At 42.4% G+C, this 264521-nt stretch overlaps 1 protein-coding gene across 1 annotated transcript; it reads left to right on the plus strand.

Moving 5' to 3' along the window:
- Positions 1 to 9474: 9474 nt before the first annotated feature.
- ATRX (ATRX chromatin remodeler) lies at positions 9475 to 234387 on the plus strand. Its single transcript, XM_075835712.1, has 36 exons — positions 9475 to 9555; positions 9802 to 9888; positions 36577 to 36689; positions 36806 to 36855; positions 39475 to 39524; positions 53953 to 54077; positions 57095 to 57214; positions 64297 to 64406; positions 68068 to 68135; positions 73069 to 75656; positions 82255 to 82336; positions 100115 to 100248; positions 111820 to 112008; positions 115104 to 115197; positions 118521 to 118617; positions 127942 to 128130; positions 128344 to 128485; positions 129790 to 129899; positions 136306 to 136452; positions 139343 to 139520; positions 154199 to 154336; positions 157329 to 157504; positions 157633 to 157750; positions 176883 to 177028; positions 177370 to 177455; positions 178044 to 178216; positions 182311 to 182467; positions 184266 to 184378; positions 192330 to 192438; positions 192529 to 192706; positions 196358 to 196552; positions 212546 to 212695; positions 221646 to 221780; positions 223937 to 224032; positions 224114 to 224242; positions 231341 to 234387. Exons 2-36 carry the CDS (start codon positions 9869 to 9871, stop codon positions 231599 to 231601), a joined length of 6966 nt encoding a protein of 2321 aa, XP_075691827.1. The 5' UTR covers positions 9475 to 9555; positions 9802 to 9868; the 3' UTR covers positions 231602 to 234387.
- The last annotated feature ends 30134 nt before the right edge of the window (positions 234388 to 264521 follow it).

The raw sequence follows: 264521 nt of genomic DNA on the forward strand, positions 1-264521 counted from the left end.
GCATATTGCACAAATTTTAGAATCTGTTTCAGGAGCTCCGGTTACACTATCTCCAGCCCTTGCCTTGTTACATGTGGAAATAGTTGACTACGCTTATTCCGATAGACATATACTTTTTCATATGCTGGTATCAGCCAAAATATTAATAGCCAAATATTGGAAATCCAGTAACATTCCCCACATCTCGGAGCTCATGTAATATGTGAATAATAATTGTATGATGGATTGCTCGTTGGCTTCCATTCAAGGGGTATACAGAAGGGCTTCCTATTGGGATAAATAGAAAAATTCTAATTGTCATAGCATTGTGTTGTAATAATAGTGGGTAACAATACTGTATGTGTCTATGTTCTTGTTTTTCTTATGTTCTTCTTTTGTTTCCTTGAAGTTCGTTGTCTCTTTTTTCTGAAAAACTTGTGAACCAACAATTGGATATAAAAGAATAATATGTCTCGAATCCTGTGAATTCATATGTTGTAAAGCTTATTGGTTCAATAAAACTTTTATTATTAAAAAAAAAATATTTCTGCAAAAAAAAAGAAATTTGTAAATTTCATCCCTACTTTGCTGTAATTCTCGTGAAACGCCTAAAGGGTTAATAAACTTTCTAAATGCTGTTTTGAATACTTTGAGGGGTTGTTTTTAAAATGGGGTGATTTATGGGGGTTTGCATTGTATGGGCCCCTCAAAACCACTTCACAACTGAACTAGTCCCTGTAAAAATAGCCTTTTGACATTTTCTTGAAAATGTGAGAAATTTCTGCTGAAGTTCTAAGCCTTGTAACGTCCTAGCAAAATAAAAGGCTGACAATGGCAATCTAAAGTAGACATGTGGGAAATTTTAATTAGCATTTATTTTGTGTGGTATTACTATCCTTCTTACAAGCAGATACATTTAAATTAAAAAAAAATGCAAATTTTTGCAGTTTTTCGCTAAATTTTGATGTTTCACAATAAAATACTAAATGCATCGACAAAATGTTACCACTAACTTAAAGTATAATGTGTCACGAGAAAACGATCTCAGAATCGCTTGGATAGGTATAAGCATTCCGAAGTTATTACCACATAAATTGACACATGTCAGATTTGAAAAATGGGGCTGCGTCCTGAACGTGCAAACTAGTTGTCACGAATGTGTGGGTATGTGGACCCACTAGGCCGCACCGCCGTAGCAGGGAGGCATTTGGCCAAACAACTGGGGACGCCAGGAATACAAAGTCCCGCACAAGGGTACCTGGATACTCCAGACAGTGACCGCAGCTCTGGCACAGATGGAGATAGGTTCAGCAGGTAACGACTGACGTGGCGGATGACAGCAGGTGCCGCTGATTGCGCCAGACGTGGCGAATCCCTCTGGACGTGGCAGATGACACAGGACGTGGCGGATGACACAGGTGCTGTAGACACGACTCCAACTAGTAGGCACAGGAACAAGAACACAGGAGGGGATAGAAGAACAGGTAACAGGGCTCGGGTAACAACTGGAACGGGAAACACTAAGGGACCATTTGCAAGACAGACTTGGGAATTACTAACAATGCTCAGGCAAAGATCAGAAGGGCTGGGGCCTTCTTATAGTACAGGAAATCATGTGTGTTGATGATGATGATTCGTGCTTTAATAGCGGGCACGAGCGTGCGTGCGCACCCCACGGGACACAGCGGACCGGAGCGCTGGCGTCTCCTGGGAAGGAGATGGGGACCAGCGCTCACAGATCCATGGCTGCGGGCATCAGGAGGTGAGTATACCCGACGGCACGTAGCCATGGACGCTACAGTATTCCCCCTCTTCTTGGGACCAGAGCGAGAGAGGAACTTCTTAACTAGAACAGGGGCATCGAGGTACTCCTCCGGCTCCCAGGACCTCTCCTCAGGATCAAACCCTTTCCAGTCCACCAAATAGAAAGTCCTTCCTCCTACCCTCTTGCTGTAGTGGTTCAGGACCACTGGTTTCAGGAGGGACACATGAAAGGAGTTGTGGATTCTGAGGGTAGGAGGCAGCCGCAGTTTATAGGAGACAGGGTTAATCTGTTGCAGAATCTCAAAAGGACCGAGGTACCTGGGAGCAAAAGTGTATAAAGGCATCCTCAAACTAATGTTTGGTGAGGACAGCCAAACTTTGGTACCTGGAAGATACTGAGGCGGCTCTCTTCTCTTTGTATCCGCCTTTCACTTCATGCGATTGACAGCCAGCAAAATAGAGGACCGGGTCTGTTGCCAGATTTGCAGAAAGTCCCCAAATGCAGAGTCAGCAGCAGGTACCTGAGAAGTAGTAGACACTGGAAGAGGGACTCTAGGATGCTGACTGTATACAATGTAAAATGGAGTGGAAGTGGTGGAATCACTTTTGTGGTTGTTGTACGAGGACTCGGCCCATGGAAGAAGCTGTACCCAGTTATCATGCTGTAAGGAGATGAAGTGACGGAGATAATTCTCCATGATCTGGTTGATCCTCTCGACTTGCCCATTGGACTGGGGGTGATAGGCTGAGGAAAAGTCCAATCTCACATCCAGAAGTTTACAGAGAGCCCTCCAGAATTTTGTAGTAAACTGAACCCCCCGATCGGACACAATGTGAAGGGGCAAGCCATTCAAGCGGAAGATGTGCTGAATGAAGAGACTCGCCAGTCGGGGAGCAGAAGGTAGGCCGGTCAGCGGGATAAAATGTGCCATCTTCGAGGATCCTGCTGAGGGAGGAAGGTCAGTGACAAAGTCCATCGCAATGTGCTGCCAGGGGGCACTGGGTACAGGCAGAGGTTGAAGCAGGCCAGCTGGCTTGGAGTGAGTAACCTTGTTAGAAGCACACACCGTGCAAGAAGAGACAGAGTCCACAACATCCTTGGGCAGCGTGGGCCACCAGAAGTGACGGGCAATCAGGTGTTGGGTTTTACGAACACCATGGTGCCCAACCAGTTTAGAACTGTGTCCCCATCGGAGAATTCTTCTCCTGTCTGCCAACTGAACAAAAGTCCTCCCCGGAGGGATGTCTCTAACCTGCAAAGGATTGGCAGTGACAATGCAGGACGGGTCTATCATACTTTGAAGGGACTCCACAGTGTCATCTGTCTCAAATGACCTGGACAGGGCATCGGCTCTCACATTCTTGTCTGCGGGATGGTAGTGGAGCACAAATTTGAAACGGGTGAAGAACAGCGACCACCTGGCTTGACGGGGATTTAGTCGTTGAGCGGACTGAAGGTAGGTAAGGACCTTGTGGTCGGTGTAGATCAGAATGGGGTGAGCTGCGCCCTCCAGCAGATGTCTCCACTCCTCCAGTGCCAATTTGATGGCCAGTAGCTCCCGATCCCAAATAGAGTAAGTGCGCTCTGCAGAAGAAAAATGTCTCGAGTAGTAGTCACATACTACTGCCTTTCCTTTGGAGCTCCTCTGGAACAGAAGTGCATCTGCACCAACAGAAGAGGCGTCCACCTCCAAAGAAAACTGCAGAGATACGTCAGGATGATGGAGGATTGAGGCTGAAGTAAACACTTTTTTGAGACTAATAAATGCGGACTCTGCCTCTGGGGTCCACACCTTGACGTTCACAGCCTTCTTGGTAAGGGTGGAAATGGGAGATGTCAGTGATGAGAAGTTTGGGATAAACTGCCGGTAGAAATTGGTGAATCCGAGGAAACGCTGTATGGACCTCAGGCCTTGAGGACGTGGCCACTCCAGAACAGCTCTCACTTTCTCAGGATCCATCTTGAGACCTTGTTCCGAGATGATGTAGCCCAGGAAGGGCAGAGAACTCTTCTCAAAGACCCACTTCTCCAGCTTGGCGTATAAATGATTCTCCCTTAATTGTAGAAGAACTTGACGGACATGCCTCCGATGAGTCATCGGATCTGGGGAGAAAATCAAAATATCATCGAGATAAACAGCAACACAGATATAGAGGAGATTTAGGAAGATATCATTAACGAATTCTTGGAAGACCGCGGGAGCGTTACACAGTCCAAATGGCATCACCAGGTATTCATAGTGCCCGTCTCGAGTGTTGAATGCCGTCTTCCACTCGTCACCTTGACGGATTCGGATCAAATTATAAACCCCACGCAAGTCTAGTTTAGAAAAAATTCTGGCTCCTCGTACACGGTGAAACAGTTCAGATATAAGTGGCAACAGGTATTTGTTCTTGGCCGTGATCTGGTTGAGACCACGGTAGTCAATGCAGGGTCGAAGGGATCCATCTTTCTTTTTAACGAAGAAGAACCCAGCCCCGGCCGGGGAGGAAGACTTTCGTATGAAACCCCTCTCCAAATTCTCCTTGATATAGGCCGACATGGATAGAGACTCTGGCAAGGAGAGAGGATATACTCGGCCACGGAGGAGAGAGGCATTAGGAACCAGTTCAATGGGGCAGTCATAAGTCCGATGTGGAGGCAGCGTCTCAGCCTCCCTTTTGCTGAAGACATCTGCAAACTGAGCGAACTGGGGGGGGCAGTCCCGCCAATAACTGAGGCAGAGTAGGCTGGACAGGAAGAATCTGCAACAGACAACGAACATAGCACTTGGAGCCCCACTGGAGAACCTCTCTAGAATTCCAGTCCAGGACTGGGGCATGCAGTCGAAGCGAAGGCAGGCCCAGCAGAACAGGATGTGTAGCAGAAGGAACAGCAGGAATGGGTGCGGTGACGACTGTGGTTGGAGCAACCAGCCGATGGGCAATGGCGTTCACCGACAGGAGGAGTTGGCCTTGCCGTGACTGGCGGTCTTGCATCTCGACCAGCATGGCTTCTGTTGTCAAGGTCTCAGGTTGGCCAGCAGGGTCCATGGCTTGAGCGTACTGTCACGAATGTGTGGGTATGTGGACCCACTAGGCTGCACCGCCGTAGCAGGGAGGCAGCTGGCCAAACAACAGGGAACCCCAGCAATATAAAGTCCCGCACAAGGGTACATGGATAGTCCAAACAGTGGCCGCAGCTCTGGCACGGATGGAGATGGGTGCAGCAGGTAACATCAGACGTGGCGGGTGACAGCAGGTGCCGCTGGTTGCGCCAGACGTGTCGAATCCCTCTGGACGTGGCAGATGACACAGGACGTGGCGGATGACACAGGTGCAGTAGACATGACTCCAACTAGTAGGCACAGGAACAAGAACACAGCACGGGATACAGGAACAGGTAACAGGGTACGGGTAACAACCGGAATGGGAACCACTAAGGGACCATTTGCAAGACAGACTTGGGAATTACTAACAACACTCAGGCAAAGATCAGAAGCGTTGGGGCCTTCTTATAGTCCAGGAAATCATGTGTGTTGATGATGATGATTCTCTTCATGTGCACGCGCTGGCCCTTTAAGAGCGGGCACGCGCACCCCACAGCGGACCGGAAATGAGCGCTCGTAACTCATAGGAAGCAGATGGGGACCAGCACTCACAGATCCATGGTTGCGGGCATCAGGAGGTGACTAGACCCGACGGCCTGCGGCCATGGACGCTACACCGGTCCATGTACTTAAGGGGTTAATCTCTTATTAATTTCCACACACTGGTCTTTGTAGTCTGACTCTACAATACAGGCTCTAACGTACTCTCGCTAGGCCTCAATCACATGACCGTGTACGACTTTGCATCCGGAAAAGACTGATGCAACAGACTATTCTTCATGTCAGTATTGCTTTAATTTGCTTCCACGTGTCAAATTTGCTCCTCTGGATGACGGGTAACCAATTATGTAACTTTTGCCACAATTTTAGTCCCAACCGTCTGAAAATACCCAAGGAAGGATACATGATCACATAGAAATAATTTTCTATTGATTTACATCATATAGAGATCTTTATCTGATCCCAATGCTTTGATGGATCAGTTTTGGGCTATTATTTGGCTGCTGATCATGTTTCTGTACCTGTGGACAAGTGTTCTTTTGGCCTGGTTCATCTTTTGTCTTCTGGTGATGCAGCAGTGTCTTCTGGTGATGCAGCAGTGTCTCCTGGTGATGCAGCGGTGTCTCCTGTTGATTCAGCAGCGTCTCCTGGTGATGCAGCGGCGTCTCCTGGTGATGCAGCGGCCTCTTCTGGTGATGCAGCAGTGTCTACTGGTGATGCAGCAGTGTCTACTGGTGATGCAGCAATGTCTTCTGATGATTCATTCAGTAGTGTCTGCTAAGGGTATGTTCACACGCTTAACAAAAAACGTCTGAAAATACGGAGCCGATTTCAGAGAAAACAGCCTCTGATTTTCAGGCGTTTTTGAAGCTGAAAATGATATTTGGAGCTTCTTTTCAGGCGTTTTTTGAGGCGTTTTCATAGTGTTCAATGGAAAATCAGCTCCAAAAAACGCCTCAAGAAGTGACATGCTACTTCTTTTTACGGAGCGTCTTTTTACACTCCGTTTTTTTAAACAGAGGCGTAAAAAGATGCCCCGTATGAACTACATGCTGTTTTTCCCCATTGATTTCAATGGGCAGATGTTTGTAGGCGTTCAGCTTCCATTTTTTCAGGCGTTTTTTGAGGCATAAACGCCTCCAAATACGCCTGAAAAAACTGCATGTGAACATACCCTAATGATGCAAAAGTGTCTCCTGGCGATGCAGCAGTGTCTCCTGGCAATGCAGCAGTGTCTCCTGGCGATGCAGCAGTGTCTCCTGGCGATGCAGCAGTGTCTCCTGGCGATGCAGCAGTGTCTCCTGGTGATGCAGCAATGTCTTCTGGTGATTCAGCAGTGTCTGCTGATGATGCAGCAGTGTCTCCTGGTGATGCAGCAGTGTCTCCTGGTGATGCAGCAGTGTCTCCTGATAATGATGCAGTGTCTCCTGATAATGCCAGTGTCTCCTGGTGATTCAGTAGTGTCTCCTGATGATGCAGCAGTGTCTCCTGGTATTGCAGCAGTATCTCCTGATAATGCCACAGTGTCTTCTGGGGATGCAGCAGTGTCTTCTGGGGATGCAGCAGTGTCTCCTGATGATGAAGCAGTGCCTCCTGATGTTGCCAGTTTCTCTTGGTGAGGCAGAAGTCTCCTGATGATGCAGCAGTATCTCCTGGTGATTCAGTAGTGTCTTGTGGTGATGCAGCAGTGTCTCCTGGTGATGCAGCAGTGTCTCCTGATGATGCAGCAGTATCTCCTGGTGATTCAGTAGTGTCTTGTGGTGATGCAGCAGTGTCACCTGGGGAGGCAGCAGAGTCTCTTGATGATGCAGCAGTTTCTCCAGGTGATTCAGTAGTGTCTTCCGGTGATGCAGCAGTGTCTCTTGATGATGCAGCAGTTTCTTCTGATAATGCCACAGTGTCTGGTGATGCAGCAGTGTCTCCTGATAATGCAGCAGTGTCTCCTGGTGATGCAGCAGTGTCTCCTGGTGATGCAGCAGTGTCTCCTGGTGATGTAGCAGTGTCTCCTGGTGATTCAGTAGTGTCTCCTGGTGATGCAGAAGTATCCTAGTGATGCGACAGTGTCTTCTGGTGATGCGGCAGTGTCTCCTGATGATGCAGCAGTGTCTCCTGGTGATTCAGTAGTGTCTCCTGATAATGCAGCAGTGTCTCCTGGTGATGCAGCAGTGTCTCCTGGTGATGTAGCAGTGTCTCCTGGTGATTCAGTGGTGTCTCCTGGTGATGCAGAAGTATCCTAGTGATGCGGCAGTGTCTTCTGGTGATGCGGCAGTGTCTCCTGATGATGCAGCAGTGTCTCCTGGTGATTCAGTAGTGTCTCCTGGTGATGCAGAAGTATCCTAGTGATGCGGCAGTGTCTTCTGGTGATGCGGCAGTGTCTCCTGATGATGCAACGGTGTCTCCTGGTGATGCAACGGTGTCTCCTGGTGATGTAGCGGTGTCTCCTGGTGATGCAGTGGTGACTCCTGGTGATGCAGCGGTGTCTCCTGGTGATTCAGTAGTGTCTTCTTGTGATGCGGCAGTGTCTCCTGGTGATGCAGCGGTGTTTCCTGGTGATGCAGCGGTGTCTCCTGGTGATGCAGCTGTGTCTTCTGGTGATGCAGCAGTGTCTCCTGGTGATGCAGCGGTGTCTCCTGGTGATGTAGCAGTGTCTTCTGATGATGCAGCAGTGTCTCCTGGTGATGCAGCGGTGTCTTCTGGCGATGCAGCGGTGTCTCCTGGTGATGCAGCGGTGTCTTCTGGTGATGCAGCAGTGTCTCCTGGTGATGCAGCAGTGTCTCCTAGTGATGCAGCGGTGTCTTCTGGTGATGCAGCAGTGTCTCCTGGTGATGCAGCGGTGTCTCCTGGTGATTCAGTAGTGTCTTCTGGTGATGTAGCAGCGTCTCCTGGTGATGCACAAGTGTCTCCTGGCGATGCAGCAGTGTCTTCTGGTGATTCAGTAGTGTCTTCTGGTAATGCAGCAGTGTCTCCTGGCGATGCAGCAGTGTCTTCTGGTGATTCAGTAGTGTCTTCTGGTAATGCAGCAGTGTCTCCTGGTGATGCAACAGTATCTCTTGATGTTATAGTAGTCATACCTCCCAATCGTCTCGGATTCAGCAGAACAGTCCCGAATTCCGGGCGGTGTCCCGCTGTCAACTGTATCTTCTTCCTCAGGACACAGTTGAACCCAATTCTGAAGCCGGGAACCGTCAGCTCCCTGCTTCAGAATTAGTTCAGAGTGGAGGAGCACAGGGAGCTCCTCTGCTCGCCGAGGACTCCTCGGTCACAGCACTACTTTAAGCGGTGTTCGGGGAAGCCCTTGACGTTACTGTCCATATATGGACAGTGACGCCAGTGGCTACTCCTTGAGAGGAATCCCAGTTACCGACTCTGGCCAGGGATTCCGCTTCAGGAGCCCCTGATGTCAATGTCCATATATAGACAGTGACCTCAGGGGTTTCCTCTGGGAGCGGAATCCCTGGCCAGATCAACGGCAGTGGAGATTCCGCTTAAGGAGTAGCCAGTTACGTCACTGTCCATATATGGATAGTGTCATCAAGGGCTTCCCCGTGCACAGAGCTTAAAGTAGCGCTGTGCTCGGGGAGTCCTCGGCAATCGGAGGAGCTCCCTTTGCCCTCCGCTCTGAACAAATTCTGAAGCAGGGAGCTGACGGTTCCCTGCTTCAGAATTGGGTTCAACTCTATCTGTGTCCTGAGGACGCAGATACAGTTGACAGCGGGACATACCCCCAGCCGCCTGGGACAGCGCCCCGAATCCGGAACTGTCCCGCTGAATCTGGGACGGTTGGGAGGTATGTTTGGTGCGGTGTGATGTATGAACCAGCACCACCAGGGTGGACCATTTTGATTTTTTGCAATGTGCCCCATTACTGCATGTACACCATAGAGCTTAGAAGTACATTCCTCTCAGTACACGTGTCGGAGAGCGGCCATTAAACCGGCAATACTAATAAATAGCCAGGTCCGCGTCTGTCACAGAATACCAAAGAGGAAAGAAAACACGAGCGGTGTCCTTTGTACCATAAGGAACACAACCGAGTATTTTATCGAACAAATCAGAATTTGGGCGACTGGTGACGTCACACCCCCTGGCAACAGCCACCCTGTTCCGCGGTGCGAACCATTCAGAAAAGCCTTCTAGAACCGCTCTCATCCAATCAGCGCGGGTGGGAGAAGAAAGCGCCAATTCGATGCGTCTCTCTGCTCCCTCCCCCGACAAGATGGCGGTAACTGCTTTGTTTCTGGTTCTTCGCCGAGTAATAGATCTGTAATCCGGGGAGGAGGGGAGGAGCGGGCAGGCCGGGAAGGGAGCAATCCCCTGCACTATAGGGGGAAGGTGGCACTCGCTGGGTCATAGTGTTGAAGCCGCCGCTTGTCTTGTTACTTTAGCTCCGGCTTAGAGGCCTCGCCACCTTTGAGGAGATTTTCACTTGTCTGTATTTTCTCCTCGTCATCCCCTCCCCCTCTTGCAGGATCCCCGGGTAATGGACGGGCATCGGTGAGCGAAGGGCCGAAAAACGAGCCGGGCCTTGGAGAGAAATGACAGCAGAGCCCATGAGGTAGGCCGCGAAGCCGGGGATATAACTGCATGCGGGTTTTTATTGATATGACCGGCTTCTCATAGACGCCGGGCAGCATGTGATTAGCGCGTCATAGATGTACGGTACATTGTGTTATGGCCGCACACACCGGGCATTGTTCCTCGTAGTTATTTCCGTCCTAGTCCTACATAGTGCCCGCTGTACTCCTGTCCACGTCGCACGATTATTACTAATATTGACTGCTATATTTTCATTATGTGACTGTAATGGCGGCTGCTCCCCGTCTCTTAGCTTGTTTGCTTTTGTGGTGGTAAATCAGGTGGAATGCTGAATTATCGGGTGGTGTTGTTATCTTTTTGTTTTTTTGCTGTCCAGGCCCTGAGCTGGCATTGCTACTGATGGTCTGATAGGTGATATCCGATGTCATGTGACTTTAGTATTTATGTGAGAGAACACTAATAATACTGTAACTAATATGGCGTGTGTGCCTTATTTCTACTTTGGCCACCTCACTGGAGGAATATGGCGCAGTTACTGCGCTATGCCATAGTGCACCTTACCACCTGCTGCCCCACTTTTCATAGAAGAAAACTGTTGTTTAAGTGGTCACGCCCCTTATTTCCACCCGTAAATGTTGGAAAAAGTTGTGGGTGACTTGGTAGATATGGTGTTCACGAATACTGTAGTAATGCCAGAGAACAGTCTGCCCATAAAGGAGCAGGAACCAACAATTCTCTTAACCCCTTCCTGCCCTGTGCCAGAACAGTATAGCGCTGAGCCCTAACGACCAGCGCCTTACATTTACGGCACAGTGGGCATGCGGATTGAGCGGTTGTGTCCTTGTATTTGGGCAGGTGTGATTAACATGGAATTCAGGGGAAAAGAAAGTGCTTGCATTGGTGAGAAATTGGGAAAAGTGGTATGGATTGAACTAAGCTCTGTTCACACTGGTGTCATGGTTTCCGTTTAACAGAACGGATCTGATGGATCTGTTGTGATCAATTTATTTTTTTTATTTTTTTTAATCCATTGATTTATAATGGGCCTGCATTTCTGACCTTTAGGCTACATGCACACGTTGCGTAATTTGGTGCAGAAAATCTGCATCAAAACTGCGGGTAAAATCCGCACCTAAGGCTAGGTTCCCACAGTGCAGATTTGCTGCAGATTTTGCCTGCAATACAAAACTTAAATTGGATCCAGGAGAGCATACCTATAAGGCCTTTCTTTATATATTTCTGCTGTTAAAGAGGCTCTGTCACCAGATTATAAGTGCCCTATCTTCTACATAAGAAGGGTTCTATAATGTAGGTGACAGTAGTGCTTTTTATTTAGAAAAACTATCTATTTTTAGCTTTATGCTAATGAGTTTCTTAATGCCCAAGTGAGCGTGTTTTTACTTTAGACAAAGTGGGCGTTGTACAGAGGAGTGTATGACGCTGACCAATCAGCGTCATGCGCTTCTCTCCATTAATTTACACTGCACTAGCGATATAGCTGTATCGTTACGTGCAGCTACATACACACACTATAACGTTACTACAGTGTCCTGATAATGAATATACATTACCTACAGCCAGGACGTGATGTGTATTCAGAATCCTTACATGTCTGAATCTTTTATGTGAGATTTCCAGCAAAGCAAACGTAATCTCGCGAGATTACGATGTAAACGAGATTACGTTTGCCTTGCTGGAAATCGCACAGAAAAGATTCAGACGTGTAAGGATTCTGAATACACATCACGTCCTGGCTTGAGGTAATGTATATTCATTATCAGGACACTGTAGTAACGTTATAGTGTGTGTATGTAGCTGCACGTAACGATACAGCTATATCGCTAGTGCAGTGTAAATGAATGGAGAGAAGCGCATGACGCTGATTGGTCACTGATTGGTCAGCGTCATACACTCTGTACAACGCCCACTTGGTCTAAATTAAAAACACGCCCACTTGGGCATTAAGAAACTAATTAGCATAAAGCTAAAAATCGCTCAAAGCCGTAAAAATAGATCATTTTTCTAAATAAAAAGCACTGCTGTCACCTACATTACAGCGCCGATCTCCTTATGTAGGAGATAGGGCACTTATAATGTGGTGACAGAGGCTCTGTCACCACATTATAAGTGCCCTATCTTGTACATGATGTGATCGGCGCTGTAATGTAGATTACAGCAGTGTTTTTTTATTTAGAAAAACAATCATTTTTGACTGAGTTATGACCTTTATTAGCTTTATGCTAATGAGTTTCTTAATGGACAACTGGGCGTGTTTTACTTTTTGGCCAAGTGGGCGTTGTACAGAGGAGTGTATGATGCTGACCAATCAGTGACCAATCGGCGTCATACACTTCTCTCCATTCATTTACAGAGCACATAGTGATATATCTATATCGCTATGTGCAGCCACGTACACAAACACACTATAACGTAACTGCAGTGTCCTGACAATGAGTATACATTACCTCCAGCCAGGACGTGATGTGTATTCAGAATCCTGACACTTCGTTAACACAATCCCGACACTATAGCACAGCAAGCGTAATCTCATTAGCATAAAGCTAATATAGGTCATAACTCCATCAAAAATGATAGTTTTTCTAAATAAAAAACACTGCCGTAATCTATATTACAGCACCGATCACATTATGTACAAGATAGGGCACTTATAATGTGGTGACAGAGCCTCTTTAACGCTGGGTGTCTGGTTTTGGCTTAAAAAATACATGCCAAATCTGAACTGTCGGAATCCAGCCTAATAGTCTGGTTTTGATGCAGATATGTGTTTTTTATTCAGCTTTTTTGTTTGTTTTTGTTTTTTTTTATAAACTTGTCCGATACAATTCGCAAGCGGAAACGCCAGTTGAGTTGCCATGATGCAGATTTAAAAATACGCATCACAGGTCAATTTCCGTGTGGAAAAATTCTGCAACGTGTAGATAAGATTAATTGGGGTCTCATTTACTTTGCTAGTACTGTAAGCCGCAGGAAAATCTCCTTTGCAAATCCACGAATACGCATAGTGTGCATTTTACGGGTGTAAAAGAACTAATGCAAGTGTGAACAGACCCGAAGTGCTGTGATGGGACCTGACAGCTGATCTTCTGTTAGTTCCTTTCTACTTATAGGACGAAATAGTGGGATTTTTGTAGGCGCTGCTAGTAATAAAACTCCACATAGGGCAGGGGGTGTAAATAAAAGCCTTTTTTTTTAGTTAATCTTTTTTGGAAAAAAAAATAAAAACAGAGCTTGGAAAGCATAATTTGCTAAAACATGATGAAATGATAAATTGGATCTGACAGGTTTCGGGACTGGACTAGATCCTTCTTCAGGGAAAATATCATCTGGCCTTGCTGCAGGGTGCAGCTCTTTATCCCCTTCCCAAAATTTGTCGTATGGATACGTCATGGAAAGCTAGTGCTTCCCGCATTTTGTCGTATCCATATAACAAATGGTGGAGCGGAGTCGGTGCCACCATCCCCCGGTGTCAGCTGTATAGGTAGTGCAATGTATTAGAAAAAAAATCAGACAGTTGGCTCTCAAGTCCCCTAGTGGGACTAAAAGTTTCAAGTGATAAAATAAAACACAATCGTCCTTTATCCCTTATCAAGTCCTTTATTATTGAAAAGAAAACAAACCATACATATTTGGTATCGCCGCGACTGTATCGGCCTGATCTATAAAAATATATAATGTTATTTATCCCACGCGGTGAACGGCGTAAAAAAACAATGCCAGAATATGCTTTTTGGTCACTTTGCCTTACAAAAGTTGGAATAAAGTGATCAAAAAGTCGCATGTATCCAAAAGTGGTACCTATAAAAACTATACCTCATCTCGTGAAAAACAAGCCCTCATACTGCTCCGTCAACGAAAAAATTAAGTTATGGTTCAAGCAACATGGCAACAGAAAAAATACATTATTTTTACAAAAGTAATTTTATTGTGCAAAAATTTGTAAAACATGGTGCTATAAATTGGGTATCGCCGGAATCATACTGACCCGCAGAAAAATCTTATATAATTTAGAACGCATGGTGAACGTTGTATAAAAAAAAACACTATGCCGGAATGTCTGTTTTTTTGTGGAAGAGAGAAAAAAAATATGGTGAACCATCAACGGCACTTCTGGTATAGAGGTGGAAGGGAACTGGAGATATTTAAGATGGCATATGATTTATTGCAAGAGGCTACGCGTTTCAAAGCTGAACCAGTATCATCAGGCCAAGTAGTTACAGCAGGAAGTGGTAAAATACGAGCAAAAAAGTGCGGGGAAAAAAACACATTTAAGAGGGGGCAGGGCTTATGTTTTCTGCCACCCACCTGCTGATGTCTGATGTATTGCGCGTTCCGTACTACATAAACAAGTCCATAAAACTACACGCAGTATTTACATATATGAAATAAATAAACTTGCAGTAGAAAGAACTGTTATGTTGAACGGGTGCGCTGTACGAGTGTATCCAGTGATATTGGTGTATAGTGCAGTGGATATACTACTTTCATATTAAAGGGAATGTGTCGCTAGAAATATTATTTTTTTAGTTAAACAGTTAGTATATAAATGATTACACATTGTTTTAATTTTTTCACAAGTCTGGAAATATTATAAATTAGATTCTAATTTATAACATTTCCATGTGCTGGTCACTAGAGGGAGCAATTCCCAAAATTGCAGCATTGGCATGTGGTAAAGCAACCTCATTGCTTTATGCTGCAAAATTGGAGAAGACACACTCGCTCTAGTGTCCTCACACAATCCCCCCCTCCTTTATCCTGGCTAATGCCAGGAGAAAGGAGGGGGTTGAATGTTCAAACCTCCTACACTGTGCCGCCATTTTTTTGAGCGAATGCACAGTGTAGGAGGATTAGATACAGTGGTAATCACACAGTATAACACGAACATACACAAACACAACTTACCTGCTCCTGCCGCCACACCTAGTCCTTGCGTTTGACCATATGGCCGGAAGCCGCGACCGTAAGTCGTCATCTTACTGTGCGGCTTCCGGTCCACATGAAAATGGCGCCGGATGTCGCTCTGCCGAAAACCTACTTTTTGGTCTGTGTGGGAGCGGCACATGCCCCGTTCCCACACAGATGGCGTACGCTATAGTGATGGGACGGCTCCCGTTTCCATTCCCTATGGGGGATGTAGGTTTTGTATTCCATCTCTGTATGTTGTTAATCGACACATACAGAGATGAAAAAAAAGGCAGCCCCCATAGAGAAGTAAAAGAGAGAAAAACGTACAACAAAAACACAAATAAATAAAATTTGTTTTAATGACCTACTAAAAGCCATAATATATAAAAAATAAATAAATTCGTGACACCTTTCCTTTAATATAGCTGCCAGAGGAGTAGGTATGGAGGCCTGGAGAGGTCAAAGTTTGTGACAACGTGCTGTAATGATAGGGCAGGTTAGTATTAGTTGGAGCATGGATTGCAGCTTTTATCCCTGTGGTGGTTCAGTGGAACTGCATGGGAGATTGGGCCACCAGGAAGTTGGTGAACTGTAGGTGTGAAAATAAAGAGCCTGAGGAAACAGTGGTATATGCGGGCAGTTGTGTATGAAAGAGGTTGGTATACTGGGGGCGTGGTTCCCTTCTATGATGGTAGAGTTGTGTCACATACGGTCCGATTGTCGGGGCTTAGAGGATATAGTTTGAAAATATGAGGTCAGGACTAATCATTGGGAAATAAGAGTCCATGGATTGGGTATTATATGGGCTGGTAATCTGAGAAAATCTTATATGCATAATCTGGCAATATTCGAGTATATTGATGTATGGTGGAGAACTGGTTGTATAGAGGAGAAATATTAGAAATAAGGGGGGGGGGTGTGAGTTGATAAAATATTGTTTATGGGCAGATGGATCGGGTGTCCTGGTGGTGTGGAGTGCACTGACCTATAGTGGATGGTGGGGATTGGCAGAGAACTGATTAAACTTATGAAACGGGATATGAGAATGGTGTGGGGAACAGACCCTGGAGGTGGGGAGATCCTGGGCTGTAAGAAATTGTGGTAGTGTGGTGGAGGGGAAAGCTAAACAAATGCAGGGGTGGGTCCTTGGTATTAGAGTATCATGTCAGTGATTCTTCTTGACGTTCAGAGGTTGATGTATTTAGTATGTTCTTTTCAATGTATTTAACTATGTTCTTTTCTGTCGAGTTTCCACTGCTTGTTAAAGCTCAGAAAAGTGTTGCATGTTCAGCTATTCTATCCCAAAAAATCTGACTGACCCATTATAAGTCTGGAAAAAAATGGATGAAAGGGATTATAACTGGTCATAAAGAATTCATAATAAGTCATCAATCCCGAAGAAATGGAAGCCATGGCTATTTTTTAACTGCGAATTACTGCACAGGCCCGAAGGGGCAGACTTACTAAAAGTCTTACATTTAGACCGCTTAGAACTAGATGCAACAAATTTATCACAGATACTCATGCTGGATAATAGATTTGGCACGTTTTTATACACTTTTGTCTTAACTTTATGCCACCACTTGTGGTTGGCTTGCTTTAGACTAACTTTATTGCTCTAACATTTTGGTGCGTTGTGGCACATTTGAAGCCGTGCCCCCTTGAGCAAAGTGTGTATTAGGGCAGATTTACCGATACTGTCTAAGAAATAGACAGTGTAAACTTTAGACTAGACAGATTAGCCATATTTATCACAGTGGTGCACGCTGTATGATAAATTTGGTGCATCTAAATAGACATGTTAGATTTTTTTTCTCTTCCTTATAACACCCACTGGTTAGTTTACGCCAGCGATTTGTGCCAAATTTTGGTGCATTTTAAGCCATGTCCCCTTTCCACTGGAACAATCCCATTTCCCAACTAAGTCACGTCCCTTGTTTTTCTGTACATGATTATGCGGGCAGCCATCTTGCCTGAGCTGCTGTCAACAGCATTTAGAGATATGCTTTACAGCAGCCACACAAACCATAGGAGCCTGTGAACAGAGGGGGACCCATTGACGTCTATGAGAGCGTTTTCTAGGCATGCTCTGTGACATGTGCAGAGGTCATTGTGCAGGAAAGGGGAGCTGTGTCCATCTCCTATTGTCAATGGTGGATCGTGTGTTCTTTATATAGAGGTGTTACCTGTCATTGTAATCCTGCATGTAATGATAATGAGATGACTGCTGAGAAGTGATCTCTACAGAATAGGGAGTGATTATTGTGAGGCTCAGTAGCCAGAGTGAGAACTAATGTTTTAGGAGGATTTTTTTTAAAGGAATAGTGTGGCCAAAAAAAAATCTTTTATATCAGTTTGAGGTTAGTGTTTTATAAAAAACTTTTGTATTTATTTGTGTGTTACTTTTTTTTATTTTTTTACTTTTTCTTCCTTATTTTTTTTTCCATTTCTGTTTGTGTCGATTAACGACACATACAGACATGGAATACGGCAGCTACAGTCCCATAGTGAATGCGAACGGGGCCCGTTCCATCCACTATGGTGTACGCCGTCTGTGTGGGAACGGCGCATGCGCCACTCCCACACAGTCCAAGTTGAACTGAGCGCCGTCCGGCACCATTTTCCTGTAGACCGGAAGTCGCGGCCGGACAGTAAGATTACTACTTCCGGTCGCGGCTTCCGGACTTGTGCACTTGGAGCAGCAGCAGCAGACGGAGCGGCGGCGGCAGGAGCAGGTAAGTGATTTCTATGTATGTTCGTGTTTCAGTGTGTGTTTACTACTGTATGTAAACCTTCTACACTGTGTGTTAGCTCAAAAAATGGCGACACACAGTGTAGGAGGTTTGACCGTTCAATCCCCTCGTTTCTCCCGGCACTAGCCAGGATAAAGGAGGGGGGGATTCTGAGAGCTCCCTAGAGCGAGGGATTTTTTCCCAATTTTGCAGCATAAAGCAATGTGGTTGCTTTACCACATGCAATGCTGCAATTTTGGGAATTGCACCATCTAGTGACCAGTGCTGGGAAATATTATAAATTAGAATCTAATTTATAATATTTCCTGACTCGTGAAAAAAAATAAAAAAATTAGAACAATGTTTAATCACCTACACACTAATTGTTTAACTAAAAAAAAATGAATTTTTTGCTAGCAACACATTCCCTTTAAATTTAGATAATGACAACAAAAAAAACGACCTGAAATTCAAAAAAAAATGTAACTTAAAAGCTTGATTTAAACGATTGGTTGTTTTCTGATGGTACATTGCCTTTAAGAAAATAGTGCAGAAGTGGTGGCGCTGCCAGTTGTATAAGGCTCTGGACAGAAGCTTGTATGCAAAGGTCGAATGCGGTAGAAAGGTTTTTACTGTAGATTTTGCAATGGGTTTAACCCTCTCCTTGCAAATATTTGAAAATCCTCCAGCATAAAAATAAATAAATCTGTGGCTTTCTTCTGCAGCATGTGAATTGGGTTTTGTAAAACAATCTGTCAATAGCATATAGAAGTGGGAGCAAATTTCCTGCAACGGATTTCATTGTGGAAAATCTGCAGCCTAGTACTGTAGCAGCAGAGTGGATGAGATTTCAACAAATCTCATCCACACACAGCGGAGAAAATCTAGAAAAAAAACTTTCAGAAATTGACCTGTGGTGCATTTTTTTTTTTTTAAACTGCAGTTTTGTCAATTTATGTTGTGGAATATCTGCCCTTCTGTTTTGGGTTTTCCCCATTGAATTCGATAGGCAGATAAAACTTGCAACAAATAGGCAAAAGTTGAAATTTTTGCAGTATAAAAGCTGCGATTATGCTGCAAAAGTCGCAAACAAAAAATAATAATTTCTGCTTGAGAAATAACCTTCATGCTTACCCCTGGGCTTTGTCATATCGACACGATCCTCCTCCTCCTGGGATGACTATTTATCCCATGTGACTGCTGCAGCCAATCACATGAACTACAGCCTCATCCCAGGAGGCTGGGCTGTGTTCATAGCAGAGTGATTAGTCCCCATCTCAACGCCTGGGTGGAAAGTATAATTTGTTTTTTATTTCTGCAGCGGAAATTCCGCCCAAAAAACTGAACCACAATTTGGTGCGTCTTTTGGGACGGAATTCCCTGCAGCATCCATGAAGGATACGCGGTGTACTTTTACACGTCGTATCCGACCTGTGTGTGTCTCAACCATATGTGTATTGCTTGGCAAGGGATAAATCGGTTGTTGTATTTTTCCTGTCGCGTTTGAATTTTTTTTTTAACCACTTCCGCAATTAACTCTGCAGGGCCGTTCCTGAGTTCCGGCCTTTAGCTCCGAGATACAGCTGTCTCTAGACTCGGCGTGGTCTCCGGTCATGTGATCGTTGCTCCTAACAGCAGAGCTTAAGCGCCGTATGAGGAGCTCTGTGAGACAGCTGATATCACAGAGCTTTCACCCGGAGACCACTCAGTGTGGTCTCCGGTCATGTGATTGTTGTGACAGCATGTCACAGCGATCACATTGCTCCTCCCAGCAGCGCTTACCCGCCGACGGTAAGCCACTAAGCTATGTGAACGCTATGACCGCCTGTCACAGCGATCACACATCCGTGCCGACGGTTAGGAGCTCCATGATGCAGCTGTATCACAGAGCTTCAGAGTGGTTTCTGGACAGCCTGCCACAGCGATCACCAGTTGCATCTTCTCCTGTAATGTAAAAAAAAAAAAAAAGACCTTGTTTTTTTTTTCCTCTATAAATAAATTTGTCTATATACTACACGGTGACTTTGGCCACACACGACACAGGTCGACCGGCCAAAGATCGCTATGTCCCGTAGCCTACATTGCATGTAAGTCAATGAGGTTGTGTCGCAACGCGCAAATTGCCACGAGATGACAGTTGCAAGAAATCCAAACTCGTGACGCAGTTACTTGCAGGTTGCAACGTGACCACGTTGACTTTCATTACTTGCGGTGTAGGCTATGGGACGTGGCGATCTTTGGTTGGACAACCTGTATAATGGAGAATTTTGAGGCAGATTTTGACCTGCCTGCACTTTTTGCCGTGTTTTTCGACTGAGGCCATTGAGGAAAGCGGTTGTAAAACACTTTTTCTGCCTCCCAGCCGCCCCGGAAAAAAACGTTTCGGCTGTATATTGGTGCTGATTCCGACGCGGTTTCCACGTCAAAATCCGCACCAAAAAACTGTAAATTGTGCCTTAGGGTGACGTTAGATGTGGCGCATTCACTGCAAATTTGACCTGCGGATCTTCACAGGCAAAGTCTGCAGCGGATTACAGTACAAGACAAGTTGATGAGATTTTACAAAACTTATCTGCATGCTGCAGACATTTTACACGGCAGATCTTTAAATCTTTGTCATTAAATTAATACCTTGGGGGTCTGCTTTCCATAAAATAATCATTTTTGGGGTGTCAAAGGGGTTTTACAGTCCACAAAAACTGATGGATATCCTCCGGATAAGGCCCTAGTCACACGGCCGCAGTAGGAACAATAGACCCCAAATGGGGCTATTCACACGACTTTTTTTTTTTTTTTGACGGCTCGATAAACCGGGCCATCAAAAAATGGGACATGCTCTATTTTCGGCCGTTCTCCCGGCCCCCTCTGAAGTCTATGGGGCCGTGTAATACAGGGCCATCATTTGAATGCGTTCTGAGTGACGGCCTTGTTTTCCGTCGCTCGCTCGCTCTCCTCCTCACAGTGCGAAGTGCATAGGAGGAGGAGAGTATTTTTTTTGCTCCCTGTAGGAGCGGAATCCCCAATCCCCGGCCACAACTTCGGCAACACTGTGGCCGGGGATTGGGGATTTCGCTCCAGAAGTCCCTGACTTCACTGTCCATATATGGACTCAGCGACGTCAGGGACTTCTGAAACGGAATCCTCACCGCTGTGGCCAGGGATACCAATCCAGGAGAAGTCCCTCACTTCACGGTCCATATATGGACCGTGAAGTGAGGGACTTTTCCTGGAGCTGTCCCCTACAGGAAGGTAGGGGGGGTGCCATTTATGGGGGATGACTATGTACAAGGGGTCTGTGGGGCACTACCTACAGAGGGGTGGGGGGGGGGGGGTGCGGCTGTGTGGCACTACCTACAAGGGGGGGGGGGCTGTTTGGCTGGAACACAGGACACAAAAAGAGAAAAAATGCAGTTTTTATTGGCCGACACTCGGACCCTGTTGCGTGAATAGAGCCTTAGCCATCAAAATCTGATTGGTGGTGGCCCGTCTCCCCACAGCCCTACCGATAAGATGTTTTGTAGGGGCCTCGATGCTCGTACCATCGTCACAGTATTACAGTATACACTTGAATGGGAGAAGGCTGTAATACTGTGAACCGCCACTACAAGTGTGTCGTCGATTCACAGTGTGAGCAATAAAGGAAATAAAGGGGAAGCAGCTCTCGTATAAGCACTGTGGCTTCTTCAAAACAGCCGATCGGAGGTGCCAGGTATTTATGGCCCCTCAGTTTTTGTGGACTGGAAACGCCACTATATCTGTAATGGTCGTATGGTGTCAGCAAACCAGCTTTAGAAATTCATTCCCTAAAAGCTAGTTTGCGCACCATTCATTATAAGCGCCACCATGCGCCCAGCGTGTAAGAAATGCTCATGTATTTGGTATCGTTGAAGTCGGTAGAAGTTGCCAAATATGTATTCATTCAAGTGTGTTTACCCAGTGGCATGCACCAGATGTAAAAAAAAATCACCTAAAATCACACATTCACATTTTTTTCCATTTTTCCTTCCATATTTAAAAAAAAAAAGTAAAATATCTCTTTTTTTACACAATATGGAAGCCCAATATGTTCTGAGAAAAACAAGACTAAAATACATGTAGGTTGGAAAAATAATAGAACAATAATTTGCTTTTAAATTGGCACATGGCTAAAACTTAAAAATGGACCTTTTCAGGAAGGGGGTTAAAGCTCCTGGTCATGAAGAGGTTAATCAAGTGCTCGTTAATATGATGGTTTTCGGCAGCACCTGTGTAAACAGGGAGATGTGCAGCCGACATGATAGATATGTATGGGGACGAGCGATCTTGGTAACAAGCGCCCGTCCCAGTTATCGTAGCTTCTGGTCAAAGGAGCAAACGAGCGCTGATCAACAAACTGTCTCGTTCATCGGCGCTCATTTACATGGCCCATGTCTGGCTGTGTAAGAGGACCATTACTCCAGGGATCTTTACACATAGGCTACATTCACACAAACGTGGCTAACCTCGGACGTGAAAAAACGACAGTTTTTCAAGACCAAGGTGCACCAGTGCGGGAGGCGTTATCACGCATCCCCCATAGACTAGAGTCTATGGAGGGATGCGTGAATCGCAAAAAGTCCTATTTTTTTTTTTCACGGACCCTTCACACACTCTGTTGAAACAACGGTCGTGTGAACGGCCCCATTGAAATACGTGAGTCCGCGTGACGGCCGTTGTTTTAACGGCCATCACACTGACGTGATACACGCTCGTCTGAATGAGCCCTTAGACTGATGTATGAATCGTCCATTTTGATAAATCTGCCCCTTTGTATAGTGGACAAAACTTTGTAGTCAGAAATATGTATTTGCAAAATGAGCGGTAATGCTTGTGTTAATTATTTTTCACTGAATAAGCACAAATAGGGATATCGTTTTGGGAATACACAACCTTAAATATTTAATTTATGTAAAACTAGCAATTACAATACGAATATATTAATATATATGTGGTTGTCTAGTTCTTACGCACATTGTATTGACACAATCGTCTAGATAGACCAGGTGTATATTTTTTATATCTTTTATAATCCGAATATAAAAAAACAAAACAATTCTGATATCTATTGATCGCTGGGACCAGTCACCCCACTAGTCTAAATACTCTGCACTATAATTTCCCTTTCTCTATAATAAGGTATTGCTTCCTCTCTCAGTAACTCAGTGGCCACTGAGTCTGATACATATAACTAGTGAAGCTATATTTATTAGTGGGAGATTCTTGGCTATTATGCTACTAATCACCCTCCGTCTACCTAAAATCTACTAGCCCTACGCGTTTCTTCACTATTGTATTGCTCTGCAGTAAATTGTCAGGGGCTTTGCAGAGTCAATGTTTTAAATCTTCTGACATTCCCGAGGACTGTGTGTTCTATGCACCAAACATAGGATCGTGTGTGTGTTTGTGTGTCTCGTGGGTATAAACGCGAGATGCCGTTGGTGGCAAAAAAAGCTCTGTCTTATAAAGCCAGAGTGCCCTCCCACTGATGCGGTCATGGTTTGTATTAGCCAATCACAGGGCATTGCGTTATTGTGTACCGCCTCATTGGTTGGGGCTTGTCTCGTGCTGACCAATCACTGGTCTGCACTCTGGAGCAGCCCTATTGGTTTTGGGCATACTCTGTTTGTTAGTCTGTGGCTGTATTTGAATGCTGGTCATCCTAACTTTCCACGCTAAGGAGGATGATCAGCATTGGGACACATTGGTCTAACTATGGGCAATGTCATGTTTGGCATAATCTGCCAGATTTATTCAAGTATTACAACCGTAGACAAGGGTAAAGCGGTATTTATCCAAAGAGCATGTGTACAGGCTATTAATATCTTACATGTGGCATTCTCTTATGCAAAGGATGTCCGATATACAATGTAGCAACTAAATGATGTTGCTGAACCAGCGTTCTCCACCATATGTCTTGGGTGGGTGCTGTATAACAAATCTTATAAAGCTTGCATATGACATCTAGTCATCGATTCCATTTAGATGTAGTGATTTGAAACAGTAGAACTAGACACGTATCTTCGCCCCTACATATGTTTCCAATGTGGTCCAAGCTTCTCTGGAATTCCCAAATTGTTTTTGCCACATAATTCTGTGGGCAGGTGCATGTAGCCATATAAATGACCCTATTAGATTTGCAATTCTCAAATTCCCTTTTCCCGTAGATTTGTCCCGTAGTGGTGCTGATAAATGTATTTCTTCTGGCTATGTAGTTACATGCCTTACAAGACCCGCACTTACCTACTGGTTTGGTGGAGACCCATGTTGGTGGGAAGAAGATCCATTAAAATGACTGAACTAGATGGCCTTAGAGGTTTTTTCTCTCTCTAAAAGTGATTAATGTGTATGGGGCTACTGCCTTATTCAGATCTTTATCAGCAGTAATGTTCCCCCAGAATTTAGAAAAGCTGTTTCTGATCATCTTGTGTCTAATATCAAAAGTTCCCACCATTCTGATTGGTGATAGTATCTCAGCCTGTCTGTGTTTTTTTTTTTTTCGTCATCAGCAAACTGGTTCTATTCTCAGACAGTGCATGATGGTATGCATCCCTCAGGATCCGGTCTGGATATCCCCTTGTCCCAAAACGTTGGCGCAGTTGTTAGGCTTTATACATGAAATCCCCCAGATTACAACAGTTTCTCCTAAGTCTTAGGTACTGTCCCTTAGGAATCCTCCACTACAGGGGCACTGGATGATGGCTATTCCACGTGAGTAATGTTGGTTGCTGAGAACTTGCGGAATAAAGATGTCAGATTACCACTCTTGGTCTTTGGGCTCATTCAGACGAGCGTAAATCTCGTTCTTGTGCGTGAAATTCACGCACAGCACATGGACCCATTGACTTAAATTTGGCCATTCACACATGCAGGAGTTTTCATGCGTGTGTCCGTTGCGTGAAACTCACTGCATGTCCTATGTTGGTGTGTTTTTCACGCACCTACGCGCCCATTAAAGTCAATGGGTGCATGAAAATCACGCACAGCTCACGGATGCACATCCGTGTGCTGTGTGCGATTTAGGCATCAATTCCATTGGAGAAAAAAAATGCATTGAGAGTGCGTGAAAACCACATGCAAATCACACTGATGTATAACACAATGCACACGGTCCAGATCCATGCGCGAATCTGATACGCTCGTTTGAATGTAGCCTAAGTGAATCTAACATCTAGGAGGTTAATTGATATCTCTTGTATCTCTGATGTAAAGCATAAACCTAATTGGTTTATATTCAATATGTTTACAAATTCATTAAATCGGTCCAGTCACCCCACAGTATCAGAATGTCATCTATATACCTCGGCCAAAGGATGATTATATGGTTCCAAACTGTCTAAGATCTGATCTGATCCTCCCACCAGTCCAGATAGAGATTGGCATAACTTGGTGCACAGGTGTTACTCAATGATTTTTTTTTTTCTGTTCCTGATCTACACAAATACCACTCAAAATATGGGAGTACTAGATTTAATGTACTCTGTGCTGGTTTATGGTGGGGGAATTGTTTGTTTCTCTGTAGTTGGTCATGCGTAAGTGGTCCACAGATGTATTCCAAGTCCATTATCAAAGCAACTACTTCCCCACCTCCCAGCAGCCACCACTGAGTAATCGAAAAGTTAGAGTATGTCTAGGATTATTTGTACTCTTTGAAATTTATTTACTTTTGTGTGTCTTCCATTCAGAATTTACTCCTGTTTTTTTTTTTTTTTATAAAAGAAAAGCTTCAAAAATAGCACCAAACTGCCTTGTGTTTACCTGTCCTTATACTGTTAACTGGTTAAGGACCACACACTTCATATATATGGTATGGGTTTAAGCGTGCTTCCTGATCGATTAGGCAGCTGAATATCAGATGCCCCGCAGTCAGTCTGCCAGTGACCCTGGAGAGTAGGCATAAGTGGTTTTCACAATTTTTTTGTCTTGTCTATATTTACGTACACAGCACTCAATGAACGATGTGTATAGAATAGCAGCAGCTATTTATCCTAGTAATAATGTGACTGGTCACATGATCACCAGTAGAAGGCGGCTGCTGCTGGGTCTTACTAGACCCAGAAGACCCCTTACAGTGATAATAGTCACTATTGGGGTCGATTCCCCCTGTAACTGTTGCAGTCCCAGTTACAGTGGAAAGTATAGTTTAAAAATAATAAAATAATAGTCCCCCAAAAGTCTTGTCTGGCCCTTTGAGGGACAGATCATAATATAAAAAAAAAATTGACATATTATACACCCGCAAAAAATCCCCCCCCCCCCCTCCACCACCAATCCATTTCATAACGGCAGACGTGACCCAATTACCCTAAAATAGACATGTAATATATAAAAATTTACGGTAGACAATGACTATCACAAATAGTCTATTTTAGGTTAACACTTTATTACCAGAAAAAATTTGATAAAAAGGGAAGCATTTTTTTTTTGTTCAAGCTATAAGCTTAAAAATACTAAAGCAAAAATTGCGTATATAAAACATACAAAAAGAAACCTGCATTGTTCACATAAACATAACAAAAATCCAGCCGCCCAACACATAAAAAAAGGTTATAGCCGTTGAACTAACGCGTGCTAAAAATGTCTGAACGGTGCCTGGTCCTTAAAACTGTGCGATTCCATTAGCCAGTTAACTCCTTCCCGCACTTGGATGGTGCGGGGGCAAGAGCTGAGACTGCCGTCAGCTGCAGGATATAGCTGGCACCCGGCTGCAATGGGCATGATCGGCGCTAACTCAGATTACAATCGTTTAAGCTCTCCAATATCTCGATCTGCGTAGTTTAACAGAGGTAGGGGGCATCGGTGCCCTCAAAGTGTGCCGATGGGTTGCCATGGCAGCCCGGGGCCTTATAGGTGTATTGCAGAATATAGAAGATGTGCTCAAACCATGCAGAACGCCACTGTCGGCCGAGTCAGTGAGACACCGGCTCCTGTGTGCCTCTGTCACCTCTTCTAACCCTAATACAAAATCTAAGTTGATCAACACAGAAGCTGCTGTCAGCAGTGACATCAGACCAGCTCGCTGACAGAATCTGCAGAACATCGTTGTCAGTCGAATCAATGTACAGTGGATATAAACAAGCTGTAGAACTTAAAAGGAGCAAAATGATCAATAAAGGTATATTAAAGTGCTTTGTTTTTTCTTTCACAAATACGTTACATTTAAAAAAGGGTGTCATGGGTTTCCATATTCTATAACCCCTTAATTATCACCAATATGTCATTTTACTGCATTCATTAAGGGGTACTTATGTGACAGCGCCGTGAAAAGTTGTACCGTGCTGAATAGATTGGCTGCTGGTTTGTCTATTGAGCTGGTCTCCTGTAACTGTTTAACCCCTTAGATGCCTTGGTTAATTACGACCACGGCATCAAAGTGGTTTCAGTGGGAAGGGACTGCTTCTGTCACTTCAGCACCCCTGTGATCGCAGGTGGTGATTGTTTCCATGGCAGTGGGGGCTGCCAACAGTGTATGCCTATTAGGCCCCGCCAGAGTTTTACACTGACTGTCCTAAGACACTGCGGTACAGAAATATTAGTGTATTAAAAAAATAAATCAATCGCGTAGGGAAGTTCCATAGTGGAACTAAAAAAATAAAGTTTATAATAAAAAAAATATCTATCTCCTTAACCCCTTAATGACCAGCCTATTTTAGACCTTAATGACCAAGCTATTTTTTAGGCTTTTCCATCGTCGCATTCCAAGAGCTATAACTTTTTTTTATTTTTGCATCGACATAGCTGTATAAGGTCTTGTTTTTTGTGGGACAAGTTGTATTTTTTAATAGCACCATTTTGAGGTACATATTATTTATTGATTAACTTTTTTGGGGGGGAATAGAAAAAAATCTAAAATTTTGCCACTTTTTTTGCGTCCTAAATCTAAGCTGTTTCCGTGTGGTATAAATAACGCAATAACTTTATTCAGCGGGTTGTTACGATTGCAACGATACCAAATTTGTAAAGATTTTGTATGTTTTACTACTTTTACACAGTAAAAACGAATTTTTTTTTCTAAATTATTTGTTTTTGTGTCTCCATATTTGAAGAGCCGTAACGTTTTTTTTTTTTTTTTAAACATATTTTTATTGAATTTTTTCACCACAAAAAAAACACAAATCATACAGTAATGCATTGCCATAATAATAAACATTACAAAAAATGTATAAATGAACATGTGATAGTGAATGCTTCCCAGCAAACTAGGTTTGATCTTGGAAGTTATTCCCCATGGGCTATCAGCCCTCCTTCATCTCCTCTATCTCCTCTATCCTTCCCTTCCTTTAACCCCACATGTCGGGTATTCCTGTAAACATTGTTACATAACTTTGCATATCTGCCTAACTTACATAACTAAACAATACACATAACAAATAAGAAATTGGAGCATACATAACAATTGGAGCTTCGTGAAGCAGTTCACCAACTCAGGCAGCTAGTCCGCAAGAATAAAGAAATCCCAGTGGATATATATGCTTTACTCCCGTGATATTTTCAGTGCCCCTAAAGTGCCCTTAAGATCTTCAATCAAGTACCATGACGTTCCCGTAAACGGATCTATGATGTCCCTTCGTTCTTCACTGGTGAAATATTTTGTGAGGAAAAGCTTCCATTTCTCAAAGAATTTTTTGCTCTGCGTGTCTTTATTCTGTAATATACCAATGCGGTCTAGATAAAACAGTTTCCTCAACCCCTGGACCACCATGTTCTGAGTCGGTACTTCAGCTACCAGCCAGTTTTGGAGTATGCACCTCTTTGCCACTATCAGTGTGGCATGGGCCATGGGAGCTAAATGTGTCGTTTCTGTCTCTTCTAATTCTCCATCATGTTGTATATGGAATAAGACCTCCATTGGCCCTAAATTCCCATGGAACCTGCCCACCTGCTGCAATAAGGATGTTATCTCCCCCCAGAATGGCTGAATATGTGCACACGCCCAAAGGCCATGATACATGTCTGTCTTTGAGATATTACATCTAGGGCATGACGTTTTCCTATCTGGTTGTGAGGCGGAGGGGGCCAGGGTAAATGCATATATTGCTTGGTGAATGATCTTCAGATGAGTTTCCCTCCAGTTTTCGTTGTGCACGTGTGCCCTGAAATCCACCAGCCCTTTTTCAATATGCTTTTCAATGCCTGGTAAATTAAACAGTTTTTCCCATCTCCCAAAGGCCTGCCCCGGGGACATCTTCACTAGTGTTGGTCTGAGTGTACTATATAATTGGGAAATGGAGTGTCTGTGATTGTCCGTGAACCATGAATCAAACAGGTTGGGGGGGACCTCATCCGCTACATCCGCTAGTTTAGTTTTACAGTGATTAACTATTTGTAAGTGCTGATGCCGAACAAAAACATATTTATTCTGGAGCTCCTGCAAGGTTAACCACCTCTTATCCTGCGCGTGGAACATATCCCCCAGAGTCGCTACCCCTTTCTCCCTCCATTCTGACATTAGCTTGTTAGATCTTCCTGCTGCAAACTCTGGGTGCTGCCATAAGGGCATATGTTTTGAAATGCGATAAGAGAGGTTATAGTGTTTGCGCAATACCTTCCAGGCAATGATGGTATCTCGTAACAGAGATGATTTCTTGACGATCTTTGGGAGACAAGTGAACGTTGTGTGTACCAGAGCCATGAGATCCCAAGGTTTTGCTAGCTGTCTCTCCAGTCTAGTATTGGAGTGGAACTCTGTGTTGTGTTTCCAATCTAGCAGATGTCTACTCAAGCAGGCCAGGTTATAACCCCGAATGTTAGGGAAATTGACCCCTCCTTCCGCCTTCCTCATCATGAGTTTCGTGAGCGCTATTCTTGGTTTCTTCCCCCCCCCATATGAATTTGGTAAATGATGAGTTGAGTGTATTGATATCTGAGTGCTTGACCAGAAGTGGGATAGTCTGGAGCGGGTAGAGTAATTTCGCAAATCCTGACATTTTGACCAAACAGCTCCTTCCCATCAGTGATAGAGGTAGACTGTGCCATCTCAGAAGATCTGCTTGGATATCTTGTATAAGGGGGGGATAATTTAGATCATACAGCGAGTTGGGTGCCCGACCCACTTTAATACCCAGATAAGTAATGTTTGACTTAGCCATCTCAACATCCAGGGAGGCTAGGGACCGCCTATATGTTGGGTCCTGCGTTCCCAAATCTAATAACTGGCATTTTAACGTGTTAACTTTGTACCCTGAGTAGCTCCCAAAGTCGTTCAATGCCTGGAAGATACGCGGAACATCTTTAAGGGGGTCTGCGAGAAATAACAAGATGTCATCTGCAAACAACGTTTCCTTGACCTCCATCTCCCCCACCCTTATGCCCGTATATAAATTGGATGACGCCAGATAACGTGCCAGCGGCTCCAAAGCCAGATTGAACAGCAGTGGCGATAGCGGGCACCCCTGTCTTGTACCTTTACATAGACGGAATGGTTTAGACAGAAAGCCTGGTGTGGAGATTCTAGCCTTAGGGTCTTTGTATATGTGGTGTAATAATATCCTGAATGCCCCCGTTATTTCCATCTTATCCAGGACAGCATCCAACCAATTCCAACGGACATTGTCAAAAGCTTTCTCCGCGTCAAGTAAAAGTAAAGCCGAATGTTCCCCCGGAAATGGGTTATGCTGTACTCTATCTAGCACTGCCAGAACCGTCCTAATGTTGGTGACCGCCGACCTACCTTTAATAAAACCTACTTGTTCTGGGGCTATGAGGAACGGCATTATATTCGCTAACCTATCAGCTATGATTTTGGAAAGGAGTTTAGCGTCCACGTTTATGAGCGATATGGGTCTGTATGATCCTGGTAGTAGGGGGTCCTTTCCAGGTTTAAGCAATAATTTCACATAAGATGTGTCTGCTGATGGTGGTAACCCCTCCTCTCCCAGAGCATTGTTAAACAAGGAGACCAAAGTCTCCGTAATCTGTTCCCGCATTACTTTAAAAAATTCGCCGGTCAGCCCATCTGGACCAGGCGCCTTACTATTTTTAAGGTTTCTTATTGCCTCATCCACCTCCCCCCTTGTGACCCTGGCATTTAGAAGTTGCAACTGTTCCGCGGAGATGACCGGTAAAGTGACCTTGTCTAACAGTGTGTCTGTCAGCGGAAGGGAAGATGTATCAGAGTACAGCTCCTCATAAAATTTAGCCAAGATGGAATTAATACTAGTTGGATCGCATGTTTCTCGCCCATTATGATCCCTTAATTTCGCTATGTGCTGCACTGAGCGCTTTCCTCGAGCCATATTGGCCAAAAGTTTACCCGCCTTACTTCCGAACTTATGTAAAGTAGCTTCAAAGTCTCGAGTATATATTGTTTCTTTCTGAGCTGCCCACTCGTCAAAAGAGTGTTTTGCCTGAATCCAGGCCTGTCTGGCATCTAATGTAGGGTGTGCCAAATATGCTGTATAGGTTGCCCTCAGTGCAGCACTAGAAGCATTAAATTTTTGTGTTATTTCCCGTTTTTTGCTGGCAGTATACGCCATTATCCTCCCCCTCAGCACTGCCTTGGCCGTATCCCAGTACAGTGAGGGGTCATCTCTGTGTTCTGAATTCGTCGACGTGTATTCTAACCACCACCCTCTTAGCTGTCTCACAAAGGTGTCATCAGTTGCTAAATGAGCCGGGAATCTCCATATGAAGTCTGATCCTCTGGGATATATTTCCTGAAAATCTACTCGTACCGGGGCGTGATCTGAGATCACTAGGTCCCCTATCTCAGCGGCCCTCAGCCTCGGTTGTAGTGTTGGGGATATTAAGAGGTAGTCAATCCTGGACCAGGACTGTTGAGCGTGGGAGTAATGTGTAAATTCCCGGACATCCGGGTTACCCCTTCTCCAGGGATCTATTAAGTGTATTCTTTCCATCAGAGGTCCCAACACTCGGTCCTGTTTTCTGGGAGCCCCTGTTGGAATGGATCCCGTGCTTTGTGAACTGTGTGTGCGTCTATCCTCCTTGTGATCAGAAACTGAATTAAAGTCACCTCCCACTATTTTGTGCTGGACATTATCTGACATAAGGGCCCTTTCCAAACCATTGAAAAACTCAATATTATCACTATTAGGTCCATACACATTATAAATGCTTAATACCCCACATGGTGTGCTTAGAGTAATATGGAGCAGTCGCCCTTCCTTATCTGCATCAGTATGAATTACCTCATGTACCAGGTTTCTATTTATTAAAATAAGTACCCCCGCTTTACGGCCACAAGCTGAAGAGCCGTATACTTGGCCCACCCACAACTTTTTCATGCGGTGGAAGTCGCTCTCCTCCAAATGTGTCTCCTGAAGAAGAGCGATGTCCGTATGGAGTTTTTTTAAGTGACGGAGTACCATCATTCTCTTGTTAGGGGACCTAAGCCCCTTTACATTCCACGAGGTCAGCTGCATAAAGTGGGCGTTCCGAAAAGGTTCACAATTGACTGGTCATAAATATCTAATTCTAGGCAAGCGTGCTATGCTGCCTTGGTAGCCGCCCGGCGGCGTCTGCTCCAGATTGCTCCCAACATTACAATAACAACATTTACATTCGGTGCCAGAAAATTGGCACAACCTTTAACAACAAAATGCCCATCCAGGAATGTCACCAGCATTTCCTGTGAGACAAACTTTAAATTGGCATACATAACTTCACTTTTTTCTGGTCTGTGACCCCTCCCCCCCTCCCCTTCCCGCCATCTTTTCGTGATATATTGGAACTTCACATTTTAATTTTTAAAGTATCAAAAAATAAGTTGGGCTTCCTATACAACACGGGTACAAGTGCTTATGCCTATTATAGCAGGAATTTTGTCGGCATAATATCCCACCAGAACCAATTGCCACATTAATATATAAGGCACAATCAAATGCGCTCATGGAGCCTCTATGCGATACTTATCAGTCCGGGATGGTTGCAAGCCGGTTTTCTGAGCGTTGTCGATGTGGCATCTTCGACGATTCTGCCCGTTGTTGCTTGGGTGAGGAAGTGGAATTGCGGGCGATATCTGACCATGTACAGTCCCTCGATGAAGAAACTGGTGTACGGGGACCTTCACCTCCTGTATCTTGACTCGCCGTCTCCTCTCCCGATTGTCTAGGGCCCCGAAGTCCAGGGATCTTGTCTACATATAATGCCGCCTCCTCAGGATTGTGGAATACCTTGGTGGCGCCATCCGTCTGCATGATCCTCAAAGTGGCCGGATACTGTAGCTGAAATTTAATTTTGCGTTTGTAGAGGGAGGTGCAAACCCCTCCAAATGCTCTCCGCCGCCTTGTGACTTCTGCCGAATAATCTGCAAACAGGATGACTTTTGCCCCCCTTATATGCAAAGGGGTATTGCGGTTCCTGAAAGTGCGCAAAAGTTCCTCTTTGTCATTGTAATCCAAGTACCGCATGATCACCTGGCGCGGTCTGCTTTGCGGCTCTCCTTTGGCGTTGGCGCTCGGACCAGGGGGGCCCACTCTGTGTGCCCTTTCCACTCTGCAAGATCTGGTCAGACCTAGCGCTTCTGGTAACTCCGTCTCGCAGATGCCCTGGAGGAGCTGCGGTCTAATATGCTCAGGCAGTCCCACTATCCTTAAATTGTTTCTTCTGGACCGATTCTCAAGATCTTCTAAGCGGTCTCTGAGTTTTGTGTTATCTCGCATTAGGTCTCTAATGCAGGTATGTGCCCCTGCTGATTCATCCTCCATGAGACCAACCCGCTGCTCCAATTCATCTAGTCGATTGCCATGAGATGTCACCTCATTTTGGAGTTTTTGGAGCGTTGTTGTGACTGTGGCTATTAAGGATTCTCTGATGTCGGGGGCCAGTTGGGTAGCTACCTCAATTGCCAGCTTCCGATAATCAATCTGTGAGTCAGTCATTACCGACGGCGATAGCATTTCCCTCTGAATTTCTGGGCTCTGAGACCGGCTCTGTGAAAGTGGTGGCTGCAGCGGCGCCGCCATCTTGGATGGCCCCTCACCTCGTGTGCTGTGCTCGGCCGGACAGGAGATCTCTCTGCTGCCGCTCCGGAGGAGATATCTCTCCATAAACCTCCCGGTTCTTGTCCCCCACCTCTCCTCCTAATGCCTGGGTGTTTATATCCTGCGGGTGTGTGGCGTAGATGGGTTAGGGGATCAGGGCTTCAGGAGCTCATGCAGCTCCGTCCTCACATCCCAGCGCCGGAACCGGAAGTTCGCCGTAACGTTTTTATTTTTTCGTCGATGCAGTTGTATGAGGGTTTTTTTTTGCGGGAAGACTTGTAGTTTTTATTGGTACCATTTTGGAGTAGATGTGACTTTTTGATTCACAGAAAACAGCAATTTTTCCGCCGTTTTTTATTAAAAAAAATTTACGGCGTTCACCGTGCGGGTTAAGTAATGTAATAGCTTTATAGTCGGGGTCGTTACTGATGCGGCGATACCAAATATGTGTAAGTTTTTTACTTTTATTTTGTTTTTTTTAATAGTAAAGCATTTTGTAAGGGGAAAAAGTGGGTTTTTAATTTTTTTTTCACATCTTTTTCCATTAACTTTATTAAACTTTTTTTTAACTTTTTTACTAGTCCCATTAGGGGACTTTAATATGCGATTCTCCGATCGCAATTATAATACACTGCAATACTTTTGTATTGCAGTGTATTACTGCCTGTCCGTTTTAACACGGACAGGCATCTGCTAGGTCATGCCTGCGGCATGATCTAGCAGGCATTCATTACAGGCAGACCTGGGGGCCTTTATTAGGCCCCCGGCTGCCATCGGAGACAGACACTCTGCGTTTTTATCACGGGGGTCAGTGGGATGAGAGGGAGCTCCCTCCCTCTCTCCAAAACCACTCAGATGCGGTGCACGCTATTGCACACCGCATCTGAAGGGTTGAACGGGTGAGATCGATACTAATATCGATCTCACCCGGTCGAGCAGGGACGCCCCCAGCCCTCAGCTACATCTGGCAGCTGAGAGCAGGGAGATTTGACAGCTCCCTGCTCTGTTTACTTTATTCTGATGCAGTGCCGTAAAAAGGCATATGCATCAGAATAAAGCCCGTTAGTGGCCGCCGTGAAAAGGCGTATTGGCGGTCGCATAACGGGTTAAACTATTAGGGCGCTAAGGCTAGGGTTCCACGGTGACATCAGCGGGGCCTGATAAAACTGTGTGATGACCGTACTCCAATGGGGGGGGGGGGGGGGGATTACACAGCCCTGTGCCTGCTGCATCTGCCGAGTTCTAAGATTCCCGATCATGGCAATTTAACCCCTTAGATGCTGCGTCAGCAGTGACCACAGGATCTAAGGCTAAGGTGTTTTACAGAATGAGGGCTCCCTCTATCAGCCCATCACCACCATTCACTACCCAAAAAATTTTTTCAACAATAACCTAATATGTGACCCAAAATGGTTTTATTCAAAAAATGCCCCATCCTGCAAAAAAAGTGCACTTATGACCACATAGACAGAAAGATAAAAAATTTGTGGCAACCTAAAAACATATTATTACATAAAATGTGCTAAAGTAATTACCTACAAAAAACTGCATGAGACCAAACTAAAAGTAGAAAAATGGAACAGACTATCATTTACATACAGAACAAAAATAAGTGGCAGAATAGAAAGGGCAGCATCACCGGCATGAAAAGTATGGGATGTCACAATTGTATGGCAAACCCACCAATGTGGGAGTATGGATCATAAACAGAGTGCATTGTGCAAACAATTGACAAGGGGATTAGCAAGAATAGGTCAAGCAAGGCTTCAAGTTAGACCCGCGTCCAAAAAAAACCTTGGCAATCTACAATACAAAAAAAATGTTTCGCCTCATGGAGAAGAAAAAAAATGTTTCTGCATCAAAAAAATGGCAACTCGTGGGAATTTTCAAATGCAGTTTTGTTGCATCTTTCCACCGCACCTCAACCATTTAGCGGTTCAGTTGCAAGTAAATACTGCATATATTTTTACAACGTTTCTGTGTGTTTTTATGCAGTTGCAGTAAAAACTGCAACCATATTGAAATACACGTGCAGTTTTTCAGATGTGATTTTTATGTTCACCTCAACTGCTACGTGTGAGCGTACACGTGCAAGTTTTAATGCAGTTTTTCAAGCCAAAACCAGAAGTGGATAAAAAAGATTAGTATCTGTCCTTTTTAGGCTCCCTTTACATAATGTTTGTTGCACTACGATTGAAGGATGCCCTAACAGTGACATCCATTGCCATAGAAAGTATAAATAATAATAATATATACCAGCCTGACGTAATATATATGAGAATTGTTAGTCTTGCATGGCTGGGATTGTATTCCGCTTTTGATTTGCCATCTGTAAATCTGTGCAAAAAATCCTCACCAAAAATGCGACGTGTAAATGTAACCTCAGGCTTGGTTCACATGTTGCTGTTTAGTTACATTTGTTACATGCGGTTTTTGGTTTGGTTGATGAACTCCCACGTCGCTCAATGGTAGTTCATAAACCAAGGCAAAGAGACGCAGGCTAAAAACTCCACTAAAACGCACTGTGAACCAGCCTTCGGGTATGTTCACACGGCAACGCCAATTACGTCTGAAATTACAGAGCTGTTTTCAGGCGAAAACAACTCCTGAATTTCAGACGTTTTGACAAGTGCACGCGTTTTTTACGGACGTAATTGGAACTGGTTTTCATTGTCCATGAAAAACGGCTCCAATTACGTCCCAAGAAGTGACAAGCACTTCTTTGAGGCGGGCGTCTTTTTACACGCCGTGTTTTGACATTGGCGCGTAAAAAAAAAAAAAGCCCCGTCTGGACAGAACACCGTAAGACCCATTGAATTCAATGGGCAGATGTTTGGAGAGGTTTTTTCGGCCGTAATTCTGGGCCTAAAACTCCTGAATTACGTCCGTAAATAGGGCGGGTGAACATACCCTAATTGTCTAAAACCGGTTAGCATGGGGAATGATCTTGTTTGATAAATGCCCACTGCTTTATTATCTTTGAGACTATTGGGGGATGAAAAACTGATAAATACTTTACTGTGCTTGAAATGTGTTTTAATATTGTATTGATATGGAAATTAAAAAATTATTTTCTATTTTTCCCTCTTTTAGTAAAAACAAGTTGAATACATTGGTGCAGAAACTACACGAATTTTTAGCTCACTCCTCTGAAGAATCTGAGGACACAACTTCTCCTACAAGACAATCTGAAAGCAAGAGTGCAGGTAAGGGGGAAGCGGTTTAGTGGTGGGCACAATTTTGTGCAGGAAAAAAAAATGGAACATTTTAAGTCTTTATTTCTCTAACACACATTATGCCTCCTTTTTTTATTTTTTTGCAGCCAAATCGAAGTTCATTCATAGACTGCGTTCAATGGAGGACATGGAGGAGGTACAAATAAAGCTTTCTACAATTAATTTTTCTTTATATCTTGTCAGTGTGTTAAATGTAGTAAAAACCAACTACAATGTGAACATTGTCCCTAACGTTTCACCCATAGGGACCCCATACTAAAACGGCATGCCTTTTTTTAAATTATTATTATTTTTTTAATCCCACTCTATGCCTCTGCATGGAATAGAGTAGTTTATTGCGCTTCCATACAGTGAAAAAAAGGTCAGCCAGCGCATACCTTCCCAGCATATGCCAAAAGATTACCCTTTGGGAAATGGGGCTCTATGGTTACGTTCAGCGTTTTCACTGAAAGCTTTCCCAGTGCATATACTGAATGTAGTTCACAAACGTAATGTGAAAACATGATAACATTTTCAAGGCAACAAATTTTATTTATAGAGATTAATCTGCCATACTGAATGTATTGTATTTCAACTATTGTAATCTGTTATGCTATGGATTTGATCAATTTAATTGGCATAGGCGACAGATCCTATAGTTTAAAGTATATCACACTGTATGGCCTGGAAGGACATGAATGTTTGTTACAGTCACTGATAATTTCTGTCTCATAAGTCCCTGCCCTCCGTTCCCCTTGAAGCCTTATGCACCCTCCTTTTCAATTACATGTGATATATCCTCCTCTGCTTTCTGTGTAAATAAGAGCATCCACTTGGCTTCCTTACATTTAGTACCCCCATTGGTGGCTCCTTGATTTGCCACATATTAAATATATAATGGTGTCGCTTTGATAAGGAACACTTACTATAAAGTTTCAAAATTAAAGCAGCACTCTACAAATTATTTATTTACAATTTTCGAAATTTCGAAACTCATTTAGAAAGTATATATGGGAGTAGGTAGGTCAGGTAATCCTCTCGCCTTGCGCTTTTCTGCGGAACTATCTTCTCCAATCACAGCCACTGTTTCATCACGTGACCACATTGTGACTGCCCGTTTCCTACAGCATCTGCAGTGTGGACCGGAAGTTTTTCACTTTGAGTAACTCATAGGTATGCAATGTGAGTCTCGTAGGCATGCATAGTAAAAGTGACTTCTGGTTTACACAGCGGATGCTATAGGAAACGGGCAGTCACTAGGGATTAACGGTGCATCTAAACTTCGATACTGTTTCAATACTGTGCATCCTAAACGGTTCGATACCGCTATTTCCTGTATTTCGATACTTAGCTGCGCAGCCCCCGTGTTCTGTCTTCCGTGCCTGAACCGCCGCTCGTTAGTGCAGCGCCGGCCGCGTCACCTCATGCTGACCGCGCGCGCACTTCCTGTCAGGAGCGGGGTAATGGCTGTATTAAACAGCTGCAGCCCCGCTCTATAACGGCGAAGATCAGAGAAACCTCTCATCTCTGCCGCTATTCCCCTGAATGCTGCGATCACAGCTGACTGCCGCATTCAGGAGAAAATGAGAAGGGGGGATGCCCATGGATCGCGTCACGGAATTCCTGTGACGCGATCGAGGGCCATACCATATATGGGCAGACAGCCCAGGGTCTATTGACGGACCCCAGGACTGTCTTACCATATTTCCTGTTAGGGCATACTGAGGTAAGTCCTAACAACTGCCTGTGTACTATCTGTCCACAGGCTAATGTACTGGCATATATCTGACAGTACATTAAAGTTTAAAAATAAAGTAAAAACAAAGTATTGTTAAATTTAAAAAAAATACACATTCACCTTTTTTACAATAAACCTTCAAATAAGTCTCAATACATAAAATATTCTCACATTCAGCAATGGCGCGCACAACAATTTTTTTTTGCATCATTTATGATGTGTACGCTGTAAAAAAATAAAATAAACACGGCTTTCATTCACTTATTGTGAGGCGCGATGAATTTAACCTCTATGTTCTTCACATTAATAGTAATTAACCCCATCGTGTACCTCACACATTAACCCATTATGACTGAGAAACATGATGGGATTAATTACTATTAATGTGAGGCGCATTCGAAATTCATCACACGTCGCGACTCACATCGGAAAACGGAAGAAATTATTTTTTTCTATTACTGTTGGCAAAGTATCGAAATTGGTATCGAAATCGCAATACTAAACGAAGTATCGGTATCGACGTCCAAATTCTGGTATCGTGACATCCCTAGCAGTCACATGACACAACTGCGGGTGGGTTCAGCGGTGATAGTTCTGCAATAAGGCACAGTCTAAGAATAACCTGCACTACGTTTCACCGGGTAAACGGGGGCCGAGGAAACACAAAATTCACCGAAGGTTCCTTTTAAGGAGGCAGAGAAGACACTGTGGCTTTAAGAACACTAAGGAGGTACCGTAACACTTAGGAGAGCACTACTTAGGACCCTTTTGTATTCTGCTGTTTTTGAATTTCTCCTGTAGAATCCTGTTTTTTTGTTTTATTCAAATCCATTAAAAGATCGTAATATTACATATTGGATTTTAACTGGCCTTTCCCATGTTATGCATTTAGAACCTGTTTTTTTTTTGCCATGGTTTTGCGAGAAACCCCTGCATTTTTTCCCCTCCGTTTTGTGTAACTGTTTACTATGCATCAATCATAGCTAAGGTGGTGTGGCATGAATTAACTTACGAATCTTAATGCGTAATCTGTTTCAGGGAAGTTCCTCTGAAAAGGCAAAGTTCACTGGAGCATCTCGCTCAAAAAGGTTGGTCTTTTTTTCTTTTTTTCTCTCCACCCCCCCCCCCCTCCCCAGTTTGTGCAGACGAGTAAGAACAATGGCAATTTTTGAAAGACTTTGTGGGCACCGCTGTACTCCCATCCACCGCCTAAGTTTTTTGTTTTTTTTTCCAGAAAAATATAAAAAACTAAAGCTGCTGTATTTTTTTTGTTTTATATTTCGTTTTCGGAGTTCTTTTAATGCTGTAACCCTTTAATGACAAGCCTATTTTAAACCTGAATGACCAAGCTATTAAGTTTTTCCATCGTCGCATTCCAAGAGCTATAACTTTTTTTAATTTTATTTTTTTGCGTTCACCTAGCTGTATAAGTTCTTTGTTTTTTGCGGGACAAGTTAGTGTTTTTTAATAGCACCATTTTGGGGTACATATTTTAACTTTTTTTAATAGAAAAAACCCAGCAATTTCACAACACTTTTTTTTTTTTTTGCGTCCTAAATTTACTCCGTTTACTGTGTGATATAAATAACACTAGCTTTATTTAGCGGGTTGTTACGATTGCAATGATACCAAATTTATATAAACTAATAGTACAAAAAAGGTTCGACACTCCAAGCAGATGTCCGAAAATAGGTAGATTTATTCTCCCATCAGTGCAAAAACCAGTGCAACGTTTCAGCTGCTCAATGCAGCCTTTCTCAGGCGTGATGCTTCACAAAGGATGCATTGAGCAGCTGAAACGTTACACTGGTTTTTGCAATGATGGGAGAATAAGGGTATGTTCACACGCAAACTCAAAAACGTCTGACAATACGGAGGAAAACGGCTCCTGATTTTCAGACTTTTTTTACAGCCGTTTTTGGAGCTGTTTTCTATAGTCTATGAAAAACTGCTCCAAAAACGTCCCAAGAAGTGATCTCAACTTTTTCGCGGCTGTTTTTTTACGCGTTCGTTTTTCAGAACGGCTGCGTGAAAAACGGCCCGTCGGAACAGAACGCTGTTTTTCCCCATTGAAATCAATAGGCAGATGTCTGGAGGCATTCTGGTTCTGATTTTTCGGGCGTTTACGGCCTGCAAAACAGACGAAAATAGGCCGTGTGAACATACCCTAAATCTACCTTTTTTCTGACTTCTGCTTGGAGTGCCGCCTCTCTTTTTTTGTGCTTTTCGTTTGGATATTGTGGGATCTACAAGTCAGTTCCCTGGAGTCTGGCACCCATTTGGGCCCTGGATGCTTATCTTGTTCTGCTGTGCTGCCCATACTCTTTACCATTTGACCAAATTGATATAGATTTTTTTATTTTTTATTTTTTTTTGTTTGTTTTACTGCTTTTACACAGTAAAACCTCGTTTTGTGTCTCCATATTTGAAGAGCCATAACGTTTTTTTTTTTTTTTTTTTCACCGATGCAGCTGTGTAAGAGCTTTCTTTTGCATTTTTTATTGGTACCTTTTTGTAGTACATACGACTTCTCGATCACTTTTTTTTTCATTTATGTTTTTAAGGCAGGGGTTCAATGAAAACAGCAGTTATTGCATTAGATTTTTATTTTATTTTTTACGGTGTTTGCCAAGCGGGTTAAATAATGTAGTAACTTTATAGTTGGGGTCGTTACGGACGCGTTGATAGCAACGCTTTTTTTTACTTTTGTTAACAGTCTCGCTAGGGGCCTTCACTATGCGATCGTCCGATCGCTATTCTAATACGCTGCAATATTTTTGTGTTGCAGTGTATCACTCCCTGTCCGTGTAACACGGACAGGCATCTGGTAGACCATGCCTCTGGCATGGCCTAGAAGCCATTAACTGGGGCAGACCTGGGGGCCTTTATTAGGTCCCACGGCTGCCATAGAAGACACCGACACCCTGCGATCACACGCAGGGTGCCGGTGGGGTAAGGATGGAAGCTCTCTACCTCTCTCCAAAACCACTCGGATATGGCTCCCTGCTCTATTTATTCAGATGCAGCGCCGTAAAAAAGCTACTGTCGGAATAAAGCCTGTTAGTTGCCGTGGTAAAAGCACTATGGGGCGGTCACTAACTGGTTAAAGCGCTGTTCACACTGAGTTGTTTTGCAGGCCGAAAAATCCTTCTCAAATGTATTTATTTTTTTCAGCGTTGAGTGTGTTAAAATAATGTTATGTTGTAATACTTCTAACTTTGTTACGGACACTGCGATACCAAGTATGTTTTTTTTTTTGTTTTTTTTTTTTGCCTTCTGTTAGGGGGAAAAAATAGGGTGTTTTTTTTTTAATTTGAGTATTTTTTGTAACTTTTTTTTTTTTAGACCCCCTATGGAACTTGATTACGTCGTTAGATTACTAGTATAATACTACAGTGCATACGTTTTTCAGTGTATTTTGTGATTTCTGTAACCGCTCCAATTAAGCCCTGCCTTAATCCTTAACCCCTTCCCCCTGCTTGCATTCTGGGCCCTAATGTCCAAGCCGTTTTTTACATTTTTCCATTGTCACATTCGAAGAGCTAGAACTTCTTTTATTTTTGCGTCGGCATAGCTGTATAAGGTCTTGTTTTTTGCGGGACGACTTGCAGTTTTTATTGGTACCATTTGAGAGTAGATGCGACTTTTTGATCACTTTTTATCACATTTTTTTTAAGTCAGGATTAACAGAAAACAGCAATTTTTCCATTGTTTTTTATTTTATTTTTTACGGCATTCACAGTGCGGGTTAAATAATGTAACCGCTTTATAGTCGGGGTCGTTACGGACGCGGCGATACCAAATATGTGTAACTTTTTTGCTTTATTGTAGTTTTTTTTAATAGTAAAGCATTTTGTAAGGGGAAAAAGTGGGTTTTTCATATTTTTTTTTTTTTTTTTTTTTACTAACTTTATTAAACTTGTTTTACTTTTATACTAGTCCCACTAGGGGACTTCACTATCCTCCGATCGCTATTATAATACACTGCAATACTTTTGTATTGCAGTGTATTACTGCCTGTCCGTTTAAAACGGACAGGCATCTGCTAGGTCATGCCTGTGGCATGATCTAGCAGGCATTCGCTCCAGGCAGACCTGGGGGCCTTTATTAGACCCCCGGCTGCCATAGGAGACACAGACACTCGAAGATTTTATCGCCGGGTGTCGGTGGGATGAGAGGGAGCTCCCTCCCTCTCTCCAAAACCACTCAGATGCGGTGCACGCTATTGCACACCGCATCTGAAGGGTTGAACGGGTGAGATCGATACTAATATCGATCTCACCCGGTCGAGCAGGGACGCCCCCAGCTGCTTCTGGCAGCTGAGAGCAGGGAGATTTGATGGCTCCCTGCTCTGTTTACTTTATTCTACAGCAGCGCCGTGGAATAGCGGCACTGTAGAATAAAGCCCATTAATGACCGCCGTGAAAAGGCTAATAGGCGGTCATTAAGGGGTTAAAGGGGTTGTCACAGTATTAAATGTTGTTGCAATGTTGTTCAGCATTAAAAAATGTATTCGTTATAAAAATAATCTTCTGTTGCAAAAATGCTATAGTTGCGATATATTTCCTTCACTACGTTTTAATAGCGCCCCCTGGTGTCTAACCCTTAACGACGAGCGATAGCTATATCTGTCGCAAGCAAGTGTTCCTGCATAGCGACGGATATATCAGTCGCGCTGATCGGGTGGGTACTGCCAGTGTACCCACACGACCAGCGGCAGAAGCACGACTGTTATACACAGCCTGGCTCCTGCCCCAGTTGCCGGAATCGAAGCGTGCTCCGAGTCTTCTGGCCGTTTAACCCATTAGATGCCGCTATCAATAGCGACCGCGGCATCTAATGTGTTTGACAAAGGGAGGGAACTCCCTTTGACACCATCGGCGCCCCTGCAAAAAAAATCGTGGAGCGCCGTCTGCTTTCCATAGCAGCTGGGGACCTAGCAATGGCCCCCAGATCTGCCTTCAGCAACTGCCTATTAGGCCATGTCAGACGCATGGCCTAATAGATTGCCTGTCAGTTTTACACTGACAGGCAATAACGTTTTGGTATACTAAGTATACTAAAGCATTATATAAGCGTACGTGAAGTCCCCTAGTGGGACAAAAAAGTAAAACAGGTAAAGTTTATGGGAAAAAAGAAAAAGATTGCAGTAAAAATAAAACCGCTTTTTCCCCAAAAAGTGGTTTTAGTAAGTAAGTGTAAAAACCCCCACCTACACGTATATGGTATCGCCGCTGGAAAAATGTATTTATTAAACCCATTCCCATGATAAAAAATAAAATAGAAGTTAATCGATAAGTCCCTGGTACCTCAAAATACTACCAATGAAAACTACACCTTGTCCCGCAAAAAACAAGCCCACATATGGCTACATCAACGGAAAAATAAAGTTACGGCTCTAGGCATGCAGCGATGCAAAAACAATTTTTTATTTTTTTTTCCCTAAGGGGTTTTTATTTTGCAAAAGTAGGGAAACGGAAGACCTTTGCATGTTTGGTATCCCCGTAATCGTGCCGACCCATATAATAAAGGTTACATATTATTTATGCCACATAGTGAACGGTGTAAGTTTATAACGTGAAAAACAATTCTGGAATAGCTGTTGATTTTCAATTCTTTCCTAAAATAAAGTTGTTAACCCCTTCCCGCTCCTTGACGTACTATTACGTCATGGCAGCTGTATCGTTCGCGCTCCATGCCATAATAGTACGTCACGGGAGTAATGGCCGTTTCGGCCGTCCTCCCGACACATACAGGAGCAGTGACGCTGCTGTCTTGTTCAGCAGCTGTCACAGCTCCTACAGCGGGGACCGATCGCTATGTCCCCGCTGATTAACCCCTTAAAAGCCGCGTTCTATAGAGATCGCGGCTTTTTAGGGGTTAAGCTGCCATCGCCGGCCTGCTACGTGATAGCGGCCGGCGATGGTGACTATGGCAACCGGACACCAAACAATGGCGTCCGGCTATGCCATAGACGGAAGCCTAGTGGGTCCTGACAACGTCAGGACCCACTATGCTTGCTGTCAGTGAGTAGCTGACAGTTCTAATACACTGCACTACGCATGTAGTGCAGTGTATTAGAATAGCGATCAGGGCCTCCTGCCCTCAAGTCCCCTAGTGGGACAAAGTAATAAAGTTAAAAAAAAGTTAAAAAAAGATGTGTGAAAATAAAAGATTTAAAGTAATAAAAGTAAAAATCCCCCCTTTTCCCTTATCAGTCCTTTATTATTATTAATAAAAATATATAAACAAACAAATAAACTATACATAATTGGTATCGCCGCGTCCGTAACGGCCTGAACTACAAAATTATTTCATTATTTATCCCGCACGATGAACGCCGTAAAATAAAATAATAAACCGAACCACAATCACAATTCTTTGGTCACTTCACCTCCCAAAAAATGGAATAAAAAGAGATCAAAAAGTCGCATGTACCGAAAAATGGTACTGATCGAAACTACAGTTCGTACGCAAAAAATAAGTCCTCGCACGGCTTTATTGATTGAAAAATAAAAAACGTTATGGCTCTTAGAATAAGGTAACACAAAGTGAATGATTGTTTACAAAACGTATTTTATTGTGCAAACGCCATAAGACATAAAAAAAAAACTATAAACCTCTGGTATCGCCGTAATCGTATCGCCACGCAGAATAAAGTGAATATGTCATTTATAGCGCACGGTGAACGCTGTAAAAAAAAAAGTATACAAAAACAATAGTAGAATTGCTGTTTTTTAGTCACCGCGCCACCTAAAAATAGAATAAAAACTGATCAAAAAGCCGCATGCACCCCAAGAAAACTACAATGGATTCCTCAAGGGGTCTAGTTTCCAAATTGGGGTCACTTTTGGGGGGTTCCCAATGTTTTGGCACCACAAGACCTCTTCAAACCGGACATGGTGCCTAATAAAAAAGAGGCTTCAAAATCCACTAGGTGCGCCTTTGCTTCGGAGGCCGGCGCTTCAGTCCATTACCGCACTAGGGCCACATGTGGGATATTTCTCTAAACTGCAGAATCTGGGCAATAAGTATTAAGTTGCGTTTCTGTGATAAATCCTTTTGTTATAAAAAAAATGGTATAAAGAGGATTTTCTGACAAAAAAAAAAAAAGTACATTTCACCTCTACTTTGCTCTAAATTTTTGTGAAACGCCTAAAGGGTTCATAAACTTTCTAAATGCTGTTGTGAATACTTTGAGGGGTCTAGTTTCTAAAATGGGGTATTTCATAGGGGTTTCTAATATATGGGCCCCTCAAAGCAACTTCAGAACTGAACTGGAACCTAAAAAAATAAATAAATAATGCAATACTTCGCTTCTTACATTATACTGATAATGAGCCGTGCCCACCCCGAGATGACCCCCAGTTTTGACCGTTTATATAAATGGAGACCCCTATTAGACCGTTTCGGTGCCCGGTTTTCCCAAGCAGTCACCCCCGAGAAGTGTATTTCTATTGATGAGTCCCTGGTACATTTTAAAGGGAGGGTTCAATTCCGAGAGTACCTGCCGGGTAAGAGGGCAAGGTATGGCGTGAAGATGTATAAGCTGTGAGAGTGCATCAGGGTATACCTACAGGTTTAGGATATATGAAGGAAAGGCCACCCCCAAACCAGACTGCATCCTGGACTACAATAGGTACATGGGAGGGATGGACTTGTCAGATCAAATCCTGAAGCCCTACAGCGCCATGCGGTGTGGTATAAGAAGCTGGCCGGGCACATCATACAGATGGCTTTGTACAATGCGTACGTGCTACGTCGATGTGCAGGCCAGACGGGAACTTTACTGGAATTTCAAGAGGTGATTATCAAGAACCTAATCTTTAGGGACCAAGAATGGGGGGCACCCAGTACTTCTGGAAGCGGGGCCACACGCATCGTACCAGGGCGGCAACATTTTCCAGGGGAAGTTCCCCAAACTGGCAAGAAGGGAAAAAGTCAAAAGAGGTGCAAAGTCTGCTATAAGAGGGGGTAAGGGAGGACACAATATATCAATGTGACACGTGTCCCGAATAACCAGAGCTCTGTATGAAAGAGTGTTTTAAAATTTATCATACATCCCTTGGTTTATAATTTACCCCAATTTTACTTACCCTGATGCCCTCCGCACAGCTTATCCCCCCTCGTCTTTCCCCTCTGAGCCCTGCTGTGTGCCCAGGCAGCTAACAGCCACATGTAGGGTATTGCCATACCCGGGAGAACCCACATTACAGTTTATGGGGTGTAAGTCTCCGGTCAAAATGCTCACTACACCTCTAGATGAATGCCTTAAGGGTGTAGTTTTTAAAACGGGGTCACTTCTTGCGGGTTTCAACTGTACTCGTACCTCAGGTGCTTCTGCATACATGACTTCGCACTAGAAAATCCCCAGTAGGCCAAATGGTGGTCCTTTCCTTCTGAGCCCTCCCATGGGCCCAAACGGCAGCTTATCACAACAAATGGGGTATTGCGGCACTCAGAACAAATTGCGCAACAGAATGGGGTATTTTGTTTCTTGTGAAAATAAGAATTTTTGAGCTAAAATGACATATTATTGGAAAAAATATCTATTTATTTCCCAGCCCAATTCAAATAAGTTCTGCGAAGAAACTATGGGGTCTAAATGGTCACATTACCCATAAATGAATTCCTTGAGGGGTGTAGTTTCCAAAATGGGGTCATTTGTGATTGGTTTCTATTGCTTTGATAGCTCTGGGGCTCTGCAAATGCGACATGGCAGCCGAAAACCAATCCAGCAAAATCTGGACTCCAAAGAACACACAGTTCTCCTTTCCTTCTGAGCCCTCCTATGGGCCCAAACGGCAGTTTATCACCACAAATGGGGTATTGCCACACTAAGGACAAATTGGGCAACCAAATGGGGTATTTTGTTCCCTGTGAAAATAAGAAATTTTGATCACAAATGACATTTTATTGGAAAAAATGACATTTTTTTCATTTCACATCCCAATTCAAATACGTGCTGTGAAAAAACTGTGCGGTCAAAATGGTAACAACCATAAATGAATTCCTTGAGGGGTGTAGTTTCCAAAATGGGGTCACTATTGGGGGATTCCTACTGTTTTGGCACCTCAACACCTCTTCAAACCTGGCATGCTGCCTAAAATATATTCTAATAAAAAAGAGGCCTCAAAATGCACTAGGTGCTTCTTTGCTTCTAGGGCTTGTGTTTTAGTCCACGAGCGCAGTAGGGCCACATGTGGGACATTTCTAAAAACTGCAGAATCTGGACAATACATATTTAGTAGTGTTTCTCTGGTAAAACCTTCTGTGTTACAGAAAAAAAAATGAATAAAATTGAAATTCCGCAAGAAAAATGAAATTTGCAAAGTTCACCTCCACTTTGCTTTAATTCCTGTGAAATGCCTGAAGGGTTAAAAAACTTTCTAAATGCTGTTTTGAATACTTTGAGGGGTCTAGTTTTTAAAATGGGGTGTTTTATCAGGGTTTCTAATACATAGGCCCCTCAAAGCCACTTCAGAACTGAAGAGGTACCTTAAATAAAAGGCATTTGACATTTTCTTAAAAATATGAGAAATTGCTGTTTATGTTCTAAGCCTTGTAACGTCCAAGAAAAATAAAAGAATGTTCAAAAAACGATGCCAATCTAAAGTATACATATGGGAAATGTGAACTAGTGACTATTGTGGGTGGTATAACCGTCTGTTTTACAAGCAGATGCATTTAAATTCTGAAAAATTCAATTTTTTCAAAATTTTCTCTACATTTTGACATTTTTCACCAATAAACACTGAATATATCGACCAAATTTTACCACAAACATGAAGCCCAATGTGTCACGAGAAAACAATCTCAGAATCGCTTGGGTAGGTTTAAGCATTCCCACGTTATTACCACATAAAGTGAAATATGTCAGTTTGAAAAATGGGCTCTGAGCCTTAAGGACAAAACTAGGCTGCGTCCTTAAGGGGTTAAAGAGGCTCTGTCACCAGATTTTGCAACCCCTATCTGCTATTGCAGCAGATAGGCGCTGCAATGTAGATTACAGTAACGTTTTTATTTTTAAAAAACGAGCATTTTTGGCCAAGTTATGACCATTTTTGTATTTATGCAAATGAGGCTTGCAAAAGTCCAAGTGGGCGTGTTTAAAGTAAGAGTCCAACTGGGCGTGTATTATGTGTCTTACATCGGGGCGTGTTTACTTCTTTTACTAGCTGGGCGTTCTGACGAGAAGTATCATCCACTTCTCTTCAGAACGCCCAGCTTCTGGCAGTGCAGACACACAGCGTGTTCTCGAGAGATCACGCTGTGACGTCACTCACTTCCTGCCCCAGGTCCTGCATCGTGACGGCCACATCGGCACCAGAGGCTACAGTTCATTCTGCAGCAGCATCAGAGTTTGCAGGTAAGTAGCTACATCGACTTACCTGCAAACGCCGATGCTGCTGCAAAATCAACTGTAGCCTCTGGTGCCGATGTGTCCTCGCTCGTCCGACACGATGCAGGACCTGGGGCAGGAATTGAGTGACGTCACAGCGTGATCTCTCGAGAACACGGCGGTGTCTGCACTGCCAGAAGCTGGGCGTTCTGAAGAGAAGTGGATGATACTTCTCGTCAGAACGCCCAGCTAGTAAAAGTAGTAAAAACGCCCCGATGTACGCACATAATACACGCCCAGTTGGACTTACTTTAAACACGCCCACTTGCACTTTTGCAAGCCTCATTTGCATAAATACAAAAGTGGTCATAACTTGGCCAAAAATGCTCGTTTTTTAAAAATAAAAACGTTACTGTAATCTACATTGCAGCGCCGATCTGCTGCAATAGGAGATAGGGGTTGCAAAATCTGGTGACAGAGCCTCTAAGTTAATCAATTTATTATATGCACCCAAAAAAGGTGCACTTGAAAAATACAACTCATCCTGCAATAAACAAGCCCTTACACCTCTATGTTGATGGAATAAAGAAAAAAGTTCTGACTCTTAGGCACTGTTCAGTTGTTTTTGCCGCAGAAACCTCAGCAAAACGACCGAAATTGCCTCCTATTGATTTCAATGGGAGGTGGAGCAAAAAACAAAACAAAAAACGCTTGTGGGAAAAAGAAGCGATATGCCCTATCTTGAGGCGTTTTCCGCCTCAAACCCATTTGAAATCAATGGGAGTTGGAAATAAACGCGTGTTTTAGCCTCCATTTTTGACACGTTTTTCGGCAAAAAACGCTTGTGGTTATTTCCTCTGAAAAATAGCTACAACATACGCAGCCCAAAAAACGCGTCAAATGCGTGTGGTGCAAAGCCACTTCATAAAAACCGTAGCTGATTTTTCCAGGCATACATTTTTGCCTGCAAAAAAACTCCGTGTGAACATATACCCTAGGATTACAACGGTGAAAAAACAAAAAATAGTCCTTGGTCATTAACGTGCAAAATGGCCTGGTCATTAAGGGGTTAATCTGTATAGTAATGTGCACATTCTCATACTGCGCTAAATGGACGCACATGCTCAGTTCCATTTTCTAACTGTCACCAGCCAATAGAAAATGCCTTGTCTTTTTTGTCAGTAGAGAAGAGGATTTTATTCAGAATCAGTCGTGTGGATGGAGATCCACACGGGAGAGACAGCAGTTTGTTTAGGTTGAGAGAGCGCATGCAATACAGCACCGCTTACCCACAGCGCCACACGAGTGTTCCGTCACTGATCCGAGGAAAGATGGGACATGTTCTATCTTTCCTCGGATCGAGAAACACTGACCATTTTTCACGGACCCGATTCACCCGCTAAAGTGAAGACTATCGGGTGCAACTCGGATGCCGTCAAAAGCAGCCTGAGTGGCACAACTCGTGTGCAAGAGACCCAAGTAGTTTTAGAAGGGATGGGGCTCCTCTCTAAACCCATCCGCACTCCCGTGATGTGATTGCGGGGTGATGGTGGCTTTTATGGCAGCCAGGTGCCTTACTAATGCTCCCAGGACTGCCTTAGTGAATGCCTATCAGATTTAGGGCTTGTCCACACGTAATGGATTTGTTGTAGAAAATTTTTAGCATTTCCACATAAACGATCAGACAATCCACTGCGGAAAATCCGAACCATTTCATGCGTTTTTTTTTCTACGAAAAATAGTGCGGATTTTGCTGCGTGATGGTGATCTTTCTTCAGAAAAACGCAGGAAATCCGTCCATTTTCCGCAGCCGTAATTGACAAGCTGCAGAACTGAAATTACGCCACCGCAGGTGAATTTTGGGACTGACATTTTCTGCTGCTTGTGGATGACCTTTGTTCAACCCACACCCACTTTGCTGCTGCTGTATTCCGCTGCGTATTTTCCGTCTGCAATTCCGGACGGAAAATACGCAGCAAATCCGTTACGTGTAGACAAGCCCTTAGTCCGGAAATTCCGCAGCATTTACAGTAGCAGCAAAGTGGATGAAAATCTCATCCCATGCTGCAGAAAAAAACCCGCAGCGTAAACGTTAATAAATTGACCTGTGGTGCGGAATTTAAATCCGCAGCTGCGTTTTTATTTGATTCTCCGGTTCTGTTTTTCTCCATTGAATTCAATGTTGATGCAAATCCTTCAACAGAAAGCCAGGTACTGCAACTTTCCGGACGTATTTGTAGTGATTGCGCAGCAAAAATCGCAATTACGGAAAGAAATGACGTTGTTGCCTCCCGTGTGACTGCTGCAGCCAATCACAGGCTGCAGCGTCATCCAGTTAGGCCGGACCGGACTGCACAGGAGGGTTGCGTCGCCATAACAATGGCCTCTGTAAGTATGAGCGGTTTTTTTACCGCTGCTTTCCGCAGCAGACAACCAGTCCGGTTTTTCGGACGGAATGTCTTGCAGGTTCCAGGTTAGATACGCTGCACAGTTTTTACGCAGCGTATCCGTCCCATGGGAACCCAGCCTTGCATAATACACTGCAATACCGAAGTATTGCAGTGTATAATAAAAGCGATCAAAACATCGCACAGTAAATAAAGTTTCTAATAAAAATCCCAAATAAAATAAAAAAACGTAAACCCACTTTTTTCCTTTACAAAATGCTTTATTATAAAAAAAAAATTAAAACTGCATATATTTGGTATTGCCACATCCGTGATGACCCAAACGATAAAACTATTACGTTACTTAACCCGCACGGTGATGGTAAAATAAAAACCGAAGCCAGAATTGCGGTTTTCTGTTTATACTGCATTCCAAAAAATGATAAAAAGCGATCAAAAAGTCGTATGTACCCCAATATTGTACCAATAAATACTACAAGTTGTACTGCAAAAAATAACCCCTCATATGGCTACATTGGCTGAAAAATAAAAAAAATTATGGTTGTTAAATGATGGCGATTCAAAAACAAATTATTTTGGAAAAAAGCGTTTTTATTGTGTAAAAGTAGTAAAACACACACAAAAAAAAAGACCATATAAATTTGATATAATTGCAATCTTAACGACCTGCTGATCCCCTCAATAACGAAGGTTTTGAAACCTTAATGACAAAGCAATTTTTTACGTTTTTACATCGTCTCATTCAAACAGCTATAACTTTTTTTTTTCTTCCATCGACCACTGTATAATGTTTTTTTGCAGGACAAGTTGTATTTTTTTTTTTCAATAGCACCATTTTGGGGTACTTATAATTTGATGTAACTTATTAACCTTTTGGGTGCGGTAATAGGCAAACTGAAACTTCGCTCTTTTTTTTTTTTTTGTCTTAAATTTACGCTGTTTACCGTGTAGTATAAATAACCATTTTATTCAGTGGGTCGTTAAGATTGCGGCGATACCAAATTGATATAGCTTTACTACTTTTACAGTTTATTTTAATTTGAATTTTTCGAAATTATAATTTTAAGAGCCATAACTTATTTAGCTTCTGTGTGAGGGTTTTTTCTTTGCGGACGACTTGTAGTTTTCATTGGTACATGTGACTTTTTGATCACTTTTTATCAAAAATGTTTTGAAGACAGGGTGAACAGAAAACAGCAATTCCGGCATTATTTTAAAATTTTATTTTTTTACGGCGTTCACCGTGTGGGTTAAATAATGCAACCGTTCTATAGTTGGGGTCGTTACAGGTGCAACGATATCAAATATGCGTAAATTTTTTACAAAAATTTTTTTTCCCCGTAATAAAGTATTTTGTAAGGGGGGAAAAGTGCGTTTTTGTGTTTTTTTTTTGTTTTTTTTAATTTTTTTTATTCGGGATTTGTATTTATTCATTACGAACTTTATTAAACGTTTTTTTTTTTTTTTTTGGTCTCACTCCACACCACGTGTCATAATGATGGCGGCTGCGTGAAAATCTCAGACGCGCATCATGCGCTGATGACACACGAAGCTGTTAAGTGCCGCGTTTTTTGCGAATACAACTTAGGCCCCATGCACACGACTAGTTTTCATCCATAATTGCATATCTGTAATTACGGTTAATCTGCGGACCATTCATTTCTATTGGCCACAGACACCTATCCTTTTATTTACGGATGTGTCCGGGCCGTAGAAATGGTCCGCAAAATATAGAACATGTCCTATTTCTGTGCATGATAGTAGTCCATGTGCGCGTGCAAAATTGCGGGTGGCTACGGATGTGCATCCATAGCCGTTCGTAATTGTTGAAGAGTTTCTCTGTGATGTCAGGGGATTCCCCAAGAAAATGGTGCCTGAACGATCGTGTGAGCTTTTCAAGGGGATGGGACATGTTGGTGACCTTTGTAGTTGCCTGTTTATTTTTATTTTTTTCTGCGGATCCGTAAATACGGATGCACTATGGACCATATTTGCAGACGGCGTGCCAAATATGCGAATGGCTACGGATCCGTATTTGCAGACAGTAAAAAAACACTACGGTTTTGTGCATGAGTACTTAATCAATAAATTATATGTACCCCAAAATGGTGCCATTAAAAAAAAAAATACTTGTCCCGCAAAAAACAAGTCTTTATATAGTTCTGTCCACGGAAAAATAAAAGTTATAGCTCTTTGAATGCGAAGATGGAATAACTGGAAAAAATTGGTCTTTAAGTCCTAAAATTGGCTGATCACTAAGGGCTCATTCATTCGAGCGTAATACTCGTCCGTGTGCTGTCCGTTGAAATCACTCACAGCAAGCGGACTCATTCAATGGGGTCATTCACGCAGCGTTTCCGTGGCGTGAAACTCCATGTCCTATATTGGCGAGATTTCACGCACCTAGCCGCCCATTGAAGTCTATGGGTACGTGAAAACCATGGACCGCACAGGGACGATATCCGTGTGCTGTTCGTGATTCATGCATTAAATACATTGAAAAGCAGAGAAATACATTTACAAAAACAATGAAGTGCTTGCACGGACATGAAATACGCATGCCACACGCAAAGCACACTGATGCCAATATGCAACGAACAAGAAATGTAGGAAAAACGCTGCATTTTTTTTACGCGCCTGAATGTAGCCTAAGGGGTTAAAGCATAATTGCTATTTCAAGCAGCGACAGCGTCTATTTTACTATCAGGATGATGCTGCAAATATATATAATATAACATTTACGTATATATTGTTTTTCTTTTTAAGGAAACCTAGTTTTGTAACAAAGTATGTGGAATCTGATGAAGACCCAAAACCAGAAGAAACTATTCTTGTTAATGCGTCCAATGAAAACTCGGATCCTGAAGTTGATATGGAAAGCTTACCTTTAGGTATGGAATACAATTTAAAGCTGCGGTAGCAATTTGTATGTCAGTGTGCCATTGTCATTTTCATTGTCCTTTAAAGTTCAGCCCTAAATTGGTTGCTGTGAGTTATCAAAAATACCTTGAACTTCCAAACTTTGTGGATACATAGATGACCGTGGGTACAGCCACTAGGAGGTGGACACTAAGTAAAATCCGTTTTTAGCTTAGTGTCTGAAAGAGTCAGAGCTACCTGGTATATTCCCCCCCCCCCCTTCAGCTGGGAAACTAGGTTGCCTAACATTTCCCTGTTAGGCCCCATGCACACGAACATGCTTTTACGGCCGCAATTCCCCCGAAAATCCACGGGAGAATTACGGCCCCATTCGTTCCTTTGGGGCCATGCACACGACACTGGTTTCCACGATCCGTGCATGGCTCAGGAGCCCGGACCGCAGAAAGAATGGGCAAGTCTTATTACGGCCGTGTTCTGCTGTCCAGGCTCATAGCAAATAATGGCCGCGGCCATGTTCACGGCACGCGATTTGAGGGTGACTCTCCGTCCCCGGCCGACCCGAAAATCTCGGCCGTGCACGTGGCTACGGTCGTGTATATGAGGCCTTACCTCCGACTGAGAACTAGGAATATTGGGGCCTAACCTCAATGTTGCCTGCCTTTTATCTCAAGAAGACTAGGTGTCACAACAGACTTCCAAATCCCCTGTAGCCCAATGTAGAGTAACTCGGGCACTTCTATACTGATACCAATGTATTACTCCCTTCCCAAGGAGAGTTGGATTGTGAGAGAGACCCAGCTAGACCCTCTGGTTCCAGTTATACTACACTATTGTGGAAAGATGAGTATAGGACATGGCGTTAGTATTTATCCCTAGTCCTCTGCCTACTCCCCATTTCTTATAGTGGGGCTGATCATCTCAAACGGGCTTCTCTTGCCTATCTCTTCTCTTGCCCTTGGGCCGCAACCTAAGTGTGCCACACGATGCTTATGATGTTGGTCATAGCGGTTTCTTAATGTCGTAGTGTGTGTGGCGATGCAACCAGGCAGGGGACGGCTGTAGTCACCTATCTTGCCTGTTCTCATTGTAATACCAATTACAGGATCACAGACCGGAAGATGGAGTCATTTGCAAAATCCTCTTTTAAAGCCACTGACTCTACAATCAATGTTTGCCGCCTCCTCTTTTGATCTGCTGCTCTGATTAACGGTTCATCTTTGCAGTGGGCAGCAGCAGAAAGGGCATGGCAGACCCCAAAGACCACCATATCCCAATGGATTAGCTCAGCCATTGGTGAGGCACACCAGTCTAAGGGCAAGCATCTGCCTTTCTGAGTTAAACCCCTTTCTTCTAGATCAGTTGGCATTTTGTGGGCGTTTCAAAACGGAGCCTCTGCAGGTGTACAAGGCTGCTATGTGGACTTGGCTTCACACTTTCTCCAGATTCTACAGTGTGCATAACTTTGCATCTTCCGACACCTCTGGGTCGTGCAGTTTTGCAGATTTTCCATTAAACTCTACTTTTATATCTGTTATTAACCACCCTGGGGCTTCCTTGGAATGCTATCTCTGTGTCCCCCAATGACAGACGAATACAAAAGATTTTTATTACTGATCCCTAACCCAGTTTTCCTCGGGTACTATGGCCAATTTTTGTTAACAGGCGGGACTTTTTTTGTTGTGCTTGTATACTTCTGCTTTTGTATAAAACTGATTTAGCTCTGTGCATGCTGGCAGGCAGAGCGAACACACGCTTAGTGTCTGTCTCCTAGTGGTCGCAGCTATATGTGACGAGAAAAGGAGTTTAGAGTAAGAATGAAAAAAAATCATGCTAAAATGACTACCAAATGTGATCAGTTTTTTTTTTTACATTTTATTTATTACTTCGCTTCCCAAATGTGATATTTAAATAACCTCTTACGGTAGTTACAAGAGAGTCTCATATGGCAACCAGATCAAAAGTGGTGATTAAGTGCTATAAAGATGGACTTACATGTAAACACATGATGATGTAGAAGACTAAAAATGTAATATAAAGAGTTAATAATATTTATCCTGGTGGTGTGTAATCCCTAAGTCACATCTTTTTACATGATCTGCAAAAGAAAAAAGAAATGTTATTTCAATTTCACATTTGGGAAGCAAAGTAGTTAATTAATTTTTTTTATTCATTTAATATGTGAAGGAATAACATGAACACTTTTGAAGTAGCGCTGCTATACAGCTATCTCCTTTTTTTGTCCGATACACGGATGCAGGTTTACATATGGTGACCCACTGATACGAAAGTATACTGTGGACTGCAGGGTGAACCCCAGAGCTGGCATACTGCTTACCACAAGTGTGGTATGGGCATACAGGTTCCACATGTGGATCAATAGATCACTCCACGATGATTTATTTTAGTATTTTCTATCCCATATATAGGGTTATATTGTCTTACTTTTGCTCCCCTCGTGTTCTCTTCTACTATGTGGACTTTTTGTCCTTTTCAGTCTTATGGCTCCGATCAAAATGATTTGTTGCTTTATGAGATGTATGTATTGTTAATTTAAAATTCGGACAGTATCTATTTGGGATCTGACTGAGTCAGTGATAATATGGGCCTTGACCCTGCGCATGACCTCTTGAGGTATACAGGACGTCTTGTCCTGCTGACGTAGAGCATTTACTCGGACAGTCGCATTAGCGTTATATAGTCGCTGAACACATGATGAACATTATGGAAGGTGGAATCTACCCTTTGAATATTCAAATGCCTATTGATCTGAGTTTGGCGAGTGTTCCCGGAGTCCAAACCTTCTACACATCTGCGGATTTTCCAATTGTAGTTATTTAAAGATTTTTATTTTATTTTTTTACATGTTATACACCTTTTATTATCATTGATAATTGATGAAATACACCCCTGTCACGCATTCATCTTGGTAATGCTTTTTGATATGATGTTTGACATTGTAATATGTATATTTGATATTTAGCAATGTATACTTATTTTTTTTATTTTACACATGCTACGATTGTTTCAGGTACAGTAGTTGTGCAACCAGAGCCAGTTCTAAATGAAGACAAAGATGATTTTAAAGGACCTGAATTCCGAAATCGAAGTAAAGTTAAGCCTGATCTGTCCATAACCAAGAAACGGCCAGGTAATAAAGTACTATTGCAGATTCCTGTTAACACTTGTATAAAATTATTTGTTATGCAAGCTTTAGTTTAAAAGGCATTATTACCACTCAAAGCACCCCATGTATGTGAATTTACCGTTCCACTCAATTAGCTATATTGAATGGTACAATGCACTGTCATCAACTGGCTTTTTCTTAGGGCATCTAACAGCAATATACTGTCTATGGCCCATTAACAACTCTCTAGGGAGACACACAGCTGGGAATATATCAAAAGGTTTACACCAGCTTTCTGGGATAAAAGAAAAAGTCGAAAATTTTGGTACACGCCATAATGGCACTAAAATTTTCGACTTTAGTCTTCTCACCACTTTTCGAAACTGGCATGAACAGTGACGGGGAAATGAAAAATGTATCAATTTATGCCAGGAGCTGGTGTATTTTCTGGTGGCGCAAATCTACACCTCGTAAAAGGTGTAGAATTGCATTTGTCACACGGACAGCCATAGATGCTCCAAATTTATTAAGAGGTGTGCTCCTCTTTAATATTTTTTGGGGCAAAATCCGCCAATTTAAATTCGTTTGAGACTGGTGTTTTAAATGGCAGTCTTTATATCTCCACCAATGTCTCTGACAATAGTTTTTGTCATTCGTTGCATTGGGGGACACAGATGTGAGTATTTGCTGTTGCCACTAGGAGGCTTCACACTAAGAATTGAAAAAGTGGCCCCTCCTACAGGCTATACCCTGCATACAGACTCTGAGCTACTCAGTAGGAGGCAGATACTGCTGCTGTTGTTGCAGTAGTCTGCCAAATTTTTAAAGTTATTATTAGTTTTTTTTTTTCCCCCTTTCTTCCTTTTACATCTGAGAAACAGGCTAATGTCTGTTTTTTTTTTTTTTTTTTTTTTTAATCCAAACCCCCCCCCCCTCCCCTCCATAGCGGGCACACTGTTATCATGCAAGTGCACTGTTGTGCCCTGCCTATGAAGTTTCCGCTCCTTTGTCACCCACCGGCTTAAGGAGCACCTCTCGTTTCTACCCCACAAGTGTTTGCCCTTACCACAGGCTGAATCATTAAGTAGGTGCTCCCGCTGGTGGCACTTTTGGGAGATGGTAGTTTCTCAGTCAACTGGCAGGTTCTCTAAATGGATGGCGAGTGTTACAACCTTACTCCAGGCTTCTGCTGGTCATACACGCTTTCCACACCACTGAAGTCTGCCGAGCTCCGCACACTGACAACTGCTGTTTTTTGGGCTCTGCAGGCCCCGTACACTTAGACTCTGTCACCACATTATAAGTGCCCTAACTCCTACATAAGGAGATGGGAGCTATAATGTAGGTGACAGCAGTGCTTTTTATTTAAAAAAATAAATCTGTTTTCACCACTTTATTAGCGTTCTTAGATTTATGCTAATGAGTTGCTTAATGCCCAAGTGGGCGTGTTTTTACTTTAGACCAAGTGGGCGTTGTACAGGGGAGTGTATGACGATGACCAATCAGTGTCATGCACTCCTCTCCATTCATTTCTTCAGCACATAGGGATCCTTTTAGATCAGTATGTGCTGTCTTATACTAACACATTAACAATACTGAAGTGTTTAGACAGTGAATAGACATTCCACGGGATGTCTATTCACAATCTGTGCACTTCGTTACTGTTTCTGTGGTAGTTACAGCAGAGCAAAGCATAATCTCGTAACCTGTCATCTACAGCGTAATCTCGCGAGATTACGCTTGCTCTGCTGTAAGTACCACAGAAACAGTAACGAAGTGCAGAGATTGTGAATAGACATACCGTGGAATGTCTATTCACTGTCTAAACACTTCAGTATTGTTAATATAAGACAGCACATCGCAATCTAAAAGGATCCCTATGCGCTGACTAAATGGAGAGGAGTGCATGATGCTGATTGGTCAGTGTCATACACTCCTCTGTACAACGCCCACTTGGTCTATAGTAAAAATACGCCCACTTGGGCATTAAGCAACTCATTAGCATAAATCTAAAATCGCTAATAAAGTGGTGAAAATAGATCGTTTTATTAAATAAAAAGCACTGCTGTCACCTACATTACAGCGCTGATCTCCTTATGTACGAGATAGGGCACTTATAATGTGGGGACAGAGCCTCTTTAATGACGCCATTTACAGCAGGCAAGTTAGCTGGCAGCGCCATCTTTAATTTCCTATACTGGACAATGCCAATTTCTGCTAGATAAAGCCAGCTGCACCATCTTGTGGCAATGTGTGAATTAGACGGAGGGGCATGTCTCCACTTCACCACTAGCACGCTCTCCTCTTACCTCATGGGGATTCAGCATCTCGCCTCAGATTGGATCCTTCAGAGCACATGACCAACCAATAGTGATCGTTCGGGGACATGGCAAAGTTCCCCGCTTTGTCTCCTAATTCCAACAGGCCCTGCTAGGGGACAAGGGACCTCCTTGCTGAATTTCTGCCTTAGAACAAGTGCAAGACACCTCTGAAATGCTTAGACAAGCCCTTGGCCTCTTTCTCCTGCAGGTGCCCTAGCCTCAGTCCCTTGAGTTTTCCTAGTCGACCTAGGTGAAGGCAGCCATTACTACTTAAGCGAGTAGTCTATTGCTGCGCAGCACCTGAGAGGTTTTATTGGCCTCTTTACCCCATGTTTTTATTTTCTCTGTGTGATGTAGTGACCCCCTCTACCGCCATCTATGACCCTAAGGGAGAACCTTCTTGCCAAACAACCATTACAGTCCATTATACATGCTCTAAATGCAGCACTAAGTTTCTTTGTGTCAGCCTGCTTTCCATGTGATGCATGTTGGCCTCCTGGCCAAACGCCTGTGGCTCCTGCACCTGCTTATGCCTAGTATGGTGGTCCAGAATGGGCAAATTCCCTTTACAGAACAGTAGGAAATCGAACATCCGTTCATTTTTCTGGCCAACCCCCCAAGGACTCTACGTCCATGTCTTCCTCAGACCCCCAAAGCAGACCAGGTCTGCTCTGCTCACTGGCCTCTTCTGTCTCATTCCACCTATCCTCTAGATGTGCGGTCCGTTGCCTCCTCTTCCCCATGAGGGGTCTAATCGGAGCGGGAACTTTAAGACAAGGGTTCTTCCTACCTCCCCACTTCTTATGAGGTGCTTATTGAGGCTGTCTGTGACACCATACAGGTTTCTGATACCATGCCCTTTCCTTCTCTCCTAAGTCTCGGTCGGTAGGCCCTCCTGTTTCCGGTCTGGCCAAAGCTACTACTTTGCCTATGGTGGACGCCACTTCCTTCTAGGGACCTCTGGATCGCCACGTATAATCCTTTGTCAATTCTGCCTTTGAGGCTTCCGGTTATGCTTTACGCTCTATTTTTGTATTAGTCTGGGTTAGCAGAGCTGTCACTGACTGGGTGCACAAACTCCATCATGGTCTGCTCTCCGGAACACCTCAGGAGGAATTGGTGGATCTGTCCCATCTTATCCCTAATGTGTCCAAGTACATATGCAAAGCTTCTCTTATTGCTGCCCAACTGGTAGTTCGGGCTTCGGATTCTACCATTGCTATGCGCCAGACAACCTGGCTAAATGCTTGGTCTGAAGACGCGGCTTCCATTTTCAGCTTCCCGTTTCTTCGGGACTAGATTCGATGAGATCTCAAAGGTGGCTACTGGTGGCAAGAGCACCTAACTCCCAAAAACCAGGGTCAAGTGGACCGCTCTAGTCAAGAAGGCAGGTCCTCTTTTTCGATCCTTTCCAGCGTTCTCTAACATGGTTTTCCAGACCGCCGTCTCACCACGACCAGGGGGCCAAACCACCTGGTGACCCCGACCTCAGTCCACCACAGCTTGAGCTGGTAAGTCCACTTCTGCCTGAATGTGTGCCCCCGTTCGATTCAGTTCAAGTGGGGGGGGGGGGGGGGTGCAGTCTTCTGCACTACAGGGACATCTTGCTTTCTCTTACTTTTTTTTTTTTATACCTTGGTTAAGGATTTATCAGTCTTCCCCCATAGCGTTTCTTCCGCTGTTCGTCCGTCCCCCTCCTGATTCTTCAAGGGGTCCTATTCCGGTGCCCCAACCCAAAGGTTTTGATTACTTGCATGTCTCTCTTTGCCAGACTCACAAGCGCTTTGTGCGCTTTGCAGTGCTGTCCCATCATTACCAATTTGGCTATTCCTTTTAGCTTGGCTACATCTTTCGGGGCTGTAGCCAGGCTTAAAAGGAAGAGCCATAAATTATTTACAATCTAACGGTACTGATGGTGCTCCTTCGCAACGGGCATCGTGTTCACCCTGTACTTGGATGACCGTTTGATAAAGTCTCCTTCTAGGGAGGACAATGCGACTCAGGTTTGATTTTGGATTGTCAACCGCTCTAAATCTTCCCTCCTTTCCTTTTCAGCAAATTTGTGTTCCTGGGTGTAGCTTTCAACTCACTGTTTGCGAGAGTGTCCCTCCCTTCGAAGTGCTGTCTGTCCTTTTAGGACCGGAGTCTCTCATTGCAGACGGCTTCCCCAACTCACTCCGCCTCTGCATCAGAATTCTTCGAACCATGGGGGCCTCGATCAAGACCATCCCCTTTGCACAGTTCCACACGCCTTCCTCCTCAGCAGGTGGTTCTCTTCCAGTTAAACTTTCCTGGACTCCTTGGATACATTTTTCTTCCTTCCACTCAGTTTGTCAATCGCTTCGGTTGTGGGTCTTCTCCCTGGCCGTTCCCTGAGGTAACTCCTTCCACTGATCTAGTGGATCCTCTCCACGGGTGTCTGTCTCAAGGAGTGGGGAAGAACTTTACAGAACCTATGGGGCTGTGGTCTTCAGGATTCAGCCCCCCCCCCTGCCCCGCCCCGGTCAATCTCCTGGTGCTGAGAGCTATCATCTTTTGCCTGCTGCCCTGGATATCGCTGTTGTCCTGACATCTGGTCTGAGTTCAAACGAATGTCACAGCCGTGGCTTATCTCAATCAGCTTCAGGCTTTTGTATGCGTTTCCCCTCTCTGCCTCTCTTGCTTCGGCTCCTCTGCTGGCTCAAGACCGAGGGGACACTGGCCATCCTGGTAGAGCCAGATTGGCTGCATCGTTGGTGCGTGGACGTCCCGTGACCATTGCCTCGATGTCCCGACCTCCTCTCGGATCTTTTACCAGAATTTCAGGTCGCTACGTTTAACAGTGTGGCTATTGAGGCTGCTGTTCTGGGGGCTGGCTGTTTGTCAGTGTGATTCTCACTATGCTCAGGGGTGCAAAGCCTTCCTCGGCCCACATTTACCAAAGCACCTGGAAGTCCTACGTTTGTTAGTGTGAGGATCACAAATCTTCCCCTGCGATTTTTCTCTGTCCAGAGTTCTTCCCTTTCTCCAGGGTTGCCTAGATCAAGGTTTGGCACTATGTTCGCTGAAGGGACAGGTGTCAGCACTTTCAAACTTGCTCGCATGCCCGTTGGCATCGAAGTCTGGTGATGTTTATTCACACTCCTGACACTTCGGTAAAGTTTGTGTGGGACTTAATAACTGCACAGCGTAATCTCGCGAGATCACGCTATGAATGACAGCACAGCGAGATCACTATGCATCGATTAAGTCCCACACAAACTTTACCGAAGTGTCGGGAGTGTGAATAGACATCGCGTCCTGGCTGGAGGCAATGTCTATTCACTCTCCAGACACTTCAGTAAAGTTAATGTGGGTGTATGTGACAGCACAGCAAGATCACGCTGTGCTGAGTACAAATGGACACTTCGTCAAAAGTTAAAAAAACGCCCAGTTGGGCATTGAGAAAGTAATTAGCATAAATCTAAAATTGCTCATAACTTGGTCAAAAATGATCGTTTTTCAAAATAAAAACACTTGTTATCTACATTATAGCGCCGATCACATTATGTAGGAGATAGGACACTTATAATGTGGTGACAGAACCTCTTTAAGCTCATTTTTCGAAAGCCTTTTTTCAAGATGAAAGAAGCAATCTTATTGGTTGGAATGGCAGCTACTCCACTTTTCCTTTGCACCCCTATTGATAAATTTCCCCCAATGTCTCTGATTGTGAGATTACAGCAAAGACGCTATTGTGGAGACACAAAAGCAGAGGAGCTGCATGTTTAAAGGAAGTGTCATCACAAATAATTTTTTTATATGTTAAAGATGTTAGTGCTTTAATAAAAACGTTTATATTCATTTGTGTGTTTGTGTTTTACTGTTTCTTATTTTTACACTTTTTCTTCCCTATGGGGGCTGCCATTTTTTGTTCCATTTCTGTGTGTGTCGATTAACGACACACACAGACATGGAATACGGCAGCCACAGTCCCATAGGGACTGCGAACGGCTCCCGTCCCATTGACTGCCGTGTACGGCGTCTGTGTGGGAACTGCGCATGCGCCGCTCCCACACAGTCCTATTCGAAATTGGCGCCGTCCGGTGCCATTTTCCTGTGGGCCGGAAGTCGCGGCCGGACAGTAATATTACTACTTCCGGTCGCGGCTTCCGGACTTGTGCACATGGAACAGCGGCAGCAAACGGAGCGGACGGGCCGGAGGGAGCCGCGGCGGCAGGAGCAGGTAAGAGATTTCAATGTATGTTAGTGTTTGTGTGTGTTTACTACTGTATGTAAACCTACTACGCTGTGGGTTACCTCAAAAAATGGCGACACACAGTGTAGGAGGTTAAACCTTTCAAACCCCTCGTTTATCCCGGCACTAGCCAGGATAAAGGAGGGGGGGATGCTGAGAGCTCACTAGAGCGAGGGCTTTTAACCCAATGTTGCAATGCTGCAATTTTGGGAACTAGCTCCATCTAGTGACCAAAAATGTGTAGTATTATAAATTAGAAAAAATTAATAATATTTCCTGACTCGCGAAAAAAATAAAAAAAATTTGAACAATGTTTAATCACCCACACACTAAATGTTTAATTTTTTTAAAAAAAACATGTTTTTCTGGCAACACATTCCCTTTAAAGCCACGTCGTTGAGTCCAAAGTGCTGCAACGCTCGTTTTGTATATCTAGGCGTTGGTCATGACGTGTAAGAGACCTTTAAATTGCAGCATTGAAATGTATAGTGAAAATAGTAAGCCAATGACATTGAATTTTTAATTTAGTAACATTCTCTCCCTTTTTTTTATATATTTTTTTCTTATAGAGGAAGGACTTCATGGGATTGTAACTTGCACAGCATGTGGACAACAAGTAAATCATTTTCAGAAGGACTCCATTTACAGACATCCTGCTCTCAAAATCCTGCTTTGTAAGGTATATTTGCGCTCAGGTTTTATCTAACTAGGTTTCTCGCCTCTTTTATAAGTAATCATTTAGTCTCTATTCACACGACCGGGTCAGTGTCGGCCGATAAAAATGGCTGGTTTTCTCGGCTGTTTTGCATCTGTTCAGTTTCCGTATCGGGCTGTGTTTCTGTTTTTAACGGCTGGTTTTGACCCGTTAACCCCTAGGCGCACCACGTCCATGTGGCCGGTGTCTTAGTGCACAGGGACGTACAGTTACTGTGTGGTTCCCGGTGCACACTGTCGGCGACAGTGTGCACCGGGAACCGGGAGGCCAGATGTCCGTGGCAGCTGACACTCCACTGTGTGCCGATCAGCGGCTAATTTCCGCTGATTTCGGCAATTAACCCCTTAATTGCGATGATCGATTGCAATCACCGCATTCAGGGGTTTCTAGCACATCGGCAGACCTCACAATGAAATCGTGAGGTTTGCAGATGGCTAGCATGGCGATCGGAGCCCAAGTAATGGCCTCCGTTTTTGCCATGTACGGAAGCATATCAGGATCAGCCTTCTGTCACGACCGTGTCGGCGACCTGGAGGTCAGCTGTCCCTGACAGCTGACACTCCACTGTTGCCGATCAGCGGTTCATTGCCGCTGATTTAGGCAATTAACCCGTTACATGCGGGGCTCGATTGCGATCTCCTCATGTAGGGTGTTTGTAGCACATCAGCAGCCCCCGTGCAATTGTGGGGGCTGCTGATGCTTGTGATGGCACCCAGGGGCCAGACAACGGCCTCAGGCTTCCGTACATGGCAGACGCGATCAGGACCAGCCTCCTGTCACGACCGTGTCGGTGACCGCTGACACTCCACTGTTGCCGATCAGCGGTTCATTGCCGCTGATTTAGGTAATTAACCCGTTACAATCAGGGCTCGATTGCGATCTCCGCATGTAGGATGTTTGTAGCACATCAGCAGCCCCCATGCAATTGTGGGGGCTGCTGATGCTTGTGATGGCACCCGGGGGCCAGACAACGGCCTCCGGGTCTGCCATGTACGGAAGCCTAAAAGTACCAGCCTCTGCTGTTCCTGTAGACTAACTGTCAGTTACTGTGACGTCACACTGACAGAATACATTACACTACCTAGGTAGTGTAATGTATTCTAGCAGCGATCAGAGCTGTAGGTAAAAAAAATAAAGTGTAAAAAGTAATGAAAAAATTAAAAAAAGGTTAATAAAAATGTTTTACAAAAGTGTAAAACTAAAAGATTTTTTTTTTCCTATAATAAGTCTCTTATTATAGGGAAAAAAATTAAACCGTTAAACAGCACACATATTTGGTATCACCACGTTCGTAACGACCCAATCTATAAAACTATAATGTTATTTTTACCGCACGGTGAACGCCGCAAAAAAATACAAACTAAAAACAATTCTATAATCACTATTTTTTGGTCACCTCCACTCCCAAAATATAGAATAAAAAGTGATCAAAAAGTCCCATGTACCCGTAAATAATACCAATAAAAACTACAACCCGTCCCGCAAAAAACAAGCCCTTACACCGCTTTTTTTTCACTCAAATAAGTTATGGCTCTCAGAATATGGTGACACAGAAAATAAATTATTTTATAAAGAAGTGATTTTATTGTGCAAACGCTGCAAAACATAAAAAAATATATACATATGGTATCGCAGTAATCGTACCGACCCGCAGAATAAAGTAAAATGTTCATTTGTAGCGCATCATGAACGCCGTAACAAATAAAAGAATTTAAACCACCAAAATCACTGTTTTTGGTCACCAAAGCTCTAAATAAAATGTAATAAAAAGTGATCAAAAAGTTTCATGTACCAATAAAAACTACAGGTCGTCCTGCCCTCACACCGCTCAATTCATGGAAAAATAAAGTTATGGCGTTTGGAAAGCGGGGAGTGAAAAACTAAAATGGAAAAGCAAAAAAGGATCAGTACTGCAAAGATTAATTAATTTCTATTAAAAAAAATAATTACTACTTGTGAGGTATTGTCATACTAGAGATTGCGTTACAAATTTAGGGCGACTTTTTCTCCTTTTATCCCTTGTTGAAAATGAAAAAATTCAACATTATAGTGGACAAAAATGTTTATATTCATTTTCACGGCCTAATTCTACTAAATTCTTAAGAAAACCTGTGTGGTATAAATGCTTACTATACCCCTAGAAAAATTTCTTGAGGGGTGTAGTTTCCCAAATCGGGTCACTTTTGGGGAGTTTCCACTGTTTAGGTCCCTCCAGGGCGTTGCAATCGCGACATGGCACTAAAAACCAATCCAGCAAAATCTGCCCTCCAAATTCCAAATGGCGCTCCCTCCCTTCTGAGCACTGCCGTGTGTCCAAGCAGCAGTTTTTACCACATATGGGGTATTTCCGTACTGGTGCATTTTCTTCTTTATTCCTTGTAAATATTACAAATTTCTGTTTTTTTCAGAAAAAAGGTAGATTTTCATTTTCACAGACTAACTCCAATAAATATAGCAAAATACCTGTGGGGTCAAAGTGCTTACTATACCCCTAGATAAATTCCTTGAGGGGTCTAGTTTCCAAAATGGGGTCACTTTTGGGGAGTTTCCACTGTTTTGGCACCACAAGACCTCTACAAACCTGACATGGTGCCTAAAATATAATCTAAAAATAAGCAGGCCCCAAAATCCACTAGGTGCTCCTTTGCTTCTGAGGCCGGTGTTTTGGTCCATTAGGGCACTAGGGCCACATGTGGGATATTCCTAAAAACTGCAGGACCTGGGCAATAAATATTGAGTTGTATTTCTCTGGTAAAACCTTCTGTGTTACACAATTTTTTTTATTACAAATGAATTTCGGCAAAAAAAAGAGATTTGTAAATTTCCCCCCTACATTGCCTTATTTCCTGTGAAGCGCCTAAAGGGTTAAGAAACTTTCTGAATGCTGTTTTGAATACTTTGAGGGGTGCCGTTTTTAAAATGGGGTGATTTATTGGGGGATTCTAATATATAAGGCCCTCAAAACCACTTCAGAACTAAACTGGTCCCTGTAAAAATAGCCTTTTGAATTTTTCTTGAAAATGTGGGAAATTGTTGCTTTAGTTCTGAGCCTTGTAACGTCCTAGAAAAATAAAAGGATGTTCAAAAAACGATGCAAATATAAAGTAGACACATGGGAAATGGTAACTAGTGACTATTTTGTGTGGTATTACGATCTATTTTACAAGCAGATACACTTAAATTTAGAAAAATGCAAATTTTCTCAAATTTTTGGTGTTTTTCACGAATAAATATTGAATTTATCGACCACATTTTTCCACTATCATAAAGTACAATATGTCACTAGAAAACAATCTCCGAATTGCTTTGATAGGTAAAAAGCATTCCGGAGTTGTTACCACATAAAGTGACACATGTCTGCAAGAACTGAGGTTTTTTACGGTCGTGTGCATGGGGCCTAATACAATAAACGAAAAATAAACAAAAATATTTGCCTTTAGTAGGATGCAGGTAAATTTTATGACCATACACAATTTGCCTATAAGGCAACTAACCCTATTTTCCCATTCAATGAGAAAGGGGTTTTACAGGTAAGTACAAAAACCCTGTTATTTCTTCCTGCATTTAATTTTTGTACTTGTTAATTACTTTGTCTTACCTATTTGTCCTTAATGTTTAAATTTAGAATTGCTATAAATATTACATGAGTGATGACATCAATCGTGATGCTGATGGAATGGACGAACAATGTCGGTGAGTTGCTGTACCCTACCTTATCGTACTAAAAAAATAATAATAAAAAAAGTCTCAATTTGCTTATAATACAGTACTCCATATACAAATGTGAGGAATATTTCAGTGATGTGTATAATTTTTCTCGTTGCCATTAGGGAGCTTGACACGAAGTATTGGAAGTGTCAACTCCTTCTAGAGGATATACCCCCACCGTGTCACTGAGCCAATTCCGTCTTGGCTTAGTGCCTGTAAGATGCAGGCTGCCATTACTTATTTTTTTTCCCCCCTCATTTTCCTTCTTTTCTTAGTTGGGAAACATGTTCAACATTGCCCCCTAGTTTTTCCCCCCTAATGGAGGACGCGCGGTTGCCCCCCAGCCAAAAAATACAAGCGGTGAAAGAGCGTTAGCTCATCTGTCGCCCACCAGCCTAAGGGTATGTTCACTACTTATTTTCGGCCGTTTTTTGGGCCGTAAGCGGTCGAAAAACGGCCGAAATATCGGAAGCAGAACGCCTCCAAAAATCTGCCCATTGATCTCAATTGGAAAAACTGCGTTCTGTTGGGACAGGCGTTTTGTTTGTTTTTTACGAAAAAGTACATGTCACTTCTTGAGCCGTTTTTTCATTGACCCTATAGAAAAACAGCTCCAAAAACTGCCACGAAAAATGCAACAAAAGAGTTGCTAAAAAAAGGCTGAAAATCGGGAGTCGGTTTCCCTTGAAAACCGCTCCGTACTTTCAGATGTTTTTTATTTTGTGTGCGCACATACCTCTAGGGTCACCCTGCCTTCACTACTCCCTACTAGTGTTCCTCACCAGATTGTGGTACACTGACATGGAGCCACTGCTGGTTTTGCCTACCTGCAAGGTGAAAAGGAAGGACTCTATTAGTGTGCGTTTAGATAATACCCAACACTAGGGCTGGGTGATTTATGACTTAATCATAATCACGATTAATTGAACATGTAACCCCTATTTACGATGAATGAACGATTGTTTATGCCACACACCATTTTGCATGGCACGCCCCCTATTTGCATGCTACGCCATTGAATTTATATATTTCCCTCAAGCCTACACTATACTACGGTGTATAATGCCCCTATAACTGGCCTAAACCCAGTATGTAGCCCCCTTAGCTACCTCCACACAGTATAATGCCCCCATAACTGCCCTCTTACAGTATAATGGCCCCCATATGTGCCCCTACACAGTATAATACCCTCCATACCGGTCTCTGCAAAGCTGCAATAGTGCCTTATAAAAATAATACATACTCTCCTAACCCCGTTCCAGTGATGAGTGGAGGAGCGATCCCTCTGCTCCTCCTGTCTGCGTGGCTTGGTGCAGACAGGAGCGATGTCACTGCAACATGCCTGTCTGTGCTGAGCTGCTCACTGCTTGGCACAGACAGAGGCGAGGCAGTTAAGTCATCGCACCTGTCTCTGCCAATTTGTTCATGACTCCGTGCAGGCGCAAAGCAGTGACCCAACACACCCCTCCCTCCCTGTGCTGCTCCAGCCTCCATACTGTGGTCGCCATTTACTCTCCCCAGACCGCTTCACTGCTCATCCTTTGACCCGGGCTGCGCTCCTTCCTGTCTTCCTGAAGGGGGCCGTGCACTCGCTTGCACGGTTTCTGTAAACCTTTTCATTTTGGCGTCTGCATCAGCCCGGTTGGTGTTGGCAGCTGCATTTAACTTAAGTCCTCTGTCTTAGCTAGACCACCGCTCCTTCCACTTTCTTCAGTGTTCGTGTTCGTGGGCAGACTCTTCGGGTTGCAGCAGCCAATGACGTGCAAGTGCACACCTCACAGCTCCCATTTCCTTTTTTGAATTGGAAAGTCTTTATCACATGACCGTCGTTTTCCAATAGCGGTGTCTTGGAGGTGGGCCTTCTTCCCTGGGTTTCATTGTCCTGCACTTGAGGTACCGGAGTGGAATTCTGTCACTCACTATTCAGGTATTTCAGTGGCCCCTCTTCTGCCATGCTGGACCACAAAGAGAGAGTCCTCCTGCCCTGCGGTGCCCATGACTAATCCTGCTCAAACAAGGTGCAGTTTGAAATTTGTATGCAGTCGGGCCTACTCCTCTGTGTGCTGCAAGCCAGCCACCAACTTTAGGTCCTACTTCGAAGCTCAGCAGGGCTTGGGTTGGCCAGCTCAGTTATGGTATTCTTTCGGGGGGCCCCCTAAGAGTGATTGGTGGTGGACATTACCCACTAATTTTCTAACCTGGTTAAATACTTGTGTGAAGCCTCTTTTTTGATGCAGTAAGACTTGTCCCGTTCCTCCGCTTTAATCCTTGCTTGCTGCAGAATGGGTCTGGCTTACAGGAGTTATCGCACCACAACTTCTGATCTATCCAAAAATATCAAGGTTTTTACTCCAATATTTGTCATACCAAAGAATGATGGGACGATCCATTGTGGTCCTGATATGTTTATAAATTATTTGATTGGCGATTGCTTCCGTGGAACATGGGAAGTTTTTATTTTAACGTAAAGGATGCGTACCTTTACATCCCGATTTTGCCTGTCCCATCAGCGTTTCCTACACGGAACCTCTATATCAATACGAACCAATATCGAATTTACGAATGCAATGCCACGGCAGTGGCCTATCTGAAGTACCAAGGTGGCAATTAGCAATGGCGGAACTTGCCAGGATCCTGGAGTGGACGGAACCGCTCTTCCGGCAGTGCACATTTCCGGGGTCGCAGACTTTCTAAATACTTGCTAGAATATCAACCCAGGAAAGCGGTCTCTACATCAGGAATTCTTTGACAAGATTTGCTTCCGGGAATGGACTGGATGGTGTCCAGGTTCAATTGCAAGATTCCTAGCTTCATATCGCAAGGTTGGGATACCGATGCTCATACAGTGTACCCTCTGATGGTCTCATGGGACCAGTTCAGCTTGATTTATCTCTTGCTGCACCTGTGGCTGCTGAAGCCACCGTTTTGAAGCCCTCCTCTGCTTACATTTTACCACTTAGGCCCTGTTCACACAGTTTTTGCGGCGGAAATTGACCAAAACCGCGGCAAAAAACAGCCTAAATCGCCTCCCCTTGATTTCAATGGAAGGTGGAGGCGTCGTCAGACCCCCCCCCCCCCCCCACCCGCGAGTGGGAAAAAAACCTCTTGTATGAAAAAGAAGCGACATACCCTTTCTTTGGGCGCTTCCATCCCTGACCTCCCATTGACATCAACGGGAGGCAGAAAGCGTTTTTCCCGCGTTTTTTGCCCGCGGCCGAAAAATGCGGCAAACTGCATACTGGCAGGTCAAAAGCTGTTAAAAAGTTCCAGATAGACATTTGAGGCAAATTTTTCTGCCTGCAAAAAATTGTGTGAACAGGGCCTTAGGGGTTTTATTTTCAGTGGTGTGATACACGGAAACTTCCCCCTGTTTGTGTTTTTCTGTATTCAGTATTCTCTCGTTCCTCCAAGGGGCCTAGATCTGGGACTTGCTCTTAGTTCCCTTAATGGGCAGGTTTCTGCTTTCTCTATGCTTTTCAATAGTCTGCTGGCGTCTAAATCTGATATCCTGACTATCTTGCAAGGATTTGCTCGTGTTCCTCTTCCTTACCCTTTCCAAGCTCCTCAGTGGGATTTGAACCTGCTCCTGTACACTTTAAAATTCTCTACGTTTGAGCCTGATTTCTCTGAATCTTCTCTCCTAGGAGGTGTGTTTTTTTTTTGTTTTTTTTTTCTTAATATTTTTATTTTGGTGGCTGTGGCTTTCTGGAGGTTCTCCGAACTGATAGCCCTGGTTTGTTGCTCCCCCTTTCTTGCTCTTTGTAACGATAAGGTGGTGCTCCAAACACCCCCCCCCCCCCCAAGGTTGTCTCCTTTTTCCACCTTAACTAGTCCTACTTTCTATCTGTCCCTCTCCTGCTCACCACAGGAAATGCTCTCTCCATAACTTGGGTGTTGTCTGTGCTTTCCGATTTTCCTGTCTTGCTACTTTTGCAGATCGGATTTCTTGTGCAAGAGGGTCTGCCTGCCTGTAAGACTTGTCATCTGCTGTGTTTGGTTGGCTATCGGTGCCACATACCGTGTTCAGCATCGGGAGCCCCCATTCTGTGTTAAGCCTCATTTCTCTAGGGCGTTCAAGTTTTCCTGGGCTATGCACCATCCGGCTACTGCTTTCCAGGTGTGCAAGGCTGCTACCTTGTCATCTCTGCCCCATGTTCACGAAGTTCTACAGGGCGCACACTTTTGCATCACCGGATGCTCTGCTTTGTCTTGCATGCATCTGTGGATTAGGCTTCTGTTTTTTGTTACTGCCCTTTGGTACTGCTTTTGAGCTTCCCACAGTGTCTTTGTCCCCCAATGATCTAAACGGGAATAGAAGTTACGATTTTTTCAGGTTTATACTTTACAGTAACAGAAAGGGAATACATTTCAAAGTTTGAAGGAGTAGCCATGATGGTTCCTAAAAGTTATTGTGAAGTGCCTTTTGTTTAATGGCCAACTTTCCTTTAATAAACCAGAATTAAACTTAAATGTTGGAAGGAGTTTTTTTTTATTTATTTATTTTTATATTTTTTTGCTGATTTAACGCTTCTTCAGGAAGTTATGAATGTACATTTACTAGAACTGTTATGCCGCTACTTCATTTCTGATTTAATCTGGTCGGCGGATGGTACAGGAAATAGAGATTTTGGTACGTTCACATTTGTAGCTCATTAAAAGCCTTTCATTTTATTTGTACAGAGCACCACAGTTTTGTATATAAAGCTTCTATATACGGACATTGCATTCTTGTGGGTAGTAATCTACTTATTCTCGCTGTAAAGAATTTATTTTATGATTAACCCTCTGAATCAAGCAGTTGCCGTAAGCAAGTAAATAATTTGTGGCTGAAACTAGGTTGTAGCATTTTTTTTTTTCTATGTTATTCCAACTGTATATAATAGCATAATGTGTATATTTTTTTTGCTTTTATGTCTAGTTGGTGTGCTGAAGGAGGAAATCTTATCTGTTGTGATTTTTGCCACAATGCCTTCTGCAAAAAATGCATCCTCCGAAATCTTGGTCGAAGAGAATTGTCTACTATTATGGATGAAGACAGCAAATGGCATTGCTACATTTGCCAACCTGAACCTCTTTTGGACTTGGTAGCTGCATGTGATAGTGTGTTTGAAAACTTAGAACAGTTGTTACAGCAGAATAAGAAGAAAATGAAAGTAGAAAGTGATAAGAGTAAGCTTTTTGACCAAACACTAAAAACCTTAAGTTGTAATGGACAGGACAAGCAAATGGATAATTCACATTCTTGTGCAATAACCTACTCTTTCAAAGCACTGATGGTTCCAAAAGAAATGTTAAAAAAGACTAAAAGAATAATTGAAACGACAACCAATTTAAACTCCAGTTTTGTAAATTTTCTGACTCAAGAATCTGAAAATGTAGATGCTAACCGCAGTTCTAGAATTCGACAGTTAAAGGCTTTTAAGTCCGTCTTGGGGGACCTTAAAAAGGCACATCAAGCTTTGGAGGAAAGTTTGACCAAAGAAATGTCTTCTGATTTGGGTAAAACAACAAAGAAAAACAGAGATGTAAGTGAGAATAGGCAACCAAAAGAAAAACAGAATGACAAAACTAGTAAACCTCGGAAAGAGTCAACCAGCATGCATGAATATGAGAACGTTATGTCTGAAAACAATGGAGATGTAGAAAAAGAGGTTCATTTAGGTCAGCCTCGAAATGGAGAGAAAATCGATATCTTAGATGTAAGTGTTCAAGAAAATGAGGATATAGTTGTTTTAGAAGATTCACCATTACCCGAAGGAGAGGTTTCAGAAGATTCTAATATGGAGATAGAGGATGGAGATGTTCAAATGGCAAAAGGCGCAGTGAAAAAGTGTGAGAAACTCTCCATGAAAACTGAAATGGATGAGGGGGAGCAACCTCAAGAGGATACCAGTGTTGAGCAACCTCAAGAGGATACCAGTGTTGAGCAACCTCAAGAGGATACCAGTGTTGAGCAACCTCAAGAGGATACCAGTGTTGAGCAACCTCAAGAGGATACCGGTGTTGAGCAACCTCAAGAGGATACCGGTGTTGAGCAACCTCAAGAGGATACCGGTGTTGAGCAACCTCAAGAGGATACCGGTGTTGAGCAACCTCAAGAGGATACCGGTGTTGAGCAACCTCAAGAGGATTCTCATGTTGAGGGTGAGTCAGATTTTGAAGAAAGACTAAATAGATCGGGGAAAAATAGACACAAGCTTAAAAAGCCAAAGTCCTGCATAACTGACAGAAAAAAGAGAAATACAGATAAGGTTAAGAAAGATCCACAGTCGAGCGCAAAGTCTGAAAGTGATGCAGACAAATCTACTTCTAATAGCATGTCATCCAAACCAGCAAAGTCTCGTTCATCTCTGAAAAAACAGAAAAATGATCAATCATTTGAGCCTAACGCTGCTGAAGCACTTGACATGGACATTGTTTCAGTCCCCTCTTCTGTACCGGAAGATATATTTGACAGCCTGGATGCCTCACTGGAAGCACAAAATGCATTGAATGATTCTGGCTTAAAAACGCCAAGTAAGAAAGATGGTAAGGAACTGAAGACAGCTGTTAAAGAGCTGATTTTGAAACTAACTCCTGTATCTTTTTCGAAGTCATCTAAGAAAATGGAGTTGGAAGACACTTTAAAAACTGAGGCTTCTGAAGATCCATCTGATGCTGACAAGGCAAAGAGCCCTAGCTATGTTTCTGGTAATGAGCACTCATCTGAGAATGAGGATTCCAAGTTAAGAAAGTCTCCTCGTGTGAAAACCACTCCCAAAAGACGCCAGACTGATGCAAAGACTTCATCAAATACAGAGGGGGAAAGTAATGATACAGACAAGGAGAAAAAAAAGAAAAAACACTCTTCTAAAAAAGAAAATAAGATGAAACCTGCTTCTTCAGAATCTAATAAGCGATCGAAAATAAAATCTGCTAAAAAAAAATTAGATTTAAACAGCCATGAAAGTGAATCGGATTCTGATGAGATACCGGAAGTTCTTAAAAAAGCAGCTTTGTTGAGCAACTCTTCTTCAGAACATGAGAGCTGCAGTGAAACCAAGAATTCTAAAACAGCTGACAAAGATAGTCCAAAGAGTGATGTGAAACGTAAAAGGAAGAGTTCAAGTTCTGGTCTCGAAGCTGTTAAGAAGGTGACCAGAAACTCAACGGCAAAAAAACGGCGTTCAAACCACTCTGACTCTTCCAACTATGACTCTGAACTAGAGAAGAACATGAAAAAAGCAGGAAACATTAATACTGCCAAGAAAGGTAAAAAGAAAACCGTCAAAAGTGAAGAAGAAAGTGGACCATCTACAGAAGAAACTGAACGCAAGAAGCCCAGTAAAAGGAAGACAAGTCGCACAACACTGAAGAAAAAAACATCTACTTCATCTTCTGACTTGTCTGAAGACAGTCATAATAATTTAAGTCACAATTCTGAGCATGGCAGTGATGATGAGCAAAAGATAAAGCCTATAGTGGAAAATGAAGTCATGTCAGCAGTTGGATTCTCCCAGTCTTCAGGTATGCATTTATAGACCCAATGCGTGTATAATTTTTATTTTTTTTTAAAGATGTTTTACCACCTCCACTGGATATGCCAAAAAATGTCCGATAGTTGCGGATTCCATTTCTAGGGCCCCATGCACACGACTAGAATTGGTCCGTAATTACGGACCCATTGGATTCTGTTGACCATGAAGGTGTCCGGGCTGTAGAAAGCCTCCGCAAAAGATAGGACATGTTCTATCTTTAGCTTTTCACGCACTGTGCTCCCATGCTTTATATGGGAGCACAGCCCGCAAATGCAGGCTGCCGTCAGTGACCGGGCAGTGATTACGGACAACGGCCTTGTGCATGAGGCCGAAGACCCACATCCATCTCTAAAACGGGGCCCCCGACCCCCATCCTACCTATTCTCGCTCTCCTTGCTCTCTGGCCACTGACTGACAAGGTGAGCGGGAGTACAGAAACAGCTGTGCTCAATGACCTGCGTAATAGAAGTGAATGGGACACGCATCTCTCAGGTATTTATGGCATATCCAATGTAATTCTACGTTTTCAAGATGGGAAAACCCCTTTAATGTTTTTTGTTTTTTTTTGCCTAAAACATTAAAGCATTGTTTTATCTTGGTATTTGATCCATTATAAATACATTTGGGAACTTCTTTATTAGAAATTACTATAAATCTTTTTATTTTATTTTTTATACGATCGTATTGGAGTGATTTAGGAAATAGTGGAGACCCACAATTGGCTATTCTAAAAGCGGCCATGCCCAAAAAATTAAATGGCTGAATTCTATTTGGCTGACACATATTTCTGCCGACTCCACCATAAATATGCAAGCCCGGCTGAGTGTTCATGTTTAATTCAATGGGGTTCCGGAAACAAGCAGCCTCAAGACCCTTCTGGCAGCTGCTTAGCTTCGATGGGAACAAAAAATTGGGCAGGCTAAAGAGGCAACATGCCTGATCCATCTTTCCACGACCTCTGCAGTCAGTGTGTGTTGGGAGGCAACCATATACATTAGTTTGTTGGCCAAAATAAACGAGTTCAGCTGAGTTTTGTATAAGGTGTATGGGCACATTTATTCTGTGAATGAAGGGGGCGTGAGGGTGTTTGTCGGCACATCATGACTTTCCCTCTTTTTTGTTCACAGAATAAGGTGCAGTGATGTATGTATTCTGCAGCAGAATTCTATGCAGCTTTCCTTTTACCCAAATCACTCTTGATGTAAAAGAGCAATTCATGTAATTAATATTATGAAATACATTGCAATTTCCTAATTCGTTATACTGGCAGCAGAGGTAAAACTTAAACATGTAATTTAGAAGCTATAATTGGGCTCTGGGTAGGGCTGGGCAATTATGACCTCAATCAAAATCACGATTAAGTGATTATTTAGGCCACACCTCTTTTACATACCACACCCCCTATTTGCATTCTACGCCATTGAATTTAATATGTATCCCCTGAGCCTGCTGTATACTACTGTATATATATTCTATCCCCATACACTGCCTCCACACAGTGTATATTGCCCCCATAGTGTTTCCACACAGTATATTGCCCCATAGCTACCCCACCTATTATAATGCCCCTTTAACTGCCTCCACACTTTATAATGCCCTTTATTATAGCTGTCCTACACACTACAACAAAGAAAATAAAGAGCAGTACCATGCAGGAATGAATAATAAATGTGGGTGCCAACCTCCGGATAAAAGCTATATCCTTCGTAATAGTCTGCAAAAAAAATAGGCAGCACTCCTGGAACTCCAAGTGAAAATCAAGTGATAAACTTTATTCCATTAGCGACGTTTCGGCTTATGCAACTGCCTTTCTCAAGCATCCTACACACTATAGTTGCCCTCCACACATTATAATGCCCCATAGCTGCCACCACACCGTATAATGCCCACCACAACTGTCCTCCACACAGTATAATGGCCCCCATAGCTGTCCTCCACACAGTACAATGCCCCATAGCTGCCACCACACCGTATAATGACCCCCATAACTGTCCTCCACACAGTATAATGGCCACCACAACTGTCCTCCACACAGTATAATGGCCCCCACAACTGTCCTCCACACAGTATGACCCCCACAACTGTCCTCCACACAGTATGACCCCCACAACTGTCCTCCACACCGTATAATGCCCACCACAACTGTCCTCCACACAGTATGACCCCCCACAACTGTCCTCCACACAGTATAATGCCCACCACAACTGTCCTCCACACAGTATAATGACCCCCACAACTGTCCTCCACAGTATAATGCCCACCACAACTGTCCTCCACACAGTATAATACCCACCACAACTGTCCTCCACACAGTATAATACCCACCACAACTGTCCTCCACACAGTATAATGGCCCCCATAACTGTCCTCCACACAGTATAATGGCCCCCATAACTGTCCTCCACACAGTATAATGGCCCCCACAACTGTCCTCCACACAGTATAATGGCCCCCACAACTGTCCTCCACACAGTATAATGGCCCCCACAACTGTCCTCCACACAGTATAATGACCCCCACAACTGTCCTCCACACAGTATGACCCCCCACAACTGTCCTCCACACAGTATGACCCCCCACCACAACTGTCCTCCACACAGTATAATGGCCCCCAGAACTGTCCTCCACACAGTATAATGGCCCCCAGAACTGTCCTCCACACAGTATAATGGCCCCCAGAACTGTCCTCCACACAGTATAATGCCCCCCACAACTGTCCTCCACACAGTATAATGACCCCCACAACTGTCCTCCACACAGTATAATGGCCCCCACAACTGTCCTCCACACAGTATAATGGCCCCCACAACTGTCCTCCACACAGTATAATGGCCCCCATAACTGTCCTCCACACAGTATAATGGCCCCCATAACTGTCCTTCACACAGTATAATGCCCACCATAACTGTCCTCCACACAGTATAATGCCCACCACAACTGTCCTTCACACGGTATAATGGCCCCCATAACTGTCCTCCACACGGTATAATGGCCCCCATAACTGTCCTCCACACGGTATAATGGCCCCCATAACTGTCCTCCACACGGTATAATGGCCCCCATAACTGTCCTCCACACGGTATAATGCCCACCATAACTGTCCTCCACACGGTATAATGGCCCCCATAACTGTCCTCCACACGGTATAATGGCCCCACAACTGTCCTCCACACGGTATAATGGCCCACCACAACTGTCCTCCACACGGTATAATGGCCCCACAACTGTCCTCCACACGGTATAATGGCCCACCACAACTGTCCTCCACACGGTATAATGCCCACCACAACTGTCCTCGACACTGTATAATGACCCCCACAACTGTCCTCCACACGGTATAATGACCCCCACAACTGTCCTCCACACGGTATAATGGCCCCCACAACTGTCCTCCACACGGTATAATGGCCCCCACAACTGTCCTCCACACGGTATAATGGCCCCCACAACTGTCCTCCACACGGTATAATGGCCCCCATAACTGTCCTCCACACGGTATAATGGCCCCCATAACTGTCCTCCACACGGTATAATGGCCCCCATAACTGTCCTCCACACGGTATAATGGCCCCCATAACTGTCCTCCACACGGTATAATGGCCCCCATAACTGTCCTCCACACGGTATAATGCCCACCATAACTGTCCTCCACACGGTATAATGGCCCCCATAACTGTCCTCCACACGGTATAATGGCCCCACAACTGTCCTCCACACGGTATAATGGCCCACCACAACTGTCCTCCACACGGTATAATGGCCCCACAACTGTCCTCCACACGGTATAATGGCCCACCACAACTGTCCTCCACACGGTATAATGCCCACCACAACTGTCCTCGACACTGTATAATGACCCCCACAACTGTCCTCCACACGGTATAATGACCCCCACAACTGTCCTCCACACGGTATAATGGCCCCCACAACTGTCCTCCACACGGTATAATGGCCCCCACAACTGTCCTCCACACGGTATAATGGCCCCCACAACTGTCCTCCACACGGTATAATGGCCCCCACAACTGTCCTCCACACGGTATAATGGCCCCATAACTGTCCTCCACACGGTATAATGGCCCCACAACTGTCCTCCACACGGTATAATGGCCCACCACAACTGTCCTCCACACGGTATAATGCCCCCATGGCTGCACCCCACGCTGTATAATGCCCCACAGCTGCCCGCAATAGTGCCTGGTAAAAATAATATACATACTCACCTAATCCCGATCCAATGATGAGTGGAGGAGATCCCTCTGCTCCTCTAGTCTGTGCTGCTCGACGCAGACTGGCGTGGTGACGTCACTACCTCGCGACCAGTAGTACGTATTGAATGGTAGAGCAGGGACCTTACAATCCCCTGCTTAATCATTGGATTTACCTGTATGCTCGTCCTGAAGATGCAAATGCAGTGTAAACCGGGAGAAAAAAAATTGATAAAACCAAAATTCACAGGATGACGTCTATTAATGTTGCTGAATTTATATTTCGATTATTTTTCAATTAATTGCCCAGCCCTAACTCTGGGTTTTATCCATAAACTCATGTACCTCAAACAATGATGGTAGTATACTTATTGATTTTGCGCTATGGGCCGACCATGTTCCTTGTTTACTGGCTGTACACTAGAAGGCATAATCCATGGGACGACACGTAATCGCAGTGGCCAACCACAAGTCAAAATGAGTGGGCTTTCCAGTGTACATACTTTACCTTTTTGGCATGTGCTTTATTTAGCAGGTCTACTTTAGCCAGTGCCAGTAACCAGCATATTTATTTACATAGCTTTGTTTTCCATTGTAAAAAGCCACAACATATGGGCTGAAGTGTTGCACACAGACAAAATGGTGAATTGTCTTCATCAATATGAATATGATAAATTGCTTAATTATACAATTTAATCCCTCAATTATCTTAATACATAGTGGCTGTCAATCATTGTTGTGGGGGAGCGCTACGCTTATGAATGGACTCCTAACTGAATTCACTATTTGTTAAATAAGGCGGCATATTCTGATGACAAATTTTCTTTAAAAACTCCACCAAACTGCCCTGTTGTATATAACCTTAGTAGATCGATCAACATACAATACTGTCCTGTTGTATATAACCTTAGTAGATCGATCATCGTACAATACTGCCCTGTTGTATATAACCTTAGTAGATCGATCATCATACAATACTGCCCTGTTGTATATAACCTTAGTAGATCGATCATCATACAATACTGCCCTGTTGTATATAACCTTAGTAGATCGAGCATCATACAATACTGCCCTGTTGTATATAACCTTAGTAGATCGATCATCATACAATACTGCCCTGTTGTATATAACCTTAGTAGATCGATCATCATACAATACTGCCCTGTTGTATATAACCTTAGTAGATCGATCATCATACAATACTGCCCTGTTGTATATAACCTTAGTAGATCGATCATCATACAATACTGCCCTGTTGTATATAACCTTAGTAGATCGAGCATCATACAATACTGCCCTGTTGTATATAACCTTAGATCGATCATCATACAATACTGCCCTGTTGTATATAACCTTAGTAGATCGATCATCGTACAATACTGCCCTGTTGTATATAACCTTAGTAGATCGAGCATCGTACAATACTGCCCTGTTGTATATAACCTTAGTAGATCGAGCATCATACAATACTGCCCTGTTGTATATAACCTTAGTAGATCGATCATCATACAATACTGCCCTGTTGTATATAACCTTAGTAGATCGAGCATCATACAATACTGCCCTGTTGTATATAACCTTAGATCGATCATCATACAATACTGCCCTGTTGTATATAACCTTAGTAGATCGATCATCATACAATACTGCCCTGTTGTATATAACCTTAGTAGATCGAGCATCATACAATACTGCCCTGTTGTATATAACCTTAGTAGATCGATCATCGTACAATACTGCCCTGTTGTATATAACCTTAGTAGATCGATCATCGTACAATACTGCCCTGTTGTATATAACCTTAGTAGATCGATCATCGTACAATACTGCCCTGTTGTATATAACCTTAGTAGATCGAGCATCGTACAATACTGCCCTGTTGTATATAACCTTAGTAGATCGAGCATCGTACAATACTGCCCTGTTGTATATAACCTTAGTAGATCGATCATCGTACAATACTGCCCTGTTGTATATAACCTTAGTAGATCGATCATCGTACAATACTGCCCTGTTGTATATAACCTTAGTAGATCGATCATCGTACAATACTGCCCTGTTGTATATAACCTTAGTAGATCGATCATCGTACAATACTGCCCTGTTTAAGAATATTGTGCAGTTTTCCTAATAGGAGCTATCTCCTAGTTGAGTCTACTGTATTGATGAGGCGAGTACTCCCCTGTCCCTCTTCGCAGTAATCGGCAGCCCATCAATCACTGGAGGAGCCTACTCTATTCACCATTAAGCTTGGTTTACACTGGCATTCATAGCTTCCATCAGCAGTATTCTTCACCTTAAAAATACAATAACCCCATTAGTCAAACTTTTTGTTTTCTCCATTTTATGTATTTATAAAACTTTTGGATTTTTTTTCAGGTGATGAAGCAGGACCCAAATCTGGTACTCGTGATGTGGAGGATGATGAGGAGGAAGATGATGACGATGATCCAGAGAATAGGTATGATTCCAACCATACGGACTTAAAAACGATTATAACACACCCTAAGCGTGGGTCCAAAGCAAAGCAACGGAAGAGCAAGCAGGTTGTACAAACCCGGACTTCCTGCCTTTTAAAGACTCGATCCAAGGCTGATCGCAAGTTTGACAGAGTGGCCAGCAAAGCAAGGCCCAAAACCAGAAAACCAGTGAAAAAATAAATCAATAGTGTTCACACACCTTGCATAGGGTGTGTTATAAATACACAGCAGTGTACTGGGGTTTGTGCTCCTATATTTCCTTGGAAAAATATTTTTGTTGAAAGCAATGGCTTGAAGGATTGAATCTATTATTTTAGGTCACACTGTTGAATATTGTTCATCAGTCATTGAAACGCTGCCTTCTAAGCGCTTGAAATGTGTAAGGTTGAGTGGGTGACAGTCCTTAGTTTTCTTAATTGTAGCCTCGTTTTACATTCTATTTTATGATTTGTCACAAATAATCCATCCTGCCCTAAAATGTAAATGAGATAAGCATCGACTCGCCTTCTGTGTTTTATGCCAATCGATGACTTCCATAGAACTTTTGAAGGCAATGTTTTATGCATGTTTATACGATGTTGAAAGAATGTGTCTAAAGTACATGTTATAGAGTACTCAATGTGTTTTGTTATGGTCTTAGAATCTACAGATTTTTATTTTTTTACCATGTTTTTACATGACTTTGTTTGCTTTTTAATTTGAGTAGTTCGGATACATCTCTACTCAATTCAGTTTTAAAGGGTATGCACAGCTTTGCAACCAATGTTATAGCTCTAATGCATCTAAAATAACTATCCTGGTTGTCAACAGCTCAAATGCAGGACTGTCTCCATAGTAACAGACTACAAACAGGTTTTGTGTCATCTGATTCTGCAGTTAAACTGTACTCCCTACCACCGGTCTTTTTTTTTTTTTTCTTTCTTGTCCAACAAAATGTATGGAGAATGTCTCTAGGATCAGACTACACAGGATTTGTTTTTTGCAACCATAGAGACAGACATTTTAGATGTGCTAGAGCAAATTATTCCAAGAATGTGCAAAACTTTTTTTCCCCAGATAAACTTAAACTCCCACGGAAACTTAACGGCCCCCTTTCCCAGTCATTCTCGCAGGATTCTAGAAAGCACAGATCTATGCTGCTGTTGACGGAGTACAGGACCGCAGCTTTGGCTGTGCCTGCCGGTGATTCAGATCTGATGGTTTTAATTTTCCTTGGCAGCAAAGTATTTCATCTGGTGGGGAAAGAACGTTCTTGACCTTGCCCAGTCATTGTTTTCTAAGTGGCACATATAATACACCTCTATGTGAGGATCCTGCAAACAGCAGCTTAGATTTCAGCTTCCTGAACCCCCTGTTACTAAAATGGGGGGAAGTATCACATTTGGTTTAGTGTACTTACTGTTTGAAGTTTTTATTTTCTAAGACACAAGCTGTTTAAATATATTAGAAACCTTGGTGGTGGTAGCTAAATGCCAATATTTACAGGCATTGTTTGGGGAAAACAAATGCTCCTTACTAAAGAACAGTGTTGTTGTCATAACCATTATGTTAAGAAATTTCACATCACGTTCTGCTGCTGTTTAGAGGTACATATTAACTGCAGTCAAAAACGATTTTTAGGTTTTGAGTGTTTTTATGCTTTTACAGGAACCCATAACCTATAAAATGCACAACAAAATATCCCGGCGCTTTCTCCTTTTAATCTCCTTCTTTCCTTTGATTTTCTTTTGTCTCGTATTGCAATTAATGGTGAGAAATCTTCTCTGTCCCGGGAGGTCAGCCATGCCCCCCACCTTTTCCTCACTGTCCTTTGGTCTTGCTGTAAGACAACTGGCTGGACACACACCAAGCCTAACCCCACAGTCAGGAAATGAACCGGGTCCTCTGTAGGATTTCTTCAAGACTGTTTGTTTCAGGACCCTCCTGAAGATCACGGAAACTAACAAACGGTGGGGGCAAATATTTGTCCTGTTTAATTTTATTATTAATTTCTAGGTTTTTGTGTTCATCATAAAGGGGTTTCCTCTTTGAAAAAAACAACCTGACTTGTCAGGCAGACCGGTTTATAAAAGAAGGGTTGGAGGATTTCTCTGTTGGGACTCCCATTGATCCTGTGAATGAGTTAATTTCCTTTTTACGCACATTCGTGGCCCTTTGTTTAGAATTAGGAATAGGAACTTGATTTTAGGTGTCATGATGGGTCCTAATATAGAGGTTGACATGTCTCACTAGACAACCCCTTTTAAGCTATTAGAATAAATTGTAAGAGGTATACATATGTTTCCTCAAGCAATGTGAAGCAATGGCTCCTCACAACATTCTGGTGTGTTCGGGAGAACTTGCAATATGACATTTCTTTAGATAAACATCCCATCCTCCTCTAGTGTTATAAACATGGATAGTGCTCAGCAGAAACAGAGGGATGCAGACCGTATCCAACAACGAAGAGCAGAGTAAGTGGCACATAACATTGAAGGCTCTGTTGTAACGATTTAGGACATACGTGGCCTACAAACAGCTGTACCAGCCTACTACCGCTTTGCATGCTGCTACGCTTTCTCCGGGCCAGAAGTGCAGTTTGTCCTCTTTAATGTCTTTACTTTTCATTGGTGGTAAGTGTCAAGCATTCTGCTCTGATAGTTTTTCCGCCTCCTGTGCATTTCATATGTGCAGCGTATTCTGCTCTATCACATATGCAACTAGATAAAAAGCTGTGCATATGAGGTAGAGCTGGCGCTAGGCTGTTTACCTAATATACATAGGCGGTAGAAAATGTTTCAGCATCAATCCACTACTACTAACCCACACAACTCATTTGCTTAGAGAACCTGCAGACTGTCCTTTATTTCATTGGGGGCATTGGTGTACAAGATACAAAAAAAATTTAAAACTTCTAAACTCCCTTCAGAAACCAAGCCACTGTTGGCTGTCTGATATTGTATCACCACCCCATTCAAGTGAATCGGATTCGGTAGCAATTCCAGTTACAGGCCATGAATATAAATGGCATTCCTTCAACCCTTTTAAAGTAATTCTCACAAGAAGTTGTGAAACCCGTGCCCATTTAAATGTAGAAAGGGAGCTGAAACTTGATAATGTGCCTCCCCTATAATTATACATTTTTATCTTTAGTACAGTAAGATTTCTGTCCTGATGGAGCGTGTTGGATTGTCTTTCTAGAGCACTGACACTTGCTTTGCATGCTCGCAGTATTGGCCCTTCTGGAGAGGCAGTGCATATATATATAAATAATATACATATATATATATATATATATATATATATATATATATATATATACATATACACACACACACACAGAGTAGTAACGCAGCGTTTTCTTTTCGGTCTAGTCGGTTGCAAAGCTGTAGCTTAGCACCTATAAAGTTCATCTTTACATAGACTGTGATTTCCCCTAATGAATGTGGTAAAGAACTTGCCTAGAGTGTAACTGTTAATTGAATTGGCTTGCACTTACTAAAGCTGTTTGATCAGATGCATTTAGTAAATTCACACTTTTTTAAAAAAAAAATTTATTCCTACTTGAGTGCATTCACACGACTGTGTCTGGTCTGTTTGACTGGGTTAACACCTTTTTGGCAGTGTGCCTCGTGGCCATAAGCCACACGTCGAAACCACAAGTGTTTTACAGCGGTTTTGCGATGCAATTATTGGCCTCCCGCTTTGTACAGGTAACATGTTTCATCTGTAAAAAACGCACAGGCAAGAACTGCTGCATTTTACAGTAAACCGTGTGCGGTTTTGCCACGCGCACGCCTTGGGTTAACCTATACAGACTGAAAAAAAAAAAGAACATGTATCTGTGCCCTATTAAGAGTACAGCTCTGGTAAAGGGTGACCGGATTTCTTTTTGTGAATGGTTTGTTACAACTATCATTTGTTGGGAGTCAAATATGACGTGTAAAAGGCTGAGACTCCCAACAAATGTTAGTTTTCTGCCATTTAACTCAACAGTTGATTTAAATCCGATTTAGTTTTCATATAGGTTTCTATAATACTGGTAACGAAAGCGAAGGAATAAACCAACCTATAGCCCTAATGTCAGTAACCAGAGGCCACAGCTTCTTTAGATGTTCAGATAATTGGCTTCATGTCCCCCCTCCCCCCCTACTGTTTTGGGGCTTGTTATATTGACCGGATACGCACATGTATTGCTGCACCTCAGGGAGCTGGAGCTTCCTAGACCACGGAGCGTACCCACATTTTATTATTTTGCTAGATTAAAGTAGTTTTAATGACCTATAAACTGTTTACAACATAAAAGCGAACTGGGTGAGATTTTCAAACCAGGAGCGTTTGAGGTAAAATGAAAAGTTGAATCCATACTTATGGGTACAGTGGGTTTAATAGATGGCGGTTTTATGAAGGAAGGTATAGTCCTGATATGTACTAATATGCAATGTTTCACCGGGTCTTGACTTTGAGATCTGTCATAACTTGGCTCAACATAGTCTTACATACCACTCCTGAAAATGTGATTTGTAGACTTAATTGCAAAAAGTGAATATGGTATAAAAACGGTGACTTGAATGTTCACAATCCATTTGCTGCTTTCCTATGTTTTAGTACGATCTCATGAATAATATTTATTGTTCAGTTATACTGGTCGGTTGATCAGTCCGTAAAATGTAACTTTGGAATTTACATCTGAGTAATTTTCAGGAGCATGTTGCTTCTGTGACATTACAATTGTCTGCTGCTATAGTTTGAAAGAAAACAAAACCTGAATATAGTAAATACAGTATAAAGACGTTCATGTCTTAATCTAGATTCAGCTTTTTCTACAGCATTCTCCTTCGCAGCTCTTCTTAAAGGGAACCTGTCACCTCCGTTTTGACACCCAACAAACTCCTACTGGCTCACAGGCCACGAGATTGAAAGTCCGTTCTATTTGTAAACCATGCACAGCACCTTTGCAATTCGATTTCAAAGTGTTCCTGCACCTTATGTAAATGACCAGATATGTGTCTGCTTGGCGTCTCATCCTGAGGGAGTCCGGCGTATTCATGAGTTGGCAAAGCAACCCTGCTTCCAGCAAGGTGATTGACGTTCCACATCGCTTCTGCCTCCAGGTCGTGTTCCAAGAAATCTTGTGCATGCACTGTGATTGTTTTTTTTGGCGGCTGCGCAATCGAATAACCCTGTACCAAAGTCTGGAAAAAAAAAAAAAATCTGCCTGAATAAGAACGCTTAATTAATTTTATCCGTATTTTATTTAAAGCTGGGCTAAACTAGCCAAAATTTTCCCCATTAAAGTTACAGGCTATTGACCGTGATAACTGTATCCACTGCAAGGGTATGTTCACATGGAGTGTTTTCACACGTTTTTCGGGCCATAAACGTCCCGAAAAACGGCTGAAAAATCAGAAGCAGAACGCGTCGAAACATCTGCCCATTGATTACAATGGGAAAAACGGCGTTCTGTTCCGACGGGGCATTTTTTAAAGCGGTTGTTTTTCAAAACTGCCACGTAAAAAAATGTCACTTCTACAGCCATTTTTGGAGCCGTTTTTCATAGACTATAGAAATACAGCTCCAAATACAGCCGTTAAAAACACCGAGAAAAACGCGACTGATTAAAAAACGTCTGAAAATCGGGAGCCGTTTTCCCTTGAAAACAGCTCCGTATTTTCAGATGTTTTCGATTTTGTGTGCGCACGTACCCCAACACTTGCCTGTCACTTTGTAACAACTTCCCTATCTGAAGTCAGCAGAACACATAAACTTGAACCCTGCCTGTACTCAAGTCTGGCGTCAAAGAGCTTCTTGGATACAGGAAAACTAGAATTCGCACGCTCCAGATACTTGATTACGGCGCAGAATGAGAAGTGGGAGAAAACCATTCTGGAGGCGGAAAAGGCGACGTCCGGATGACACAGACGTACAAATTTACATACGGTGCGGGAACACCTTAAACAATTTGCAACGGTATTGCGCATGGTTTACATGCAGATATTCTGAGTACAGACTCCTTTCATTGGTCTCCTTGCCAGTGAATGGTTTGGGTACCAAAACGGAGGGAACGGGTTTATGTGTAATTGATGAATGATGAAAAGTTCTATTTGTTTATCGTGCACAACTGCTGAAGAGTCTGGTGTTTTGTTTCTATAGAGTTTGTCTTTGTTTAAATAGATTTAACATCATTGGCGCATAGCACTGCTGATTCATACTAGATCAATACACTTAGGGGTGTTACTATTCATCGGATCTTTATAGTTTTACTGGTTTTTTTTTTAGTACATGGGAATTTATGTACTTATAATCTCTGCTCTGGTTTTTTAAAAGGTCAAAGTGTAGATGTCATTTTGAGGGCTTTTGGCTAAAGGATAAAGAGAGAGAAATCGCTCACATATTAAATTCACTGGTCACCAGATCTGCAATAAGTGCAGCCATTGAGCTACAGCCTTTGGCATAATGGACTCACTGGATATGACCGCAAGTATTATTCCATCACTGCGGTAAAAGCACTTAAATTGTCACTGTTTAGCCATTGTTTAATGCTCATCACACTGATCCGAAGGCTACGTTCACACTACCTTTGTCTCCCGTTTAGGTATCTGCCGTCAGAGGAAGAGATGACCGGAAATCCAAATGGAAAGCATCGCTTCCGTTTGCATTAATATGGATTTCAATGGTAATTATTTTGTTTCAGTTTGTCTCTGTTCGCTGGGTTAGCTTTTTTCACTGAAGAAAAAGTGCAGTCTGCAGTGCTTTTTGCTTTCGTGAAGAAAAAAAACCAAACCTAGCGAACGGAGGCAAGCTGAAACAAAATAATTACGGCTTTCAATCATCTCTTCCTCTGACGGAAGAGACTTAAACGGAAGTGTAAATTTTATCTTAATCCTAGTCTGAGCCCAAATATTTATAGACCAGGGAAGAATTGTTTATTAGCCACGCCACTTGCCCCGTATATAGCCCAGTAGTATTTAAACATTATTATCTGGGTGCGCAAAATACAGCCTAATAACATATTCTTTATATGTGAGCTGAAAATCAATGTCCACACGGTAATGTGTAAATGTATATATATATATTCAGCTTTGTCACTGTACTTACATCCTGCTGTATATCCACTACTTCAATATACTAAAGTATAACAGCAAAACAGAAGTTTCTTATATTAGTGAATTTTGTTGCTCTCCAGTAATATCCATGTAAACGTGAACTGTTTGGATATCAATGAAAGGGATGAAGCAAACTATTCAACTAGCCTGTAGAAAAAACATACATTTTAAAGTGTCCTTTAAACAGAAGTATTGGTTTGGACATCGTTTGACCTGGTTATTCCTATCTAACAATGGAACATCCTTTAAACCCAGTACTTTGTTATTGAGTTGATGACGTAGTGCTATGTTTCCCCATGTGTGATTTATAAAAAAAAAATAAAATTATTTTCTGCTTTTTTTTTTTTTCATGGAGTTGTTTAAAGTGACTTCAAAAATTCTAATGAGGTTAATGGTGTATAAATGCATTTTTGCTTTTATGGCTGCAATAAATTTTTTGAAACCTTCTTGTCCATGCATTTACTTTCCTTTTCTTGGGGGAGCTGGAGGAATTACAGTGGATTCAAGACACTTTGATATTTTTTATTTTTAGGATTGGTCATATTCACTTTTTATTAGAGCATCAGTTAAACTACATGCAGCTCTAAGGCCTCATGCACACGACCGTAGCCATGTGATTTTCGGGTTGGCCGGCCACTGAGTGACAGCCGCGAGCCGCCGGCAAATCGCGGGCCTTGTTCATGGCCGCGGCGATTATTTTCCATGAGCCTGGACCGCAGAACACGGCCGTAATAAGACTTGCCCGTTCTTTCTGCGGTGCGGGCTCCTGGGCCATGCACGGACCGTGAAAACCACGGTCGTGTGCATGGCCCCATAGGAATGAATGGGGCCGCAATTCACCCATGGATTTTCGGGGGAATTGCGGCTGCAAAAGCACAGGTCTTGTGGTAGTTTTCCAGAGGTTGGCCATACTCTAGAACCAAAAATTACATCCTGTTTCCAATTTTTATATTACACAGCAGGATTATCCCAACCTAAAAATATCAGACTGAAGCGTTAGTCGCCATGTGCAAAAATGTGATCCTTCTCTGATCTACCTAAAAATAATTCTCTTGTCTAATCACAGCGATCTCAAGTTCAGAAGGCACGCCACATCATGGAGAATGTTTGCTGAAATAATTATTTCTGTCCCCTTCCCTAATAAAAATATTAGGAAAGGGGACGGAAAGGTCCGACGGAACCCATGAATGGAGTACCGACACAGATGTGAACGAAGCCTTAGGCCCTTTTTATAGTTTTTTTTGCAGGCAGGAAAATCTACCTACTCTGCCATGTTTTTCATTGCGTTCATCAGTCGAGTGCCGCATGCAAAAAAAAAGCGCTGCCAAAACCTCTTTCACTGCCTCCCATTGTTGTAAATGGGAGGTTAGAGACGGAAACGCCTTAAGAAAGGGCATGACGCTGCTTTTTCCCACAAGCGGGCGAACAACTCCCCCTGCTTCCAGCTGAAATCAATGGGAGGGCTTTCTCTGCCTTTTTTTTGGCACAATTTCCGACGCGGTTTCCGCATCAAACTCGCCAAAAAACTATGTGAACATACCCCAAGACTGAATTTTTGCGCTGCTTAACAAGGCCTAATGTTTTGCTAGCTGCTTTTATACTTTTCCTTAGTTTATCCTGACAGTGTTTTGCAGTGGTAAAAGTTTCATACACTTGCAGAAACATGAACAGGCTGAACTGTAGTTGATTTCTTCACAGTGATGGCAGCAAGAAGTATGCAATATCAAAGGTTGGCAGCTCAGGAAAGTGTTACTGGACGCTGCAAAACTCATTACATATGATATGAAGAAGCAGTTTTTGGAAATGTTGGATCCGCTCCTGTTAATCAACAAGTTTTATATATCGATCTCGAAGGATGATACTATCCAGAGATATTAAGTCATAAAGAACATTTTCTAATACGGGAGAATATTGAATTTATCTTCATCCAACCTCCACATTAACATGTAATCCTTATAAGAAGGGTCTACAATGTTCAGGAGCAATTGAATCCAGACTAACGGCATACAGTGTTATTATAAAACCGAGGAAAATAGTCACATCCACTGACTGCCAAAAATGTGGCTCCAGCAGTAATATTTTTAATACATTTACTTTACCTTGCTGAAATATGTGCACAAGTTCCTGGATAGTTTGGATAATTTAGTTTAACGTGACTTATTTCTACTTAAACCTATTGGAAAATGCTCTAAATAGACTTCACTCTACCGTCATGGTTTACCTTCATAATGAAGCCATGACGGCTATGCCAGATACATTTTTCGAGTGGGACCTTTCTAATTCCAGGATATCATGCGGTGGGTCCAATATTTAGAAGGTAAGAATAGCGATGCAGTCCATGTTTTTTTTGCCCTCGCCCTGAAAAGATTCCTATAAAATAGTAGTGTAATCAGAAACTAAAAAAAAATAATAATAAAATAAAAGTACATGTGTGTATATTTAAGACTTTGCATTGCTACCACGGAGTCCTACAAGCAAATAATTTTCTCAATAGCTATAATCTATACGTTAGACATTTGAATCTTCAGAATCTGCATTAACTTTAGGAATAAGAAAAGGATGAGTAAGCGATGCTGCCATTTGAACATTTTAACTCCTTTTTTCTTTTTTTCCTCCTGCCTTCCAAAAGCCATAACTTAACGTATGAAGACTTGATATTTGCTGGGCGAGTTGCCGGTTTTTAATGGCACCAATTCACGTGCCATATAATTTACTTGGAAACTGACAAAATTATCTTTGTGGGGTGGAATAGGAAAAACCTGATTCCTCCATTGTTTTTGTGTTTCAATGGGGTGACTGAGGGGGCCCCCTCGTCTAACGGCTTAGATGCTTCTGTCGCTATTTAAAGCGGCAGTTAAGTGGTTAAACGCCGGAGATCAGAGTTCTCACGCATCATTTCGTTCTCAATTCACTTTTAAAGTCCATATAACCCTTGGGAGGAGTTTTTCTTTAAAATAAATGTACATATTTATTGATAAACATTTTTGTAACTGATTTTTTTGTTTACTTTTTAAATTTCTGCTTCCATTCTTCCACTATACATAGATGCATATCAGGGCTTTTAGCTGCATCAGTCAGTGAACCGTGCAGATGGCTCAATTGTCAGCATTTACTGTGTCCCTCTGATGCCTTCTGTAACCTCCTAATACCGATCATACCAGAGTTGATCAACTATGTTTTTATCAATAAATATGTACACTGATTTAAAACAAAAAAAAAATGTATATATAAGCCCCTGCCCCCCAAATTTACTTTTTTTTTTGAACTTGTGAAATTGGTTTGTTTGAAGTGTCTTAAGACTTATTCCTGGAAGTTAACAGAAAATAACAAGCATATAAAGGCTATTATTACCGTAATTGATCAACAGTACCAGCCCTTTTGTCCATGGTTGTAAATAATATGTAGATCCCTCTGTATTGAAAACATTTTGGGGGACATAGATGTGTCAATGTTGCCTATAGCAACAAGGATTCCAGATTTCCTTTTCCAGTGGGGCAGGTTTAAAAATTAAACTTAATCTGACCTACTACTACTGAAACACCAGCATATTTGTTCTATTTTTTTATACATGAAGATTTAAAGAGGCTCTGTCACCAGATTTTGCAGCCCCTATCTGCTATTGCAGCAGATAGGGGCTGCAATGTAGATTACAGTAACGTTTTTATTTTTAAAAAACGAGCATTTTTGGCCAAGTTATGACCATTTTCGTATTTATGCAAATGAGGCTTGCAAAAGTACAACTGGGCGTGTTGAAAAGTAAAAGTACAACTGGGCGTGTATTATGTGCGTACATCGGGGCGTGTATTATGTGTGTACATCGGGGCGTGTTTACTACTTTTACTAGCTGGGCGCTCTGATGAGAAGTATCATCCACTTCTCTTCAGAACGCCCAGCTTCTGGCAGTGCAGATCTGTGACGTCACTCACAGGTCCTGCATCGTGTCGGCACCAGAGGCTACAGTTGATTCTGCAGCAGCATCAGCATTTGCAGGTAAGTAGCTACATCGACTTACCTGCAAACGCCGATGCTGCTGCAGAATCATCTGTAGCCTCTGGTGCCGATGTGTCCCCGCTCGTCTGACACGATGCAGGACCTGTGAGTGACGTCACAGCGTGATCTCTGGAAAACACGCTGTGTCTGCACTGCCAGAAGCTGGGCGTTCTGAAGAGAAGTGGATGACACTTCTATACACAACGCCCAGCTAGTAAAAGTAGTAAACACGCCCCGATGTACGCACATAATACACGCCCAGTTGTACTTTTACTTTTCAACACGCCCAGTTGTACTTTTGCAAGCCTCATTTGCATAAATACGAAAATGGTCATAACTTAGCCAAAAATGCTCGTTTTTTTAAAAGTAAAAACGTTACTGTAATCTACATTGCAGCGCCTATCTGCTGCAATAGCAGATAGGGGTTGCAAAATCTGGTGACAGAGCCTCTTTAAAGACGACTTATCACTTCCTGGGAAACCTCATGAAGTATTTATTTATTTATCTTTAGAATTTGGTCTCCTTTTCTCAAATTATTTATAACTAGGAAATAAAATGTCCTCTAATTTAGTGATGAGCTTTGGCTCTTTAACATAAGGTTATGAACTTGGCTCTCCACAAGCAGCAGCGCAATTTGTTTTACAGATTACTATGGAAAAACTGTCCGGTACTGTAATGTCTTGAGCACGTGACTGTTTTCCCGCAGCGAGGCAGGGACTCCTGCCATCGTACATAACTATGATGCTAGTGGCGTTCCTCCCTGCATTGTGTTCTGTCCGGAAAATACTGGCAACATACTGTCTGCATATCGCGGACTGAACACGCTCGTGTGGGAAGCCTTAGGCTGCTGGCTAGAGGTAAATGCATTTTCTGCTTAAATTGCGTTTCACTGATTTGGCACCCATTTGGATGCATTGTAGAATTATTTTTACCAGGTTTAAGAAATTAGGTGTATAGAGTTCTCCCATTGTATTCTATGGAGCAGCAAATCCAGGTGAAACAGCTGAATTGTTTTGCTGAACACAAATGCTGGCCAGAACTGAGCTCAAAGGTCTACTTGGCCATTTAGATGGCGTATAGAATCAGTGCCTCCTCCTCACAATTGGTATCTTTCAGAGAAGAGGAGAATCTCATGAGATTTGGACTTCACTCTACTGAAATGGAAGTGACAACTGTGTCCTCTAATACTGAGGGAAATCTGTTCTTCTAATGGTATATGTAATTATTCTTATCTCCTGTCACTTTGTGTTTTGTCTACTAATCGATAGTTCCTTAGACAACCTGTCACCTACCTGTTGATCTCCATTACTCATCACAACCTAGTTTTTTTTTCTTTTTCTTTAAATGTCCAAAGTCACAAAAAAAAAGGCCATACTTACTCATACAAGGGCAGGTACAAACACCAGTTCCCAACAGGATGCAGACAAGCCACAATTCTACATAGAGGGAGATTGCTCAGGTGCAAAATACTAATGAACATCCACTCTCACGCCTACTATTCATGTAAGTATGGCCTTTTCCAGTGACTTTAAAAACAAACCACAAAGAACTACATTCATTTAAATAATATCCAGCAGCAGTATTTTCAGTTCCTTTCACAAATTTACAACTGGTTCTGCCATTTTGAGTACGCCGGGCAGTATCAATATGCAGCACTTGGCCAGCCTTGCTTTATCTCTAGTGCACTCCGTGCCTACACAGAGAGGGATAACATGCAAGACAGCCAAAATCTAATTTTAACTCCTAGTGGGAATGTTAATCTGGCCAGTCTAAGTAACCCACTCTTCTATTCTAAAGGTTTGTCTTGGTAATTTCATAAACTATCAATTAGGCCTCATTTACACGAGCGTGTGCGTTTTGCGTGCGCAAAAGGCACTTGACAGCTCCGTGTGTCATCCGTGTATGATGCGCGGCTGCGTGATTTTCGCGCAGCCGCCATCATAGAGATGAGGCTAGTCGACGTCAGTCACTGTCCATGGTGCTGAAAGAGTTAACTGATCGGCAGTAACTCTTTCAGCACCCTCGGCAGTGCATTCCGATCACCATATCGAGTAACCTGTTTTAAAAAGAGGTTCGTACTTACCGAGAACTTCCCGGCCGTTGCCTTGGTGACGCGTCCTTGGTGACGCGCCTCTCGACATCTGGCCCCACCTCCCTGGATGACGCGGCAGTCAATGTGACCGCTTCAGCCTGTGCTTGGCTTGTGATTGGCTGCAGCTGTCACTTGGACTGAATTGTCATCCCGGGAGGTCAGACTGGAGGAAGAAGCTGGGAGTTATCGGTAAGTCAGAACTTTTTTTTTTTTTTTTTTACACGTTCACGTATATTGGAATCGGAAGTCACTGTCCAGGGTGCTGAACCAGTTTAACTCTTTCAGCACTCTGCACAGTGACTGTCTCCTGCCGGATTCGGTCAAAACGAGTTCGGCCGAACCCTGTAAAGTTCGGTTCGCTCATGTCTAAGACTCTCCGTTCGGATGTTTGTAAACAGAAAAGCACGTGGTGCTTTTCTGTTTACATTCAGTTTGACAGCTCTTGCGCGAATCACGCTGTTCGCACGGAAGTGCTTCCGTGCGACCTTCGTGGTTTTCACGCACCCATTGACTTCAATGGGTGCGTGATGCGCGAAAAACGCACGATTATAGAACATGTCGTGAGTTTTTTTTTTCAGCGCACTCATGCTGAGCAAAACTCACGGACTGTCTGCATGCCCCCATAGAGTAATATAGGTGCGTACGACACGCGTGAAAAGCACGCGCGTCGCACGCGCGTATATTACGCTCGTGTAAATGAGGCCTTACAAAGATTTTTAAACAGTTTACAATATGTGCAAGCAAAAGAGAAAGGTGTCGGGTCATGACTGTTAATTAAATTTACTCATGGAATTTAATTGTTCGAGAAACTTAGACTGTCACCAGTTTATTAATTCCCTATCTCCTAACTAATCTAATAGGCGCTTTGCTGCTGCTAACTACAGTGTGATTTTATTTAAAAAAAAACAAACCATTTATTTTCTGTGGAGTTTTGAGCATTTTTCTAAATATGCTAATTTGGCGCTACTTGCCAAATGGGAGGTGACTCTTTTCACTCTGGGCGGTGTAATGTTTTTCTGTATGACGTTGTCCAATCAGCATACAGCTTCTTTCCCTGCCCAGCAACACAGCCTGATCTTATAGTATACTTCTTCCATTCCCGACTGTGTATACTCAATTGGCGATATCACCGGTTGTTTCACAGCTACAACTGCGATCCTGGTGTCATTAAAAATCTCATCTTTCATATGACACTAGAACCACTGTTTTAGGTGGTCTCCAGAGATATGGCTATTTGAATTGATCCCCCTTCCCTCTAGAATGTGTCTGACTGTGTGAATCAGCTTGGTATTAATAGGACAGTGTCAGAGGCTGTGAGGTCTCTCCACCTCAGGAGAATCGCTGCTACCTCCCAGTTGTCTAATAAAGGCTCATTTACATATTTAGAAAAAAAGCTCAATTCAAAATAATAAACTTTTTGGGACACAATTTTCACTAGCATTATCAGCGTGACCGCGCCTATCAGATAAACTAGGAGATGGGGCATTACTAAACTAGTGACAGATCCTCTTTAAGTATGCATTGCTGGTTGTTTTTATGTTTTGACTGCATTTGTGGTGCTTATAGGGTATGTTCACTTTGCGTTTTTTGCAGGCAGAAAATTCAGCCTCAAAATTCAGTTTGGTATTTTGAGGCAGATTTTGATCTTCCTGCACACAGTTAGCCGCGTTTTTCGCCCCTTGCCGGGGGCAAAAACGCTGCGAAATACGCTTGCTCTGCTGCTCGTTGATGTTAAACGTAAATGCCCGAAGATAAGGCATGATGCTGCTTATTTCCCAAGAGACGGTTTTTCCGCTCGCGGGGAAAAAATACCACTACTTCCCATTGAAATCAATGGGAGGCGTTTTGGGCTGTTTTTTCGGTTTCCCGTCTAAAAACGTGTCAAACTCATAGTAGACCCATAGTATTTAAACCAAATAATGACTGATTTATGAATGGCTAATAAATAAATGACTATAAAAAAAGTCATTAAGATGAGAAGGTTTAATGCTTCTGCTTAATTATGTCCCCCTTACTTTTTGGCTTTTAGCACACTTTTACAGTTTACAAAGTTAACACATTTTTTATGTAGGTTCTTTCTTTATGTAAATACTTTAATTGCTTGCCTTGTACTCATCAGGCGAATCAGCTTGTGTGAAGTCCCGTTTACACAAGCCAATGACCAGTGCCCAATCATTGCCCTTTTTAAACTGGGTAGCTATCAGCCGATGTATGAGTAAATGCTTGTTTTTGGGCTGATTACATCTTTTATGCAAACCAAAAAGGGTAATGGATGTGATGCAAACTGTATGGGGACTAACGAGCGTAGGTCCCCATACATTGACGACTATTGATCCTTGTTAAAAGAGCTAACGAGCGCTGAAAATGTGCTGTATTGTTGATCAGTTGTTCTCACGGCCAGTATCAGTATGTCTAAAAGGACCTTTATACACCAGAGCTGTTTTCACAATTCTGCTGGCTTTAAAGAGGCTCTGTCACCAGATAAGTGCCCTATCTCCTACATAATGTGATCGGCGCTGCACTGATACTCCCACATTAACTTTACTGAGGTGTCTTGAGAGTGAATAGACATTGCCTCTAGCCAGGACGCGATGTCTATTCACACTCCCGACACTTGGGTAAAGTTTCTTGGGGATTTACTCACACAGCACGGCGTGATCTCACGAGATCACGCTGTGCTGTCATGCACAGAAACTTTACCGAAGTGTCGGGACTGTGAATAGCTGTAGGAGAGAAAGAAGAGAGCGCGGCGCCACATAGTGCAAAATAAATGCTGGTAACAGGCATATACAAGGTAGCAAAGGCAAAGGCTCACCTTGTAAGTTTGTGCTATACACAGGCACAATACTGGGAAATAATTTTAAACCGCTGCAGCCAGGTCCAATCCGGTGAACCGTTAAGGTTTACCGCAATAAAATGAGAACAATTAAAATGAACTAGAAACAATACACATTTTGATGTGTAAGAGGACCTAAAGAGAGGCGCTGCTGTTAGTGAAGATAATAAGTGGTTAGCAAATAACTGGTTTTAATGGAGATAAGCAGGCAACGCGTTTCAACGATGGACTAACGTCTTCATCAGGCCAATCTGTGAATAGACATCGTGTCCTGGCTGGATGCAATGTCTTCACTCTCGACACTTCGGTAAAGTTACTGTGGGAGTATGTGACAGTACAGCGTGATCTTGCGAGATCACGCTGTGTTACAAATGGAGAGAATTGTATGATGCTGATTGGTCAGCGTCATACATTTCTCTGTAAAACGCCCAGTTGGTAAAGTAAAAACATGCCCAGCTGTCTATTAAGAAAGTAATTAGCATAAATCTAAAACTGTGCATAACTTCGCTCAAAATTGATAGTTTTGATAGTTTTCCACTTATAATCTGGTGACAGAGCCTCTTAAAGGCTATGTTCACACAGAGTATTTTGGGGGAGGAATATCTGCCTCAAAATTCCGTTTGGAACTTTGAGGCAGATATTCCTCTCCCTGCACGCCAATTATCGCGCCGTTTTTCGCCCGCGGCCATTGAGCGCCGCGGGCATAAAACAGCGAGAAATACGCTTTCTCCTGCCTCCCATTGAAGTCAATGGGAGGTCGGAGGCGGAAGCGCCCGAAGATAGGGCATGTCGCTTCTTTTTCCCCGCGAGGCAGTTTTACTGCTCGCGGGAAAAAGACGCCGACGCCTCCCATTGAAATCAATGGGAGGCGTTCTCGGGCCGTTTCTGCCGAGTTTTGCGACGCGGTTTCCGCGTCAAAAAACGCGGCAAAATACCCCGTGTGAACATAGCCTAACAAGCAATCAAACCAAAGTTTTAGGTTTTCTATTGCAGGTTATAAAATGAAGCCCGCTTTCTGACTTGTCTACACTAGTTTTTATACATCAGACACAATGCAGAGGTATAATGCTCATACAGTTAAATACATTGCACGTCATATTAACCTTTTCCGTTTACAGCTCTATTACATTTTCAATCTTTTTAAATGTCAATAAAGAGACAATAAGTAATGGGATAAGCAGCTGCCAAAATGGTTGGTTTGTTGACCGCTATCTCGTGTATAGCCGTGTTCTCAGGTGGTTTCCCTTGTCCTCTTTGCCTGGGTTTTGTTTTTTCCAAGAAGACGACACCGGAACTGACTTCTTGTGGGGTAAAATCTGATTTCTAATAGCTGAAATTTAATACTATGTAGAGTAAAAACAGATGTAATTTTAACACTGGAATACATAAGAAATCAAGTTAGACTGATAAAATGTATACAAGTAATTTTATTCATGAATCAATTAAAAAGGGTTGTATGAGATTAGAATCAAAAGGTTTTGCATTTGTCCCCGACCCTGATTCACTTAGCTGTAATGTTTGAACATGGAATAATGGCCTGTTGCAGCATTGATCATTAACTATAACATGAGCAAGTTTAGGGTATTGAATTGTGGAAGGTAAAATTCTGGCTGCTGGATTGAGCCCCGTAGGGTATGAATGGAGTTAAAATTGCAAAAGGAAAACAAAAGATTTTGGTATATTTCCACACTTGGCATCCCATGCCAAATTATGTAGCATATCGAAGTTCCCAACCCGTTTGTTTTAATTTCCACAGGATTGCTAAGAAAATGCTTCTAGAGGAAATCAAAGCCAATTTGTCATCTGATGATGAAGTATCTTCTGATGAAGAGCCAGATGAGAATAAAAAGACAAAAAACAAATCTGAAAAAGTAGAGGACGAGGAGAATGGTGAGTGTTAAAGTTCAATAAACCTTCTTACAGCAACCATTCATTACCTTTTCTGTCTACAGGCACTCTTAGAAGCTATACGGTCATGAAAAAGCCCTTTACTAACTGTACAAATAGAGGGAAGGTGTTGTTACATCCCGAGGGGCTTATTCACGGGTATCAAATCAAGTTTTTCACACGTGCGGGACCTGATTTTGCAGATTCCTCATAGACTTGAGTCTATGAAAGGAATCTATGAAAACGGGCTAAAATAGGACATTGCTATCGCTAGAAAAAAATATATTTTTTTTAGTTAAACTGTTAGTCAATAAATGATTACACATTGTTCTAATTTTTTTCACAAGTCAGGAAATATTATAAATTAGATTCTAATTTATAACCTTTCCATGTGCTGGTCACTAGAGGGAGCAAATCCCAAAATTGCAGCATTGGCATGTTGTAAAGCAACCTCATTGCTTTATGCTGCAAAATTGGAGAAGACACACTCGCTCTAGTGTCCTCAAACAATCCCCCCTCCTTTCTCCTGGCAAGTGCCAGGAGAAAGGAGGGGGTTGAATTTTCAAACCTCCTACACTGTGTCGCCATTTTTTGAGCGAATGCACAGTGTAGGAGGATTAGATACAGTGGTAATCACACAGTATAACACGAACATACACAAATATAACTTACCTGCTCCTGCCGCCGCTGCTCCGTCCGCTCCCTCAGCTCCTAGTCCTTGCGTCTGAACGTATGGACGGAATCCGCGACCGGAATTAGTCATCTTACTGTCCGGCCACGGCTTCCGGTCCACATGAAAATGGCGCCGGATGTCGCTCGGCAGAAGGCCTTCCTTTTGGACTGTGTGGGAGCGGCGTATGCACCGTTCCCACACAGACGGCGTACGCTATAGTGAATGGAACGGCTCCCGTTCGCATTCTCTATGGGGATGTATGTACCGTATTCCATCTCTGTATGTGTCGTTAATCAACACATACAGAGATGAAAAAAAATGGCAGCCCCAATAGTGAAGTAAAAGTTAGAAAAAAGAAAAAAGTACAACACAAAACACAAATAAATAAAATTTATTTTATTAACATACTAAAACCAAAAACATATATAAAATTTTTTATTTTCGCGACACCTGTCCTTAAAGCCTATGTTTACTTGCACAGAACTTAACAAAATCTTCAAAACTGAGATCAGAAGGCTTTTGATAGTTGACTGGTTATTTTTCAAGAGAAATGTTGATTTAGGTTTCCCTACCTAATTTATTACATCTATTTTCTCTGTGTACACAACTCCTACAGCAAGAGTGAAGGTCAATAACTCTATCTCCTCACGTTAACATAACGAATTACACCAATTTTAAGAAACTTTGGGAAATCTGAAGTAGTCAAAGGTGGCCTTACACGGCTGACGTGGGGCGTGTAAACGAGCGCCGATCAATAAGACAGTTGATCGGCACTCGTTTGCTACTTTCACAAGGAGCTAGTATAGGGACGAGTGATCATTACTACAATCGCTCGTCCACATACCTTTCTATCTTGTCGGCAGCACGTCTCTGTTTTCAGAGGGAGATGTGCTGCAGAAAACGATAAAAGTTTTGGCGTTTAAAACGATACAATCAGCCGATGAACGAGCGTTTATTCGTTCATCAGCTGATCGATACCCTGTTGACACAGCGATGTGAACGCTGATTTGCCCAATAATTGGCCCGTGTAAAAGGGCCCAAACTCTACCCTCACGTCAACAGAATCTACTTCACTTTAAAGATTACATTTCAGGAGTTTTCATCAGTGGTGTGGCTGGGTGCTGAAACCCCCACCATCACTGAAACAAAGGTGCGGAAGCTCTCTTCGGCTGTGATAATCTCATCAGCCTGAAGACCTCTCATATAGAACGTCCATGAGCCGTCTTCAGCTTAACAAGGAGAGTTAGTCACAGCCAAAAGTACATAGTGCTCAGCTGAGGCCTTCTGCATTTAAAGGGAAGGTGTCACAAAAATTATTTTTTTAATATAATATTGCTTTTAGTTTGATATTAAAATACATTTTATTTATTTGTGTTGTGTTGTACTTTTTACTTCTTACTTTTACTTCTCTATGGGGGCTGCCATTTTTTTTTTTCATCTTTGTATGTGTCGATTAACGACACATACAGAGATGGAATACGGCACATACATCCCCATAGAGAATGCGAAGTGGAGCCGTTCCATTCACTATAGCGTACGCCGTCTGTGTGGGAACGGTGCATGCGCCGCTCCCACACAGACCAAAAGGAAGGTCTTTGGCAGAGCGAAATCTGGCGCCATTTTCATGTGGACCGGAAGCCGCGGCCGGACAGTACGATGACGACTTCTGGTCGCGGCTTCCGGCTATATGTTTAAGGCAGCGAAGACGCAAGGACTAAGAGCGGCGGTGGCAGCGGCGGCAGGAGCAGGTAAGTTATGTTTGTGTATGTGATGTGTGTTTTACGTTCATGTATGTTTGTGTTATACTGTCTGCTGAGCACTGTATCTAATCCTCCTACACTGTGCATTCGCTCAGAAAATGGCAGCACACAGTGTAGGAGGTTTGAAGATTCAAAGCCCTCCTTCTCCTGGCACTAGCCAGGTTAACCCCTTCCCGACATTTGACGTAAATGTACGTCATGGAAAGCATTGACTTCCCGCAAAATGCCGTACATTTACGTCAAATGTTTGGCACCGGCTCAGAAGCTGAGTCGGTGCCATCATCGTCGGATCTCAGCTGTATCTTACAGCTGACATCCGACTAACGGCGGGGACCGAAATTAGCTTCGATCCCCGCCATTAACCCCTTAAGTGCAGCGCTCAAACGCGATCGCTGCACTTAAGGTGTTTGCAGCTCATCGGAGCCCCAGCAATGAAATTGCCGGGGTTCCGGTGGCTGCAATGGCAACCGGAGGCCTAATACTGGCCTCCCGGTCTGCCTAGCACCGAAGCCGGTCAAGATCCGCCCGGCGGCGGAGCCTGATCGGCTTCCGTAGCTGCCGGCAAGATGGCGCCGGGTCAGGAGCTGATCCGGCGTCATCAGCGGTGGAAGTCAGCTGTACTGTACAGCTGACATCCACCTGTAACGGCAGGAACCGGAGCTAGCTCCGATCCCTGCCATTAACCCCTTCGATGCAGCAATCGAAAGCGATTGCTGCATCGTAGCGGTTACTAGCAGATCGCCAGCCCTGAGAGGCAATCGGGACTGGCGACTGCTGTTATGGCAACAGGAGACACAATGGTCTCCTGCTCTGCCATTACGGAAGCCGATTTAGGTGCCGCCGGGAGGCGAAGCCTAATCGGCTTGCTGTCAGTGAATGACTGACAGATCTAATACATTGCACTACATAGGTAGTGCAATGCATTAGGAAAAAAAAACTGACCGTTGGACCTTCAAGTCCCCTAGTGGGACTTGAAGAAAAGTGTAAAAAAAAGTATAAAAAAGTGTAAAAAAAAGTGAAAAAAATAAAAGTTTGAAAACAATAAAAGTTTCAAGTAATCAAATAAAACACAATCCCCCTTTTACTCTTATCAAGTCCTTTATTATTGAAAAAAAATAATAAACCATATGTATTTGGTATCGCCACGACCGTAACGACCTGAGGTATCAAAATATTATATTATTTATTGCACGCGGTGAACAGCGTAAAAAAAAAAACGTAAAAAACTTTACCAGAGTTTGTTTTTTGGTCACTTTGCCCTACAAATATTAGAATAAAAAGTGATCAAAAAGTCGCACGTATCCAAAAATGATACCTATAAAAACTATAGCTTGTCCCGCAAAAAACAAGCCCTCATACACCTCCGTCGACAAAAAAATGTAAAAGTTATGGTTCTCACAACTTGGCGACAGAAAAAATACATTCTTTTTACAAAAGTAATTTTATTGTGCAAAAAGTTGTAAAACATAAAAAAGTTCTATAAATGAGGTATCGCCAGAATCGTACTGACCCACAGAATAAAGTTAACATGTAATTTATAACGCATGGTGAACGCTGTATAAAAAAAACGAAAAAAGCTGTGCCAGAATTGCGTTTTTTTGTTTACCTGGCATCCCAAAAAATAGGATAAAAGGTGATCAAAAAGTCACATGTACCCCAAAATGGTACCAATAATAACTACAGCTCATCCCGCAACAAACCAGCCCTCATACCGCTACGTCTATGAAAAATAAAATTAGTTATGGCTCCAATAAGTCAGGAAATAAAAAAATATGCAGTTGTGCCCGAGGGGAACATTTCTTCTGTTTCAAGAGGCGATTTATCAAGGACCTAAAATTAGGGAACCAGGAAGGGGAGAGCCCAAACATATCCGCTGGAAGCGACGGTGCCCGTATTATACCAGGACAACACCTTCCCAGCAAAATTCCCCAAACTACAAAAGGTGCGGAGTGTGGACCAAAAGGGGGATAAGAAATGACACCATTTATCAGTGCGACACCAGCCTGTGCGGAAAGGATTGCTTCACAGCGTAACACACATCTATGGATTATTTTTTATTTTTTTATACCACCTGACTATGCCCCTTATATACTCCTCCCCGCTTACATGTACCCCCACATTATAAAACACCAGCAATACTCAAACAAATATAGTACCAAGCTAAATCCGCTCTCCAAAAGCCAAATGGTGCTCCCTCGGCTCTGAACCCTACAGCGTCCCCAAACAGCAGTTTCCTTCAACATATATGGCATCGTCATACCCGGGAGAACCCTTTTAACAATTTTTGGGGTGTGTGTCTCCAGCGTCATAAGCTGGGCATGACATATTTGCCACTGAATGGCATATCTAGGGAAAAATATAAATTTTTAATTTGCACCATCCGCAGCGCATTCATTTATGGAAAAGACCTGTGGGGTGAAAATGCTCACTACACCCCTTAATAAATGCCTTGAGGGGTGCTGTTTCCATAATGGGGTCACTTCTCAGGGGTTTCTTTTTATTATTTCACATCTGAGCCTCTGCAGTTGTGAACCAATACTTTGTAAATCGCCAAATTAGGCCTCCACTCCGCATGGTACGCTTCACTTCTGAGCCCTGTCATATGTCCAGACAAAAGATTAGGGCCACATGTAGGGTGTTTCTAAAACCGGGAAACACCGCATAATAATTAGAGAGCTGCCTTGTTATGGTGGCACAAGCCGGGCACCACATATTGGCATATCTATGGAAAAAAATCCCATTTTCACTCTGCAACATCGAGTGAACACTAATTTCTACAAAACACCTGCAGGGTTAAAATGCTTACTACACCCCTTGGTAAATGCATTGAGGGGTGTAGTTTCCAAAATGGGGTCACTTCTGGGGGGTTTCCACTGTTTTGGGCCCACAGGCGCCCAGAAACCAATCCAGCAACATCTGCACTCCAAATGGCGGTCCTTCCATTCTGAGCCCTGCCGTTTGCCCAAACAGCTGTTTATGACCACATATGGGGTATTGCCGTACTCGGGAGAAATTGCTTTACAAATTGTGGGTTCTTTTTTTCCTTTATTTGTTGAGAAAATGAAAAAATTTGCGCTAAAGCTACGTCTTATTGAAGAAAAAGGACTGTTTTTATTTTCACTGCCTAATTCTAATAAATTCTATGAAACATCTGTGGGGTCAAAATGCTCACTACACCCCTAGATGAATTCCTCAAGAGGTGTAGTTTCCTAAATGGAGTCCCTTTTTGGGCGTTTTCATTGTTTTATCCCCTCAGGGGCTTTGCAAATGTGACCTGGCCTCCGCAATTCATTCCTGCTAAATGTGATCTCAAAAAGCCAAATAGTGCTCTTTCCCTTCTAAGCCCTGCCGTGTGTCCAAACAGCCGTTTATTACCACATGTGGGGTATTGTTTTACTCGGGAGAAATTGCTTTACAAATTTTGTGGTGCTTTTTCTCCTTCAGTCCTTCTGGAAATGAGAAAAAATTAGCTAAACCTACATTTTCTTTGAAAAAATGTAGATTATTATTTTCAGGGCCTACTTCCAATAATTTATGCAAAAAACCTGTTGCGTCAAAACGCTCACTATATCCCTAGATAATTTCCTCAATGGGTGTTTACAAAATGGGGTCACTTGTGGGGGGTTTCCACTGTTTTATCCCCTCAGGGGCTTTGTAAATGTGACATGGCCTCCGCAAACCATTCCTGCGAAATTTGAGTTCCAAAAGCCAAATGGCGCTCTTTCCCTTCTCATCCTCGCTGTGTGTCCAAACAGCCGTTTATTACCACATGTGGGGTATTGTTTTACTCGGGAGAAATTTCTTTACAAATTTTGCGGTGCTTTTTCTCCTTTAGTCCTCGTGGAAATGAGGAAAAAAAACGCTAAACCTACATTTTCTTTGAAGAAATGTTGATTTTAATTTTCACGGCCTACTTCCAATAATTTCTGTAAAAAACCTGTGCGGTCAAAATACTACACCCCTAGATAATTTCCTTGAGGTGTCTAGTTTCCCAGATGGGGTCACTTTTGGGGGATTTTTACTGTTTTGTCACTGCAAGAGCCCTTCAAACCTGACATGGTGCCTAAAATATATTCTAACAAAAATAAGGCCCCAAAATCCACTAGGTGCTCCTTTGCTTCTGAGACCGGTGCTTCATTCCAGTAGCACGCTACGGCCACATGTGGGATATTTCCTAAAACTGCAGAAACTGGGCAACAAATATTGAGTTGCATTTCTCTGGTAAAATCTTCTGTGTTATAAAAAAAATTGTATTAAAAATTTATTTCTGCAGAAAAATATGAAATTTGTAAATTTTACCTCTACTTTGCTTTAATTCCTGTGAAATGTGTAAAGGGTTAAGACATTTTCTAAATGCTGTTTTGAAAACTTAGAGGGGTGAAGTTGTTAGAATGGGTTGACTTTTTGGGGGTTTCTAATATATAAGGCCCTAAAAGCCGCTTCACAACTGAACTGGCCCCTGTAAAAATAGCCTTTTGAAATTTTCTTGAAAATGTGAGAAATTGCTGCTAAAGTTCTAAGCCTTGTGAGGTCATAGAAAAATAAAAGGATGTTAAAAAACGATGCCAATCTAAAGTAGACATATGGGTGATGTTAATTAACAACAATTTTGTGTGGTATAACTGCCTGTCTTACAAGCAGATACATTTAAATTGAGAAAAATGCTAATTTTTGCAATTTTTCGCTAATTTTTGGTGTTTTTCACAATTAAATACTGAACATATCGAGCAAATTTTGCCAGTAACATAAAGTCCAATGTGTCACGAGAAAACAATCTCAGAATCCCTTGTATAGGTGAAAGCATTCCGGAGTTATTACCACATAAAGTGACACATGTCAGATTTGAAAAATTAGGCTCTGTCAGGAAGGTCAAAAGTGGCTAAAGAGGGAAGGGGTTAAGGGAGGGGGGATTGTGTGAGGACACTAGAGGAGTGTGTCCACCCCAAATTTGCAGCGTAAAGCAATGAGGTTGCTTTACCACATTGCCAATGCTGCAATTTTGGGAATTGCTCCCTCTAGTGACCAGCACATGGAAATGTTATAAATTAGAATCTAATTTATAATATTTCCTGACTTGTGAAAAAATTAAAACCATGTGTAATCACTTATATACTAACTCTTTAACCCCTTCCCGCCGCAGCCCTTTTTCAGATTTTCATTTTCGTTTTCCCCCCCCCCCACCTTCCAAAAGCCATAACGTCTTTATTTTTATGTTGATATAGTCCTATGAGGGCTTGATTTTTGCGGGACGAGTTGTAGTTTTTCATAGCACCATTTATTTTGCCATATAATGTACTAGGAAACGTAAAAAAAATTATTTGTGGGGTAGAAAATGAAAAAAACTGTGATTCCTCCTTGTTTTTTTGCGCGCCGTTTTTTACGGAATTTACTGTGCAATTAAAACAACATGTTAACATTGTTCGTTAGGTCAATACGACTACGGCGATACCAAATATATCGTTTTTTCTATATTTTACTACTTTTACAAGTAAAAACCAAAGTGTAAAAAAGAATTGATTTTTTTTGCCAAATTCCGAGAGCCAGAACTTTTTTTTATTTTTCCGTCGATTTAAGTGGGGCTTAAGAGGGATTATTTTTTGCGGGATAAGCTGTAGTTTTTAATAATACCATTTTGGTGTACATGCGACGGTTTGATTACTTTTTATTTAATTTTTTGTGGAAGATTTGGTGACTAAAAAATAGAGATTCTGGCGTTTACAATGAGTTTTTTTTTTTTGTTTTTTTTACGGCTTTCACCGTGCAGGTTAAATAATGATATATTGTAATGGTTTAGACTTTTACGGATGCGGCGATACCAATTATGTTTATTTTTTTACTATGCTGTAATGGGAAAAGGGGGTTCTTTGAACTTTTTAATATTTTTAAATTCATTTTTTTTTTTTTTTACACAAAAAAAAAAACTAGCTCATTTTTACTTTTTTTTATTAGTCCCCCTAGGGGACTTCAACCAGCGATCGTTGGATCGCTTGCACGATATACTGCAATACTAATGTATTGCAGTATATCGTGATTCTGACAGGCAACTATTAAGCCCTGCCGGAGGCAGCGCTTATTAGGAGCACAAAGATGGCGGTTCATTAGGCCCCCAGGCAGCCATAGCAACCATCGCCCCCCCGCGATTGTGTTGCGGGGGGTGCGATGAGCTGTTAGAGGGGGTCGCCCCCCTCTTTCTAACGATTTAAATGCTGCGGTCTCTGTTGACCGAGGCATTTAACAAGTGAAACTAGCGGGATCGCGCTTGACACTGGCATCGTATGAAGCTGGTTCACTCCGTGAGCCCGCTCCATATTTCCCCTACCCGACTTCTAGCATCGTACATAACTGATGCTAGGAGCCCGGCTCCCTGCAGTGTGTTAGGTCCGGAGCTTGCGACCGAAATACGTTCCGTCCATTACGGACGTAATATGCTCGTGTGAAGTCAGCCTAAGGTGTAGGTTTTAGTGACTCATCAGTATATGCCTTTATGTGCCTCCCTCTTTATTTTTGTGTTCTGTAGTTTTTAGATGTACTAGTTTCATGTTCATATTGCACAAGTAAATAAATAAATTTCTATGTAACACATGATCTTAAGGATTGGGTCCGTACAGACAATGTTTCTAATAGACTTAACGGTTGTGTAGAACGGTTTCTCGGTTATGTGACTATTTTGTTTGCTGCTGTAAACTGCACTACATTGTATAATAAAAAACTGAAGAGACCAAAAATCTCAGCATACCAGATGCCAGTAAACATCCGAGTCATGGAGTTGTGAAACGGTCTGACCTTCTGGACCCTTCCCAATCAGCAGAATGAAGAGGCCGCTGCATTTTTTTGTAATTTATTTTTTTTTCTTTAAAACTGGTTGAATTTGTAAATACATACATTCTTACCTCTTGCAGATACTTTCAGGTTGTGAGAATGAAGATGCAAAGTGTATACCTGTTAGACCAGACATGGGCAAACTACGGCCCGCGGGCCACATACGGCCCGTTAGGCTTTTTAATCCGGCCCGCCGAACTTGTCCAAATCATAGTAAAAACCTCCTTTTTTTTCCCCTTTCCCTGCAATGCCCACGTTTTCCCAATAGATGGCGCACTCAAAACACATTGACCGTTGTCCTTAACGCCGAAGGACGGATATATCCGTCCTCAGCAGCTGCTAGTTCGCGCAGGAGGACGGATATATCCGTCCTGTGATGGCGCGGGTACTGCCAGTGTACCCACGCGATCAGCGGCAGGAGCACGGCTGTTATACACAGCCTGGCTCCTGCTGCAACTGCCGGAATCGAAGCGCGCTCCGATTCCGGCAGTTTAACCCATTAAATGCCGCTGTCAATAGTGACAGCGGCATCTAATGTGTTTGACAGAGGGAGGGAGCTCCCTCTGTCACCCGATCGGCGCCCCCGCAAACAAATCGCGGGTCGCCGTCGGGTTTCCATGACAGCCGGGGGTCTAACAAAGACCCCCAGGTCTGTCTTCCGCAACTGCCTGTTTGGCGATGCCGGAGGCATGACCTAACAGGTTGCCTGTCAGTTTTACACTGACAGGCAATAATGCTTTGGTATACTAAGTATACCAAAGCATTATATATGCGATCGGCACATCGCATAGTGAAGTCCCCTGGTGGGACTTAAAAAAAAAATGTCAATCAGTTAAATAAAGTTTGTTGAAAAAAAATAAAATAATTACAGTCAAAATCAAATAAAACTACTTTTTTTGCCCAAAAAGTGGTTTTATTCAGTAAAAGTGTCAAAACAAATCACACATACACATATATGGTATCCCCGCGATCGTAACAACTTGACCAATCAAATGAACACATTAATTAAACCGCCGGATGAACGGCGTCCAAAAAACCCGCAAAAAACAACGGCAAAATTCTCTCTTTTCTCCCATTCCCCCCATAAAAAATAAAATAAAAGTTAATCTATAAGTCCTATGTACCCCAAAATAGTACTAATGAAAACTACGCATTGGCCCGCAAAAATCAAGCCCACGTACGGCCACATCGACGGAAAAATAAAAAAATTACGCCTCTTGGAACGCGGCGATGCAAAAACAAGTAATTTTTTTCTAAAAGGGTTTTTATTGTGCAAACATAGGAAAACATATAAAACCTTTACATATTTGGTATCCTCGTAATCGTGCCGACCCGTAGAATAAAGGTAACATGTTATTTATGCTGCATAGTAAAGGGCATAAATTTATAACGTGAAAATTAATGCTGGAATAGCTGCTTATTTTCAATTCTCTCCTAAAATAAAGTTAATAAAAGTTAATCAATATATTGTAAGCATCTAAAAATGGTACAATTACAAAATACAACTCGTCCCGCAAAAAACAAGCCCTTATACGGCTATGTCGACGGAATAAAAAAAGAGTTACGACTCTTGGAATGCGACCATGAAAAACCAAAAAATAATCCTTGGTCATTAACGTGCAAAATGGCCCGGTCATTAAGGGGTTAATGTGGCGCGTATTTCTCTTTATTTCACTTTAATTTTCACTTCGTTTCACGTCACCATTAAGCCCTTCGGTTTTCAAAGAGTACAATATCAGCCGTCACTTTGCCACGAAGCATGCAAACTATGCTAGCAAGCAGTCAACACAAGAACGGGCGGCTACTGCTCAGAGGTTGGCAGCTAATTTACAGAGTCAACAGAACTTTTTTCTTGATAAATCACAGTGCGTATGTTATTTTAATCTATTTACATTTCCTCCTCCCAGTATCTGCGAAATAGTATGTAAATGCCATATCTTGCATATTCCTTGAGACAAATTTATTAACTGATAAGGGCTATTTTTCACATTTGAAAGACAGTTAATAAATTGGGTTGTAGTGTTCTTACTGTGCTATGAGGTTTGCACACACTACATTTAATGCTTTAGTATATCCGGCCCAAACACTCCCTCCAAATGCTCCTGGCCCGGCCCCTCTGTCAAATTTTAGAACCCATTGTGGCCCGCGAGTCAAAAAGTTTGCCCACCCCTGTGTTAGACTAATGCTAGAAATTAATTTGTTTGAGAGTCTTGGTAACTGTTCTGTATTTCTCTGTAATGACAATGGAAATGAATGTCATGTCATGTGAATTCAAATGTCCTGCTTTTACAATTATACTGATCAAACGAGTTAATGTTTTAGATGAAGAAAGCTCTGACTCGGACTCGGACTCTGATTCGGACTTTGAATCGACAAAGAAGACCCGCTACAGGCATCGTTTGCTGCGGCACAAGCTGTCCCTGAGTGAAGCAGAATCTGAAGGGGAGAAAGGAGAGAAGAAAAATAAATCCAAGAGTTCAAAGGATGGCAAGCGTCGTAACAGAAGAAAGGGTATTTTTTTTAAATGTATCATTTTGTTACCAATGATTGTAATGGTTTAGGAGAGGATTTGTAGCTTGACAGAATACAATTCTATATTTTCAAGATCTTTTAATACATTTACAGTTTGGAAGTATTTTTATTTTTCTCTCTTCAAAAGGAAGACTTTACAAATTTTATTACATCGTTTGTAGTAACCGGCCAAATGGCATTTACTGTAGAATATTGACTTCAAACTGAACTACATTGTGATCACCTTAATCCACCGAGTTATCAAAGAAACAACTGGAGCAGACTGAAAAACCTGGAGAAGAAACCAGAGCGGATGAAGCCGATCTGATGCTTGGCTGGTTGGATAGAGAACTATATGGTCTGCTATCAGTCTCACAGGAGAGGTGGATTACTGCTGTGTATCGCCCGTGCAACTCACTCTATTTGTTCATTTGAATATTAGGGGCACTTGTTTCTCTTTTAGGGCTATTCAGATACTCTGCATTGTTTTATAAAGCCAATGGCTTGTTTCATTCCTGGATAGGGATTTAATATAGTGCCTGGAATTTATGAATCCAGTATGACGTTGGGTAAATCACAGGTTGCTTTTAAAGCGTACCTGTCATTTCATCCAAAACAATAGCAAAAGCATTGGCTTACAGCATTTGTGCCCTAAAACGGTTGTAACTTGTTTTGGATCTCCTAACTGTCCAACAAAATCCGCGCATTTTCTGGCTTTATAGCTCTCCTTTTTGGTATCCACTCTGTTTTAGGGGGGGGGGGGGTGTATTTTCCCTCAGTGTTCTGTCAGCACTGTTTGTGCTAAAACTTCCATTCCCAAGATGCATAGCGTCTCCCTTGGGGAGCGCGCTCATGCATTGTCCAGTGAGATGCTGCTCCAACTGTAAAATTCTTCCTCTTATCTGATGTCTTGAGAGAGGAGAGCTGCAATGCCTACAAGGACATGTAATCCTCCTTGGCGCCTCTGCTGCTAGAGACAGATTTTCTTCAGATCTTGACAACCGGAAGTGGACAGCAAGTTATACAGAAAGGAGACCCCTAGTGGCCAGAACTTTACAGCGATTTTGCAATTGGAAAACTTCCTTTTGTTTGTAGTTACATCGCCCATAATATTTTAACAAGTCTGTTAAAACTACAGCGACCATTCGAATTAGTAAGGAATGGTATTTCTTTTGATAAACTACAGCTGAAAGGGGGCTTTGTTTACTCTTCAGATCAACCCAATTCTGTTAAATGAGTAGGTGAAGCTACTGAAGGTAGCTCCGCTATTGTATCTTTAAAACTGGCTATGAAGCGCCCCTCCCTTCTGAAGCGGCTCTTCCGGTCCTTTTTCTTTATGTGATTGTTTAGATAGCTGCCAGATTGACAACATTGTAAATGGCAAACACACTAAGAAGAACTAGTAACCAGATGCCTCAGCATTGCAAAGGGTGAGATATGGGTTAAAAATCTGCGACTAAGGGCTTATTCAGACGAACGGGAAATATGTCCGTGCAACGGACCTATATTAGTCTATGGGGCCGTGCAGACAGGTGCGTGATTTTTACTCAGCGTGAGTCCGCTGAAAAAACGTCACGACGTCCGTTCTTTGGCCGTTTTTCAAGCATCACGCACCCATTGAAGTCAATGGGTGCGTGAAAATCACGCAAGCCACAAGGAAGCACTTCCGTGTGATGCGTGTGATTCGCGCAACATCAGTCAAAAGGATGAATGAAAACAGAAAAGCACCACGTGCTTTTCTGTTTACAAACATCCAAATGGAGTGTCACAATGATGGCGGCTGCGCGAAAAGCACACATCCGCATATCCTATCTGATGACACACACGGAATTGTTAAGTGCCTTTTGCGCAGGCAAAGGCCGCGTTTTTTGCCTGCGCAAAAACGCCACGCTCGTGTGAATCCAGTTCTCGAATTCTACTCCCAGATTTTTTCCGATGTGTGGATGGAATTTTGAGTTCCCCATTTACATGCATTGTGAACCCGTCCAGATTTTCCATGCATGATGCTCACCAGAAATCTGCAACAAATACGCCATTTGGGAATTCTTGCCAAGAATTTCATTTCTGATCTGATTTTGGCCCAGCATTCCTTTTAGAAACCACAATTAAAACACTTGATTTGGTTGAGATGTTCTAGTAATGCCTAGCAAATGGCTATTTTAAAGGTACACTCTAGTAGAACGAAATTCTCATTGCCATTTTTCATAATGTTTTGGAGTTTTTCTGGAGAGGTCACCAAAAGATCCTTGTGGATAGTAACGCAAGTTATAAATCTGCAGGTAACAAAAAGAAATAGCATCAGTTTCTTTCCTATCAAAATGATTGCTTCGTTACTAGGGCTTCCGTACACTCCATTTTGTGAAAGAAATATTTATCTTCGTGTTTGATAACTGCAGTGCACATACTATATTTTTGTGGCATTTTTTTGAGCCAAAGACGAGTGGATCCAAAAAGAAGTGTGAAGGAAAGACTCCTATCACCTTGGTTTGTATCCATTCCTGTGTTTAGCTTAAACTGCATCAAAAACGGCATGTGTGAGAACAGCCTAAAATAGTATTCAGCTACTGCATAATCTGTTCACTTAAGGCCCTATTACACAGGCCAATGATCGGATGAACCCTCGTTCCCCACCATTGCCCTGTACAATCTGCCAATAAACGAGCAAACGCTTGTTCATTGGCCGATCTGCTCTTTTATGCAGAAATAAAAATCCTCGTTGTTGGCAGCACATGATGAAATTGTGTAGGGACGAGCGATCAGAGTAATGGGCGCTCGTCCCTATACATATTCAATCATTGCTCCATGTGATAGAAGCAAATGAGCGACGGCCTACCAGCGGTCTTGTTGATCGGCATTTGTTTACATGGGCCGTGTAATCGTACCCTTAGCTACAAAGTGGGAATCAACATGTAAATGTGAGAAATGGTTATAAACTTGATGTGTGCTCATTAAGGCAGGATTTAAATATTTTTATTCAATGTCAAATATTTATTTGCACTTTTTGCTAAGAATCTTATTAAAATTGGCCTAATGTAGTGTGTTTTAATTCTTAAATGTTTTCATAACTATAGTTTCTTATAACTTTGTTTTCCCAGCGAGCAGTGACGAATCAGAATCTGCAAGTGAGGGGTCTGGAGTTAGCGAGGAAGTCAGTGAAAGTGAATCTGATGATCAGCGCCGCAGAACAAGGTCATTTTCTTCGTGTTATGTTGGCATCATATTCACATTTATGAAAAGCAAATATAATAATCTTTCTATAGCACCTACATATTCCACAACACTTTACAATTCAGAGGGAGCATGTACAGACCATATCAGACATTACATAGTGACAAAACAAATTAACAATTCAAATAATAGTGGTGAGGGCCCTGCTCACAGGAGCTTACAATCTATGAGCGTATAAGCAAAATATGCAGATAGGTAAACATATCGGTAATAAGTAAACCTCATATCAATGTTAGTGTAGTTGCCTGCACTGTTGCTGCATTAAGGTTGTAATCACACATAGCCAAACACAGGCGTGAATACAAAAAGAGGAGACCTATCAGTCTTTCCCTTTTCTTTGTTTTGGCTAAAAAAAACTGCCAGAAAATCTGCATGTGTGATCCCAGCCTAATAATGCGATTGGAATCCCTCCCTTTTACAAGTGGGAGTAATCCAATAAACCAACAGAGTGGCTTGAATGCAAATTGCTCATTTTTTTTCTTCTGACGATTTTAGTATCCTGCATGAGGTACATAAGATATGAAACCACCTGCTGATGGACTGACCACTAGGAAGTTTCTGGGAAATTCAAGTGCGTTGTCCCTTTAAGGCCTTATTCACACAAACGTGTTTAACGTCCGTGATACGTGCGTGAAAATCACGTGCGTCGCACGGACCTATGTTAATGGGGCAGTTGAGACATTCCGTGATTTTCACGCAGCATGTCCGCTGCATAAAACTCACGACATGTCCTATACTTGGCCGTTTGTCGCGCATCACGCACCCATTGAAGTCAATGGGTGCGTGAAAATCACACGCAGCTCACGGAAGCACTTCCTTCATTTCTTTTTCTAAACCTCAAAACCGCGTGTCATAAGGATGGCATATGCGGGAAAATCACGCAGCCACGCACCATTCACTGATGACACACGGAACTGCAACGCGCGCAAAACGCTGCATTTTTTTGCGCGTTCAAAATGCATATGTTCGTGTGAATAAGGCCTAACTGTTTCTCCCTTCAGAGGTTCCCCAGCCGCTCGCTGCGAAGGGTACTTAGAGGATCTGTCATTAGTTTATTAATTCCCTATCGCCTAACTAATCTAATAGGTGCTATGAGGCTGATAAATAGTGTAATTTTTTTTTCACAAAATATTTATTATTTGCAAAGAAATGTGCATTTTTCAAAATATGCTAATTTGGCTCTACTTGCCAAATAGGAGGTGACTTTCTTTTCACTCTGGGCGGTGTAATGTGTTCTGTATGTTGCTGTCCAATCCGCATCATACAGTTCTCTTCCCAGCCCAGCAACACAGCCTGATCATGTAGTATACAGCTTCCATTCCTGACACTGTTTTCAACTGGTGATACAACTAGAACTGGTGCTATATGAAAGATTAGAATCTCGTCCTTCATATGCCAACAGAACCGCTGTTCTAGGTGGTTCACGGCCTGAGACTTGGCTGTTTGAAGTGATCCCCCCTTCCCTTCCTGCCTCACTCTCTCACACTGTGTGAAGCAGCTTCATGCTGATAGGACAGAGGCTGGGAGGAGGCTCCACCTCAGGAGAATCGCTGCTGTTGACACCCACTTGTCTAGTATAGCCTCATTTGCATATTTAGAAAAAAAGCTCATAACTTTTATGTTTTGGGACACAATATTCACTAGCATTATCAGTGTGACAGCGCCTATCTGATTACCTAGGAGATCGGGCATTACTAAACTAGTGACCGATCCTCTTTGAGCAGGGCCCCATTCTAATGAGGCCCTCTGTTGTTCACGCTGCACAGTTGGCTGGCCGTGAGCACTGCTGCTGCGGCGGGAAAACTTAGGTCAGTCCCCCATCGATCTAGGGCTGGGCGATTTTGCCCAAAAATCAAATCTATATTTTATTTATTTTTTTCCACTCTTTGGTTGATTTTGAATTTTAATCAATTTTCTTTTTTTTCTGTTTATTGAACAATAATACCAAGAGATAATTTAATACATTTTCTTTTATATAAATAACTTTTTAACATATATTGCTATAATTATTGTACGTAACTTCACAACTTTTAACCAGCAAATACTTTATTTTATCATAAATACAATTGGAAAAATGTCTATATAATTGATTATAACTTCTGTGTTCCCCGGCAGGGAACCGGTTAACAGAATCTATAATCAATGATGCGCTGCGTGCACTAACATCCCCCTCTGGCCATCACCACCTCAGCTCTCACCGACATTGTCGGATTCACACGATCGTGATTGGACCATGAAAAATGGTCCGTGTCTCAGCCGGATTTCGCAGCCCGATCATGGTACATGTGAACTGGACTCCTGGCATCAGTCATTTAGGCTACAATCACACGACCGTGGAAAAATAATGGCCATTAAAAACTGATCAATGTCCATTTTGCATCAGTGTCTCAATTCTCATCCATTTCCAGCCCGTCTTTCCCCTCCCTTGTAGAGCACACCCCCCTTCCTTGTAGATCGCGCCACTGTAGCTGCCACTAGGAGCTGAATCACTGGCCAGAGGTTGCCGAAGCTTTGGCCGGGGATTCAGCTCCTAGTGGGAGCTACAACGGCGCGATCTATAAGGGGGGAGGGTACACGTTACAAGGGGGTGGTGGTGCGATCTGTAAGGGGATGCTATCTACAGTGGCGCGCTCTGTAAATGGGATTGCGGTACGATCTACAAGTTACAAGGATCGGTGCTATCTACAGCGGTGTGGTATCTTCCGGGGCGGTGTGGCCATGTACTAGTAATCCCTGCTTCCCTGTGGAACTGCTGTTCCGTACTGTATGATTTTGTTAATTACAGAACAGCAGTCCCATGGGGAAGCCGAGACAGAACAAGGCGGACCAGGCAGTGACGAGACGTCGGGGCGGAGCTTCCTCCTGCAGCACGGCGCGCCGGCGTCACTACAGAATCGATTCTACGATTCTGTTAAATAGAATCAGGAGAGTCCGTGAGGGCGAATTAATTTGATTGCCCAGCCCTACATCGATCATAAAGTGAAGGCATGTCCCCTACAGCCTCTAAGCCTGTATTATCAGATCACTTTTGCTTATAGTGTTTACCAGTTAAAGGATTAAATTGGTTTTCAGAGTTTCAATTTAAAAAAATAATTATATTTTATTCAACTAAATTCAGCAAACAAACAAAACAACTTTATTGTGGCGATTTATAAGGTGAACAGCTCAAGTAATATACTTCTTGATCACGTACATACGTTATAATGCGTGTGTGTATATCAATTTTTTTATGGCAAAACTGGATAAACCTGTAAATATATCTGTGGCCCATTTTGGCTTTGTAGGTCATCAAAGAGGGAAGCGGAGGAGGGTCACCGAAGCTACAAGCAGAAGAAGAAGAGGAGAAGAATAAAAGTCCAAGAGGACTCCAGTGATTCTAAGGTACCTGCCACAGGCATTACGTACTGGATTTCATTGCATCTGTAGATTTATAGGTTGCATTCACACGTGGCGTAATTGTTGCGGATGTTCCGCCGCAACAGAGTATAGTAGAATTCGAATGAATAAGGTTTTACAGAACCCCATTCCCGTGCTATTGAAAAACACTTCACTGATTTCACTGCACACGCCGCATTTTCATATTAACAGCATGCTCTTTACATGGTGCATTTGTGCTTGATTTTTGCAGCGTTTCTTACCCTTATCTTATGCGGATTTTGCTGCAGATTCACCACTGATCTGCAAACAAATCTGCAGTGGAAACTTACTGCCAAGTGTGAACCCAGCTTACTTTTTCTGTGTTAATTTACCTGTTCTACAGGTATACTTTCTATTCTCTTCGTTGTCCCACACTATATTACTAGTTGTAATGTCATCCTTTATCCTGCTGATGTCACTATTGCCTGTAAGTTTCCACATCTAAGAATTAAGTGCATTCTTCCAGAGCACTAGATCCTTCTTGCGTTTCTATTAGCCCTATGTTAATAGGCAGCTTTGTGGAAAGCAGTTTTGCAAATAAAGACTAAAATGTACTATTCTTATTTATTCTATCCAACCTGTTCATAGTACAATTCTGTTTAAAATTCTTTTATTAATGCATCATTTATCTTGTATGTAAGATTTGCATGGGCTGACGCTATAGTTGTTTTTCATACCAGGATTGATTGGGACAGTTACGCGTAAGCTCTACTCCTTTGGGAAGAATAGACAGGGGACTTTTTTTCTTCAGTTACCACTTGCTCACACACGCTTACGCACTTGACTCACATTACTCAAATTGTTGCCATTTTTCATGGTTTGCTTCTGTCAGCCCCCACTACCACCACCGTATGTGAGGGGGGGGGGGGGAAACCTGCTGCAGAAAGATGTTACTTTAAAGAGGCTCTGTCACCAGATTTTGTAACCCCTATCTGCTATTGCAGCAGATAGGCGCTGCAATGTAGATTACAGTAACGTTTTTATTTTTAAAAAACGAGCTTTTTTGGCCAAGTTATGACCATTTTCGTATTTATGCAAATGAGGCTTGCAAAAGTACAACTGGGTGTGTTTAAAGTAAAAGTCCAACTGGGCATGTATTGTGTTCGTTACATCGGGGCGTTTTTACTACTTTTTACTAGCTGGGCGTTCTGACAACAAGTATCATCCACTTCTCTTCAGAACGCCCAGCTTCTGGAAGTGCAGACACACAGCGTGTTCTCGAGAGATCACGCTGTGACGTCACTCACAGGTCCTGCATCGTGTCAGACGAGCGAGGACACATCGGCACCAGAGGCTACAGTTCATTCTGCATCAGCATCAGCGTTTGCAGGTAAGTAGCTACATCGACTTACCTGCAAACGCCGATGCTGCTGCAGAATGAACTGTAGCCTCTGCTGCCGATGTGGCCGACACAATGCAGGACCTGGGGCAGGAAGTGAGTGACGTCACAGCGTGATCTCTCGAACACGCTGTGTGTCTGCACTGCCAGAAGCTGGGCGTTCTGAAGAGAAGTGGATGATACTTCTCGTCAGAACGCCCAGCTAGTAAAAGAAGTAAACACGCCCCGATGTACGCACATAATACACGCCCAGTTGGACTTTTGCAAGCCTCATTTGCATAAATACAAAAATGGTCATAACTTGGCCAAAAATGCTCGTTTTTTAAAAATAAAAACGTTACTGTAATCTACATTGCAGGGCCGATCTGCTGCAATAGCAGATAGGGGTTGCAAAATCTGGTGACAGAGCCTCTTTAAGGTCTGGTAAAATATAAGAACCTACATACACGGCATTTTGGTTTTTAGCGGTTTTGGGGTCAGTGGTGTGTTTTTTGTTTTTGTTTGTTTTTTTCTTAAACTGCACGTTCTAGTTATGGTGTTTTTTGTTTGTGCTGTTTTTCCCCATTAGCTTCTCTATAGGACTTCAGAAATTCCACAAAAAACATTTACATAATTACACACAAAAAAAAAAAGACACCTTTAAAACACTTGTAAAACATTTTCATTCACTTTAAAATCCTGATCAAAAACCCTGTGTGAAGGAGGCCTTAACCCGTTCGTGACCGGCCCATAGTCTTTTTACGTCGGTCACGAATGGGCCTTATTCCTATGCAATAGACTTTTTACGTCGCGGCATCGGAATAAGTAAACAGAGCAGGGAGCTGTCAAATCTCCCTGCTCTCAGCTGCCAGAGGCAGCTGAGGGCTGGCGGCGTCCCTGCTCTGCCGGGTGAGATCGATATTAGTATCGATCTCACACGTTTAACCCCTCAGATGCGGTGCTCAATAGCGTGCACCGCATCTGAGTGGTTTTGGAGAGGGAGGGAGCTCCCTCTCATCCCACCGACACCCGGCGATAAGATCGCCGAGTGTCTGTGTCTCGCATGGCAGCCTGTAATGAATGCCTGCTAGATCATGCCGCAGGCATGACCTAGCAGATGCCTGTCCGTTTTAAACGGACAGGCAGTAATACACTGCAATACAAAAGTATTGGAGTGTATTATAATAGCGATCAGAGGATCGCATAGTGAAGTCCCCAAGTGGGACTAGTAAAAAAGTAAAAAAAAAAATGAAAAACACACTTTTTCCCCTTACAAACTGCTTTACTATTAAAAAACCAAAATAAAGTTAAGTTACACATATTCGGTATTGCCGCGTACGTAACGACCCCGACTATAAATCTATTACATTACTTAACCCGCACGGTGAACGCCGTAAAAAATGAAATAAAAAAACAACGGAAAAATTGCTGTTTTCTGTGAATCCTTAATTAAAATCCTAAATTAAAAAAGTGATCAAAAAGTCGCATCTACTCCAAAATGGTACCAATAAAACAAGTCTTCATAGGTAGTGCAATGTATTAGAACACCAATCAAACAGGTTTAGCTTCAAGTCCCCTAGTGGGACTAAAGAAAAGTGTAAAACAAAAGTGTAAAAGTTGTAAAAAAAATACAATAAAAGTTTCAAGTAATAAAATAACACTATCGCCCTTTTTCAAGTCATTTTTTATTGAAAAAAATAATAAAGCCATACATATTTGGTATCGTTGCGAACGTAACGACCTGTACTATAAAAATATTGTTTATCCGGCGCAGTGAACGGCGTAAAAAAAAAACTAAATTGTCATAATTGCTGTTTTTTTTTTTTTGGTAACTTTGCCTGCCAAAAATTTAAATAAAGTGATGACTCAAAAGGTCGCATGTATCCAAAAATGGTACCTATAAAAACTATAACTCGTCTCGCAAAAAACAATCCCTCATACAGCTCTGTCGACAAAAAAATAAAGTTATGGTTCTCACAACTTGCTGAAAGAAAAAAAAATTTTTTTTTTACAAAAGTAATTTTATTGTGCAAAAGTTGTAAAACATAAAGTGCTATAAATTGGGTATCGCCGGAATCTGACTGACCCGCAGAATAAAGTTAGCACGTGATTTATTATGCGTGGTGAACATTATATAAAAAGAACTAAAAAAAAAGTATATGCCAGAACTGCTTTTTTTTTTTTTTGTTTTTTTTTTTGGCAGCTTGCCTCCCAAAAAAATGGATAAAAAGTGATCAAAAAGTCGCATGTACCCCAAAATGGTACCAATAATAACTACAGCTCGTCCCGCAAAAAAAACAACCCTCATACCACTATGTCTTTGAAAAAATAAAATTAGTTAAGCCTCCAATAAGTCAGGAAATAAAAATATCCAGTTGTGGAGTCCGAGGGGAACCTTTCTTTTGTTTCAAGAGACGAATTATCAAGGCACTAAAATTAGGGAACCTGGAAGGGGAGGACTTTGTGAAGCGAAGGTGCCCGTATTATACCAGGACAACACTTCCCAGCAAAATTCCCCAAACTGCAAATGTGCGGAGTGTGGACCAAAAGGGGGATAGGAAGGACATTTATCAGTGCGACACCGGCCTGTGCAGAAAGGATTGCCTCACAGCGTAACACACATCTATGGATTATTTTATTGTTTTGTTTTTTTACCCTATTATTCTACCACCGGACTATGCCTCTGATGTACTTTGCCCAGCTTACATATATGCCCGCATTATAAATGGAAACACCAGTAATATTCAAACAGAACTACCAAGCAAAATCCACGCTCCAAAAGCCAAATGGCGCTCCCTCCCTTCTGAGCCCTACAGTGTGCCCAAACAGCAGTTTACTTCCACATATATGGCATCGCCATACCCGGGAGAAGCCTTTTAACAATTTTTGCGGTGTGGGTCTCCAGCGGCACAAGCGGAGCACAACATATTTGCTGCTGAAATGGCATATCTAGGGAAAAGATTACATTTTTACTTTGCACCTTCCGCAGTGCAATCATTTATGTAAAAGACTTGTGGGGTGACAATTCTCACTACACCCCTTAATAAATGTCTTGAGGGCTGCAGTTTCCTAAATCGGGTCTCTTCTCAGGGGTTTCTTTTATTATTTCACATCAGAGCCTCTGCAATTGTGATCCAATACTTTGTAAGTCGCCAAATTAGACCTCAATTTTATATGGTTCTCTTTCACTCCTGAGGCTGGTCGAATGTCCAGGCTAAAGATTAGGGCCACATGTAGGGCGTTTCTAAAACCGGGAAACACAGCATAATAATTAGAGAGCTCTCTTGTTATGGTGGCATAATCTGGGCACCACGTATTAGCATATCTATGGAAAAAATTAAATTTTCACTCTGCAACATCTAGTGCACACGAATTTCTGTAAAATACCTGCAGGGTTAACATGCTCACTACAGCCCTAGTTCACCTTGAGGGGTGTTTTTTCCAAAATGGGGTCACTCCTGGGGGGTTTCCACTGTTTTGATCTCCCAGGGGCTTTGCAAATTCTACATAGTGCCCAGACACCATTCCAGCAAAATCTGTACTCCAAAAGCCAAATGGCGCGCCTTCTTTTCTGAGCCCTGCCGTGTGTGCCCAAACAGCAGTTTATGACTACATATTGGATATTTCCGTACTCTATAGAACTTGCTTTACGAATGTTGGTTCTTTTTTTCTGTTTGAGAAAATGAAAAATTTTGAGCTAAAGCTACGTCTTATTGAAAAAAAAAAAAAAGATTGCTTTATCTTCACTGCCCAATTCTAATAAAATCTATGAAACACCTGTGGGGTCAAAATGCTCACTACACCCCTAGATGGATTCTACAAGGGGTTTAGTTTCCTAAATGGAGTCACCTTTTTTTTTTTCACTGTTTTGGTACCTCGGGCTTTGCAAATGCGACATGGCCTCCGCAAACAATTCCTGCTAAATTTGAGCTCCAAAAGCCAAGTGGTGCTCTTTCCATTCTGAGCCCTGCCGTGTGTCCAAATAGCCGTTTATGACCACATGTGGGGTATTTTTTTACTCGGGAGAAATTGCTTTACAAATATTGCGGTGCTTTTTCTCCTTTAGTCCTTGTGGAAATTAGAAAAAAATTTGTTAAACCTACAGTTTTCTTTGAAAGAATGTAGATTTTAATTTTCACGGCCTACTATCAATAATTTCTGCAAAAAACCTGTGTGGTCAAAGTGGTCACTATACCCCTAGATTTCCTCAAGAGGTGTAGTTTCCAAACTGGGGTCACTTTTGGGGGATTTCCACTGTTTTGGCACTGCAAGAGCCTTTCAAACCTGACATGGTGCCTAAAATATTTTCTAATAAGAGGAGGCCCCAAATTCCACTAGGTTCTCCTTTGCTTCTGAGGCCTGTGTTTCAGTCCATAAGTGCACTAGGACCACCTGTGGGATATTTATAAAAACTGCAGAATCTGGGCAATAGATATTGAGTTGCATTTCTCTGGTAAAACGGTTACAAAAAAATTGATTCAAAGTTAATTTCTACAATAAAAAATTTAATTTGTAAATTTCAGCTCTACTTTGCTTTAATTCCCGTGAAACGTCAAAGCGTTTGTAAAGCAACCTATTCTGTGCACAACAATACCCCATATGTGGCAATAAACTGCTGTTTGGATCCACGGCATGGCTTAGAAGGGAAGGAGTGCCATTTGACTTTTGGAGCTCAAATTTTGTTGGAATGGTTTGCGGCACATTTGTAAAGCCCCTGTGGGACCAAATCAGTGGAAACCCCCAAAGGTCACCCCATTTGGGAAAACTACACCCCTGAAGGAATTTATCTAGGGGGATAGGGAGGATTTTGACCCCACAGGTTCTTTTGCAGAATTTAGTGGAATTCGGACATGAAATTGAAAAGCTACATTTTTTTCATTTTCACAATGGATAAAAGAGAAAAAGCCGCCCAACATTTGTAACGCAATTTCTCCCGAGTATGGCTATACCCCAGATGTGGTCATAACCTGCTATTTGGACACACAGCAAGGCTCTAAAGGGAAAGAGCGCAATTTGGTTTTTGGAGTAGGGATTTTACTAAATTCATTTTGTGACACTATTGCATTGAGCTGAAGTACCAGTACAGTCACGAAAAATTACCCCATTTTGGAAAATACATCCCTGAAGAAATTTATCTAGAGGTATTGCGAGCATTGTGACCCACAAGTGTTTTGCAGAAATGAGTGCACAGTGTATGTTGCAGATTGAAAATTGACATCTGTGACCAATATGTTGTGCCCAGCTTGTGGCACTGGAGACACACCCTGTAAATTTTTAAGTGGGTTCTCCAGAGTACAGTAATACCCCATATGTGGTCATAAACTGCTGTTTGGGCACACTATCCGGCTCAGAAGGACCGCCATTTGGCTTTTGGAGCGTAGATTTTGCTTGGTAGTAGTTTTGTTAGGGGTTTTACTAGTATTTCAGCTTATAATGTGGGGGCATATGTAAGCTGGGCGGAGTACGTCCGGGTATATGTAAACTGCGGAGTACATCAGCGTATATGTAAGCTGGGTGGAGTACATCAGGTTATATGTAAACTGGGCGGAGTACATCAGGTTATATGTAAACTGGGCGGAGTACATCAGGTTATATGTAAACTGGGCGGAGTACATCAGGTTATATGTAAACTGGGCGGAGTACATCAGGTTATATGTAAACTGGGCGGAGTACTTCAGGTTATATGTAAACTGGGCGGAGTACATCAGGTTATATGTAAACTGGGCGGAGTACATCAGGGTATATGTAAGCTTTGCGGAGTACATCAGGGTATATGTAAACTGTGAGGAGTACATCAGGGTATATGTAAGCTGTGAGGAGTACATCAGGGTATATGTAAGCTTGGCGGAGTACATCAGGGTATATGTAAGCTGGGCGGAGTACATCAGGGTGTATATATAAGCTGGGCGGAGTACATCAGGGTATATGTAAGCTGGGCGGAGTGCATCAGGGCATAATAGGATGAGGGAATAATGGGGTAAATTAATAATCCATGGATTGGTGTGGTACGCTTTGAGCAATACTTTATGCACAGACCGAGTTTTTGGGCTATTGTACAAAATATCTGCGCTCCAGTATTGCCTAATCTTTGACTTCACTAGCCCTATAACGCCCTAAAGTTTCCTCCTCATCACCACCTGTGGGGTCTAGCAAATGATGATGTGGGGTTTTTAGTGAAAAACTACTGGACCTAAATAAAAATAGTCTGGGCCATCATTTAGCATAGTTTTGCATCAGTATTTTAGAGTCATGACGTGTTTTTTTACGCTGACAGAGCTGTGTGAGGGTTTGTTTTTTGTGTAACGAGCTGTAATTTGTATTTTCGTGTATCATGTGGTGTTTTTTTTATCACTATTCCATTTTTTGGGAGACAAGGAAACCAAAAAACAAGAATTCTACCACTGTTTTTTGTTCTAAAATATTTTTTTTTTTATAGCGTTCACCGTGCAGTATTAACATGTTCATCATTTTTTTTTTCCGTTTTATGACTTTCGCACAATAAAGTTACTCTTTTATAGCAAAAATCATGTTTTGGTGTCACCATTTTCTGACAGCCATAACTTTTTGATTTTTCAGTTGATATCGCTGTGGGAGGGCTTGTCTTTTGTTTGACAAACTGTAGTTTTCGTAAGTACCATTTTGGTGTACTTGTGACTTATTGATCACTTTTTATAAAAAATTTCTGAGACAGGGTGACCAAAAAAAATTCTGTCAGGTCGTTTTTTTTTTTGTTTTTATTTAATTTTTTTTACGGTTCAGTAAAAGCATACGTATGTTAATGTGATATTTTTATAGTTCAGACCTTTCCGAACGCGGCGGTACCTATTATGATGAGGGAAACGGCGATTTATTGTTTTTATTACTTAAAATTTTTTTGTTTTTCTTAAACATATTATTTTTTTTACTTTTTTCACCTTTTTATTTTTATTTTTTTAAGAAAGTTTTTTACGCACTTGCCTGGGGATTTGAAGATCTGATCCCCTGTACAATAACTTATGACTACCTGCAGGGTAGCCCGCTCTATGAATTATCAAGGCGTCACAAATAGGCTTCTACCTGGCTAGTCACGTTGCGCCTCATGACCTACACACTATCCCTCCATGTTTCACACACTTGCATCCCATTATTCATTTATTTTTTAGGCACTTTACTCATTACTGCCCCCTATATTTCACTTACATTATTACACTTGCACATATACTATTCATTTATTATTTCTTACTACACATCCCATGCACCACATACCACTCCCCTCAAGACTAGTGGGAGTGGCTATTATTATTTAAAGCACCTGCTCACTCGCCTTCATCAGCGTTTCAGACCTGGCTGTGTCCATTTGTAAGTATGGCCTTTTTCGGTGTTTTTGGAAAAATAAAAACGTTATGGCCCTTGGAATGCGACAATGAAAAATCGAAAGCAAAAAAACGGAAATTTGCTGTCTCTCCAATGGGCAATTATTGCAAGTTGCATAAACATTTAAACCAAATCTACAACTCAGCTCTCTACTCACTGAAATATCTCAACAAGGAGATGAAAAACCGGAGCAGGTAAGAGGTGAAATCCTCAACACCACAAAAAACAGACATATTGATAGTTTTTTACCGCTCAGACGGTTGTGGATGTAAAGTCTGAAGTGTCCATCAAGGGTTTGACCTTCCCTCAGCTAGCGTGCAGAAAGAACGATCCAAATTTCCACTGGTTTGTATATCTCGCTGATACTTGTGGTTCCACACAGAAATGAAACTGCAGAAATGCAACTGCTTGCTGTGTAGATCCTCGTACTTGATGTTCTAGATCTCCAGCAAGTGAGAAAAAGGAGATAGTGCACTACCTTTGGGAAACTACAAATTCCACGACTTTATTCCATACTTCCAAAAACAGATATAGATAAAAGCATAAGATAAGCTCTTGTAGCACACCAGGGTTGCATTATTTGGCGTTTCTTTAGCTGTTTCTTATGTTTATTTCAGGGTAATTCAGAAGATGGAGATAATGATGACGACTCAGACTCCAAATCTCCGGGAAAACCTCGGAAGAAGATCCGGAAAATCCTAAAAGATGACAAATTGAGAACAGAGACTCAAAATGCTTTGAAAATGGAAGAAGAGAGGAGGAGGAGAATTGCCGAAAGAGAGCGAGAACGGGAGAAGCTGAGGGAGGTAAGTTTAGTACTTGCAACAATTGGCATGTTTTTGGCATCTCCCATCTATTTCCTGATTGCCTCATTCAATTTCTACCTCTTAAAATGGGAAGATTTATTTGTGAGGCTGCCTATTTTCAAGAGCACATTTTACGTACAGTTTTGAACATTGGGCTGCTGATGGTTGTCAAAGGGAGGCTAACTTTCTAACTTAACGTTCTTGATTTATTAGGTTATTCTTGTAGAAGACGCATCACCTGTTAAATGTCCAATCACCACAAAACTTGTTTTGGATGAAGATGAGGAAACAAAAGAACCTCTGGTTCAGGTCCATAGAAACATGGTCACTAAGCTGAAACCTCATCAAGTTGATGGTAAGACTGCTATTGAATATTATGATGGTAAATTAAATCCGTGCAAACAAAATCCATAAGATTAAGTAGTTCCAAATGAAGGTTTGTCCAGGTTTAGATATGTTTACCCCCCCTCCATTTGCTTTTAGTGTTTTATTAAAAAATGTTTTATTTGTGTTTTACTTTCATTTTTTAACTTTTTATTCCCTATGGGGGCTGCCATTTTTTTTCCATCTCTGTATGTTTCGATTAACGACACATAGAGACATGGAATACGGCACATACAGCCCAATAGTGAATGCGAACGGGAGCCGTTCCATCCACTATGCTGTACGCCGTCTGTGTGGGAACGACGCATGCGCCGCTCCCACACAGTTCAAATTGATGGTCTTCGGCCGAGCGACGTCCGGCGCCAATTTCTTGTTGACCGGAAGCCGCGGCCGGACAGTAAGATTACTACTACCGGTCGCGGCTTACCGGACTTGTGCACTTGGAGAGTAGGGAGCAGACAGAGCGGACGGACCGGAGGCGGCAGTAGCAGGTAAGTTATTTCTGTGTATGTACGTGTTTTAGTGCGTGATTACTACTGTATGTAAACCTTCTACACTGTGTGTTAGCTCAAAAAATGGTGACACACAGTGTATGAGGTTTGACCGTTCAATTCCCTCCTTTCTCCCGGCACTAGCCAGGATAAAGGAGGGGGGGGGGATTCTGAGAGCTCACTAGAGCGAGTGAGTTTTCTCAAATTTTGCAGCATAAAGCAATGTGGTTGCTTTACCACATGCCAATGCTGCAATTTTGGGAATTGCTCCATCTAGTGACCAGCACTGGGAAATGTTATATATTAGAATCTAATTTATAATATTTCCTGACTCGTGAAAAAATTAGAACAATGTTTAATCACTTATACACTTATACACTTTACGTACAGAATCTTCAAACCTCCTACACTGTGTGCCGCCATTTTCTGAGTGACTGCACAGTGTAGGAGGATTAGATACAGGGCTCAGCAGACCGTATAACACGAACATAATACACACATCACATACACGAACATAAGTTACCTGCCTCCGCTGTTCTACACTCCTATTCCTTTTCCTTGCGCCTGAACATATGGCCGGAAGCCGCGACCGGAAGTCGTCATCTTACTGTCCGGCAGCGGCTTCCGGTCCACAAATGCCGCCGGATTTCGCTTTGCAAACGAGCTTCGTTGTGGTCTGTGTGGGAGTGGCACATTCGCCGTTCCCACACAGACGGTGTACACTTCTGATGTGATCCGGCCCTAACAGTAGCAAATGTATTAACATTTTGTGACATTCTTTTAGGTGTCCAGTTTATGTGGGATTGTTGCTGTGAATCTTTGAAGAAAGCAAAGAAAGAGCGTGGCTCTGGGTGTATTTTGGCTCATTGTATGGGTCTTGGAAAGACATTACAGGTACATTTTCAAAGTTTTTAGTCATTTGAGTTTTTAGTCAATTTTTTTTTCTTTTTTTTTCTTCTAAGTTCGTGCCACCCCTCCCTGTAGATAGCGCCATTGGGGCTCCCGTTAGGAGAGGAATCCCTGCGATGTGCTGCTATAGGTGGTCAACCCCCTCTTTCTAATGATTTAAATGCCGCGGCCGCTATTGAGCGTGGCTTTTAACGGGTTAAACAAGCGTGATCGCGCTCGAGTGGGTTCCCGCTAGTTACTGTGAAGCGTCGGCTGTAACATCTAGCCGACACCCGCATCGAATGGAGCGGGTGTACTCCGTGAGCCCATTCCATACTCCTCCCCCCAAACCCCCCTCCCTACCCGGCTATGACTTATGTCTGGAAGGGTTTAAAAGTTGGCTAAAGATTTAAGTTAGTTGTTCGTATCATTGATTGTCACTACAGACATTTATGTCACATCTACAGAATAAACCATGGATGTCTGATAGATGCGGGTTCCACCAGTTGGACCCGCACAGATTTTGAAAACGGGGGTCCCCTGATCCCTGTCCTGCCTGGTGAAGCGGTCGCTGGCCACTGCATTCCAGGTGGGGGATAGGTTTCACAGCAGGACGGGAATCTGGAAAGTGTGTAGCTTGCTGTGTTATTCTATTTCTGGATTCCTGTCCTGTTGTGCACCTATGCTCTGCCTGGGTGCTGCGGCCTCCACACCAGGTGGGACGGGGGTCCATAGGTGCAAGTCCCAGTGGTGGGACCCGCTTCTATCAGACATTTATGGCATATACTGTGGATATGACACAAATGTTTATGGTAACACAATACCTTTAATGAACATATTAACCCGTTAGTGATGGCCAATACGCCTTTTTACGGTGGCCACTAATTCTGATGCATACGCCTTTTACGGCAATGCATGGGAATAAATAAACCATGCTGGGAGCAGTTAGATCTCCCTGCTACCAGAGGTAGCTTGGAGCAGACCTGGTCGAATGGGCTAGATCGATATCCGTATTGTATTGATCTTGCTTGTTTAACCCCTCAGATGCGGCGCTCAATAGCGAGTGCCGCATCTGAGTGGTTTTGGAGAGAGTTAAAACATGTTTTCCCCTTACAAAATGCTTTATTTAAAAAAAAAAGTTACACATATTTGGTATCGCCGCGTCCTTAACGACCCCAACTATAAAGTTATTACATTATTTAACTGCTCGTTGAATGCAAGAACTGCTGTTTTCTGTGAAACCTGCCTTTAAAATAAAATATGCTAAAAAGTCGCATGTACTCCAAAATGGTACCAATAAAAACTACAAGTCGTCCCGCAAAAAAAAGCTCTCATACAACTGCATTGACAGAAAAATAAAGGTTATGGCTCGTCAAATATGGAGGCACAAACAAATAATTTTGAGAAAGTGTTTTTACTGTATAAAAGTAGTAAACCATAAAAAAAAACCTATATCAATTTGGTATTGGTACAATCGTAACGACCCACTGAATAAAATTATTTTTACCACACGCTAAATGGTGAAGATTTTGGATGCAAAAGTGGCGAAATTGCTGGCTTTTTTTCTACCCATCTCCCATAAAAAATAGTTAATAAAAGTTAATCAATAAATTATATGTACTCCAAAATGGTGCTATTATAAAATACAACTTGTCCCGTAAAAAAACAAGACCTTATACAGCTATGTCGACCAAAAATAAGTTATAGCTCTTTGAACGACACTGGAAAAACTTAAGGCCTAAAATAGGCTGGTCACTAAAGGGTTAAGAAAAAAAGTGTGTAAATGTAGGTAAATCTATTTGTAAATGTAATGTGTTCTTCGCTACTTTGAGAAGTATTAGTGGAATTTAAAGGGTTATTCCCATCTCATAAAGTGATGGCATATCGCTAAAATATGCCATCTTTCAGGTCAGTTTGTGACCAACCTTCAGGACACCCACTGATCATGAACACTTTCTCTGTGCACAGTGACACCACTGGCTCTGCAGGGAACTGCTGGATTGCCCCATTCAATTGAATTAAAACAATTAAAAAAAAAAAAAGTAAATTGACAAAAACGACGTGTCCCCCCCACACCCCCCCATTTTTCGTAACCTGCCAGATACAATAAAGCAGCCGCAGCCTAGCATTACAAGGGTGGAAAGGGTCTCTGTTTTTGGCACTTCCCAGCCTCATAATACCAGAGCCCCAGTGCCTGACAATCACTCCAGCTGGTTGGCTACTGGATTTGTACCCGGCTCTTCCCGAGGTAATAATGGGGGGTTAGTGCTAGCCTTTTTATTGGCTAACACTAAACCCCGCCTTAGTAATGGACATTGTCAAACAGACAACTGCCATTAATAAGGTGGTAATAAAGTATAAAAAAAAAAAAAAAAAAAGAGAGAGGCCTAAGACTGTTTGAGAATGTACCATCTCGATTGACTTTGCACCATGTTTGAGAAGGGATTGCTTTTTTAAATTGCATAGTTTAAAGAGGCTCTGTCACCAGATTATCAAATCCCTATCTCCTATTGAATGTGATGGGCGCTGCAATGTAGATAACTGCAAAGTTTTTTGTTTTTTTTGAAAAACGATTATTTTTGCCCAAGTTATGAGCAATTTTATATTTATGCAAATGAGCTTTTCAATGGACAACTGGGGGTGTTTTCTCGTAATACCAACTGGGCGTGTATTGTGTTTTTACCAACTGGGCGTTGTGAATAGAAGTGTATGACACTGACAAATCAGCATCATACACTTCTCATCGTTCCCACCCAGCTTCTTTCACTAAAGACACACAGCGTGACGTCACCCACAGGTCCTTCAAGCTTGTCGTCGGACAAAGAAGATACATCGGCTCCAGGTGTCCAAAAGTTTAATATGCTCGTCTCTAGGGAGTTTACTATGCTTACCTGAGACGGTGATGCTGCTGCAAATTCAACTGTACGCCTGGAGCTGATGCGTCTTGTCTCTTCCGACGCTAAGGTTGAAGGACCTGTGGGTGACGTCACTCTGTGTCTGCAGTGAAAGAAGCTGGCTGGGAATGATGACGTCACCCACAGGTCCTTCAACCTTGGCGTCGGAAGAGAGAAGATACATCATCTCCAGGCATACAGTTGAATTTGCAGCAGCATCACCGTGTCATACCTTTATTACTTCTATGTACACTACCGTTCAAAAGTTTAGGGTCACTTAGAAATTTCCTTATTTTTGAAAGAAAAGCACAGTTTTTTTTCAATGAAGATAACATTAAATTAATCAGAAATACTCTATACATTGTTAATGTGCTAAATGACTATTCTAGCTGCAAACGTCTGGTTTTTAATGCAATATCTACATAGGTGTATAGAAGCCCATTTCCAGCAACCATCACTCCAGTGTTCTAATGGTACATTGTGTTTGCTAACTGTGATAGAAGGCTAATGGATGATTAGAAAACACTTGAAAACCCTTGTGCAATTATGTTAGCACCGCTGTAAACAGTTTTGCTGTTTAGAGGAGCTATAAAACTGACCTTCCTTTGAGCTAGTTGAGAATCTGGAGCATTACATTTGTGGGTTCGATTAAACTCTCAAAATGGCTAGAAAAAGAGAGCTTTCATGTGAAACTCGACAGTATTCTTGTTCTTAGAAATGAAGGCTATTCCATGCGAGAAGTTGCCAAGAAACTGAAGATTTCCTACAACGGTGTGTACTACTCCCTCCAGAGGACAGCACAAACAGGCTCTCATCAGAGTAGAAAGAGACGTGGGAGGCCCCGCTGCACAACTGAGCAACAAGACAAGTACATTAGAGTCTCTAGTTTGAGAAATAGACGCCTCACAGGTCCTCAGCTGGCAGCAGCTTAATTAAATAGTACCCGCAAAATGCCAGTGTCAACGTCTACAGTGAAGAGGCGACTCCGGGATGCTGGCCTTCAGGGCAGAGCGGCAAAGAAAAAGCCATATCTGAGACTGGCTAATAAAAGGAAAAGATTAATATGGGCAAAAGCACAGACATTGGACAGAGGAAGATTGGAAAAAAGTGTTATGGACAGACAAATCGAAGTTTGAGGTGTTTGGATCACACAGAAGAACATTTGTGAGACGCAGAACAACTGGAAAGATGCTGGAAGAGTGCCTGACGCCATCTGTCAAGCATGGTGGAGGTAATGTGATGGTCTGGGGTTGCTTTGTTGCTGGTAAAGTGGTAGATTTGTACAAGGTAAAAGGGATTTTGAATAAGGAAGGCTATCACTCCATTTTGCAACGCCATGCCATACCCTGTGGACAGCGCTTGATTGGAGCCAATTTCATCCTACACCAGGACAATGACCCAAAGCACACCTCCAAATTATGCAAGAACTATTTAGGGAAGAAGCAGGCAGCTGGTATTCTATCTGTAATGGAGTGGCCAGCGCAGTCACCAGATCTCAACCCTATAGAGCTGTTGTGGGAGCAGCTTGACCGTATGGTACGCAAGAAGTGCCCATCAAGCCAATCCAACTTGTGGGAGGGGCTTCTGGAAGCATGGGGTGAAATTTATCCCGATTACCTCAGCAAATTAACAGCTAGAATGCCAAAGGTCTGCAATGCTGTAATTGCTGCAAATGGAGCATTCTTTGACGAAAGCAAAGTTTGAAGGAGAAAAAATCATTATTTCTAACCTTGTCAATGTCTTGACTATATTTTCTAGTCATTTTGCAACTCATTTGGTAAATATAGGTGAGTTTTCATGGAAAACACAAAATTGTCTGGGTGACCCCAAACTTTTGAACGGTAGTGTATAATACATGAAAGATTTGTGTAGTTCAGGGAAGTTCTGCTCAGTTTTTCACCTACAGATAATAGGTCTAGGGAGGTATTGCTGAAAGCTGGACTGCTTTTTAATATCTGTCGTGTAGCGAAACGCCTCATTTATTTTTTTTCTGGTTACCATGCAGTTATAGTAAAGCTGGCTATAGAAAGTTGATATAGCTGGACTTGAAGTCAGTTTGCCCCGATCTGAACAATCTTCCCATATTTTACTATAGCACTACAGATTGAGGCCCCATCCACACGACCGTGCCCGCAATCACGGCCCGCGATTGCGGGCACGGCCGGCTGCTGACTGACAGCCGAATTTTCGGGCCGTGCTCCCATACAAAGTATGGGAGCACGGCCCGCAAAATGCGAAAGAACGGACATGTTCCATAATTCCCGGAACATTTCCACGGCGCGGACACCCTTCCGTAGTGCTACGGAAAGGTGTCAGTGTTCAATGAAAGTGAATGGCTCCGTTTTTTGCGGACCGCAATTGCAGTCCGCAAAAACTGAGGTTTTTTGCTGTCGTGTGCATGGGGCCTTACTATCAAAAGTCATTTAGAGAGATCTGCAATGATCTAAATGATTTTCAACGTGGAAACTCATGATTGTTTAAAGCTATAATAGAAATGTTTTATCGGGCACATCTGAAAAAAATGTAAGCACTCAATCTGTCACATCAGATGGAATCCGTTTCCCTAGTTTATAACCTATACTTATAGCAACATGCACGTAAAGATTGGGCATTTTAACTGCTGATAAAAAGAAAATGTTTAGCCATCAGTTATCACACCAGATTCACAGCGAGGGAAGCAGTGAGCGACTTCTAGTCTGTTCCATAGCCGCTCATCCTGGCCAAATAAAATAAAACCTGTCTGATCCTCTTTAGAAGTGAAGAGGAGGTGGTCTGATCGCTAGCGTCATTTTACGTGTTTTGTCATGTGTTTGGTTGACCAGCATTGTAGAAAGCTTACAGTAAAAGCACGTTGACAGAATGCATGCGTTTGTGTTGCAATTAACATAAAGCATTTATATGGCACAAAATTAGTTTACAATTTCACCTATTTCTTTTGATGTGATATGGGTCTTGTCATGAACTGAACACTGCACTTGGTGGTGTTACCCGTTTTTCAGTTAAAGAGGCTCCGTCACCACATTATAAGTGCCCTATCTTCTACATAATGTAATTGGCGCTGTAATGTAGATTACAGCAGTGTTTTTTTATATAGAAAACATTTTTGCCGGAGTTACGACCTATTAGCTTTATTCTAATGAGTTTCTTAATGCCCAACTGGGCGTGTTTTACTTTTTGACCAAGTGGGCGTTGTGGAGAGAAGTGTATGATGCTGACCAATCAGTGACCAAGTGGGCGTTGTGGAGAGAAGTGTATGAGCTAACATAAATCTAAAATAGGTCGTAGCTCCATCAAAAATGATTGGTTTTCTAAATAAAAACCACTGCTGTAATCTACATTACAGCGTCGATCATAATATGTAGGAGACAGGGCACTTATAATGTGGTGACAGAGCCTCTTTAATTCCTTGGACAGCAAAGTAGCCAGTGATATTTTTTTTTTTGGGGTAATTCTAAACACTGAACTTGAAGCACAGTTTAATGGTTACTGTATATCTGTTTGCTTTTTTTCCCCTCCAGGTGGTGTCATTTCTTCACGCTGTTCTTCTGAACGACAAGCTGGACTTTACCACGGCTCTGGTGGTTTGTCCTTTAAATACAGTTTTAAATTGGATCAATGAGTTTGAAAAATGGCAGTATGGCCTCAATGATGATGAAGCTTTAGAGGTTTGTATGTTACATTAAAGGCACAGAATAAGTCTCGTTTGGATCCCCCTGCTTATTTGTAGTTAACCTGTGTTACTGAATTTAGATTCCAGATTAAAAATAACAATCTATTTTTATTTTCTTTTTGTGTTGGTTCAGCAAAATAGTGTCCTTTGATGTAACTTGAGTAAAATATCTCCTGGAGTAACATCTAAAATTGGACCTTTATGCTAGGTTCAGAGTTTTTTTTGCAGGCAGAAGATCTCCCTCAAAACTCAGATTTTCGCGTAGTTTTTCGCCCGCGTCCATTGAGCGCCGCAAAATAAGCTTTCTCTGCCTCCCATTGATGTTAATAGGAGGTCAGAGACGTAAACGCCCGAAGATAGGGCATGTCGCTCCTTTTTCTCACGAGACGGTTTTTCCGCTCGTGGGAATAAAATCACCTCCGCCTCCCATTGAAATCAATGGGAGGCATTTTCAGCCGTTTTTTGGCGCGGTTTCCTCGTCACAAAATGTGTAAAAAAAAAAACTGAACTTACCCTTATAATACTATTGAAATTTTTCAGAGGTTTTTTTTTACAGACCAATGTCAATATTTGAAACCCCTTAAATATGTTGTTCTATATATCCAAAAATCAGACAAGATGTAGCAAAAATAGAAAAGGTGCTTTATTCCATCAATGAAAATTGCAGCGATCAGAATCGTCAATTATCACCTATCCTGTGATCGCTGGGTCCTGAATCCCCCGTTTCTTCTCACTACGCCCCCCCACAGTTAGGAGGAGCTTGAAGGGAGCGGCACTCAAGCAAGCATCTGCCGTGCAGTAGGACTGCTGGGAGCAGACGAGCGCTGTACTCTGCTATTTCAGTCATTTCCATAGACTTTGAATGGACTCTTAATGTTTTAATGGAGCAGAGGTCGAGCATGTGCGCTGCCGCTCCATTCAATGTCCTCCTCACTGGGGTTGAGCATTAAGGAGGGATGGGGTGTTCGGTACCCCCCCCCCCCCCCCCCCCCCCGTTATTCTGATCGATGGGGACCCCAGCGATTAGACAAGTATCCCCTGTCTTATGAATAGCTGATCATTGTTGAATCTGGGAATACGCTTTATTCAGACAAGCGTATATATCACGCCCGTGTTACGCGCGTTAAATCACTGGACGTCACACGGACCCATGCAGTTCAATGGGTCCATTCAGACATTCAGCGTTTTTCACTCAGCGTGTCCGCTGCGTGAAACTCACTGCATGTCTTATTCTTGTGTGTTTTTTTCGTATCACGCACCCACCATGAAGTCAATGGGTGCGTGAAAATCAGACCGCACACGGACACACATCCGTGTGGTGTCGGCGATTCATGCAACAGTTGCTAAAGAAATGATGAAAAAAATTAAAAACGCCTCCTTCAGTTTATTTTGCGGATTTAAAAAAAAAAAAAAAAAAGCGTGACAGACGCGCACCGTACACTGTCACACGGAACTGAAACGCAAGAAAAATGCTGCGTTTTTTTGCGCAAAACGTATGTGGGAGCACAGGTTTTGTGACCATGGTCGCTCCTGTAGAGCAACTTATAGAATAATCCGTACCACTTTCAAGGTTTGTGGATGCTTCCACCCCTTTGTCAACAAATTCTCCTCTATGGATTAAACAGAGCCTCTTTAAAGAACATTTCTTTATATAATGGAAAATTCCGCAATATAAGTCTACGAGTTGCCTTCCTGTGTCGAGAATTTAATCGTTTTTATTTATAATATAGATATCTGTATGTTATCTGTTGCTTTCTTCGCTGTTCTGCAAAAATGACCACGTGGCTGCCGAGTAATGTAGCTGTATGAGTTCAGGTGACGTACCAAAGATATAGGTGTACACACTTCTTGCTGGCTATTTCAAGCTTAGTATCAAAGAATGAAATATTCCATTTGTATACATTTAGTAAGCTTTAGTGTGAGTCTGCGCCAAGGCAATCTCCCCTTATTTTTATTACACACGTGCAACCCCATAGTATGTGAATGGAGCGGTGGTCGAGCATCTGAAGTACCGCTTCATTCACAAAGGGTACTCGAGGACACCTATTCTTGGGTTCAATTGGGTCCCAGCGTTCGGACCTCCACTAATCGGACATTAAAGGGGTTATAAACGACTTGACAACTGATGACCTATCCACCATATAGGTCATCAGTATATGGATCGGTGGGGGTCCGACAACCAGACCCCGCACCGATCAGCTTCCTCCGGGCGCTGGATATTTTTAACAGTAAGCAGGAGTTGGATCCGGAAGCAGATGGCTCCGGTTACAGAATAGCGGCCGAGCTTGCAGTACTGCAGCTCTGCTCCTATTCAAGTGAATAGAAGCAGAGCTGCAGAATGGCAGCTATGCAGTGGTCTTATCAAACTGCTTTTCGGCACCCGAAGTCAGCCAGAGCAGCTGATCGGTGTGGGGCCCAGGTGTCGGACCTGCACCGATCATATAATGATGACATATCCTGTGATAAGGTCATCAGTTGTCTGGTCGTGGAAAACCCCTTTAATTACCTTTTCCTGTGGCTAGGTAATAAATTATGATTTTGAGAAAACCCCTTCAGGAACTTATTTGTTTTTCTTCTGATTCTCTGCTTTTCAACTGATTCATTGAATAATTTTATGCTGCCTGAATACCAAACTAAGAATTGAAGCCTGTGTAAGCAATTGCTTGTTTGTTTGCTTCTGCTTCCTTTAAAATTGAATACAAGTCAAGTTAACTGAGAGCACTGCAGGTGATAAATATAAGGGTTCTGCAGGCCCCTATAATGGTTCCAGTAACTCCATCTCATAAGCCAACATTGTAATTTAGGTTTAGTGTTCCTTTTATGTACCAGCGCCTAGTTCTGCATGCTTTGGGTTATGTTAATTGTGTATTTGTGTTTTGTCTCAGGTCTGTGAACTTGTCACTGTGAAGCGACCCCAAGAGCGGGGATTGATGCTACAATCCTGGCATGATAATGGAGGCGTGTGTATTATTGGCTATGAAATGTATCGAAACCTCACTCAAGGAAGGAATGTGAAGAGCAAAAAGCTGAAGGAGCTCTACCAAAAGACACTAGTTGATCCTGGTAATGTTCCTTTTGTCTATTTCAGTTTAATAAACCAGATATTTTTTTCTCATGATACACCCTCTGCATACAATTATATGGGCATTGTGTGCCCCCTTATTAAGGCCCCATGCACACGAACGTGCTTTTGCGGCCGCAATTCCCTCGAAAATCCACGGGAGAATTGCGGCCCCATTCATTTCTATGGGCCGATGCACACGGCCGTGGTTTCCACGGTCCTTGCATGGCCCAGGAGCCTGGACCGAAGAAAGAACGGACATGTCTTATTACGGCCGTGTTCTGGGCCTTTAGGCTAGGTTCACAGAGTTTTTTTGCAGGCAGAAGATCTCCCTTATCCGGACTCCTAGAAAATAATGGACGTGGCCATGTGCACGGCCAGCGGATGACACTCGCCGTCCGACCTGAAATTCACGGCCATGCACATGGCTACGGTCGTCTGCATGAGGCCTAAAACTGTCTTGAGGTAAAGGATTACAAATGATCCAGTTGATACTGAAGCTTTAACACAATGGTGGCCAAATAGTTGATCACAATTTACCAATATTGGTCTACCAGGTTGTAGATGTTGGTGCCTCCTCATAGCTTCATGTTTCAGTTTGCCTGTCACCAACCTTTTCTATTAAAAGGCTCATTGGCAAATCACTCATGAGTCTCGATTATCGTTCTTAGCTGGTGTAGGTCTCCCTCTGACCAGATCAGGGAAATGGGGTAGAATCCACAGTCCTCTATGAATAAGGCATTGTTATGGAGCAAGTACAATAGCTATATGTGACTTACCCCAGTGAGCCCATGATAAAAGTATCTCAAACAGGGCCATGCAGGCGTCTACTCTTCGTACTACATGTCGTTCCCTTAGTGATCTCATACTGAAAGTTTAGCCACTCCTTCTGTACCTCAAGCATTAGGTGGATTGACGAGTACTAGACTTTTACATTTCCACATTCCAAGATAAACGTCAGTTCATCCTGTTCCCTAAGAATCCCTTTTGTTTGATACTCCGTTATTTTTTCATGTGTAACAAAATCCTCTGCCATGGCCCATTTTAGGCCTTAAAGGGGTAGTCCAGGAATAAATGTTATTTATATTTTAACTTAATTGGACATATTTAAGTACATTTCTAATATAATGTCTGTTTACCTGTGGCAGCGTTACTCTGTTCTGCGGTCACGTAACCGCACCGAGAGTAAATTATTCATTTCCTGTGACGTTCCATGTCTTTGCTTAGCCAGCACTTCCGGCGGAACAAAGACACGGCGCGTCATCAACTACATTTACAGGCAGTGGGCTGGGCGTATCTTTCATGAGCTCTTCAGAGCTCCGCCTCCTATGGCCCTGCCGCCTGTAAAGATAGTTGATGACGTGCCGTGTCTACACAGCAGGAAGTACTGGCTGAGCAGAAACACTAACGTCGTCTCTGCTTGTACACGCTCCTCCTATCTCAGAGTTCCCGCACTGCCTACCCGTCTCGTCTCATCTCCCGCGCCCCCTCCCTGATGGTATATACAGTTATTACAGGGGTTATATAAATGCAGGGATGATGGGGTTATGTACAGGAATGATGAGGACATCATCCCTGAATATAACACCCATCGTCCCTGTGCATAACTCCCATCGTCCCTGTGCATAACTCCCATCGTCCCTGTGCATAACTCCCATCGTCCCTGTGCATAACTCCCATCGTCCCTGTGCATAACTCCCATCGTCCCTGTGCTACCTTATCATCCCTGTGGATCCGTGTGTCAGTTATGACTTCCGTGTAGTTTCCGTGGTCAATCCGCATCCATTCAGTTTTAAACGGACATTGTGCTTCCGTTTGTCAAAACAACGGAAGTGTTCATGGCTTCATTGTAATGAATGTGTCCCGGTGCTATCCCTTAAGAAAACTGATAGCCCCCTGGAGAACATAACTGAAGTGGGCATGAGGCCTCCTGCATCTAAGGTGTTAAACGGGCGACTTTTGATCCGCCCACTCTTAACCGCGCTGCATCAAGTTCTCACCTACCTCTGGTAGCTGGGAGTTTTAACCGCTCTCTGTGGCGATTCTTTATTCTGATGCAGCGCCGTGAAAAGGCGTATTGGCGGTCACTAACTGGTTAAGGGAGATTCCCCTTTACTAGGCTTTAAAAGTCTTCACTAGTGCCTCCTTCCTCTCATACCGTTGAAGGAGTAATTACAATGATAAACTGTGAACTAAATTCTTGATCTGTATTGTAGGATTGCACAAATTCATATGATAAAGGACATTGTTTCTTTCTTTGGCTCTGTTCACATCTGTTCGGAGCATCCTTTGCAGATTCTGTCCTATTGTGTAGGACAAATAGCACTGCATAGTAACACCACAGAATGAAAGCCACTACGTAGAGGCAGATTTGTTGTACGAAGGCTACTACCAGTGCCTGATGGACCCCATTGACTTTTATTGGGTTCAGTTTGGTGCCGGTGGTATGTCGTATCGGCCATAACAGGACGCAGTTGTGAACAGAGCCTTTCTACGTTTCCTTCTAATTGCCGATGACCTTCAGTTATGTTGTCTGCACTTTTGCCCCCAAGCGGTTTGCGAGCATGCACAATCTGCTGCATAGTTCCCGGAGTATTAAATAGATTGTACAGATTAGAAAAACATGGCTGCTTTTTTTATAAAAAAAGAGCACCACAACTGTCCATACGTTGTGCCTGGTATTGCAGCTCAGTTCCATTGAAGTTAATAAGGCTTAGCTGCAATACCTGTGAAAGGTGTGGTACTGGTTTTTGGAAGAAAGCAGTCATGATGTTCTAATTCTAGACAACCCCTTAAATGAACACTAACTTTCCAAACCACTTATTCTAATCTAATAGCATATAAACTAATTTGATATAGACCAACTTTGTATTTAGTTGTTTTATCCATGCAAATTGTGTGTGAAGTTAAGAGACTCTGTCACCAGATTATAAGTGGCCTGTATTGTACATGATGTGATCGGCGCTGTAATGTAGATTACAGCAGTGTTTTTTATTTAGAAAAACGATCATTTTTGATGGAGTTATGACCTATTTTAGCTTTATGCTAATGAGTTTCTCAATGGACAACTGGGCGTGTTTTACTTTTTGACCAAGTGGGCGTTGTACAGAAGTGTATGACGCTGACCAATCAGTGTCATACACTTCTCTCCAATCATATACACTGCAGATAGCGATATATAGCTATATCGCTATGTGCAGCGACATAAACCCACTATAACATTACTGCAGTGTCCTGATAATGAATATACATTACCTCCAGCCAGGACGTGATGTGTATTCAGAATCCTGACCACTTCTGTAGCGTTTCTGTGATTTACAGCATAGCAGGCGTAGTCTCGCGAGATTACGCTGTAAGCCGTCATTTGCAGCGAGATCTCGCTGTGCTGTAAATCACAGAGGCGCTACAGAAGTGGTCAGGATTCTGAATACACATCACGTCCTGGCTGGAGGTAATGTATATTCATTATCAGGACACTGCAGTAATGTTAGTCTTTGTGTATGTGGCTGCACATAGCGATATAGCTATATCGCTAGTGCAGTGTAAATGAATGGAGAGAAGTGTATGACACTGATTGGTCAGCGTCATACACTTCTCTCCACAACGCCCACTTGGCCAAAAAGTAAAACACGCCCAGTTGTCCATTGAGAAGGTCATTAGCATAAAGCTAAAATAGGTCATAACTCCGTCAAAAATGATCGATTTTCTAAATAAAAAAAACACTGCTGTAATCTACATTACACCATGTACAATATAGGCCACTTATAATGTGGTGACCAAGTCTCTTCACTGTCACTTGGTATCTCCCTTCCTGTAATCTGCTCTTCTAAACTATGGTCCATCACTGGTTACAGAGCAGTATTGAGGGGCTGCAGAAGGTCGGGTGTGTCCCTTCACTGCTTGTCCATATAAGTCTGCAGAGAGGAGAGGGGGAGAGACCCTGCATACAAACCTGTTGGGGAGGGGTGAGCAGAGTGAGAAAGACACAGACTGCTGATTACTGCTGTATAATCTGCGTGCTGCGTTTTATTCTATGCACCCTCTGTAACCTGATGGGGGGGGTATGGGGTGAATATGGGTTTCCTGCCACTGGAATTTCGCCACAGCAATCTTCTATGAGGAACTTTTCGATTTGATGAAACAGCAGATCAGCACCTTCAGCTGCAGGACAGCTTCTCAAGAGCGGAGGGATCAGGGTGGGAGAGGCAATTTTATGTTCTGTTCTACTTTTCTAAACTTGGAAATCTTCAATAAAAAGATTCTATTGCTCCATTCTGCTACAAAATGCTGGAAATAGGTCACTCTCTGTGTAATGAATCTGTATAATATAAGTTTCACTTTTTGAATTAAATTACTGAAATAACATTTTTGACGTTTTTACAAGTGCACGCGTTTTTCGCGCCGTCTTTTACGGACGTAACTGGAGCTGGTTTTCATTGGAGTCCATGAAAAACTGCTCCAATTATGTCCCAAGTGTCCTGCACTTTTTTGACGCGGACGTAATTTTACGTGCCGTCTTGACAGCGACGCGTAAAATGACAGCTCGTCTGCACAGAACATCGTAAGACCCATTGCAGGCAATGGGCAGATGTTTGCCGACGTATTGGAGCCGTCTTTTCAGGCGTAATTCCAGGCGTAAAATGCCTCCATTACGTCTGAAAAGAGGTCGTGTGCACATACCCTTAGAACTAGAGCCTGCAGAGGGGAAAACTGCTATAAAAAAAATACCACATACAGTGGCAGAAATCATGTTATTCCTCATGTACACACGTGACCGCTTTTTCAGAAAAGTTAGGTACACTTTCAGTAATTGAAGTTGTTTTGTTTTGTTTTTTTGGGTGCTTCGTTCCTTGAAAGTGAAGTTTCGACCTGAAACAGAACTTTTGTGTTTTTTGTTTTTTTAATTCCCTTTTCTTGACACCGTAAAGCAGACATAACGCACTGTTATCGTGCAGTCGTTTCTGGCTGCACTAGACAGGGTTGAATTGCAGCTGTGCTGTTATTTGGAGCTTGTTATGGCGGTGAGTCAGAGCTGGCAGTAAACCTGACTGCCAGTAAAACGCAGCTATAGTGTGTTGCTCTGGCTCACTGCTGTGACTTTAAATACGAAAACATTCACTGCTGGGAATGATTTTAATTAAAAAAAAAAAAAATACAAACAGTTCAGACACCACCTTTACTTTTTTCTTTTTTTTTTCTTTTTACGCATTGTACACTTACATAGGTCTTTGTATTATATACTGATATATGATAATTTCATAAAGAATTGTACTTTCTTCCGTCACCAGCATATGGAACGATATGATTTTCATTGCCGTGATGGGGTTTTCCGATTTATTTATTAATTCTTTATCTCTTTCTTGACCAATGGTCATTGATGCCCCTGTGTCCAGGTCACGTTTTCCATGTTTGATATGCACTTCTTTAACCCCTTCCCGCCACAGCCTTTTTTCACATTTTCATTTTCGTTTTTTCCTCCCCACCTTCCAAAAGCCATAACGTCTTTATTTTTCCGTCGATATAGTACTATGAGGGCTTGATTTTTGCAGGACGAGTTGTAGTTTTTCGTAGCACCATTTATTTTGCCATATAATGTACTAGGAAACGGGAAAAAAATTATTTGTGGGGTAGAAAATGAAAAAAAAACTGCGATTCCTCCATGGTTTTCTGCGCGCCGTTTTTACAGAACTCACTGCAATTAAAACAACATATTAACTTTATTCTGTGGGTCAATACGATTACGGCGATACCAAATAAATATATATAGTTTTTTTTCTATATTTTACGATTACAATAAAAAACCGAAGTTTAACAAAGAAAATTTATTTTGTCGCCAAATTCCGAGAGCCAGAACTTTTTTATTTTTCCATCGATTAAGTGGTATGAGGGCTTATTTTTTTGCCAGATAAGCTGTAGTTTTTAATACCATTTTGGTGTACATGCGACGGTTTGATTACTATTTATTTCATTTTTTGTGGGAGATGAGGTGACCAAAAAATAGATTCTGGCGTCTACAATTTTTTATTTTTTTTACGGCGTTCATCGTGCGGGTTAAATGATATATTATAATAGTTAAGACTTTTACGGATGCGGCGATACCAATTATGTTTATTTTTTTACTGTGCTCTAGGGGAAAAGTTTTTTTTTAACTTTTCTTTTTTTTGTACACAAAAAAAACAAATTTGTACTTTTTTTTTATTAGTCCTCCTAGGGGACTACAACCAGTGATCGTTAGATCGCTTGCACGATATACGGCAATACTAATGTATTGCAGTGTATCGTTATTCTGACAGGCAACTATTAAGCCCTGCCGGTGGCGGACCTGGTTGCCTTCATTAGGCCCCCAAGCAGCCATAGCAACCATCACCAACCCCCCCGTGACGCGTTAAATGAGCGGGATCGCGCTCGAGCGCTCTGCCGCTCGTTACTCTGATGTGTCGGCTGTAAAAAACAGCCGACACCCGCATCGTATGGAGCGGGTTCACTCCGTGAGCCCGTTCCATACTTCCCTTACCCGACTTTGGCGTATGGATACTTCAGATGTCGGGAAGGGGTTAAACAATAATCTTTGCAACCGCTTTCAATATCACAGCTATTTTTACTTTGTTGTGTTTTTTTATTTTTGCAAGACTTATGAGGCTTTTATTTTCTAGATTAGTTTAATTCCAGGTCTTCTATATATATATATATATATATATATATATATATTTTTTTTTTTAATGAGCAGTCAAATCACTAGAAATGTAAAAAAATAACACTTTTTTTTTTAAAATGTATGTGTGTATATAATACTTATACGCTTCAACATTGAAATTGCAACACAAAGATGGAAAAGTTTTGGAATTGTGGTAATCACAGGATCGATAGACATGTTAATGATATGCAGATGATAAAGAAAATCAAGCAAAATATTCCAAACCTCTAGATTTATTCAATATAGAGAATGAGCACCACGCGCAGAAATACACCCACTTACACGCCTTGGCATGCTATCAATGAGGTGGTTATTGGCTGTCTGATGAATGCACTTGGGTATGCAAATACTGTAACCTGGCAGCTCCCTTTGCAATTGCCAACCAATGATGTCCCAGATGTGCTCATTGGGAGACTAGTCCGGAGACGCTGCAGAACATGGAAGCATGTTTAGGCCATACAGGCAGCTCACAGTAGCACGAGCAACATGTGGCCTGGCGTTGTCCTGTTGGTGTACCTGAAATGAAGATTAGAGGTCCGGCTACCGTACATTGTCACTCCACAATCCCAGGAGTAGGACCGGTGTGACGTTCCTTTGTGAAGGCCTCTTCATGCGTTGCCCACTTGGTCTGTAGACCAATCTCCGAATATCATTGCATCCGAGACAATAGCGGGACTCATCACTAAAGAGGATAGACCTCCATTCCAGCCACCATTGCCGTCTTGCTGTGCACCATGATGGCCTTTGAGAGCGGTGGCGTGTGGTCGATGGTACACATGTAGCTGGCTCGTAGCCCAACATCATGCAAATTCCTTCTGATGGTTTGTGTCGACCCTGGTTACTGCCCTAGGCTTCCGATGTGAATCCAATTTCACTTGCAGTACAGAATGGATCACTACGCGCTATTCTTCCAATCAGACGATCCGTCCGTGCAGAGGTTCGCCTCTGTGCACCTCTCGCTGTCCTTTCCATTCATTGTTTTTTTTTCCCATCCTCCGGCAAACGCAACGTTGAACAGTTCTGACATCTTGGCCTAGCTGCATAGCGATCTGCCAGAGTGATAATGGAAGGTCTTTCAGTTCAAGGATTCTGTCCTCTGTTTGCGGCAAGTGGCAATAAATGGCACGTCGACTAACAGGAGGCATCGCACTATCATCCCACACCACTTCATCCGATTTTTGAGGTTTCATGTGGCTAAAAAACTTTGCTTTCAATCTGTCTTTTATGCCCCTCCCACATGCCACAAGTTGCGCATGCTGCAATTTGTCTTTGGTAATCTCGGCCGTATCTGGAACGGAGATCCCTAACGGAGCCTCCAACGCAGATGTGAACAAGACCTAAGTTGGGGAAAGCTGTTTAGGAGCGTGGAGCCATTGGTGGTTGTTTTGTTTGTAAACCTGAGAGAGAATAAACCGATAACAATATAGACGTTTTAACCTGATAGAAAACGTATTGGCGAGAGTCCACTGTGTGAAACCGGCCATCAGTATTCCTATTCAGAACTGGTCTTCCATGTCACCCCCCCCCCCCCCCCCCACCACCACCACCTCCCTTCCTTTTCAATCGCCATTTGCATTCGGGTATGATCTAGTTCAGTGCACTTTCGGTAACCGTTTTGTCATAGTACATGTTGGCATAAGAAATACACAGCTCAAGCAGAAAAAATAAACTATTCTCTTGAGTAGTCTGTGTGGGGCTGAGTCCCAGGTCTTGTGTTCAGTCCTTTGATGCCTTGTTTAAACTCCAGCCATGGTCTCGAAGTAAAGCCGAGAACTGGTGCAGTCATATGGTTTGTATTTATTTTCCTTCTAGAATTCTGTAAATCATGTATTCTGCTCTCTTAAGCATTTTTGTCTCTCTCCTCCACTCATTTTGTATCTGTAAGGTGCATGTTACCGGCAGAGCTTTATGGTGCACTTTGTCAGAGCCATGTGTGTCTGAATGAGGTACTCATTACCATGCAAAGCTTTGTACACGCTTTTAATTGACTCATTGCTGGTTTGTGTTAGCAGTGTTTAATTCCCCTCTTCTCCGGGTAAGAAAATAACCTAAAGCTTGATTAGTTTTGCCTTTGATTTGTATTTTAATAACTCTTGCATTATTTTTGCTTACTTTGGTCTACGATAAGCCTGAAGGCTTTGGCTTTTATGCTTCCACTGAGGGCATGCTTCAGAAATCCATGCTTCCTATTATCAGTGGTCACTCAGCATAGTCCAAAGTATCTTTCCTTTTACTACTTTGCACATCATAAAACAGGGAAATGCTTCCCTTCTCCGGAACACTTGCTTTTGGTCCTGTGTGAAAGGTATAAAGAACACAGCTTGATCCTTCCTAATGAATGTGCCCTTGTAGTGGCAGACCTACATCTACACACTTGGCTATCAGTATGTGGTTATTGATCTGGTTTAAAAGCCTAGCTCCACCTCAAGCCAGAACATTCAGGTGTGACACTAGTTAACCCTATCCACCCCCACCCCCAATGTCATACTCACAGGGGTCCAGGAAGCTGAAATGTTTCTTGTTTGGTTGTGGTATTGCACCGTAGTTTCAAAATTTGCCCCAGTAGCAACGTTTCAATCCATCTCAGTGGGATCTTTGTCAAGCATGCTTGACAAAGATCTCACTGAGATGGATTGAAACGTTGCTACTGGGGCAGATTAAAACCCACTACTTTTCTCACGTCATTGGAGTGCTGCCTCATTTATTTATTTTTTTTGACTCTTAGGCCCTCATGCTTATGGCCGTGCCCATAATCACGGCCGTTACACATTTGGTAACCACTGCATTCGTAAGGGCCCAAACTATAAAACTATAATATTATTTTTCCTGCACAATGAACACCATAAAAAACACTGCCCGAATCGCTGGTTCAAGTCCTCTAAGGGGACTAATAAAATGTGTAAAAGAATTAAAGTTAGAATAGTAGTGAGAATGTTTTGGGCTTTTTTTTTTTGGCTTTTTTTAAAAGTTCAAAATAAAACAACCCCTTCCCATTTTTCTTAAGTAATGTAAACAAAATTGGTATCGCCAATCCATAAAAGTCAGAACTATTACAATATACCATTATTTAACTCGCACGGTGAACGCCGTAAAAAAAAAAATAATAATAATTTAAATCGCCAAAATCGCAGTTTTTTTTTGTCACCTTCGCTCTCACATTTTTTTTTTAATACAACAAAAAAATAAGCCCCACACCGCTCAATCAACAGAAAAATAAAAAAGTTGCGGCTCTCCGAGTGTGGTGAAACAAAACTATTTTTATTTTAACAAATAGATTTTTCTTTGTAGAAGTAGTAAAATATGAAAAAAAAACTATATAAATTTGGTACCATCGTAATTGTATTGAGCCACAGAATAAAGTAAAGTTTTCGTTTTTACCGCACGGCGAAAGCCGTAAAAACAAAACCAGAAAAAGTGGAGGAATCCGTTTTTCCCCAATTTCTGCCGCAAATAATTTTTTTTCAGTTTCCCAGTACATTTTATGGTACTTTAAATGGTATCAATAGAAGCTACAGCTCCTCCCCAAGAAATAAGCTCTCACACGGCTCTATTGATGGAAAAATAAAAAAGTTATGGCTCTTGGAATGCGGGGAGTAAAAGACTAAAATAAGAAAGCAAAAAATGGATCAGTCCTGAAAGGGTTAATTAATTTCTAATGAAAAAAAAAATGTATGACCACGTAGGGGAATGTCCGTACTCGGGAGAAATTGCTTTACAAATGTTGGTGTGTTTTTTCTTCTTTATCCCTTGTGAAAATGAGAAAATTCAACATTTTAGTGGAAAATATTTTGATATTCATTTTCACGGCCTAATTCCACAAAATTCTGCAAAACACCTATGGGGTCAAAATGCTAACTTTACCCCTAGAAAAATTCCTTGAGGGCTGTAGTTTCCAAAATGGGTTATTGCCGTTATCGGGAGACATTGCTTTACAGATGTTGGGGTGCATTTTCTTCTTTATTCCTTGTAAATTTTTTCAAAAAAGTATATTTTCATTTTTACAGAATAATTCCAATATATTTAGCGAAAAACCTGTGCTCAAAATGCTAACTATACCCCTAGATAAATTCCTTGAGGTGTAGTTTCCAAAATGGAGTCACTTTTGGGGGGTTTCCACTGTTTTGGCACCACAAGACCTCTTCAAACCTGACATGGTGCCTAAAATATATTGTAGTAAAAAGGAGGCCCAAAATCCACTAGGTGCTCCTTTGCTTCGGAGGCCGGTATTTCAGTCCATTACCACACTAGGGCCAAGTGGGATATTTCTAAAAACTGCAGAATCTGGGCAATAAATATAGAGTTTCGTTTCTCTGGTTAAACCTTCTGTGGTACAAAAAATAAATGTATTTCAAATGAATTTCGGCAATAAAAATACAATTTAGACGTTTCACCTCTACTTTGCTTTAATTCCTGTGAAACGTTAAAAGGGTTTTATGAATGCTGATTATAATACTTTGAGGGGTGCAGTTTTCATAATGGGGTGCCTTATGGGAACTTTCTAATATATAAGGCCCTCAAAGCCACCTCAGAACTGAACTGGTCCCTGAAAAAATGGCCTTTTGAAATTTTCTTTAAAATATGAGAAATTGCTGCTAAATTTCTAAGCCTTGTAACGTCCTAAAAAATAAATAAAAGGACGTTCAAAAAACTACGCAAACAAAGTAGACGTATGGGAAATGTAAACTAGTAACTAGTTTGTGAGGTATTACTATCTGTTTTATAAGCCTTTTAAGATGCGTTTAAATTTCGAAAAATGCTAGTTTTTGCAAATTTTCAAAATTTTAGTGTTTATTCAGAATTACTGAATTTATCGACAAAATTTTTTCACTAACATAAAGTACAATATGTCACGAGAATACAATCTCAATCGCTTGGATGGGTAAAAGCATTCCAAAGTTATTACTTCATAGTGTCCTGAAGGCCAAAACAGGCCGGGTCCTGAAGGGGTTAAAGAAGCACCCCAGTTTTTATTTTTTTTCTCGCACCCTCCATTTGTACATTGGTGTTTCAGTGGGGTGTTGTGTGCAGAAATACTTACCGATCCTGCATCTGGTCTTTTTTTGTGTCCAGCGCCGCTCACGTGATCTTCATTCTGGCTTGTCTGGAGTCATTGTGCTTTTGAGTGAACTGGAACACATTGAGAGCCTTACTTCCGGTTTTCTGAAAAGCAGCAATTCCAGACCAGGTCAGAAAGAAAATCACATGAGCGGCGCTGGATCTGAGAAAGTCAAGATGCAGGATCGGTAAGTCTTTCTGCATACATCACCTTCCTGAAACCCCAATGTACAAATGGCGGGTGCAATAAAAAAAAAAAAAAAAGTGGAGTGCTTAAAGGCTGGTATCACATGAGTGGGTTATGGCTTCATGCATGAGCCATATATTTGGGCAGAGTTGGAAAAATTGACAGGTATGATCTACATGTGGGTTTTTATCCTTTGCTTTGCAAAGAGTGAAGCCTGCTTTGTCAATTTGAGGGCATCCTGCAGATTTTTAGTTTAAAATCCTCTATTCACATGTATTTGACTTTACACTAGCTAATTTTTATCGCAGAATCTGCACTGAATATCCGCGATGACCCATCCTACAAAATCCGTAAAGCCACTCCTAAGCTTGTGTGAAACCAGCCTTGGGGCAGCAGGGGACACATTTCCCTGTTACTGACCCCTGTGCTCCAGGCCTGCAACTGTCAGACCTTTTATTGCATAGCCTGTGGATAATCCATAAATATCTGACATGGGAAAACCCCCTAAATGTTCAGACGTGGCAGAATTTTTCTGCTGAAAATGTTGCTACAGATTCTCTTTGAATTTGACAGGTTATTCAGACGTTGAGGATATCACAGCAGACTTGCGGCAGATTTCAGCCTTTGCAATGCTTCTCCGCAACATAATGAGCATGCTGCGGAGGGGAAATTCTGCACCGCAGCACAAATTCCGCACCGTTATTTTCCTAAAAAATGTATAGAAACAAATGTAAAAAAAACTGCTGCTGCAGAATTCCACAGCGGATTTCAACAGTATTTCCGGCCACTTCAGAATGTACCCTAAGGGTGAATCCACACAGACCGCTAGTGAGCTGTGCGGACAAAACTGAGGTTTACCGTTGTTTTGAAATATGTTTGCCTGCATGGTTTATTATGATGAAATGCTTAAAACCATGCTTCCCTTTTTACAACCGCGTGGCCAATAACCACATTGCAATACCACAGTTTGACTGCGTGGCGCAATACCTGCCCATGTGAATAGAGAGGACTAGTATATTATCTTTGTTTGTAAATTTGATATCTTACGTTCCTTTGGCTAAAAATTCTCTGCTATATGTAATAGAAACTAATTTAAAAAAATTGACATCATCATATAAAGGAACAGTGTCGCCAAAATTTATTTTTTTATATATCAGTTTTATGTTAGGGTTTTATTAAAAACGTTTATATTTATTTGTGTGTTTGTGTTACTATTTTCTATTTTTACACTTTTTCTTCCCTATGGGGGCTGCCATTTTTTTTTCCATTTCTGTATGTGTCGATTAACGACACATACAGACATGGAATACGGCAGCTCCAGTCCCATAGGGAATGCGAACGGGGCCCGTTCCATCCACTATGGTGTACGCCGTGTGTGTGGGAACGGCGCATGCGCCGCTACCACACAGTCCAATTTGAAATGCGCGCCGTCCGGCGCCATTTTCCTGTGGACCGGAAGTCGCGGCCGGACAGTAAGATTACTACTTCCGGTCGCGGCTTCCGGACTTGTGCACATGGAGCAGCGGCAGCAGACGGAGCGGATGGACCGGAGGGAGCGGCGGCGACTGGAGCAGGTAAGTGATTTCTATGTATGTTCGTGTTTCAGTGTGTTTTACTAGTGTATGTAAACCTTCTACACTGTGTGTTAGCTCAAAAAATCGCGACACACAGTGTAGGAGGTTAGACCGTTCAAACCCCTCGTTTCTCCCGGCACTAGCCAGGATAAAGGAGGGGTGGATTCTGAGAGCTCACTAGAGCGAGGGATTTTTTCCCAATTTTGCAGCATAAAGCAATGTGGTTGCTTTACCACATGCAATGCTGCAATTTTGGGAATTGCTCCATCTAGTGACCAGTGCTGGGAAATATTATAAATTGAATCCAATTTATAATATTTCCTGACTCGTGAAAAAAATAAAAAAAATTAGAACAATGTTTAATCACCTACACACTAATTGTTTAACTAAAAAAAAAAAAACATGTTTTGCTGGCAACACATTCCCTTTAAGAGAATACTTACATTGGAATCACAGCGGGAAAAAAATGCAAAGGAGTTTAGGGTATGCTGGATTACGATCCTTTGTTCCCACCGGAGATGCGTCTTATTCCTCTCTTCCGATTGATATAAACATGCACACTGTGCTAAGCATTCATGTTTATGGGGGAGTCGAGAGAAATAAGGTCATCGCAATGTGGATCAAAATCGTGGTCTTACATCAATTCCCACAATCTAACTTCTGCTGTTAGTGATTTGGATCCATACCGGTAAAATAGCTGAATGTCTAGAGCTGAGAACAGAATGGTTCTACAAGGTCCAGGGAGAGTGGCACTTGTAGAAGGAGCCAGTCTTCAATATAGAATTTCTCTGTAACCAATTTTTAGAACGGATTGCATAAAGCCTGCAGGTGGCAGTGTCCTCTACTTTACAAGTATCACATCTCTAGTTTTGTCTTTAACCTCAAATATTCAGTGGTATGTGAGGCTAGCTTTTAACATCTTGAATGAAATCCTGTTTCTTCGCACTTAGTATAATGTTGTGATGTTATAAGAGTTCTTATATATTGAGTGATCAGCACGTTAAATATCATTTTCATCATATTAACCTCTTGTAAATTGAACACAAGTTTATTAATATACCTTGAATGCGTGCTTTATTTTCTTGTGATCCAGTGTGATCAAATGGGATCTTGTTGTGTATAGAAGTGCTTTCCATTGGTGTCGATTTTATAATAATTTTCTGTCTCCAGGCCCAGACTTTGTGGTGTGTGATGAAGGCCATATTCTTAAAAATGAAGCATCTGCTGTTTCTAAGGCTATGAATTCCATAAGGACGAAAAGAAGGATGATCTTGACTGGAACCCCACTTCAGAACAATTTGGTGGAATGTAAGTGGTTTCTACTGTTTAGAACGACACATTCTTTCACAAATGATTGTAAAGGCAGAATGCATGGCTATGTGCTTTATTTTATACACCTGTGGCAATGGGATTGAATGAAACACCTGAATTCATAGATTAAGAGGTGTGTCCCAATACTTTCGTCCATATAGTGTTTACTCTATCATATTCATATCATAAGTCAAGTTTAGATTCTATACATAAGTACATAGGTACACGCTGATGTATAAATCTTGTTCTGAGAATTGCAATTTCTATCCAATTAAAGAACCTCTAGATCAGGGGTCTCAAACTCGGCCGGGTAAGTGGGCCGCATATAGAAAAAATGGGAAGTTGACGGGCCGCATTACTTTCAAATTTGATACAATACAAAATTATTGTTAATCAATTAGTTATTTGAACTACTAGAACACTATATTACTAGAATAATAATACTAGATTACTATAATAATAGCGCTAGGTTTAAAATGTGAGATTTCTCCACGTGCTTATTTCAACAATCCAGCTTTCCAGTTCAAGTGTCGCTAAATGCAGTCCGGCGGCTCAGTTAGCACACATGTCAAGATTGGGCAGCCCCTTTTTAGATAGTGCCGCAGTGCCCTCTGTGGATGCTGCCGCAGTGCCCTCTGTGGATGCTGCCGCAGTGCCCTCTGTGGATGCTGCCGCAGTGCCCTCTGTGGATGCTGCCGCAGTGCCCTCTGTGGATGCTGCAACACACCCCTAGATAAGGCCACAGTGCCCTCTGTAGATAAGGCCACAGTGCCCTCTGTAGATAAGGCCACAGTGCCCTCTGTAGATAAGGCCACAGTGCCCTCTGTAGATAAGGCCACAGTGCCCTCTGTAGATAAGGCCACAGTGCCCTCTGTAGATAAGGCCACAGTGCCCTCTGTAGATAAGGCCACAGTGCCCTCTGTAGATAAGGCCACAGTGCCCTCTGTAGATAAGGCCACAGTGCCCTCTGTAGATAAGGCCACAGTGCCCTCTGTAGATAAGGCCACAGTGCCCTCTGTAGATAAGGCCACAGTGCCCTCTGTAGATAAGGCCACAGTGCCCTCTGTAGATAAGGCCACAGTGCCCTCTGTAGATAAGGCCACAGTGCCCTCTGTAGATAAGGCCACAGTGCCCTCTGTAGATAAGGCCACAGTGCCCTCTGTAGATAAGGCCACAGTGCCCTCTGTAGATAAGGCCACAGTGCCCTCTGTAGATAAGGCCACAGTGCCCTCTGTAGATAAGGCCACAGTGCCCTCTGTAGATAAGGCCACAGTGCCCTCTGTAGATAAGGCCACAGTGCCCTCTGTAGATAAGGCCACAGTGCCCTCTGTAGATAAGGCCACAGTGCCCTCTGTAGATAAGGCCACAGTGCCCTCTGTAGATAAGGCCACAGTGCCCTCTGTAGATAAGGCCACAGTGCCCTCTGTAGATAAGGCCACAGTGCCCTCTGTAGATAAGGCCACAGTGCCCTCTGTAGATAAGGCCACAGTGCCCTCTGTAGATAAGGCCACAGTGCCCTCTGTAGATAAGGCCACAGTGCCCTCTGTAGATAAGGCCACAGTGCCCTCTGTAGATAAGGCCACAGTGCCCTCTGTAGATAAGGCCACAGTGCCCTCTGTAGATAAGGCCACAGTGCCCTCTGTAGATAAGGCCACAGTGCCCTCTGTAGATAAGGCCACAGTGCCCTCTGTAGATAAGGCCACAGTGCCCTCTGTAGATAAGGCCACAGTGCCCTCTGTAGATAAGGCCACAGTGCCCTCTGTAGATAAGGCCACAGTGCCCTCTGTAGATAAGGCCACAGTGCCCTCTGTAGATAAGGCCACAGTGCCCTCTGTAGATAAGGCCACAGTGCCCTCTGTAGATAAGGCCACAGTGCCCTCTGTAGATAAGGCCACAGTGCCCTCTGTAGATAAGGCCACAGTGCCCTCTGTAGATAAGGCCACAGTGCCCTCTGTAGATAAGGCCACAGTGCCCTCTGTAGATAAGGCCACAGTGCCCTCTGTAGATAAGGCCACAGTGCCCTCTAGATAAGGCCACAGTGCCCTCTGTAGATAAGGCAACACACCCCTAGATAATGCCAGTGTCCTCTTCAGATACTGTCACACACCTAGCGCTAGTAGGCTCTTCCTGGGACTCCAGCTGTGCTCCTGACATCACTGGGACTCCTGCTCTGGGGAAGCCCCTGACATCATTGTCGATGTATGGACAGCGATGTCAGAGGCTTCCCCAGAGTCCCGGAGCAGAGCCGATAATAGCGCTCTTCCCGGGACTCCGCTATGGGGAAGACCCTGACACACTGTCCATATATGGGCAGCGATGTCAGGGAATTCCACAGAGTCCCGGAGCAGAGCCTGTACTAGCGCTCTGCCCGTGACTCCGGCTCTAGGGAAGCCCCAGACATCGCTGTTCATATGTGGACAGTGATGTCCGGGAATTCCACAGAGTCCAGGAGCAGAGCCGACACCAGCGCTCTGCTCCGCTCTGGGCAAGACCCTGACACACTGTCCATATATGGGCAGCGATGTCAGGGAATTCCACAGAGTCCCGGAGCAGAGCCGACACCAGCGCTATGCTCGGGACTCCGGCTCTGAGGAAGCCCCAGACATCGCTGTTCATATGTGGACAGCGATGTCAGGGAATTCCAGAGTCTCGGAGCAGAGCCGATACTAGCGGCTCTGTGTCCCGCGGGCCGCAGATGACAGTCCCAGGGGCCGCATGCGGCCCGCGGGCCGCGTGCTTGAGACCCCTGCTCTAGATGAATATAAATTAATGCTGTGTATGGGAATCAGTGACACTGCACTTTAGTGTGTGTGTGTATATGTGTACATATATATATATAGATAGATAGATAGATAGATAACCTTTTCTATATAGGTATACATGTCAAACCTTGTCTTGCAGTACAATGGTAGTTTGTAACATTGTTTTTATCCAATAAATATGTTGTATTCAGCCAGAACTCCTAATTGTAAGATGGTTTCATTTTCAGATCACTGCATGGTTAACTTCATCAAGGAAAACTTGCTTGGTTCTATCAAAGAATTTCGGAACCGCTTTATAAATCCAATACAGAACGGGCAGTGTGCAGACTCCACCATGGTGGATGTCAGGGTCATGAAGAAACGTGCTCACATTCTGTATGAAATGCTGGCTGGATGTGTACAGGTCAGTTATCCAAACTTGAGATGGCAAAGAGTCTTTTGTGTCATTCGTTAACTCGTTCTTTCTAAATCCTCATTATATTTTAAATCTGGAACTATAAAAACTGACGCGCATTTACTTCAACATTTCAGAGAAGAGACTACACCGATTTGACAAAGTTCTTACCACCAAAGCATGAATATGTCTTATCAGTTCGGATGACTCCAATACAGTGCAAACTCTATCGGTTCTATTTGGACAACATGGCTGGTAGGTCGTTTTTTTTCATTTTGTGTTTTTTTCCCTAAAATAGCTGTTGTCTGCCAATAGGTGTAAGTGTTGCAGTGTTATTCACTATAGTGAAGTTTATGCAAACAAGGTGAACAGAGAATACAGTTTCCTAAATGTGATCCTGAGCTCTTCTTAGTCCTACTTTAATGCAGATCTCAAGTGCTTTTTATGTACGTAAGTGTATTTTTCTCTTTCATATTGAAATAGCTGCATTATCTATACAAAAACTGGATTTTCACGAAATTCTCCGAATTGTAAAGCAATGGTCTCTTTACTACTGTGTGGAACCTGTACCGTTTAATTAACCCAATACATAAATAAAGGAGCTTCCACAGCACCGGAGTCCATGGGCAGAGCGACAGAAGATGCTCTGCCCCGGGACTCTCACCCTGGGAAAACCCCTTGACATCACTGTCCAATATATGGACAGTGACTTCAGGAGTATTCCCAGGGCCAGTCCCCAGGCGACGTATACCATACAGTGGGATATGTTTGCCTTTCGTCTAAGGTATACGGCGGGTATGAGCCCAACCTGTAGCTCCGACATAAGGCCTAAATGTGATGTGAATGGGGCTTAAGATTGTGACAAGACAAGTCCACCTGTCAACCATCACTAATCCCTTGCCCCTATGCAGGTATGTGGAAAAATAAACAGGTGGTAATCTATATTTTCAAGGTAAATTGGTACAAAAAAAATAAAAATTAAGTTTTCACTTTAAGAAAAGCCAAAAAAAACTCCCAACAATAAGCTGCTCACTGGGACCCCAGCAATCTGCGGTGGAACCATTGTACATCCATTGTACAGTCATTGCCAGGTAAACCTGTTCTCGTGGTCTGTGGGGGTCCTGTGGATAGGTGATATATATCAATTATGGGAAAACCCCTTTGAGCTACAAACTCATTCCCTAAATGGAGTATTTGAAAATCGGGTCTCCAAACCAGGCAATCCTTTTGCCGCCACAGCAATTTTTTTAAACTTATGATATATGCAAACAAAACCTAAATTATAAAGTGAAAACCTCACGTTACAACCCCATATATTTTATGCATGTAGACACTTGGCATGTTGTAAAAATGCCACCCAGCTCTTAAATTGCATGAAGGCCCTCAAATGTTTGCATCAAAGAGTCAGGTTTGACCCAAGTTTGGGCAAAAAGTTTGACCCAAGCATAGCCTGAGACTCTCAATGCCTCCTAAATATGAAATATATGCAAAATTCATACATGTAACTTATGCCTATGTCTAATCACAGAACTGAATAGACTGAAAACCTCTGTGATCCAGATGGTGGTAAAGATCCAAGTTAGTCACTGAATTGTCTGTTCAGGTATAGGGGGTGATTAGATGTGTAACTGCTCATCTTATGCCCATATGTTTGGGGGATAAAAACCTTAAGGCGGGATTCACACAAGCGTGTTTGGTCCGCGATATATGATCTGCATGTTGGCCGCAATTCTCGGAATGAACACACTGCAGGGAGCCAGGCTCCTAGCGTCATAGTTCTCTATGACGCTAGGTGCCCCTGACTCGCTGTGGGAAAACTGTCCCGTATAGTAATCATGTTTTCAGTACGGGACAGTAGTTCCAGAGAGGCAAGGACACCTAGCGTCATAGATAACTATGATGCTAGGAGCCCGGCCGAAACTGTCGCCCATTGATTTCAATGGGAGGTAGAGGGAAAAAGAAACAACATGCCCTATCTTGAGCCGTTTTCCACCTCAAAAACCCCATTGAAATCAACGGGAGACGGGGAAAAAACGGCTGTTTTTTACGTGTTTTTTACGTGTTTTTTACGGCAAAAACCGCTTGCATTTTTTCCCTTTGACTGTTGAAGAAAGAGGTAAAAAAAAAACACAGCAAAAATAATTTCAAATAACGTCTCAAACGCCTGTGGTAAAAAACCGGAGCCGAATTTTCTGCCTGCAAAAAAAACTCAGTGGGGACAGGGCCTTAAAGGGGTTATCCGGGGACCAAAAATTGCATTGCAGTAATATATTTATGTCAAACTTAAGTAACTTACTAATATACTTTAAAAATTCTGTACTAAATGGTGCAGTTTAAACCTCATGAATTATTCAGGAAGTGCTGGAGCTTTTTTTTTTTTTTTTTTTTAAAGTGATGACTCTTCGACCCGGCCCCACGTGACTGATCCCTTGCTTCATGTGCTGTTCGTGAACATGACAGCAAGGGGCTGTCACATTGCCTATTGCTTGAGTCCCGCTTTGCTGATGCTCTGCCTGGGGACTCCACAACTTCTGCCGACGTCACTGTCCATATATGGACAATGACGTGGGCAACAATACTGGAGTCCCAGAGCAGAGCATCAGCTGATTCTCTGCTCGGGGACTCCAGTACTGCTGCCCACTTAACTGTCCATATATGGATGGTGATGTCGGCAACAGTACTAGAGTCCCGGAGCAGAGCATCAGCTGATAGGACTCCAGCGATAGGAAACCCCTGAATTGACCAGATTTCGGGAGCAGGGCTGAAGTCCCGAGCAAAGCGCTAGCTGATGCTCTGCTCGGGACTCCAGCAATAGGCAGTATGACAGCCCCTTGCGGTCATGAACAGCACATGAAGCAAGAGCTCAGTCACGTGGGGCCATGTTGAGCGTCATCACTATTAGAAAAGCTCCAGCACTTCCTGAATAATTCATGAGGTTTGAACTGCACCATTTAGCACAGAATTTTTAATTAAAGTACTGTATATTAGTAAGTTACTTTGTTTCACATAAATATATTATTGCAATTTTTGGTCCCCGGATAACCCCTTTAATGTGCAGATATTCTCTCTCGTTGGTGATTGTAGAGTTCTAACATTCTATAAAAGTTCCTGAATCCTGACCGCCCTGGGATCACAAAGTCTGTAGAAAGGGATATATGACCTTCACAGGCTATGATCGATCTTCCTGTTGTCACTTGCCTCTTACTTACAGGCACAAAACCCGGAAGTAAAACTTTTCATCTTTCTCCCTGACTTAAAACAAGTTCTGCACCTCGAATATTGCACCTTTTTTATTGCCTGGTCTCATTTGAAACGAAGATTCTTGACTTTTATGATAGAAAGATCTAAGTTTTTGCCCTTCTCTGCTATCTGCAATGACGTGCACAGACCCTGTATGTCAGCACATGGAGTTCCTATGTGTCCATATTATTGACCCGTATCCATTATTGTGTATATCTGCGAGGCACCATATTCTCTCCTAGAAGCGAGTTTTTAGAGGAGAATACCTGGGTAATAGGGCATGTGATGGAACATGTCTTATGTTTTCTCTCCGGTTCGGTTTAAGTCCAGGAGAAAGCTATGTGTTTGCCTCTTGATAAATCGGAGGTACAATATGGGCCCATAGCAGGTTACGGGCGCTGAATAACGGATCCATACAACACCAATTCATAGTATGGCTGTGTACATGAGCTCTTATGTGGATAAAACGTCAAACCTTATTTGGATCTATGATTTCCAATCATTCTAAATACAGGAATGCTTACGGCCTAGTTCTCAGTAAAGTACACTGTAAACTTCTGAGTCAGCGGGATTTTTCTTCCTATTCCTGTCACATTTCAGAATAAATTGCAGATAAATTGATCGTCTAGTTTGTTGTGAATTTCTGCTCTTATGATAGGCTTCCTCTAAAGGCGATTTTTCTTTCCGCTTTCTTTTTCTCTTTTCTGCCCTTGAGGGAATTTGTCCTGTGAAGATTTTTACCAACTTTAATTTGAAAACAGAAGGATATCATAAGTAGAATTACACTTTGTACCAGTGCGTGATGGGCAGCAGATGTTAAATCTGGGTACAGAAAGTCTACCATTGTCTTTAATTGTTTTGATTGTGCTTTGTGCTGTTAAGAACGCCTTAGATAACTTGCCAACTGGCTTTTTTTGTCTGAATTTTTGGACAGACTATTATCATTAGGCTGGATTTGATGGTAATAAGATACCGTTTCAGGAATATTAATAAATCATGTGCATTAGTAATGCCGCTGTACCCTGAGGGAGCAGTGTAAGTAATCTAATGCTGAACCCTGCTAAGAATGGGATCAAATAATTTTGTCCTAATATTTTTATTTTTATATTTTTGTTCCCTCTGCTTTTAAAATGGCATAAACACTAAATGAACATCATTCTGTATGAAGGACTGTATTGCCCTTACTAGTATGGTCTGATGTAGCGGCGAACAAAATTCTCACTTGCGGTGGCCATTGGCCGCACAATTTTGCTGCGAATTGTTAGTCCTCATGTTCTGTTCATATTGTTGACTGTATTTTTTCTCGCTAGTGTTTTTTTTTAGATTAAACCGGGTTAACCCGGGAATCCTTTTCATACCAAAAGTGCTGAAATCCTGTTGATAGCTGCTATGTAATTCGCAGTATTTTTAGAATAAAAAATACTTCCTTCATAATCTTTTGCTTCCATGTGTATCACTTGGTGCTGCTTCTAATTCAAGCTGCGTAGGGAGGAATTCTCAACGCGATTGGTCTCCTTCCACCTATGGTAGCTGACAAACTAATCCCTTCCAGAGGTCGCATTAACGCCTGTACAGGCAATATTAGGCTACATGCACACGTTATGTATTTTGGTGCGGGAAAATAGTCCGCAAAACCACAGCAATACACAGGGAATTCGCATGTGAAAACCGCACCGGATCGTGCGGTTTTTTTATGCGTTTTACAGTGCGGTTCTTAAGTTTTGCTGCATAAATAGTAGCGTTTACATGCTGCGAGTTTTGTTGCGTATTTCTCCGGAACTAGGGTGGTAGTATTCGCAAGCGGAATCGCAAGAGAAATTGACATGCTGCGGTTTCCGAAAATGGGCACCGCGGGTCAATTTACGTGCAGAAAAAAGCGCACGGTGGACATGAGATTTCAGGAAATCTCATTGACATTGCTGGTACTGTAGTACACTGCGGTTTTGCCGCACGCAAATACACGCAGCAAAGCTGCACGTAATATGCAACGTGTGCATTCAATTCAGCCTTATGTTTTAAAAATGTTACACATAAGACCGACGTTAACTATACCGGAGCACAGAAGAACACCTCTAGTGTGGCTGAGCAAGAGCTCCTTATTCTCAGCCAATGGTAGGCTATCCCGGTGGAAGCAAATATGGGGGTTACTCTTTGTGAAGCCGGCTGCAGTCCGGGCGCTCTACTGTATTGCATAGCGAGGTGAGTGAAAGAGCGATGCGAGGGAAGCTGCGGCGCCACTGTCAACTGCACACTGGGAAGTGGCTGCTTCATGTCATCGTGTACAGAATGGGGACTAATCGAATGCTTAAATATGGAGGTGGTGCGTTGGGAGATGCAGGTTAGGTGTATGAAGGGTCGGTGTTCTTGCTTGGGTTGGTGTTGTTAAATCGTTATTTATGTATTTCCTAAATAGAGATGCTGCAATTTGCACTGGTTGCTGTGAGGGGGTGTAGCCATGATTGCCCTCTCCCATTACTAATGTCACATGAACTCCAATGAGTTGAAGCAGCACTCCAAGTAGATTCAAAAACTGCTTTATTCACCCTGTGTATACCGCGCTGTGAATACTGGGTGAATAAAGCAGTTTTTGAATCGATTTGGAGTGCTGCTTCAACTCATTAAAGTTCTTTTGTGGATGTTTAAGACCTCATGCACACGACCACATTGGTTTTGCAGAAAACCACAGGTCCGTTGCGCTCCATCGAACTGCAAAAAACCTTTTTTGCAGATCCGTGTCTGATCAGGATTTACGGATCCACAAAAACTTCACCAGTAGTGTGAACCGAACCCGCAAATCCCAAACATAAAATGACATGTCCTTAGTTTTTGCGGTCCGGATTTGCAACCCCAGTACGGATCCGTGATAACATTTGTGTGCATAGGGCCATAAAAATTAATTGGGTCCGCAGTTTATCCACAAAAATGCGGATAAGTTGCGGATGTAAATGCACGGTCGTGCAAGAGGCCTAAGGGGACAGTCAAATCCCCTGCGGCTACTACCTGCCGTACAAGCCTTTTTTACAGTGCGGCTCCTATTTTTGGGATTGGATTATGTTCAGTTTATAATGTAAAATATCTGTAGAATAATCTAGTCTCTATGCATGGAAGCAGTTATCAATTATAGTAATGTTTTCCGGCATTAATAGCATGTTTTTAACACCTTGTATCCCTATGTATAATTTGAATTAATGCAAATTACGTTCTCCTTGGCTAAAAATACTCCTTGAAAATTCTGAGAGGAGTGTTTTTGCCTTGCTGGAATATATGTAGTGCGACTCCTGGTACCTTCTTACTTTTTAATCCAGATTACCAATCCTAACAAGCTAAGAACGAGCCTCATCCGTTACACTATCATGTAACATGGGTAAATTAAGGACTTTAGGTTTAGAACGTTTAGTTTGTAATTAGATTGAGAATTGGCTCAAGGACCGTATCCAGAGAGTTGTGGTCAATGATTCCTACTCTGAATGGTCCCCGGTAATAAGTGGTGTACCCCAGGGTTCAGTGCTGGGACCACTATTATTCAACTTATTTATTAATGATATAGAGGATGGGATTAATAGCACTATTTCTATTTTTGCAGATGACACCAAGCTATGTAATATAGTTCAGTCTATAGAAGATGTTTGTAAACTGCAAGCTGATTTGGACACACTAAGTGTTTGGGCATCCACTTGGCAAATAAGGTTTAATGTAGATAAATGTACAGTTATGCATCTGGGTACCAACAACCTGCATGCATCATATGTCCTAGGGGGAGCTACACTGGGGGAGTCACTTGATGAGAAGGATCTGGGTGTACTTGTAGATCATAAACTAAATAACAGCATGCAGTGTCAATCAGCTGCTTCTAAGGCCAGCAAGATATTGTCGTGTATTAAAAGAGGCATGGACTCGCGGGACAGGGATATAATATTACCACTTTACAAAGCATTAGTGCGGCCTCATCTAGAATATGCAGTTCAGTTCTGGGCTCCAGTTCATAGAAAGGATGCCCTGGAGATGGAAAAAATACAAAGAGCAACGAAACTAATTAGGGGCATGGAGAATCTAAGTTATGAGGAAAGATTAAAAGAACTAAACCTATTTAGCCTTGAGAAAAGACGACTAAGGCCTCATGCACACGACCGTATTTTTTCCCACCCGTAAATACTGGCGTAAATACGGGTCCGGTGTCACACGTATTCCACCCGTATTTACGAGCACGTTTTTGGCGGCAAAATAGCACTGCACTAATCGGCAGCCCCTTCTCTCTATCAGTGCAGGATAGAGAGAAGGGACAGCCTTTTCTGTAATAAAAGTTAAAGAAATTCATACTTACCCGGCCGTTGTCTTGGTGACGCGTCCCTCTCTTCACATCCAGCCCGACATCCCTGGATGACGCGGCAGTCCATGTGACCGCTGCAGCCTGTGATTGACCTGTGATTGGCTGCAGCGGTCACATGGCCTGAAACGTCATCCAGGACGTCGGGCCGGATGTCGAGAGACGCGTCACCAAGGCAACGGGCGGGAGACCGGACTGGAGGAAGAAGCAGGAAGTTCTCGGTAAGTATGAACGTCTTTTTATTTATTTTTTTTACCCAGGTTGCTCTATATTCTGATCGGAATTCACTGTCCAGGGTGCTGAAAGAGTTACTGCCGATCAGTTAACTCTTTCAGCACCCTAGACAGTGACTATTTACTGACGTCGCCTAGCAACGCTGCCGTAATGACGGGTGCACACATGTAGCCACCAGTCATTACGGGAGCTTCATAGACTTCTATGGGCTGTCCATGCCGTTATTACGGCCTGAAATAGGACATGTTCTATCTTTTTGAACGGCACGGGCACCTTCCCGTAAGAAAACGGGAAGGTACCCGTGGCCAATAGAAGTCTATGAGCCCGTTATTACGGGTCGTAATTACGACCCGTAATAACGGGTGTTTTTACGGTCGTGTGCATGAGGCCTAAGATGTCTTTTTTTTTTTCCCAAGCCGAACATGCCCAATTTCTCTAGCCTTTTATTGTAGGCGACACTTCCCATCCCATTTAATAATCTAGTCGCCCACTTTTGAACCCTCTCCATCTCCCCTATATCCTTTTTACAATGTGGAACCCAAATCTGAATTCCATTTTCAAGATGTGGCCTTACAAGGGATTTATATAGGAGTTATATTACATTTTAATCACAGGTTTTTATCTTTTTCTGCACCCTAAAATCCTGTTTGCTTTTGCTGCTGCGGCTTGACATTAACCAGAAAACCCAGATCCTTCTCTTGTTCCATTATCCCCGGTTTTATTCTGTTTAACCCCTTCACGGCTGCCATACGGCTATATACGTTCTAACTGCCGATGCCCCATGCAGTTAGCACTTGTATAGAAGTCGACAGCCTGTAACGGGTTTAATGAGTGTAGTGCTGCTTCAGTGTGAGCAGCACTGCACTCATGTCGGCCAGGGCTTTGAGAGCCCCGGAATATACCCCCCACTGTTCTGTTGATAGTGCCACCCTCAACCCCCTGTAGACAGTGGAAAACCCTCTGTAGATAGCACCACCTAAGCTCTCTCCAGCATCGGAATCCCCGGCCAGCGCTCTGGCCAAGGATTCCCATTCAAGAGGGAGCCCCTGCCGTCTTTCCATCCCCGCTGTAGATAGTGCCACCCCTATCTGCAGCAGGGATATTACTAAATACAGGGGGGATGTTATGATCTACTGGGGGAGTGGCGCTATATACAGGCAGTGTGGCATGATCTGCATGGGTACTGTGGCATTATATTGGCACGATCTACAGGGGATGCTGGCGCTATCTGCATATGCACTGTGGGCATTATCTACAGGGAGAACTGTGGCACTATGTGGGCACTGGCACTATTTACAGTGGGCGCTATGTGGGCAATGTGGCACTATCTAAAGTGGTATTTCATCACTCACTATCTACGTGGGCACTGTGGTGTTTTCAGGGGGTTGGGGACAAAAAAAATCCTAAGTAATAAAATTCATCCAGTTTTTTTTAACATCCATGAAAAATGGATGGCAAATGCCGGTTAAAAACGGTCAGAAGGCCGGGAAATTGATTCAAATTTTGAGACACATTGATGCAAAACAGCCATGAAAAACTGACAGTTCATTTGTTGTTGACTGCCATTTTTATTTTTAGCGTTCGTGTGTATATAGCCCTCTTCACGCTCCCCTCAGATCCAGGGTGTGTGTGTTAGATTTTTAGTTATTTGTCTGCTCATAATAAAAATTAAAAACACTGAATTAATTAACATGATCTAGAAAATGAAAGCCTCATAAGTCTTGTAAGAAAAACAGAGTGAAAATAGTTGTGATATTCAAAGTGGTTCCAAAGATATAGTTTAACCCCTTCCCTCTTTGGCCGCTTTTGACCTTCCTGACAGAGCCTCATTTTTCAAATCTGACATGTTTCACTTTATGTGGTAATAACTCCGGGATGCTTTTACCTATCCAAGTGATTCTGAGATTGTTTTCTCGTGACACATTGGACTTTATGTTACTGGCAAAATTTGCCCGATACATTCAGTATTTAATTGTGAAAAACACCAAAATTCAGCGAAAAATTGCAAAAATTTGCATTTTTCTCAATTTAAATGTATCTGCTTGTAAGACAGGCAGTTATATCACACAAAAATGTTGCTAACTAACATCCCCCATATGTCTACTTTAGATTGGCATCGTTTTTTGAACATCATTTTATTTTTCAAGGACGTTACAAGGCTTAGAACTTTAGCAGCAATTTCTCACATTTTCAAGAAAATTTCAAAATGCTATTTTTACAGGGGCCAGTTCAGTTGTGAAGTGGGTTTGAGGTCCTTAGATATTAGAAACCCCCAATAAATCACCCCATTTTAAAAAATGCACCCCTCAAAGTATTCAAAACAGCATTTAGAAAGTTTCTTAACCCTTTAGACATTGCGCAGGAATTAAGGCAACGTAGAGGTGAAATTTACAAAGTTCATTATTTTTTTCCAGAAATTCATTTTGAATCCATTTTTTTTGTACCACAGAATGTTTTACCCAAGAAATGCAACTCAATATTTATTGCCCAGGTTCTGCAGTTTTAGGAAATATCCCACATGTGGCTCTAGTGTGCTACTGGACTGAAGCACCGGCCTCAGAAGCAAAGGAGCACCTGGTGGATTTTGGGTCTCCTTTTTATTAGAATATATTTTAGGCACCATGTCAGCTTTGAACAGGTCTTGTGGAACTAAAACAGTGGAAACCCCCCAAAAGTGACCCCATTTGGGAAACTACACCCCTCGAGGAATTTATATAGGGGTGTAGCAAGCATTTTGACCGGCCAGTTTTTTTGCAAAAATGTTTGGAACTAGGCCATGAAAATGAAAATCTAAATTTTTTCAAATAAAATGTAGGTTTAGCTAATTTTTTTTCATTTCCAAAAGAACTAAAGTAGAAAAAGCACCACAACATTTGTAGAGCAATTTCTCCCGAGTAAAACAATACCCCACATGTCGTAATAAACGGTTATTTGGACACACGGCAGGGCTTAGAATGGAAAGAGCGCCATTTGGCTCTTGGAGCTCAAATTTAGCAGGAATGGTTTGCGGAGGACATGTCACATTTGCAAAGCCCCTGAGGGGACAAAACAGTGGAAACCCCCCACAAGTGACCCCATTTTGGAAACTATACCCCTCGAGGAATTTATCTAGGGGTGTAGCAAGCATTTTGACCGGCCAGTTTTTTTGCAAACATTTTTGGAACTAGGCCATGAAAATGAAAATCTAAATTTTTTCAAATAAAATGTAGGTTTAGCTAATTTTTTTTCATTTCCACAAGGACTAAAGGAGAAAAAGCACCATAAAATTTGTAAAGAAATTTCTCCCGAGTAAAACAATACCCCACATGTAGTAATAAAAGGCTGTTTGGACACACGGCGAGGCTGAGAAGGGAAAGAGCGCCATTTGGCTTTTGGAACTCAAATTTAGCAGGAATTGTTTGCGGAGGCCATGTCGCATTTACAAAGCCCCTGAGGGGACAAAACAGTGGAAACCCCCAACAAGTGACCCCATTTTGGAAACTACACCCCATGAGGAAATTATCTAGGAGTATAGTGAGCAGTTTGACCCCACAGGTGTTTTACAGAACTTATTGGAAGTGGGCCGTAAAAATGAAAATCTACATTTTTTGAAATAAAATGTAGGTTTAGGTTTTTTTTTTCATTTCCACAAGGACTGAAGGAGAAAAATCACCATAAAATTAGTAAAGCAACTTCTCCCGAGTAAAACAATGCCCCACATGTGGTCATAAACGGCTGTTTGGACACACGGTAGGGCTCAGAATGGAACTAGCACCATTTGGATTTTGGATAGTGTCTGGGCGCCATGTCACATTTGCTGAGCCCCTGTAGTACTAGTACAGTGGAAACACCCCAAAATTGACTCCATTTGGGAAACTGCACCCCCTGAGGAATCATCTAGGGGTATAGTGAAAATTTTGATCCCAAAGGTTTTTTGCTGAATTAAGCCATGAAAATGAAAAATAATTTTTTTTTCCAACAAGATGTCGTTTTAGATCAACATTTTTCATTTTTACAAGGAATAGAGAAGAAAAAGCACCCCAACATTTGTAAAGTAATTTCTCCCGAGTACGGTAACGCCCCATATGTGGTTATAATCGGCTGTTTACATATATGGGAGCATTCAGAAGAAAAGGAGCGGTATTTATCTTTCGGAGCGTAGATTTTGCTGGAATGGTTTGGGGACAGCATGTTGCATTTGCAAAACCCCTGATGTACCAAACAAAAGTGACCCCGTTTTAGAAACTACACCCCTAAAGGCATTTATCAAGGGATGTAGTGAGAATTTAGACTCCACAGGTGTTTTTCAGAAATGAATACGCAGTGGATGGTGCAAAGTGAAAATTGCAATTTTTCCACTGATCTGCCCATTCACCACACAAGATGTTGTGCCCCTGGAGAATGTTTCCCCATAAATTGTTAAGCGGGTTCTCCCGGGCATGGTAATGCCTTACTTGTGGCCATAAATTGCTGTTTGGGCACACTGTAGGGCTAAGAAGGGAAAGACCGCCATTTTGAGCATGGATTTTGCTTGGTAGTTTTTCTGTTTGGGGTTTTGCTGGTATTTCAGTTTATAATGTGGTGGCATATGTAATCTGTGCGGAGTACATCAGGGTATATGTAATCTGTGCGGAGTACATCAGGGTATATGTAATCTGTGCGGAGTCCATCAGGGTATATGTAATCTGTGCGGAGTACATCAGGGGTATATGTAATCTGTGCGGAGTACATCAGGGTATATGTAAGCTGTGCGGAGTACATCAGGGTATATGTAAGCTGTGCGGAGTACATCAGGGTATATGTAAGCTGTGCGGAGTGCATCAGGGTATATGTAATCTGTGCGGAGTACATCAGGGTATATGTAATCTGTGCGGAGAACATCAGGGTATATGTAATCTGTGCGGAGTATATCAGGGGTATATGTAATCTGTGCGGAGTATATCAGAGGTATATGTAAGCTGTGCGGAGTGCATCAGGGCATAATAAGAGGGTATAATAATGGGGTAAATAATACAATTATCCATAGGTGTGTGTTACGCTGTGAAGCGATCCGTTATGCGCAGGCCGGCGTCACACTGATAAACGGTTTTCTTTCTTATCCCTCCTTTGTAACGCTCTGCACATTTTGGGGACATTTTCTCCTTCGTAGTTTGGGAAATATTGCTGGGAAAGTTTTGCGCTGGTACAATACGGGCGCCCTCGCTTCCAGCGGATGTGCGATGTCCCTTCCCTTTCCTAGTTCCTAAATACTAGGGCCCTGAAACTGAAGGAATGTTCCCCTCCGGCCTCCACATTGAGATGTTTTTTCATCACCGCATTACTAGTGCCGTAACTTTTTTGTTTTTCAGTTGATTGGGCGGTGTGCGGGCTCGTTTTTTGCGAGACGGGCTGTAGATTTTATTGGTACCATTTTGGAACACATACGACTTTTTGATCACTTTTTATTTCATTTTTTGGTAAAGGAAATTACCAAAAACAAGCAATTCTGGAATAGTTTTTTATTGTTTTTTTTTATCGGCATCCACAGTGCGCCCTAAATTACATGTTAGCTTTATTCTGCGGGTTGATACGATTACGGCGATACCAAATTTATATAGTTTTTTTTATGTATTGCAGCTTTTGCACAATAAAATCACTTTTTTTATAAAATCATTTGTTTTCTGTGTCGCCATATTCTAAGACACATAACGTTATTATTTTTGCGTGCACAAAGCGGTGTCAGGGATTATTTTTTGCGGGACGGATTGCCGTTTTTATTGGTACTATTTTGGAGTAAATGTGACTTTTTGATCACTTTTTATAGCATTTTTTGGAAGGAGATGTGACCTAAAAACAAAGATTCTGGCGTTGTTTTTCATGGTTTTTTTTTACGGCGTTTACCGTGCGGGATAAATTACATAATAGTTTTGTAGTTTGGGTCGTTACGGACGCGGCGATACCAATTATGTATAGTTTTTTTAATTTTTACGGTTTTTCCCATAATAAAAGACTTACTATGGGAAAAAAGTCAGTTTAGCTTTATTTTTATTTGAAATGTGTGTGTTTTAATTGTTTTACCACATTTTTATTAACTTTTTTTTACTTTTTTGACTTGTCCCACTAGGGGACATGAGGGCCTGATGCCCCGATCGCTACTCTAATACACTGCACTACATACGTAGTGCAGCGTATTAGCGCTGTCAGTTATTCACTGACAGCAAGCCTATGAGGACACGCCGAAGGCGGGTCCTCATCGGCTCCCGTACAAGGCAGACTCGGACGCCATTTTCTGGCGTCCGATTGCCACAGCAACCCAGCGATTGCATCACTGGGTTGCCGATCGGGTGAAAACCTATCAGATGCTGCGCTCTATTGAGCGCAGCATCTGAGGGGTTAATCTGCCGGATCGGAGAGTAGCTCCGGTCCTGGCAGTTACAGGAGGGTGCCAGCTGTATAATACAGCTGTCACCCCGCGGTGATGGTGCCGGCTCTGCTTCTGAGCCCGCACAATCACTGCGCCGTACATGTACGGCGCTTTGCGGGAAGCACCTCCCGACAGCGCCGTACATGTACGGCGCATGTCGGGAAGGGGTTAAAGAAGTGCATATCAAAAATGGAACATTTGACCTGGACCCAGGGGCATCAATGGCCCTTGGTCATGAAAGGGTTAATGTATATGCAGTAATACTATTATTGCGTTCTAGGTGCATTACTTTACATTTATTAATGTTACATTTAATCTGGCATGTTTTTGCCCATGCTACTAGCTTATCTAGGTTTTTCTGTAATATTTTATAGTCAAGCTAAATTTTATGTATCCCTCAAAGTTTTGTATTGTCCGCCAAAAACTGACAGCTTACTATCAATCCTACCCAGAATGTCATTAATAAAGGGATTCAAAAGAATTGGGCCTAACACCGATATTTGTGGTACCCCGCTGCTGACGTTTTTCCATCGTCTCATTCCAAGTGCTATAACTATTTTAATTTTTGCTTCAGTTGTTGCGGGGCAATTTGTATTTTTTTAATCACACCATATTTTTCGGGTACATATAAATTATTTAACTTTTTTGGGGAGTTAAAGGAATAAAAACCATAAGTAATGCCACTTTTTTTGCGTCTTCGATTTTACGCCATTTACTGTGTGGTATAAATAACATAACTTTCTTCAGTGGGTCATTAAAATTGCGGCGATACCAAATTTATATAGATTTTGTATGTTTTACTACTTTTACACAATAAAAACGCTTTTTTCAAAATTATTTGTTTTTGTGTAGCCGTTTTAAGAAAAGAAAAAGCTGAAGGAGGACTTTTTTTTTTTTTTGCTGGCCGACTTCTATTTTTTTTTTTTCATTGGTAACATTTTGGAGTACATGCGACTGTTTGATCGCTTTTTGTCAAATTTTTGAAGGCAGGATGAACAGAAAACCGTAATTCTGACATTGTTTTTTTTGTTTTGTTACGGTGTTCACCGTACGGGTTAAATACCGTAATCGCTTTATAGGTGGGGTCGTTACGGACGCGGTGATACCAAATATATGTGTAATGCTTTCATTATTTTTTTTTATTGTTTTTTCATATTTTAATTATTTTATAAGTGAAAAAGTAGTTTTTTTTTATTTATTTATTATTAACTTTATTAAACTTTTTGATAACTATTTTTAGTCCCACATAGGGACTTCACTATGCGATCTCCTGATCGCTTTTATACTTCTGTATTGCAGCGTATTATTGCCTGTCAGTGTAAACGGACAGGCACCTGCTAGGTCATGCCCCAGGCATGGCCTAGCAGGCATCCACTACAGGCAGACCTGGGGGCCTTGGTTAGTCCCCCGGCTGCCATAGAAGCCATCGACACCCTGCGATTGCCATTGCGGGGTGGGAGAGGGAGCGCCCTCCCTCCAAAATAACTTGGATGCGGCGCTCGCTATTGAACGCTGCATCTAAGGGGTTAAACGGGTGAGATCGATGTTGAAATCGATCCCGCCCGTTAGAGCAAGTGCACGGCTGTCTTTAGACCGCCCAACACCCGTGCTGGACTTATGACACAGCGCTGTGATAAAACGGCGCTTTGACATAAGTACCCTTAACGCCCGCCGTGACAAGGCGTATTGGGGGTCGTTGAACAGGTTTTCCAATACTTTATTTTTTTATCACTGCAACGCTCCTTAATGTATCTATTAATGCCCTCTGAATATGTTTATCTAATTTTTTCATTTACCATTATGCTCTTTTGTTTACATTGAGAGGTTTGTTTACCTCTTTGTGTTCGTAGTCTTGATTTTCCGGTCATACAGTTCCCGGCATGCACCGCTTGTGTCCCAGCACGCAATGCGCCGACAGCAGGGACGCGTCACACCTACTACACCCAGCTATAAGCATTTTCAATTCTCCGTAGCCATTTTACTGCTCTCGTTAGATCGGTGTGAGCTAAAGATAAACGTGCAACGTATCGGTGCTGTATCAAACAACACTCTCTTACGTAATGGTAGAAAAAAACTTAATTTGGACAGGGATGTCAGGGGCTTCCCCAGAGCCGGAGTCCCTGGCAGAGCGCCAGTATAGGCTCTTGCTCTGGGACTCTGGGAAACCTATGACATCACTGTCCAGAGCCGGAGTCCCGGGCAGAGCGCTACTAGCACGACAACTGGGACTCCAGCTCCTCTCCTGACATAATTTCTTCGGATAGTTTACGGTCCGCTGCTAGGGGAAAGAAAATGACGCAGGAGTGAGCATGCGTGGTAAACACGGCAAGTGTAGAAACCACGCATGCTCAGAGACTAGCAGTGTTTACCACGCATGCCCACGCCTGCGCTATCATAGCGCCTGTACGTCATTTTCTCTCCCCTAGCTCATTGACCTGCAGTGAGTTTTTTTGCATTATGTCAATTGTATCTGCGTAATCGCTGCTTATTTGTTGCGGGTTTTCCCCATTGAATTCAATGGGCAGGTAAAACCTGCAGGAAAAAGCAGAAAAAAAAATAAAAATCTTCTTGCCCAGAATTCTGTTTCTTTGTCCAGGCCAACCTCCTGGTATGAAAAGTCATCCCAGGAGGCCGGCCTTCAGGACGGTAGAGGACGCGTCGCCATGGCTATGAAAATGTATTTTTTAACAAAAAGAAAAATTGGGAGGTTTTTCGACCGGAATTCCCTGCAGTGCGCAGGACGGATACGCTGTGTGCTCTTACGCAGCATGTCTGCCCGGTGTGAACATAGCCTTACAGTGAAGCAAACACTACTCCACACACTGGTAATAATTTTTTTATATTTTTTTTTTACATTTACCATAAACGTATGTGTCTCTCTCCATACCTCACAACGAGAGACAATCTATGCGGTGCCTTCTATATTTCCTTTTAAGGCATGCCTCTAACCCCGCACCATACACACCTGGTTCAGCCCCCACGGTATCATGTTCCCTTAGTGCCGCCCCCCCCCCACAGTAAAATGCCACCATAGAACCCCACACACAGTATAATGCCAAATAGCTACCCCCATACAGTATAATGCGCCCATAGATGCACCCATACACTATAATGCCCACACGGATGCCCCCATACAGTATAATCCCCACACAGATGCCCCATACAGTACAATGCCCCATACAGTACAATGCCCCCACGGATGCCCCCATACAGTACAATGCCCCATACAGTACAATGCCCCCACGGATGCCCCCATACAGTACAATGCCCCCACGGATGCCCCCATACAGTACAATGCCCCCACGGATGCCCCCATACAGTAGAATGCCCCCACGGATGCCCCCATACAGTAGAATGCCCACACGGATGCCCCCATACAGTAGAATGCCCACACGGATGCCCCCATACAGTAGAATGCCCACACGGATGCCCCCATACAGTAGAATGCCCACACGGATGCCCCCATACAGTATAATGCCCACACGGATGCCCCCATACAGTATAATGCCCACATACAGTATAATGCCCACACAAATGCCCCCATATAGTGTAATGCCCCATACAGTGTAATGCCCACACAGATTAACCCATAGCTGCCCACAGAGATGCCCCCATGCAGTATATGGTCTCCTTAGCTTCCACCATGCAGTATATGGTCTCCTTAGCTGCCACCATGCAGTATATGGTCTCCTTAGCTGCCACCATGCAGTATATGGTCTCCTTAGCTGCCACCATGCAGTATATGGTCTCCTTAGCTGCCACCATGCAGTATATGGTCTCCTTAGCTGCCACCATGCAGTATATGGTCTCCTTAGCTGCCACCATGCAGTATATGGTCTCCTTAGCTGCCACCATGCAGTATAATGCCCCCATACAGTATAATGCCCCCATACAGTATAATGCCCCCTTAGCGGCCCCTAGCGCCAATGCCCACATATAAAGTGTAAGTCACCCCCCCCCCCCCCCCGTAGAGAATGCCACAGTGCCCCCTCCCCTTGCAGAGAGTAGATAGTGCCATCGGGGCTCCCTCTAGGAGCGGCATCCCTGGCCAGAGCGTTGCGGACGCTCGGACCAGGGAGTCCATCTACAGGGGGGCGTGGGTGGCTTTATCTACAGTGGGCTGTGTGGGACTATCATCTGCAGGAGCGGAGTCCCGGCCAGAGCGTCTGCAACATTCTGCCCGTGGATTCTGGGTGAGGCCAGAAACTAAGCTCTGAAGCGCTAGGGGAACATCCGCCCGGTTTACCGCCTATACACGTAATTGATGACGTGACGTGTCTTGGCTCAGCCAGAAGAGCAGGCTGGGGTGAGGCACGGAACTCGCAGGAAGTTAAAAATTCACAGCAGGTGCGGTCACGTGGCCGCATTACAGAACCCATACGCTGGCACAGTGAGACAAATAGTATGTTACAAAATGATTTGTAAATGAAAAATTAAGTAAAAATATAAATTATTCCCGGTCAGAGCCAAAATAACAAATAGGCTCATGCTCCTTTTTTAAAGCCCCCGTGCTGATGGTCTCTATATGTAGCGATGATCTGCTGTACCGACACTATCGCGGCCACAGTGATGTCAGTATGTCAAGGATTTTAGTGAAGAGTATTTTGTGTTATAAGCAGTTGCCATTGTATTTTTTTTTTGTTTTTTTACTAGAGCTGGAAAAGCTTTTTCAATAATTTTCAGCACAATCCTAGAGTCTAACACTTTTGCCAATTTCACGTAATGCAACTTCTGTTTAATACATTCCTTTATTAGGCTTCTCACCTCTTAAAGGAGGCGCTTCCTCTACACCCTTTCCTATTGGTCACCGTATTGTAACATTGTTGAACCAGCTTCCCAATAAATCAAGTCCTCAAATGATCTGTTCACAGATTGAATATATAGAGTGAGGGTATAATCTCGGTGACCATATTACTGTACAATCGGGATGGCTGCAAGCTGCTTTATTACACTGCTTTATTAGCGCATTGGTTGGACTGGTTTCTCGTAATTGACATCTAGGTTTACTCTCTCTATTTCTGTGCACACAAAGCATGTGGTGTTTTTTTTCTTCTGTGGTTTTAGATAACGCACTTGCTTTTCAATTTAACTTTTCATGCTCAAAACCAGTTTTCTATATTGATATGTTAAGTGTGAAATGAAAACATATGCTGGGATCTTGTAAAACCTTGCCGTAGTCCCCCCTTATAATCCTTCTACCTTGACAGGTGGTGGCGGTGGTGTTGGTGTTGTTGAGGGAGGAGGCACAAGAGGCAAATCTGGAACCAAACTTTTCCAGGACTTTCAAGTTTTAAGTAGGATCTGGACTCACCCTTGGTGCTTGCAGCTGGACTATATTAGTAAAGAAAATAAGGTACGGCAGATATCAGACTACATATTTTTGTGTCTGTTAAATGTTTCCCCATAAAGCGATGCCAAATAGTGGGTAGAATTTCGGTGAAATAATGGAAATTTGTTTTTCAGAATATGTAGTTCTATAGATTTGACTGCTGCTCTTTCATCTCTGATCATATTCCTTTATATTTCAAGATATATGCCCATTATTAAAGCTTTGTTTGAAATGATGTAAGCCAGACTTTTTCCAAGTGACTAAACAGATGTGTTTCAGTTTAACACGACAGTGCCTGTTGCTGCTGCTGCTGAGAGATCCATTGCAGTGACGTCATAAATGTGTGTGTTTTTCTTTTTTTTTAGGGTTACTTTGATGAAGACAGCATGGAAGAGTTTATAGCATCTGACTCGGACGAATCCTCCATGTCCCTGACTTCTGATGAAGAAGCGTAAGCACTTTTTTATATAAGCATTGAAGGGGTTACAGCCCCGCAGGGACATTCTTCCTCTCTCCCCGATGGGTACAACAAAATTATGAATGCAATCAAAATTGGCCTCTATGGCAGAGCGGTCTACCTACGAGAATAGTTATTTTGTGTTTATCATCTATTGCCAGAAAATCACTTAACAATAACGTAATGTGAAAGATCACCAGGAATTAGTCAAACAATCAAAGATAAATGCCAACTGATTTTACTTGTCCTGCAATGTTGTGCCAAAATGTGAATTAAATTATGAATCAACTGGTGACGCCGCTTTCTAGAAGGTATATTTACTCTGCATGCAGCCTGTGAGCAGCCTAATTAGTTTCAGATTTATTTATTTTTTTTAATTATGTCTTTTTCATTGTGAATAGCTCGTTTGGTAATTCTTTTGAACTGCTGACAGAAGTCTTGCTTAGACTACATAGATGGATTGATCTTACATCTCCCAGAGTTCTCTGCTGTATTTGAGCAGCTGGGATTTTTTCTTGTGAAAGCCAAATAGAAGTAAGTGTTGCTCAGTTATATACTTAAAATAACTGTTTCAATTTTTAGGAAGAAGAAATCAAAGAGTAAAAGCAAAAAGGGGAGCAGCTCAAGTGGGGAAGGAAGTGATAATGACGTAGAAGTTATTAAGGTGTGGAACTCGAGGTCCCGTGGTGGGAACGGAAAAGACGCCAAAGGAGAGGACGTTTCAAACGCTCCTGCGGTGCCTAAAGTGGAAGAAAGTGAGTTTCTTATGCGATGTGTGAAAGTTTGGATGCGAGAAAATTATGCTAAAGTTATTGGCACAAACACATTTGTTTTTTATTTTATTGCAGCAGCCAGTTTTCAGTGTGGCAATTTTAAATCATGCTGCATCTATTCATTGTGCCATGCTTTTTCATATTAAATTCAATAGGGGGACAATCACAATATCAAGAAACGCATAAAAGAACAGTGTTTGTGTTTATATGCAATATCAATAGATGCAGTTCTATGCAATGTTCCTAAAATTGTCAAAATCTCGTGCACTTCTTCATTCTGGTTGATTTTGATGTGTTGGCAATCTGCATTTGTTGCTTTTTGAATTCCTGATAAACTTTCCGACGTTTACCCTATGAGAAGTGATGTAGAGCAGGTAGAATTGAACAGCAGCAGCCCAGAATATTAAAATAATGTTTTATATTCACCTTAGAAAATTGAAGTGTCTTATAGCTGTACATTTCACATCATCTAATTTCTTTCGAAAGATACAGTATACATGCAAGAACATTTTGCTGCTGAAAATTTTAGACAGCGAGGTAATTGTGGGCAGTTACAACCTTTTGTTTTTAGCAACACAGTGTGTATGTGACCCAATGTCCATGTAGAACTCTAAACGACTACATCAATGATAACAGGTAGTAAAATGTTTTTTGTATTAATATTATTACTTTGTGCAGTAAACAAATTCTTTATGTACACGAGAGAACATAATTGAACCCTTTGGAATTGGACTTCGTTCACATCTGCGTTGGGGTCCCGTTATGGCGGAGGTTTCCGTCAGAACAGGACCCTGAGCAGACACAAACTGACGCCGACGGAAACCAGAGGTTTCCGTTTCCATCACCATTGATTTCAATGGTGACGGAGACTGTGCCTGTGGTTTCCATTTGTGTCGGTTGTGCACCGGACCTGTCGTTTTGCCGGAAGCAGTAGCGTAGTCTTCTACACTATTGCTTCCGGCAAAATGACGGGTCCGGTGCACAACAGACACAAATGGAAACCACGGGCACCGGCTCCATCACCTCTGGTTTCCGTCGGTGTCAGTTTGTGTCTGCTCTGGGTCTCGTTCTGACGGAAACCTGTGACGGAACGTCAGAACGGGACCCCAACGCAGATGTGAACGAAGCCTTGACTAGATTTCTTGCATTGATTACTAATAAAGTGAGGCTTCATGTTAATGACTTTTTCAAGAACTAATTGGCAAAAGGTGTTTTTTTTCTATGAGGCTATAAGATTGGAAGTGTGGGTTTCACAGGTGCTTTGCCCATTAAAGGCACATGAAGCCAGGTTACTGACACATCTGTTCTTTTCAAGAAAAATTGGTTAGTGTGAACCATGCCTTCTGGGCAAAAAACTTCCAGAAGATGTGTTATGGAGAGGCATGAAGCTGGAAAAGCTACAAAGGCATTGCTAAAGACCTGAGTGTACATCAATCCATGGTTAGACAAACATAGAAAGTTTATTACAAGGGTGGGCGTCCTGTTATGATCACTTCAAGAGCACAATGGGGCAATCCTGAAAGTGGTGAATAAGAACTCCGGGGTAACAGCCAAAGACAGACTGAAGACTGTACAAACTGCAGAAACCTCTGTGTCCACTATTAGAAAAACACTGAACAAGGATGGTGTTCATGAAAGGAGACCACAAAGGAAGTTGCTGCAGTCCATAAAAACATTGTGGCCCATCCCAAGTTTGCCCGAGACCACCGGGATGTTCCACTATGCTTCTGGGAAAACGCTCTATGGACAGATGAGACAAAAGTGACGCTTTTTTAGCAAAAATGCACAACGCTATGTCTTGAAAGAAAAGAACACTGTACACCAACACTAAAACCTCATCTAACTATGAAACATGGTGGAGACATAATCATGGCTTGGGGCTACTTTTGCTTGAACAATGAATTCAACGATATATCAAAACGTTCTACTGGAGAATGGAAGTCTAGCAGTCCATGACCTCCATCTGAAGAGACGTTGGGTGTTGCAAAGGAGACAATGACTCAAAGTACACCAGTAACTCGAGAGAGGTCAAAACAGATGATTTGTGTTTTGGAATGAACAAGCCAGAATCCTGACCTTAAAGGGGTATTCTGGCCTATGAAGTTGCTCTGCAATAAAGTAATTTTTTTTTTCAATATACACAAATTAAATATTACGTTTGAGTTATGAACCCACCAAAAGTCGCCCACCAAGTCCTTCCATATTCAGTTTGTCCAAAAAATACGTCATAATGTTCATTATCTAAATCTGGCCGATCATGCACAGTTGTTTAGCGATCATTTTCAATGAACAGTCTCAGTGCTGTATTCTCGGCAGACTCCCAGATCTGCGCTGATGCGTTGTGCCATAGTCCTTTTTACCAGCACTATGTCTGGATTCAATAATTACTGCAATGCTGCGTCTTTTGAGGAAGAAAGGCATGTCAAACTATTAGGTTTACCCCACGGCACACAGACCACAGCACAGCTAACTGGAACAGCAAGGGTAAATGGGAAATGTAGTCTAGGCAGCAACGACTGTCACGTGGGCTGTTTTAGGAAACCTGCCCATTACAAGTGTACTGATGAATAAAGAGGAACCACCAAGAAACAATAATAAGGTAAATTAAGGGTACTTTACAATAGAAAGGGTGCAGACATACATCTATTAGGCGATTGACAGTAATGCTGCAGTTTGGTCATTTTGGCCATCCGTTGGAATACCCCTTTAATTCTATGGAAATGCTGTGGCACGACCTGAAGAGGACTGTGCATCTAAGGCATCCCAGAAATATTGATAAACTAATGCGTTTGCTGGGAGAAATGGTCCAAAATTCCTCCTAAATGTTGTGTAAATCTTATTTGCAGCTACAGGAAATGTCTTGTGAAGGAGATTGCTGCTAAATGGCGATCTACAGGTTGTGAAATTCAAGGGTAAACTTTTTCTCCTGCACTGTGGATATTTGCAAAATAAAAGACATAAAGTGCAATAGCTTGTGTGTTATTTGTTCAGTTATTGTAAATTCACTGTTTTTTTTACATGGAATTTCCCCGGAGTCCACGCCAAAAAACACCCCAAAACTGGGGGGGTTGGAAGATGTGTTTTTTTCCTGAGCGACTTTTGGCCACTCTAAGAAAGATAAAAGCGGCATTTTCTTGGAGGGGTTTCTGCCTCTGAGCCTCCGTTGAAATCAATAGGAGACAGAAAAAAACAGTGCCGCTCATTTGAAGTGGTTTTTTTTGCCTCGGTTTTTGCATTGGATTCCATTTACAAAATGCCTTTAAAAAAACCTGCATCAAGAAATTCTCTGCTTCAAAAATCCTGAAGGCATTTTGAGATAGATTTTTTTTTTTTCTGCCTGACAAACTGTGAACTTGAGATTGTAATAGAAGTGAACAATGAAAGGTGTATCCAGCACTCGATATAAAAATTGTATGGTGTATTCGGTCATTTTAAAACAAAAATCCCGGGACCACGCTTACGCGTTTCAGACCGCTAGGGTCCTTAGTCATAGCTAGTCAAAGCTATGACTACCCTAGCGGTCTGAAACGCGTAAGCGTGGTCCCAGGATTTTTGTTTTAATCTTTGTTTTACAATGACCGAATACACCATACATTTTTTATATCGAGTTCTGGATACACCTTTCATTGTTCACTTCTATTGCCTTGTATACCCGCTGTCGACACAGGACTTAGTTTGGGGTATTTTCGAGCACCAGCAGCTTTTGGACTAAATCAACTTGTATGAACTAACACAGTGGAAATGCGTTGAGTGAACTTTTTGTAAAATATCTTTTCTTTTTTTTTTTCAACTTGATATTGTGCTTGTCTATAATTGTGACTTGGGTAACAATCAGACCATTTTTTTTAATTTTTTTTTTAAGTAGTCAATGCAGAATCCAGGTCATTCTAATGTGTTCACTTATTCTTGCAGCTGTATATTTAAAAATGTAGAATGCATATGGCTGTATAGCTCCTATTGATCAGAATAGGTACCAGTCGTATAGTAGAAACAGGATAGTCATTATATATTGCTGACCTAAATCTCTGTAAGCGCTGCTTGGTTTCATGTATGAACTTATTTTTTTTCTCATTCAGCCATTGGCAAAGCCACATCCTCCACTCCAGGTAGCCCAGCTGCTGACTGGTACAAAGATTTTGTAACAGATGCTGATGCAGAGATTATGGATCATTCTGGGAAAATAATGCTTTTGTTTGACGTTCTTCGCATGGCGGAAGAACTTGGTGAAAAGGTGTAAGTTCCATTTTTCCTGGTTTTTGTTTTCTCTAGCTCTCTAATATTGCTTTAAATATAGCTCCTTGTTTTGCAGCCTTTTTTATTTTTTCAAGAGCAAAGTAAGCTCTGAGTTTGGTATTTCCTCCATAGACTACAATAGGCTTTGTAAGGTGTTTTTGGTTTTTTTGGGGTTTTTTTAAACACAAAAAATGCATTTCCAGAAAATCCATTTAAAAAAGCACTATATAAAATGGTAAGCTTTTTGTTATGTGATTTTTAAATGTAAAATAAACCATCTGTGTTAAAGAGGCTCTGTCACCAGATTATAAGTGCCCTATCTCCTACATAATCTGATCGGCGCTGCAATGTAGATAACAGCAGTGGTTTTTATTTTGAAAAACGATCATTTTAGAGCAAGTTATGAGCAATTTTAGATTTAGTTTCTTAATGCCCAACTGGGCGTGTTTTTACTTTTGACCAAGTGGGTGTTGTAAAGAAGTGTATGAGGCTGACCAATCAGTGACCAATCAGCGTCATACACTTCTCATTGTTCCAGCCCAGCTTCTTTCACTGCACAATCACACTGTGCTGTGGATCATGTTGGGCTGGAACAATGAGAAGTGTATGTCACTGATTGGTCAGCCTCATACACCTCTTTACAACACCCACTTGGTCAAAAGTAAAAACACGCCCAGTTGGGCATTAAGAAACTAAATCTAAAATTGCTCATAACTTGCTCAAATATGATCGTTTTTCAAAATAAAAACCACTGCTGTTATCTACATTACAGCGCAGATCAGGTTATGTAGGAGATACGGCACTTATAATCTGGTGACAGAGCCTCTTTAAAGAGGCTCTGTCACCAGATTTTGCAACCCCTATCTGCTATTGCAGCAGATAGGCGCTGCAATGTAGATTACAGTAACGTTTTTATTTTTAAAAAACGAGCATTTTTGGCCAAGTTATGGCCATTTTTGTATTTATGCAAATGAGGCTTGCAAAAGTACAACTGGGCGTGTATTATGTGCGTACATCGGGGCGTGTTTACTACTTTTACTAGCTGGGCGTTCTGATGAGAAGTATCATCCACTTCTCTTCAGAACGCCCAGCTTCTGGCAGTGCAGACACAGCGTGTTCTCGAGAGATCACGCTGTGACGTCACTTCCCCAGGTCCTGCATCGTGTCAGACGAGCCGGCACCAGAGGCTACAGATGATTCTGCAGCAGCATCGGCGTTTGCAGGTAAGTCGATGTAGCTACTTACCTGCAAACGCTGATGCTGCTGCAGAATCAACTGAAGCCTCTGGTGCCGATGTGGCCGACACGATGCAGGACCTGTGAGTGACGTCACAGTGCTGCACTGCCAGAAGCTGGGCGTTCTGAAGAGAAGTGGATGATACTTCTCATCAGAACGCCCAGCTAGTAAAAGTAGTAAACACGCCCCGATGTACGCACATAATACACGCCCAATTGTACTTTTACTTTTCAACACGCCCAGTTGTACTTTTGCAAGCCTCATTTGCATAACTACAAAAATGGTCATAACTTGGCCAAAAATGTTCGTTTTTTAAAAATAAAAACGTTACTGTAATCTCCATTGCAGCGCCGATCTGCTGCAATAGCAGATAGGGGTTGCAAAATCTGTTGACAGAGCCTCTTTAACCTGGTCTTAGAGCAACAGTCCGATTGTAAGGGAGGGAGAACTGCAGTCTCATGTCTGTTGCTTTGACTAGACATTTTGCTGTTCTAGGAGATAGTGTGTTCTTAAGAATTTTTTGTCAAATTGTTGCAATTTTATTATTTTCTTGTGTCTTCAGTTTAGTTTTCAGTCAGTCTCTTATATCCTTGGATCTGATTGAAGACTTTTTGGAATTGGCAAGTGTAGATCCATCAGAAGACGACGCAGAATCCAAGCCTATTTATTACAAAGGTATGTACAGCTGTGAACCTGTGCTCTTTATTCTTGGTAATTTAGTATTGAGTTGTACAGAATTTACTTGCTGTCCTCGTGGGTTGTAAATGATAGTAGTCCTCTGCAGTCTTCTGATGGGTTCACCGCTTTGTACATTTTCAAGAGCTAATCCTGGTTTACCGCAAAAACGCTGTGTGAACCCGGTTATTCCTTCTTTTCAGAGGTATTTGAATAGTCTAAGTTTAGAGTATATTCACACATTAATTTTCGCATAACCGTGATTCGAATGTAAAGTAAAACGCAAGCTGAATCGCAAAACGTGATAACCTTAATGCTTGTGCTCCGAAGTATTCTGCTATTTAAATGGTTATTCCCACCTTAAAGGGAATGTGTCGCTAGAAATTTTTTTTTTTTTTTTTAAGGTAAAGAATTATTATTTGAGTGATTACACATTGTTTTAATTTTTTCACAAGTCAGGAAATATTATAAATTAGATTCTAATTTATAACATTTCCATGTGCTGGGCACTAGAGGGAGCACTTCCCAAAATTGCAGCATGGGCAATGTGGTAAAGCAACCTCATTGCTTTATGCTGCAAATTTGGGGTACACACACTCTCTAGTGTCCTCACACAATCCCCCCCCCCCTCCCTTATTCTGGCTAGTGCCAGGAGAAGGAGGGGGTTTGAATCGTCAAACCTCCTACACTGTGTGCCGCCATTTTCTGAGCGACTGCACAGTGTAGGAGGATTAGATACAGTGCTCAGCAGACAGTATAACACAAACATACACGAACGTAAAACACACACCACATACACGAACATAACTTACCTGCCGCCTCCGCTCCTATTCCTTGCGCCTTTGCTTCCTTGAACATATGGCCGGAAGTAGTCATCTTACTCTCCGGCCGCGGCTTCCGGTCCACATGAAACTGGCGCCGGATTTCGCGCTGCCAAAGACTTTCCTTTTGGTCTGTGTGGGAGTGGCGCATGCGACGTTACAATCCACTCCTAGTTGTCTTCAAAAACGATATAATAAAATTGCACTGTGCGAATAACTCCTTAGGCTGAAATCACGCGTGCTGTTTTTGGTGCGGTTTTTTTTTGAGGTTTTTTTCTATCCACAGAAGTGTATATAAAAGGACTGAGGAGTGTCTTTCGTCTTCCATTTTGATCCACTACTATCTTTGGCTCAAAAAACTTTTTCAGAAACTGCATGTTTGAATCCAGCCTTAGGGTATGAACGCGTAGGGCAGATACGTTACATAAAACAACACGGCGTATCCGTCCAGGAAACCGCAGGGATGTCAGCTAGAAAAACTGCACCAAATTGTACAGTTTTTCAAGCTGCATGTCTTCTGCAGGAATAAAAAAAATTACGTTTATACTTACCACCGAAGCGTTGTCATGGCGATGCGTCCCACTTCTGAGCATAGCCTGGCCTCCTGGTATGACACTGTAGTCCACGTCATCCCAGGATGCCAGGCTGTGCTACGACAACGGCCGGGGGTAAGTATATAAGTTTTTTTAACTAAAAAAAAGCTGTTGGGGGAACCACAGCGTTTCTGCTGCAAAACACACAGCTCTTTGCAGGTTTTATCGCCCTATTTTATTGCATGAGGAAAACCCGCAACAGAACTGCAGTGATTCTGCAGCATAAATTGACATGCTGTGGCTTAAAAAAACAAAAACGCACTGCAGGTCAATTTGAACGTTTTTTCAGCGTATTTTTTCCGCTGTGTGTGGATGAGATTTGTTCAAATCTTTTCCACTTTGCTGCTACTATAATGCTGGGTTCACAGAGTTTTTTGCAGGAGGAAAATCTGCCTCAAAATTCCGTTTGGAGTTTTGAGGCAGATTTTCCTCTGCCTGCACTCAGATTTTCACGGCGTTTTTCGCCCGTGGCCGTTGAGCGCCGCGGGCATAAAACACTGCGAAATACGCTTTCTCTGCCTCCAATTGATGTCAATGGGAGGTCAGAGGTGTAAACACCCGAAGATGGGGCATGTCCCTTCTTAATCCTGCGAGCCGGTTTTACTGCTCGCGGGGAAAAAACACCTCAGCCCCCCATTGAAATCAATTGGAGGCCTTTTCGGCCGTTTTTTGTCGCGTTTCCATGCCCAAAAAACGTGCCAAAAAACTGTGTGAACTCACCCTAATATGCTGCGAATTTTCGAAAATCTGCAGTATATATGCTGTGTGTGTTCCTACCCTTAATCTGTCCCATAGATGAGTATCTGAATCCATACTATGACTAATAATCAAAATCTGCTGCTTAGGAGTTGAGGGAAAGATCTATATAGTTCATTTACTTATAAATATTTTTATAATTTTAACCTTCCATAGACATACATTGGGGGCAGGTTTACTAATACTGTCTTAAAGAGGCTCTGTCACCACAGTAGAAGTGCCCTATATTCTACATAATGTAATCGGCGCTGTAATGTAGATTACAGCAGTGTTTTTTATTTAGAAAAGCTATCATTTTTGACGGAGTTATGACCTATATTAGCTTTATGCTTATGAGTTTCTTAATGGACAACTGGGCGTGTTTTACTTTTTGACCAAGTGGGCGTTGTGGAGAGAAGTGTATGACGCTGACCAATCCGCGTCATACCCTTCTCCCCATTCATTTACACGGCAGATAGCGTTCTTATTACATCACTATGTGCAGCCACATAAACACACTATAGCATTACTGCAGTGTCCTGACAATGAATATACATTACCTCCAGCCAGGACATGTGTATTAAGAATCCTGACACTTCTGTAGCGTTTCTGTGAGATTTACAGCAAGGCAAACATAATCTCGTTTTAAATGACAGGTTACATCGTAATCTTGCGAGATTACGTTTGCCTTGCTGTAAATCTCACAGAAACGCTACAGAAGTGTCAGGATTCTGAATAGACATCACGTCCTGGCTGGTAGTGAGGTCTATTCACTGTCAGGACACTTCAGTAACGTTAATGTGTGTGTAAGTGGCTACACATGTGCTGTGTAAATGAATAGGGAGAAGTGTATGACGCTGATTGGTCAACTTGGTCAAAAAGTAAAACATGCCCAGTTGGCCATTAAGAAACTCATTAGCATAAAGCTAAAATAGGTCATAACTCCATCAAAAATGATCGTTTTTCTAAATAAAAAGCACTGCTGTAATCTACATTACAGCGCCGATCACATTATGTACAAGATAGGCCACTTATAATGTGGTGACAGAGCCTCTTTAAACTTTGTGCATATTCTAAGTGTCCTGTCTCCTACATAAGGAGATCAGCGCTGTAATGTAGGTGACAGCAGTGCTTTTTATTTTTTAAAAAACGATCTATTTTCACCACGTTATTAGCGATTTTAGCTTTATGCTAATGAGTTTCCCAATGGACAACTGGGCGTGTTTTTGCTATTGACCAAGTGGGCGTTGTACAGGGGAGTGTATGATGGCCAATCAGTGACCAATCAGCATCATGCACTCCTCTCCATTCATTTAGTCAGTGCATTGGGATCCTGTTAGATCCTTATGTGCTGTCTTATACTAACACATTAACGATACTGAAGTGTTTAGACAGTGAATAGACATTCCACGGGATGTCTATTCACAATCCCTTAATGTTTCTGTGGTAGTTACAGCAGAGCAAGCGTAATCTCATTGTAACCTGTCATTTACAGCGTAATCTCGCGGGATTACGCTTGTTCTGCTGTAACTACCACAGAAACATTAACGAAGTGCAGAGATTGTGAATAGACATGCTGTGGAATGTCTATTCACTGTCTAAACACTTCAGTATCGTTAATGTGTTAGTATAAGACAGCACATAGCGATCTAAAAGGATCCCTATGTGCAGTGTAAATGAATGGAGAGAAGTGCATGATGGTGATTGGTCAGCGTCATACACTCCCCTGTACAACGCCCACTTGGTCAATAGTAAAACATGCCCAGTTGTCCATTGAGAAACTCATTAGCATAAAGCTAAAATCGCTAATAAAGTGGTGAAAATAGATCGTTTTTTTAAAATAAAAAGCACTGCTGTCAGCTACATTATAGCGCCGATCTCCTTATATAGGAGATGGGGCACTTATAATGTGGTGACAGAGCCTCTTTAACAAAAAGGTGCATGCTGTATGATCAATTTGGCTCATCTAGCGAGACGGACTTACTCGTGATTCGTGCGTTTTAACCCCCGAATTACGTCCGAAATTACGGCTTGAAAGCGTTGACAAACATCTGCCCATTGAAAGCAATCGGCTGACGTTTGTCTGTTCACACGAGGCGTATATTTACGCGTCGCTGTCAAAAGACGGCGCGTAAATAGACGCCTGCGCCAAAGAATTGTCATGTCACTTCTTCAGACGTAAATGGAGCCATTTTCCATGGACTCCATGGAAAACCAGCTCCAGTTACGTCCGTAATGGACGCGGCGTTCAAGCGCCTGCACATGCCGTTACGGCTGAAATGACCGGGCTGTTTTCTCCTGGAAACAGCCCCGTAATTTTCGGTCGTTACGGACGCTGCCGTGTGAACATACCCTTATACTACCTCTCGGTTGACTTAGTTTGTTTTGGCTTTATTAATTTTTTGACCTTTTGGCACACTGTGTGGCATTTGAAGCCACAACCTTTTTCTAGACGTCCCCCTTTCAGGTAAGTCATGTTTCCTTGTCAAGTGTGTCGAAGTGTCTAAAAAAAGGTAGTAAATGTGTCTTTTAGCGTATTGCCAGAATTCTGGTGCATTTTGAGTAGTGAATCTGCTCCATTCTTTCCTGCTTGATGATATATAGGAAGCCATAATTTCTAGTCCCCGCATACAGTGATAAATTCATTATATTCATAGTAAAGACCTAAAACATTGACATTATGTTGTATCTATAGATTTCTACGGGCCAGTTCAGTGTTTTTTGATGCGGAAACCGCGTCGGAAAACGCGCCAAAAAATGGCCGAAAATGCCTTCCATTGATTTCAATGGAAGGCGGAGGAGTTTTTCCCACGAGCGACAAAAATGGCTCGCGGGAAAAAGGGACATGCCCTATCTTCGGGCGTTTACGTCTCTGACCTCCCATTGACATCAATGGGAGGCAGAGAAAGCGTATTGCGCTGTGTTTTTAGCCCGCTTCTCTCAATGGCCGCGGGCAGATCGGCGTGCAGGCAGAGCAAAATCTGCCTCAAAATTCCAAACTGAATTTTGAGGCAGATTTTCTGCCTGCAAAAAACTGTGAACCCAGGCTAAGGGTATGTGCACACACACTAATTACGTCTGTAATTGACGGACGTATTTCGGCCGCAAGTACCGGACCGAACACAGTGCAGGGAGCCGGGCTCCTAGCATCATACTTATGTACGATGCTAGGAGTCCCTGCCTCTCTGCAGGACGACTGTCCCGTACTGAAAACATGATTACAGTACGAGACAGTTGTCCTGCAGAGAGGCAGGGACTCCTAGCATCGTACATAAGTATGATGCTAGGAGCCCGGCTCCCTTCACTGTGTTCGGTCCGGTACTTGCGGCCGAAATATGTCAGTCAATTACGGACGTAATTAGTGTGTGTGCACATACCCCAACAGTCGGCTGTTCAGTTTTTCACATGCTATAGGTTCATGTGGTTTTTTGTGTCTGACATCTGGTCAAAAGAACCCATATTAGTCTAATGAAGCACAAGCAGCTGGTCCACATTTCAGTGCCTTGAAGGCAATTTCATTTAGGACAGTTTGCAAATTGTGTTAAGGAAACTATCTTTCTAATTGAAAGCATATCTTCTATTGCAGAAAGTCACTTTTGTTAAATAATATAGCCCCATGCACTTGACCGTAAGGCTGGGTTCACACGACCTATTTTCAGATGTAAACGAGGCGTATTATGCCTCGTTTTACGTCTGAAAATAGGGCTACAATACATCGGCAAACATCTGCCCATTCATTTGAATGGGTTTGCCGATGTACTGTGCAGACAACCTGTCATTTACGCGTCGTCGTTTGACAGCTGTCAAACGACAACGCGTAAAAATACAGCCTCGTCAAAAGAAGTGCAGGGCACTTCTTTCAGACGTAATTTGAGCCGTTCTTCATTGAACTCAATGAAGCACAGCTCAAAATTTACGGCTGTCAGAGAAGCCTCGCAAAATGCGAGGAGGAGCAAAAACGTCTGAAACGAGGCAGCTGTTTTCTCCTGAAAACAGTCTGTCTTTTCAGACGTAAAAGCCTGCTACCGTGTGCACATACCCTAATACTGATCCATTCATTTCTATGGCCGACGGACACTTTCCAGTATATTTACGGGAAGGTGTCCGGACCGTAGTAAGGATCCGAAAAAAATGGGATATGTCCTATTTTTTGAATTTACAGACCAATGCTCCTATAATTTATAATTGGAGCACGGCCCGCAAATGCCCGTGACTGTCCATGCCCATAATCACGGAGCATGGCTACGGCCAAGTGTAGGGGGCCTAAGGTATTCAATAAGAGCAAAGAGATCTTTTCTGTGAAGCAATTCGATTATAACCTCTGCTGATTCTTGTGTATGGGCATGGGTATATTGATCCTGAAATAGTCTTAGCCTTCGCAATATTCACTTAAATGGATTGAAATAGCAGACACAGCAGATTGACAAGGGTGGCCCTGCCTCTAGGCCAAAAGAAGAACCCAAAACACTGCTAGTTTGTTTTTTTCCACCTACTCTCAAAACCTTGAAGAGCTCATGCATACGTGTATTTTGGATGGTGTAATGATGCCACCAACATACTTGTTACTGTGCAGTTGTTTTTCAAATACTCTGATCCTATTGTAGGTTCATAGAATGGACCAGCGCTGGATTATGTAATTACTAAATACTATAGCATTTGTTATTTAACATATATATATAATATTATTTTGATATTAAACGTTAACTGTTATGCACCTGGCAGAACTTAAGGGGTTGTCCCAGTATTATATGTCACGATATAATGAAGCATTAAAAATTAGTTTTGTAATTTACCTTAAGGCTACATTCACACGAGCGTATCAGATTCACGTGCGTGAAATTCGAGCGTAAATCTGGCCCGCGTTCGTTGCTTTATTGCATCTGCTTTGCGAGTGGCATGTGTTTTTCACGCACTCGCAAAGCACATCTGTTTTTATTTTTCAATGGAATTGATGCGCAAATCACGCACAGCACACTGATGTGCATCAGTGTGCTGTGCATGATTTTCACGCACCCATTGACTTTAATGGGCGCGTAGGCGCATGAAAAACACACCAATGTAGGACATGCAGTGAGTTTTACGCAACGGACATATGCTGCGTGAAAACTCCATGTGTGAACGGCTTAATTGAAATCAATCGGTCAGTGTGCTATGCGTGATTTTCACGCACAGCACACGGACGAGTTTTACGTTCGTCTGAATGAGCGCTTTGTTATAAAAATGCTCCATTTGCAAGATATTCCTTTTACTTATAATGGTGCCCCCTGGTTTTTAATCTCTCTAGTAATTCTATAGATTCAGACAGTAAAACACAGATGTGCCAACAGGTTTCTTAGATGAAGAGGGTGCCTGCATACAGCACTTCTTACATACAGTGTTGAGCTCTCCCCTTTTTTTTCCCCATCCTCTCACTATGTGTAAGCTGCAGGCTCTCCCTCTTCAGTTATATAGGGCTGGGCTCTCCCTCCAAAATACATGTAATGAGGGCATTTGTAAAGCTTCTCCTAGAGAGGAGGCTGTGAAACAGAAGGATCTGCTTATATAAGCTGTGACGGAGGGGGAGGAGCTGCAACAGAAAGGACACGCCCCTGAGTTGCCATCCTGCAGAAAATCTAGCAGAGCAATGCATGGGGAGATCTCTGGATCTATGTAAGATTCAGGGCTTGGTTCTAGCTTTGTGAGAAGGAGGTTGTCATGTATGCACTACACTATGTCTGCTTTCCATTTTTTATTTTTTGTTAATTCTGGAACAACCCCTTTTAAATATCTAAAATGTAAACTGGTTAAAATTTTGTTTCATAGGTGAAGGAAAATGGTTTAGAAACATTGATTACTACCGATTAGATGGCTCAACCAGTGCTCAGACACGGAAAAAATGGGCTGAAGAGTTCAATGATGTGACCAATGTGAGGTAAGATGTTCTTGAAAATACATGCACTTTTTTCCACTAAGCCAATAGTTTTATATTAACCTAATGCTATTTTTTCTTTTATCTTGCCAGGGGGCGTCTGTTCCTAATTTCTACTAAGGCTGGATCCCTCGGAATAAATCTCGTGGCTGCAAATCGTGTGATCATCTTTGACGCTTCATGGAATCCATCATATGATATACAGAGTATCTTCAGGGTATATCGATTTGGGCAGACCAAAGCGGTCTTTGTGTACAGGTTTTTGGCACAGGTTTGTTTTAAATTTTAGTCATGTTATTATCTTATTATATATGAAAATGTATATAAAAGGGCTCTTGGTGTGTCTCTGAAAGTCAACCTAAGGCCCCATGCACACGAACGTAAAAACCCCCCGTAATTACGGGTCCATGGACTTCTATTGACCACGGGTACCTCCCCGTATGCTTATGGGAAGGTGCCCGTGTCGTTGAAAAATATAGAACATGTCCTATTTCAGGCCGTAGTTACGGCACGGGCAGGCCCATAGAAGTCTATGGGGCTCCCGTAATTACGGGTGACTACGTATGTGCACCCGTAATCACGGGAGCGTTGCTAGGCGACGTCAGTGTATAGTCACTGTCCAGGGTGCTGAAGGAGTTAAGCGATCGGCAGTAACACTTTCCGCACCAGGGACAGTGACTGCCAATAACAAAATAGATAAAGCTGTAAAAAAAAAATACGTTCATACTTACCCAGAACTCCCTGCTTCTTCCTCCAGTCCGGCTTCCTGGGATGATATTACAGCCCATGTGACCGCTGCAGCCTATCACAGGCTGCAGCGGTCACATGGACTGCCGCGTCATCCAGGGAGGTCGGGCTGGATGTCAAGAGTGGGACGCGTCACCAAGACAACGGCCGGGTAAGTATGAATTTATTTTACTTTTATTACGGAAAAGGCTGTCCCTTCTCTCTATCCTGCACTGATAGAGAGAAGGGCTGCCGATTTACTGCAGTGTAATTTTGCAGCGAAAACGTGCCCGTAAATACGGGTGCAATACGGGTCGAATACGTGTGACCAAGGACCCGTATTTACGCCAGTATTTACGGGTGGACAAAAATACGGTCGTGTGCATGGGGCCTAACACAAACTATAAATGTATTAAAAAATTTTAAACAAAAGAAAGCGCCATGAACTCCCTCACCTTAAAAAGAGACAGTGAAAATTGTTGCTATTCGTTTTACTTATTTATTAGGAAGTCCTTAAAGGGTTGTCCACCTTCTGACAACTGATAGCATACTGATGACCTATCCGGTTGATAGGTCATCGGTGCGGGTCCGACACCCGGACCCCGCACCGATAAGCCGCTCCGGTGGACTGCGGGCACTGGATGTTGTGGCACATAATGCTATGTACAGAGCCCGGCAGCAGTTTGCTTCGTACATAGCATAGCGGCAGTGCTGCAGAACTGCAGGTCCGCTCCTATTCACTTGAATAGGCGCAGTACTGCAGCTCGGCCGCTATTCTGTGGCCAGAGCTAACTGCTTCCGGCTTGTACGTTCGGTGCATGGAGGCACTGGAGCAGCTGATCTGTGCGGGACCCGGGTGTCGGACCCCCACAGATCATGTACTGATGACCTATCCGGTGGATAGGTCATCAGTTGTCAGAAGCTTGAAAACCCCTTTAAGGCTGGGATTCCACAGGGCCTTTTTATTGCAGTTATGTTATGATTTACATCTGCTTATTAATTGCTGTGAAAAATGAATTTTCCGTTGTGCAGTTATTACAGGTGAAGCACATTGAAACCAGTTTTTTTCAATCTGTTATTCAGAGCAATTAGGCTGGGTTTTCACATTGTGGTCAAAATGAAATTTGCCTCAAAACTGCATTATTTTGACACAATATTGCATCAAAACATACACGTGAACCCAACCTTAATAAGCTCATGAAAAGAAAAACTGCAATATAAATGCTGTAAAAAAAAAACAAACTATGGAAACTCAGCCTTAGACCACCAAATTAATAAATTTTTTATTCCACTGTTTTCTAAACAGAGGCACAAATGTTTTCAATTTGTCACACCTTCGAGTGACCAACTTACATCTCCAATTTGGAAAAAGGAGATTGTTCCTTTCCCCAAACCATTTAAAGAAATTACCTTGCAAAGTTGCAAATATATCCAGTTATCTGTGAGCAAGACTAGGTCTATACAGGTTTCTAACTTCTGCATGTAAACAAGAATATTTTTATTCACGGACTGCAAACGGTTCTTAAATGGTAAGGAACTGAAAAAAAAAAGTAAATTGACAAGATATAGATTTGTATTTATTCAAGGGTTGTTTGAGAAAAAAAAAAGTGGTCGTACTCTTAAGGCTGGGTTCACATTGTGCGTTTTTGTACGGCTTTTGAAATGCTGGACACTCACTGTACTACTGCTTCTGCTTGTACATAGAGTATAGCGTGGTCGGTCACATGACTAAGAGCCGTATCGTCATAAAAGACTTGGGGGCTGCATATAAGATAGACCACGGCTACTAAACACCAACTTTGGCGGGAGGGGGTGCACATAGGAGAGAGCGGTCCACTCACCTGATAAGTGCTGCCAAGTGCATAATGAAGAGCTGCTTACTCTCCCTGTGTTTAGCGCTGCCAAGCACACAACGGTGCTGGAGATCGGGAGAGGGAAGTGTGCCAGCAAAACATGCCCCCCTTGCCGGCTGTAGCACCAGTGCCACAGGTTGCTGTCCCCCGCGCTGTAGGGGGAACTCCAATGTTTGTTGCAAATTGTTATCAATACAAGGATGTTTCTCTGGAGGGCATCACAGGAACATACAAACTATACAAATCTTAGGCCCTGTTCAGTTTAGGTTTTTTTTGCATTCCTTCAGGAATTTTGAGGCATATTTTGACCTGCCTGCAAACCCTTGCTGCGTTTTTTGTTGCGATTTTCACCCGCGGGCAAAAAAAGCGTTGCTCAAAACGCTCTCGCTGCCTCCCATTCATTTCAATGGGAAGTCAGAGGTGGAAACGTGGCAAGAAAGAGCATGGAGCTTTTTTTTTTTTTTACCGCGGGCATCTAAAAATTGCCACGGAAAAAATTGCCTCCGTCTCCCATTGAAATCAATGGGAGGCGGTTTTGACTATTTTGCCGCTGATTCCAACGCGGTTTCCGCGTCAAAATGCTCAATGTGAACTGTGCCTTACTATAACATGCCAAGGACTTTTGTAAGAGGTTGTTTAAAACAAATAACAGAAACACCACCTCCCCTTGGGCCGGGGAACCTGTATAAAACAAGATATGAGCACTTTGCTATGGAGCCTCTGAAGAATTACATGCTGGGCATTAGATAGACTCTTTATATAAACGTAGCATGAATTTATGCCGTCAGCTTGACAGCAGATGGTTCAAGGACTGGGCTACATAGTCCGTATGTAAAGATTGTAAGTATTTACATTTTGAAAAAAAAAATCATTAGTTTTAATTTTGTTCTGTTCTTGTAAAGGGCAGTGCACTCGGTTGTTTTGGTTTTTTTGTAGGCGGAAAAAATCAGCCTCAAAATTCTTTCACCAATTTTGTGGCTGATTTTGAACTGCCAGCGTTATTTCCCGCAATTTTCACAGCATTTTTTGCCTGCGACAGTTAAATCTAATGCAAGGACCGCGGGCAAAAAAAACGCTCAAAATATCGGTGCTGGCTCTTTCTGCCTCCCATTCCTTTCAAGAGGAGGTCAAAGGCAGAAACCGTTGGAAGAAATAACATGTCGCTTTTTTTGTCTGCGTGTGGCCAAAAGCCGTACAGGGGATAAAATGCCTCTGCCTCCCATTGAAAGCAATTTGGGCCGTTTTTTTAGCGCGAATTCCAACGTGTTTTCAGTGTGAGAACTAGCGCCTAAAAAAAACTTGGTATGAACTGACCCTTACAGTGTTACTGTTTGCATTTTCAGGGCACCATGGAAGAAAAAATCTATGATCGACAGGTCACCAAGCAGTCACTGTCATTTAGGGTAGTCGACCAGCAGCAGATAGAACGTCACTTCACCATGAATGAGCTTACAGAACTTTACGCTTTTGAGCCAGATCTAATAGATGACACAAACTCAGAAAAGAAAAAGAAGAGGGAGATCCCAAAGCTGCCAAAGGTGAGTGACCAAGGGAACGTCAATTATGCGGTAATAATTCTGCTTACAGGTCGAAGCGTTTTTAGTGGTGGTTGTTTAGTTTGTCATTTTGTGTACACGTTTTCCAGGCGTTTTTGTATTTTGCATTACAGGGGTTGTCTGAGATACCATCATTTTTTCAAAAACCCCTTTAATGCATGTAATTTATAAATGTAAATACATTTGTAATATACTTACATTTTCCAAAGTGGCCCTGTTTCCAGATCCTGCCGTGGGGAACTTGACTAGTGACGTCACTCTCTGCACTGGCTCTGCCGCTTTGTTGATCTTGAAGTCTTTGCCGGGTATACGACACGTCACTTGTGACGTGGTGTATATCGGCTTGTTCTGTTGTAACGCGCATGCGCGGCCCCTGCTGTTATCTCTAGAACAGCAGAGATAGCGCATGCGCGTTACGGACTGTGAAGTAGAACAAGCCGATATACACCACGTCACAAGTGACGTGTCGTATACCTGGCAAAGAATTCAAGATCAACAAATCGGCCAGAGCCAGTGCAGAGAGTGACGTCACTAGTCAAGTTCCCCACGGCAGGATCTGGAAACAGGGCCACTTCGGAAAATGTAAGTATATTACAAATGTATTTACATTTATAAATTACATGCATTAAAGGGTTTTTTGAAAATATGATGGTATCTCGGACAACCCTTTTAAGCCTATGGAAACGCTTGAAAAAAAAAAAATGCCATATCTTCAACATGCTACATTTTGATGAGAAAAAACACTGGCCCTGAAAACACCACAAACCAAAACGAAGTGCTTGTAGACCGTCTCACTTTTTTTTGTACTATAGACTTTCAGCTACTATCTGGCCGTAGCATTTTAGGCCATAGAAAAATCTTAAAATATGCTGACCATGACACCGGACACAGCAGAACGATCACGTCAAATTTCACTTATGCGATCGATATTAGGTTGATCTTGTGTTTCAGAGACACGCAGGATCCACTCTCAGCCGAGCTATCATTTGGGCTGGACTGACGGAATCGGCTGATGTATCTTAAAAAATTGAAAAAAAATAGAATAAGTGAATTTGTTGCTTAATAGCACAAAATACATTAAAGAGGCTCTGTCACCAGATTTTGCAACCCCTATCTGCTATTGCAGCAGATCGGCGCTGCAATGTAGATTACAGTAACGTTTTTATTTTTAAAAAACGAGCATTTTTGGCCAATTTATGACCATTTTTGTATTTATGCAAATGAGGCTTGCAAAAGTACAACTGGGCGTGTTGAAAAGTAAAAGTACAACTGGGCGTGTATTATGTGCGTACATCGGGGCGTGTTTACTACTTTTACTAGCTGGGCTTTCTGATGAGAAGTATCATCCACTTCTCTTCAGAACGTCCAGCTTCTGGCAGTGCAGATCTGTGACGTCACTCACAGGTCCTGCATCGTGTCGGCACCAGAGGCTACAGTAGATTCTGCAGCAGCATCAGCAGGTAAGTAGCTACATTGACTTACCTGCAAACGCCAATGCTGCTGCAGAATCATCTGTAGCCTCTGGTGCCGGTGTGTCCTCGCTCGTCTGACACGATGCAGGACCTGTGAGTGACGTCACAGCGTGATCTCTGGAGAACACGCTGTGTCTGCACTGCCAGAAGCTGGGCGTTGTGTATAGAAGTATCATCCACTTCTCTTCACAACGCCCTGCTAGTAAAGTAGTAAACACGCCCCGATGTACGCACATAATACACGCCCAGTTGGACTTTTACTTTTCAACACGCCCAGTTGTACTTTTGCAAGCCTCATTTGCATAAATACGAAAATGGTCATAACTTGGCCAAAAATGCTCGTTTTTTAAAAATAAAAACGTTACTGTAATCTACATTGCAGCGCCTATCTGCTGCAATAGCAGATAGGGGCTGCAAAATCTGGTGACAGAGCCTCTTTAAGTTAATAAATGAAATTGCTTACAAAGGTGTAAATAGTCTTTAGGTGTCTGGGGGGATTATCCCGCTTTATCGCAAGCGCCACATCTCAGTGGTTTTGGAGGGGGGGGGGCTCCCTCTACCACCACACTGACAACCCTGCTATACGATCGCAGGGTGCCTGTGTCTTCTATGGCAGCCGGGGGCCTAACAAAGGCCCCCAGGTCTGCCTCTAGTTGATCCCTGTTAGGCCATGCCAGAGGCATGGCCTAACAGATGCCTGTCCGTTATACACGGTCTGGCAGTAAAAGCGATCAGGTCATTGCATAGTGAAGTCCCCTAGTGGGACTAAAAAAATGTTAAAGAAAAGTTTATAATAAATAAAAATCCAAAGTATAAAAAAATGAAAAACCCACTTCTTCCTTTTACAAAATGCTTTATTATGAAAAAACAAACAAAGTAAAACAATTACACATTTGCCATCGCCGCGTCCATAACGACCCCAACTATAAAGCTAATACATTATTTAACCCACTCGAACGCCATAAAATAATTAATAAAATACAATGCAGGAATTGCTGTGTTCTGTGCATCCTGCCAAAAAATGTCATACAAAGAGATTAAAAAGTCGCATCTTCTCCAGAATGGTACCAATAAAAACTAGACCTCATCCCGCAAAAAAAAGCTCTCCTACTGCTGCATCGGTGGAAAAATAAGTTATTACTCTTCAAATATGGAGACACAAAAACAAATAATAGTTTTTACTGTGTAAAAGTAGTAAAACATAAAACTATAGAAACTTGGTATTGCCGCAATAGTAATGACCTGCTGAATAAATTTGTAATGTTATTTATACCACAAGGTAAACCGTGTAAATTTAAGATGCAAAAAAAGTGTGGTGAAATTGCTGGGGGTTTTTTCTATTCCCCCAAAAGAAATGTAATAAAAGTTAATCGATAAAATGTATGTACCCCAAAATGGTGCTGTTAAATCCTACAACTAGTCCAGCAAAAAAACAAGACCTTATACAGCTATGTCGATGCACAAATAAAGAAGCGATAGCTCTTTGGATGAGGCGATGGTCATTGAGGCCTAAAATAGGCTGGTCGCTAAGGGGTTAAGCTTCCCTCCTATATTTCGGTCCTTATAGCATCAGTGTTTTTACAGATCATCTCCTGGTTGTGGGTTTGGAAAAAGAGACTGCTATTAAGCTTAGAATTTCAATGTGCGTCAAACTGATAGTGAAGTCATGGGCGTGCGTCTTTGTTCATCATTTCTATCATGGAGTTGAGTGGCACGCGGTATTTTTTCTTATATGGGGCAGGTTATAGTTGCAGCCGGCTGCACCCCTGAAATCCATGTGGCCAGATTGTCAGGTAGCCGGTATGGCTCGGATAGAGGTCAATCTGATGACTGCTGTCTGTGACTAGTCAGGCTTTTTGCAATTCTCAGTTTGACATTTGTGAAGTCTAATCTCGTAGCGTTATATTCTCATTATACAGAACTGCTGCTTTTACATGACAAGTCGGGGAACTGATTACAATCTCTACTATAAATGCTGAGCACAGACTTGTATGTATTGGCATCTCCGGGCTGTCCACATAAAAAAAAATGATGTAACTTGACTAGTTGGCACATCACCAGAGTACAGGGATGGGCAGTTAAGTTGTGACCTTTTTCACCCTTGATTCAGAGGAGAACACATCGCAAAGTGTTTTTGGCATACTTTTGGTAACTTTTATTGAAACCGCATGAGCGGGTCTCCTTCAGACGTGACTTTTAGGGACTTCTGCATTAAAACAAATACCAAGAGCTTTCATGTGTGTCCAGCGACTAGGGGAATATGAAAAGCTGCAGAAAAACAGCCTACTGCAGGGGTAGTGCGGGCTGCTAGACATCTGCTGAGAATATTCCAAGAGAGATTCTTTCCTTTTCACTTCAGAGGTCCTTTGAAAGGTAACCCGCTACCCTGTGCTATTACCCTCCTCCCATTCCTTCAAACACACACTTATCCAGCATAGATCTTTCCCACAGACAAAGAATGCCAGGGAACCTAGTGTGAACTGAAGCTTGACTTGAATATTAGATGACTTGCACAGAGGAATAATAGCCTTAACGTCGGAATGGAAACACGTCCCTTTTCAAGTAGAGATTGATGGGATGCCTTACCTTGGAGATCATATTTAGGCTAGTAGGATAAGGTTTAGCAGAGTTAACAATAGGCTATTTAACCTCTTAACTGGTAATGTTGCTGAACTCTTCCTCCTATTCCTGATATATGAATGAGTCGGTTTGGGTACAGACCACCAACAATGACCTTGCAGCTGTTGAGAGCTTTAGGGGCAACTTGATGTTGCTACATTAAACCTGTATTAGGAACAGCAATGCTTGAACAGATCCTCTGCAGTCCTCAAAACCGAGCTTTCCACACTGGGGATCTCTGCATAATCATTGTTAAAGTCTTTGGAATATATGGTTAGTGTGTGTGTGTGTGTGTGTGTGTGTGTGTGTGTGTGTGTGTGTGTGTGTGTGTGTGTGTGTGTCCGCCCGCCCGCCCGCCCTATGTTTTATGACTAAGGTAGTGTTTATAGCTATAATGGCATTTATGTATGAACTAGTGATTTGTGCATGGCTGTGTCACATTGTTTGTGAATTCAGACCCTTCAAACAGGTTGGAATATCCTTGTAGTTTGCAATTATATCAGTGCCGGCCTTAGGTTTGGATGGCGCCCTGTGCGGGACTCTATTGCTGCCCTCCACAAACCAAAAATTAACCACGTGTGTGTGTGTGTGTGTGTGTGTGTGTGTGTGTGTGTATGTATATATATATATATATATATATATATATATATATATATATGCACATACTGGAATGTATATACTGTACATACATAAAGGCTCATATACAAACAGGCAAATATATATATATATATACACGCACATATATACAGAGTGCAGATAATGTAGTAGATGTCACCAGCTGTCCTATGAGAACACTGCAGATAACCATGATAACTCTCTAAATACAGGTAATGTAGTAGATGTTATCTGCAGGCCTATGTAACACCACAGATAATACACAGTGATCACTATACCCACACAGACACACACAAACACAGAAGCATATACTGTACACACTAACACATATATATGCATGCAGACACACATACTGGAGCATATACCCTTACAAACACAGAGACTTCTATACACACACACACATACTGGAACTTCTACACACACATACTGGAACATATACACACACACACACACGTACACACACACATGTACACACGCACGTACACACGCACGTACACACGCACGTACACACACACACGTACGTACACACACACACGTACGTACACACACACGTACACACACACGTACGTACACACACACGTACACACACACGTGCACACACACATATAGGCACCAGTGTCTTGCAGGGCGGACTGTGGGCGGAGCTTCCTCCTCGCCTCTACTCTTGTTTCATCCGTGTGTAACTAAGAGCCGAGGACAGAGCCCAGTGGTGCCCCTTACGTGCTGGGAGGGTGCAGCTCCCTGTACACTCACACAGGTCGCACACCCCTAAGACCGGTCCTGAATTATATTCTACACTTTATAACTGTTTAATAGTAGTGACAGATTAAGTGTTATTATAAACCGATTGAAGTGACGGCAGCAGACCATTGAATGGTTCATTGCCTGTATCATTGATTTTGGCATATTAATTACCTGACAAGTTTTAGCGCTGCGCCAACACATGATGTTTTTTAAAGACTTTGTGACTGCATTGTTTTAACGCAATGGAAAGGTGAGCAGTATGTGCTAGATGTGGCAATTCTGTGGTATTTTTATTCCTCCATTGTGAGTGTGAAATCACAATATTGAAAACTGCATCTATTAACTACTTTTCATGCCTGAAAATACTTTTTAAAGGGGTTACCCACTTTCCGACGACTGATGACCTGTCCACCAGACATGATCGGTGCGTGTCAGACACCTGGACTCGCACCGATTAGCCACCCCGGCTGCCTCTGTGCACCGGATGTTTGCAACGGTATGCAGTAGTTGGAGCCGGAAGCAGATGGCTCCGACCACTGCATAGCGGCCGTTCGACAGAACTGAAGCTCTGCTCCTATTCACTTGGCCACTATTCTTTGACCGGAGCCATCTGCTTCCGGCAATATTGTCCGGTGCCTGGAGGCAGCCGGAGTGTCTGATCGGTGCAGGGTCCAGATGTCGGACACGCACCGATCATATACTGATGTCATATCCGGTGGATAGCTAATCCTTTTTTAGAAAGTGGAATACCTTTTTAATGATCAGCTTAATTTTTTTCACTTTTGCCTCTCTGCCTTTAATCAGCCGTAACTTTTTTATTTTTTCATTGAAGTGGCTATACGAGGCCTTGGTTTATGCGTGGGAAATTTGTAATTTTTCCTGCATGGTTTAGGGGTAGAAAAAATTTACTGTGTAAGGCCTCATGCACACGACCGTATTTTTTCCCACCCGTAAATACTGGCGTAAATACGGGTCCGGTGTCACACGTATTCCACCCGTTTTGCACCAGTATTCACGAACCCGTGCCCGTAAATATGGGTCCGGTGTCACCCGTATTCCACCCGTATTTACGGGCACGTTTTTGGCGGCAAAATAGCGCTGCACTAATCGGCAGCCCCTCCTCTCTATCAGTGCAGGATAGAGAGAAGGGACAGCCTTTTCTGTAATAAAAGTTAAAGAAATTCATACTTACCCGGCCGTTGTCTTGGTGACGCGTCCCTCTCTTCACATCCAGCCCGACATCCCAGGATGACGCGGCAGTCCATGTGACCGCTGCAGCCTGTGATTGACCTGTGATTGGCTGCAGCGGTCACATGGCCTGAAACGTCATCCAGGACGTCGGGCCGGATGTCGAGAGGGACGCGTCACCAAGGCAACGGGCGGGAGACCGGACTGGAGGAAGCAGGAAGTTGTCGGTAAATATGAAAGTCTTTTATTTTTATTTTTTACAGGTTTATACTGATCGGTAGTCACTGTCCAGGGTGCTGAAAGAGTTACTGCCGATCAGTTAACTCTTTCAGCTCCCTGGACAGTGACTATTTACTGACGTCGCTTAGCAACGCTGCCGTAATGACGGGTGCACACATGTAGCCACCCGTCATTACGAGAGCTCCATAGACTTCTATGGGCTGTCCGTGCCGTTATTATGGCCTGAAATAGGACATGTTCTATCTTTTTCAACGGCACGGGCACCTTCCCGTGAGAAAACGGGAAGGCACCCGTCGCCAATAGAAGTCTATGAGCCCGTTATTAGGGGTCGTAATTACGACCCGTAATAACGGGAGTTTTTACGGTCGTGTGCATGAGGCCTAAGTTGTAGAATTAATTTTTGCGCCGTGCATATAGAAAAAAGCGATTTTGAGCATTTTTATTTTTTTTTTTTTATCCTGCTCATGTTTCACACTAACATGTTAAAGAAATTCTTCAAGTGCAGACGCCCAATGTTTGTGGATTTATATATTTTTTGTTTTTAAGCTTCATTTTATACTAAGTAATGCCTGATTTTTTTTTTGGGGGGGAGGGACTTTTTCTTTTTTTGTTTGTTTTTTTTAAATGAAGGGATAACTTTTTATTTACCTTTTTTTTTTTTTTATTTTTTTTATTTTTTTTACACTTATGAATACATTCTACTAACAGCAGTCTTGTAGAACAGGCAATCCTGGGGTCCTTTGTAGGTTCCCACCGCTGACTGCAGAGGGTTCCCCCATTCTCTGATCGCTTCATCGGTGAAAGGATCCAAGAGGGGAGTCCCCTTTGATCGTGCCAATGTCATGGCTAAACATCTGGGGTCAGAGTGTATGCCGTTCCCAGCTGTATACAGGAGGCTGCTCTAAGTTCAGGAGCTGTTCGTTACAACTCCTGCTTATAGGATGATGTCGCTGTAGGCTGGGGACCTGCACCGCCCGCTGTCAAAAGACAGCAGGTGATCGCTAAGAGGTTAAAAATGGAACTCCATTTCCTCCTGATCTCTTCCATTTTCTTTACTTTGTTCTAATTTCCTCCTGATCTCTTCCGTTTTCCGGTGGCAGGGGAGTTCAGTGGGTGTGGCTTAGCAAAGGGCAACACTAAGGCCTCATGCACACGACCGTGTTTTTGCGGCCGCAATTCCCCCGAAAATCCACGGGAGAATTGCGGCCCCATTCTTTTCTATGGGGCCGTGCACACGACCGTAGTTTTTGCGGTCCGTGCACGGCCCGGGAGCCCGGACCGCAGAAAGAACGGGCATGTCTTATTACGGCCCGGTTCTGCGGTCCGGGCTCATTGAAAACAATGGCCGCGGCCATGTGCATGTGCGGGCGGCCTGCGGCTGACAGTCCGCTGACAGTCCGCAGCCGGCCGACCCAAAAATCACGGCCGTGCACACGGCTACGGTCGTGTGCATGAGGCCTTAAAGGGGGTGTCGGCGCATGGGGAGTTTTTTCATACTGATGACCTATTCACAGGATAGGTCATGAGTTGCGGTACTGCACTGGAATGTATATACCGCTATGCAGTGTATGGAGCCTTCTGCTGCAGACACTAGCCACTGCATAACATGCTGCCCAGAGGCAGCTGATTGGTTATCTGACCCCCAACAATCATATACTGATGACCTATCCTGTGGCTAGGTCATCAGTATGATAAACCGCCCCATGCCTGGTCATCCCCTTTAAAATATTTTTGTCTTTATTACAGACAGAGCGGTGGGGGAGGGCTTCTTCTGTCGCTACTGATCTTACAGCCAGACAGGATTGTGAGAAGGAGTGGGGAAATGGCTGATCTCCTGTGACACATATAGACGAGACTCTCTATAGTTCTCATTAATTGCATAGAATAAATATAGATCAAAGGAAAAGAGATTATGAGCATGTAAAGGGTGGAATTGCAAGTATTTCTTATTATACATTTTCTATGTTTAATGCTCCTTTGAGAACTACCAGTTGCACCCACTGTAAAGTTGGCCTTTTCTAGCTTTCCTGTAAGAACTGTTCATTGCCTTGGTGTCAATATTGGCAATTTCATTGTGGCGTGTATTAGATGTGGTGATGTGAGAAGGAGCGTGGCACAGTCAGTGAGTAGGGACTTCTGGCATCTGCATGAGTATGTGCGATTTGACTCGGATACAAGAAGTAAAGCAAGTTTTATGAAGAACCAGAATTTATTATTTTTTTTGTACCTATTCAGATTTTTTCTGGGTGATGAAAGGTATAATTTTCTCTTACGTGCAGGTTTCGTTGTCACAAGTGTTTACATTTTCTAGCTTTTATCATATAATTTCTGTTTCCCTCGCACTCCCATCGTCTCCTTTGATACATTTTATTTTCTTACATGTTTTGCACCTGGTGTTTTGTTTTTTTATATATTTTTAAGCAGTTGGAGCATATGGGGTATAGTTGGGATACAGTGAAATTGCTTCTCAGTTTTGTAGTGACTGGCAATTTATAGCCTGAGGTTATGAATTTTCTTGCAAGTATATTGCTTTAAAAGATTGTGATGCACTTTGTCTCATACTAATATAAATATCCTATAAACAATTACAGTTCCAGCTTACCGTGACTGACCTCTTATAGAGATGATTTTCAGATTAAAGTGGTTACTATGCCTCAAAGGGAAATAAACTTGACTTACAGCGACCGTCCGGTCTCCGGACAAAATTATAAATGAGATGGGGGTATTTGGAGTAATATTACCTGGTGCCCTCCTGTTGTGCACCTCTGCTATAGATACCCCGGTTTAGGGTCCCGTCTGTGTTGTCTCAAAATGGCAACAGTGCTTCTTAAAGAGTCTAAGACACTCCCTCTGTTCACGGATTGGACAGAGCTGTTCACGTGAGCAGCTCTGGCCAATCCAGGAACAGTGGGAGCGTCTCAGACTCATAGTCTAAGAAGCACTGCAGTCATCTGGGACAGCACAGACTTAATACAACAAGTACCGTATGTATCCTCTAGTTAACACTCCACCTGCATTATCATTGGGTTCCTGACCGATCTCTTTGCCTCACATGTCTAGGAATTTTATTGGTGGTACAATATGACATTTGTTATACGATGATGGTAAACATTTTGCAATAAATGAGACTATGTATTAATATAACAGTAGTGCAAGTTTTTAAAGACTGTTTGATTATTGGAATTCCTGTATAAGCGTACTTCTAGCCAAATATTAAACTTCCCAGAACTCTGTCCTGTACAAAAGATGCTTGATATGCAGACTTTTTCCTGCCTCCTATTTACAACACTGGAAGGAACTGCAAGGGCTGTAGTTAAGGTTTTCATGTCGGGGTCCATTCACACGTTGCGGTTGAAGTGCTCATTGAAAAACATGTCGTTTCACTGCAATTTGGTGAGTTTTTCTATGAGGTTGCGTTTTCTTTTACCACAACCACATTGAAAAATCGAATCAAATAACGCAAGCGGTTTTATTTTTTTTTTTTAATTTTTTTTTTTATGTGGTTCTACCCGCACCTCAACCGCAACGTGTGAATGGACCCTTAGGCCTCATGCACACGACCGTAGCCATGTGCACGGCTGTGATTTTTGTGTCGACCGGCAGCGGAGTGTCATCCGCGAGACGCCCACAAACTGCATTTCCTATGAGCCTGGACCGCAGAACACGGCCGTAATAAGACATGCCCGTTCTTTCCACGGTCGTGTGCATGGCCCCATAGAAATGAATGGGGCCGCAATTCTCCCGTAGATTTCTGGTCGTCTCAGTCCAGGATTTTACAACCTTTACTACATGGGTAAGCATAAAATGAATTGGTCTGTGGCATCCAGAGAGGCCATAGGTGATCAATAGTGGAATATTAGTGGCCACAATGTACGGACAGCTAGTTGGCACGATCTCCGTCTATTGTAGTAATGTTGTCCTACGTGATGCATGTATTGTTCTGGGCTGGGACAGTGGTTATGATACCACTCCAGAAGTCGTTCTAAAGTATTTTGGCATTTTGTGTTTCCAAGTGTTTGTCTCGGATGTTTTTATGGGTGGTCCAAAAACCACTGAAACATCAATAGGATTTCCTTTTTGTTGGAAGGAGAAAAAAATATATTTTAAGTCCATGTAGATCAGGCACAAACTTGAGGATTGAGAGCGATTTTTTATTCCGTGACACAGCCAAATTTTGACTACAGGAAAGTAATCCACATTCCTTCCATGAAGTTTCCACACAAGTCCTGGCAGTCGCTGACCATTTATTTTATCTTCATCTGAAGGTTTCTTTATTTTTATTGTTTGAAATATATAGGAAAACATCACCTCTTTGCTATGCTGTTCATAGTTACATAGTTACATAGTTAGTACGGCTGAAAAAAGACACATGTCCATCAAGTTCAACCAAGGGAAGGGAAAAGGGAAGGGAAAAATTTCTACACATAGGAGCTAATATTTTTTTGTTCTAGGAAATTATCTAACCCTTTTTTAAAGCCATCTACTGTCCCTGCTGTGACCAGCTCCTGCGGTAGGCTATTCCATAAATTCACAGTTCTCACTGTAAAGAAGCCTTGTCGCCTCTGCAGCTTGAACCTTTTTTTCTCCAGACGGAGGGAGTGCCCCCTTGTTTTTTGAGGGGGTTTTACAAGGAACAGGATTTCACCATATTTTTTGTATGTGCCATTAATATATTTATATAAGTTAATCATGTCCCCCCTTAGTCTTCTTTTTTCAAGGCTAAATAGGTTTAATTCTTTCAATCTTTCCTCATAACTTAAATTCTCCATGCCCCTTATTAGCTTCGTTGCTCTTCTTTGTATTTTTTCCAACTCCAGGGCATCCTTTCTATGAACTGGAGCCCAGAACTGAACTGCATATTCTAGATGAGGCCTCACTAATGCTTTGTAAAGTGGCAATATTACATCCCTGTCCCGCGAGTCCATGCCTCTTTTAATACACGACAATATCCTGCTGGCCTTTGAAGCAGCTGATTGACACTGCATGCTGTTATTGAGTTTATGATTTACAAGTACACCCAGATCCTTCTCAACAAGTGAATCCGCCAGTGAAGCGCCCCCTAGGACATATGATGCATGCAGGTTGTTGGTACCAAGATGCATAACTTTACATTTATCTACATTAAACTTCATTTGCCAAGTGGACGCCCAAACACTTAGTTTGTTTAAATCTGCCTGTAATTCATGAACATCTTCCATAGTCTGAACTATATTACATAGCTTGGTGTCATCTGCAAAAATAGAAATAGTGCTATTAATCCCATCCTCTATATCATTAATAAATAAGTTGAATAATAGTGGTCCCAGCACTGAACCCTGGGGTACACCACTTATAACTGGGGACCATTCAGAGAAGGAATCATTGACCACAACCCTCTGGATACGGTCCTTGAGCCAATTCTCAATCCAATTACAAACTATATTTTCTAAACCTATAGTCCTTAATTTACCCATTAGGCGTCTATGGGGGACAGTGTCAAATGCCTTTGCAAAGTCTAAAAACACTAAATCCACAGCGGCCCCTCTGTCTAGGCTTCTGCTTACCTCTTCATAAAAACAGATTAGGTTAGTTTGACAACTTCTGTCCTTCGTAAAACCGTGCTGGCTGTCACTTATAATACTATTTATTGTCACATAATCCTGTATATAGTCCCTCAATAGCCCCTCAAACATTTTCCCCACGATGGATGTTAAGCTTACTGGTCTATAATTACCCGGGGAAGACCTAGAGCCCTTTTTGAAAATAGGCACCACATTTGCCCTGCGCCAGTCCCTTGGCACTATACCAGTCACTAGAGATTCTCTGAATATTATGAAAAGGGGGACAGAAATAACTGAACTAAGCTCTTTAAGAATTCTAGGATGTAACCCATCTGGTCCCGGAGCCTTGTGCACATTTATTTTATTTAATTTAGTTTGGACCATCTCTACATTCATCCAATTCAGTATATCAACTGATATATTAACAGCACTGGCACCGGCTACATCAGCTGCTCTTTCTTCTGTTGTATATACAGAGCTAAAGAACCCATTTAGTAACTCTGCCTTCTCTTGATCCCCTGTGATCAACTCCCCATTACCATTATCTAGGGGTCCTACATGTTCAGACCTGGGCTTTTTTGCATTTATATACTTGAAGAATTTTTTAGGATTTGTTTTACTATCCCTGGCCACCTGCCTTTCATTTTGTATTTTTGCTAATTTTATTACATTTTTACAGATTTTATTAAGCTCTTTATATTTTACAAAGGCTACAGCTGTACCCTCAGATTTGTATTTTTTAAATGCCCTTTTTTTGTCATGTATTGCCCCTTTCACAGAAGGTGTAAGCCATGTGGGGTTTAATTTGAGTCGTTTATACTTATTACCTGTAGGAATAAATTTTGCACTATAATAACTCAAAGTAGATTTGAAAATCTCCCATTTATCATTTGTTCCATTATTTGACATTAGTTCTTCCCAGTCTATATCCTGAATTGCAGCCCTCATCCTGGGGAAATTGGCTTTCTTAAAATTAAATGTTTTTGCCCTCCCAGCCTGCGTTTGTTTTTTACAGTATAGGTAAAATGTAACTATATTATGATCACTGTTACCGAGGTTTTCACGAACATTGACATTCCCAACAAGATCTGCATTATTAGAAATGACCAGATCCAACAGAGCTTCACCTCTAGTCGGGTCTTCCACAAACTGGCCCATAAAATTTTCCTGCAACAGGTTGAGGAAATGTCTCCCCTTTGCAGTTGAAGCCGAACCATGACACCAATTAATATCCCGGAAATTAAAATCTCCCATTATCACTACAGTACCCGCCTGTGCAGCCCGCTCCATCTGTTTATATATCTGACCTTCCATCTCCTCAGTTATATTGGGGGGTCTATAGATTACACCAAAAGTAATTTTTTCAGTGTTTACCTCCCTTTCTAGTTCCACCCACAAGGTTTCAACCTCCTCACAGTCTTCACCCACTATTGTCTCTTTCACACTCGCCTTCATATCACTTCTCACATACAGACATACACCACCACCTTTCCTATTTGTCCTGTCTTTACGAAAAAGTGTAAAACCCTGTAGATTTACAGCCCAGTCATGTGAAGAGTCCAGCCATGTTTCAGCAACACCAACTATATCTATATTTTCTTCCAGTATCAAGGCCTCCAGCTCCCCCATTTTGCTTGCTAGACTTCTGGCATTTGTGAACATACACTTTAACTTGCCTGTCAGTTTTTCACTTTTATTATCAGAAATGTGATTTGACATTAATCGGTCCTTTTTATTTACACTGATGTTTTGCAACGAAAGGATCTCCTTATCTTGTTGTCTAGTCCTCTCCCCACATTCTGTTTCTCCCCCCACCAATATAGTCTGACCCCTCTCTAACCTGGCTACCCCTTTTTTTTCTACATTGACCTCCCTCCTCAGCCCTAGTTTAAATACTCCGCCACCCCAGCTAGAATTCTCTCCCCCAGCACAGCGGACCCCCTTCCATTTAGGTGCAAATCATCTGCAGAATACAGTTTGTACCCCAATGAAAAGTCAGCCCAGTGCTCTAGGAACCCAAATCCTTCTCCTCTACACCAAGACTTCAGCCATGCATTTAACTCCCTAAGCTCCCGCTGTCTTTCCTGTGATGCGCATGGCACAGGCAGTATTCCTGAGAATACAACCTTGGAGGTCCTTCCCTTCAGCTTGTAGCCTAGTTCTTTAAAATTATTCTTAAGGCTCCTCCACCTACCATTTATTCTGTCGTTGGTACCGACATGGACCACGACAGCTGGATCATCACCAGCCCCTCCCAGCAATTTGTCCACCCGTTCCACCACATGCCGAACCCTGGCACCAGGGAGACAGCAAACCATTCGGTTGAGGCGGTCTTGGCGACAAATTATTCTATCCGTCTTCCTGATTATAGAATCCCCTACAACTATCAATTGTCTTGGCTTGCCTGCATTACCATCCCGCCGACTACTAGCTGGGCTGTTCTCCCGGCTGTTAGGGAGATCAGTATCCACTAGGGCTGCCTTTTCTGAGACTGACACCCTCGCATCATCACCCAACCTGGCAATTTTGCTTGGAATGCCAGAAACCGGATCGGCCTTCCTTGTCTTTGACCCCTTTCTACTGCCCCTAACTACATTAACCCAGCTACTTACCTGATCCTGCTCACCCATGTCTTCACCCTCCAGTTCTAACCCACTAACTGCATGCTCTGTGAGCAGCAAGCTCCGCTCAAAATTGTCTATCCTCCTCAGTGTTGCATTCTGCTCCTCCAGATCTCTAATACGAGCTTCCAGGTGAACAACATGCTCACATCTGCCACAGAGATATTCACCCTGGAACTCCGGCTCCAGTCGTGTATACATATGACAAACTGTGCACTGAAGAAAACCTCCAATCTTGCTATCCATTATCCAAGTTACACCAAAACAGCGAACAATTGTCAAAGTAAAAGAAAAGAAGAGTACTTACTGGGGCTTCAACTCCTCTTTTCAACTCCGGTTTTAGAACTCCACTTAGTTCACAAGCCACTTAAACCACCAAGCTCAGAAAGAGCAAGCTCAAAATGAGGTCTGCTGACTAATTTATACCACCTGTGTCCAGTTAACCCCTTCCCCCTCGTCAGCTGTTCAGCTGGAACGAATCTGCAAGGGAAAAAAAAAAAAAAGAAATTTACAAATTTTTTTTTTTTTAAATAGTGTGAGTTTTTGCTATCTTCTATTTGCTAGCAATAGAAGACAGACTTCCGATGGCTTTCTGTGATCTTTTATACGATCGCCAGACCTCACCGCAGCTTACTGTAATGTTGGACACTGCTTGATCCTGAACTCGTGTAGATGGGCCATCTATGTGATCGATATTAGCAGGATCCTGTGTGCCGTGAGAGAACAATACAGCTTCTATGTATACAGGATAAAAAATAGAAGTGAATTTGAATATTTTTTTAAGAAATTGGTGTACATGGCCTTTAAAATATGTTTTATATTTGTTACCATGATGGAACTGGAAATCTTGTCACGATCTAGCTTAACATGCACAGTCCTCTCCCCAGCTTTACTACGGTCATACACAATCTTACAAGTGTTCGCTCTCTTCCTCAGGACACTGTTCTTGCAGAATTGCTGCAGATCAGAAAGGAACAGATTGTGACCTACCATGAGCATGATTCTCTTTTGGACCACAAAGAGGAAGAAGCTCTCACCGAGGAGGAAAGGAAGGCAGCATGGGATGAGTATGAAGCGGAGAAGAAGGTAAGTCTAGATGTGGAGTGTTCAGAGCACCATCATTGAATATACATATCCTGTTCACACTTAGTTCTGGAGTTTTGTGATTTCCAAGAAAGGCGCACAGATTGCTTGGTAGGAAAGTGCTCTGTGTAGTTCTAAAAGTCAGATCTCCTCTGTTTGCTTCTAGTGGTGTTTATTTTGCACACACTGGGGCAGATGTCCTACTGTAATGACAACAAATCTCACAGGTCAAATAAATGGCTACGGCCTCATTCACATGACAGGGTTTCCCGGCCGGGTGCCGGCCGTTCATAAATCGGCCGGCACCCGGCTGCATTAGGAATAATAGACCCCTAATGGGGCTATTCACACGACTGATTTTTGGACGGCCGGGAAAACCGGGCGTCAAAAAATAGGACATGCTCTATTTTCGACCGGGTACACGGCCGCCCGGCTCCCATAGAAGTCTATGGGGCCGGGTAATACCCGGCCATCACCGGAATGTGTCCCGAGTGATGGCCGGGTTTTTTACGGCGCTTGCGCTCTATCTCCTCCTCATCACAGAGCAGAGTGCATGTGAGGAGGAGGAGTTGATGCCATTCGGACGAATGGCTGTACACTGTGTGGCAGGGCCGGGGTGTCGGTGGAAGGGAGCGCTGTGCTGGCTCCCTTCCCCTGCTGGTTTTAAAAGCGATCTGGCCCGGCGACCCCTTCGATGGCGCCGCTAGCTGCTGCGGCTGCTACTACTGTAGCGACGCCACTATAGCAGAGCAGGGAGGTATCTCCCCGCTCTGCTATGTGCTAGCCGCACTTTAGCTCCCTGAAGGAGCGGAATCCCCGTGTTTTCGGAGATTCCGCTCCTGGACAGAGCGCTTGATGTCTCTGTCCATATCTTGGCAGTGACATCAGGGGAAACTCCTGAAGCGGAATCCCCGAACAAATGGGGATTCCCCTTCAGGAGTTGCCGCTGATGTCACTGTCCAGATCGGCCCGGCACGGATGCAAAACTTTATGCAAACCGGCCGGGCAACTCGGGCTCGGGCGGGACCCGGTCGTGTGAATCCCGTATAAGTGATACCAACGTAATGTTTACCACCTCCAAGAGTCCAAAAAGATTATTACAGGAGTAGACTCCACAATATCATGTATTCACACAGAGAAAAAGGGGTCAGACACTACTATTGAGATAAATTAGGAGCTTGAATCCAAAATGACTGCCATATAGTTCAAATTATATAAATGCTTTTATGCTTTTAATATGTGAAAACCGCAAAAAAATAAAATGTCAATCGCTGTTTTTTTTTTATCACCATCCTTCGCAAAACATGGAATAAAAAGTGATCAAAAAGTCGCATGTACCCCAAAACAGTACCAATAAAAATGACAACTGGTCCCGCAAAAAACAAGCCCTTACACTCGGCTCTCTTGACTGAAAAATAAAAAGTTCTGGCTCCCAAAATATGGTGACACAAAAAATTATTTTATTGCGCAAAAAAACCTATATACATTTGGTATCGCCGTAATCGTATCGACCCGCCGAATAAAGTAAAATTGTCAATTATAGACCACGGTGAGCGCCGTAAAAAGCTTCTTTTTGGTCACCTTGCTTGTCAAAAAATGAAATAAAAAGTGATCAAAAATTCGCATGTGCCCTAAAATGGTACCAATGAAAACTACAGATTGTCCCACAACAAATAAGCCCTCACACAGCTCCATTGGAGAAAAAATTAAGTTCTGGCTCACAGTATATAGCGTCACAAAAGGTGCAGAGCGCTCCAAAAGCGGATGAGATCGGGCACCATTTATCAGTGCGACACTGGCCACATATCTGCGGATTATTTATTTACCCCATTATTATACCCTCTTCTTATACCCTGATGTACCCCTCACAGTTTACATATGCCCCTACGTTATAAACTGAAATATCAGCAATATCCCAAACAGAACTACCAAGCTAAATCTGCGCTCCAAAAGCCAAATGGCGCTCCCTCCCTCCTGAACCCTACAGCGTGCCCAAACAGCAGTTTACATCCACATATATGGCATCGACATACCCAAGAGAACCTGCTTAAAATTTTATGAGGTATTTGTCTTCGGTGGCCCAAATTGGGCACAACATATTGTGCACTAAAATGGCATATCAGTGGAAAATTGCAATTTTCACTTTGCACCATCTGCTGCGCATTAATTTCTCATGAAAAAACACCTGTGGGATCAAAATGCTCACTACACCCCTTAAAATGCCTGAAGGGGTGTAGTTTCCAAAATAGGGGTCACTACTTGGGGGTTTGTTTTACTATTTGACCTCAGAGCCCTGCAATTGTGGGCCAATGGTGTGAAAATCACCAAAATAGAAGTGAAGAGCAGCATGCGCATTTGAGGTCTAAGCCCTGTCATATGTCCAGGCAAATGATAAATACCTTGAGGGGTGTAGTTTCTAAAATGGGGTCACTTCTTGTGTCTACCAATGCAACATGGCGGCCCAAAACCAAGCCAGCAAACTCTGCATGCCTTTCTGAGCCCTGCCGTGTGTCCAAACAGCAGTTTATGACCCCATATGGGGTATTGCCGTAATCGGGGATAAATTGCTTCTCAAATGTTGGAGTGCTTTTTCTCCTTTATTCCATGTTTTATCGAAAGGAAAGTAATTTTCTATTTCACAGCATAATTCCAGTAAACTCAGAAAAAAAAACTGTGGGGTCAAAATGCTCACTATGCCCCTCGATAAATTCCATCAGGGGTGTAGTTTGCCAAATGGGGTCACTCTTGGGTGGTTTCCACTGATTTGGTCCCACAGGGGCTTAGCAAATGTGACATGGCGCCGCAAACCATTCCAGCAAATTTTGAGCTCCAAAAGCCAAATGGTGCTCCTTCCCTACTAAACTCTGCCGTGTGTCCAAACAGCAGTTTTTTACCACCTATGGGGTATTGCCGTAATTGGGAGAAATTGATTTTCAAATGTTGGGGTGCTCTTTGTCCTTTATGCCTTGTAAATATAGAAGATTTCCACATTTTACTGGGAAAAAAATTTTGATTTTCATTTTTACATCCAAATTCTACTAAATTCAGCAAAAAACCTGCTGGGTTAAAATGCTCACTATACCCCTAGATTAATTCCTTGAGGATTGTAGATTGCCTAATGGTGTCTTTTTGAGGGAATTATCACTGTTTTCGCACCACAAGACTTCTTCAAACCTGACATGGTGCCTAAAATATATTCTAATAAAATGAATGCCCCAAAATCAACGTGGTGCACCTTTGCTTCTGAAGCCGGTGCTTCAGTCCAGTAGCGCACTACGGCCATAGGTGGGATATTTATAAAAACTGTAGAATCAGGGCAATAGATATGGAGTTGCGTTTCTCTGGTAAAATCTTCTGTGTTACAGAAAAAATTGAATTAAAACAGATTTTCTGCAAAAAATAAATTTGTAAATTTCACCTTCACTTTGCTTTAATTCCTGTGAAACGCCAAATGGGTTAAGAAACTTTCTAAATGATGTTCTGAATACTTTGAGGGGTGCAGTTTTTAAAATGGAGTGTTTTTATGGGGGGTCTCTAAGCCACTTCAGAATTGAACTGGTCCCTGAAAAAAAATAGCCTTTGAAATTTCTCACATTTTCAAGAAAATTTCAAGCTAAATTTCTAAGCCTTGTAATGTTCTGGAAAAATGTTCAAAAAAAACAATGCCAACATAAAGTAGACATATGGGAAATGTTAACTAGTTACTATTGTGTGTGTGGTATTACTTTGTTTTACAAGTAGATACATTAAAATCTAGAAAAATGCAAATTTTTGCAAGTTTTCTCAATTTTGGTGTTTTTCACAAATAAACATTTAATATATTGACCGAATTTTACCACGAACTTAAAGTACAATGTGGTACGAAAAAACATTCTCAGAATCGCTTGAAAAAATAAAAGAATTCAAAAGTTATCACATAAATTGACACGTCAGATGTGAAAAACAATGGCCTGGTCCATTAGGTGAAAACAGGTCCTTAAGGGGTTAAAGGGGTTTTCTGGAACCAATTAACAAATTTCTATTTCACTGCACATATAAAAATAATGTAATTTGTAATATACTTTAAGTTTTTACTTCATCTTCTAACACCTGATTCCAGCGCTGGTCACGTGATGCGTCTCCAGTAGAAAAATCCTTACTTCCGGTGCTAGCCCGTCCATGATCTGAGTTCTGTTTTCCTGCTGGCTCACTGTACGGGTATGTCATTCCTGACGTCACTTTACACTGAGGGAAATGATGTACTGGATATTCCCCTTTTTTCTGATAGTTTCCAGTTTACTGCTAGTCTCTGAGTATGCGTGACTTATACACTAGCTGTGCTTACCACGCATGCCCACTCCTGCACTCACAGCGCCTGCGTGTCATTTTCTCCCATGTCAGGAGCCAGTTGCTAGTAGTGCTATCACGAGGACTCCGACGCTGTGGTGAGAGGATTCCACAGTCCTGGAGCAGAGCCTATACATGCACTCCGCTCTGGGAAGACCCTGACTAAACTGTCCATATATGGACAGTGATGTCAGGGTATTCCACACACTGTCCATATATAGATAGCAGGGGATTCCACAGAGTCCCGGAGCATAGGACTCCGCTCTGGGGAAGACCCTGACAACACTGTCCATATATGGGCAGTGATGTCAGGGGATTCCAAAGAGTCCCGGAGCAGAGCCTATACTAGCGCTCTACTCTGGGACTCCGTCTCTGGGGTCAAATGAAGTTGTTTTTTTACCATTGTTACAGAGTGTTGTTTGGTACAGCACTGATATGTTGCAGGTTTATTGTTAGCTCTCACTGATCTAATGAGAGCAGTAAAATGGCAACAAAGATTGTTTATAGCTGGGTGTAGTATGTATGAGGAGTCCCTGCTGCCGTCGCATTGCATGCTGGGACACAAGCGGTGCATGCCGGGAACTGTATGACCGGAAGTGCAAGACTACGAACACAGACGTAAACAAACCTCTCAATGTAAACAAAAGAGAATAATGGTAAATTAAAATTTAAAAATGTAGATAACTATACTCAGGGGGTATTAATAGATAAATGGAGAAGCGTTGCAGTGATTAAAAAAAAAGTATTGGAAAACACCTTTAAGGCTTACTCAACCCAGAACTACGTGTTAATAGCTTGTTTTGACCTAGTTTTACTTCATTATTAACCCCTTGCGTACCTTCGACGTAATAGTACGTCGCTGGCCGCTTATTCCAGCGTACCTTCGACGTACTATTACGGCGCAGGAATAAACTGTCACTATGTGAAATCACATAGTGACAGAACAGCGGCGGCAGCTGTCATTGACAGCTAACCGTCTCTGCTACCGGCCTGGGGACCAATTAGCAGTCCCCAATGCCGGCGATTCCTGTGATTGGTCAGTCTCTGAAGACTGACCAATCACAGCCGTCTGTGACGTCGTCTGCAGGAGAAAGCTCCTGTCACTTTCTCTGATCTCCTCACTTCTGTGAGATACGTGAGGAGATCAGAGAAAGCGGTGTAAAAAAACAAAACACTATTTTTATTAACCCCTTCCCGAAAATGGGCGTATAGTAACGCCCTGAGTATGAAGCGGGCACAGGAGCTGTGCTCGCTCCATCTTCATCGGATGTCGGCTGTAATATACAGCCGACATCCCACTGCAACTACAGCGATCGCTGTAGTTTAACCCCTTAAATGCCGCTGTCAATAGCGACAGCGGCATTTAAGTGATTGATACAGAGGGAGAGGGCTCCCTCTGCACCCCATTGCCCCCCCCCCCCCCCCCCCCCCCCCGCGAAAAATCGCGGGGTTCTGATGGTTGCAATGGCAACCAGGAAGCCTAGCAACGGCTTCCTGGTTGCCAGGTACGGGAGCCTATTAGGTCCTGCCCAAGGCAGGACGTAATAGGCTCAACTGTCAGTTGTAAAGTGACAGTTACAATACACTGCACTACATCAGTACATACAGAAGTAGTGCAGTGTATTGTGCAGGGGATCAGAAGATCAGATCTTCCAGTCCCCTAGTATGTGTAAAATAAAAAGTAAAAAAAAAAGTTTTCGATAAATAAATTCAAGTTTTACGTAATAAAAACAATAATCGCCTTGTTTCCCTGATCAAGCCCTTTATAATTAGAAAAAAAATGAAAAAAAAGACAAAAACTAGACATAATAGGTATCGCCGCGTTCGTATTGGCCTGACCTAAAAAAATATCATATTATTTATCCCGCATGGTGAACACCGTAAAAAAAATACCATAAAAAACAATGGCAGAATTTTCTTTTTTGGTCACGTTGTTTCCAAAAAAATGGAATAAAAAGTGATCAAAAAGTCGCGCGTAGCCAAACATGGTACCAATAAAAACGACAGTGTGTCACGCAAAAAATGTATGTACTCCGCACAGATTACATATGCCCCCACATTATAAACTGAAACACCAGTAAAACACTAAACAAAACTACTACCAAGCAAAATCTGCGCTCCAAAAGCCAAATGGCGCTCCTTCTGGGCCTGGCAGTGTGCCCAAACAGCGGTTTATAACCACATATGGGGTATTACCGTACTCTGGAGAACCGCTTAACAATTTATGGGGCGTATGTCTCCAGTGGTACAAGCTGGGCCCAACGCATTGCGCACTGAAATAGCATATATGTGCAAAATGTCAATTTTCATTCTGCAACATCCACTGTGCACTAATTTCTGCAAAACCTTTGGGGGTCAAAATGCTCACTACACTTCTAGATGAATTCCTTGAGGGGTGTAGTTTCCTAAATGGGGTCACTTCTCGGGAGTTTTCACTGTACTGGTACCTCAGCGCAATGCAACATGGCGTCAAAAACAAATTTTGTAAAATCTCCACTCCAAAAACGAAATTGCACTTTTTCTATTTAGACCCTTGCCGTATGTCCAAATAGCCGTTTACAACCACATATGGGGTATTTCCGTAATCAGGAGAAATTGTGTAACACATTTTGGGGTGTCTTTTCTCCTGTATTCCTTGTGGAAATGAAAAATTCTGAGCTAAAGCTACAGGTTAATGGAAAAAAAAAATGTTTTCATTTTCACGGACCAATTCTAATAAAATCTATAAAACACCTGAGGGCTCAAAATGCTCACTACACCTCTAATTTAATTCTTTCAGGTGTATAGTCTCCAAATTGGGATCACATCTGGGGAATTTCTACTGTACTGGTACTTCAGGGACTTTGCAAATGCGACATGGCCCCCAGAAACCAATTCAGCAAAATCTGAGCTGCAAAATCCAAATGGTGCTCCGTCCCTTCTGAGCCCTGCCATGGGTCCAAACAGCAGTTTATTACCACATATGGGGTATTTCCGTAATCAGCAGAAATTGCTTTACAAATGTTGAGGTGCTTTTTCTCCTTTATTCCTTATAAAAATTAGAAAATTCTGTGTTTTTTCCAAAAAAAAGTCTCTTTTAATCTTCACAGACTAATTCCAATAAATTCAGCAAAAAACCTGTGGGGTCAAAATGCTAACTATACCACTAGAAAAATTCCTTGAGGGGTATAGTTTAAAAAATGGGGTCACTTTTGGGGGGATTCCACTGTTTAGGTCCCTCCAGGGCATTGCAAACGTGACACGGCACCGAAAACCATTCCAGTAAAATCAGAGCTCCAAAATCCAAATGGCGCTCCCTCCCTTCTGAGCCCTGCTGTGGGTCCAAACAGCCGTTTATTACCACATATGGGGTATTTCCGTAATCGCGAGAAATTGCTTTACAAATGTTGGGGTGCTTTCTCCTTTATTTCTTGCAAAAATTAGACATTTTTACGTTTTTCCAGAAAAAAAGTAGATTTTCATTTTCACAGACTAACTCCAGAAAATATAGCAAAATACCTGTGGGGTCAAAATGCTAACTATACCCCTAGATAAATTCCCTGAGGGGTGTAGTTTAAAAAATGGGGGTCACTTTTGGGGGTTTCCACTGTTTTGACACCACAAGACCTCTTCAAACCTGACATGGTGCCTAAAATATATTCTGAAAAAAGGAGGCCCCAAAATCCACGAGGTGCTCCTTTGCTTCTGAGGCCTGTGTTTCAGTCCATTAGCGCACTAGGGCCACATATGGGATTTTTCTAAAAACTGCAGAATCTGGGCAATAAATATTGAGTTGCGTTTCTCAGGTAAAACCTTCTGTGGTACAGAAGAAAATGTATTACATATGAATTTTGTAAAAAAAAATGAAATTTGAAAATTTCAGCTCTACTTTCCTTCAATTCCTGTAAAACGCCTAAAGGGTTGAAACACTTTCTGAATGCTGTTTTGGATACTTTGAGGGGTGCAGTTTTCAAAATGGGGTGTTTTATGGGGGTTTCTAATATATAGGGCACTCAAAACCACTTCAGAACTGAACTGGTCCCTGAAAAAATCACTTTTTAAAATTTTCTTAAAAATATGAGAAATTGCTGCTAAAGTTCTAAGCCTTGTAACGTCCTAGAAAAATAAAAGAATGTTCAAAAAACGATGCAAACATAAAGTAGACATATGGGAGATGTTAATTGGTAACTATTTTGTGTGGTATTACTATCTGTTTTACAAGCAGATGCATTAAAAATTGGAAAAATCATAATTTCTTCATATTTTCGCTAAATGTTGGTGTTTTCACAAATAAGCAATGAATTTATCGACCAAATTTTTGCACTAACATAAAGTACAATATGTCACGAGAAAACAATCTCAGAATCGCTTGGATAGGTAAAAGCATTCTGGAGTTATTACCACATAAAGTGACACATGTCAGATTTGAAAAAATGGGTCTGGTCCTCAAGGCCAAAATGAGCTGGGTACTCAAGGGGTTAATGTTTGTAAGCATTGTCATGAGTGCCTTGCTTAAATAAAAATCTTGTCGTTTGTATGTATTTTTAGCCCCTAACCATTGTACTATTTTTTTCACTCCTGCTCTACTATATGAATATAGCAGCTTTAGGCCATTTCTTAAAGCCGCTGTCTTTTTTTTGCTTTTAAGGGTTTGACCAATCGTCTCAACATGGCAGCTGCAGCTGGGATCAATTACTCTCAAATCAATTTCAATGCAGCTCAATCACCTTACATGCCCTTAAACTTAGGAGCGTTGTCTACACTGACAAATCAGCAACTGGAGGTAAGTAATATAATCCAAATTGTCAGATGCCTTCAGAATTATAGGCTGAAAATATACTTTTCTCCTGGGCTACAACATTTCATCTATTTAGAGATTTACCTAGAAGTATGTAAGCACATACTGTTAACATTATTTACTTACTCATCTGTTTATACACCATTATCTCCACTTTGCCTGTACCCTCATGAAATGTGCGTCCAGAGCCTTTGATCTCTGTGGAATCATTACCTGATTGTGAGTATAAGGTTGGGTTCACACTGTTAGGGCTTATTCAGACGAAAGTATAATAGGTCCGTGCAACGCGCAGGATTTTCACGCGCCTCGCACAGACCTATGTTAGTCAATGGGGCCGTTCAGACAGTCCGTGATTTTTACGCAGCGTGAGTCCCCTTTGTAAAACTCACGACATGTCCGATATTTGTGCGTCAATGGGTGCGTGAAAATCACGCGCAGCGTGTGATTCGCGCAACAGCACTGAAAACTGTGAATGGAAACAGAAAAGCACCACGTGCTTTCCTGTTTACAAACATACAGTGTCATAATGATGGCGGCTGCTGACACACAGAGATGTTAAGTGCCTTTTGCGCGCGCGCCGTCCTTAATGTTATTTTTGTTGGACTTTTAACCCCTTAATGACCGGGCCTTTTTGCTCGTTAATGACCAAGGATTATTTTTTGTTTTATCACGGTCGCATTCCAAGAGTCGTAACTTTTTTTTTATTCCGTCGGCATAGCCGTATAAGGGCTTGTTTTTTGCGGGACGAGTTGTATTTTGTAATTGCACCATTTTTAGATGCTTACAATATATCGATTAACTTTTATTAACTTTATTTTAGGAGAGAATTGAAAATAAGCAGCTATTCCAGCATTCATTTTCACGTTATAAATTTACGCCGTTTACTATGCAGCGTAAATAACATGTTCACTTTATTCTATGGGTCGGCACGATTACGGGGATACCAAATATGTAAAGGTTTTATGTGTTTTTTCTACGTTTGCACAATAAAAAGCCTTTTAGAAAAAAAACTACTTGTTTTTGCATCGCCGCATTCTAAGAGCCGTAATTTTTTTATTTTTCCGTCGATGTGGCCGTATGTGGGCTTGATTTTTTTCGGGCCAATGTGTAGTTTTCATTAGTACTATTTTGGGGTACATATGACTTATAGATTAACTTTTTTTTTTTTTTTATGGGGGGAATGGGAGAAAAGAGAATTTTGCCGTTGTTTTTTGCGTTTTCATCCGGCGGTTTAATGTGTTTATTTTATTGTTTGAGTTGTTACGATCGCGGGGATACCATGCATGTGTATGTGTTATTTGTTTTGACACTTTTACTAAATAAAACCACTTATTTGATTTTGACTGTAAATTATTTTTATTTTTTTTCCACAAACTTTATTTAACTGCTTTACATTTTTATTTTTATTTTTTTAGTCCCACCAGGGGACTTCACTATGCGATCTGCCGATCGCATATATATTGCTTTGGTATACTTAGTATACAAAAGCATTATTGCCTGTCAGTGTAAAACTGACAGGCAATCTATTAGGTCATGCCTCCGGCATCGCGTAACAGGCATTTGCTGAAGACAGGCCTGGGGGTCTTCGTTAGGCCCCCAGCTGCCATGGAAACCCGACGGCGCCCCGCGATTTCTTTGCGAGGGCACCGATGGGTTGACAGAGGGAGCCCCCTCCCTCTGTCAAATACATTAGATGTCGCTGTCACTATTGACAGCGGCATTTAATGGGTTAAACTGCTGGCATCGGAATGCACTTCGATTCCGGCAGCAGGAGCCAGGCTGTGTATAAGAGCCGTGCTCCTGCCGCTGATCGCGTGGGTACACTGGCAGTACCCACGCGATCAGAGGACGGATATATCCGTCGTCCTGCGCGAACTAGCAGCTGCTGAGGACGGATATATCCGTCCTTCGGCGTTAACAGGTTAAGATGCATTTTTCTTTGTTTTGGTAGATAAACTCCCATGTGTCTCAATTGGAGTTAATAAACTAAAACAAAGAAAAAAAAACATGCTAAAAACGCAGTGTGAACCCAGCACAATAAAATGTTAACTCTTACTTTACACATCTCACATTCACCTCTGCAAAACCATGTGATGTAGTAGTCATGTTCCAGTTATCACTAAACTCTTTCCTTCCTCAAGGATCTTATTAACCAAGGCAGAGAAAAAGTAGTAGAGGCCACGAATAGCATAGCGTCTGCAAGGATCCATCCTCTAGATGAGATTATTGCTACAGCGGTAAGTGATTGGGTTGATGTCTTTCTTTTGGCTATAAATATACTGAACACTTCTGATCATCTTGTAATTTCTTTTCCCCAGTGGAAGGAAAATCCAAGCTTGTCTGAATCCCAGGTCCAGTCTTTAGCTCTAAGCAGACAGTCAAGCCAAGAGCTGGAAATGAAGAGAAGAGAAGCCATTTACAATGATGTTCTGGCCAAGCAGCAAATGGTGAGCATTTCACCTGTGTCCCATACAGGAATTCGGATGATTCTGAGCATGTAACGTTGTGTGTGTGGAACACCTTTACAGTATATAGAACAGGCATTGCATGCACCAATTGCTAACCGCCTTTATATTTAAAGGGATACATTTCACGGACAATTGTGAGCGGTTACCTCTTTACCAAAAAAAAGACAGCATTATCCTTCCTCCTGAATCCCTCTTGATTTTTTATTTTTTTTGCTTATTTCCAGCAAAATGCGTCACAAAATTAAATATCATAACAGTCGGTAGGTACGAAGTTATTTGGGGCACACATTGCTCCGGTATGTTCTAACCGCCACAAGGTTCTGGACAGGTCAACAGCATTCGTGAAACAAAATAGAGCTCCACCGCTAAATCTGGTTTGTTTGTGTGGGAGGGGTTGAATTTTTTAAACCCGGCATCTGTCGCAGCCCCTAATCTAGTCACTGAACTGAAAAAATAGATTACCGGGTTCATATTGGCGGATCTGTTCAATACCAACTATACATTTACATGGTGAAGCCCACTAACTTGTCCTACACTAAGGGTCCGTTCACACGTTGCGTAAATACTGCAGATTTTCCGTAACAGAATTAGTTGCAGGATAATCCGCAGCATAATACAGTAGCAGCAAAGTGGATGAGAGAGAACAAATCTCATCCACACGTTGCATAAATACTGAGCGGAAAAAACTCTCAAATTGACCTGCGATGCAGTGTTTTATTCCGCAGCATGTCCATTGTATTTGCGTAAACACTTATTTGTTGCGGGTTTTCCCCATTGAATTCAATAGGGAGGTAAAACCTGCAACAAATAGCAGTTGTTGCATTTTTTTGCGGTGGGTTTGAAAAAAAGACAAATCCGAAAAAAAAAATCTTATACTTACCTAGAAGTTTGTGTTCCTCACTACAGCGCGGCCTCCTGGGATGCTGTTTCATCCCATGTGACCGCTGCAGCCTGTGAGTGGCTGTAGCAGCGGTCACATGGTATAAAAACATCCCAGGAGGCCGGCTAAGTGCTGCAGTTTTCCGCAGCGGACACTGGGCGAAAAAATCCACCACAGTTTGGTGCAGTTTTTTTCCCGGAATTCCCTGCAGCTTACAGGGCGGATACGTTGCATGCTTTTACGTGCCTAAGAGTGCACACAATTTACAATTCATTGAATTATTTTTTTTAGTACTCATTTTTAGGGTCACAGTTTTAAAAAAAAAAAAGCGTGTTACGCTAATCACGGTTTTAGGTTTTGCTGCAGATTCCTCTTCTGCATATATATATACACTCCCCAGAACGCTGCAATTTTATTATTTGTTATATTGAAGCATTTGTATTCTTCAGATTATTTGTTCCAGCGCTCTAATAACTATTTGACGTCATTGTCAAGTCACCCTCTAGATCAGGGACTCGTTATCAGTCCACAGCTTTTTCAGCAAAAATATTATGCTAGTTAAAATAACTAAACAACTATGCCGATTCCCCCCAGTTGTTTAGTTATTTTAACAAGTGTGTATTCGAGCGCTGGAACAAACAATCTGAACAAAGAATATAAATATTACAATATAACTACAAATATAATAATAGAATTGCAGCGTTCTTCGGGATATGTAGAAATAAAAAGCAGAAAAACAATCTGAAACAAAACCTAAAACAGTGATAAGCATAACACGTGTTTTCAAAGAGTGTGACCCTAAAAGTGAGCAATAATAATAAAATGCATCATGCGAATATCATGCACAGTTAGTGTAGGGCAAGTTAGTTTGGGAGGTCCACTGAGGTGAAGGCTTAAAGGCTATGGAAACCTTTTGAAGTCATGACTTAGATGTGATTGATAACCGGTGGATCGCTGTCACCGAAGCAGTCAGTCCCGCTGACCTGACAAGATTCAGGTTTCAGCGCAAGCTACAGCTTCTATGTACCCAGGATACCTAGATGTTTCTCACACATTTATTTTTTTTATATAAAAAAACAATTCCAAAGTTGCACTAAAGACTAAAATACACTGTTTTAGTAAAAAAAAAGAAAGTCTTTAAAGGTTTCCAAAGCCTTTTATTGTAAATGTATTGTTGGCTCTAATCTAGGCACAATGAAAAGCTACATTTTTAATGCAGCAGAGGGGAAACAAAACTGACTACAAGGTAAAGCTAGCCTGCGTGTGTCTGGTTTTACAATAGTTGATCATGAACAAAAGGGAGCGGTGTGGCCTGGCCACTGTTTCTTAGTGCTTGCAGCAATTGCCCTCTGAATACCAGCTTATAAGTGATGGTGAGAAGTTTAATGGACTTTACATCTGGACGGGGGTCTCTAATTGATTTCAGAGCAGAAAGTGTTCTCTCATCCTGCTGGACATTTGAGATGAGTACCCTGTTATTCTGTTCAGGCAAATGTATTTGTTAACCAGAATAATCCTGAAGTTACAGGTGCAACAAATTGATGTATTTTTATGGATTTAAGCTTTAACCCCTTCCCGCTCCTGGATATACTATTATGTTATGATAAGCGCATCGTTCGCGCTCCATGACATAATAGTATGTCCTGCATGAAACACAGAGCTGTTCGTGCCAGGTGTGTTCATGAGCTGTGATAGCTGCTGTTTTGTACAGCAGCTATCACAGCTCAGTGTGCAGGAACGGATCGTGGTGGTCCCCGCCAATTAACCCTTTAGAAGTCACGTTCAATAGCGATTGTAGCTCCTTAGGGATTAAACCACCATCGACGGCCTGCTACATGATAGCGGGCGGCGATATGGCAACCAGAGGCCTAACAATGGGATCCGACTATGCCATCTACGGAAGCCTAGTGGGTCCTGACAAAGTTAGGACCCACTATGCTTGCTGTCAGCGAGTAGCTGTAGCATGTAGTGCAGTGTATTAGAATGGCGATCAGGGCCTCCTGTCTTCAAGACCCCTAGTGGGAGAAAATAAAAAAGTTGTGTAAAAATAAGTTTAAAAGTAAATAAACAAATTAATTGGTAATGCCATGTCCGTAATGGCCTGAACTACAAAGGTATTTCGTTATTTATCCCACGTGGTGAACGCTATAAAAGAAGAAAATAATAAATCATACCAGAATCACAATTTTTTTGGTCACTTCACCGCCCAAAAAATGGAATAAAAGCGATCAAAAAGTCGCATGTACCTAAAAAGGGTACTGATCAAAAATAGTTTGTTACGCAAAAAAACAAGTCCTCACACGGCTTTCTTGATGGAAATATAAAGTTGTGGCTCTTATAAAGCACACAAAGGCAACACAAAGAGTAAATGATTTTTTATAAAAAATATTTTATTGTGCAAACGTTAGAAGACCTAAAAAAACCTATAAACATCTGGTATCGCCATAATCGTATCGCCCCGCAAAATAAAGTGAATGTGTCATTTATAGCGCACGGTGAACACTGAAAAAAAAAAAAAAAGAATAAAAAAACAATAGTAGAATTGCTGTTTTTTAGTCACCACGCCACTTAAAATAGAATAAAAACTGATCAAAAAGCCGCATGCACCCCATGAAAACTACAATGAATTCCTCAAGGGGTCTAGTTTCCAAAATGGGGTCACTTTTAAGGGGTTTCCCTGTACTGGTGCCTCAGAAGCTCTGCAAATGCGACATGGCGCTCAGAAACCAATCCAGCAAAATTTATATGCCAAATAGCGCTCCTGCCCTTCTGAGCCCTGCCATTTGGCCATCCAGCAGTTTATGACCACATATGGGGTACTGCCGAAATCGGGAGAAATTGCTTTACAAATGTTGGGCTGCTTTTTCTCCTTTTATTCCTTGTCAAAATTTAAAAAATGTACCTTTTTATCTGAAAAATTTGGTTTTCAATTTCACAGCCTAATTTCACAAAATGCAGCAAAAAAACCTGTGGGGTTGAAGTGCTCACAATACCCCTCAATAAGTTCCTTGAGGGGTGTAGTTTACCAAATAGGGTCACTTTTGGGGGGTTGCCACTGTTTTGGCACCACAAGACCTCTTCAAACCGGACATGGTGCCTAATAAAAAGGAGGCCTCAAAATCCACTAGGTGCTCCTTTGCTTCGGAGGCCGGTGCTTCAGTCCATTACCGCACTACGGCCACATTTGAGATATTTCTAGAAACTGCAGAATCTGGGCAATAAGTATTGAGTTGCGTTTCACTGGTAAAACCTTCTTTGTTACAGGAAAAAATTGAATAAAAAGGATTTTCTGACAGACATTTGTAAATTTCACCTCGACTTTGCTTTAAATTCTCGTGAAACACCTAAAGGGTTAATAAACTAAATGCTGTTTTGAATACTTTGAAGTTTCTAAAATGGGGTGTTTTATGGGGGTTTCTAATATATAGGCCCCTCAAAGCCACTTCAGAACCGAACTGGTACCTAAAAAGAGGCTTTTGAAATTGTATTCAAAATAGAAGAAATTGCTGCTATTGTTCCAAACCTTGTAACGTCCTAGAAAAATAAAAATGTTCAAAAATGATGCCAACATAAAGTAGACGTAAGGGAAATGTGAACTAGTAACTATTTTGGGTGGTATAACCATCTTTCTTAGAAGCAAATACATTTAAATTCAGAAAAATGAAAATTTTGAAGAAAAAATAGCTCTAAATTTTGCTATTTTTCCACAAATAAACACTGAATATACCGACCAAATTTTACCACTAACATGAAGCCCAATGTCTCACGAGAAAACAGTCTCAATCACTTGGATAGGTATAAGCATTCCGAAGTTATTACCACATAAAGTGAAATGTCAGATTTGAAAAATGGTCTCTGAGCCTTAAGGCCAAAACTAGGGGTGTCCTTAAGGGGTTAAAGAAGACCGATCACCTGTAATCGGGTACCTTATTTTGTTTTTAAAAAAAAAAACATTCGCTTAGGAAATAGTTTTGTGGGTTTTTTTTTCTAAATATGTCATTTTTATTTTTTTTAACGATATCTCTGTATTTGGTGAGCTATCAGTATGCAGATGACTCGACTACCCGCAGGTGTTGGATCCCGAACTTCCCAGTAGGGGTATCCCAGCATCCCCTGCTTCCCACAACTCCCTACGGCAGAAACTAGAAGCATTAATACAGCAGTCATAATTCTGCAGGGATTTGTGGGAAGGCACAGGGGATGTCGGGATCACACTACCCGGAAGTTCAGGACCCAATAGCATAGTGATAGCATGCCTTATACAGAGTTATCGGTACAATTTTTTTTTAATGACCTATATTTAGAAAAACTTTAATTTCCTCAAGAACTAATGACTAATGGTTTTTCAAATAAAACAGGTACCCTATTACAGGTTTATGGGTACTCCAAGTTTAATCATAGGGAAAAGGGTTTGATACAAGTTACCATCCATATCCTCTTCCAGACTGGCAGAGATTTTGAGTGCATATGATGTGGATGGTGATTTGGATTCACTCTATTTTCACCGTTTTTTAGGGATTAAAAAGAGGAAAAAAAATCCAGGAAATAGTCACTTTATACAGGTCACTTTTTACAGTTTTGTTACTGTTTGTTTTCATATTTCATGGTAAAAGTGCAACAGCAAGAAATAAATGTGTTTTAGATAAAATCGACACTAGGTCAGGGGCAGCTATTTGTATAAAAGCGGCTGTGAATTGGACAAATAGTGTATTGTAGAAGATAAGTGAGATATAGACATTAGATGGAAATCTGGCAGAGGTTTGATCGTATGGCTACATTTTTGCCAGTTGCCCCTCACTTTGCAATTAGAAACTGCACTAATTTATCCTAATTTATCTACCTTACCTTTGTTTGCAGGGAGGGGGGAATGATAGATGAGGAGTTTTCTGGTGCATTAGAGAACTGTAAATGGGGGAGGGTGTCGGTGGGTGGGGGGGAGAAAGGAATTTTTTTTTCCCCCACTGTTGGCTATTTATAAAGAAGAATCATTCTGAAAATAGTGTCATGGAGGGGGGGGGGGGGGGCGCAGCGGGACTAAAGAGGTAAGCTATCTATAACTTAGTTAGGCGTTACCTCCCTGCCATTCAGGAGACCCATTTGGTCAAAGATAAAGTTATCAGCTTTCAGAGAGGATGGATAGCCCAGTCTTACTATTCGGTATACACGTCTTTTTCCAGGGGAGTTTCCATATTAATACATAGGCAAGTAGACGCTGAGACTTGACACCCTTATCGATACAGAAGGAAGGTATATCCTCCTTTCCGGATGTTTTGATGGAGTAACCTGCGTTCTTGCAGCGGTATACAGTACACCCCCCCCCCCCTTCGACATGTGTGATCAAGGTGGTCTCGCAATATTTGATATCGAAAACCAAAATGCCCACCCTTACTAATTGGAGATTTTAATTAAGACATGGATGCAGAGTTAGATCAATTCAGGGAAAATCCAATAATTTCACATAGGTCAGCAAATAAACTGCACTACAAATACAGTGGTGAGGCTAAAAACTGGGGAGTATTTAAGGGGTTTTGTCATAATGAACTTTTCTGATGTCAGTCCCACATATCATAAGTCTGATCAGTGGTGGTGTCCTGTCTGCATTCTATATGTTAGTCTGATCAGTGGTGGTGTCCTGTCTGCATTCTATATGTTGGTCTGATCAGTGGTAGTGTCCTGTCTGCATTCTATATGTTGGTCTGATCAGTGGTGGTGTCCTGTCTGCATTCTATATGTTGGTCTGATCAGTGGTGGTGTCCTGTCTGCATTCTATATGTTGGTCTGATCAGTGGTGGTGTCCTGTCTGCATTCTATATGTTGGTCTGATCAGTGGTGGTGTCCTGTCTGCATTCTATATGTTGGTCTGATCAGTGGTGGTGTCCTGTCTGCATTCTATATGTTGGTCTGATCAGTGGTGGTGTCCTGTCTGCATTCTATATGTTGGTCTGATCAGTGGTGGTGTCCTGTCTGCATTCTATATGTTGGTCTGATCAGTGGTGGTGTCCTGTCTGCATTCTATATGTTGGTCTGATCAGTGGTGGTGTCCTGTCTGCATTCTATATGTTGGCAGGGGTCTCAGTTGCTGGGCCACCACGATTTTGACCATTCTAACATGACTATTGTAATAAATGCCGTATGGAATACTATCCATAAGGTACACCGGCTCATTCAGCTCATCAATGAATTGTTTCTCTCTACAGCTAATTAGTTGTGTCCAGCGAATACTGATGGGCCGAAGATTACAGCAACAGTACAACCACCAGCAGCAACAACAGCAGCAGCTCGCCTTCCAGCAGCACGCTGCAATGAACCGCCTGATGCTGCAGAAACCTCCAGCCAACTATCCACAAATTGACCTGCGAGAAATGTATCAAGCCGGTCTGCAGAACCTCCCAATGCAAAGAGCCCCAAATCCCAACAGGGGCAAAAATGCTGACCCTTCCCAAGCGAAAAAAATGTGACGTTGCTTTAAGAACTCTACTGGATTGCTTCAATGAGAGGGACGTTCTTCTTTTTTTTATTCCCCCCCCCCCCCCCCCCCATTTGTCTAGGAATCGAAGGTTTGACTTACTGTAGGAAACATTGCACATGAAAGTGTTTGGTTTGTTCCCTTTTTGAATGCCAAACTGTACGGTTAATCTTTGCAGTTGATTGTTTGGTTCTGGTTTTTGTTGAGGAGGAAACCACAGGGGCCATGGAAACTTTTTTTTTTTTTTTTTTCTGACCTGTTGCAGAAGAGACCTGTATTCGGTGAAACCTTGCCTTCTATACCCACTTCAGTTACTTAGCTTAGCAATAGTCACTCCCAAAAGCAGATCTCATAGCAAAACATCATTTTCTTTAGTAGCCAATGTACTCTATATGCAGCTCCGCTCATCCGCACGCTGTACTGCAGACATTTCTATGGTATTATAGAAGGAGTTTGTTAAAGTTTTCCAAATTACTGTTTTTAGACCAGACATAGGCAGCCTATCAGTACTGCTATTGTTGCCGGACCATACATACAATGTATAATAGGTACCCAATCCCCAGCCGAAACTCCTGAATAATCCGATGTGTGCAAACCAGATTTTACTTTTGACAGAGATTTTTAGGCTTAAAGTTACTTGAGAATTACCTAATGGCTTAAAAAAAAAAAATCGAAATCGACACTTTGTTCATTTTGAGGCTCCTGTTGTCTGTCATATATTGCTATACGTTTTTATTGTTGTATCAGCATCCCTGTGCCTTTGTAAATATAGTTTTGGATTTGTTCCTTTTTTTCACAGTGCTATACTAAATAGGTGTATAGATTAAAAAACACAATTCTCTTTCTGCCCTTGTGCTGCGTTTTAAAGTGTTAGGATGATCTAATATTTGAAACAGTTGAATTTGCACAGCAATTGGTTCCTGTATGTTTAGCATCTTTAACTTGCACATCTAAGCCCAGCTTGTGATCTTTAAGAAATAAAACACCTAAATCTACTATTGAACTGTGGCTACGGATTAGCACTACCAATGTGTAGATGTTTAACTACTATTTTGGAATATCCGGTCCAATTAGAGCTCTGACGTTTATTCATTGATGTCCCACTAAAATGTTTTTCAAAAAGGGTTTTATTTCTTTCTATTACAACGGCAAGGAACGTCATCTTGGACCCAGGTTCATGCTCATTTTCTTGCCGTAGTTGCAATTTATGCAAAGTTTTCGAGAACCACCTTATTTATCATCACGTGGTTTCATCGTGGGCAGCCTGGAGGAATTAAGCCATTTGCTATAGCTGTACCTTAGTCACCAGACTCATTTTACCGCTGATGTCAATGAATGGCATTGATTCCTTTTTATTGCTGGGGGACTGCTTTCTTTTCATTTTACCAAGGACTATTGGTTTAGGCAAAAATAATTTTATGGCTCTGTTTAATTGCAAACCTTTGTATGCAAATGGGGACTTATTTTTTTTTTTTTTGACTCATTTAAGTTGAAAATGTCCTTCAAATTTTTTGTGGGGTCTCTGCACATTTCTACATTAGTTCTTAATGTTCCACGGTCCGTGATTACGGACTCACAAGCCATGGCTTCACTGGAAGTAGTGAAACCATTTAGACTTGCTGAAGTGAAGGTCACCTCTGGTTCATGTGAAAATAAAGATGCTCTTAAATTGTTCCAAATGAGTAGCGCAAAACATCACCGAAATCAGACAATATAGTCCTTTGGATTGGAGTATGAGCTTCCAACAAAGCTCTAGTTATTATGTAGGAAAGTTGCAAAATTGTAGCCACTATGATTCCACCTAGATACAATTTTACAATACTTTCTATATTTTTGTTATTTAAATGTTTCATTAGTTTTGCATATAAGTAGTGGAAGTCAGAACTTAATTGAGTTCATAATCTGACAAATGAATAAAGTTTCCAATGTTTAGGAAATATAATGTATGTGCTTTCTAACTGCTTTAAATGTCTTGTAATAAGATTTTTTTTTTCTTTTTAATGTAAAAAGAGAGAATGTTGTTGCTCCTTTATTATAGCAAAAAAGTGTATTTTGCCTTTTTGAAGTAACAGCTTTCTACTTTTAGTTCACAATTACGTCTTTGTAGATCAGCAACGTCTTTGGACTTCGTACTAACAACTTTTGGTTGTGATAAAAACAGCAAGTTTTGTGAAGAGGACTTGCATCGCGGACCACTCACACCAATTTGTCAGTAGACATTTTAGCTGCATATCCTGTCTGCATTAAGTAGAACATCAAGCTTTATCCAGTAATCACAGACTTATCTTAACCGTAGAAAGACGCAGAAGGCTAAAAAAAACACATTTTTTTTTACGTTTTTGGCGTTTTAACTAGCTGCACTACCTTTAAGCACAGTTAAAACAGAGTTGCTTGTATTACAGTTTTGCCTGCTAATTCTCCACATTTTGATGCTGTTACTTTGGATGTAAAGCGTTTGGTATTTGTGATATTGTACATTGTATGTCTCAGTTGTATAGTAGTTTCAGTCCATCTAATCAGCCTTTTTTTCTTTCCTGCTCTTTGATTTTGATATGAAGTACTGTAGAAGTACTATAGAAGAGTTATTTCTTCCAACAATGCAGGTGTTTTTGTTTTTTTTTGTAATATACTGAAGGACTGAAATTGTGTTTTTAATGAGCGAGCAATGAAAAATGGAAATATCCTATGTGTTTTCACCATTGAAAGTGCTGTTTAGTAGTTGAAACTTTAAGAAAAATTATATTTAATATCTCATTTAATAAAGTGACCAAAACAGTTTTCAGGCTTTGACTGTTGTATCCAACCCTCAGTATCATTAACCATTATTCACACGACGTGGAGTCTAAAAATAATTATGCCCATATTACTAGATCTGTGTTTACAACCATATTTCAATATGCTCCTGTGAATGAACACCCATAGGTACCCTGACCCCCGATTCGCCAAGTGAGGTGTCTGCATATCCGCGGCTTTATAAATGCAAGTGTCTGGGAGCTTGGTGGAACCGGTGGCCGCCTCAACTAGTGGGTCAGAGAACCACCAGTCTCCAGGTAGTTCGAGACCCCTACCTATCAGACACAATGTCTTTAGTGGAAACCTTTAACTTGAAATTGGTGACTGTATTTTACCACCTTTTATCTCCTCTTAGACTAAGCAAAAGGTGTAAGTCATGTGCATATATGGTAACAGCTGACTTGACTCTAGCTCATTTTTTTTGAAACTTGAGAATCAAAATTCCTATTTTTTTTTTTATTACATATAGTTAATATGAACATTTTTTATTCTAATATGGACACAATTTTCTTTTTTTTTTAACATGGAAAATACACTTGTTTGCAAAAAAGCATCTAACCTCCGGCTATAACCACTTGGCCTGTACAGAAATATAAAAGGGGCTCTGTGTTGACAATAGGATCCCACAGCTGCTTAGGTTTAGACTAGACCTCTAGACAAAATAAACTGCAGATAGGTTACCAAAGAGTCACTCAATACTAGTAAAAGTTATTTTTAACAAGTTTGTTTTGTAGACCGATTTTGATGTATATTCTGCTTAAGACCATGGAAAGAAGATGGACATAAACTCCCATGTTTATTCTTTTTAATAATGTCCAGATCAAGGGTTTGGTGACAATCGTTGGTTAGGAGAGGTATCTTCTAAAATTGACACTTCATTTTATTGAAGATTTTTTTTTTTCCTCTTCTAGAGTGTTGCCTTGGCCAATCAAGTCTGCAGAGACTCTATTGCATTTCATGAAGCTTAATGTCTTTGTGTCAATGATGTTTGTATTTAGCCATCTCTTACTTTCAATACAGCTGTTAACTTGGGACTTGCCAAAACTCTCACACACATACCTTAATGTACTAAATTATTTCTTTTTAAACGTTTTTCCGAACTGATTTTGCTTTGGACTCAATATGGAAGTCATGAGTACAGAGGGTTACATTTAAGTTGAATACCTCATAATGTCAGCATCTTGCCTTTTAGGTCAAAAGAGAAATATATTGGTTTTAGAGAGCAGGCTTACAAAGCAATTCTGGGAAATTACATGATCGTAGCCATTTCAAATTATCCGTGCAGTTAGTGTTTCATATCCATTTTCCAAAGAGCTGGCATAATTCTGATTAATGCATTTGTGGAGGAAAATAGATTTTGTATGGGATAGTGTGAGACTGATTTTTGTCTCTGTACCGTTTCTAAAAGGCTATGTAAATTCTGCATTACATAAAACAAAGTACTGTAATTCCTTATGTCAATGTGACCGCTTTTTGGCTTTTGTCATGAGGTGTGTTGAGCTGTAAGGCCACGTTCGCACTGCATATTTTCAGGCATTTTTTGGCGGAAGTCTATTGTATTAAGCTTCTATATATACTTTAATTATGCCTGCAAACAACTTCCCATTTATTTATTATTATTTTTTTCATCTACATTTTTATTGTAAAATTTTCCAGCTACAGAAGAAAACAAGCCAAATGCACATCTCTAAAAACAGATATAACAAAAATAGTGCCATTACTCACAAAATAAATATTGGCATACAGAGACCTATTTCCCACATAAAGAATTAAAATAAAATCAGGCCTATATCGTATGATTCATAATTTACGAACCAGGCATCAGCAAATCATAAAATTATGACAAAAAAACAAGTTGTCCGAGTTACAAACAAATCACATAGCAGAGAAAAAGAAAACGGAGGGAAGGACATGAGACTCGAGAGAAGCGGAGTACAAACAAGGAATAGGAACAACGAGAATAGGACTAATTGTAATGTGACCTATAGCCAAAGAAAATGGAGTGGACTAAGGGGGGGGGGGAAGGGCATTGCCTAACCCAGATGAAAGTCGCGTCTGCAAACAGGCGGTTTAGGCCAACCCATAAAGAAGTTTAGTGTTCAGCTCAGACAATCAGAAAACTGCGGACCGGATTTAAAGGATGACCATGCACTCCACAGAGAAAGAACTCTATCAGAGTAATCACTGTCTTCCGCTACGAGAGATTCCATTCGACAAAAGGTCCACCACCACCCATTCACTAATCGTAGGCGGCACAGTAGACTTCCAATGTCTAGGAATAACTGTTCGTGCCGCAGTCAAAAGTGTCTGACAGGTGTCGTAGGTTTGGTACGTGCTCCCTTTCGCGTTAGTGCGATGTGCAAGGCTATCAGACGCTATTAATCGGGCTGGAAGTCTGTCAGGAAGCAGGAGCTCTCACACCACGCGTCTCACCAGCGCCATGTCCAGTCCACGCCCCCCAACTTCCCATTGATTTCAATGGGAAATATACTGTGTTGTTTACAAAAATCAATAGCCCTCTGAAAATTGCTAGAAACGCCTGGATTCAGAGGCAGTTCTCCCTTACCATGACCGCACCATCGGAGTGAGGGTCTGCCTGCAGGGACAAGCAAGGAGATAAAAATAAAAGACCCTCCTACTTTTGCCTCAGTTGTTTCCTGTCTCTTATGGGAGTCCTGGAACAGGGCCTTTTAGGGCTGGTGTTGCCTACACCTGGTTAGCTGATATTACGCCTTCTGCCTAGGGAAACTGATCACAGTCAGGCTGGGTTCACACGACCTATTTTCAGGCGTAAACGAGGCGTATTATGCCTCGTTTTACGCCTGAAAATAGTGCTACAATACGTCGGCAAACATCTGCCCATTCATTTGAATGGGTTTGCCGACGTATTGTGCAGACGACCTGTAATTTACGCGTCCTCGTTTGACAGCTGTCAAACGACGACGCGTAAATGGACTGCCTCGGCAAAGAAGTGCAGGGCACTTCTTTGCCACGTAATTTGAGCTGTTCTTCATTGAACTCAATGAAGCACAGCTCAAGATTTACGAGCGTCTCAGACGGCTCGCAAAATGCGAGGAGGAGCATTTATGTGTGAAACTAGGCAGCTGTTAACAGTCTGTCTTTTCACACGTAAATGCCTCTCATCGTGTGAACATACCCTCAGTCTAAGGGTATGTTCACATGGCAGCCTCCGTTACGGCTGAAATTACGGAGCTGTTTTCAGGAGAAAACCGCTCCGGAATTTCAGACGTAATGGCAAGTGCAGGCGCTTTTCGCTGCCTCCATTACGGACGTAATTGGAGCTGTTTTTCCATGGAGTCAAGGGAAAACGGCTCCAATTACGTCTCAAGAAGTGACAGGCACTTTTTTTGAAGCGGGCGTCTTTTTTACGCGCCACCTTTTGACAGCGACGCTTTGGAGCCGTATTTTTGGACGTAATTCGGGGCTAAAACGCCTCAATTACGTCCGTAAATAGGGTGTGTGAACCCAGCCTCAGAACTTTCTCATATGTTTATCCTACACGAGTGTTTGGGACAAGGTATTTCGTCCTGGGCAGTGAGTTTCATTATCTCCTGCAGCCTACTGAAGGTTGGGCCCGGCGCTGTTTGAGGCTGGAAGAGGAGAGGTGACTGTTTCTATTGCGACTGCAATTGAGGCATGTAGTTAAAGGGAACCTGTAACCAGCATTTCACTTATTGAACTTTACTTATCCCTCACTGGCTGCTGCTATCAAAAGTTTATTACCGTTATCCCCTCTCCTAAACTCCTCCTCCGACTGTAAATAACGGTCTACAAACATTTTGTCCCTTTTATCGCAATAATCCGGTGTCCCTTTGTGCACACACACCAGATTAGGTCATCAATGCAGAAGCGTGGGATTTTGTGTGATGGGGAAAGGTGGGAGCTGTCAATCAAAAGTAAGGAGGCGGGGTAAACTCAGAAAGACTTGAGGAATGAAGATGTGACCCTTGTTAAACAAAGATTTGACTCTTCAAACGAAGCAATGACTCTTATGCTGATTAGCATATGGTGTGGGAACACTAGAAAACTGAATAATAAAGCTACAAAGCCGACTAAGAAGACAATTATAGGTGATCTAGAAATGATTTTTCACCCACTACCACCAGGTATTGCTGGTTTAATAGGTGCAATGCTGGTGACCGGTTCCCTTTAAAGAAGCACTAAACTTTTCTTTTATTGCCCCTTCCATTTGTACATTGGTGTTTTAGTGGGGTGCTATGTGCAGAAATACTTAACGATCCCCGCATCTTGTCCTTTTCGGGTCCAGCGCCGCCCACGTGATCTTCACTCTGACCTGTCTGGCATCACTGTGCTTTTCAGAAAACCGGAAGTCATGCTCTCAATGCATTCTTATGGGAGCCAGAACGAGGCTCCCATAGGCATGCATTGAGAGCCTGAGTTTCAGATTACATTTTCTGGGGAGACAAAAGGCTATCAGCAGCGTAAAGGGAGAGAAAACAGTGGAAGGTGGAGATTCTCCAAGAAAAATTAAGGATTCTTATTCAACCAGCCCTTTCTTTGGGAGGCAGAATTTCCCAATTCCTACCGGCTTGGGAAAACATAAATTGCTGGGTTTTGAATATAAAAAGTCAGGTGGTGAAGTTAAATTTCTCCTCCCACTCGCTTTATTATTGCAAAAACTCAATTCTTTACCCCAGGTCTATCTGCAAGATACTAGAGGTAGACACTCATAGGTAAAGGAGTGCTAGTGCCAGTCTGCTAGAAGAGGAAGGTTAGGGATTTTATTAATGCCGTTCCAGATAAAAAAATAAACACCACTCTCAGGACAATTATCTATCTCAAACCCCTAAATAGATTTCTATCAAAAGTTCAAAATGAAGACCCTAAAATCCACCGTCAACTTGTTCTCTCCAAAATGTTTCATGGCATCAATCGAATTAAAAGATGCCTATCTGCCCATACATCCTGGATTCCAGAAATTCCTTTGGGTGGTTGTACAGTATCGATCACACATAAAGCACCTTCACTTCTGTGCTCTATCATTTGGGATCTCCATAGCCACTCTTTTTTTTCACAAAAGTCGCAGAGATGGCAGCCCACATAAGAGCAGAGGGAGGAACTTTTATTCCGTATCTAGACTACTTTCTGCAGGTAGGAGAGTCACCAGTTCGTCCAGTCCCAGATTTTATGGACTGCAAATCTTAAAAAATTTAGGATGGATAGTAATTCCAGAAAAATAGCTTCTGATTTCCTCCCAGGCCCGAATCTTCTTGAGAAGCCACTGGGGGTGGGTAGCTCACTTAAAGACAGGTTTTTCAGGACACTTGGGAACAAAATGTCTGAGGAAACTTCTCCAATTACAAGGAGCTAATGGCAGTCCTCTGGGCTTTTTAAGCAGCAGGCCCCTATCTGAAGGGGGTCAGATGTACAAAATATTAACAACTCTATGACAGTGGCTCAATTAAACAGGCAGGCAGGAAGGAACAAAACACCCATCCCTATCGAGAGTGACTTTTCACATTTTAGCCCTAGCAGAACAGAGCTTTACATCCCTATTAGCGGTTCACGTAAGAATCCCATGGCAGATTACCTATGTCGTCACAGTCTAACTCTGGGAGAATGGTTCTTGAATTCACAGGTTTTTCCAGATGAGAACGAGGTGGAGAACACCATTAACATCTATTTGTGACAAAAGAAAATCGCCAAGTAGAGAGCTTTTACTCCCAAAGTCCTGAAGATCATCTAACACTAAATGCTCTGTCCCAAACATTGCACAGGCCCCTAGGGTATGCCTTTCCACGCTTGGCAATGGTTCTTGGCTGGGCTCCTAGCATCATCGTTATCTATGACGCTAGGAGTCCCTGCCTCTCCGCAGAAATACTGTCCCGTACTAAAAACATGTTTTCAGTACGGGACAATTTTCCCGCATCGAGGCAGCGACTCCTAGCATTATCGATGACGATAAGAGCCCAGCTCCCTGCAGTGTGCTCAGTCCGGGAAATGTGGCCGACCTGCAGACCGTATATAACGGCCTGAACACGCTCGGGTGAATCCGGCCTTATGCTAAAAGCCGTCTTTTTAGTGGCCATTACGTCCATCAAGTCACCTTATAACCAGATCTTAGAGGACCATATTTTGCTCAAACCAGCTCCAGCCTTCCTCCCAAAAGTGGTTTTAAATTTCACTGTTCCCAAGAAATCATTCCTCCCTCTTTTTGCAATAATCCATCTTCAGAAACAGGGAATTTCACAACTTGGATGTTAGGAGATGAATTCTGCAATATTTGAATAGTACAAAAAACCCGTAACAAAATCTCAAAACCGGTTTTTTTTTTTTGTTTGTTTTTTTTTGTACCCAACAATGGTTCCAAGGCCGGTAGAGATTCCATTGCTAGATGGATCAGGCATGCCATTCAGTTAGCAAATCCGTCTTCAGGAGTTTCAGATCATACATGGTTTAGAGCACATTCTACTGCCACTGTGGCCTCTTTGGCTGAGTGTAGGGAGGCTACTATTGATCATATAAAAGCGATCACCTCACACTTTTTCTTCTGGCACCACCGGTTCGATATGTCTAAAGTGTCTGAACTTTTTCTTTTGGAGCATAAAGGTCTTCAGTCTGTAGTCCCACCCTATTTCTGTCTCTAGTACACTCTCCGGTTGTGCGGTCATGGTGTGGGGGGAAATGGTAACTGCACTTACCGGTAATCTTGTTTCCTCAAATCTTGACAGCACCCTTATTTTCCCGGTCTTGTTCTTTTGTTTCTTCACGTGGTAATATGTTACTCTGGTTAACGCATGATGAAAAAAAAAAACCTGCTTGCATTTAACTATATTAACCAAAATTAGCTCTTTATGGGTATTGGTAATTCACTGAGGTAATGTAGGAGGATTTCTTGTATTGTTTTTTTTTAGGTTTCCTGTCCCTGAGGGCAGACCATCTCTTTGGTGGTGTACGAGAAGTGTAATTACTGTTTTTCTATTGAATCAGCCTATTATTTTTCCGTTTGAGTTTAGGCCATGTGAACATATCCTTAAAGTTAACTTTTTGAGTAAGATGTGCTTTACCTGCAAAACAGTTGTCCTCTCATGTTTTCCTTGCCATGCTTTTCCCTTATATCAATGGCATCCTGGGTTTCCATGGTAAAAAAAAAATGCTCAATAGTGGATTTTATTTTCCCCACACAATGTCTTTTACGTGGATTTTGCGGTTTTAGGTTGGGTTTCCACATTGCAGATTTGCTGCAGATTTTGCTTGCGGTTTTTTTAGCCAAAATCGGGAACGGAACCTAAACAGAAGAAATATATAAAGAAAGAAATGCCTTACAGGTCTGCTCTACTGGATCCAATTCTGGTTTTGGCTTAAAAAAAACACATGCAAAATCTGCATTGTGGGACTCGGGTGTGAAAAACTGAACCTGTAGAATTCCATGCCACCATACCATACATGTACCTCCATGTGTCTTCGATCTTACAAGGATTGTTTTATTTCTCACAGATTCCCAGAAGAAAAACAAATATTGTGGCATTCTACAAACGCTTGTCGTATTAAAGAGGTGGTTTAAGGAGTACGTACCCATAGTGCACTCAGCATTGACAGGTCATTACTCTGTTCAGCCTCGTTGATGTAAATTGTCTAGCCGATGGACTGGCTCATAACCACCAGAGTTCGGCTTCCTTTAATTTTTAACTGCTCTGGAAAAAAATGAAATCCATACTATAGGTTGTTATGGGCAACAAGGCCAGTCCTTCTGTTACAGTTTTGATAAATGAGGCAAGTACTGTGTCTTGAGGGTTTTTTTTTGTTTTTTCTTTAACTTTTATTTCATAACTCACATTCTCTTCAATTCTTTCATTTTAATATCTCTATATATTTTTTTTAATAAGTAGTAATCCTATCATATGCTAAATCACATTTGTTGTAAACAGCTGCAGAAATAAATTCATATTTTCTTATTGCAAATCTCGCTAAGCATGCTGCTGTATCCCAAAGTTCCCACAATGCAGCTATGGAACAGCTGGAAATGTGTCATTTTCTTCCACAAATATGGCTTTCCTGACACTCATCAATCTTCATGTACCAGTCTGTACCAATGTGCCCCTATAAAGAAATATCCTGTAACAGCTGCACTTTGTGTGATGTGCTCCATCCAATAATACTAGCTTTTACAGGCTTCCTAGTACAGAAAGCCACAGTCTACTTATGAGGGTATGTGCACACACACTAATTACGTCCGTAATTGACGGACGTATTTCGGCCGCAAGTCCCGGACCGAACACAGTGCAGGGAGCTGGGCTCCTAGCATCATACTTATGTACGATGCTAGGAGTCCCTGCCTCGCTGCAGGACAACTGTCCCGTACTGTAATCATGTTTTCAGTACGGGACAGTAGTTCCACGGAGAGGCAGGGACTCCTAGCATCGTACATAAGTATGATGCTAGGAGCCCAGCTCCCTGCACTGTGTTCGGTCCGGGACTTGCGGCCGAAATACGTCCGTCAATTACGGACGTAATTAGTGTGTGTGCACATACCCTTATACACCATTCAGACATATCATTAAAACCACCTGCCTAATATTGTGTAGGTCCCCCTCGTGCAGCTAAAACCGCTCTGACCCGTCGAGGCATGGACTCCACGTTGACTCTGATGGTGTCCTGTGATATCTACAGCAACATTTTGGCTACAGATCCTTTTAAGTCCTGTGAGGTGCAAGGTGGAGCCTCCATGGATCAGAATTGTTTTCCAGCACATTTCTTAGCTTTACATTCTGATTGGGATCTGGGAATTTGAAGGCCAAATCAACACTTTGAACTCTGTCATGTTCCGCAAACCATTCCAGAACAATTTTTGGTGTGTGGCAGGGCACATTATCCTTAGGCATACCGTTACCATGAAGGAGTGTACTTGGTCTGCAACAATGTTTAGATAGGTAGTATGTATTAAAGTAACATCTTTGATTGGCAGGACCTAAGGTTTCCCAGCAGAACATTGGCCAGAGCATTACAGTACCTCAATTTGCTTGTCATAGTGCATCCTGCTGCCATCTTTCTTCTAGGTAAGTGATGCACCCAGCTGTCCACATGATGTACATGAAATTCATTAGACTAGGCCACCTTCCATTACGCTATGGTCTAGTTTTGATGCTCATTTGTCAATTGTAGGCACTGTCGGTGGATTGACACATTGACACAGGTCTGAGCCTAGGCAGCCCAAAATGGAGCAAGCTGCAATGCACTGTGTGTTCTGACACCTTTCTATCATAATCCGCTTTAACTTTTTCAGCAATTTGTACTATAGTAGCTCTTCTGTGCGATCAGACCAGAATTACTGAGCCTTAATAAGCCTTGGGCTCCAATAACCATGTCGCCAGTTCACCGGATGTCCTTGGGAGCGATTCATACTGGAAACACCCCACAAGTACTGCTGTTTCGAAGATGGTCTAGCCATCGCAATTTTCATTTGTTAAAGTCGCTCAAGTCCTTACATTCATTTTTTTTTCCTGCTTTTAACGCTTAAATTTCAACAACTGACTGTTCACTTGCGCCTAATATATCCCACTCCTTGACAGGTGCCTTTGTAATGAGAGAATCAATGTTATACATGTCACCTGATTGTGGTTTTCATGTTATGGCTGATCGGTGTATATTCCCATACTAGTCCTTCTCAATGAATTAGAATATCATCAAAAAGTTAATTTATTTAAGTAATTCAATTCAAAAAGTGAAACTCATATATTATATAGATTCATTACACACAGAGTGATCTATTTCCAGCATTTTTTTCTTTTAATGTTGATGATTATGGTAACAGTTCATGAAAACCCAAAATTTAGTGTCTCAAAAAATTAGAATATTATATAGCCCGACTTAAAAAATTATTTTTAATACCAAAATGTAGGCCTACTGAAAAGTATGTACAGTATATGCACTCAATACTTGGTCGGGGCTCCTTTTACATGAATTACTGCATCAATTTGGCTCGGCATGACATGGAGGCTATCAGCCTGTGGCACTGCTGAGGTGTTATGGAAGCCCAGGTTGCTTAGATAGTGGCCTTCAGCTCATCTGCATTGGGTCTGGTGTCTCTCATCTTCCTCTTGACAATACCCCATAGATTCTCTATGGGGTTTAGGTCAGGCGAGTTTGCTGGCCAATCAAGCGCAGTGATACTGTGGATATTAAATCAGGTATTGGTACTTGTGTCAGTGTGGGCAGGTGCCAAATCCTGCTGGAAAATGAAATCAGAATCTCCATATTCTTGTCAGCAGAGGGAAGCATGAAGTGCTCTAAAATCTCCTGGTAGACGTCTGCGTTGACTCTGGACTTGATATAACACAGTGGCCCAACACCAGCAGATGACATGACTCCCCAAACCATCACTGAGTGTGGAAACTTCACACTGGACCGCAAGCAACTTGGAATGATGCCTCTCCACTCTTCCTCCAGACTCCGGGACCTTGATTTCCTAATGAAATGCAAAATTTACTTTCATCTGAAAACAGGACTTTGGACCACTGAGCAACAATGTTGGTCCAATGTGTTATATCAAGTCCAGAGTCAGCGCAGCCGTCTACCATGATATTTTCGAGCTCTTCATGCTTCCCTCTGCTGACAAGCTTTATGGAGATGCTGACTTCATTTTCCACCAGGACTTGGCACCTGCCACACTGACAAAAGTACCAATACCTGGTGTAATAACCACAGTATCACTGTGTTTGATTGGCCAACAAACTCATGTGACCTAAACCCCGTAGATAATCTATGGGGTATTGTCAAGAGGAAGATGAGAGACACCAGACCCAACAATGCAGACGAGCTGAAGGCCGCTATCAAAGCAACCTGGGCTTCCATAATACCTCAGCAGTGCCACAGGCTGATCGCCTCCATGCCACGCCGCATAGATGTAGTAATTCATGCAAAAGGAGCCCTGACCAAGTATTGAGGGCACATACTATACATTTCAGTAGGCCTACATTTCGTTATTAAAAATCATTTTTGAAATTGGGCCTATATAATATTCACATTTTCTGAGACACTAAATTTTAGGTTTTCATTAATGAATCTATATAATATAGGAGTTTCACTTTTTGAACTGAATTACTGAAATAAATTAACTTTTTGATGATATTCTAAATCATTGAGAAGGACTAGTATAAAGCATGGGAAGGATAATAGCATAAAGTCATTAATAACATAGTCATCTATGTAGAAAGCAATATTTTCTGTCTCCTGGGTGTACTTTTGTAGTGGATTGCCTCATGACTTTAATATGATCTATAGCAGGGGTGTCAAGCTAGCGGCCCGCGGGCCGCATGCGGCCCCTGGGGCTGTCATCTGCGGCCCGCGGGACACAGAGCCGCTAGACTCTGGAATTCCCTGACATCGCTGTCCACATATGAACAGCGATATCTGGGGCTTCCCCAGACATGGAGTCACGAGCAGAGCGCTAGTACAGGCTCTGCTCAGGGACTCTGTGGAATTCCCTGACATCGCTGTCCATATATGGACAGTGTGTCAGGGTCTTCCCCAGAGCGGAGATCCGGGCAGAGCGCTAGTATCGGCTCTGCTCCGGGACTCTGTCGAATTCCCTGACATCGCTGTCCATATATGGACAGTGTGTCAGGGTCTTCCCCAGAGTGGAGTCCCGAGCAGAGCGCTAGTACAGGCTCTGTTCAGGGACTCTGTGGATTTCCCTGACATCGCTGTCCATATATGGACAGTGTGTCAGGGTCTTCCCCAGAGTGGAGACCCGGGCAGAGCGCTAGTATCGTCTCTGCTCCGGGACTCTGTGGAATTCCCTGACATCGGTGTCCATATATGGACAGTGTGTCTGGGTCTTCCCCAGAGCGGAGTCCCGAGCAGAGCGCTAGTACAGGCTCTGCTCCGGGACTCTGTGGAATTCCCTGACATCGCTGTCCATATATGGACAGTGTGTCAGGGTCTTCCCCAGAGAGGAGTCCCGAGCAGAGCGCTAGTACAGGCTCTGCTCCGGGACTCTGTGGAATTCCCCAGAGCAGGAGTCCCAGTGATGTCAGGACCACAGCTGGAGTCCCAGGAAGAGCCTACTAGCGCTCTGCCCGGGACTCAAGCTCTGGGCAAGCCCCTGACATCACTGTGGCAGCATCTGCGGAGGGCACTACGGCAGCATCTACGGAGGGCACTGCGGCAGCATCTACGGAGGGCACTGCGGCAGCATCCACGGACGGCACTGCGGCACTATCTACAGAGGGCATTGTGGCACTAAAGGTGCTGCCCAATCTTGACATGTGTGTCTGCCAAACGCTGCCAACTGAGCCGCCGGACTGCATTTAGCGACACTTAAACTCGAAAACTGGATTGTTGAAATAAGCACGTGGAGAAATATCTCAAATTTTAAACCTAGCGGTATTATTATAGTAATGTAGTATTATTATTATAGTAATATAGTGTTATAGTAGTTCAAATAAGTAATTTATTAACAATAATTTTGTGTTGTATCAAATTTGAAAGTAATGCGGCCCGTCAACTTCCCATTTTTTCTATATGCGGCCTACTTACCCCGCAGAGTTTGAGACCCCTGATCTATAGTATTGTATGCTGATAATGAATGTACATTTGTAAGTAGCATTTCCTTAAAGGATTTTTCCCACTGAGCACATTTATCACCTATCCATAGGATAGGTGATAAATGTGTGTTAGCTGGGTTTCTTGCCACTTGGACCCCTACCGATCACTTGAATGTGGGTCCTGACCCATTTTCCTCCTCACTGCATGATCGCAGTGAGGAGGATTTTGAATGTAGCAGCGGTTGCGCAGGTGCGCTCCCACTCCATTCAATGTCCATGGGGACGACAAAAACAATGGAGCACTGCACTCGTCTGTTTCCTGCAGTCCCATAGACATTGAATCGAGTGGCAAGTGCATGCTCGACTGCCGCTCCTTTCAAGCTCCTCCTCACTGCGAGTACTGCAGTGTGGAGGAATGGGTGGGTCAGGACCACCGTTCTCGCGATCGGTTGGGTCTCAGCGGTGGTGCCTCAGCCATCGAACAATTATCACTTATCCTATATATCTAGGTGATAATTGTCGACTGGTAATATCCCTTTAAGAAGAGAAATGTTCTGCAGTGCCGTAGAGTTAATGCACCAATACAGATACTGGTCAGGGGAGGCAGTAATCCAAAGGCCGAGACCGGAAACCGTTAAATCCAAAACCGCAAATCACAAACACCTTCACAAATGGACAGGAACCAAGGTACCTAAATATATAAATGGGGTGTGACATTTCTGTGCAACAAAAATGGCTAGCCTACGCCAAGTCAGGCCAGTCATACATTGTAGAGACTAGTAGCTGACCAAAACTCACATACATCCATGCAACATTTGGTGCACATCACAGATAAATTTCAACATTTTTGCGGCCAAAACAACACTTATGTAAATGTCACCCAGAAATTTTTACGAAAAACCTACTGAAAAAATTGGTCTGCTAACGTGATTTCATGGCTCAAGTTGGCCTTCCTATTAGATACAAATACAGCTAGATTCCGTTTTTATGTTTAACCAGTTTATGTCAAGAGGTTACCTGACCTGTTAATTAAAGGGTTAACACTGACTTGAATCACAAAGATTTCTGCTGGTATAATGGGTGTTTCTTTGATATTGCAGTTAATGAAATGCATCACAAGCATGATTTATGACAGAATAATTACCAACAAGCAGGATTTTACGGTATAGCCCTATTTAAAGTCTGAAGTTATTTCCTGAAGAGTAACTCACAAGAAAATGTTCCCGCAAATCCCAGCAAAATGTCATTAAAGCTGTATTTGGGGTTTAAAGTTGAGACACCCCCTCCCATCACTGCCTGGAAATGAACATACGGCTTTGGTTATGTGAAAGTCTTATACCATTCCACCAATAGTCAAAATGGATGCATTTAAAGGGATCACTAGAAGTCAGAGGCAATCACTACAACTCCCATTCACTTTATTTTATTCTTTATAATTACATGTATAGATAATAATTTTATTGTTGATTAAAATAAAGCCCGCAAAACCAATTTCCGAATTATTGTAAAAGTCTCTTTTTTTTTTCTTTTAAAATAACTGAAAAAGAGGAACATCTTATGGGGTTTTGATGGATGATATTGAATTGAAGAAAATTAAAAATGTCATGGTACCCTATTAAAACATTAGCTTTTGTCATTGCTAACCTAGATTCCTACCTCAGTATTGGAGAGCATTTAGACCTCCTTTACACAGGTTTTTTGTGGTGTTGTAAAGCGCATGTAAATTAAAACCTACATTTTAAAGTGTTTGGGTTTTTTTTCATGTGTTTTAAGTGACATCTTTTTAAATTGTCTTTCTTTACAGATGTTTTTCCAGATATTTTTTAGTTATATTGAAAAACATCTAGAGAAATGTAGCCGTTTTCATTTTTTTTAGTTTCGTTTTTTCCTCTTTACCCTACAAAAGCCATAACTTTTTTATTTTTTCCATCAGTATAGCCGTGTGAGGGCTTGTTTTTTGGGGCACTATTTATTGTACAATATAATGTACTGGAAAACTGGAAAAAAAAAGTCTTTGTGGGGTGGAATGGGAAAATAACAATGATTCCCCCATTGTTTTTTGGGGTACATGCAACTTTTTTATAATTTTTAATTACATTTTATTGTAGAAGACAGGGTGACCATGGCGTTCATTGTGCAAGTTAAATGATATATTGTAGTAGTTTTGGACTTTTACGGACGTGGAAATACCAATTTTGTATATTTTATACTTTACTTTTGGGGAATTTTTTTTTTTTTTTTAGCTTTCATTATATTTTTATATATAAAAAAAAAACCTTTAATGGGGTTGGCCACTATCTGCATACAATTTTAAAAGTGCCCCAGACAATAAAGAAAGCCCTAATGAATTGTTATGAGGGCAAATAAAGTAAATAACATATAATTTAGGTAGCCTTTCCACCTTACCATGCTCCAGTAGCAGCGCTGGTGTGGACGGGACATGTCAAAAATTGAAGTAAAAATCTCATGCAACATTCCCAGCACAGCACATCACTCTCTGCTTGTCATCTTGTGAGAACACCTCAGTCAGCGGCTGCGTCACCTCAGCTACCACTGTACAGCTGTATAATAAAGTGTACCTCACTGTACACCCCAACAGTGTGTGTGTGTGTATGTAGATATATATATATATATATATATATATATATAGTGACGTCTGTTGCCAGAAAAAGGCGCCGATTCTTACACCTGAAGTCTAAAGGTGATCTGTATATGTAGGCTTAGTCCCAGTTCTGGGTGTATGTGCAGAGTTCCCCACCTTACAGAGGTTGCCTTGTCGTGGCAGGTGGGCAAACACTTTTTGATCAAAATGTGCACTAAGAACCTCCCTATTTGTAAGCTTAGGTGGCATTAGTGTTCGCAGTGTGCTGTCGCCATTTCCTTTTCTGCTGTATGTATATATATATATATATATATATATATATATAGTGACGTCTGTCGGCAGAAAAAGGCGCCGATTCTGACACCTGAAGTCTGAGGGTATGTGCACACACACTAATTACGTCCGTAATTGACGGACGTATTTCGGCCGCAAGTCCCGGACCGAACACAGTGCAGGGAGCTGGGCTCCTAGCATCATACTTATGTACGATGCTAGGAGTCCCTGCCTCGCTGCAGGACAACTGTCCCGTACTGTATTAATGTTTTCAGTACGGGACAGCAGTTCCACGGAGAGGCAGGAACTCCTAGCATCGTACATAAGTATGATGCTAGGAGCCCGGCTCCCTGCACTGTGTTCGGTCCGGTACTTGCGGCCGAAATACGTCCGTCAATTACGGACGTAATTAGTGTGTGTGCACATACCCTAAAGGTGATCTCTTGTCACTGCAAGTATGCTTTCACTGGAAAGCTTCTTTTAAACAGACAGCCACAATAATCTTGTTGCAGCACCCATGGAATCCGGGTAAAGCTGTTTTTGGCCTATCTCTCCTGAGGAATCGTTTGTCCGAGAGGAAACGCGTTGGGAGGACTTTTATTTTCAAAGAGAGGTTCCCCGATCCCATTGCATTGACAGAACAAACGGATGACTTCAAGCATCCAAATGGGTAGGGGGGTATTTGCCCCTAATTTCCATACAATTTTACTGTCATTTATGCGAGGAAAGCATCATATCAAATGTTGGTGAAACCTTCTCACAAAGAAAAACAACACAGATTAATAACCCTTACTGAGGTTGATAACTTGCTGTCTTAAATTCCTGGATGCACGCCATAAGAAATATAAGAAAAGTGCATGAGTATATGGCATATGAAATCACCATGTGTATATGTTTATTTTTCTAAAATTCCTTTTAAATGAAAATATAGTAAAAGTTATATTTTATATACATACTCCGGATCTATCTCTTGTTCTTTAATAAATACCACGGAGAATTGCAAAAAATCTTAGTCTAGGTGGTGGACTTCAAACTACACCAGGGGTCTCTTCGTATATCAGAGCATTATTGCCTGTCAGTGTAAATCTGACAGGCAATCTATTAGGACGTGCCTCCGGCGAGTCCTAATAGGCATATGTCCAGGGCAGACCTGGGGGCTTTTATCAAGCCCCCGGCTGCCATGACACCCCATCGGAGACCCGCGATTGCATTTGCTGGCCGCCGATGGGTGACAGGGGAAGCTCACTCCCTCTGTAAACAAGTTAAATGCCGCAGTCGCTATTGACGGCAGCATTTAACAGGTTAAACGGCCGCGATCGAAGTAAACTTTGATCGCGGGTGTTGGAGCAGGAGCCCAGCTGTCATCAAACAGCAGAGCCCCGGCTCCACCCTGCACGGGACACCCGTGCAGGACTTAGACTGGGCCAACGTGAAAAGGCGACGACCTAGCCTAAGGCCCCTTAGTGACCAACGGGAAAAAGCGTACTGGTGGTCACTAAGGGGGTTAATGTTATCTTCATTGAAAAAAACTGTGCTTTTCTTGCAAAAATAAGGACATTTCTAAGAGACCCTAAACTTTTGAACGGTAGTGTGTATATATGTATATATATATATATATATATATATATATATATATAACCCATATCTATCTGTACAGTATGTATATCTCTCACGTATATTATATATATGTGTGTGTGTGTGCGATATATATATTATATATATATATATGTGTGAGATATATATATATATATATTAGTGCGCACACACACACACATATATATAATATACGGGAGCGATATACATACTGTACAGATCGATATGTGTGATATATATATATATACACACACACACACACACACATATATACACATAGTTTACATACATGTACTGTACAGATATATATATATATATATATATATATATATATATATATACACACCTGTACAGTATGTGTGTGTATATATTGAAGTGGTTGTCACATAAAGACCACCCCTGTCTATATTGCCCTATTATGTACAGTATTACATGGAAGGTCATTCATCTGAATGGCCGTCATGTAATACACCTGCATTCAGGAGCCTCACTCCGCTCCTTTTATAAACACAGTCCAGCAATAAAATGAAACAGGTCATGTACTTCTCATAGGGCTAAGATAATATTACGACATACTCACAATGCAAGTATTTCAAGTAGCCGCTTTTTGCTTTTTCCAGTCAAGAACACTGAGCTCTCCTTCTCATACCTCCTTGCCTTGATACAACGGCTCAGGAGACTCCGCCAACTTACTCATGCACCTCCCCCTCTGATGACCCATCGTGTCCCCCCGCCACTCTGTCATAGGATGCCGAAGGCTGTCATGGCAGCTTGGCCAAAGGCAGGGCTCAATGGCGTACCTACTGCTGTAGCAGCCATAGCAGCTGCTATAGGGCCCGCAGCATGAACGGGCACGTGCCGTGCGGGCCCCCCATGCCCGGTGGCATTGCTAGCAGTTGCTATATCTGCAACAGCAGCAGCAACACTGCAATCAATAGTATCTGCGTCCTTAGGACCCAGATACTACTGAACACTATGGCAGAGCAGGGAGGTATCTACCTGCTCTGCCATTTACTAGGTTACAGGACACGTTTGGCCTGCAGCCTATCAAGTGCAGGGATGGGATCTCTGCGCAGGCCGGAGTGATAATGTTACTGGATCACACCGGCCTATGCAAGGATCCTGTCGGCGCTGATACTTTGGAGTAGCTCCATTCGTCGCGGGAAAGGGGCCTATGTGAATATAAAGTTTTTCTGTTTTATTTGTTTGGGGCCACTATCTACAGGGGGCTGTATGGCACTATCTACAAGGGGATTGTGGGGGGGGGGGGTGCTATATACAGAGGGGGCTGTATGGTGCTATCTACAGGAGGGGCTGAATGGCACTATCTACAGGGGGGCATTATGGCACTATCTACAAGGGGGAGGTGGGGTATGCTATCTACAAGGGGGAGGTGGGGTGGTATCTACAGGGGGGCTGTATGACGCTATCTACGGGGGGGCTGTATGGCACTATCTACAGGGGGCTGTGTGCGGCACCCAGGGGAGGGGGGACACAGTCAAATGTTTGCTATGGGGCCCATTCTTTGCTAGTTACGCCCCTGGCAGGGCTTAATAGGGGCCTGGAAAATTGCCCTGGGATGTCACTATACACAATTTGGCTTGAACGTTGCACAACCACACGTCTGTGCATGCATATGAGAGACAATAATTAGAACGAGAAAATATACACAGTGTAAGCCCACGCTTCAAGCAACAAACCAACAGATTTCTTATTATGATCACTATGAAATGCCATACTGGATGGCACTGTTTCAGAAAATGTCTTTTAGTACCTTAATAAGTTAAATATGTGCAGAAATGTTTATCATGCCTGCTGCACAAAACCCAGGTGAAATAGGAAGGACAAAAGATATACCCCCTGTCCTTACAAACAACTGCACCTTGGCATTGAGTTGGTTAATAGGAAGGGGGGGGGGGTATCCTTGGGAAAATGTCAAACTCATTTAGTAACCAAGCATGAGTAATCTCATCCTCTCAACATCCTCCGGACCAGATAATAAAGGGTTTGTTCACCCCCTCTCTGTCGAAATAACAGGGCATCTAATAACAGTTCAGCTTATCTTACTTTAGCGTTGACAAATCCTCTAATTTCAAAGATCATAGGACCGGGACAATGTCTGTTCTCATTACCCCTCGGGTTATACTGCAGAATGGTGGGTTCTCATTGGGAGAAAGAGGAATCTTGTCTGAGCAGTATCAAACATTTAACTCCTACTGCAAGAACAGACTGGAGCCCTTCAATCTGCATATGATATGATTTCAATGACCAAGTTTACATGTATCTTTCTTGTTTCATTCCATTTCTTCGTTTCATTCCATTTCTTCGTTTCATTCCAATTCTTCGTTTCATTCCATTTCTTCGTAACCCTTTCAAAACCGAAGTAGCGCATAAAAGTCATTGATGTGACTGAGCTACTTCTTTATATCACATTTGGCTACAGTTCTGTTGTTCTCCACCATTCATTTCACCTTGTTAGCCTCTCCTCCCATCGAGAAACATCTTAAGGTGACAAAAAAAAAGAATTTAACAACTATTCTAAGCCAGTTTTCTTGATGGAAATTTTTTTTATTTTTTGTTGAGCCATTTCCGCCGCTCTCGCCTCTGTGCGGAGCTCAGCAGAAGGGCCATTTACTGTAACTTACGCCAGAAACTAGTGGAAATCTATACTAGCTCCTGGCTGGCATGAATTTCACTCAGTGGCGCATGGACAGCCAAAGATGCAACAAATTTATTAAGAGGCGTCACTGGAACAAAATAGATAATGTTTTTACAAGATTAAAGCTGGCCGTTCTGGGATCTGGACTATCAAGAATCTGATAAGGGAATCTGAGGGAATCATGTTTGCATGATCCTATTCTATTATTAATGCAGGGGGTTTACATAGTTAACCTCTTAATGACAGGTTTTTCATTTCATTTTTGTTTTTTCATCCCCACCTTCCAGAAGCCATAACTTTTTTATTTTTCCATCGACGTTGCCATACGAGGGCTTGTTTTTTGCGGGTGTAGTTGTAGTTTTTCATGACACCATTTAATGTACCATATAATTTACTGGGAAACTGAACGGAAATTCTTTGTGAGGTGAAAAACAGCAATGCCGCCATGGTTTTTTGGGTTTTGTTTTTATGGCGTTCGTCATGTGGTGAAAACGACATGTTAGCTTTCTGCTACGGCTTGATACGATTACGGTGATACCAAATTTGTATAGTTTTTTGTGATTTACCACTTTTACAAAGACAAAACTGTTTAAGAAAAATTTGCTTTGTCGCCGCATTATGAGAGCCATAACTTTTTTTTCTTCAACAATTGAGCAGTATGAGAACTTATTTTTTGCGGGTGAGATGTAGTTTTTATTGGTACCATCCTGGGCTACATGTGGGTTTCTGATCACTTTTTATTCTATTTTTTTGGGGAGGTGAGGTGAGGTGACCAAAAAACAGCATTTCTGGCGGTTTATTTTAATTTTTATTTTTTTACAGGGTAAAGTAAAGTTATATTGTAATAGTTCGGACTTTTACGGTTGTGGCAATACCAGTTATGTCTGTTTTTTTTTACACTGCGCTTGGGGGAAATTTATTTTAATTTTTATATATATATATATATATATATATATATATATATATATATATATATACACCAGTAGAAAAAACGGCAGCACTCTAATTCAGTATATAGGTTCCAGTAATGAAGGGTGCCAGCTGATAGTCCCGATCCAAAGACCATACGTATATCCAAAAAGAAAATTCAGCAGCACTCCAATGTTCAAGGTGAAAAAAAGGTGAAGTTTATTGAGCCAACATGGCAATGCAACGTTTCCGTCCCACCTTGCTTGAGAAAGGTCCCAAGGTGGGACGGAAACGTTGCATTGCCATGTTGGCTCAATAAACTTCACCTTTTTTTCACCTTGAACATTGGAGTGCTGCTGAATTTTCTTTTTGGATATATATATATATATATATATATATATATATATAACAAAACTTTATTTAAATGTATATTTTTTTTTTACTAGTCCCCCTAGGGAACTTGAAACTGCGATCGTTGGATCGCTTGCATGATATAATGCAATACTATTGTATTGAAGTATATTGTTATACTGACAATCTCCTATAAAGCTGTGCCAGAGGCATGGCTTCAAAGAAGTACAAAGATGGCAGACCTGGGGGCCTTCATTAGGCTCCGAGGCTGTCACGGGCTGTCCCCCTCTTTCTAGCGCCTTAGATGCCGATTTTGCAATGGACCACGGCATCTAAGGAGTTAAACGGGCGGAATCAACGTGATCTTTGATTCAGCCCGTTGCAGTGAGGTGTCGGCTGTATTACACAGCTGACACCCGCTGAGTATGGAGCCCACTCAGCCTTACCATGTGCATGTAAGTGATAATGAGTTAAGGGGTTAAGATCCATTTATACTAGCAGATATTCGTATTAGCGATCTTCAATACCATTGCTGTAAGTCATAAAATAGCGATTTCAGATGAGTATTTACACACAACGTTATGGTCTTAATAATAGTTAAAAATGTACAGTTTGGTCGCCTATTTGACAATGTCACATATCTGAAATCAATCAAAGCGATTCATGTTTACTTACCACAATGTCAGAATGACCAACGATTATTTTTATGTTCTCGTAAATGATCATTTGTACAATTAATGAGCATTTTAGCGCTAGTCATTCAGCCGCTACACCTATTCACATAAAAAAATTATCATACACGATCGCTCGCTAGCGTTGTAATATGACCAACTATATGCTCATACAAATGGGCCTTCAGACACTGTTAAATAAGGAAGATATTTCGAATAGCTAGATCTATACTGTAAAAAAGTAGTGAAAATAGTCTTCCTCTTCTTATCACTTTACCACTAATATACATATATATATATATATATATATATATAATTTTTTTTTTCTCATTAGTCTTTATATCATCTGTAATGATCCCACCTTTAGGCTGGATTCACACGAGCACATTACGTCCGTAAAGGACGGAACGTATTTCGGCCGCAAGTCCCGGACCGAACACACATAACTATGATGCTAGGAGCCCGGCTCCCTGCAGTGTGTTCGATCCGGGACTTGCGGCCGAAATACGTTCCGTCCTTTATGGACCGAACATGCTCGTGTGAACCCAGCTTTATGTTATACAGAGTAAATTTCAGTTGACTATGATTATGTTGTCTTTGCACGTACAGGCCATATTATCAAAAAGGCCTAGTTGCTTAGTCATAAAAAAATATATCTCTAGGAAAATGTTATAAGTAACCCCCAGCAGTAAGTGATCTTCCCCCATATTAGCTTCAGATGGCGTTGCTACTGCAGGTGCCGGACCTTATGGACATTATTTTGCCTAAGCTCCATTGTCATGTCAAAACTTTGGAGAACCAGAGAATCCACTGGTGTGTCAGTTCAACCCCGATGGCTGTGGAGGGAGTGTACAGTAGCACATTCATATGCTATCTGGACAAGGCACGGGGGAAATCTATAAAAGTTTGCTGTACAATTTCTGTATTTAATGTCTTTATGTAGAATTTTCACAAAATATCTGTCAGTACTGGAATTTGCAGAGGTGTTGTTTTTACACACACACACGCACACACGCACGCACGCACACACGCACACACACACGCACGCGCGCACGCGCGCGCGCGCGCGCACGCACACGTGGTATTGAAGTCAGTGTTTGAAATGTCTTAATTCAATCTTTACAAATAAAGCATGTACATGGCCATATATACAGTGCCATACATACAGTTTGAGACATTTTAGACAAAAAACATTTTTAGATCTGTCAGTCATTGTATGATGTGCACAATACATCACTAAAAGTGTCAGAAATTTATAACAGCTGCTGTCAATGGGCTCATAGGTGACTTATCTCTACAATACATCATGAGACATTTTTTGATGCAGATGTAACAAAGCCGAGGCATTTTGTAAGAAAAACAAAAACTGAGGAAAATTTTATGACCCCAAAAATCTATTTATATTGCCCATCTAGTACTATCCTGTATGTTACAGCGGATAATGCAAATACGCATTGGTAGTAGTTACTGGGTCACTGATTTCTCCTTGGTTTGCATTCCTGAGTTAACACGCACAAAACAAATCTTTGGTGAGGTGCATAAAACACACTGTAGTATTTAGTTACTATGGTGACCCTAAAACACTATAAAAATAAATATTTAAAAATTCTCAGACGACTGATTTTTGCAGAAATGGCAAACGTAAACATGTCATTACCTTTCAAAAATTTGGAGCTGGCCCATTTCATTACAGACACCACAGATTATTATTGAGTCATATTTTAGGCAGGTTTTCACGGTAGAAGGTATTTCACAGGCCACCAGAGTATAGATAGAATCTGATCCAGCAGTCCAGGGGTTAAGGGTGGCACAGCTGGTGGGAGACACGGATTCTGGCTATATGCCAGGCACAGCTCTCTGAAGACAGGACTAGCTCCTGCTAATAGCTGTGGAGGGTGATTAAATGCAGCTGCCTCCATGCAGAGCATTTCAGGGGATCCCCTTTCAAATGCCTCTCATCATTTACCCTTTCAGTACCTCACACATTTTCATCACAGCACAGAAACGCCTGTACACTGACTTTCCTGGCCAGAGTTATGTGAATGCACCCAAAAATAATGATGATATACTCAATGTTCAAGCTAATTTTCAATAATCTATATATTTAGGGGGCAGTCATTACCTTATGTCACCATTATGTTCGATAAAAGCGTCCTTTGATGAGTTTTCCTATTTAACCTTATTGAGAAAGAGAGATATAGAATAATTTTCTGGTCCAAGCAAGTAATAGAGGGGGGGGGGGGCTGCTCTATCAAGAGCCCCTTTTTGAGCCATTTTAAAAGCCACTGCAAAGAGTGGTTCTCGCTTTGGGGGAATTGGGATTTCCATTGAAATACATAAGACCCTGTATATGAACTGTGTGATGACTATTTAGTGTTAGGCTGGATTCACACGAGCATGTTCGCTCCGTATTTCGGGCGCAAGTCACGGACCGAACACACTGCATTGAGCCGGGCTCCTAGCATCATAGTTATGTACGGCGCTAGGAGTCCCTGCCTCTCTGCAGGACAACCGTCCCGTACTGTAATCATGTCTTCAGTACGGGACAGTAGTTCCACGGAGAGGCAGGGACTCGTAGCGTCGTACATAACTATGATGCTAGGAGACCGGCTCCCTGCAGTGTGTTCGGTCCGGGACTTGCGGCCAAAACACGTTCCGTCCTTTACGGACCGAACATGCTCGTGTGAATCCAGCCTAAGTTTCTCCCACTGATAACGGCTAATCAGCTCGTCGTCAGGGGACCTGGACATGGACAGAGGATGCCCAAATAACGCTATGCCTTTAGCCCTTTTGCTGCATCGACAATATTCCCACTTTTGAAATACACAAATAAGACCTGAGTTGTAAAATAGAAAAATAAAAACAATCACATTATATCCCCATCTATTTTCTGAATGTAGACACTTGGTATATTGTGAAAATGCAACCCAGCACTTAAGGGTATGTGCACACACACTAATTACGTCCGTAATTGACGGACGTATTTCGGCCGCAAGTCCCGGACCGAACACAGTGCAGGGAGCCGGGCTCCTAGCATCATACTTATGTACGATGCTAGGAGTCCCTGCCTCGCTGCAGGACCACTGTCACGTACTGAAAACATGATTACAGTACGGGACAGTTGTCCTGCAGCGAGGCAGAGACTCCTAGCATCGTACATAAGTATGATGCTAGGAGCCCGGCTCCCTGCACTGTGTTCGGTCCGGGACTTGCGGACGAAATACGTCCGTCAAATACGGACGTAATTAGTGTGTGTGCACATACCCTAAGGGTATGTTCACACGGCCTATTTACGGACGTAATTCGGGCGTTTTTGGTCCGAATTACGTCTGAAAATAGCGCCTCAATAGCGCTGACAAACATCTGCCCATTGAAAGCAATGGGCAGACGTTTGTCTGTTCACACGAGGCGTATATTTACGCGCCGCTGTCAAATGACGGCGCGTAAATAGACGCCCGCGTCAAAGAAGTGACCTGTCACTTCTTTGGCCGTAATTGGAGCCGTTATTCATTGACTCCAATGAATAGCAGCGCTAATTACGCCCGTAATGGACGCGGCGTTCAAGTGCCTGCACATGCCGGTACGGCTGAAATTACGGGGATGTTTTCAGGCTGAAACATCCCCGTAATTTCAGCCGTAACGGACGCCCTCGTGTGAACATACCCTAACCCTAATGGGTGCATTCATGCAATTTTGCATCAATGCGTAACGTTTTGTAAAAAATGTATAAGAAATAATGTTTGTGGCTATAATTCTGACACAAACCGAGAAAGAGACGCACGACAAATCCTAAAAATAAAAGTTCAACCTGTGTGGAGTTCATACGTGCTTAGATATGTATATATTCTCATGCACATATATTCACAAAATCGGCAGAATGAATTTGAAAAATAGTCTCATTAGGCGCCGGGGTGATTAAATGTGTAACTGCTTTTCTTTTCACCTCCGTAGAAGAAAAGAAAAAGATGCCTGAATGTCCAGCACATATCGTCTCTCATTGATAAGAGGGGCGATAACAAGAGGAAAAGTTCCTTTATTACCCCACTGGGGTCAGTGGAGGCTGTACAGGAAGAAAGGTGACAGTAACAGGAGGTGATCTTTCATCTTCGTCCTTCCACCTCTCCTTTACCGAGACACAGTACCAGGAAGTAAAACTTTTCATCCTGATCTGCGACTTCAAACGAGTGCTGCCCTCGCAGATAACTTTGACCCTGGTAATATGTGAAAGGGTTAAAGCAGGGGAAGCACATGGGCCCCGGTGCCTGAACGGGGCCCAAATTCACCTTTGCCGCATGAGAGGACATCAGTATTATAAATGGTATATGGTAGGTGAGGATCCTATAACAGATTTTGCCTTCTGGCTTTAAAGAATAGGCGCCTGGGCCTCAAGTTACACCTCTGCTTTAAAGCCAGAAGACATATTCATTACTGGACCCTACTGGTCTAGTTTAGTATTTCGCAGTTACTATGGAGTTCTTACCCTGTTCTTCTGAATAATTAATGCTAGTCAGGCACAGTTTTCTCATAATATGAAAACCAAAGTCACAAAAATGGATCTTTACATCTGGCACTGCTTGAGGAGGGAAAGAAATCACATCTGGAGGCATTCCAAATCTTTTTTGTGATTACTTTATTATGAAGTGCACAGAGCAACACATTTCAGGGCAGAACTGACTCCTCTGTAAGGCTAAACGCAACTCCAGATGGAAAGATCCATTTTTCTGACTTTGTTGTTTTTTTTTTTTTAAATGGTGACGACCGGCTCACCACGGTTCTCAGACGGATCATCGGCAACAGATTAATTTGCGTGCCCGGTGTGGAGTTACGCCAGACATATTTCTCCCAGTCTTAGGGTAATCTGTCTATGAAGCCCTTTCCGGTTTTGTTTATTTTAGGTTTGTCTACTACAGATATCTTATAAGGCACATAATGCATATTGTCAGATCTGCTTGAAGAATACTGACAGATGAGGTCCAAGACCATTCCTATTGGCCAGAGAGAGTATATGTATCTATAAGGGTATGTTCACACGATGAGAGGCATTTACGTGTGAAAAGACAGACTGTTAACAGCTGCCTCGTTTCACACGTAAATGCTCCTCCTCGTAATTTACGAGGCGTCTGAGACGCTCTGAGACGCTCGTAAATCTTGAGCTGTGCTTCATTGAGTTCAATGAAGAACAGCTCAAATTACGTGGCAAAGAAGTGCCCTGCACTTCTTTGCCGAGGCAGTCCATTTACGCGTCGTCGTTTGACAGCTGTCAAACGACGACGCGTAAACTACAGGTTGTCTGCACAGTACGTCGGCAAACCCATTCAAATGAATGGGCAGATGTTTGCCGACGTATTGCAGCCCTATTTTCAGACGTAAAACGAGGCATAATACGCCTCGTTTACGTCTGAAAATAGGTCGTGTGAACCCAGCCTAATTGTATGTCTTTTTTTCAATCGGATTTGAGATCACTTGTCTTTCTTGCCAACAATTCCACACCTACTCTCATCTGATGACTAGCAGATTCCTTACATGAGGGGTTGTACTGCTGACAAAAAAACGATTACTCAATGACCATGCAATCGCTGCTCATGTTTGCACTGGCCAATCATGCATCTATAATATCAATAGGATTATTACTTATCACCTTGTTTAATATGTTCATTGCAGTCGCACAATTCTTAGGGTATGTTCACACACACTAATTACGGACGTAAATCGGTCGTATTAACTCCCGAATTACGTCCGAAATTACGGCTTAAATGCGTTGACAAACATCTGCCCATTGAAAGCAATGGGCTGACGTTTGTCTGTTCACACGAGGCGTATATTTACGCGCCGCTGTCAAAAGGCGGCGCGTAAATAGACGCCCGCGTCAAAGAAGTGACCTGTCACTTCTTGGGGTGTAATTGGAGCTGTTATTCATTGACTCCAATGAAAAGCAGTGCCAATTACGTCCGTAATGGACGCGGCGTTGAAGCGCCTGCACATACCGTTACGGCTGAAATGACGGGGCTGTTTTCTCCTGAAAACAGCCCCGTAATTTCGGCCGTTACGGAAGCTGTAGTGTGAACATACCCTTATTGTCATCAGCGAACTTCACATTAGGATGTATATAATTATTATACCAAATGAGATCTGGGTTTCTAGGTTATATAGATACTTCGTACATAATGTGAAATCCACTGGATGAATCAAGCATTTTGATTTGTGGCCAGTGACAAAGCTTTTGTAAGATGTTGTCTATTGTATCCCCTATTATCTGGTATCCTACCTTTACCATGTGCGGTGCATCAAATATATGTCACATAATACTGAGTTGACTTTTAAAATACATTTTATAGTAATTATACAGTAAGGCCATGTTCACACATTCAGGTTTCCATCTGGCTATAAGCGCGGATTATGTGCCTTATGAAGCCAGAATCCGCCGGCAATACATGTGAATGGGCCTATTTTATACCCCATTCACACGTTCAGCAAAATATTCATGTGGAATATTAAACACACTATCGATTAAATAATCCACGCCAGATTTGCTTCTGGAAAATCTGTGACGTGTGAACCTAGCCTAAGAGAATTCCTTCTTTTTAATTTTCAGAAACAAAGCAGATTTGTTATGAACTGCGGTGTCAGATTTTTTCACTTACATTGCACTGGTGCGATCATTCCTCTCATTATATTATATTCTTCATCTCATATTTGGTGAATAGAGATATTTTAGACATTATAGTAATAAAACAACACTATCTAGTTCACTGCTGCCATAATAGAGAAGGTCATCTTTATTAAGCAACAGTATATGTATGGTCCTATAAGAACGGATTGTTCATTAGGAATCTTTATTGCGTGATTGTTGTACAAAATATCTCCCTTGTAGTTTAGGCCTATCCTTGCATTACCTTGAAATCAGATTCAAACTGAGATGTTCATTTTGAGATGTTCATCAGACCCAATTGCTGATGATAACATGACTCAGAGATTGTCATATACCCTCCGCTGTTACTTGAATCATTTAATAGGATAGAAACAGGTTATAGTTTAGAGTTAAAAACTAGGTTGGTAATGAAGAATTAGTTGCTAGAGGAGAGATAATTACCTCCATCTGCTATATCACCCAAGAACTACTAAGGGTATGTGCACACACAAAATCAAAAACGTCTGAAAATACAGAGCTGTTTTCAAGGGAAAACAGCTCCTGATTTTCAGACTTTTTTTTAAGTCACTCGCGTTTTTCACGCCGTTTTTGGAGCTGTTTTTCTATAGAGTCAATGAAAAATGGCTCCAAAAACGGCTCAAGAAGTGAAATGCACTTCTTTTTACGAGTCGTTTTTTTAGGCGCCGATTTTTTTAAAACGCCCTGTCGGAGCAGAACACCGTATTTCCCATTGAAATCAAGGGGGCAGATGTTTGTAGGCGTTCTGCTTCCGATTTCTCTGCCGTTTTTCGGGACTTTTACGACCCAAAAAACGGCTGAAAATAGCCCGTGTGCACATACCCTTATAGTGCTCTACATTGGGACACATTCTCAGGTAGCGCAGCTAAGGCGAAATTCACACGAACGTGTGCATTTTGCGCGTGCAAAAAAAACAGCGTTTTTTGCGCATTGCAGTTCCGTGTGTCATAAGTGTTTGGTGCTTGGCTGCGTGATTTTCGCGCATATGCCATCCTTATGACACTCGGTTTTGAGGTTTAGAAAAAGAAATGAAGGAGGTGGCTTTATTTTTCCCTTCATTTCTTGATCTACTGTTGAGTGAATCACGCGCGACACACGGAAGTGCTTCCGTGTGCTGTGCGCGATTTTCACGCACCCATTGACTTCAATGGGTGCATGATGCGTGAAAAACGCCCAAGTATAGGACATGTCGTGAGTTTTAAGCAGCGGACACACGCTGCGTGAAAAGCACGGAATGTCTGAACAGCCCCATTGACTAACATAGGTCCGTGCGACGCGCGTGAATTTCAAGCGCGTATCACGGACGTGAACTACGCTCGTGTAAATAAGGCCTAAGATGCACACTCATAGCTTCTAAACTTCTAAAGTCTGTCACAGATAGGGGCAGAGAAAGTGAAGTGCACAGGAGGTGAGAGTGAGACTATACGGTTCTGCTGAGAAATCAGTAGGAGGCAGGAAAGGGATAGGAGAGTGTGTGTTGTCCATGGAGTGAGTGGCTTTTTCACGGTGACAGCCACATATAGAGCTGGAGCTACCTAACACTGTTGTCACCCCTGAACTTTCTGTCATTATACCATGGACACAAAAGAGCCTAATTACTAAAAAAAGAATAGAGTTTGGTACTAGTGAAAGCAAGTCTCCATTTACATCTACCAGATGAGTTTTCTGCTCCTTATAGAGATGATGGTAGATAAGATCTATTCTAACACTTTATGGGGAAATGTCCCTGAGGATGCTGCATTTAAACACTATGAAAAACTCATGTTTTCCCTGACTTTTCTTGCTTTTCCTCCTCAGAGAGAGGAGAAGGAGGCAGAAGGAGCAGAGGTGACCAAGAACCAGATCTCATAGCTGCTAAACATGGCTG

The sequence above is a fragment of the Rhinoderma darwinii genome, chromosome 8, assembly GCF_050947455.1.
Source record: "Rhinoderma darwinii isolate aRhiDar2 chromosome 8, aRhiDar2.hap1, whole genome shotgun sequence".
Lineage (NCBI taxonomy): Eukaryota > Metazoa > Chordata > Amphibia > Anura > Rhinodermatidae > Rhinoderma > Rhinoderma darwinii.

Bases quoted from the DNA above. Each gene is read 5' to 3' on its own strand.
- ATRX (XM_075835712.1), top strand. From the start codon at position 9,869: ATGACAGCAGAGCCCATGAG. The intron at 64,407-68,067 runs GTATATTTGCGC...GTTTAAATTTAG, and splicing joins TCAAAATCCTGCTTTGTAAG to AATTGCTATAAATATTACAT. The intron at 178,217-182,310 runs GTGAGTTTCTTA...TTTCTCATTCAG, and splicing joins GGTGCCTAAAGTGGAAGAAA to CCATTGGCAAAGCCACATCC.